Source organism: Megalobrama amblycephala, linkage group LG24 (assembly GCF_018812025.1).
Source record: "Megalobrama amblycephala isolate DHTTF-2021 linkage group LG24, ASM1881202v1, whole genome shotgun sequence".
NCBI classification, from domain to species: domain Eukaryota; kingdom Metazoa; phylum Chordata; class Actinopteri; order Cypriniformes; family Xenocyprididae; genus Megalobrama; species Megalobrama amblycephala.
In genome coordinates this window covers 10595104-10859787 of record NC_063067.1, presented here as the reverse complement: position 1 = coordinate 10859787, position 264684 = coordinate 10595104, and the positions used below count along the sequence as shown (strand labels likewise).

The 264684-nt window shown below is 37.0% G+C and overlaps 9 protein-coding genes, 1 long non-coding RNA gene, 2 other non-coding genes and 3 pseudogenes across 19 annotated transcripts; 10 read left to right on the top strand and 5 right to left on the bottom strand.

Moving 5' to 3' along the window:
* Nucleotides 1-37895: 37895 nt before the first annotated feature.
* Nucleotides 37896-156035, bottom strand: LOC125259583. 3 transcript variants are annotated; one of them, XR_007182857.1, is made up of 7 exons: nt 155757-156035; nt 153905-154048; nt 66250-66433; nt 59699-59831; nt 40380-40467; nt 39302-39508; nt 37896-38945 (listed from the first exon to the last, which is right to left on the bottom strand). It is a non-coding gene; the product is annotated as an uncharacterized LOC125259583 (long non-coding RNA). The 3 variants fall into 3 exon arrangements; XR_007182855.1 differs by having other exon boundaries at nt 37896-39508; XR_007182856.1 differs by lacking the exon at nt 59699-59831 and having other exon boundaries at nt 37896-39508.
* On the top strand, nt 42565-42681 carry LOC125260852 (annotated as a pseudogene).
* Nucleotides 56985-59026, bottom strand: bhlhe23 (basic helix-loop-helix family, member e23). Its single transcript, XM_048177299.1, has one exon. It carries the CDS (start codon nt 58482-58484, stop codon nt 57801-57803), a length of 684 nt encoding a protein of 227 aa, XP_048033256.1. The 5' UTR covers nt 58485-59026; the 3' UTR covers nt 56985-57800.
* Nucleotides 132483-143057, top strand: rnd1a (Rho family GTPase 1a). Its single transcript, XM_048177297.1, has 5 exons — nt 132483-132730; nt 133097-133184; nt 139337-139446; nt 139634-139768; nt 139855-143057. Exons 1-5 carry the CDS (start codon nt 132611-132613, stop codon nt 140098-140100), a joined length of 699 nt encoding a protein of 232 aa, XP_048033254.1. The 5' UTR covers nt 132483-132610; the 3' UTR covers nt 140101-143057.
* Nucleotides 155815-162558, top strand: prim1 (DNA primase subunit 1). Its single transcript, XM_048177296.1, has 13 exons — nt 155815-156345; nt 156581-156738; nt 157160-157266; nt 157929-158002; nt 158109-158245; nt 158383-158441; nt 158528-158637; nt 160479-160570; nt 160684-160819; nt 161485-161554; nt 161657-161763; nt 161870-161968; nt 162319-162558. Exons 1-13 carry the CDS (start codon nt 156237-156239, stop codon nt 162336-162338), a joined length of 1278 nt encoding a protein of 425 aa, XP_048033253.1. The 5' UTR covers nt 155815-156236; the 3' UTR covers nt 162339-162558.
* A 960-nt stretch (nt 162559-163518) lies between these two features.
* Nucleotides 163519-171994, bottom strand: tfip11 (tuftelin interacting protein 11). 2 transcript variants are annotated; one of them, XM_048178544.1, is made up of 14 exons: nt 171856-171994; nt 171181-171393; nt 170899-171058; nt 169058-169211; nt 168791-168918; nt 168403-168558; nt 168124-168315; nt 167321-167635; nt 166569-166675; nt 166326-166494; nt 165981-166224; nt 165756-165898; nt 164129-164294; nt 163519-164021 (listed from the first exon to the last, which is right to left on the bottom strand). In XM_048178544.1, the coding sequence occupies exons 2-14, from the start codon at nt 171387-171389 to the stop codon at nt 163660-163662; spliced, it is 2505 nt and encodes an 834-aa protein (XP_048034501.1). In that variant the 5' UTR covers nt 171390-171393; nt 171856-171994; the 3' UTR covers nt 163519-163659. The 2 variants fall into 2 exon arrangements, with proteins under 2 accessions (XP_048034501.1, XP_048034502.1); XM_048178545.1 differs by lacking the exon at nt 171856-171994 and adding an exon at nt 171741-171764.
* Nucleotides 171863-179670, top strand: naca (nascent polypeptide associated complex subunit alpha). 3 transcript variants are annotated; one of them, XM_048178541.1, is made up of 9 exons: nt 171863-171999; nt 172871-172946; nt 175807-177780; nt 178142-178227; nt 178344-178421; nt 178520-178666; nt 178935-179063; nt 179198-179320; nt 179550-179670. In XM_048178541.1, the coding sequence occupies exons 2-9, from the start codon at nt 172877-172879 to the stop codon at nt 179562-179564; spliced, it is 2622 nt and encodes an 873-aa protein (XP_048034498.1). In that variant the 5' UTR covers nt 171863-171999; nt 172871-172876; the 3' UTR covers nt 179565-179670. The 3 variants fall into 3 exon arrangements, with proteins under 3 accessions (XP_048034498.1, XP_048034500.1, XP_048034499.1); XM_048178542.1 differs by lacking the exon at nt 171863-171999 and having other exon boundaries at nt 175807-177293; nt 177486-177780; XM_048178543.1 differs by lacking the exon at nt 175807-177780.
* LOC125260856 lies at nt 178787-178862 on the top strand. The gene has a single exon (XR_007183148.1). It is a non-coding gene; the product is annotated as a small nucleolar RNA SNORD59 (small nucleolar RNA).
* Nucleotides 179402-179477, top strand: LOC125260855. Its single transcript, XR_007183147.1, has one exon. It is a non-coding gene; the product is annotated as a small nucleolar RNA SNORD59 (small nucleolar RNA).
* Nucleotides 179671-179823: 153 nt separating the features above from the next.
* LOC125260265 lies at nt 179824-191635 on the top strand (annotated as a pseudogene).
* Nucleotides 191636-194143: 2508 nt separating this feature from the next.
* nfascb (neurofascin homolog (chicken) b) lies at nt 194144-213324 on the top strand. Of its 3 annotated transcripts, XM_048178538.1 has the most exons (28): nt 194144-194360; nt 194435-194502; nt 195153-195326; nt 195445-195550; nt 195765-195955; nt 196044-196166; nt 198222-198392; nt 198665-198776; nt 198891-199075; nt 201665-201796; nt 201876-202019; nt 202107-202218; nt 203329-203492; nt 203706-203853; nt 203952-204076; nt 204156-204257; nt 204340-204552; nt 204633-204709; nt 204823-205048; nt 206671-206786; nt 206872-207082; nt 207166-207288; nt 209574-209747; nt 209842-209973; nt 210076-210142; nt 210507-210518; nt 212320-212355; nt 212443-213324. In XM_048178538.1, exons 3-28 carry the CDS (start codon nt 195221-195223, stop codon nt 212672-212674), a joined length of 3540 nt encoding a protein of 1179 aa, XP_048034495.1. In that variant the 5' UTR covers nt 194144-194360; nt 194435-194502; nt 195153-195220; the 3' UTR covers nt 212675-213324. The 3 variants fall into 3 exon arrangements, with proteins under 3 accessions (XP_048034495.1, XP_048034496.1, XP_048034497.1); XM_048178539.1 differs by lacking the exons at nt 194144-194360; nt 194435-194502; nt 210507-210518 and having other exon boundaries at nt 195191-195326; XM_048178540.1 differs by lacking the exons at nt 194144-194360; nt 194435-194502; nt 195153-195326; ... (1 more) ...; nt 195765-195955; nt 196044-196166 and adding an exon at nt 198489-198533 and having other exon boundaries at nt 198296-198392.
* Nucleotides 213325-218517: 5193 nt separating this feature from the next.
* On the top strand, nt 218518-224247 carry LOC125260374 (acidic mammalian chitinase-like). Its single transcript, XM_048178696.1, has 11 exons — nt 218518-218659; nt 218746-218772; nt 218914-219118; nt 219247-219303; nt 219397-219562; nt 221785-221909; nt 222066-222189; nt 222341-222523; nt 222619-222735; nt 222819-222951; nt 223740-224247. The coding sequence occupies exons 1-11, from the start codon at nt 218632-218634 to the stop codon at nt 224000-224002; spliced, it is 1428 nt and encodes a 475-aa protein (XP_048034653.1). The 5' UTR covers nt 218518-218631; the 3' UTR covers nt 224003-224247.
* A 5200-nt stretch (nt 224248-229447) lies between these two features.
* pm20d1.2 (peptidase M20 domain containing 1, tandem duplicate 2) lies at nt 229448-233850 on the bottom strand. The gene is made up of 13 exons (XM_048177430.1): nt 233593-233850; nt 233297-233383; nt 232566-232801; nt 232400-232486; nt 232189-232322; nt 231985-232104; nt 231727-231802; nt 231573-231634; nt 231371-231449; nt 231223-231294; nt 230654-230819; nt 230458-230557; nt 229448-230114 (listed from the first exon to the last, which is right to left on the bottom strand). Exons 1-13 carry the CDS (start codon nt 233810-233812, stop codon nt 229985-229987), a joined length of 1569 nt encoding a protein of 522 aa, XP_048033387.1. The 5' UTR covers nt 233813-233850; the 3' UTR covers nt 229448-229984.
* Nucleotides 233851-243876: 10026 nt separating this feature from the next.
* Nucleotides 243877-251137, top strand: LOC125259638 (acidic mammalian chitinase-like). Its single transcript, XM_048177431.1, has 11 exons — nt 243877-243916; nt 244008-244034; nt 244215-244419; nt 244548-244604; nt 244698-244863; nt 246979-247103; nt 247260-247383; nt 247536-247718; nt 247818-247934; nt 248018-248150; nt 248903-251137. The coding sequence occupies exons 1-11, from the start codon at nt 243889-243891 to the stop codon at nt 249031-249033; spliced, it is 1296 nt and encodes a 431-aa protein (XP_048033388.1). The 5' UTR covers nt 243877-243888; the 3' UTR covers nt 249034-251137.
* Nucleotides 251138-253792: 2655 nt separating this feature from the next.
* LOC125260735 lies at nt 253793-257169 on the bottom strand (annotated as a pseudogene).
* Between the last annotated feature and the right edge of the window lie 7515 nt (nt 257170-264684).

The window sequence follows — 264684 nt, the reverse complement described above, 5'->3', positions numbered from 1 at the left end:
AAAGTATTCTTGTCACTTTATAATATTAAGGTAGAACCACTGTAGTCACATGAACTGTTTTAACTATGTCTTTAGTACCTTTCTGGATCTTGAGAGGTTCAGTGACATTGTCGGCAATAGAGGTTTCACTGAGCCATCGGATTTCATCAAAAATATCTTTGTGTTCCGAAGATGAACGAAGGTCTTAAGGTGTAGATCGACATGAGGGTGAGTAATAAATGACATAATTTTCATTTTTAGGTGAACTAACCCTTCAAGTTGGGAAACACACCACCAGGGGGCAGCAGAGTCCAGAAAATAGTGGAGTGTTAGCGGCCCTGCCTCACTTACAGGTTTACAGTCAGCTAAGTGTCTGGCACAAACATTTAAATGCTGAAAAGAGGCCTTTATGCGTGCAATTGAAAGTGCGAGGGCGGGCATATGTGTGCGTTTAACTGGAGTGTCATGGCTAACACCTCCTGACTGTTTGTAGCATCATTACACCTCAATTTCCAGTCAAACTTCGCCAACTGTGTCCAACCAACAACTTCCACACAGTATACTTCAGTTCCGATAATTTTCATATATTAACACTTTCGTGGAGCTCAACATTATCAGTATCCTAAATATATGTCTGCAAGTAGTCTGTACTGGAAATGCTAGCGCGCTAATTAATCTTATAGAGCCATATTGCGCCAACTAGTTGTTCACACTGTTGTCGTAATTCCAGAGCTATATCAGCATGGATGGACATGCAGGTCTTCCTCTGCTTCTGTCGCTAGATATATGGGGTGGCACCATATGGCAGGTCGCTGCGTGCCATGCTGGTGAGTTGGCAATGTGTGCGTGTGCCAGGCATCCGTCACCCCTCTCACGGGACTCTCTCGGGTTACCATAGAGACAGATGGCGATGTCGCTTACCGGGGCGGTGGGAAGGATGGGGTGAGATCAGGGGCCTGGGGCAAAGTGGGCGACACTGTGTCACACCTGAAGATGAGAGGTGCTTCATGCAGCTTCATGTACTCCAAAAGGTTCAAGAGACCAGATATATGATGGGCTTATTTTGTTTGGTATCTAAAATAGCCTATCTAATAGTTTTCAGTGCAAAATACTGTGTTCATGGAATGTGCAATTCAGTAATTCAGATTGTTTAGTATCTGAAAGGACATTTACTGTCACTTGGCCTTTACTCATTTTGATATTTGTAAAAATGTGTGAAAGTCTTTAACTCTGTGAGCACTATGGAGAATAACATCCCCAGGCTCTCGGAGTCTGATCCGGTTTATGTCCAGACTGTTTGAGTGACAGGTGACAATATCCTGATGATATCTGCTGATGTGCGGATGCATTGTCTGTGTGTGTATGAGTGGACAATCGTTTACAGTGATACTCCTGTCATTTTACAGATGCAATTTTATTGTTTTATCTTGTCCCAAACTTGGATGATGTTTTAAAATATGAAAATCCATAGTAAAAATATAAATTAAGTTTTTTAAAAATAGGATGATTGAAATTTCAGTATTTTTTGTCTGAAATTGATATAAACTTGTTACATAAATGATGTTAAATGTGCCATAATCTCCACAATGACTAAGAATTATTGACCAAGAAAATATGACTTTTATCAAAAGTTATAAGGGTCCTATTATGCCTCTTTTCACAAGATCTAATATAAGCCTCTGGTGTCTCCAGAATGTGTCTGTGAAGTTTCAGCTCAAAATACCCCAGAGATCATTTATTATAGCTTGTCAAATTTGCCCCTAGTTGGGTGTGAGCAAATGCTGTTTTTGTGTGTGTCCCTTTAAATGCAAATGAGCTGCTGCTCCTGGCCCCCTTTCCAGAAGAGGGTGGAGCTTTAACAGTTCACGCTTCCTTTGCTCAACAACAACAAAGCTGGAGAATCTCACACAGCCAAAATGTCAGAAATTGTCAGTTCGAACTGAAATCGGACACTGATGGAGAGACTCAGGAAGAAGTTATAACTTTTAGAATGCAACTGAACGTTTCTGAACGGTTAGTGGATACATTTATGTACGTAGTTGTGGAGTTAAGTTGATTCAACTCATCGACTTGCATGTACCGTCATGTTCATCTTTTGTGCAAATCCAGCGTTGAACTGACTATCGTTTGTGAAGCAGTCCGGCGTAAAATTATTTGTGCAAATATGTAACACTTTACTGACTTTTTTCGGCACATTCAAACACGGTGTCCTCAGTGGCTCAAATGCGAGAGTTTATGGAGACTCTTGTTCGTTGGTACATCCAATAACAGAACATTTGTAATGTTTTTTGGTGCAGACATTGTTTGTCTCCAGCTTCCACAGCGAGTAAACAGAAATGGTGGACTGCTGTGGTTCTCTCAGGGCGGTATCTACAGTATGCTAATAGGGCAAATTGTCACCAGTCATGGACGGGGCTTCCCTAATCTTACGTAAGAGTAGGGGGAAATCTGGAACCGCTTCTTTGGAGAGACTGTTTATGATTTATTGGGATTATAAAAGAAAAAAGTATTGGGTGGATTTTTACTATTATAGGTTGTGTCTGTGTTCAAACACCTTATGGCCCCTATAACCTCATAGCAAATTTCTTTTTCGTTCTTCGTTTAGGGGTAATACAAAGTTCGAAATACGTGAGCAGTGATATACTGCAATCGAACATCTGACACTGCCCACACTGCTGAGAGCGACGGTTAGATGAATATGTAAATATGTGCTGTGCACTTTCTTCACAGTAACAAAATAAACACAACAAAACTGAGAAAACAGCAAGTATTTTAATAAAGCACAAGAAAAGCACCTGATCATAGCAACATGGATATGTTTGTTTGCATGAGTCCTGAAAATTCCACAGAAGATAAGTACATTTTTTTAATATTTAGACCACTTCTATTATTGATTACAGGATGTGAAGAGAGTTTCAACCAGTATAACGAAGTGTTTTTGAAAACAATTGCCCCACTGTAAAAAAAAAAAAAAAAAAAAAATCTCTTAAATTTACGGTAAAAAAAACGGCAGCTGTGGTTGCCAGAAATTTACAGTAAAAAAAAAATATGGTAGCAACGTTTTAGGTTTTAAAGATTTAAACTTAAATTTACAGTAAAATACCATATTTCATTATCTGATATAGTGTTAATTTTCCAACATATTGAAGAACTGATATCTGTTTTGTACCTTTATAATACACTGACCACCAAACGCAGTGGTGATGAGAGTCACATGATGAATCAAAGTTCATCACAAGCAGCTTTTCCACCAGCTGAGAAGGACAATACTAATATATAGAAGGTGCACAGTGTCATTCACACAAGCACTAAACACCAAAACATTAATTTAACTACATTATATGTAACATAAAACCCTAATGTATAACTGTTTAAAAAAAAAAAAAAAGAAAAAAAAAAAAGAAAAGCTAAGAAGAAACATAGTTATTTCAAGTTATTTCAAATACATCAAATGTGAAGTGTCATGCAGAAAATTCTGGGAATTCTTTTTACTGTAAATTATACAATGACTTGTTCTTTTTCACTTCCAAAAACTGTAAATTTAACAGTATTTTACTGTAAAATTACATTACATGTAAGGTTAGATCTATAGTATTAGTTATTCATTGTATATAGCATTTATCATTTTTGTAGCACGTAGCATTTTTATAATCTTTTACCGTTAAAATCACAATCATTTTTACTGTAAGACAAAAAGTCTAAATTATGAGATAAAACATTGTGACTTTTTATTTCATAATTGTGACTTAATATTTTATAATTTCCACATTTCATTATGATTTACCAAAGCATAAGATTTTTTTATGGGGCAAAAATGAGGCTTCCATATAAATTTATTGAGCATCATTTCCATTTCAGCAACAATTGTGTCAAATTATGCAAAAAGTGAAGGAAATCAGCTAACTATGAAACAGAGGATTCGGCCATTTTATTTCAAAAATGTTCTTTCCCTTGCGTCATTTCCACCAGAATGCTTGAGATGTGCTGGAAGCCATCATGAGGTTCAGAAAAAAAAAAAAAAAAAAAATGACTGAAAAATGAAACAATTCTTCAGTGTAGTGGCTGTACTGTAGGCTATATGGGTTTTATTTAGCATGTGTTAATGTGTTTATTAACACATCTATCAGCTTTCAATCTACATCCCAGAACAGTCCATTAATACTAATACTAATAATACTACAAGTATGAATAAACAAGCTTGTTGTGATAAATTATGGTGTTACATATTTAACACAGAACTTTAAAAGTAATTTAAAATCTATTATCAGTCTAATCTTAAAAACATATAAAATACAATCTTGATTTGTTCCATTACAAATCTTTTTAATTAAACAACATCAAAACTGAGATAGGGGGGCACTGTATGTTTTCGTGATATTATTGAATTTAACACAGCTGGTTGTGACATGCCATAATATCACAGCTTTTACAAATCTTAAGGATCATGGCAAAGCTCTTAATTAACTCACAAGTGACAGAGGAACAGCCCATCGCGCATTATTGGTTTTCGTTGCAGTGGAGGAGTAAAGAGCCTGTCAGAGGATGCCGAGAGATGCGCCTGAGTGAAATAGCGCCGTTAATTACTAATTAACTTCAAGCTAATGACAATGTCACTGTGTCGTCGTCTCAACGAATGTCCTCTCCTTATAAAGCCCCCCCACTTAGACCTGATCTGCATGCTAATTAGTCCAACACATGTACTATTTAGTCTCCACAATAAAAAATTATTTATATGATAGATTTCAAATCCATAAGAATACTTTTTACTTCATCTTCAAATGGGACTACTCTAAATAATTTAATGGAGTATTTGGTGAACAAATTAATACAACTTTGTTGAGGCTGCTTGGAAATATAGTCAAAAATAAATAAATAAACAAAAACAAAGATATTCAATGACCACAAGAAAGCTCCAAGCTTCCTTTCTCTCTTTCTCTTCTGTTAAAAGCTGAGCCCTGTGGCTATAAACTCCCTCTACTAACTAAATTACCACTCACTTTGTTTAGTGTTCCCTGTGGAGCGACTCTAGTGTTGCTGATCGCCAATCATTTCCTCCGGCTCACATCTCACACAAACACACGCGCGTGTCCAGATATGTTGATTTCTGTCAATTAACTCAGTCAGCTGTTGGCCTCCTGGTAAGCATATGGCCAGCGTTACACACACTGTCCTGTAGCTCTGAGCAGCGAGAGACGCTGTTTTAATGGAGCCCTCCGGGACAGGACCCCACACCTGCGCTTAGGCCATGCTAAGGAAGTGTCAGTGAAGCACCCATATAAAATGATATATCAAGAGGTGTTGCAAGAACTTCTCATTACATCTCACTGAAATCAATCATGAAAGATACTGTAATTTCATGAATGCTGCCACTGTAGATGCACTAGTATCGTAGTGTTGTTCGGTGAGACAAAATTAGGCAATCAGAAAATTAGGCAATGAAACTTAAAACTGTGCTTAAAACAGTAGACATACCTGTACAGCTAAAGAAGCAGAAAACTTCTGAAGCCCCCCCAAAAAAACAAGCTTATATGGCAAATGCAGGGTGGGAAGAATTTGATGACGTAGCAAATCCTGAGTGGTGACGCCCAAGTTGCTCTTTTTTTTTTTTTTTTTGGACACGTAAGGGAATTGTGTTGACCACTCTCTAAAACTAGTAGCTTATCAGTGTAACTTTACAAAAAACTCAGAGACGATCATGCTGAACCTCGTAGATAGATGGCAGTGCAGTGGTATCACTATTTGAAGTATACAAAGAACAGAGATGCTAATGCTAAAGAACTACTGAATGCACTTTAAAATAGGATGCAAAAACACCATTTAAGTATAAAGTGGTCCATACAGCTATATACAGTACACCGATCAGGCATCACATTATGACCTCCTTCCTAATATTGTGTTGGTCCCCCTTTTGCTGCCAAAACAGCCCTGAACCATTGAGGCATGGACTCCACTAGACTCCTGAAGGTGTGCTGTGGTATCTGGCACCAAGATATTAGCAGCAGATCCTTTAAGTCCTGTAAGTTACGAGGTGGGGCCGCCTCCATGGATCGGACTTGTTTGTTCAGCACATCCCAAAGATGCTCGATTGGATTGAGATCTGGGGAATTTGGAGGCCAATTCAACACCTCAAACTCAATGTTGTGCTCCTCAAACCATTCCTGAAGCATTTTTGCTTTATAGCAGGGCACATTATCCTGCTGAAAGAGGCCACAGCCACCAGGAAATACCGTTTCCATGAAAGGGTGTATGTTGTTTGCAACAATGCTTAGGTAGGTGGTACGTGTCAAAGTAGCATCCACATGGATGGCAGGACCCAAGCAGAACATTGCCCAAAGCATGTGTTCCCCAGGTAAGCGACGCACATGCACCTGGCCATCCATGTGATGTAAAAGAAAATGTGATTCATCAGACCAGGCCACCTTCTTCCATTGCTCTGTGGTCCAGTTCTAATGCTCACATGCCCACTGTTGGTGCTTTCGGCGGTAGACAGGGGTCAGCATGGGCACCCTAACTGGTCTGCGGCTATGCAGCCTCATACACAACAAACTGTCATGCTCTGTGTATTCTGACACCTTTCTATCAGAACCAGCATTAACTTCTTGAGCAATTTGAGCTACAGTAGCTCATCTGTTGGATCGGACCACACGGGCCAGCCTTCGCTCCCCACCTGCATCAATGAGCCTTGGACGCTCATGACCCTGTCACCGGTTCACCACTGTTTCTTCCTTGGACCACTTTTGATAGATACTGACCACTGCAGACCGGGAACACCCCACAAGAGCTGCAGTTTTGGAGATGCTCTGAGCCAGTCGTCTAGCCATCACAATTTGGCCCTTGTCAAACTCCCTCAAATCCTTTTGCTTGCCCATTTTTCCTGCCTCTAAAACATCAACTTTCACTTGCTCGCTTATCCCACCATCAGGTGCCGTGATGAAGAGATAATCAGTGTTATTCACTTCACCTGTCAGTGCTCATAATGTTATGCTGATTGGTGTAACTCATACAATAGATTTCAGTGAGGAATAGACCAAAATTAAAATTACTGTTGTTTTTCTCCTCCAGTGAGCTATTATTGGCTATGACCAGATTATTGGATCAATGAGATGAATTAAATCCGTTAAAATTTGTAAGCAATCATTCAGACCGCTTTTTGAAAAGATCCAACCCAAAACAAAGGATTTGTTCACTAATGGCGCTTTTCCACCGCATGGTACGGCTCGGTACAGCACACTTAAATAGTACCACCTCGGTTGAGGTTCCAAGCGTGCCATACCGATACTAAATGTGATGTGTAAACACTACAGATCACCGATTGGTCAGAGAGAATCTTCACTATACCAGCGTCACGAGACACCAAACCCGCTAGATTTAACAACAGCCACCGCAGTATCATTTGTTCCCACAAATTTTTAAATGACTTCCTTTAAACGACCGTAACTAGAACACAACTAGAAAAAAGAAATGGCTGTATCGTGGGCAGACAAGGTGCAGATGTTCCTCTAGCTTGTAGCCGTAGAGCGGATCCACAGCAGTAGATGCGGCACAACTATAGCGATCAGTCTATAATCCCACCCACTTTGATGCTTCTGAGAGTTAGCTCTCTATTCTGCTTTCTTAAACCAACACAACTGGTTCAAATGCCAAATGTATGTTTACAGAACAATATGATCCATTGCTCTGGCAGGGAGTCGTCGTATGCTGGCCACTTTAGAAATAACTCCGTCTTTCCTCCCTGACAGAAGGTCTCCAATGATCAGACACAACAATGTGCTTAATACTCACTTAGTTCTTGATGTGCTCATCGATGAGTGTTTTATAATTGCAGGAGTGATAGTGCTATATATGTCCTTAAGACTTGGACGAGAAGGCTTCTTCCTAACAAAGGATCTTTAATAGCTCAGAGCTTTGGTGGACCACTTCAATCCTCTGGCAGTCTCTTCTTTGTTGATTATCAGCTCATCGCGCAAGGAAATTTCATTCTCTTGTTTCAAACTGAGCAGCCTCTGTAAGTCATTAGCTCAAAATGTGTCATCGCTTATCAGTGAAGCTTAGCAGTGCTTCACTGTAAAAATAAAAAAAAGCTGCGCTCTTCTTAGACTGGTAAAGTTGAACTGGATTTTTCAGACAAAAATGAAACTTGTCATCATTTACTCAGCCTCATGTTATTCCAATCCCATTTTATTTCGTCAGTGGAACACAAAAGGAGATATTTTTGGAGGAATGTCCAAGTGGCTATTTCCATACAATAAAAGTATATACCTGCTGTCAAGCTCCAAAAAAGAACCAAAAATGACTTGTGAGCTGTATTTCATGTTTTCTGAAGTCAATCCAGAGGGAAATTTTAATGCAAACTCTAAAAAATGTTCTTGCTCAGCAACAAAAAAATAACAAATTAGTTTGCATTAATTTCACAAAAGTTATGACAACTTCTAAAGAAATTATGTTCAACCAACAAGCTACATTGAGGTAGAAGAACTAACTTGTTGAGTAAACACACATTTTTAAGACGATTGTTGTTTCAACAAATTTCAACATAATTTTGAGTGGTAGTCCTGAAACCAATCAAATATCTGTTTCAGCTATAACACAGCACATGCTAAATGTATTGAATTTAACCTGTGAATTTAATTAACATGTAAGATATTATTTGTCATTCGTATCAGCACAGTTATTGCTCATATTTTTGTCACCCACAACCTAACTTCAGCACAATGATACCACAAAAACTTCAACATATCAGAAACTCTTGTAAATGTCAAACATAACAGCATTTAACACTAACAGCTCTTTACTTTTACTAAAAACACATAAAATAACAATTTACACTCTTTATCCAGTCCTTTGCCAGTCCTGGCAAATTTTCAAGGCAATTTTATTAAGTTATTACAACTTTTTTTTTTTAAAGCTGCAGTCCGTAAGTTTTGCCTCTTTGTCGCCATCTCTGTTTGAAACCTGCAATTGCAGTTATTTGCGGAATTATCATCTTTATGTGGGTTGTGCATCGGCATGAATCTAATGTTTGCTGTCAGTCACCACACCGGTGGATACTGTACTTCGGAATCACAGGTTCTACATCTCGGAAGTACGACCAAACTAAGAATTTTCAGTGTCATCTGAACAAGTAAGTAACATGTCTGCCACTTTTGTTCTGACCAGCTGAGGGAAAAAAGCATTACAATAAACCGCGCTACCAACGGTGATTAAATTTAAAGATCGCTTAGCTCACATCACATCAAACATGCAAATTATTATTATTGTTATACTTTGTTCTCAAATTGTTAATGTTTACAACATCAGTGACTACGTGTATTTAGTGTGTATTAGCGTTACCTGTTGATTTCAATTTCTGTACAGTTAATTTGTCATACCATACAATCCGCCATCCAAATGATAAATTTAATTATTCCAGCTGGTTTAATTAAATCAAAAACTTGCAACCATGCTTTTAATTAGGTTGTGGTAATAGATCCCCGATCCACTATTTGCTTTCTGCTGTCTAATGGTTTATCTATTTTATTGGTTATATGTTAGCATGATGACAGGCACTAATGCAGTTACCATACAAGGTTTTATCATAAAGGCACCAAAAGGAGGGTTGTCGTTTCAGTTAATTTCAGGTTCTCAAAAAAACAAAAAAAAAATGTCATGGTTTTAAGAACATTTGATAATCTAAAGAATATCTTTCCACTTTAAAAGAACCTTTAATGGAAATCCTCATGGATGTAAAAGGTTCTTCGTGGAACAACATTTACCAGTAAAGAAACTTTATTTTTAAGAGTGAACTTCGAGGTCATGGGTAACTAATGTCTGAATTGAAAAATTAATATATGTGAACATTCAGCTGAATTGTACTATTGTGTTTAAAGGAAGAAAGTAAGTCATATAGGACAAGATTGTTCATTCTGGGGTCAAGTGTTATAGTTCGGTGTTGCGGTAACATGTTGTTCAGGTCCCAGTTTGTTTTGTATTCAAAACAGCTCCTTTTCACTTCATATCTTGTGTCCCAAACACAAGTGCACCATTAAATCTGTCTCTCTCTGCTTCTGTCCATGCCCTGTGTCTGTTCCCCCCTCCACCAGCTCTCTCTGTCTTTCACTAAAGTTCGGCTGTCAATCAGTTCTACCCTCCGGCTATGTGCACTGATTAAAAACCCCCAGAGATAAGGAGACCTAAATTAGATTTCAATAAGGCCACTGAATATTCATAACAGGAAAACATCTAAAGGTAAATGCTTTTTGATCTCGGCTTACAAATACCACTTGTGTGCATTCCCAGGTCCTTTCACTCCGGCTCCAAGTGTCGCTGTGCCGACGCGAGCCGGTCCGGCCGCGGCAGCGGTTCAGCTCACGCTCCTCCGGGGGATGCGGATGAATACTGATGACAGCCTCCATGAAAGAGGCCGGGCATTAATTATGTTTATACTAAAGGGACTCAATAGAAAGGGCACCCACACTAAGCATTCATTAATTAGTACAGCGGGAGAAGTTGACTGGGTGAAAAAGAGGGAAAAGAATCTGACTCGCACACATACGGAGGACTCCGTTAAAGCTGTGCTATACTGTACCCTACCATTATTGAATAAGTTTAGAGGGTGAGCGCGAGCTCCAGCCGGACCATAAACCGTTCTCCAGACAGCTTATTTATGTCGTTTTCTACAACTTGGTTTTACGTCTTTAATGAAAATGTCAGCAGAGTGTGTGGTGTGAGTAGCTAATATCCATGTTTCTAATGATGTCGTAGCCATAAACCTAAAGGCTAATTAGACTACTTTATTTGTAATATGTGCTCTTGTATCTCGTTGTTTTTAATTAATTTACATTTAATCAATGTACTTCTACAAGTGAAACTAGGGTCAAGGACTTCAGATTTCTGTTTTCTTCAGTCATTTGACTGCGGCAGTGACTTACTCAGTATTGTTCTGTATATTATATAGTATACAAATTCCTATATTTACTTAGGCTAAAAATCTGAGGTGCACATAAGAAATAAGTGACCTGGTCTGGAAAAAACAAACCCAAAATAAGTAACCCGGTCTAGAAAAACAATAAAGCCCAAATTAAAAGCGACCCCTGGTTTTGGGGGGTGGGGCATACGCACATGACACAATCTGTATAGGACACCCCTATGCACCCCTTTGAAAGGGAATTAGTTTCAGTTTTCTATTATGTTCTGCCAAAAATGCTGCTCGCTTTCTTTCCTTGAACCATTTCTTGTCCCTTTCAAAAAAAAAAAAAAATCCTCCAACTCCCACAGCCACCGGCACATTATTCAAGGACCAAATGACCATCTCATCATGGCATAGCTGCGCTGAATTAAAAATGATGATTTTATTGTCCCCAAAAAAATCAAATTAAATTCATCAAATTAAAATAGTTGATATCTGTGCTTTGAAGGCTAAGACATATTCTTATTGTAATGACATAAAGATACTGAAGTCAGCCTGTGTTACTTTGTGGTTTCAGTAACATCGTCTTTAAACAAATGCAGTAGCCTACTGGGATGAATAACAGACCATTTCGGTGGAAAAGAAGAGAGCACTTGCTTCTGCCTCTGACCCTGACTCATAGCGCTCATTCAAACAGAGCAGAGACTGCCATGGCATTGACAGAAAGAGAAACATAATCACACACTAAATAATGATAAAGCAGTCATACATATTGTGCTATGGGTGCCAACCACTAGCAAGCACAAATATGCAACTGTATTTTGGAAATAGGCCCAAAAAAATGCAACCTGTGACTGCCAAAGTCACTTATAATAAGCAGACTTGGCAACAAGACTTGGATGAGTGTAGTATGTCCAGATTGTATGCATACTTGTATGCAACAAAATTTTGGGGTCAGTAAGATTTTTTTGTTGTTGTTTTTGAAAGAAATTAATACTTTTATTCATCAAGGATGCATTAAATTGATCGAAAGTGACAGTAAAGACTTAAGAAGTAATAAGAAATGTTTCTTGTGAAGCAAATCGGCATATTACAATAATTTCTGAAGGATCATGTGACTCTGAAGACTGGAGTAATGATGCTGAACTTTGATCACAGGAATAAATTACATTTTAAAATATTTTAATTGTAATAATATTTCACAATATTACTGTATTTACTAATAAATGCAGCCTTGGTGAGCATAAGAGACTTCTTTTAAAAACATTAAAAATACTTGCTGACCCCAAATTTTTGAACAATAATGCACTTTATGAACAGTTGTGTAGTAAGTTCTTCATCAAATACAATAAATACTCTTGACAGTATATGATTTCGGACACAGTTAAAGTATCTGGGACACCTGAATGAGAAACATGGTTATATCCAGAATGCAACATTAGTCTACTGCATACTGTATACTGCCTACTATTTTTAACATTAAGCCAATATGAGACAACATATTAAAGGTGCCCTAGATTCAAAAATTTAATTTACCTCGGCATAGTTGAATAACAAGAGTTCAGTACATGGAAAAGACATACAGTGAGTCTCAAACTCCATTGTTTCCTCCTTCTTATATAAATCTCATTTGTTTAAAAGACCTCCGAAGAACCAAAAAATGGCAGATGGAGCAATAATAACTGACATGATTCATGATAACATGATATTTTTAGTGATATTTGTAAATTGTCTTTCTAAATGTTTCGTTAGCATGTTGCTAATGTACTGTTAAATGTGGTTAAAGTTACCATTGTTTCTTACTGTATTCACGGAGACAAGAGCCAGCACTATTTTCATTTTTAAACACTTGCAGTCTGTATAATTCATAAACACAACTTCATTCTTAATAAATCTCTCCAACAGTGTAGCATTAGCCGTTAGCCACGGAGCACAGCCTCAAACTCATTCAGAATCAAATGTAAACATCAAAATAAACACTGTACTTACGCGATTAGACATGCTGCATGACGAACACTTTGTAAAGATCCATTTTGAGGGTTATATTAGCTGTGTGAACTTTTTTTTATGTTGTTTAAGGCAAGCGCGAGCTCTTGGGGCCTGGAGCACGAGATTTAAAGGGCCACACACCCTGAATCGGCTCATTTCTAATTATGCCCCAAAATAGGCAGTTAAAAAAATGAATTTAAAAAAATCTATGGGGTATTTTGAGCTGAAACTTCACAGACACATTCAGGAGACACCTTAGACTTATATTACATCTTTTAAAAAAAAGTTCTAGGGCACCTTTAAGCATTGTTTCAAACAATATCTCATAATGTTGCATATTAATTGTGCATTTTAATCAAATATAGTGTGAGGGGGCGTTTTAAAAAGTGAAAAGTTTTTATTCGTTCTGGCCGTTCATTTACACGACAACAGCGTTTTGGTGGCCCGAAAATGCAAACTTTTGAAAACAGGTTTCAAAGTGCAAGTTTTTGAAAACAATATTATTTTCGTCTTTGTGAAAACTGTGGCATGCTGTGCATGCATATTACATGTTCAGTCTATAGGCACGTAGTGTTTCTTTACAAAGAGACATCTCCAACTACTGGCCCGGCAGCATAATGCAGCGTTTTTTGTTGTTTTTGCAGATCTGTGTGAACGGGATCATTTTGACAACATTGTCATCTGTATGTGAAAAACTTTTTTAGTACATCATTGTTGTGTAAATTATCAATGCAAATAACGAGTGAAGAAAGAACTGCTAAAAATCATGGTTGACATTACTTTCAGGTCACGGGAATGGAAGTTCAAATTGAGAGCACTGCATTGTGAGATACAGTGTACTTCGTTTTATGCTAAAATATTAAAAATAAAATATAGATTAAGAATACCGAACATAATTTGGCACAATCTAGGTTGATCTCCCCCTCCTCCAGCATGTTTCGAGCGAGTGTGAGCTGTGTGTGAAGAGAGGGGACTGGTGTAGTTTGTGCCTGAGGCTGTGCTGTGACAGTCAGCCCAGAACGTTTGGCTAAAAGTCTCAACCAGACATCAGGAAAGCAAAATGTCATTCACTGATGGGGCCAGTGGGAATCTCTGTAATAATACCCCATCGTTAAATGAAGATTTGACCCTTGACACCGCTCGTATAGTGTCATATTCGCGCAGAGAAGTTTTCTGATTCGGCATCGTTGTAAATTTTTCTGATAATTACGATGAACACAACTGACTCTCGTGTACTGTAAATAAAAAATGCACATCTGAAGATAATTAATTCCGTCAAAATGATTATTTGGATTTGGCATAGTGGAAACTAAAACTGCCACCATATTTTCTCTTTTTTATGTTCAATCCCTCTTTCTTTTTCTCTCTCACTCTTTCTCTTGCACCAGATGATGGTCATTCTGTTGCCAGGCAATCTGGTCTGTCAGATTCACACTTGCGTTTACCCCCAGATTTCTCTTTCTTTACTCGCTCTTTCTCCAACTATGTCTCTCTCTTTCTTTTTGTCTTTTTTAAGTCAGGACCATAATCTCTCATATTAAAAAACAAACAAACAAAGCAAACGCTTTCCAGTTGTGTTATCTATATGGACAGTGTGTTTGTATATGCATCAGGTTTTGCAAACATCAAATATACAGTAAAATCTGAAATCATCTACATTTTAAAGACCAAGAGGAAAACGCTTAATAAACTTATAAATATAATGTCTTAATTAAGATCTAAAAAGGCAAAAAGGTTTGTTTGAGGGTTCATTTAAGGTGAAGAGGATAGAAAAAACTCAGTATAAAAACAATAGAAACACAAACATGTGTGTGTGTGTGTGTTTCCATTTATCTGTGTTGCACCTGAAGGAATGAGTGAACTCAGTAAGGGTCACTGGGACCGTACAGGGTCATAGCCTGGCCTGCAGCGTGCAATGAGGGCCTTAGGCTCAGATCATGTATATAATCGTACAGTAATCAAACAAATATGTATATTTGTTTATGCACGTAGACTCACATGAGCATAGGAAGGTAATGCGGGTATGTCAGTTGAAGTTTATGAAAAGAAAAACGCAGGAAGAGAGACAATCTTGTGTTTTTGTGTGCAGACGAGTTCATGGAGGCAGGTGGTGGTCTGGAGGGCTGGAGCAGCGTGTGTGTGTGTGTGTGTATATGTTTATCTTTCCAGTCCTCAGGCCCTGTTCAGAGATGTGAGGTGTCATGCTAGCTGGGCTCCTGCAGTCTGAGAGGCAGCTGTGAAAGAGACAGGTACGTCTGCCACACACACACATACACACAGAGAGAGAGAGAGAGAGAGAGAGAGAGAGAAAGGGGATGTTTCTTGCTTACCTTCCGTCTCACATGTTCAAAGAGCCAGAGGTGAATTTTTCCTACATTTCTTAGGAAAATAAAACAAAGAGAAAGTGTAGATGCTTCAGGTGTATACACATTTATACATACAATGACTTAAACACACCTCTTCTGTGATGAACATGTTTTTAGTTTCTAAATTATAAATCATTTTTATATATTTTTGAGGAGATGAAGTCAAAAATGTATGTTGATTTTTTATTTTATTTCTACATTTAAAATTTTAATATTATATTTTTGATTAAATATTTTAACCACTTGACTGCAAAAATAAAATAAAATCAATAAAAATAAAATAATAGTCTGCCAAGGCATGTGGTGCAACAGAATTGAAATAACATTGAACTGATTTGAGCTTAATAATGACACTACTGTCTTCTGTAGAGCTGCTTATAGCTGAATTGAACTTAAACTTTGTAATATTGACAGTTATTGAACTGGATATCATTTACTGAATATTTTTATATTATTTTGTGAAGCTGCTTTGAAATATTTTTGTATAAACTTTTTGGATTTTTTTGTATAATGTGCTATAAGATAAAACAGGAAATTATATCATAGATAGGACCCCTGAAGACCCTCAAGACTGTGTGTTAAAATCAATGTCTTTTAAAATATCTGACCTTTTAATGACACAGGTGGTAAAATGTCACGTGTTGCGACGTCACAAACCCTTCATGACATTATTACAGTAATAATTAATCATATTTGTGAAAGAAAGAACAAAGAAATGTATACAGATCTTGAGGGTGAGTAAATGATAATAGAATTTTCATTTTTGGGTGAACTATCCCTTTAATGAGAAATGTCTTAACAAAATACTTTCATGTTTAACAGGTTATTTAATTTTTTTCAAGTGATAAAGTATGTTTATGAGCTGTTTAATTCATAAAATTAATTATTTAAAAATAAAAATAAAACTAAATTAATTCAACTAAATCCATATAATGATCCCATGATTCCCCCATACAAGGTTCTTGCCATTATTTACACTAAGTGCAAATAGCGTCCCTTGTTGGCAAACACTATTTACGCTAGCTCCGCCCACCAATGTCTGGTTGGGCCACTCAAGTTTTATAAAAGATGTGCAGAATTCAATGTCTTAGTGGCGCAGCAGTAGCGAGTAAGGCTTGCGGATCTAGCTTTTAATGCAATCGACGCGAGTTCGAATCCGCCTTTTGCCGAGCTCACATTTATTGTCAATTAAAATGAAAATAATGTTCTAAAAGTGAAAATATACTATTTTCATAACCGCTGCCATATATAAAGCGCCTAACAGAATTCTTTAAGATTCTATATAGAACTTTTTCTTTTAAAGTGCCCCTATTATGGATTTTTGAAAATTAGGCAATCTTTCAGGCAGTGTGTAATGTAGCTGTATGTGAATGTAAACAGTCTACAAAGTTGCAAAGCTGAAAGTGCATCATAAATAAAGTTATTGTCTCTCAAAAGAAAGAGTCGACTCTGAACTGCTTAAACGAGTTGTTTGTAATTCGAATCTCATTTCCGCAAAGTTTACACGTCACAAGTTAATACATTTGCAAAATGCCCGCCTACGTTCTGTACGGACATCGCACGAAAACTTGATCCCCCCTTGAATGCTGTAGCTCATTTGTGTGGATAACGTGTCGACAAGACACTGTGCTCTGTGCTTTGAAAGGAAATTCGGTTTATTTTCACTTCCAAAGGATGAGGCTGTGAAGAATCAGTGGTTAAAATGGGACAGTACCTGCTTTATTTAAACCAACTTGCTCCTCAGAATCACAACATGTAAGTGTGATTAACTATTGATGTATTTTATAAATGATATGTTCAATAAAGCAATAAGCCCCAAGAAGCCATGGTTTACAGTAAATTTACAGCTAAGGGGCGCTCCGTATCGTGCCTAAAACCCCCTTAGCTGTTATAAATTCACTGTAAACCACGGCTTCACAGGACTTATTGCTTTTATAACACGGTTACCACACAATACAAATATTAAAGCCAAAAAATATGTATCAATGCAACTTTCATGAAGTAAAATCTTTAAAAGCTTTCCTCTGATGGAAAAAATAGTCCCTGACCGTGAACAGCAACAGAAGTTACATTTATTATGCCACTAGATGGGGCATGGAGTCACTCAGTTGCAAAGACTTTTATATTGAAAATTGCTGAGAACACGGAACAAGATACAAATGACAAATGCTTTGACCAGCGCCGTCAGTGTCAGCAGCTACGGGAAAACCTGTTAAATATTAAAAGGACAAGATCGCAGCTGAAGCAGCTCAGATTTTAGGACTGATCTGAAGGAATATTCTAAATCTGAATGCAGGTAATACGCTTGGTCACTCGATATCGCTCTCACAACACTCAACATAATATTCTACATAATGCAGTAGTGGTTGCTAAGACACTCAGTGGCATATCGCTATACGGCCAGCTGTATGTTTTCAGGAATTTTACAACGGCTTTGAACGCGGCTCAACCAATCAGAATCAAGGGCCGGAACTATCCGTTTTATAAAATACAGTACATAGTTTTGTTTTTTAGCTATATTGTGTATGTATCCAGCTAACCGGCTAACTCATGTTAATGAAACACAACGGTTTGTTGATGGACATACACTTGTTAATGCTGATGTAGAGGAATTACAGTTACAACACGTCATATTGTACGTCAAACTGAGTAGTGTATCACTGAGAAACGTCCTGCTCGGCCATCTTTGCGATGGGGGTTCGGGTTGAATAACTAGTTCTTCCAATATTATATGGTAAAATACACCATCGTTACTGTCTTTACAGTGTACAATCGCTGAGCTGTAACAAAGACTATAGAATAACACAAGACGTGTCACTCGTATTGTTTTGAATGGGAGAAAGTGTAACGCGCAATATGGCGGAATAAGTCCCGCCTTCTAAATAAGAGCCAATCGCCGACTGGTAAAGTCTTCGCGTCACTTCAGCGGCCGTTATAATCACCGGTTTCTATAGAAACAGTCAGACGCGCGCCTCAGAAGAGACGAGCATTTAGGTCTGCGCATGCGCATTAGCTTGATCCAGCCTGGAAAATACAGTTTTTTTGTCATGATTCGAGCGTTTAGAAACTAAATTTATGAGCCGGTTGTTGTTAGATTTCATGGTGATTTCAAATATGAAATTTAATCGTAAGGTTGGTGAACAGTTTTGGAGAATTTGATGTTTCCCCATTCAAAGAGATTTCATGATGCCCAGGATGCCCCAAAGGCATTTCAAAGATGGCCGCCGAGTGAAATGACTTGTCTCAAAGGGACTTTGGCTGTAAGCGGTAGACCAATAGCAACAGACTGAGCCATCTGGCCAATCAGAGCAGACCAGACTCGCAGAAAGGAGGGATTTAGAGAGACCGATTCATCTGATGAGTCGTTTGAGAATCATTGAAAAATGTGGTGATGTGCAATGTATATTATGAGAAAATGAAAGTGTTTTTTGACTTTAGATGCATGTAAACCTGTTGAAGGATACCTCCTGAACAAAATTAGGGACATTTAAAAAAGCATAATAGGGGCACTTTAAGAGTGTAGATTTTTCCGATTTCTTTATTGTGGACATATCATTGGCCTAGATATTAGTAGACTCTGCTGAATACTCGCATATCCAATTAGACAAACCATCTATCAAACACGCCCTCTTTCCTCTCAGACATCAGTCAGCTCCAGTTAACCGGCTGGTTTAGCAGTTCATCAGTTAGCGGGTGTTGTAACATGGAAATGTGAAGTTTTCACGCACCATCGGTTCAATGTTTTAATTACACCAGTAATTGAATAAGGAGCGTTCGTACACGCTGTGCGCATGCCTGTGTGATGGTGCGCTCGCTCTGCACTGAGGTGCCAGGTGTCTCCAGGTGTCTGGCTGCTCCCTGCTTCATTTGTCACATCAGAAAGCAATCATTCAAACCCGACAGCCCCCAGCATCACTCATTTCCTTTTGAAAATGCAAAAGAAAGCGGCAAGGAAAGAAGAAGCTGTGGAGAAACGAAAGGCAGAGAGAGAGAGAGAGAGAGAGAGAGAGAGAGAGCACGCATCTCAGCAACATGTTTACCTCCAAGGCAAACGAAAGCCTCCCGGGCCTGAATCTCCACCGAGGCGGCAGAGTGAAGTAAGAGGGTTAGAGAGCTTTTATTCAGAAGCTCCAATACAATCCCACACAGTCCTTTACTCATCTCTCTGAGTCTTTCCATATCCCAAACCCATCTCCAAATGTTTCAGGCCAGCCAGATCCTCTCTCCCACTCTCGCTCGCCTGTCTTACTCTCCCTCTGGTTTCGTGGTGGGGCCAGATGTCCAGGTTGACACAGCGCTTACGGCGTTTGACTTGATAAAAAACCGGGCTGGCTGTGGGTAAAGGGGGATTAAAACAGGGCCTGAGGCGCTGGTGTTAGATTGAAAACATCCTGGGCTGCTTTGTATGGAGATTTGCATACATCCAACCCGTGCGGGGCCTGTCCATCTGCTAGAGTGCATTGTCCCCACACAACAAAGTGTGTTTAAATATTTCACATCTCCATTTACCACGAGGGAGAGAGAGGGTGAGGGTGAGAGGCGCACACACACGGGCGCACAAAGCGACGGAGGGGGAACGGAGAAGAAAGAGAGAATGATTTGGCATGTCTTTGAATTTGAACAGATCCCAAATGTGCTCCCATCACTGAGTAAACAGCTCTGGCCAGGTTTTGGCAGAGCGTGGGCCATTCAAATATCTCATTTCGAATTCCGCTGTGACACTAGGTGAGAGCAAAGCTGGAAACAGGTAGCAAAAAAAGAGTCCTTCATAAAAAGCGCTCGAAAACAAATCTGATTTGGGAGCGACAACAAACTTAATTGAACCCCCTGTGCCTAAACTACAATTTTTGGTTAGTCAAGTCACATCTATTGCTATAGCATATTTAAAAACAACAATTGGTGACCAAAGCGCTGCACAATAAGAGTAATTAAAGAGATTTAAAAGGATCGTACAGCAAAAATCATTTACTCATGGTTTCTTTCTGTCATATAACACAATAAGATATCTTAAAGAATGTACTAGTAACATTTTTTTTCATAGTGACTTCAAAAGAGTCTTATGACCATCTTTGATGATACTAACATTTTGGAGCTTGACAGTCCCAATCATATTAAATAATACTAATCGTAACTGTAACCCTAAATTTAAAAAGAAATTAAAAATTTAATTAAATAACTAACTAAATTAAAAAATAATTTACTTACGCACCACAAGCACATTTTAGGTTACAAACATTTAGTTTTTTAGTTTTTAGTTTCTGAATTAAAATTAATTTTGATATATTTTTGGTGATAATTGTCCTATTGTAATGAAGGATAAAGACTGAAATAATAACATTTCTAAGAAATAATATAGAGCTGATTTTTTTATTTCTACTTTTAACATTTTAATATTATAATATTTTAATTAAATATTTTAACTGATTTGAACTGAATAATGACACTATTGTCTTCTGTAAACCCTAATGCTCAAAATAATTTCTTGGTTTGAGTAGGAAAAACTTAAATTAGTTCAGTCAAATGAACTTTTATGAGTATTTAGCACTTTGTTTTACTTTCAAGTTCACAGAACTGATATATTTTAAGTAAACTGGCCTGTTTCATTGTTTTGAGTTTTATGAACTAATTTCTTTTAATTTAGACAAACTTAAGTATAGCTGAAACTGGGCTGGGATTTCAATTTCCCAGCATGCTTTGCCCACGGCACTGGAAAGGGATTGTAAATGCTAAAATTAAGTGTTAACTATTGTTAACATGTTTGCAAATTAGCAAGATAGCATTTCTGAATTAGCTTGTTATAGCTAGCTTTTACACATAATAAAAATGATAAAAATGTTCAAATTGAGATTTCATGAAAATTTTAAGTTAAATGTACTGTATGAATTAGTGTACTCAAACATTTCAAGTTAAGAACAATTAAAATGTTTGAGTACAAAATAAAAAAAATCTGCCAGTTCTGCTTACTTAAACTTTGAATTTTCTTAACTTAAACAACCTCAATTTTTTTGAGTTTTGCCAACTTATTCGGGTTTATGGCATAACTGAGCATCTACAGTGGGAGAGAATCTAAAGAGGAGTAGCAAACTATGCCAAAGCCATGTGACCACATGGGACGAGGACGAGAACGATCACCCTTAAACTTTAAACGGGAAGTGGGAACAGACAGATGTAGGCCATTTAATTACCTTTCAGTCTTAAGAGTCTGATACTGAGAGAATTGTAATGTGATGTCAAGACATGTTAAAACAATAAGACCTGAACTGAATCCTAAAGTGAACAGGAAGCTAGTACAGAAACATTATAACAGGACAAATACTCTCTTCCTCGTTACACAACGGAAGAAGAACCTGAGGACCTTATTATGTGTAATCGCCTCATAAATAAGTGTTTGATGTTAATAGCATAGATGTTCCAGAAGTGGATGTTTAAAATGGCCCAAACACATTAGTCATAATTAAATAAATAACTGAACTGCGGGGCAGCTGACATTTCTGGGTTTGTGATTCATCCTCACAGCTCCACTGACACTTGTCAGTTACTTATATCTGGATTGTTAAAACGCTGCTTTAAAATCTCATTCATTTACAATTTAATCAGATCCAAATATTAATCATTTATATATTTTTCAGATTCTGTTTCTACACACACACACACACACACACACACACACACACACACACACACACACACACACACACACACACACACACACACAAAGGTTAAATATATAGAAACATGCACAAAATAAATGGAGATTGGCTTCACTGAAATTATGATTTTATTAAGTCATCCTTGTGCCTCAACCCTCTTTGTAATATTAAGCCCATAACTCTGACTACATGAGACATTTAAAGGTGCTATAAAGTTAGATAATTATAGCAATATATCTGTAATAATCTGCAATCTGAGAGCTGGAAACTGTGTGTGTGTGAGAGAGATGTAAACACTCAGTAAGTGTGGTTTGAAATATGCTGTATGCATGTAATCCATTTTGTCTAAGGTAACAGAGGAGTGTGACAGTGTACCTATACATTATTAGAGCATTGCTCTCATGAACTATACAACTGTACTTCATTTATTTTATATCTGTTTCTAGATATTAATATTTTGGGAAGAAAATGTGAATGTTTGACGAGGCAAAACTCACCACCATGATGCCTGGATATTGCGGGTGGTTGCCAGGGTGTTGCTATGCAGTTGCTAAGGTGTTTTAAGTGTTTTTAGCACAGTGTAAGGTTTTTGCTTACTGGACCTTAGTCTTAGAGCTTCCTTTTCAGTGTATGTTCCATGAGGTCTGATTTGCACAAACGGTTCGGGATGAGTTACACACCTCTGTCTGGGGGGTAATACATTACAAAGTACTGCGAGTTATGTAATCAGATTACTTTTTTCAAGTAACTAGTAAAGTAATGCATTACTTTTAAAGCTACAACAAAATATCTGAGTTACTTTTTCAAATAAGTAACAATTTTGTTTTCCAATTTATTGACTGATGCCTCTCCTGTCCCCATGTTGAGAGAAATCAGGACCTTTGATGATTCAACTATACAATAAGCAAAAATGACTTGATAAACATTACATTTGTTTCATTTTTTGTTTTTATTTCTGAAGAGAGTTTAACTTTCTTCTCCTGCATCCTATTTTTCTGCAATCCAGAATGGCAGCACAGCTGATAGGTTTGTTTGAGCTGCGCCCTCTACTGTACAGGCGTAGATTTGCATTCCCTTTTGCATTTTGGTGTGAAATGGCCTTTACATTTGCTAAAAATAGAACTTTTTTGTTATTAAAAAACAAACAAGCAAGCCCAGCACAGGTGAGAAAAAGTAACGTAAAATAAACGTAACACATTACTTTCCATAAAAAGTAACTAAGTAATGTAATTAGTTACTTTTTTTTATAGGAAGTAATGCAATTTTGTAACAAATTACTTTTAAAAGTAACTTTTCCCCAACACTGTTACACACACAGTTAATACTTAGGATTGTGGTTTGTTCAAATTAAAGTATTAAAGGTGCCCTAGAATTAAAAATTGAATTTATATTGGCATAGTTAAATAACAAGAGTTCAGTACATGGAAATGACATACAGTGAGTCTCAAACACCGTTGTTTCCTCCTTCTTATATAAATCTCATTTGTTTAAAAGACCTCCGAAGAACAGGCGAATCTCAACATAACACCGACTGTTACGTAACAGTCGGGATCATTAATATGTATGACCCCAATATTTGCAAATGCCAGCTCATGATCGAGGCATTACACAAGGGCAGAACGTCTGAATGTGCACAGCTGAATCATCAGACTAGGTAAGCAAGCAAGAAAAATAGCGAAAAATGGCAGATGGAGCAATAATAACTGACATGATCCATGATAACATGATATTTTTAGTGATATTTGTAAATTGCCTTTCTAAATGTTTTGTTAGCATGTTGCTAATGTACTGTTAAATGTGGTTAAAGTTACCATCATTTATTACTATATTCACGAAGACAAGACTGTCGTTATTTTCATTTTTTAAACACTTGCAGTCTGTATAATGCATAAACACAACTTCATTATTTATAAATCTCTCCAACAGTGTGTAATGTTAGCTTTAGCCACGGAGCATAGCCTCAAACTCATTCAGAATCAAATTTAAACATCCAAAAAAATACCATACTTACGTGATTGGACATGTTGCATGACGAACACTTTGTAAAGATCCATTTTGAGGGTTATATTAGCTGTGTGAACTTTGTTTATGCTGGTTAAGGCAAGCGCGAGCTCCGGGGGAGGGGGAGCACGAGATTTAAAGGGGCTGCACAGCCTGAATCGAGACATATTTAATGATGCCCCAAAATAGGCAATCAAAAAAATGAATACAAAAAATCTATGGGGTATTTTGAGCTGAAACTTCACAGACACATTCAGGGGACACCTTAGACTTATATTACATCTTTTAAAAAGATGGCACCTTTAAACATGAGTGACAGTGTACTGATGATTGCCTTGAAAAAATGAAAATATCTGATAAAATAAACCCAGGCTCATTGGAAAAACATGCAAAATGATATTACGTTGCTTCTTGCACCTTTCACGACACTTTCAAAGTGAGTTGTATTATCCATTCAGTTTTATCTGAAACCAATGAACAAGAATGTGGCAATCATAATTTGTGTGAAAAGGAATAAGTTGTTTGTGTTTTACTGCCACTAGTGTTCAGTTGAGTTGGAAACATCAGTGAACTGTATGTATAGGTATGTTTTTGGAGTTTTGCAAAAATGTAGATAGAGACACATTTTTCAAATGAACATATATTAGATAAAATACAATTTAAAAAATAAAACATATTTGTACACAAAAGAATAAATGTCTCAGTGTTTTTCTGTCCATACAATGAAAGTTGGTTGTTGTTTTTAGACCATTGATTTTTATTGTATGGACAGAACTGTGTTCAGCAGAAGAAAGTAAGTCAGTCATACAGGTTTGGAATAACATGAGGGTGAGTAAATGATGACGTAAGTGTCATTTTTGGTTAAACTGGCCTTTTAAGTTTTGAACAACAGGCTGCAGGACTGGATCAGGGAGACGGTATTTAAGGTAAAAGTCAATGGCGAACAAGTGGGCCGAGCCACCTGGCAGCACATCCACGCCGATCTCACACCTCTAACACCACCACGCCAAACACACACACACATCAGAGATGGACGTGAGGGAAGTGTGGACTGCACGGGGGAGGATTTTGGAACACAGTGCCTGGTCAAGCTGTCTTCTCACTCACATGTCCAAGAACGCTGTAAAATACATTTCATCAAAAATAAAGCAAGATGTCCAGGCCTGCAATTAGGTGTATGTCCTGTCACCACCATCCCAACAACACACACACAAAAAAGTCTAAAATGAAAATCAGTGCAGGTTGGGACAACAGCTGTATCACTGTCACTATGGGATTTGGATCATAAATGAAATTTGTGCCAAAAAGTCAGTAGACAGATTCAGTTTTAACCACATAACGGAGACAGCATATCCTCCATTAATCTGGATTAACTGCAACAATGAACCATTATTTAAAAGCCATTACACCCGTCTCTCCTGAGAGAGAGAGAGAGCGAGAGGTACACGGCTCGTACCAGAGTACAAGACAACATAATCAGACTAATGGTTCGCATTAGTTATGTGCCAAATGCTTGGCTTTTTACTTTAGATCCTACTAAATAAATACGGCGCACAGATCACAGTAATTAAACCAATCCCTTTAAATCACTGCAGATTCTCTATTAGGCGCCGTCCTCAGTGGTAAACGTCGCTTAACAGATTAAGTCATCTGGGGCAGTGGGCAGGATCACTGTGTGGGTGAAAAGAGCTCGTAATTTCCTTGGGACAAGGACGCCTCTTGAAACTTTTCTGACCGACAGGAATCAATGGGTTATGCTCGAACGCTAATAGATGCAGCATTCTGCTCAAGTGTACACACACAAACACATGGAGCGAGCGGACCACTGCGGCGCTGTCAGCAGGAGGCCGGAGCTGATGGACATTCTGGTTATGCAACTCAGCAGATCACAGCCATTAGAGACAGGTGGCCCACCACGCTGTGTGTAGGTGTGTGTGTGTGTGAGAAAGAGAGAGAGTGAGAGTAGGGGGTGATGGAGACATGGATGGATGGATGGATGGATGGATGGATGGACATACGAATATCTATAACATTTCAAAACATACTGTGGTTGTCAGATATCTCCTTTTCACTCAAAGATGACTTCCAGGTCATAGGTAAAACTAGGAGACATTCTTTTAAAAATGGCAAACAAATAAACTTGACATGCAATTTTGAGTGAATTTGTTCTGGTGTTGAACTGCCTAAATCTTTTGTGAGATATTGTGCTCTGAAACATCTGGTGAAGATTTACCACAAATAACTTCATATGCAGGAAAAAGCACAGATAATAAACCCAACTCCCAGAGAGTAAATAGAGAGCTAATTGAGTTGTCTTTTGATTTCTATTGCGAAATAAAAGATTTCAACAGTGTTTTTCAGCCTTTCTGGGGTCTATCAATTATTATTTTATCTCAAACTGATTGTTGTAAAAAAAAAAAAGAAAAAAAAGAAAAGAAAATTAAAATTTGGTCCAACTTCAACCAAAGCTTCATTGTTCCTCCCACATTAAAATCTGTTAAATAAAATTAAATGTAATTTACAAGTACTGCATATGACTTGTTACAACAATAATGATTATTTATTGGCTGTACAATGGTAAGCATCATTACAAAGCATGTAAATACATTAATATTTAGTTTATGCATGTTTTAGGCCAGGCTTAATATGCAAAACACAGTCCCTACTTCATCCCTCTATAAAGTTTGAAGACCCTTGCCTTAGAGATCTCAACATTTCTCATCAAATTCTTCCAAAACCAAATGGTATAGGCATTTCCATATTAATTGTATAGCTGTGTATCAACAAATGTCAGCAATTTTCTCTTTTTATTTCTTTTAAATTTCCTAAGGAATTTTACTGAGCAATGAAAATCTCTTGAGATCCTTTGAATATATATATCTTATTTATATAAGATATTATCTATATTATCTAATATATTATCTATATATAGATAATCATTGTTATTCACTTCACCTGTCAGTGGTCATGATGTTTTGCCTGATTGGTGTACAACCCAAATTCCGGAAATGTTAGGACGTTTTTTTAAATTTGAATAAAATGAAAAATAAAAGACTTTCAAATCACATGAGCCAATATTTTATTCACAATAGAACATAGATAACGAACGGAGAAATTTTACACTTTTATCCACAAAATAAGGTCATTTCAAATTTGATGCCTGCTACAGGTCTCAAAAAAGTTGGCACAGGGGCAATAAATGGCTGAAAAAGCAAGAAAGTTTGAAAAGATTCAGCTGGGAGAACATCTAGCAACTAATTAAGTTAATTGATATCAGGTCTGTAACATGATTAGCTATAAAAGGGATGTCTTAGAGAGGCAGAGTCTCTTAGAAATAAAGATGGGCAGAGCTGTGAAAGAGTGCGTAAAAAGACTGTAGAATACTTTAAAAAAACAATGTTCCTCAACGTCAAATTGCAAAGGCTTTGTAAATCACATCATCTACAGTGCATAACATCATCAAAAGATTCAGAGAAACTGGAGAAATCTCTGTGTGTAAGGGACAAGGCTGAAGATCTTTATTGGATGCCTGTGGCCCTCAGACGACACTGCATCACTCATCGGCATGATTGTGTCAATGACATTACTAAATGGGCCCAGGAATACTTCCAGAAACCACTGTCGGTAAACACAATCTGCCGTGCCATCTGCAGATGCCAACTAAAGCTCTATCATGCAAAAAGGAAGCCATATGTGAACATGGTCCAGAAGTGCCGTCGTGTCCTGTGGGCCAAGACTCATTTAAAATGGACTGTTTCAAAGTGGAAAAGTGTTCTATGGTCAGGTGAGTCCAAATTTGACATTCTTGTTGAAAATCACGGACACTGTGTCCTCCATGCTAAAGAGGAGGGAGACCTTCCAGCGTGTTATCAGGGTTCAGTTCAAAAGCCAGCATCTCTGATGGTATGGGGGTGCATATGCATGGCTTGGTCGTAGAAGAGTCTGGGTGCTGAATTGGACTGCCTGCAGTCCAGATTTTTCACCTATAGAGAAAAATATGTCAAAGACAACCACAAACTCTTCAGCAGCTGGAAACCTATATCAGGCAAGAATGGGACCAAATTTCAACACCAAAACTCCAGAAACTCATAACCTCAATACAGACGCCTTTAAACTGTTTTGAAAAGAAGAGGAGATGTTACACCATGGTAAACATGCCCCTGTCCCAACTATTTTGAGACCTGTAGCAGGCATCAAATTTGAAATAAACTAATTTAGTGCATAAAATTGTAAAATTTCTCATGTCTATTGACATGACATCTAATCTATGTTCTATTGTGAATAAAATATTGGCTCATGTGATTTGAAAGTCTTTTAGTTTTCATTTTATTCAAATTTAAAAAACGTCCCCAACATTTACGAAAATCCTGGTTGTGTGTGTATATATATATATACACACACACACACACACACACACACATATGTATTTTAAAGGTGATATTGAGCTCAATACACTGCTTAATGCATGAGCAAAAGTGTGGTCAGCCAAAACACACTCTGTCTTCTTAATCGGGCCTTTGCCAGATGGTGTCCAATTGCACAGATGATTCATACAAAAATCAGACCCAGCACTGATCTGGTCTAGCGCCTTGGAGACCTAGACATGAAATAAAGACCATTTAAAGTCTATATGCACCATGTACAGTCAATGTCTGTATAAATAGACAGTTTTTTGTCAACTTACAACTAACTGAATCACAGTGCAAATGCAGTTAGTGTGGTATTAGAACACCAGTAGATGCACTGCAAAGTTGTAGCAGAAGTTTCTTGCATAAGATTTCTTCTATATGCGTCTTGTTTTCCCTCTTTCAGCCTTTATTATTTGTGATCATCAACACCTACACAAAGCCATGCCAGTGCCTTTAAGCTTTGACCTTGCTGAGTAATCTTGAGAAATGCATTAGCTAAATCATTCATCGCTGCATATTTATGTCTTAGATTGACCATGAGCCCACTCATAAGCCCGATTAAGAAGACAGTGTTTTTCCAAAAAGTACTGTGCATTGCAAATACCTTATACAACATGCACCCCATTCCATAAACATGTAGTTTATATATATATATTCTTCTCATATCTTCTCTCACATGTGACTGACTGTATACATGGCATGTGAAGCACAGTATGAAATATAAGTGGTAAACATTTTGTATGGACAGATGTGGATTAGTGTTCATCTTTGCCTCATGAAGGAGATTAGAGCTTATTCACTGCTAACAGGGTTTATCTTTCTCTGTAATTCTGATTACAGTGAAAGAGGAGAGAGAGAGAGAGAAAGGGAAAGTGAGAGGGAGAGGCAAAAGAGATGAGAAGATGTTAAAAGACACACATTCTGCACATACTGAAACATAAGAGGAGCAAGTGACTTCAAAATGAAGGTGTCAATTAAAACTAGAAAAGGAAAGTTTGTCAAGACAATAGAGTGTTGCAGGAATGACGTCAAAACTTGATTAATTTGCCCTCAAGATTTTCATATGGTGTTTTATAATAGGGTTTTTCAATTCATGAGTGAGTAAAATAAGGTCTGTGGTAAACATAACTTGACGAAACTTGAACGTTTTGCTCTACAATGTAAATTATACAATGTTTGAAGTTTATCAAACAGACAGAAGGTCTGTTCCATGATTGGTAGCTGGAAAGCTCTAGGTGGTAAATTTTCAGTAGAAGTTTTTAGTTTTGATTATCCGCTATGGGAAAACTAAGATTGGAGGAGATTGGAGAACTGGAGGACCATGCCAAGCTTGGTGGATATAGCTTGAAAGCTCTAGGATGATTTATAGTCACAGATATCTGAGAGATTTTGCAAATAAATTAATTAGTTACTGAATAAATAAATACTTTAGATAAATAAAAAGGGTTTTAATATTTAGAAAAACAAGCAAAATGCTTCTACAGTAATGAAGTCAATGGGATGATCCTACCAGAGAGTTATATATAGAAATGTGAAGCTTGTTTTTGTTAAAGCACTTACTATAATTATTCAGTTAAAAAAAAAAAAAGTTTATTATCTGATGTGCAGTTGTCTCCATTTTCTAGTTATGTGTTACTTATATAATTCCTGTAAGTGGAGTTGCTACATTTAAAAGTGTTTACAAACAGTTGGTTTATATCAGAACATCATGACATGAGTTGAAGGCTTGGACGTGATAGACAGAGCTTTACTTTTACTTATCCCAAGATCTCATAATATAACACAAAGAACATTTTACCAATTTTAAGAAGGTTCTTTGTTGAACCATTGAAGAACCTTTATTTCTGCATTTGTACAGGAAGGATGTAATCGCGGAGTAAGCATTACTCAGCATGCAACATGGAGATTAACACTGCATCCTAGCCAGGGGCATCATGGGACGTTTCTGGGCAATAAGCAATTTGTCTGTCCACATTCAAAGTGACAATTCTGCAGCACAATGACAGACAATCAGATATGTTAATAATCAAAAGATTGGGTTCAGTAAGACTTTTGAAAAATGAATGCTTATATTCTGCAAGGATACAATAAATTGATCAAAAGTGAAAGTAAAGTCATTTATAATGTTTCAAAGGATTTATTTTATTTTATTTTTTATTTTTTTTAAAGCTGTTTCTTTGAACTTGCTATTCAAAGAATGCTTTGCACAAAAATATTATGCAGCACAACTGTTTTCAACATTGATAATAAATAATGAGAAATGTTTTTTGAGCATCAAATCAGCATATTAGAATGATTTCTGAAGGATCATGTGACATTGAAGACTGGAGTAATGATGTAAAATTCAGCTTTGCCATCACAGGATTAAATTACATTTTAAAAGAAAACAGTTATTTCAATTTGTAATAATATTTCACAATATTACCGTTTTTACTGTATTTTTAATCAAATAAATGCAGCCTTGCTGTATAATAATAATGTATAATATAGAAAAAGTACCAAGAGATAATGGATCTAACTTGGTTTATGACATGACAAAGAGAGAGAATGTGTGTGTGTGTGTGGAGGGGTAAGTTTATGGTGGTTGAGGGGGTGCTGGTGGTGGTAGAAGAGCTTGGCTGCATTTGTTGTCGATAACGAACGTTTAATGCAAGTCTGGAAAACTGAATACGGTCACCATCTGCTCTATACACGACTGTGTTCTGAGAACGAATCAACAGCCAAGCACACTTACTGAAGACAGACAGAGATGGAAAGACAGTGTATGTGTGTGTGTGTGCATGTGTGAGGGAAAGAAAATAAGAGAAAGAGAGAGAGAGCGCAAGCCAGGAGCACAGAGAAGGAGAGAGAGAGAGCTATTTGCTCAGAGGCGAGGGATCCATCACGTGTGTTTAGGGAAAGAACAGACACAGATGAAGGTGAGCACAAGTAGGGCGGTCAGACATGAGTCTCACACTCAGAGGTGTCACAGCAAAACACACACACAGTCCTGGGGTAGAAAACAATACATATGACACAAATATATGACACACAGATATAAGGTAATGTAACCACTCAGCTCAAGATAAAGTGTGTGAATTCTTGCAAGAAAATACCTTGAATGGAATTTTTTTTAATTGTTAAAGGAATAGTTCATCCAAAAATGAAACATTTTTTGTCATAATTTTTGTAAATTTCTTCTGTATAAAACACAGCGATATGTTTAGTAAAATGCTAATTATGCTCTTTTCCATACAATTAAAGTAAATGATGACCAGAGGTTGTCAAGCTCAATAAGAGTACCTTAATAGACATCCGAAAAACTTGTTTATTCCAAGACTTCTGAAGTCATATAGTTGCTTTGTGTGAGGAATAGACTAAAATTATTAGTCATTATTCACTGAAAACCATAAATTTCAAATGTCATGGTGAGATGGAATTTGAATATGTGAGTACTGAATTTAAATTTTTTGGAATTTTTACCTTTATTTTTGGGGGGGACAGACAAGTGCAGTCAGGAAAGTTGGGATAATAGAGGGGGAATGAGTTTGGGACACCATTCACTTTAATTGGATGGAAAAGAGCAGCATGGACACACTGCTAAACATCTCCTTTTGTGTTCCCCTGAAGTAGGAAAGTCACACAGGTTTGAAACGACACAAAGTAATGTGAAGAAAGACAAAAAACAGAATGTGACGTAAAATTAGGCTATATGATATAATGATAATTTACCAACCTAATGAAGTTTGTACCTTTATAATACACTGACAGTCACCAAACACAGTGGTGATAAGAGTCACATGATGAATCAAAGTTCATCACAAGCAGATTTTCCACAAGCTGAGAAGGACAACACTAACATACAGAAGGTGCACACAGTGTCATTCACACACACACTAAACACCATCATGGTAACATGCATGAAATTTTAAAAATGCAATAAACATTAATTTAACAACATTAGATGTAACATAAAACCCTAATGTACATATCTGATTAGAAAAAAATGAGAAAAACTAAGAAGAAACAGAGTTATTATTGTGGGAATGTCAATTTACGGTTTTTCACTGTAAATTTTACAGTGAATTGTTATTTTTCACTTCCAAAAACTGTGAATTTAATGGTATTTTACCGTAAAATTACATTAAATGTACCGTTAGATCTATTACAGTTATTCACCGTATATAGTACGGGAACTTTCTGTAAACCAATTGACAGTTTTTCACCGCAGCATTTTTACAGTCTTTTACTGTTAAAATCACGGTAATTTTTTACAGTGTATAACATACTGACAACCATAAAAACAGGTGATAATGAGAAAGCTACATGCTAGTGTACATGCCAAGTCTGTACTGAAATTTTAAAAATATGATGCTTTGAGCGCTGTTGAGCGGATTCGTAAACACCTCTGATTGGCCTTTATGTTCACGTGCTCATCAGATATGTCTGTGATTGGCTACAATGATCAAACACTACTACATGCAGAGTCAAATCTCACCAAACAGCCTTTGCACAAGCTGAGACAATTGACCCTTCGCCGGGAGTTTGATTGACAAGTGATCTAACCAATCACAGCTCCGAATCCGCCATTTTGTCCGACAAAGCAGTCAGGAGTTAGAAGATTAACGTCGGTGGACATGAACTTGAAAAATGCTGTGTATTTACGTCTTTGCGCATTCGAAACAACATTCCTTCTCATGTTGATTCATGTTTATTTGATGATATAAATTAACTAGTAGGAAGAGATGATTGGTTCACGAGCTGCTTGAGCTGAGGCGCTACAGCAATCTGTCACGACACATTAAAGAGCCACAAAACGGTTTTTATTGTTTGAATTTCTTAAAAAATTACACAGTTTGAAAGCTGTGACTTTGTTTAATATCATAAGTAACCTGCTCTGTCTTGTCTGTCAACGCGTTATCAGTATCCTCTTTACAGCACCATGTCATGTCTTTGCGAAGGGTCAATTACTAATATATTGAAGGTGCAAAAAACAATACAAAACTCCAACATGGTAGCAAACATAACACTAAAATAATGCAATAAACATTCATTTAACTATATAATATGTAGAATAAAGCTATGGTGTACATAACTGATAACAAAAATATATATATATATTTAACCATCAAATATGAAGTTTCACACAAGGAATTATGGGAATGTCAATTTATGATTTTTCACTATAAATTATAAAAGAACTGTAAATGTAACAATATTTTACTGTAAAATTACATGAAATGTCCCATTAGATTTATTTCAGTTTTTAAGCATATATAGCAAGGAAACTTACTGTTAAAATTATGCAGCATACATCAACAGTAAATAAATACAGCAATCCTGGTTCACAATGCTGGTACATTGCTCAGACACACACACACACACACACACACACTTCACCACCAGCAGGTTGTGATTAAATTCACCATTGCTCATGATCCCTGGCTAAATCTTTGCAATTTTCATTTTAGAGAGATTTAATATGGATCATCGTTTGGTTGAGCACAAAACCCCCGTCCACCGCCACAGCCCCTCCTAATCTAGAACAATCTCTAGGACAGGAGAGTGAGTGATTTTAACCAGAGACAGAGAGAGACTCGAGACTAAACAGCTGGTCACCATTACAGTTATTGGTGTTAATCTGAGCCTCTGTGACCTTATATCAGTCATAATCACTTACAAACACACATTAAATATGAACACACAAATCAGTAGCTATGATACTTCGCAGGGGAGGGAAGAGGCCCACCCATGACCCAGAGAAGAGATATCTTTCTTGGGGAGGAGAGACAGGCAGATGGGGGTCTGTCTCTCCTGTCTGGAAGAGATCATCTGATCCAAATGGCACATGATGATAACAGATGTACTTTGAGAGCTGATGTACCTTAATGTGTGTTGTTATGATATTAACATCATGTTACTGGTATTAACATCAATGACTGGAAAACCTATAATATGCATTGCTGATTTATGGTCTAGTAATTCTCATGTTTGTTATAACTGGATAGTGTTTCACCAACAAAACGTATCAAAATATACCATGGTATTACCGTGGTGTTCTTTGAAGCATGTTGAAGTACCATTTAAATACCAGGGCATTATTATGGTAATCATTTAGTGTGCTGAAGAGTTACACACTATACTCTCTCTAGCCGTTTTTAATTTTTTAAGATTTATTTAAAATTATTGTACATGCCATTTATCATGAATCAATTATGAGCCATTTTATTTGATTAGTGCTCTAGAAATAGTGCAGTATCAGATTATTTCATTAATTTTATGGACTAGTGGTGCTTTATTTTAAAATTCTCAAAACTGAGAATGCAAAGGATGCAAAGAGCTGAATGAGCTGAATGAAACAGAATGTTTCTGTGTGTGTCTGAGTGTGTGAGGGTTGGGAGGGAAATTGCTCCTGCTCTGTCTGAGACAGGCTCGAGCTCTCAGCTGGATTACAGCAGAGCATTAGAGCAGAGACCACAGAAAAACCTTCAGCTCTAATGTAAATAACGACTGTTAGCACAGGCCCATATACAAATACACACATGAATGCTAATGCACACTAACACATACCAACAAACATCCAGTCATATAGATTATACACAAGTAATCACTGGATCTAGCACTGTCAGATGGTCATTTCTGAATTAAGATGGTAACTGACAGTAATGTACATGCACACAGACACAAATGCACAAACAGAAATGTTGTCATTGTAAACCAAAGTCAAACAGTCTGCCGGTATACAGAAATAAAGCAACGCCTTCCAGACATGCTAAAATGTCATGCATTTGTAAGTGTGTGTGTGTTTGTGTTTGTGTGTGTGTGTCTCCTGCTACTGAGGGGATTAATAGAGGGGGTGAGTATATCTCCCCCTAATCCCCACACACTCCATGCTGCCCTGTGTGTGTGTGTGTGTGTGTGTGTGTGTGTGTGTGTGTGTGTGTGTGTGTGTGTGTGTGTGTGTATGTGTGAGAGTGTCTTCTGTCTCACACTGCTTTTCACTCTCTCAGCAAGACTGCAACTCTCACTGATGGAGGTAGAGACATAACATAACTGCAAGGAAATATTTAAGATAATCTTATTATACTCCCACAAAAGGATGTAAACTACAACAATCATAAAACATTTGTTTCAATTTAGGTGATTTCGTTGGCTTAAAAAAACTGTATATATATATATATATATATATATATATATATATATATATATATATACATACACACACACACACACACACACACACATCGATTGGGCATAACATTATAAGCACTGACAGGTGAAGTGAATAACACTGATTATCTCTTCATCACAGCACCTGATAGTGGGTGAGATATATTAGGCAGCAAGTGAACATTTTGTCCTCAAAGTTGATGTGTTAGAATCAGGAAAAATGGGCAAGCATAAGGATTTGAGGGAGTTTGACAAGGGCCAAATTGTGATGGCTAGAAGACTGGGTCAGAGCATCTCCAAAACTGCAGTTCTTGTAGGCTGTTCCCAGTCTGCAGTGGTCTCTAACAAAAGTGGTCCAAGGAAGGAACAGTGGTGAACCGGTGACAGGATCATGAGTGGCCAAGGCTCATTGATGCACGTGGGGAGCAAAGGCTGGCCCGTGTGGTCTGATCCAACAGACGAGCTACTGTAGCTCAAACTGCTCAAGAAGTTGATGCTGGTTCTGATAGAAAGGTGTCAGAATACACAGTGCATCACAGTTTGTTGTGTATGAGGCTGCATAGCCGCAGACCAGTCAGGGTGTCCATGCTGACCCCTGTCCACTGCCGAAAGCACCAACAGTGGGCACGTGAGCATCAGAACTGGACCGCGGAGCAATGGAAGAAGGTGGCCTGGTCTGATGAATCACTTTTTCTTTTACATCACGTGGATGGCCGGGTGCGTGTGCGTTGCTTACCTGGGGAACACATGGCACCAGGATGCTCTATGGGAAGAAGGCAAGCTGGAGGAGGCAGTGTGATGCTTTGGGCAATGTTCTGCTGGGAATCCTTGGGTCCTGCCATCCATGTGGATGTTACTTCGACACATACCAACTACCTAAGCATTGATGCAGACCATGTACACCCTTTCATGTAAATGGTGGCTGTGGCCTCTTTCGCCCTGCCACAAAGCAAAAATGCTTCAGGAATGGTTTGAGGAGCACAACATTGAGTTTGAGGTGTTGAATTGGCTTCCAAATTCCCCAGATCTCAATCCAATCGAGCATCTTTGGGATGTGCTGAACAAATAAGTCCGATCCATGTAGGCCCCACCTCTCAACTTACAGGACTTAAAGGATCTGCTGCTAACATCTTGGTGCCAGATACCACAGCACACCTTCAGGAGTCTAGTGGAGTCCATGCCTCGATGGGTCAGGGCTGTTTTGGCATCAAAAGGGGGTCCAACACAATATTAGGAAGGTGGTCATAATGTTATGCCTGATCAGTGTATATATATATTAATATATAGTTTGTTAAGTTAATAACTGCATGTTAGCATGTTTGCAGTTAGTTGAGTTTTAGCTCCAAATATCTGTCTGTAACGTTTAAACCAGCGACCACTGAGTATTTAACAAAACCCTTCACTGCCTCAAACTACTGTCATGTTCTGTTTTAACCCCCTCCAAGCATGTAAGTGCTGCTTTACCTCTGCAAACATGATTAAATCAGACAATCTACTGTGTTAAATCCTCTTACAACTCCATATTACATATCTGCCCAACAAAAGAGACTCAATCAGAACAATCAAAACCCACTCTCTGGCCTGGATTATCTGATCCCATTGTCATGATTAAAATGAAAAGAGAGCCAAGAACATGATGGAAAATCCCATGTTCTGAATATAAGAGATATCAGGAGGGGCGGAGGAACGCAAATTTATCTGTCGTAAGTCTCTGATACGGATCAGCCATTGTTTGCTGTTATGTGATAACAATACACGGGCCAGAGATGATTGGTTGACAGGGACAGTGTCTCAACCATTGGCCGAAAAGCTTCAGGATGTACATGTGGAGAATGTAAATGCTATTGGCTGTTCATTTTAAAAGGAACGCTTCCCAGGAACGACTTTTATTGTCTATTACACTGCGAAAAATAATTTTTGAAAATTTTATTTTTAAAACTACATACATTTAAACAGATGAATAATATATCATGAATTAAGTTCCAAATATTTTATTCTTTTACTTAAAGTTATAAACAGTAAGTTTTACAAGAAAGTACTATTTCAGTAATTCTGCTTCGAGACTTCACATTTAAAAGGGACCTATTATGCCCCTTTTTACAAGATGCAATATAAGTCTCAAGTGTCCCCAGACTTTGTCTGTGAAGTTTCAGCTCAAAATACCCTACAGATCATTTATTGTACCATATTGTAAATGCAGATTTTTGAGTAAAAAAGGAAAAACATGCTGTTTTTGTGCATGTATTTTAAATGCAAATAAGCTGCTGTTCCCCACCCTCTTTCCAGAAGAGGGTGGAGCTTATACAGCTTGTGCCTCGTATACTGTGCCAAAAACTAACAAAACATCTGTTTGGTTTTGATTATCATCTCTGTCTATCTATTGCAGTTCTTCATCATCATGAAAGCCACATTAGTCTAAACTTCTGATGGTTTTCTGAGCACACACACCGGAAGCACGCACACAGAAAGCTGGATGTCAGACGGCGCGTCCTGTGAGTATTAAACTAATTTCTCTTTCAACTCTTTCTCTATTGTGCTTAAATTGTCAAATACACAAAGATATGTCAAAGTTCACATAAACACAGTTGGTTATGTCTGTGAAGGTAAACAGCAAGTCAAGCAATCGCATGTTAGATCTGTGTATTAAAGTGAAAGCAGCATAATATACACTTCCTATTACTATATATGCTGTTAATATGAATTAACAAAAGAAAAACAGAAGAACACTCACTGCTCTTGATTCAATAACTTCAGTAGCTGTAATAAGAATAAATTTCTTATTTAAATGCTGCTGTTAAATCTCCGGTGAGGAGATATGTGGCGGACTTTGTACAGCGCGTGATTTTTTCCCCCAAACCAGTTCAGCGGAAATCCCGCCCTGGAGCCGATTCTAAACATTTCATTGGCCATGTTAATCACAACAACGATTGCCTACACCCAACCCTGATCCCTAAACCTACCCGTCAATGTAGCCTCAGCCAGTTAAATTGGTTGCAGGGCGGGGTTTTCCACTGAACAGTTTGGGGAAAAAATTCACGCGTGTACAGCTCACTGAGGGGAGGAGCTAAGCTAATAGGGAAGAGTCCATCAGCAGTTGTGGGCGGGGTCTACGCATTGATTTATGGGGATTTAAAAAAAAAAAAAAAAAGAGGACTTGGTGGATTTTAACCATTATAGGGTGGTTGTGTACACACATTGCCGACACACGTTTATGTTCAAACACTATCTAAAAGTGAATTTTGCATAATAGGTCATCTTTAATTCAATGTGTTACTTGCCATTTCTTTGTAATTATTTGTGAAATTTACAAGCAATTGTTTCAGAGTAAATCCTTTTTTCATTCTCAGAGTAAAGGGCTTTGTAAAGAGAGCAAAATGCTTAATTTTTCAATAAAGGCTCTACAACATCCTATAGAGTTGATTTACAGCTTGGAAGTGGTGTCTATACAGATCGTGAGTGTTTGTGTGTGTGTGTTTCTGCCAGTTCTCCTGTAGTCTCCGCAGGGTGTGGGGATTATCTGAGGAAGTGCAGGGGAGTGGCAGTAATGAAGAGACCTCCTCGAAAGTGTACAGACTCACACACACACACACACACACACACACACACACACACACACACACACACACACACACACACACACACCAGGCTCAGTAAAGCAGTGTTCATTCATGCTATGCACTAGAACCAAACTACACATGCATGTCCTCACATAAATAAATAAATTAAACAGAAATGCTGAGTTCAGAAAAGTCACTCATAACAACCCCCACAGTTTTCACTACATTATTAATTTAGAACCCTATGCTCACTTCTGTGGCTGTTCATTTGAAGGCCAAATATATTTCTTTATACTGAATGCGAGAGTGATTATACCCAGTATCAGTTTATCTGTTGTGTTCTGTCCTGGTCCTCCTCAAAGTCATCTGGGCCATTATCCTTCCAGAGTAATTAAGAGGGAGAATATTACCTCAGATACACCCCCTCACCCTCTCATGGATCGGCCCCTCTCAGCATGATGGATGGAGGGCTGTCACATCATCCTGAGCAGCAGAGGGGTGCAGGACCGGCCATAACACACCTCTAATCACATAAAACCAAACACTTGTCATTACACACTCTAATTGTCAAAATGCAGATGGCAGGGCTGAGTAATAACAGCATCTTGAATGAGGTGTACTTAGATTTGTAAAGCCATGACATATAGGCATATTTCATGTATTTCATGCTAAATTTCAATCACTTTTTCCTCATTTGTAAGTATTGATACATATTTCCTTTTTTTAATTTGATTCTGCTTCTTAAACTAAGCTTTCAATTTGTTTAGTTATTGTTGAGATTCAATACCAATTAATTTGGCCATTTTTATTTTGATAATTATATTAAGAAATTCTCTCTCAGTTTATACAGGTAAGTTTCTAACTTGGTACATTACAAAAAAAAAAAAAAAAAAAAAAATGCATACTAAAAATGTACACTTACATTTGGGGCCATAAAGATTTTTTTAAAAGGAATTTATATTTTTATTCAGAAAATATGCATTAAATTAACCAAAAGTGACAGTAAAGACATTTATAATGTTACAAATGATTTCTATTTTTTTTTTAAAAAAGCTGTTCTTTTTAACTTTCTATTCATCAAAGAATCCTGAAAAAACATTTAAAAATTTTTACTGGCCCCAAACCTTTGAATGGTAGGGTAAATACATTTTTTAATATCCCACCAGTGAAAATTATAATAACTTGCTGATTTAGTAATTGCTCAGATGGATTCAGTGACTTTGTGAGTCTTTTTGAATTATTCATTCTTAAAAGAGTCATTTGTTTGTGAATCAATCCTTGTTAATCTTTCAATAATTTTCAATAATGGCTTGTGAATCAATCCTTGTGTGATTTTTTTAAAGACTCTTTAGATAACAGTATCTGCTAAACGAATAAACACAAATGTAATTTACCTTGTGTTGTTTAAAGGTGGGTTTGATAGTGGATTGAGGTGAGATTGAGGAAGAGTCACTCTCCAGTAAACATGCTAACGCCATGAGCCTGCAGATTCAAAACAAGTGATCAGGTGTGTTAGAAAGGAGCAAAACAAATATGAAACAATAAAGATAAAAAGATGAAAAAAACACCATACATCATTGTCTTTCAGTGATATTGCGTGTGCGAATAACAAGTTATTTGTATAAGGGCTTATCTTTAATATTAGTATTAGCTGAGGAGGCTTTAGGGAACATCGCTTCTCTCGCTATCCTACTCTAAAGCTTCCACCTCAGGGGCAGAAGAACTGAAAAACAACTGGATCCCTTTAATGTCAAAGCATGTTAAGAAGCCCTTCTGCCACCCCCCATATCCTGGAGAAAACTAAGTCAGAAAGAAATTACATAAATCAAATCCATTTTCATTATTACAATATTTTAGCGGCATTATCCCTCAGACAAAACGCAGTAAAACCCCATTTATTCTTTTTAATCCTTCAAAGAGTGGCTGATATTACCTGATACTGATTGGGTTTGCATGGGGTAAGAGTGTGAATGACATCAACAAGTCTGAAAGGCTGGAATCATGTCTGTGGATCCCATTGAGATGATTAAAATGAGCCTGTGTGTGTCTGTGTGTGTGTGCCTGTCTCTCAGCTTCTCCCTGTCCCCCTGCTCTGTGCTCGGACATGCCTCTACCCACTCTTCAGAATTAGAAACTATTATAACCCATTCAAATCGGTTGTAACATTTTGGATGAAATTAAAATGGGAGAGAATGTAAACAAAAACAAAAAATAGAAGCAAGGGGTGTCTGATACTTATTTGAAAGTCCACTCCTGACCATGTGGTGAAATATTTAATCAGTCGTTATTTCAGGTAAATATTTATTGACAGGTGAAGCCCATAGTAATGAATTCCTGAAACTTTTTAAAATCCTTTCACACTGTAGGAGATATTGCCTAGTGGTTGGTGAATGTGCTCATAAGTTGAGCCATAACATTCATGAAATTCAAGAAAGAAAGATGTATTAAAGAAAGAAATATTAATTATACTGCATTCGTATACAAGTTTATAACTTTATTATGTGTTAGTATAGATTAGTTCATAGATTGTGTAAATCTATTAACTATCTGGTGTTTGTATAGATGTTTATCCACGTATTAACTTGTTTGCAAAACTATCTATCTATCTATAGTGTATCGAATGTATGTATCTATAGTGTATAGTATATAGTGTAGCAAATGTATGTATCTACAGTGTATCAAATGTATGTATTTATAGTGTATCGAATGTATGTATCTTTAGTGTATAGTACGTATGTATGTATATATAGTGTATGGTATGTATCTATAGTGTATCAAATGTATGTGTCTACAGTGTATCAAATGTATGTATCTATAGTGTATAGTATGTATCTATAGTGTATCAAATGTATGTATCTATAGTGTATCAAATGTATGTATCTATAGTGTATCGAATGTATGTATCTATAGTGTATAGTATGCATCTATAGTGTATCAAATGTATGCATTTATAGTGTATCGAATGTATGTATCTTTAGTGTATAGTACGTATGTATGTATATATAGTGTATAGTATGTATCTATAGTGTATCAAATGTATGTATTTATAGTGTATCGAATGTATGTATCTTTAGTGTATAGTACGTATGTATGTATATATAGTGTATGGTATGTATCTATAGTGTATCGAATGTATGTATCTATAGTGTATAGTATGTATCTATAGTGTATCAAATGTATGTATCTACAGTGTATCAAATGTATGTATCTATAGTGTATCGAATGTATCTATCTATAGTGTATAGTATGTATCTATAGTGTATCAAATGTATGTATCTATAGTGTATCAAATGTATGTATCTATAGTGTATCGAATGTATGTATCTTTAGTGTATAGTATGTTTGTATGTATATATGGTGTATAGTATGTATATGTATGTATCTATAGTGTATCAAATGTATGTGTGTATCTGTGTATGGTATGTATGTATCTATCTATAGTGTATAGTGTGTATAGTATGTATGTATATATCAGTAGTGTATAGTATATAGTATGTATGTATGTATCTATAGTGAATATATGTATGTATGTATGTATGTATCTATCTATAGTGTATAGTATGTATGTATATATGTGTGTCCAGCAGCCATATCACCCTGTAGCCCAAGACTGGTTGCCCACTGAAGCTAAGCAGGGCTGAGCCTGGTTAGTACCTGGATGGGAGACCTCCTGGGAAAACTAGGTTGCTGCTGGAAGAGGTGTTAGTGAAGCCAACAGGGGGTGCTCTCCCTGTGGTCTGTGTGGGTCCTAACACCCCAGTATAGTGATGGGGACACTATACTGTCAAAAAGCACTGTCCTTCGGATGAGACGTTAAACCGAAGTCCTGACTCTTTGTGGTTGTTAAAAATCCCAGGATGTCCTTCGAAAAGAGTAGGGGTGTAACCCTGGCATCCTGGCCAAAATTGGCCCATTGGCCTCTGTCCATCATGGCCACCTAATCATCCCCATACATTGATTGGCTTCATCACTCTATCTCCTCTCTACCAATAAGCTGGTGTGTGTGATGGGCGTTCTGGTGCAATATGGCTGCCGTCGCATCATCCAGGTGGATGCTGCACATTGGTGGTGGTTGAGGAGATTCCCGCTTCCATATGTAAAGCGCTTTAAGTACCCAGAAAAGCTCTATATAAATGTAACAAATTATTATTATTAAGTATCTATCTATAGTGTACAGTATGTATCTATAGTGTATAGTATGTATGTATTATTGTATCTATCTACAGTGTATAGAATGTATGTATGTGTGTGACTATCTATCTATCTATAGTGCATAGTATGTATGTATCTATAGTGCATAGTATGTATGTATCTATAGTGCATAGTATGTATGTATCTATAGTGTATAGTATGTATGTATAGTGTATAGTATAGTATGTATGTATGTATAGTGTATAGAATCTATCTATCTATCTATCTATCTATCTATCTATCTATCTATCTATCTATCTATCTATCTATCTATCTATCTATCAAAAGAGATCAGAAATCAGAGTTCAGAACTCTTCAAAAGTCAATTGTAATTAGCAGAACATAAAAGCAGTTTAAAAGAGAAAAGCGGCACAGGCTCATGAGTGTTAGTGATTGACTAGGCTTTAAGTGGGAGTCCCCGGACTGAAGCACTTTCCCGTGATAAAGATCCTGAACTGTAGAATCAGCCATAAGCAGATTAGTACAATGGGATGAGGAGGCTTTGAGAGTCTTTAGCCCAATTCACTGCAGAAGAGATCGACTGCGACTAGTCTAGATAAATCCCCCCCCTCCTCCTCCTGCCTGCACTCAGCCCTTCAGGCCAAACATCCCTCTCGAACCCCGCACGCCTCATCTGGACCTGATGCGGCGTGGGCCATGTCCAGAAACCAATGACACGCTGAGAACGAGTACATGACTTACCAGCGCTCACGCTGAGTTCGCCTGCTCCGCTAACAACACTAATCACAAATAAATGCCAGCTCTTGTGCTACAAATGCTTTGTCCTGTTGTCCTATCACCCGTTGATGTAGATAACAAGGGTGTGTGGTGAATTGTAAACTCTGAATGGGACATTCAAGGGGGGCGGGGGGGTCATTAGGGCCTGTTAGTATGTCTGAATCTACACAGCTCTTCTCTCATGTCAGGACTTGTCGAGTGACAGTACATCACCTCCCAGCCTGCACTGTACAGCGCAGGGGCCAGGAATTCAAATGACACAAAGAGTTATTCAGTTCGTAATGAAGCCGCTTAATGAAACCATTGCCCTTGAAAGTTCTTCATCAATTTCAACCCTCCCTCCCTCGGTCTCTCTCTTTCTCTACCGCTCTCGCTCTGTCTTGTCAGCACAGCCACGTGGCAGCTCTATATTAATTAAAGCCACCGTTTCCTGAAGTACTTAAGTGAGGTGTCCTCATTGATAATGAGCAGGTTCAAAAGAGTGCCATCCCTCCAAAATGACTTTTTAAACCAGCCTTATTAAGCAGAAAATTATGCCCAAATCAGCCTACAAGCTCCTCATTAAAAGCCACTGATCCTTGGCCGTGCGCTTGTTCGTCCGATTTTAATTAGGAACGCACGAGTCTCACCGCCGTGCTAAACGCCATTAATCTTCCCTTTCATTCCGTCTCAGACGCCCAGGAATGCGGAGAGCCAGCCCTGTTCGCACTCGCAGCCTCCGCCTCCTGTCTGCCAGCCAGCCTGAGGGAATGTGTGCGCCGGCTTGAGCTGGGGGCGGTGTATGAGTATGTCCAAGTTAGGAGGAGTTTCTTTCATCCGTGTGAAAACCGAAATGCATTTCACAACACTTAATGAATTCAATATTCAAGTGCATGTCATAAACTATATAAAAAAAGAAATGCTCCATACATATGAGGCTACTCAGGAATCAGTGAAAAACAGCTATTGTAGGATTAGACAATTAATTAAGGAATATTCAAATGAATAGTTTTGTTGACAACATTTGTGCCATTTTGTTGACAACAAAATTAATTTCAACTAGTTCCTTGGGGGGAAAAAAGAAGCAAATATCAAGGTTATGAGAGGCACTTACAATTGACGTAAATGGACACAATTTTTGGAATATAATGGAAAACTTAATTTTATAAAAGCACTCATTAATTCTTCTGTTAATATTTGTGACTATTTGAGATGTAAAGTTAAGCTCATCACTTTCTATGGTCATTTTTGGGTTTTAAACATTGTGTTGTAAATTGTAAAATTATTGTAAAATTGAATTCGAAAGTACAGTACACTGTAAACCCTAGCGCTCAAAATAATTAACTGATTTGAGTAGGACAAACTTAAATTAAACCAATTTGTTCAGTCAAATGATCTTTTATGAGTATTTAGCACTCTTTTTCTTTCGAGTTCACAAAACTGATATATTTTAAGTAAACTGAACTATTGCATTGCTTTAAGTTTTATGATCTCATTTCTTTTAATTTAGACAAACTTAAGTTTAACTAAAGAACTGGGCTGGGATTACTGTTTCCCAACATGCTTCGTCCATGGCACTCGAAAGGGAGAGTAAATGCTCAAATTAAGTGTTGTATAATGTTTTGAGTGCAAGATTAGTGTTAAGTGGGATATTTATTATTTATTAATGTTTTGTTATGCTCATTTAGAAGCGCTTCTGTTAATATGAGTTTTTGGAGGGTTACCATCATGGTGACAAGTAGTGCATGTGCTTTATATTGCTGCACTTATTCAGCAATTGCTACACCATGCTATTGTTAACATGTTAGCAAATTAGCAAGTTAGCATTTTATGAATTATCTTCTTATAGCTACATAAATTTACACTAATAAAAATGTTTATGTTGAGATTACATGATCAATTTAACTTAAATGTCTAAATTAGTGTACTCAAATATTTCAATTTAAGAACAATTAAAATGTATGAGTACAAAATAAAAATCTGCCAGTTCTGCTTAAAAATAGCAAAAGTGATTTTTCACACTAAAACAATGTCAACGCTCATATTGTTTACATCTTGTGGCTATATACTTTTGAAAAAGTGAGTATTTTAAAGGTGCCATCGAACGTTTTTTTACAAGATGTAATATAAGTCTAAGGTGTCCCCTGAATGTGTCTGTGAAGTTTCAGCTCAAAATACCCCATAGATTTTTTTAAATAATTTTTTTAACTGCCTATTTTGGGGCATAATTAGAAATGCACCGATTCAGGCTGCGGCCCCTTTAATTGCTCAAGCTCCCCACCCGGAGCTCGCGCTTGCCTTAAACAGCATAAACAAAGTTCACACAGCTAATATGACCCTCAAAATGGATCTTTACAAAGTGTCCGTCATGCATGCTGCATGCATACATCAGATCATGTGAGTATTGTATTTATTTGGATGTTTACATTTGATTCTGAATGAGTTTGAGGCTCCGTGGCTAATGGGCTAAAGCTAACATTACACACTGTTGGAGAGATTTATAAAGAATGAAGTTGTGTTTATGAATTATACAGACTGCAAGTGTTTAAAAATGAAAATAGCGACGGCTCTTGTCTCTGTGAATACAGTAAGAAACGATGGTAACTTTTACCACATTTAACAGTACATTAGCAACATGCTAACGAAACATTTAGAAAGACAATTTACAAATATCACTAAAAATATCATGTTATCATGGATTATGTCACTTATTTTTGCTCCAACTGCCATTTTTCGCTATTGTTCTTGCTTGCTTACCTAGTCTGATGATTCAGCTGTGCACAGATCCAGACGTTACTGCCTGCCCTTGTCTAATGCCTTGAACATGGGCTGGCATATGCAAATATTGGGGGCGTACATATTAATGATCCTGACTGTTACGTAACAGTCAGTGTTAAGTTGAGATTCGCCTGTTTTTCTGAGGTCTTTTAAACAAATGAGATTTATATAAGGAGGAGGAAACAATGGTGTTTGAGACTCACTGTATGTCATTTCCATGTACTGAACTCTTGTTATTCAACTATGCCAAGGTAAATTCAATTTTCCATTAGATAGCACCTTTAAGTTCATTTTAAGTGCCTCATTCAGATTTTTGCTTTTCGTAAAGAAGTTGAAAGTTGAACTGAAAGCAACATACTCAAAAATTAATTTGAACTGAAGCCGACATATTCTTTTATAAAGGTATAAAAAACTATGATTTTCCTCCTGAAAAACACACGCACATACACTTGCGTGATGCATTATGATTTAATCTGCTGCATGTGTTTATCAGTCTTTGCAGCGAAGCACACCTCTGCCTGCCTGTCAGAATTCTGCCTGCATGGAAGATTATGGATGGCCAATTACATAGTTTCTGGCATTAATTAATGATGTTAACAGCCTCCCCCTGCTCCTTACAAAACAGAGTCTCTACTAAGCTGCCTCCAGGAGGGCAGACCGGGTGAATGTATGTGTGTAGGCGTATTGTCTGTAGGGTGGCATCTAAATAAATGAAAGTACAACATAATGTCCATATGTTAGTTAATGTACTGAAATTGCATTATTAGCTACATATTTAAAAATCAATTTATGTTTTTTCAGAGACCTAATTAGCATGTACATGCAGTGTGCAAGCATGTCATGTGCTACCACAAAAGCTCTGATCACATGTTCATGAATGTAATGGCCCTGACAGTGGAGAGGAAATGTAGTTGAACTGGTGCATGTCTGTTTTTTCATTGTTTCTATTCTCCTGTCATCTCCCCAAATTTCCCCCCACCAGTCTGGTGTCTGAGGGCCATTACAGAGATTAAGCTGAGGAAGTGGACTGGCTGCCCTGTGTGTCAGCTCACATACATTGACAAACTAGGAGACAACCACTTAATCTCTCATCCTTCCTCTCTCGTTCTTTTACACAGCTTTTAAAGACTTGGCTAGCCCACCTGCCTGAAGGCCTATAGGAAAACTTTCTCTGTAATTTTATTTCAAAAGTAATATTCTAGCTTCAGTACGAGTCAGGCTCAATTTTTAACATTTGTGGCATAATGTTAATGGTCACACTTTACAATAAGGCTCCATTTGTTAATATGAACCTACAATGAAAAATACTTCTAAAGCAATTATTAAAGGGTTAGTTCACCCCAAAACAAAAATTCTGTCATTAATTACTCACCCTCATGTTGTTCCAAACCAGTAAGACCTTCGTTCATCTTTGGAACACAAATTAAGATATTTTTAATTATTTAAATTTTATTTTTAATTATCTTGCTGGCGATGCAGGCCTCACTGAGCCATAAGATTTTATCAAAAATATCTTAATATGTGTTCTGGAGATGAACGAAGGTCTTACGGGTGTGGAACGACATGACGGTGAGTAATTAATGGCAGAATTTTCATTTTTGGGTGAACTAAACCTTTAATGGTAGTTAATTACAACATTTACTAATAAATTATTAAAATCAAATGTTGTATCTGTTAATATTATTTAATGGACCTGAACTCATATAAACCAACTATGGACAGTTGTATTTTTATTAGCTCATGTTAACATAGATTTGCTCATGTTAGTTAATGCATTAACTAACATTAACTAATAGTAAATTGGTTAACACTTTATTTTACAGTGCCCTTTTTACTGTAGTAATAACAGTAAATTATGCATAATTACATGCAACTAACCTCAAACTAAACCTTAGCCCTAATTATATAGTATGCTGTTAATTAATATTACTTACATGTATAATTACACTGTAACAAGGATTTTAAGGTGTCCTTGTTACAGTGAAATTACACATTTAAGTAATAAGAATTAACAATATGCACTTACTATAGGGTTAGGTTTAGACTTAGAGTGTGGTTTAGGGTTAGTTGCATGTAATTATGCACAATTTAAGTAATTATGTGTAACATGCGTAACAAGGACACTGTAAAATAAAGTGTTACCAAATAAAGTGTAACTGTAAATTGTTACCATGTTACCATTGAGCTTAACTAAATTGAACCTGGAATATTCCTTCATCTGTACAATTAAAAAGACCCAAAATAAAGATGCTGATTCTGGATATTGCAGGTTCTGCTAGACTACACCAATATATTTTTCCTCTTTAGGACCATTAACCTTCTCTTCTTCTTCACTCCGCTCCCCGGTCTCATCCAGCAGTAATTCTATAGTTTAAATGCATGGTGTCAGGTGCCTTGTGGCGATGGGTGAGGGTTCGGGCCTGCATGCCATGTTAAGAGTGTTAGCGGGCATATAGACGGGCAGCGCCGCCCTCCCGCATCCATGTCTGATTAGAGTAACGAACAGAGGGCTGGTCCGTCATGCCGCATTGTCCCTCACGTCGGCCTGAATCACATGGCTCCTCGGAACCGAATGACTCAGTCGGTCATCGTATACGACAAACTGGGCCGCAAGCAGGGGGGCTGCGATGATGTCACAGACCCACCAAAGGGGATCCCCTCTTAAAAATGCACGACTGCACCTACATACATGGACATACAGAACAAGATATGGAGAAACAAACAAAAACAGTACCAAAGGGACATAAAAACAAGCTAATTATCTCATACGGACCATCTGTACCCTCTAAATCGTCGATTCAACCCGCGCTCACGCACACGCAGGTCTATTGAGGGTCATCACATACAGACGTACTGCTTTATACACTTTTGTATTTCCTTCCAAACTACCTCTTCTGATTCCAGGGGCCTCTGACACTCTGCCTGAGTGCCTTCCAGTGTCTGCATGTCTGTTGTGAATAAACAAGCACAAACCTGAGTGCCGTTTCCAGCAGTCCGCCCCCATCTCCCCTTTCTTGCTCTCGGCCTGTTTGCATCTCCGAAACTCACAGTCCCAAACATGTGTGTGCAGCTATATGTGTATGTACATGAGCGAGGCCAGAGCTGTGTTGTGCTTCCTCAAGAGCTTAATGACTCTCAGCAGTGCTGTCAGAAACACTCGGCAGAGTCCGGCACTTAAGGGCATATGTTTTTCCCTCTCCTCAGCCGCCTGCAAAGAGCGACAAACACACACAAACAGAAGCTCCCAGCTACGGTAATGAAATCATTCTGCAGTGAACCCACGGAAAAGAAGGGCAAATACTGTACGATGTGAGAAATAACTGTAACCCAATAATAAACAACTTGTGTTAGGAGGCTGATACAGAAGGTGCGCTTAGCAGCAACAATATATGCAGGTATTTGCAGTTAATGGGTTTGCATGTTGTTAGTCTGTTTACATATCTAAATTAAAGAAAATGCAAATTATATTTTCAGAATAAAGTTTTGTAATACACAATATAAATGCTCAGATTACGAATAATAGGTTTTTCATAGTGCCTACCTTTCTCTATAAGAAACGCTCACAAACAAATAAGCCTTAAAATAGTTTGGCTGATCAGGTGCAGGACAATGAATGAAACATTTAGGAGTCACGTGACTTAGTTGACAAATTAGATTCACTCAATAAAAATGGTTGTGTAGAAGTACTTCAACTAAGTGAGTGCATATAGCTAATATACACTGCCCGGCGAAAAAAAAAAAAGTCGCTGTTTGGATTTTAATAGGCAAATACTTAAGAGTCTATGTATGGATCATTATTACAGTGATTATTATTTTTCTAGCATGTTATATGTTTGGCAACGGTTCTTTTAACCCTAAAAGATGGCGAGTGTAGCTTTTCATTTCTTAAACAACCATGTATTAAGATGTATCATGGCCATATTCCAGGATGACAGTGTCAAGATTCATCAGGCTCAAATTGTGAAAGAATTGTTGGGAGGGAGCATGAAGAATCATTTTCACACATGAATTGGCACCTCTGAGTTTTTGGGATGTGCAGGAGGGGACTTTACAGAGTGCTCACCTCTTGCATTGTCAATACAAGATCTTGACCAAAAAAATCATGTACCTCTCGATGTAAATACATGTTGTGATGTTATTTCCATCAATAGGTGCATCAGTTTTTGGTCAAGATCTTGTATTGACAATGTAAGAGGTGAGCACTCTGTAAAGTATACTCCAGCACATCCCAAAGACTTACACTGAGGTTAAGGTCTGGACTCAGAGGTGCCAATTCATGTATGAAAATGATTCTTCATGCACCCTCCCAACCATTCTTTCACAATTTGAGCCTGATGAATCTTGACACTGTCATCCTGGAATATATGGCCATGATGTGTGTTCCTAAATGGTTGTTTAAGAAATGAAAAGCTACACACTCCATCTTTTAGGGTTAAAAGAACCATTGCCAAACATACAACATGCTAGAAACATAATAATCACTGTAATAATGATCCATTCATAGATTCTTAAGTATCCGCCAATTAAAATCCAAACAGCAACTTTTTTTTGTTTGTTTTTTGGCCGGGCAGTGTATCTTAAAGTAGGCTTATACCACTGTAAAAAATTATTTTCACGATTTGTTATCATAACATTTTTTGTGTGGTTTAGATAACACAATATTTTGAGTTTCTGTTGATTAAACCAATCGCCTTCATTGTATTAACTCAAATTTTTAATTTCAATGAACTCAAAATTTTAAGGCAACCAGATAACTTTAAGTTAAACCAACAATTATTTTTTACAGTGTATACATAGTTTCTGTATCATTTAGATTCAGACCGAAAAATTAATCGCAGTTCAGTGAGGGAATCAGATGTAAACAGCTCTGAATGATTCACTGAGTGAGTGAGTCTGAATGGAATTGTCAATTATGCCGAGTGCACAATTTTAGCCTTGATTTTTACTCACTGACAGTTTTGTGGAAATCGTCAAAAAATGCCTGAAATCTGAGGCAAATCGGTGGTTGTCTGCAACTCAAGAGTCATGCAGTGTGAAATGTGTTCGACTGGAAATGACATTGGCGATGACCTACAGCCAATGATACAGCAAGATACAGGGCAAGGGAAGGTTCAGGGGAAGGAGCCATAGACCTGCAAGAATGGCTTCTGCAAGTAACAATTCTCTCCTACATATTCATATTTTCGCTGCAAATCATCACACAGACAACTTGTATCGCAAGCTTCTAGAGGGCTACCATTTTTTTTAAAGGAAGAAATCCAGTCTTGAGAACTCCTGACTCATGAGTGATCTTACGTTATTTCCTGTATCACTTTTTGCATGTTGTTTGGTGGAAATGTACACTCTAAAAAATGCTGGGTTAAAAACAACCCAAAATAGACAAACCCAGTGATTGGGTTGTTTTAACCCAGCGGTTGGGTTAAATGTTTGCCCAACCTGCTGGGTAGTTATATTTAAACCAACTATTGTTTAAAAATTGCTATATGGCTAGCTTAAAATGAATCCAAAATAGTTGGGAAATTAAAAACCAGATGCAATTAGAGGCAACAATAATAGACAAAAGGTGAATGTTTATTAATAAGCTTTAATATTTTATTAATATAAATTTAATAGTTTAATAGTTTATTAATATAAATTTATTAATAAGCAATTTAATAAATGTTTATTGTTTAATAATTATTCATTGAACATTAATAAATGTTCATTTCCAACATACTTTGGGTTAATTTTAATTAAGCAATACAGTAATTTTTAAACAATAGTTTAAATAGTTAAATAATAGTTTTAATAGTTAAATAAAACTACCCAGCAGGTTGGGCAAACATTTAACCCTACTGCTGGGTTAAAACAACCCAATTGCTGGGTTTGTCCATTTTCAACCCAACTTGGGTTGTTTGTAGACCAGTCAGAAAAGTCAGTGATTCTTCCATTTGAAATGTATTGTAATTTTATCCCCGATCCATCATGTAATGTGCACACAACAGGAACTTAATGGTACTAGTCATGTAGTGCGACAATAACAGTGATCCGACGACTTTTTGTGTAGCGTGTTCTCGGCAAATCATAGTGTGTTCCTGTCGTTACATGGAAATTCAAGGCTGTTTCATGAATCTTTTGACTGACTCAAAAGAACCAGTGTATTAGAGTCATTTGTTTGCATATCAGACATCTGGCTGCAGGAAAGACTGGAGCGCATATTCTGACAAATATCTTTGGGGAGTGACAATGCCTACTGCATAGGCGGTATAGTTTTACATAACTTCCAGATCATCTTGTCAGCAAGTGTTTTCATACTTTACATAAAAGTCAAAGTGTTGTCTTGCGGTATCATTCTCAATATCTTATGTTCTGAAGCCATTTTCTATTGTGCCGGAGAAAGGACGGGTTTGGTTCTCCAGTTCTGTTGTGTTACTTTTAAAAGTAATGTGTTACAATATTGTGTTATTCCAAAAGTAATTTATTGCATTACTTAGTTACTTTTTATGGAAAGTAATGTGTTGTTACTTTTGCATTACTTTTTCTCACCTGGGCTGGGCTTGCTTGTTTTTACTTGAAAAAAAAAGTAATTCAAAAGTAACATAACATTACTTTCCATAAAAAGTAACTAAGTAATGCAATAAGTTACTTTTAAAAGTAATGTGTTACAAAATTTTGTTACTCCAAAAGTAACTTATTGCATTACTTACTTTTTATGGAAAGTAATGTGTTATGTTACTTTTTCTCACTTTTCTCACCTGGGCTGGGCTTTCTTGTTTTTGTTATATTTTCTGCAAATGCAAAATCCCTTTCTCACCAAAAGTGAAATGAATAAGTGTCAGGCTGAAGGAAATGTACATTCATGCCTGTACAGTAGAGGGCGCAGCTCTAACAAACCTTTCAGCTCTGCTGCCATTCTGGATTGCAGAAGAATAGGATGCAGAAGAATGTTTAACTAAATGTGGTTTAACTAAAGTCATTTTTGCTTATTTGTATGGTTGAAATGGATCATCAAAAGGTCAGCAGCAAAGAAGTTGGTTAGTAAAGTGAGGTTAAACACAAAGAATATATTTGTTGTGTGATTTAACATTTAATTATTGCAAGTTTGCGTAATATTCTGAGTTTGCATTTCACTGTTTTTATTCATTTTGAGGAATACTGAATGTTTTCGTGCAAGTGAGATGAGTAAATGCATGCTCACATTTAGTCTAGAACTACAACAACCATCATGCGCATACAACACCTCTGCACAATTACTACTGATTTCTCTCAATATGGGGACAGGAGAGGTCAGTCAATAGTGGGAAAACAAAGTAACTGGCATTACTTATTTGAAAAAGTAACTCAGATATTTTGCTGTAAATTTTAAAGTAATGCATTAAGCTACTTAGTTTTTAAGCTTAATAACTTGTATGTATAATATTTTTTGATTTCTATATATATTTAGATTTAGGCCTATATTTCTTTTATTTTCCCCTACATGTAGGGCTATCTCTTCAAACAATTAACATTCTGTATTACTTATTTTAATACTTAAAATACCATAGGCTATATAGGCTTTATGTCTAGTAAGTAGCGTAAATGTCTGACACTCGTTGCATTAAATCTTTGACTCTGTAAATCTAGCCAGTGGGTGTCGATAAACGAGTGTCTTTTAATGAGCTATTAGTGAGTCATTTTATTTTTGATTCAACTGATTTGTTAAAAACATTGATCGTTTACAAAACAATGGACCTGAATGAAACGATTTGTTCACTTATACAATTCATTCGCCATGCAACACCAATTATATCTTATGCGCTCCACATAAAATAAAACATTAGAAAGCTGATAGGTCTAAAGTCTTGTGAGTAAACATTGTTTTAATGATATTTCTCAAAAGTGCTGTACATTCTAAAAAATAATTTGTTGGCTCTACAAAAAAAAAAAAAAATGACCACAACAGTTTGCATCAATTTTTTTTAGTTATGACAACTTTGAGTGAATTTACATTCAACCAACAAGCTACAATGAGTTAGAGAAACTTAATAATTTGTAGCATAAACACAATTTTTTAAGTTGATTACTCAAAAAAATTAAGTCGCTCCAACTACTAGAGTTGTAGCCCTGGAACCGATTAATCATATCTATTTCAGTTCAAATCCACAGCTATCATAGCACATGCTAAATGCTTAATGCAACTTATTTAGCATGTATAACCAATGGTAACCACAAAAACTTAAACATTACAGAAACTCTTTTAAAGGTCAAGCATAACAGGTCTATCCCTTGACTAAAAACAAATAAATTATCACTTCATTTCAACATTTATTCTCCTTATCCAGTCCTATGCAAAGCATGCTGGAAAAGTTACTTTTAAAAGTAATGCATTACTCACTAAAAAAGTAACTAATTGCGTTACTTTTAAAGAAAAATAATGTTACATTACTTTTGTGTTATTTTTTCTCACCTGGGCTGGGCTTGCTTGTTTAATTTAATATATTTAATTATCGCATGTTTGCAACTGAAAAGGTTTAATTAAAACAACAAATTAGAATTTTTAACTTGCAACCATGCATTTATGCAGGTAACGGGCAACCTGAATTACTTTTTAGAGTAGGCGCTATCAAACAAGCAGTCACGCAAGAACAAATATTAGAGACACATCTTAAAACGAGCAATAAATAAATAAATAAACTCCCTTACAGCGGTCACATTTTTATAGGCCTCATCCACACCAATTAGATTAAATCAAGAGTGATTACGAAAAGTGAAACAGCAGCGCGCTTGTCACTCTAAATCGCCGCTTTCCTCCATGTCAGAAGTGTTCAGTGGTAAGTCGTGTCAGGATAGCGCTGGTTCGAGATGCCAGGGGTGTAATTTTTTTACGACACTACACGGTGACGCACCCACTGGGAGTGATGACTGTTCATTTAACGCAGCGTGAGTTCAAGATCACTTTCTCTCGAGTGCACACTTAGTGGACAGGTACAAAGACTGAAGCTCATTATGAGTGAAGGCATAATGCGAGGGGAATCTCATCTTTAAAGAACACCTTTCATTGTAATAACCATAAAAACATAAACATTGAGAACTGTAGATATAGGCTAATAAATACACGGGCATTCAAAATATCCTCGTGCTACAGGATCATTTTCCTGTAATATGTAAAAAATATTAGGTAGCTTATTGCACGAAATGGGAGCGTTTTCCATTTCGAGTTTTTTTTTGTGTGTGTGTGTGTTTTAGATTTTAAACATTCCCTCAGACAATTAATATGTAAACTATAAAGTTTATTAAATGTCATTATGCAATTTAACAAGTGTGTATGAATTGATAAATTGTGCCATATCGAGCTATACGTAAACATTTCAATGCATTTAAAAGGTAACGGGATTGAGGTAACAGAGTTGTCAGTTGGGCTAGCTTACAGTTCATTTAACCAATGCCTTGGGCCACGGTGTTTTTCTAAAAAAAATGTGAACATTTGCTAATACAGCAAAGAGAAGGTGGAAAGACAGCGTGGTGAAATGACAAAAAATAGAGTGTCCTAAAGAAAAAAAGAAAATAAGATTAGGTTAGTAGATTGTTGTGCCTATAATAACATGAGTAAAAGTTGGTGTCATATTGTCTTTGTAGCGGTACTGTTTATGTTTATTGGGGAAATAAAAGGCACATTTGTCGTGATTATTACACTTTTTTTTTTTTTTTTTTTTTACATAATTTCTTATTGCAAATCGGAGGTTGAAATTACAGTATGCCTACACCAAATGAACAAGTTAAAATAAACGATCTCTCAAATGTATTAAGAATAGAATTTAATTCTTACAATTAGCCTATTTGAACGCGTAATGATTTATTTTTGCCTCCTCTGCTGGTAGAATTGGCTATGTGTGTAAAACGAAAAACGAGAGGCCTATTCTCTGAGGCTAAATAAACTTTAAGAAGAACAATCCAAAACGAAGTGATAGTGTTAGATCACTGACAAAGGTCTGGTTTCGTTAAAGAGCAGTGTGTATGAACCTGCCTTTACTGCGCTCTCGCATTAGCAGGCTGTGGACGACAGGCGCTGAAATCGTGTTAATAAGCGGAACGGCTAGGTTACAGAACACCGCCGATTCACGATCACACAAATACTCAAGGACAGGTCCCTTCGGCCCCGGGGCGCTTCCAGCAGCAGGCCGCATCTTACCAGTGAAGACCAGAGACCGGTCTCATTTAAGTTATTATAAGTTCAATACACATAAGAATCGTGACACAAACCTTCAACATAATTGAACTCAAGTGTGGCAGACATTTGTGTTGGCATGTGCACGAGCTAGGCCCTGTTTACAAACAGCAATAACAACCACTTAAGCTTTTATTTTGGTCATTTAGGACCAGCAGGCTTATTTTTAAATCATTTAATGATTTGTAAAAAGACACTGCATCTGATACATAAAACAAAAGCAGTAAATGAATGAACAATTGAAAGTTTGGAAGAAAAAAAAAAAAACAGAGATGGTCATAGATATATGTTTTAATTATAAAGACATATAAACAATAGGCTATACAGTATGAAACTCATGTCGCAACGAGATCAAATGCTTTGTAGGCTTGATCAAGTAGTTCTTCACAGTTGTACAATACAATCAAGTGAATTGTGCAATAACAAAAACAAAATCTTTTTAGGCCAAACATTAGAGAATGTTACACCGTTTTTCCTAATACACTGATGGAGGTGAGACAATTCAGCTTCCGTTTATTCATTTCTGACAAACAGGTTAAGAAATTCTTGTATGTGGGCAATTGCAGTAAATTGCATAGTTCACCAATAACGCAGAAATCGAAAGAGAAAAGGTTTGAATTAAGAAATAAATCCTCCGCAAGCTGTGAGCAAGTAACATAGAATTTCTTTATACGTTTGTTTTTCACACAAATAGTCATTTTTAATCCTTCGCTTGGGGAAAAACAGAAAGGCTTTAGAAATTGAGGGGTTTAAAAGCTTATTCCAGTAATACTGTGTGCCTCAGTTATTTAACATTATTTGTTGTATTATCTAATAAATCTGGATGACACATCGTAGTTATTTAGACACGTAGGGGTTTTGAATCAAACCTAAGCTCATTCCCAACAAAACCATTCGAATTCAGAACAACATAAGGATGAAGCAGGAAGAGTTCAGCTCGTGGAAGTCAAGGCTTGTCGTTGCAGTGTTTGAACAGATTGGACGGGGTCCCGGAGAACGAGCTGCATTTCTCCGCACAGGTGGCCAGTGCCGTGCTTGAAAACGGATACACGGCCGCCTGTCCGAAAGGCGCGAGCGCGGTGGGAATCGGTGAAGTTATAGTCTGTCCTTGGTTAAGATAAGCCACCAACCGGCGCATTTCCTCCAGCGCCTGCGCCTGCATTAGGATGTAGTTTTTTGCAAGAAGCAAAGTTGCGATTTTAGAGAGTTTTCTCACGGACGGACTGTGCGCGTAGGGAATCACAGACCTCAGGCCGTCCAGCGCGTCATTGAGGTCGTGCATGCGTCTCCGCTCGCGCGCGTTAATACTCAGCCGAAGAGATCTCTGCTCCTTCGGCTTCTTGGCGAGAGCGCTCGGGTGCTTCTCTTCGTCGAACCCCGCGCCTCGCTTTCGAGACTCGAGGTGGTCGAAGCCGTCGTCTTCATCGCTGGTCTGCTCTCCGCCACTTTCGTTCGACTTTCCTGTTTGACCGGAGAGGAAATCCGCGGCAGGTGTGAGGGAGTAGCGGCCAGGGCTTCCAGTACCATGGCCAGCGCCGAAGCCGAAGGCGGACTGTCCGTAGCGCTGCGTCAGGTCCAGCAGGGTGTCGTTGCTGATCGATTTCAGCAAGTTTTCTTCGCCGACATTCATTTTGGAGAAAATAAATAAAAGTAAAACAAAAAACGGACCGGATGGAAAACTTTCGAGCGCGCTCTTGAAAGCTTCCTCGCGCTGTCTTCTTTCTTTTCTTTCGTGGGTGTCCTCCAAAGGGCTGTTGAAAATGAAGTCACTTTTTGATAGAGATCTTTCTTCCCCTATCACGTCGAGCACTCGCGTAACGCTCTTCCGCGCAGACAGTGATGTTGTGTGCACTTTAGACGCCTCGTCTGAACTTGCGCGCGTTCGTGCAGTGCGTCTTGCCCTCGCCCTGGGCAGATTGAGACTGGCGCGCAGTTCTACTTGCAAGTGAGTAAGAGCGTGAGGCCCCGCGGGATTATCACTCTGTCCAATCAGGAGGGCGTTTTAATTAAGAAGATTAGAAACTGGCATGCTCCTAAATTCAACTATAGCGATGATAACTGCCGAACAAATGATGGCATAATGTAATACAGGGCAGGCGCACTGTTGTGCCACTGTATTATTCTGTAATACTGTGTCAGTTACAGCAAATATTGCCATAACAAAATGTTTCTTAACAACTTGTTTTATTGTGTACATTTTTTTTTCTGCCAAGTTCAGCCACGTGAACTAATTGGGAAACAAATTTAGGCTGTCTTTTAAGGAATATAATTATCACTGAATTTGTTTTTTTATTATTGTACCGTGGACACAAACAGTTTTCCAATAAAAATCATAGAGGTTCAGTTTGTAGTCCTAAAACTGGGGCAAAATTGGCATTTTTTTTTTCCAGCATTGGGGGTCCCTCAGAAATTTTCTATGGGTTTTTAAAAATGTTTTGGTCTTAAGAGTTCGGTGGTTAACATTACTAGAAGAAACACATATACAGTCAAACATCAAGCATGAATTATAAGTTGCAACATAAGGACTACAACTACCATAAGGACCTGCTTGAGAATTCACGATTTACTATAGTATTTAACTGTACCATAGAGCAGAAGTTTAAGTCTCTTTGAGTAAGTTAAACACAGATTTTATTTTAAATCCTGTTCTAAAATCCTATAAGAAATGCCTGAGGGAACTAATAGAAGTTCCGGGTTAGCCAAAAATTGACGCGACGACTCTGTTAAATTTGAATATAGGTGACCAATTTTAAGCAAATGGAAACGTTTTCTCTAGCTCGAAAATTGTCACAACAATATTTTTCTTTTCCCCATGCAGGCTAAATTATGTTATTTGCATCTGACCTGACGTGTGTCTCTTGTTGAACACGGAGGAAGTGAATGGGAGAGAGCACGTGCTGTGAGGGATTAATCTCATCGTCTGGATGAGGCCAAGAATTCTGCTTCAGCACCTACAGCCAAAATCCAAGGCTGTTACCTACAACAAATGTGAAGATAGCAAAAAGTTTTGCAGGTTGGTAAAATCTTAACTTTGATTCTTTAAAGATGAGGTGGCCGGTGGCCTTTCTGTTAGTTTATAACACAGTTCTTGGGATTCTAAGGAAAAAATATAATTTGAAACCTATTAAACAAGCTGCAGATATCGCTCAACAGTTGTTTTAAACTCTTTCTAGAAAAAAACAAAACAAAAAGACATTCATGGAGCCAATCAAAGGAAGAAATAGAGCTCTCAATTAAACAGACTTAATGCGAAGATGATGCACCGCCATCTTGTGTTCATTTAAGAAAAGCACAATTTCTAAACGAGACAAACATAAAGGAATAACTAGAGTAGTTAAAGGGTTAGTTTACTCAAAAATGAAAATTCTGTCATTAATTACTCACTCTCATATTGTTCCAAACCCGTAAGACTTTTGTTCATCTTCAGAACACAAATGAAGATCATTTTGATGAAATTTGAGAGCTTTCTGTCCCTCCATAGACAGCTTACGCAACAAACTTTGACGCTTCAAAAAGTTTGAATTGAGAATTGAGTGGTTTAGTCCAAATTTTCTGTAGAGACTTGATCGTTATGATGAACAGATTTAATTTAGGCTTTTGTTCACATATAAACATAAACAGAAGCTCAACCGAACCTGCTTGACACACAAGAACAAACCTGTTGCGGAACACACAAGAATAATCCTCATTGGTTTACACACGCGTCACTTCCGTTTACCACAACTGATGTGTGTTAATAAATGTTTATATGTGAATAAATTCAATCTGTTCATCATAGGGCTGGGTGATATATCGCATGCGATTCTCACGCGCATTTCGTCAGTAAAGCCGGTTCCCTGATTACCGCTAAATCGCCATCACCTGCTTTCAAATGGAGCGGCATTTAATAGACAGAGCCGTAGATCACTGATAAGTATATCGCAGATGAATCGCCTCCGATAATGAACGTGATATTGCGTGGCTTATCAGTGATCTACGGCTCTGTCTATTAAATGCTGCTCCATTTGAAAGCAGGTGATGGCGATTTAGCGGTAATCAGGGAACCGGCTTTACTGACGAAATGCGCGTGAGAATCGCATGCGATATATCGCCCAGCCCTAGTTCATCATAAAGCGATTATGTCTCTTCAGAAAATTTGGACTAAACTGCTCATTAGTTTTACAATCTCTTCATGAACTTTTTCAAAGTGGTATATGGAGGGACAGAAAGCTGTCAGATTTCATCAAAAAGATCTTCATGTGTTTTCCGAAGATGAACAAAAGTCTTACGGGTTTGGAATAACATGAGGGTGAGTAATTAATGAAATAATTATTATTTTTAGGTAAACTATCCCTTTAATACGCAATTAAAATCAATAAAACAATATTTAATGTCGATAAAACATATAAATGTTATTATTAAAGCTTCAAACCTTAAATAATTTCCAGGAAATTCTGTTTACAAAAGCATCCTCTGACATTGAAACAATTTTACTCCATTTTAATTTTATTTAAAGTTTTAGTCATTTTTTGTGTTTTTGTCATTATTTTAATAATAAGAGTTGAATTTTTATTTCAGTTTTAGTTATTTTAGTACATCAAGTGAAACTAAATAAAAATGAGAAATGTTGCTTTGGCAACTGAGTTTTTATATCTCATTTCAGTTATTATTACTTTTAATTTAACACAAAATGAAAAGAAAACCTAAGATTTTGTCCTAGACTGAGTCCAAATGAACAGGTTTGTGCGTTACTCAGACTAAAACACGAGCTGCTGCTGCTGCTGTTGGAGGGAGAAGATTCTCAGTGCTGATCTATTTCAGTTTTGCAGTTTCTGTTGAAAGTGCAGTACCTTAAATAGTGAATTGAAGGCCATACAACCATATATCTAGACTGTAAAAATGATTTTCATGATTTGTTTTCACAACATTTTTTCTTTTGTCAAATCAACTTAATTAATGTGGTTCAGATAACATAATATTTTAAGTTTATGTTGATTAAACCAATCGCCTTCATTTTATTAACTCAAATTTTTAATTTCAATGAACTCAAAATTTAAGGGCAGCCAGATAACTTACTTTTTTAAGTTAAACCAACAATTTTTTTTTACAGTGTATAGAGAGGACAATGTGCTTTATCATATAATACACAAGGGGGCGCTGCTGTAAAACAATTCTGGATTGTGTTGTGAAAACACTAGAGCTATTCAAACATTGCATCCTCACACTACAAAAGAGCACTATCATTAAAATATAAATAATATTAATTGCAACTAAACCCCTATGCACAGGCTGTCTACACACGTGCACTTCACTGGTCATGTGGAATATCCAAAAATACAAAACTATGCCTGCCTGGGGGGAAAATATGTAAATAAACATGATTTTATATATTAAAAAAAAAATAAGATTGTTTGATGTTTCTGCATAGCACACACAGCAGTTGTGCTGAGTGCTTTGAAAAGACAGATAAACAGATGGATGGATGTGTGGACAAACAAAGAGACTGACCTCTTTTATCTCTCTTGTTCCAGGCTATTCCCTTTGCTGGAGCGGCAGCAGCGTGTGATCAGCGGGAGATTTTTTTTGGGGGGGGGGGGAGCAGAGGCGAGCGTTTCTCTGAGAGTTATCATTCAGCGTGTGATATCAGGCTCCGAGGCCCTCCGGCCAAACACCCGCCAGAGACGTCTCCTGCCTCTGCCCTAACACGCCGTGAAATTATAGGGCTCCCTGGCCATTGTAAGAGAGAGGTGGCACATTTCAGAGCATTCCCATTTTTGTCTGTGTCTTCAAACCATTTTCCACATCAGAAAGTAGTCATCATGCACAGTCATTTCGGGCATGATGTTATATCTAAGTGTGTGCATGATTCCAACGGTGCTGAAGAGATAGGCTAACAAAAGCTGCACAAACCCACTCGCTTTGAACATCACAACCACAGAGCACGGTAAAAATTGTGTAGTAATGGCCTGAGAGTAAAAAAGCAAATGGAATATAATCTCTCGGCCACATAGTAACCGCTGACCTTCTATCCACATTTCCATAATGATGGCAAACACACGTTTATGTGCGTGAGAGCTCAGTAATGCAAGAAACCACGTACGGCACAAGCAACAGAACGCTCGCGCTTTTATTTGGTTGTTGCTAGGTGACTACTGGTGCACGGACCAACAAGTCTGACAAAAGGATCTTATAATTTAGATCAAATTTTAACAGCATCAATTCATCATTCGTACATGACAAGTGGCAGCAAAAACAACAAAAGCTATAACTTAAGAAGTAGTATTAGGATGATTTAGAAGACAACATAGGTCACATGATCACAGTTATAGCTGTGCTAGTGGAGATAGACATTTTCTGCTCTTACACCCGCAAACATTGATATAAACAGGCTGTTCGTCTTGAAAACAAGTGGCTGAAGCTAAAGCAAAAGCGATTTTTATGGACGACGTTAACACTACGACCTCCGTAGAGGAAAATATATTTAACTACAAAACAAAGCATGATTCGGTTGTGTATTGGCACGCTCACAGTGCAATTGATCCGCTGCTCCCTGTTGCCACAGCAACCGCAGGCTAGACTACTCCAAGGTGACATGCCACTTGAGGACTGTGAATCCCACTGAAGATCCCTCAGTAGTGTCCAGAGACCTCAAGGGGGCAGCAGCTGCCAAGAGCTGCATTAACAAGCCGCACTCCCAGAAAACGAGTCTCAAATTATCTTTGTGACACTGTACTGAGACTTGTTTAATTGGTTTTGGTATAAATAATCACATTTTTAAATATATGTGTATAGGCAGGAAAGGAAAGGAGAAGGAAAGTGTGGGAATGCATGTGTGTTTGTTTGTCACTCATCTCTCTTTGTACCTCTTGGATCGTTGTAAGGCTTCCATTAGCAGCACAATCTCCCTCATGTGAATTCTCATTGGAATTATAATTTTGGTCATTAGAGCGAAGCTTCTCACTGCAGTTTGCAATTCCACATAAACACGAAAAAACAATAAGCTGCATAATGTGATTATTTCTCTAATGTGGAACTGCGCCAGTGAACCAGGGTCAGAAATGAACCCGGGCTCAGGGACAAAAACTCCCTAAATATTAAAAAGTGAGGGGGCGAATATGCCATCGTAGTGAATTCCTCGCTTGGTTGTTTTTGTGTTAACTAACGTGACATGCAGTTTCTATTCTAGGCCTTTCTATGAGTTTACGGCGTCTTCAGACACTTTGTGACCTGTCGATGTCAAATATCTGTCTCAGAGGTAAGCAAAATGTTTTTGAATGTGTTGCTTATATGAAGTGAATCCCTACAACCATGATCAGTACGTCAAAATGGAGATCAGTCATTTATTCAAAATATATTCTAACAGAGCATATATCTTGTGCATTATTTACAGCTTTTCTTTTTCATAACATTTTCAGATTTCAGTTTTTTTATTTTGAAAAGTTTTATTTTAGCATCCTGTCCATTAATGAGAAATTAATCAATTAAATTTAATTTAACAAAAATAAAATGCATTTAAAATTTGAAATACATTTTTATGTAGAAAAAAGGCTCTTACTTAGGGGCCTCAGGATGACATAAAATTATTAAATTAATATATTATTGTTAATATAATTAATATATTAAAACTAAAGTAAATTATTAAAAATCAATTGTTTTCCTATTGTTTTTATTGAAGCACATTCTTGTTCTTGACACTTCTGGAATCACAAAATGAATGTGATTTATTAATATTAATGATATTTATGTGGTTAATTAATTTATTTTAATTATATCAACACTCCCAGTTTCTCTTAATAATATACTACTCAATGCAATCTTCAAAGGCCCCCTATATAATATAATATTAAAAAGAACTATAACTTTCTATTTTTGCTCTTTAAAAAGTATGCCTATAAATATATTTATTTACATTTATAAATTTAGCTGAATTCAATTATTTACAAGTGAGAAGAATATCACACAGTATTTAGGGCAGACTGTGTGGACAGTTTCCTATTACAGCATGTGGTACTAAAGAATTAAATGGCTGAAATCATAACAAAACGAACCAAGCAATTAATGAATTCCAAAGAATAAAATCTGAGCAAGAATGAACATGAACACACACACACACACATACACACGTGATCAAAAAGAAACTCTCTCACCTCTCAGTAACACACTCATGAGATTTCACTCATTTCCATACCAGCACACCATCCCATCTCATCCCTTCTCTCTCGCTCTCTTTCCCTCTCACGTACACACACACACACACAGGAGAGGGAGGAGGAAGTTCAAAGCCTTCCTCTCGATGAGGATGGCGAGGGTAGCTTTGATCTCTCTCTGACTAATTTGAAGATGTTCAGTTTAAACCTACAGGGAGCAGAGAGACAGACTCCCATATGCTGCAGTGCTGTACCATTCACTCCTGCACTAATCACATGCTTAGCCGCTCTTGAACGCACAGCCCCGCGCCGACTGAGCATGCTCGACGGCGTCCACCTGAACGTGTCAGAAACAAGGTACACAATTGGCCGAGGGGCATGTCATTCGCGGTATCTCAAAGCTGCGCCCAATGTGGACAGAACACACAATTACCGTCTCAGCATCAAAACAGTCGATGAGAAAAACAACAACTGCTAGCACAGAAGGCGGGATGTGGGCAAGATGGTAATCGCAGGCTGAGTGCAGACGTTTACTGCAAAAGAAACAGTTTGTTACACCAACATTTCATCAGATCCGCCTGTGACAAAACAAAAGAGTCATCTTTCCTGCTTCTCAACTCCAGCACTGCAGCACCATGCAGATTTTAGAGAGGAGCAGAGGAGGTATAGAAAAAGAGGGAGGGCTGCATGAATAATTGTTGAAGATATTTTTACTGTGACCCACTTTAAAGTCAAATTCAAACCTCTTAAAGGAGCAGCGCTCCGCTCCTCTCCCAACCGGAGACTGCGGAAAACCGCATCAGGTTAGGATCTGCTCGGAGATTCCTGATGAAATTCACAATTTGTTCCAAAACAAAACAAAACAAAACAAAAAATTCAGTGGTGTGACGTGTGACGTTTGTTAAAACCTTTTCTTGAATCACTACTTTTTTCTTATTTAGCATTTTTTAGATGTCTGAAAGACTGGAAAACAAACAAAGCAGAAGTAAAATGGTTTTGTGACTGATGCCAGAGCTGTAATTTAAACGTTTATACAATTTAAGGGTTTCATTCAAAGCAGGCTGCTGTGCAATTTCTGCCCATTTAAATTGTAGGTGTACAGTTTTTCATCTTCTGCTAAACCATAATCAGAGAACCATTTGTGGCATTTGTGATTGAAATACACAAATAATCTGAGTATGGAAAAACAAAAACCATAATAATTGGTCTCGCATTGAACTCTTGAACACTATTACGACCGTGTCAGCTCCTATTCCTTAACGTACGTACCATTGATCGGAGGAGCCGTTTCTCCTGTCGCACAAACATCTGGCTGGAGGCCCTGGTGAGTGCACTGCAGGGGACAGATGAGCTGTCACTGCGTCTGATTGATGAGGCGCTCGCTAAAGGACGGTCACCATGGTGATAACAGGTCACAGAGGTCAGAGAGGTCACACTGAATTCATTTCAAAATCTGCTGGAGCAAAAACAAACATTCGGAGAGTGAACAAGCACTTCAGGTAATAATGAGGAAAGGGTAAACGGACATTTTTTACTACTATATCTATTATCATTGCATATTATGGATATTAAAATAAATATACTATAGATTTTATAAAATAAACACAGAAGAGGTTAATCAGATTATCATTAGAATGTGCTTAACATGGATCTTTTCATTCAAAATTATCACTCACTACAAAACCAACTGTTCTCAGACCATAAAACTGTAAAAAATTATTTTCATGATTTGTTATCATAACATTTTTTCTTTTGTAAAATCAGCTTAGATGATTAATGTAGTTCAGATGACATAATATTTTGAGTTTCTGTTGATTAAACCAATCGCCTTCATTGTATCAACTCAAATTTTTAATTTCAATGAACTCAAAATTTTAAGGCAACCAGATAACTTACTTTAAGCAAAGAATATTTTTTTTATATTGCAGATTAAAATGTATATTAATACATATCTTTAGAGAAATATTACTACCATACCCTGACAGAAGGAAGAGGTACTTATTAAAACAACCTTTTATAACGCTTCAGAGCTGTGTCCTGATGTTTTGCTAACACCATCTCATAGCCTATTTGTAAAAACACATAAAAATAATAAGACAACATCAAAGTCAGTCTTCATCCTGAACGTATTCTTTCGAAATTTTACCTATGTCAACTAATACCTGTTAGTATCCAAAATATGGTAGCATTGACAAGATTTGTCAGGAATTGTGGTGGCAACTCAACAGAAGAAAATTAGTGCTGAAAATTATTTGAAATTTGAAATTCACTCATTTACTGTAAATGTAAAATATATGGAAAGATTAAAATAAAGATTACATTTTGACAAAATACAAAGTTCAAAGTACTTCTCAGACTGGAGTGTATAAAAATAGGCTAGCTCCATTATGTTCCAGTATGATATGATGTGTTAATGCAAATATGTATTATAAAGTATTACAATAATAATAATTTGTTACATTTATATAGCTCTTTTCTCTGTACTCAACCACCACCAATGTGCAGCATCCACCTGGATGATGCGACGGCAGCCATTTTGCGTCAGAACGCCCACCACACACACCAGCTTATTGGTGGAGAGGAGATAGAGTGATGAAGCCAATCAGTATTTATATGATGATTAGGAGGCCATGATGGTGGATAGAGGCCAATGAGCAAATAATAAAACTCTTAATATGGTATAATTATTATAATAGCAGTATTACCAGTAATAATAATAATAATAATAGTAAATATCTGCCTTACAGACACCTGCATTACTCCACATGAGCCTCTATCATACACTCACTGAAGAGAATAACTGACTCTATGTGAGTGTGTGTGTATATATAATGAATCGATTTCATTCTGGCTACCATCTGTCAGTTTTTAACTTCACTCTTTCTGTCCTCTAGTCATAGTGAGGCGTCACAGTGTTCCTGCAGAGAGTTTTTAGACAGGAGGTCAATATTTAATGAAGTGACCCTCTTGTTAAAATGCTTTAAGTGCTCCTGTTCAGCACTAGAGGTTGGTTATGGCTTTTATTTATTCATTTAGGACCCTCACTCTCTTTCTCTCTGGTCCGTTCTCTCATGTTTGGAAGAAGGGCTGTGGTTGTTTTCCCCAAGGACCGCCACTGCATCATTCCATCAAACACACACACTCTCTCTCTCTTGTTTGGAAACACACACATCAAAAGACAACTAAACACACACTTCTTACACCTTGATTTATATGATTTGGTGTGATATTCAATAATTTTAGTATATATGAACATGCCAGCACACTAATTGACATCTCAACCTGGAAAACAGTGGGATGACTTTGTAAATGTTCTCCAGCAGATGACTTTGAAGTTATTATTATTCCACAACAGACAGGTTGTGTATGTGAGCGCGCAAGTCTGTGCGGGAGATCGGACAGCATATTTAAAGAAGTCATGCTCATCAGCAAAGTCTCCATAACACCCAGCACATCAATATTATCAGAAACTAAAAAGCTAAGGGCCAACTCTAGGAGATGTTCAAAAAAATCTCTGTTTTGCCAATAACTATTAATTAAACATCATCACTTACATCTAAAGGGTTTTCATCAAATATTTATGCTGAGAATGTTGAAAAGAGTGTGTTAAATGTGCCATAAACCCATGAGAAACCGGCGCGTGAGCACACACTCACATACATGTGAGCTAACATATGAACGTAATTTGAAAGGACAGTTTCTCTCCTGCGTGTGCATGTGTGTCTATGCCTGTGTGTGTATCTGATCTGAATATGTAGGTCAAACAACCATATATGGAAAGCCTGAAAATTGCCAACTAGCGTACGCTTGAGTAGACACACTCATACACGACAGTGCTAAACCCATTCAACGAACAGATCCAATCTTTAAGTGTTGAAGTGTGTAGCATTTTTGTCCTGCATTAAAACTTTGACTGTTAGACTCCACAATGTTTTGCACTTGAAGAAAGCTTTGAAACAATCTTTAAATCTTCAAGACAGTAAGAAGCGCAGGGCTGATGTTGTCAACTGCTTCTTCACTTTAAAAAAATCTTCCCCCGTATTTCTCTCTCTCAGTTATCACTGAAATATTTAAATGAAATTCCTTTTTTTCCTGCTGGTTTTTGGAACATCAAATGAAGTTTTAATTGGATTTTTTCCGCCATGGTTCGTGTTTAGAGATTTTATTCATCAGTTTTTTTTTCATTTGTTAAATCTCAACCTCTGCTGGTGAACCGCACACACATTTGTCCTCACAAGTCAGCGTTATCAGGCAGAAGAAGAGAGGGAGGGATTTGGAGAAAAAGGAACAGATTGAGCCAAAACAGTCAAATATAGAACATCTTGGAATAGTGTATCGAAGACTAAATTGTTTGAGCTGTTTGACACAAACATAAACACTTGAGATGAGCCCTGCATGCTCCAATCTAACTGTAAATGATGAAAAAAAAAAAAAAATATGCTCATTAGCATAGAGACAGGTTTAATCAAATCAGCTGTGGGTACAAATTAGTCAGTGAGAGCATAATGAGTTAGGAATTAATTAGAAACATAATGAGAATACAAAAATATGGGAATCCTGGCATCTGCACATTATCTTCTGGTCACTAGACTCCCAAAAGACCCTCTGCCTCAACCCTTTCTCTCTCTTTCTTTCTTTCTTTCTTTCTGAAAAAGCCATTAACATGACATAATATCTATTATATAGTGTAAGGTCATGACATAGCTGTTTGCATTTTATACCATGACAGAACAGTCTTGCCAGAAACTCCACTTCATCTCCGGTGCATCAGCAGAAACTTCTGCATGTGTCAAGACACCTCTTTCTCTCACCCATCACAACACGCCTCATTTGAGGTGTAACCAGGCTCGTACTTCTACTGACAAAATCTAGCCAAGCTCTGTTTAAAAAAAAAAAAAAAGTAAAAGGGAGTGAAAATAATGCAGCTATAGTCTTTAGGTATCACAATACTCACAGTGTTCACCACATAATCACATTAATCCTCACATTTTATCACAGTACTTATCACATCACATTACTCTTTACATTTTATCACATTACTCATCACAGTACTCACATAACATTACTTCTCACATTTTATTACAATTCACATTTTATTACAATAAGGAAGCCGTCACTAGATGGAGTTAGGCTAGTACTGGACGGATTGTGTTTGTGAGCGAGATAAACTAGGTTAGGTTTAGCGGTGCTGTAAAGCAGTAAAACATCTGCCTCTGATGTTATAAAGGGGAGGTGATACTGTTCATAGTACCTGTACAGTGCTACTTTTAGACTTTTTTAAATAACCTTGTTTTTGCTTGTTTCATGCTCTTAAAACGCTTCTTTATTTGTGCAATCTGTTTTTTGAATAAACATTATTTGTAATGACTCTTTAGCCGCTTCCTGTTGTGATTCTCCTTGTGACTATCACAATACCAACACTCACTCTACTCTTCACATTTTATCACAATGCTCATCACATCATTTTTCATACTCGTCACATCATCACATTACTTATCACATTTTATGACAATACTCACTGCATTACTCCTTGCATGTGATCACAGTACTCATTACATCTCAGCATTATTCAAATTTAATCACAGTACTCATTACTGCATTACTCCTTGCATTTGATCACAGTACTCATTACATCTGCACATTATTCACATTTGATCACAGTACTCATTACACCTGTGCATTACTCACATTTGATCACAGTACTCATTACATCTCAGCATTATTCAAATTTGATCATAGTACTCATTACTGCATTACTCCTTGCATTTGATCACAGTACTCATTACATCTGTACATTATTCACATTTGATCACAGTACTCATTACACATGTGCATTACTCACATTTGATCACAGTACTCATTACATTATTCCTTGCATTTGATGACAGTACTCATTACATCTCAGCATTACTCACATTTGATCACAGTACTCATTACATTACTCCTTGCATTTGATCACAGTACTCATTACTGCATTACTCCTTGCATTTGATCACAGTACTCATTACATCTGTGCATTACTCACATTTTATCACTGTACTCATTACTACATTACTCGCATTTGATCACAGTACTCTTTACATCTCAGCATCACTCATGTTTTATCACTGTACTCATTACTGCATTACTCCTTACATTTGATCACAATACTCATTACATCTGCACATTACTCACATTTGATCACGGTACTCATTACTGCATTACACCTTACATTTGATGACAGTACTCATTACATCTCAGCATTACTCACATTTGATCACAGTACTCATTACATTACTCCTTGCATTTGATCACAGTACTCATTACTGCATTACTCCTTGCATTTGATGACAGTACTCATTACATCTGTGCATTACTCACATTTTATCACTGTACTCATTACTACATTACTCCTTGCATTTGATCACAGTACTCTTTACATCTCAGCCTCACTCATGTTTTATCACTGTACTCATTACTGCATTACTCCTTACATTTGATCACAATACTCATTACATCTGCACATTACTCACATTTGATCACGGTACTCATTACTGCATTACTCCTTACATTTGATGACAGTACTCATTACATCTCAGCATTACTCACATTTGATCACAGTACTCATTACATTACTCCTTGCATTTGATCACAGTACTCATTACTGCATTACTCCTTGCATTTGATGACAGTACTCATTACATCTGTGCATTACTCACATTTTATCACTGTACTCATTACTACATTACTCCTTGCATTTGATCACAGTACTCTTTACATCTCAGCCTCACTCATGTTTTATCACTGTACTCATTACTGCATTACTCCTTACATTTGATCACAATACTCATTACATCTGCACATTACTCACATTTGATCACGGTACTCATTACTGCATTACTCCTTACATTTGATGACAGTACTCATTACATCTCAGCATTACTCATGTTTTATTACTGTACTCATTACTGCATTACTCCTTACATTTGATCACAATACTCATTACATCTGCACATTACTCACATTTGATCATGGTACTCATTACTGCATTACTCCTTACATTTGATGACAGTACTCATTACATCTCAGCATTACTCACATTTGATCACAGTACTCATTACATTACTCCTTGCATTTGATCACAGTACTCATTACTGCATTACTCCTTGCATTTGATCACAGTACTCATTACATCTGTGCATTACTCACATTTTATCACTGTACTCATTACTACATTACTCGCATTTGATCACAGTACTCTTTACATCTCAGCATCACTCATGTTTTATCACTGTACTCATTACTGCATTACTCCTTACATTTGATCACAATACTCATTACATCTGCACATTACTCACATTTGATCACGGTACTCATTACTGCATTACTCCTTACATTTGATGACAGTACTCATTACATCTCAGCATTACTCACATTTGATCACAGTACTCATTACATTACTCCTTGCATTTGATCACAGTACTCATTACTGCATTACTCCTTGCATTTGATGACAGTACTCATTACATCTGTGCATTACTCACATTTTATCACTGTACTCATTACTACATTACTCCTTGCATTTGATCACAGTACTCTTTACATCTCAGCCTCACTCATGTTTTATCACTGTACTCATTACTGCATTACTCCTTACATTTGATCACAATACTCATTACATCTGCACATTACTCACATTTGATCACGGTACTCATTACTGCATTACTCCTTACATTTGATGACAGTACTCATTACATCTCAGCATTACTCATGTTTTATTACTGTACTCATTACTGCATTACTCCTTACATTTGATCACAATACTCATTACATCTGCACATTACTCACATTTGATCATGGTACTCATTACTGCATTACTCCTTACATTTGATGACAGTACTCATTACTTACATACTCATGTTTTATTATGACTCATTACTGCATTACTCCTCATTTGATGACAGTACTCATACATCTCAGCATTACTCATGTTTTATTACTGTACTCATTACTGCATTACTCCTTACATTTGATGACAGTACTCATTACATCTCAGCATTACTCATGTTTTATTACTGTACTCATTACTGCATTACTCCTTACATTTGATCACAATACTCATTACATCTGCACATTACTCACATTTGATCATGGTACTCATCACATTAATCCTCACATTTGATCACTGTACTCATCACATCATTACATTACTCCTCACATCTTATCAAATACTCTTTACATCTTATCAATTTTCCTTACAACTCATCACATTACTTCTCACATCTTTTCATACCACTCATCACATCAATATTTTACTCCTCAAATCTTATCACAGTACAGTACACATCTCAGTACTGACACTGGAAGTATTGACTCATCACATTACTCCTCACATCTTATCACAACACACTTCATATCGTAATGTTCTTTACGTCTCATCACAATTTCCTTCATGTTACAATACTCTTCTGATCACTATACTCTTTCCATATCAGCACGATGTTCTTTACATTTTTATCACAATACTCTTGACAATTTATCTTGCTCCTCACATCACATTCTTTCTTACATCTCCTCATATAGTAGGGATAAAACCAGACACCAAATGAGACCAATTAATTAAACTTCAATTGTAAATGCAAAATGAGCCGTGCTGAATAATAGGCCATGATTGTTACCGAGCCTTGGTCTCTCAAACAGGAGCGGGTGATCAGGCAGGTGGCTCAGCTGTGGCACTAACGAGCCACTAACGCTTTAACGAGGCTGCTGCCCTCATTTGTTTATGCTAATGAGTTAAAATAATATTTGTTCTTTTCTCAGCAATAGTGAACAAATGTGCCAGTTTCCCTCCTTCCCCTTGTGTTTGGAATCATGGCACAACAAAAGAACCAGGGGTTCAGAGGGGAGGCTTTTGTTTTCTAATTGAGCTAATTAGTTTAATAAGGTCAACTGGTTTGATATCAAGTTGTAGAGGAATCTGTAGCCTTTTGATATATTTAGATTAGCAGCGATTGTTCTTGGATTGATGCAGTGTTCTGAAAGAAAACCTCTGGCTGTGTGTGCTGGCCAACTAAGATGAGGCACCTTTGCAATAAAAAGAGTGTTTTAGAAATCCTTTAAATTGGAATTCCTACCCGTTATAAGAAATAATCGCCCTTCTGTGTTTAAAGCACTGTGTGTGTGTGTCTGTGAGAGAGAGAGAGAGAGAGAGAGAGAGAGAGAGACTTCACCCTCGTAGTGGAGGTTATTTCTTTATTCAGACAGAGTGGTCCTGGCTATGGTGTATGTTCACCATTGAGTGAGCATTCAGCGATGTGAAACCAGCTTGTGCCTGCTTCGCGCTGATAACTTCACAGCAAGACTTCAGACTTCTTCTTTTCACCACTGCTATTATTAATAAAGGAGGGGGGGGGGTGCTTTTTAATTGGACGCACTGTCCCTCAAAGAAAAATCCGTAACAATAATTTCCTGCAATATTCCACTGCAGGCAGAATTAATAATAATACAATTATACAGAAAGACACAAGCCAGATTCACATAAACACACACACACACACACACACAGAGCACTCAGTGATGTGCTACACTGGACGCTAAATACTGAGTAATATGCCTCCTTTTTGAAATAGAGAGAATGCGACTCACAGGATTTGGAGAGAGCGGAGTCCCTTAGGAGAAGGGGAGTTCAAGTCACTGAGATTGAGTATTACTAAACTAAAAGGAACAAAATGAAGACCAGCATATTCTGCACTGTAAAAGAAATGAAATTAAAAATTTGAAACTCAAATGTAATTTATCAGAATTAAAAGCTACATCTAAAATAGCTAAAACCAATAAAATCAAAAATGTCAAAGTGGCAACGTTAGAATTTGAGTTCTCAAAACATGATTAACGTGAAGTGTATGAAAATAATGGGAATTGATGAAAACATTTTATTCTTACTAGCCATGTAGTAATGCAACATTACCTCTTCATTCTTATACTGTTTTTAACCGTATTTTCTGTTCTACAAAACTAGAACTGTGACATGCCATGTTTTCTCAAAAAAAACCTTGCATATAAAAATAAACAAAAATTTACATTTACATTTTTTTCTAAACTAACATTGTCTAATAGAGACATCAATAAGTAAAGTTTGAAGACAGTGTCTCTTTTGCCTCCCTTAGTTCACTGTGATCTCACTGAGATCCTGAAAAGTTGTGTGAATGCTAGAAAAAAAGCAAAAGTCACATAATACGAGGCAGGGCCTCCACATCACTGTGATTGGTTGTGAACATGACAAACAGACGATCAGCCATTCACAAATGTTACGATCAGTTATGCTTGTATATTCACTGTTTTCATTACTTCAAATCCTCAAGAATGATTCAAACTAGTGGAAATGTACAGACTAATTACAAAGTACACACTTGTATTTCATTCTCAGACTCATCTAAATCATAAAACAAACTTGACTTAAATGAGTAAGCTGGATTTTAGTGACCGTACAGCTTTTTTATTAAAGGCATACTTCTGTTCCTGCCACCATATTTACGTTTACTATGTTTACTACACTCTAAAAAACTCAGTAAAAATAGGGTCCATTGTACTGTGTTTTGATTTTTCACAGGTGTTTTCCCCATATTTTGTACTATGTATTGTATTGTGTTGTATTTTAGGATGAAAGGAAAATGTCCTGGCAGAAAATTACCAGTTCCCTTTTTTGTTTTTCTACAGATTGTTTTTTCTTACAGCAGTGAGAGCATTTGATGAAGTTTAAAAAATAAGGTGACTATTAAAAAACAGTTGAACTGTACTGTAGATAAATATATCAGCATTACTGCAGTTAAATTAAAGCGATGTTAAAAAATGTGCAACTTGGTATGCATATATAAGCACACAAATTTTGTTTTAGTATTGTGTATTTATTTTACCACTTCTCTTTTAACTGTCATGCAGAGCCTGAAGAGACCGAGCACATCACCTACATGTATGATTCTAGCTCTGTACCTTACAGTCATCAGTGCTGATGCGCTGTATTTGACAGCAGTCCCACCTCTCGCTTCTGGGCCGTGTAGATTTAATGTGTGCGTGAGCTAGTGTGTGATGTTTGGGTGAGAATGTTAATATATGTGTGTGTGTGAGTGGTGGGTAATCTGCAGGGTGGGGTGGCAGGGGGTTGTTGTCACACTTGTCCTGCGTGAAGAGCCGCTGTAGCGTGCAGTACTGCAGCGATAGGCCGAGCTCATTAAAATACAGACAGTCAGAAACAAAAGCATGCATACACTCACTGTGGCGTGTTCCTGTGTGATAAACGGCACAGTCCCTCATCTGAATTATCCAGCCTTTGTTGTCACACACACACAAACGTATACATATGCAAACACTTGAACAAAAGTACACACTCTCGCACATGCACTTTAAGACACGTTATAGAGAGTAATAGGCCTATATTTTAACAAGCAAAAGGATATGAAATGCTACCACCCTTTTCATACTATAAATAAAACAGGGCAAAATATGTTATAGAAAAAAAATCATAGGCTTAACATTTAATGTTTTCATTAAGATCACTCGCTGAAGAATATTTGAAAAAAATTTTTTTTACAATTTATAAAAAAACAGAATTTATTTTCTTGAAATTAATATATATATATATATATATATATATATATATATATATATATATATTTGATAAGCTAAATTACAAACAAAATAAAACTGATAAAACCTCTGATAAAAATGATTTTGTGGTGAAGTAAATACTACAGAAAAAAGTTAGTTCAGGCAAGAACTTAGTAAATTCTATATTAGTACTCAATTCAAGCATGTAGAAATTAAAGCGTAAATATCAATGATATAAAATTATGTAAAACCTACTCAACTTTTCTGATACTGCTGTACCTATCATGCACTGGGGCATAAATAATTAACAAGGTTGATTTTTTCCGCTGTTTTCCAGCTGTATTTACACTGTTTTATCATTACTTTTGTTGTTAGGTTTAGTAACTTGCGATTTTGTTACATCTGGAGTTCATTTTCTACTCAAAATGACACATTAACACTAAAAAAATGATCTATCGAATGTTACAGTCATTGTGTATTGTTTACCAAATACCAAGTATTGAAGTCTCTGAGTTCGGGTGAGTGCTGCATTACTTTTATTATGTAGATATGTTGTGTACACGATATCTATTATATTATTTACATAGATGTTTCTAAGTAAAGCATTTAGTTTAAAAGTATGGTTCAATTCAATGTTATATTACTTGAGCAAAAAGTACATTTTGTTAAATTTACTTAACTTAGTTAAGCAGATTTTACTTAATTCTATATGTGAAATTAAATTAAATGTAATTAAGTAATATTTACTTTATTTCTTTATGAATGTTAAGTTCAAGTATATTTTACAGAGCAGTTGCAGTAAAATTTACGAGAATTATATCAAGTAATTCCTACAAGTAATTTTTTTCAGTGCATTGTTAGATTTAAAACTAATTATAGTCTTATAATTTTAATAAAACTTAGCTTCTTCAGTAAAATTATATATTAAAAAAATGAATAATAATATTAAAAATAGTCAATATGAATATTAAATGTACAATATAAATACATGCAACAAATCTAATATGTAATTATTGAAAAATCTAATGTGTAAATGTATAAAATAAATATTTTTACTGGAAAAAGTATTTGTTTTAGTGCTGGTCAATCATGTAAAACCTTTCAACACAAGCTTTTTAGTGTGTTGTATGCTGTAAAGTAGCTTCAGTGAGTCTCAAAACCAACTAAGCAGACAAATATTTGGAATATATAGTCATTATTTGGAGGAAAAAATAACGTCATCTAAATAAAATAATGAATGACATGAACATATAAAGCGTCTGGAGCCTGCAACTAACCCAAGCTTTCTCTGTATTAGAGAGCAGAATATAGCAAGCACCTTTGCCTCTTCTTGTTAATGTGCCAGCAGGATACATTTCTTCCAGTATTTTACTAGCAGGTTAACAGAGAAACCAATACAATCCTTAACCTGTTATCGTTCCATTGTACCACCGTGGTACAAATACCATTCAAAAGAGACCTTAGGATTGCTAAGGGGTTAATTAATGCACAACTGCTTTACAGTACAGTAACAAAAAGCCTTTCCTGTCCTCTGTTCATACTACTGTGTGCCCAGTATATCTTATATGACCGCTGAGAGAGCGAGAGAGAGAGAAGGCTTGTCTTCGGCACAATAAATATAGGAGGGTGAGGGGGGTGGGGGGAACCTGACCCCCCTCACCACCACCAGCTCCCCTACCGAAGGCTGGCCCCCAAGGACACCGCTGTGTGATTGGCCACCATTGGGACAGGAAATCGAAGAAGAGCGGAGAGAAAGAAAAGGTGTGATTTCACTAGCTAAATTACCCACGGGACTGATGAGAGAAACAAATCAGCGAGTGAGAGTCCTGCATCAAGAAGCCAATATCACAGCACATCTCTTAGACTGAAATATGAGGCTATCATGGAACAAAATACAGCATTTCTGTACATTGTCATAACTTACACGGCCAAAAAATAAAGCATCGTTGAACAGGCATAAAATAACTATATGAAAGGGTTTCTTTTTCACCCTGTCTCTTTGAGCAAATCACGAGCGCTCAGGCTATCAGAGATAAACACTGGTGCGCCCTGAAACATGCCCCAATGTCAAACAACCAACCGGGATTTGAAGCAAGGTCACTCCAGCTATCCTTTCACCTCCCTCTCTCTCTTTCACACCCTTCTTCACTCTGTCACTTAAATGCTTTGCAGTAATTTCACTGTATCAGAGCATCTTTCTGTAAACAGATAAATGATAGCCTATCTGGCTCTGTTCAGAGAGATAAGACTTTCATCTTTCTCCTGCTCTCTCTCTTCAACTCTAAACTACCTTGCCATTTTTTGGACAGATTCAGATGTTAAAGGAATGGTTTCCTCAAAACTGAAAATTCTGTCATCTCATCATCGTCTAGTCTACTAACAATGTCCACAGACATACATCAATGGAATATTCTGTGATTTTTTTCCTGAAAGTCACAAAAAAAAAAAAAATACTACAGTGTCATTTCCAGCACATCTCAAATTATGATATTCTGTGGTGGAAATGACAGATTTTTTTAACATTTTTGGAATTAAATGGCATACCTTAAATATTCACAATTAAATAATATTTGCACACTTTTTGCATAATTTGAGAAAATGACAGCTTGACTGAAAAAGACAAACAAAAACATTGTTCAAGTGGTATTTACCTTGATATTTCTTTATTATATTAATTATTCACACTTAACTCATTTCATCTCAAGCTCTTCACTTACAGTGTTGTTTCACTGGTAAGCAAAAAAAAAAAAAAAAAAAAAAAAAAAAAAAAAATATATATATATATATATATATATATATATATATATATATATATATATATATATATATATATATATATATATATATATATATATATATACACAAAAACAAAACCAGACATAAGGGTCTTTTTTTTTTTTTTTTTTATTGAGATTTATACATCATCTGAAAGCTGAATAAATAAGTTTCCATTGATGTATGGCCAAGATACAACTATATGAAAATCTGGAATCTGAGGGGGCAAAAAAAAAGAAAAGAAAAAAATTGAATTCAATTCACATTTATTTGTATAGCGCTTTTCACGATACATATCGTTTCAAAGCAGCTTTACAGAGAATGCATGTCAACATTACAATTTAGAGAATGCAGTTAGCTAATAATGTAATAATTTAGGCAGTTTAATCTACAATCACTGTTATCAGTTTAATTGAAGGTAGAAGCAATGAGCTCCTGGAAATAATGAATTACATATTAACAATAATTTGTATATATAGAAAACATTGAGAAAATTGCTTTTAAAATTGTCCAACTTAAGTCCTTAGCAATGCATATCCACTCACAAAAACAATTTTTTGATATATTTACGGTAAGAAATTTACAAAATATCATGATCTTTACTTAATATCCTAATAATTTTTGGCACAAAAGAAAAATCGATAATTTGACCCATAATGTATTGTTGGCTATTGATATAAATATACCCGTGCAACTTATGACTGGTATATATATATATATATATATATATATATATATATATATATATATATATATATATATATGGTAAAAAAGATAGCATAACTGACAGCCACAATAATAAAAATTGATAGAAATTGCTTGAACACAATAAATATTAAATTGTTTATTTCACTATTTGTTTAGATCAGTGATGTAGATCAATCTAGTAAGCATTTTATTTTGATAATTATTTTAATTTTATATATATGTATATATATAATTATTATTTTAATTATTATTATTATTTAATTATTATCTTTTCACAAACACCCTGAAGTTCCCTCACAAATCCTAGTTTAGATTATGATACATTTTAAACATGTAATTATGATGCATTTTTCATATTTTAAAATTGAGAGCCTGGGATAAGATGAAAACAATAAAATCCATACATAAATTGAATTTGAAATGATAGCAAATATAAATAATGAAAGCATGATAGTAAAAATCAACCACTGGGATCCAAAGATAAAGAAGTCCCCAAAGATAAAGAAGAGGGGTCTGAGACGACGATGTGGGTAAGAAAATCATGACAGAATTTCTCTTTTTTGGTGTACTATCCCTTTAAGGGTGGCGTTTCAAAAATATTAAGGCAACTGCACTCTCCACAAAGCTCCTTTTCTTAGAAAAGCAGCTTTGCAGAGTTGTCAATAAAAGCAGAGCGCATCTGCAGAGCAACCCAGTTAAAATCTGATGCTTCAAACCAGCAAAGGTCTCACTATAGTTTGCAACGATGAGACAATACAGCATAATTTCACTCAGCATGCTACTGTTCTTCCCTATTGTTCTTAACAAATGCTCTCCAACTTGATCTCTGCTTCTCTATGTTCACCCCACTCTCTTTTCTCCTCTCCCTATCACACACACACAAACACACTCGCGCACACGCTTTTTCATATGTAAATCTCCTCATGAAGCATTCGGTCTGAGCGCTGGTGCTAGCGTGCTAAATCATTAGCTCCACAGTGACAGAGAGTGCCTCGTATCATTACATCTAATTAGAGCCTTTCTGTTTCCTATCAATTAACAGAGCAATTAAAATCACTGTGGCATGATTACCAACTAACTGCTGACTCAGGGGCAGATATGGAAAACAATGGAATCTGTGGATACACGTGCAAAACAAACAAACACAGACACGGTGTTGATGTTAGCATGATAAACAACTTAGCGTACCTACTCAAATGCAGCAGCACATTAAGGAAGCCATTTATATTGTTAATAAACTCTGATTCCACAGTCTGAGTGGATGATGTGCAGGGTGAGCGTGCGCATGAGGAGCTCAGCCTGAAATAAGGATGGAAAAGTGAAGTTAACACATTGGAAGTGAATCCTTTTCGCTCGTTCACACCAATAACAAGCACAAGAACAAATTTACGTGTGTGCAGGGCTGCCAACTCTCATGCATTCAGCGTGAGATTCATGCAATTGACACCGTTATCACGACACACGTCCATATTCTCACACAGCGAAAAAAACATTGTGGAGCAAAGAGGGCATCACGGACAATGCACGGACAGACAAGACAGAGCAGATTACTTCTGATATATAACAAAGTGTCAGCTTTCAAATTTTGTAAGTTTTATTACGAATTCCAACAATAGGTCCCACTTTATATTAGGTGGCCTTAACTACTTGTACTTTAAAAAATAAACAGTTGAAACAGTTGCGTTTTGGCTCAACCCAATATTTTCATTTTGAAAGAACATCTTTCAATTAAGTAGGCCAAAAATAACATTTGATGCTTGATGCTGTTTACTTAAAGGGTTAGTTCACCCAAAAATGAAAATAATGTCATTTATTACTCACCCTCATGTTGTTCTACATCCGTAAGACCTTCATTCATCTTCGGAACACAAATTAAGATATTTTGATTAAATCCGATGGCTCAGTGAGGCCTCTATAGACAGCAATGCCACTGAAAATCTTAAGATCCAGAAAGGCACTAAAGACGTATTTAAAACAGTTCATGTGAGTACAGCGGTTCTACCTTAATATTATAAAGCGACGATACTTTAAATACTTTATATTTCTATATATTTCTATAATACTATATATTTCTGATGAAATCCTATTAAAGAATTAAAGTTGTTTAAATAATAAAACTATCATCTGACTAACACCTAACAATAAAAGTCTTTACAGAGTAAAGATTTTGTAAAAACTATTCTTATCAGATAACATTTGTAAAAGTTATTTAAAAAAATTATTCTTAAATGCATTCACTGGATTACTTGTTTTAATTTTTGTTTAAAATTAATTTTAGGATAATTGAACTCCATTTCTGAAGGCAGGATTATGAGGCTAATTAAAAGAGATTATAGATTCAAATGACTACAATAGACAACAACAAAACAAAAACATAAATATTACAAAGCAATATTCAATATATACAATATCGTCAAATTAAAAATGTAAAAAAAGATGTGAATATTGTCCAGTATTTTCAAAAAGGCAAATTCTAATATCAATATTAATATCAAATCTGAATTATGAAAAAGTTAATTTATATAAATGTATGTAAATAACTAAAAATGTGCTTATATATATGTGTGTGTATGTATGTATGTTTGTGTGTAATTATATATTTTACTAAAAATATATAAAAAAATAAATATTGACAAAAATATTAATTCTAAATAAAAATATCCTGTATATAATTAAAATTTTTGTATGTGAGTGTATTGACAGTGTAATAAGTATACAATATTGAATTTGTGTATTTTAATATGAATAATGTTATACGTTATAATATATTTCAAACACCAATATTACGTAATAAGAATGTCAATATTTATGATTGACAGAGATATATAATTCAAGTATTAAAAAGACATTTTCCATGAGGAACCAAACCTACATATATCTTCTTGTTTCCATGGCTACTGGCTATACTGCTTGTGGACCATGATGCTGTGCAACACCATATTGACAGAAGTGTGCTGATTTTCTATTCTTATTTATTTTCTAAGAGTGCTTCTGTATGTCCACAAATCCAGGCCACATTATACAATTCAAACACAATCCAAAACCTCCTAATATGAACTGCACTGAACTGTCTACATATATATATACTGTATATACACACACACACGCGACAGAATTGTTACTTTAAGTCTTCGTTCACTTTCAGCTGTGAATGTGTAATGCTGTGAAACTATACTGAGTGTATGTGCTCATACGAGTGTGTTTGTGTGTCTGTGTTGTGTGTAAATTCGATGTGGCCTCGGGGTAGGGGGGTATGATTCAGCACCAGACACTTGGCACGTGCCTTTCTCCCTCACACACACACACCCTAGCGCGTGCACAATAAATCCTCTTCCCCCTGAGGAGTCGTCCGAGGGAGTGATGTGGAGGAGGGTTGAGTCAGGTGGGGATGAACATCCCTCCCCCACCTCTCCCCTCCATCACCACATGACCCACAAAATGAGACAAATAGAGCCGCTTCGCTCACTCACCCTCTCTAATTATGTCGGGGAGGTCAGAGTTCGCGTGTGGGGGTTTGAATCTGAATTTTCGGGTGTTTGGGGTGAGATTTAGGGTGGTATTACATTTGGTATGCAGATCAACATAAGCGTGGCAGTTCTGTGTGCATCTGCGTGCACTTTCCGCAGGGGTTACCGGCTGTAACGTCTATGTGCGCCAGCCGGCCTGGGGAGGGACTAAAGGTTAAAAAGGTCAAGCTCCTCATGGGACTAAAACTGCACCTCATCATGCAAACATGAATATATATAAAAACTAAAATGAAAGAAAGCGTCTCTACTACTGACCTTTGCCCTTAACCAACTTTGAACCCAACAAAAGGAAGACAATTGTTCTAAAAATAGGAAGAGTTTTCAGGGGTGGACGGTTCGGACTCCATTTGGTCCGTTCAGATCTGGGAATGAATGTTAGGAGGTGGTTTCGATCCCATGAGTTCTTTCCGTCATGGATGCCGTGCTCTACGCTGGAGTGCACTGTCACCAGCAATAACACTCTCAGTGGTTCTGCGGTAGAGCTTCACAGGTTTGTCTGCTCGTGACACACTTCCACAGAAGCACAGCAGAGAGGAGGCGCTGCCGAGCCTCTTTCAGGACAGATCTAGAAGCAGATCATCTCAAATCTGCAGTATGGGGGGAATATATAGATGTTAGGACTTCCTATTGTTAATCACATGAACCTGGACGTGAACCTGTTTTTGTGTAGGTCCATAAAAAATTCTTTGATCTGAATGACCATTAGAATAATCTTATGGATGTGGCACATCAGTTGATGTGGATCTCAATTCAGAATGCTTTTTTTTCATCGTAACATAAGCTGGTTGGAAATCTTGTTGGAGTGCTGCCACAATGCTAGAGTATTTAAGGGGGCTGCAAGGGTGTCACTAAGCTGTTCTGAGTGGTTTTTAGTGGGTTGCTATGTGGTTGGTCTGAGTGGTTGCTTAACGCAAAAGTCAAAAGAGATCACCCCCAAGTCTTAGATATGGCTTCAATTGCTGCATCACTGTAAGAATATGGGATTTTTTCCACTTGTTTCGTCGTCCACCAGGCAAAAACCATAAATCAGATTAAATAAACAAGTGTGCGCGTGTGTATTTATAAAAACACAGAAACTGCTCTGTACGTTAGTAACCAGTGTTGGGGGTAATGCATAACAAGTAACTTGAGTTATGTAATCAGATTACTTTTTCAAGTAACTAGTAAAGTAACACGAGTTACTTTTTCACATTTATTGAATGACAGCTCTCCTGTCCCCATGTTAAGAGAAATAAAATGCAGTGCACTGTGTAAACATGATGGTTATTGTAGTTCGACTAAATGTGAACATGAATTTACTCATCTCACTTGCACAAAAACATGAATAAAGTGAATAAAATTTGACTCAAAATAAATATAAAACAGTGAAATGCAATCTCAGAATTTTATTCAAACATGTAATAATTAACTATATTAAATGACATAAATATACTTTATGTATTTAATCTCACTTTTTTTATTAACCAATGTCTTCATCAATGCTGCTGCCCTACTAATAAGCAAAAATTATTTTAGATTAGATTTAGAAATAAGTGTGTTGAACTTCCTTCTCCTGCATCCTATTCTTCTTTAATCCAGAATGGCAGCACAGCTGAAAGGTTTGTTTGAGTTGCGCCCTCTACTGTACAGGCGTAAATATGCATTTCCTTCATCCAGAGGCTTATTCAATTCACTTTTGGTGTGAAAGGGCTTTAACATTTGCCAAAAATAGAACATTTTGTTGGTCAGAAAATGTAAAGCATTACTTTTCATAAAAAGTAACTAAGTAACACAATTAGTTACTTTTTTTGGGGGAAGTAACACAATATTGTAATGCATTACTTTTAAAAGTAACTTTCCCCAACACTGTCAGTAACAAATTGGCATCAGATTTTGAAGCACTTATGAGAGATTTCACAACCTTGTCTTCACCTCACAGCAATAGACTGCCGCTTCACATTTTTCACCTCTCATTTCCATAAAGTTCAGCATTTCCCAACTTTCACCACATATTCCGCACTGTTGTCAATCCCCCAATCCATTGCACAAGCTAGTAGCCCAGATCTCACAGATAATGAATAGAAAATGTCCAACTCCACTCACCCCCTGCCAGTGGACACATACGGTTGGGTTAGGGGTTTGATCAAATCCTTAACTCAGAGTATGAGCAATAGTACTGATGCTTAACGTATTAAGGAATACTAATTAAAGTAAAACCAATCAGTGGAGAACTAAATTAAACTCAGGTCACTGAATTGGCATGCCTGTGCTAATTTAAAGTAATCAAGAGATTTGTGCTGCTCAAGCTGGAACGAGTCCAGGGAGTCAGCAAGAATATAACTGATGACATACATCTCTCTACAGCAAGCTGAGAATATCCTTGATTTGGTGTTTAAGGGAGTGTACTATACACACAGAGAGAGAAGACGAGTGTGTGACAGATGGCCACAGCTTTTGGCACCACAGCAAAGTGAGTGTATGAGTATGTACCAGCACAGCGACCACAAAAAGTATCTGTTATGCTCAAATTCTCCTTATCTGCTCATAATCATATTATAAGCATCAATGCTTGCTCCTCTTTATTTACTGTAAAATGCGTTATACTAATGTGTTAGTTCCATTCCTCTCATTTGATTGGTGGCAAAAACACAGTATAACAGCACTGGGATGTTTAACTGTTTTTTCGACACTGTGTCAAGTCAAAAACACTTCCACTTTAAAAACATCTAAATACCTGTTTCACCCATACTGTTGTGTTGCAAAACTGTTTTGCACTTTTCGCCCTTAGTGACGGCCCTGCTTGCTTACACTGACACTTTGACTCTGAATGGCAAAGTATTGGTCGGCACTACACCAGCAACATGTGAGAAATGCTGGTACTCAAGAAAAAGTGAAGGTACGCTAAAAACTCAAATATAAAAGTGCCGGTACTGAGTACCGGTGCCTACCAGCCCAAGTCAAGTCAAGTCACCTTTATTTATATAGCGCTTTTTACAATGCAGATTGTGTCAAAGCAGCTTTACATTGATAACTGGTACATAATTTGGCTGCACAGCAGCTCTTAAAGAATAGTGTCAATGCAGGCAGATCAGAAGCACTGTTGAATAAATGTCAAAAATACTATTGAATATCAAATGTCAAGTGTCCCCAACTAAGCAAGCCAAAGGTGACAGCAGCAAGGAACCCAAACTCCATCAGGTGACATCAGGTGGCAAACACTTCGAGCGCTGATAACATACATACCTTGCCTGTCTATAAATCTGCACTAGATTAGATGAAGAGAAAGAGACATTATAAATACAATAAACATTTGTAATTCATGAGCTTTCTTTTAAGAACCACACAGATTATATCATAAAAAGAGAAAAAATAAGAATCCATCCCAGTCTCTGGATTGACACATCACAGAATACACTGGCACAATTACAACAGGACTAAAAACCAAAGAACTTCCAAAGACTGGTGCATACCACAGCTGCTAGTGAACAGACAGACAATTTCACTTCAGTGTCAATAGAAGAGCACGTTTCTATGCATTTACAACTATGCCGTTGCAATTCATATTGGGATACTGGGATATTTCTCAAAACTTGCATGGAGTTTTGTTAGATTGTGTTGAACCTATTATAGTATAGGGTCATTCTGTGTCGACTCAACCAGAGGTCCCCTGCTAAAAATGTTGATATTTTTTCTGGTGAAAGAAATGCATAAATGAAGAAGAAAGCCAAAATAATAAATGTCAAAAATTTATCTTTACAAAGTAATCCACTATTTTTGGCCACAGAAAATGTGTACCAATTTACTCATGGAACCACATTAAGATGTCCATATTTCTGGCATTGTACCATATGGGGCCTTTAAAATGAAGATACCAAAAGAAATGTTAAAAACCAAAACATAAAAGTATATTAAGGTATCTTTAAAGGGGTGGTTCATTGTGATTTCACTTTTTTAACTTTAGTTAGTGTGTAATGTTGCTGTCTGAGCATAAACAACATCTGCAAAGTTACGACTCTCAAAGTTCAATGCAAAGGGAGATATTTTCTTCTAAAGAATTTTCTGTTTAAGGACTACAACAAACGGCTGGTAGGAACTACAACGAGCTTCTTCCTGGGTTGGTGACATCACTAACCCTAAAATTTACATAAACTATAGATTATCATGACAGAATATGCTAATCAATGACTTTAAGATAGTTAACTCCACATCAGCTATATAAATAAATCAACTAACCATTCAGAAACATCCTGTTGCATTCTACATGTTGTCACTTGTTCTCGAGTCTTCATCATTGTCCGACTCCCGTTTGAACATAAAAGGCTGAACAGTTTCTGACATTTTCAGTGAGTCTGCTTGAGGTAATAGGCGCTGCTAACACTATGTGCTAACAGGAGCTCTTGAATCTCAGCAGAAGCTCATTTGCATTTAAAGGGACACACAAAAACAGAGCGCTTTTGCTCACCCTCAAAAAGTGACAAATTTAACATGCCATAAAAAATGATCTGTGGGGTATTTTGAGCTAAAACTTCAGATACACACTCTGGGGACACCAGAGACTTATTTTACATCTTGTAAAAGTGGCATTATACCACCCCTTTAATACTTCTTGTGTTTTCGCCCCAAGCTTGTATGCCTGTAACTCAAGAAGTGCTTCTTCCCATTTTTGAACTGTCACTGCTGGCATAAAATGCAACAAAGATGGCTAAAGTCAACAGATTTTACTAATATACTAACGAATCTCTGTGTAAAAATAAAATAATGATGCTCCATCTTTCTAAAGTCATTTTTACCCCCTGTAATTTGGCTCCAAATCTCAGGTGAAAATTGTCATATTGACCCCCCCTCTACAAAATAGTGGATTACTCAGTAAATATACATCCATTACATTAAATATTTTGGATTTCATCACTATTTATGTTTATCGCTCTTCAAAAAAAATTTAAAAAATATAAAATTTGAGCCAGGGAAGTTTCCGAGATTTGTTTGTTTTGACACGGAATGACCCTATATATTTTGAAGTGTCAGCTCATCATGGGTTCCTTGAGATTCCATTTAGTAACATTAGTGATTTATAGACACAAAATTGCTACATCAGTCACTTGAAGCAGTGCCATTAAAACCAGCAGTAGCTTATAAAACAGCCTTGAACTGTGCTGACAGAAATAAGGGCAGAAGACTTTCACAGCACCCTAAATTATTACTAAATTATTAGTACAGACAGAAACGCAGGTTGATCTCTCATCTTGGCCTTCTGCTCTGTTTATTCACTTTCAAACCATCTTCCATTCCTCTCACTTCTGTTCCAGAGATAGTCTACCAAACAGGTTAGTTGTCATCTTATAACAGAGACCGGGGGACATTTGAAACACTTTTCCACTAATCCTAGTATACCTGCCGTACAGCTAAATTTAACATATATATATTAATCTGTGTATGTGAACAGATGTTAGACGTGAATAGATGTTTAAATTGATCAAGATGTTTAATTTAAAACAAGGGTTATTGGAGGTTGTAACACTAATATTAACCCACTGTATCTTAACATATTAGAATGATTTCTGAAGGATCATGTGACAATGAAGACTGGAGTAATGATGCTGAAAATTCAGTTTTGTATCATAGGAATAAATTATATTTTAAAATAGATTCAAACTAGGGCTGGACGATTATGACCTAAAATCAAAACCTCGATTAATTGAACATTTTACCTCGATTACGATTACTGAACGATTATTTTCTGTTTTTTTTTGTTTTTTGTTTTTACACTTACAAGGTTTGTACTGTAAATATGCTTAACTAATAAAGGTGGGATATTTTTACCTATTGAAAGAGTGATCTGACACAACAGCTCACTTTCAGCAGTTATTTTATCTATGGTTCATAAAATTTCTGCTAGTTGTAAATCAGATACAGATAAATTAGTACAGTACCAGTATGTAATGAGAGCGATTGCGTGTGAATTAGTCATACCGTCTATTAATTGTGAAGCTGTGGGTTGTAAATAGTTACTTCAAATGTAGAAAAATATATGCTATAATAACTTCTAAGCCACTTTAGTGATAAATCACAGGACAGAACTGACAGTTAGTTTCTGTGTTCCTCTGTGCGCGCGATCTTCACGTTTTATGCAGCTCCTGTTTGTATGAGTGTTCATGCCACAATGCAGCTGCGTAAGCACGGTAGCTAGATATAATAATACACATCCGATCGTCTAATCGCTTAAATGTCCAAACTGGCAAAGCGAAAAACACAAAAAGTTTAGTGAAGATGCAAGGCTCACCGCTCGTGCGCCGTCTGTGTGTGTTGACTCTGCGTTCACCTCCGTGTTGCTTCCATGCCGCTGACTGGACGGGGCGGAGTCACGTGGCTACACACGCGGAAGTATGTTTTTAAGAGGGAAGTATTAACAGGATTAAAAAACCAAAACAACCAACATGGGAAAATTACGTCAGTTAGAGGTTCTGGATTTCGGTTTAGATTACTTTTCGATTAATCGTCCGGCCTTAATTCAAACAGAAAAAAGTAATTTTTAAATTGTAATATTTCAGAATATTACTGTTTATACTGTATTTTTGATCAAATAAATGTATGTAAGCACCCATTGATAGTTTAAATATAAAACGTTTAAAAATAGTTTAAATTTAAATACACTTTAGACAGCAGAAGAAAAATACTGAAAAAGCAAAAAGAAAATCTAAATAAATAAAAAGAAAATTAATAAAAGAAAACAGTAAGTTTTAAAATATAAATAAAGAATAGATCAATAGATTGACTGTCCCTAGTAAAAAAAAAAAAAAAAAAAAAAACTAGACCAAAATCTATTTAAAATACATTTATTTCATACCAAGTATACTTCAAATCCATTAACATTTATTGAAATATCACTTAAGAGTTACAGATATGAAATTATAATTCAAATTTTTTTGGAGCATTTCTTTAGTACACAATGCACATTTCTTAATATTATGCCTAAAAAGTGTTTTAATATCACTATTAATATGATCTTTGTATATATCAAACTTGCAATAGTTCTACTTCAGTACAATCAAATATACTAAGTATATCTTTATACATAAGTATATCTTTAGTTGGATCTCAGCACTACTTCCGCACAATTAAACTGCATTAAGTACAAAATTAGTTGTTCCAATTTAGCAGGTTTTAAGTATACCAGTTTAGTATATCAAAAGTACAATTGCAGGGTATTTTTATTTAGCACATAAATATGTAAATGTATTTGTAGTATACTTAGCACAAAACATGTAATTCAAATACATTTTAGTATATTTATTTTTCACAAGGGGCATCCTCACTCCAACTTAGTGTTACAACTGCCTCTGGTTTCCTTTACGCTCAAGAGGCCAGCTCACTCATTCAATGAACATTAACATATGCACACATTATGATTCTCTGCTTCTGTCTATCCCGTTCTGCAGGTAAACCTGAACAAATCAGCAGTAACTGACAAAATGCCCTTCTGCATGTGATCTATTAGGAGGTATACTGTAGATCTCCAAGCGAACGTTCAAGCAAATTGGAAGCCTTTCAGGTCTCTCTGGCAGTCGTATATTAAGCGGGGGAACAGGGGGCGGGGTGTGCGGCCCTGGGTTCTCCCTAACAACATTACAATGAAAAGAACAGGCGGCGAGGAACGACATTGTCATTAACCTCTGCCGCGAATGTAAATCAACGCCCGTTCACGCAAATTACCCCAATTCCACACAACCCTTCTCCAAAGACCCAGCCAGAAATCTCCCGGATAAATGACGAGGGGCCGTGGAGGGAGTGAACGTGCCGGCCTGTAAATGTCTCCATTGCTAATACGTGTTTATTATTCTCTTATTTTTTTTTTAGATTTGTCCTCCAGCACTATTTTACGCTTTTAATGTAACTGGTTTGGTCACGATTGAAATGCATCACTAATGCAGTACGCCTTATCAAAAATGAGGCTGAAACAATCGCATAAGGCAATTTTATATCATTATCCTCATCATCATCACCCAGAACACAAACATTATATCATCAGATTCATTATGCTCGGAGTGTCTCAAGCCACATTAGCGCGCCGAGAGACACGTTTATTCCGCATTGACAGTCGTGATGGATGGACAGCTGCTGTCTCTGCGCGCGCTCGGTGGGGACGTCGACATATTGCACGTCATACGGAAAGGTAACAAATTCGCCAGGACGGCTTGAACCATCTGTCTGTGTGTCCTCACTTGAACAAAGGGGGTCACCATGAGTCAGGACGCTCTGCACCCTCCTATTGTCCTAAATAACAGCTGAAAACAATATTAAAGCTACATATTTACAACAGTTAGTTCTGGCAATACGCAAATACTCAAAGCAGAAAGTTTGCAAACGCTGTATAAAAAAAAAACAGTCATTTGGGGATGAAGACAGAACACAAGCACACTCTGAAACACTGCGAGCTATATAATTGGACAACACGCGTAGAAAATGGAGGCAGTTGTGTGGGCCCGTGCGCACAAAGCAAATCAAAATTTTCCAGCGAGCACGATAATCCCTGCACTGTCCTGAGGGAAAATGTCTCTCTCTCTCCTTCTCTGTCTTTTGAATTCATGTGAGACTCATAACCATCTGGCTGCCGAACAGATTAATTTTTGTTTGAATTAAATATGATCGTTTTTGAATCATTTTGTAGCACGAATAAGGCTACCTCCTGAGAACGAAAGCATGCAGAGCCAAAATGATGACCGGATTTAATTCTTCATTCTCTTTTAGTGGATAAATGTCACTGAATTGGAGCACTGGACATTTACAGTAAGTCCTCAGTGGGGAGGACATACACTGAACTGTTTAAAAAAATATCCGATGCATTTAAAAAATATTAGTCAAACATTTTGAATATGAAGCTTGATGCAGGAACACCCTCACAAATCTAGGCCTAGTGTCAAATAAATGAAAAAAGATGCCCAAACGGTCTTTGTTATTGGCGATATTTAGGAAGCACGCCTCCAAATCTAAAATACTGGAGCCATGGGTCGATATTCAATTATGGTTTTCGATAATAAAGATAAACCAGCAGTCAAAGCTCGGCTTAAAGCAGCCAAACTCGCCCTCCCACCACCCCACTGTTCCCAAAATACAGCCTTAAAACAGCTCTCCTGTAGTTAAGCTTTCCATCTCTCTATTCATTTCTTTTCCAGTGAAAACCAAAGAAAAGAAGAGGAAGGTCAAATACCTGTCAGAGAGGAATGGAGAGAGAGAGAGAGAGAGAGAGAGAGAGAGAGTCGATCAATAGTGAATTTGGTGATGCTTTTTCCTGTAATAGCAGCTAACGGTCAGCTGCAAAAACGATGTTATTCTTATACATTACGCTGTGTGTGAGTTAATTTGTGTAGGATAAATCAAAGGTGTGTGTGTACGCGTGTGTGTTGATTGTATTTTCGATACATAGATTGTGGGATATGAGTGTTTTTGGAATGGATGTGTGTATTCACTTCTTTTTTCTCTCTCTGTCTCTTGGTTCTTCCACCATTTTAGAGCCGAGCGCTGCTCTCTGCATACAGTATCACTGCTTCCTTATTCAGGACCAATCAGAGTGTGTGTCAGATTAGGATGTTTAATCCTGGTGTAATCCCTCGTCTGGTCCACCGGGTGCAGATAGCAGTGACTGTACAGACACACAGATGATCACTGTATGTGAAGAAAAAAATTACTAAATCATTCTGTCCAGTTAAATAAATATGTTAGTGCATTTTAACTTGCACTTAAAAAAATATACAACAGTGTCATGCCACATTAAACTACATTTTGTGCTTTATAAGTTTAGAGATGGATTTAATTTTCATTTTTTGTTGAATTAAAATAGGTAAAGTACAGTATGTTGGCAATGTTGCACTGTGTTGCAGTGGCAGCTAGAGGGTTCTGAGTCTAACTTCTAATCGGTTCCCTTAAAATGGTAGTAACCCAATAAAAACGATAGCTAGATGTGACCAAGCTTTTCAAAACACAAAGCAGGACAGATATTTTCGACTTCTAGATCAATGGGCCACTATATTGGCAAGCTTCTCTCACCCTAGTAATGATTTTGGTTATAAAATACAGCAGCAAAATTGAACCGTCACAATCATAATACGCAATACTGAAACAGAACTGAATATTAAAGGTGGTGTTCAAAAACAGTTGTTGTCATTGCACTGGTACAACTAGTTCTCCACAATATAACAAAGTTATTATAATAAATTTGATATATAGCTAGATAAACAGAAGTATATTATATGGAAAAAACAGGGATATACAATACCATTCGAAGGTTTGGGGCAAGTATGATTTTATATATATTAATTTTTTATTTATTTATAAAATTAATATTTTATTCAGCAATGACCCATTAAATTGATAAAAAAAATATCAGTTAAGAATTAATAATGTTACTTTAATAAAATTAAAATAATAAATGCTATTGTTTTGAACTTTCTATTCATCAAAAAATTCGTAAAAAATGACATTTCACACAAAAATATTAAGCAGCACAAATGTTTTCAACATAGATAATATGAAATGTTTCCTTAGCAGCAAATCAGCATTTGATTTCTGAAGGATTATGTGGCACTGAAGACTGTACGAAATTAAAAACATTTTAAAAAAATCTTACTGACCCTATTTTTAATGGCTGTGTATCTATATACAGTAAATATTAAATATACAGTAGTATACATAAAATTAGTAAAAAAAAAAAAAAAAAAAAAAAAAAAAAAATCAGGAAATCATCACCTTCTCTCTTATGAAAATAAGCACCTATAAAAAGTGTTGAAAAACGTCCTTTACATTCCATAATATTATGACTTTTTTTGTTGAGAAAATGTTATTACTTTAATTCCCTGCTCTTTTAAAGACTCAGGATCACAAATATATGGATTTTTACAAATGTATCATTACAAACAAAGAGAATTAATGACCGCCTGCACCACAGAATAGGCTTGCTCTGCATGGGGGGCAGGTGTCTCTTCGCTGGGGTGAAATGTGACATTTGGAAACTTAAGGGGGGAGGTGAGAACAGGGAAACGCAGATGGCAATTGTGCCCTGACCTCTGACCTCTATGTCCAGCCGAGGCTTCGACAAACGCATGTGCGTGTGTGTGAGTGGATAATTAAGTCTGAGTTTTTCGATCAGCAAGATTACGTCTCGCACTGAGGAAATAGTGAGGGGCACAGGAGATCATGTCACCTCGGTGCCTTCAGCATTTATGTATGGTGAAGGACGTCACTAGCATTTATATTGAGTGACACACACACATGCGCTACTTCTATAAATGAAACAGGAAGAGTCTTTTGTTCATAAAGAAAATACATTTTTGTCTGTCTCTGGGTGTATGTGTGTTTCAGGGACACTTCAATGTGTTTTTTAGCAGTGGTGCCATATTCACAGCTTATATGCTAGTGTATAAATACACATGAACCAATCAATGAGTAACTGCTCTGTGACCTGCTTACACACACAGACATCTTGAGTGGAATTTGAACAGGGAAAAAAAAAACATGAATTGAAATAGACAGACATACCTAAAAGATTTAAAATTACAAGCATGTGAAGGCATAATAAAGAGATGAACAACAACACAAGCAGAGTATGGGAGAGACTGAAGATGAGAAAAATGAGCATGCAAACAATCACTGCTCACAGCAACAGCATATTCTGTATTTATAATTCACTTATTTTTACATTTAACTGTTATATGTTCACTAAACTAAATTTGAACCAGTAAATGTCTGGAGATCTACTTAGTGGTGTTCGGCAAAGCAGGAACACTTTTGCAATTGCCTATACTTAGGATTAGGGATTTAACAAATAAGTAATGACCTAGCAACACCCTAGTAACTGCCCAGTGCATCCTAGCAATCACATAGTAACAAGCCAACAAACACCCAAAACACCCTAGCAACCATATAACAACAAGCTAACAACTACTCAGAACGCCTTAGCAACCACACAGCAATGAACCAACCACTCAGAAAACCTTAGCCACCAAATAGCAACACCCTAGTAACCACCCAGACTGCCCTAGCAATCTCTCAGAACAACTAGCAACCACATAAGAACATGCTTTCAACTACACAGAACACATTAGCTACCACAAAACACCTCGCTAACTGCTCAGAACACCTTAGCAATCGCATATTAACACCCTAGCAATCACACAGCAACAGGACAGTAGGTAGCATACAAGTATACAGCTCTTAAAGGGTTAGTTCACCCAAAAATGAAAATTCAGTCATAAATTACTTACCCTCATGTCGTTCCACACCCGTAAGACCTTCGTTCATCTTCAGAACTCAAATGAAGATGTTTTTGATAAAATCCGATGGCTCAGTGAGTCCTGCATTGCCAGCAAGATCATTTCCTTTTTAAATGCCCAGAAAGGTACTAAAGACATATTAAAAACAGTTCACGTGACTACAGTGGTTCAACCTTAATGTTATGAAGCGACGAGAATACTTTTTGTGCGCCAAAAAAACCCAAAATAACAACTTATTATATTATTATATTCAATAATATCTAGTGATGGGTGATTTCAAAACACTGCTTCATGAAGCTTCGAAGCTTCACAAATCTTTTGTTTCGAATCAGTGGTTCAGAGCGCCAAAATCACGGGATTTCAGTAAAGGAGGCTTCGTTACGTTATAAGTGTTTCGAAACTTCAATAGTTCACGTGACTTTGGCAGTTTGATATGCGCTCCGAACCACGGATTCGAAACAACAGATTCGTGAAGCTTCGAAGCTTCATGAAGTAGTGTTTTGAAATTGCCCATTACTAGATATACACAAAAAGTATTCTCGTCACTTCATAACATTAAGGTTGAACCACTGTAGTCAAATGAACTGTTTTAAATATGTCTTTAGTACCTTTCTGGGCTGGGCATTGAAAAAGGAAATGAATTTGCTGGCAATGCAGGCCTCACTCAAAAATATCTTAATTTGTGTTCGAAAGATGAACAAAAGGTCTTATGGGTGTGGAACGACATGAGGGTGAGTAATAAATTACATTATTTTCATTTTTGGGTGAACTAACCCTTTAAGATTTCTTTAGAACTGCTTAGAATTACCCTAGCAGCCACCCAGTACACCCTAACATTTGCATAGCAACACCCTAGCAACCACCTAAAATACCATGGCAACCAGAACACCTAGCAAACACAAAGTAATGTTGCAAAGCAACACACTAACAACCACTCAGAACACCTTAGCAATCACATATTAACACCCTAGCAATCACACAGCAACAGGCCAACAAACACCCAAAATACACTGGCTGAATTCAAAATAACATATTATACAGCTCTTACTATTACTTTATAACAACACCTGCCTAGAAATGCCCTAGCAACCACCCAGTACACCCTAACATCTCCAAAGAAACACCCTAGAAACCACCTAAAATGCCATAGCAACCAGAATGCTTAGCAAACACAAAATATTACAAAAACCACAAAGCAACACGCTAACAACTACTCAGAACACCTTAGCAGCAACATAGCAACGCCCATGCAACCACCCAGAACACCTTAGCAACACCATGGCAAACACCCAAAACAGTAGCGAGTTTTACACAGGCCAGCACCACTATTAAAAAATGTAAAAGAGTTCACTATATTTGGGCAGCCATGTTCTGGACTCTGGAGGGACATCTGACTCACTCACTCCCCCACAGGTGGATGTATTTATAACACAACGGTGCAGAGAGCACAAAAAGCAGCAGAAAGCAAACAGACAGAATTGACGCCCCACTTTGAACTGCTGAGGCCAAACCCTGTACTCTCATCTTGCTAAGACAGCTTGAAACCAGCCAGGAGTGTGCGTTTTACCCGACTTTAATATGGTGGATGGGGCCGGAGCAAGAGAAGACAAGAGGGGGAATAAGATTGAGCCGGTGGAAGGAGAAACAGACACACCTCACTTCACTGCTCTCAGAACAGATCCTATTATAGAAGGCCAGAAGGATTTCCCCCCTTCTGCTGAGAGAAGTGAGGATGAGCTCAGGAGATTACCCTAACATTGACCTAAACACACACACCCACACCTGGACACTGTCAAACACACGCACACACACATTTACACCAGGGCAGCATCTTTCAAACTTTTTGTATGTTGTTACAGTGACTTCGGCAGGATCGTTTCATCACAGCCTCTCCACACAATTCAGAGTGAAAGATATGTGAGAGAGAGGAGTTGTCTATTATGTCAGCCTGCAATAAAATAAGCACAGAGTTTTCCAGTGAGACTGACCTCTACGGTTAAAGAGAGACACATACTGAACAGGTAAGTAGGCAGTCATTTCCATATGAATGTTTCTAAAGTAGAGTGAAAAAAAAAAACAGGAAAACTGGCCCGTTAAATCAAACAGGAGTGCTCTTAAAGACATGAATAAACATGAGCTCTTCAGCCCAACAGAGAGAGCCGAAAGCACATCGCACCTTAAAGTGAAAAGCTGCCTGTTATTAGGACTTAATGTGGCAAAGTGAGTGGCCATTTCAGATACTGCACTGAAACACACCACTACACACATAGAAAACACACACACACACACACACACACACACACACACACACACCATACACAGACAAACCAACACTGACAGATTCACACAAAAGCAAACTAATAACTGTTGCTCGGCTATGATAGTGAAAATAATAATAATAATAATAATAGAAATGCAAAAATGTAAAAAATAAAAGGAAAATTTTCAAATAAAATTACATTATTAATAGAAATGTAAAATGTAAAAAATAAAGGGAAATGTTCAAATAAAATTACATTATTATTATTAATGCTATTATTGTTATTAATATTAATACAATCTAAAAATAGAATTTTATAATAGTTAATATTTATAATATTATAACTGAAATAAACTGCCTTGGGAACTGCCTGAAATAAGTTTAAGTTAAAGCACTAAAAAACTGGAATAAAATAAATACTAAAATAAAAATAAATTAAACTTAAAATAGCAATATTTAAAAAAAAAAACTAATAAAATGACAAGCACATAACGAAATTACTAAAAATTAAACTAACATGAAAACTAAAAATATAAAAAGAAAATTCATTCAAAATATTGAATTACAATTATGTGTGTATATATACATATTACACACATAATTATGTTTATTTTTATTATTATCATCATTATTGCTGCTGAGATACAGTATGCAACAGTAATAATGCAATATCAGATTAGTTTCTTTCAGTCTGGTGATTTCATAGTATCATTATTGATGATGGTGATGATGATTATGTATGTTTGTATGAATGTATACACACACACACACACACACACACACACATACATATATGAACACATCACACTCCTTCTGGGGTTATTAAGTATTGAGTGGCCCTTAGCAGCTCCTGTAAAGAGTACACTCAGATCATACACGCACACAACATTGAAACAAATGTGCTGAAAATGTCAGATTTAACTTTCTGCACCTCGGCGTATGTTCTCATGCACCTGTCAGGATGCGGTGGGCTGGGATCAGGTGAGCGAGGTGAGCGAGGTGAGACTAAGGTGAGATCTGAGGGCCGCTAGGCTGCAGGAAAGACCATTAGCACTAAGCAGTGTGTAAGCCGCTCCACTTTAACATGTTAGATAATACACAGCTCAAGAGGATCCTCAGCTCAGAATAGCACTGAGAGAACGGGAAGAGAGAGAGAAACAGATCTACAGTGTAACACAAGCACAACATGCCACTGGAAAGTTGTCACTATGCCACAATTTGTGTGGTACATTTGTTATATGATATACTCTGATTGTAGCAAGAATGCAATATTAGATTTTTTTTTTTCTTTCAGTCTGGTGATTTAATTATCATGATGTTGCACAGTAGTGAATTGACTGAATTTGAATTCATCCAAAGTAAAAAAAAAAAAAAAAAAAAAAAAAGTAGTGTGAATACAGGTGAAGTGTGACTATTTCTGATCATTTGTCATTGACGCAAAATATGATGGCAAACCATATTAGCCACTTACAAAGTTTCATTTTAAATAGATTAAGGTCTCCATAAAAAAGGAAATATAAAATACAAAATATGAAAATAAAAAAATACAAGATGTCCCACTTTACCTAGTCACTTTTTTTTTGACAATGAATCATTCTGATCCTGATATAAATACACTAGCCTATCCATGAATCCTGTTAAAACAAACCCACACATAACAAAACTCTCCAGCTGTGAGGACAGACCATTTGAACTTGATCCAAAAACTAAATGTAAAAGAATACACGCAAATATAACAAAATAAATCCAAAGGAATTTTCACATCCCCCCCCTCCCTTTCTCTCTCTCACCCTCTCTCTCTGCCTGTGGAGAGCTCAGAGAGATGGGCATGGTTGCTAGGTGACCGGTTGTGGTTGCCATGGCAACTTTAAGTGGAACAGCTGGTCCAATCAGCATAAATTGCGGGCAAGCAAAGGCAGAGCAAGAGAGAGAGAGAGAGAGAGAGAGAGAGAGGCTGCTGAAGCATGCAGGATAGAGCGAAAGAGAGAAGAGAAATAAGGATGAGTGAGAGGGATGAGAGAGGAGAGAAGTAGAAAAGGAGAGGCGGGAAGAGGATGTGAGATAGAGAAAAGAAGCAGAAGATGAATAAAAAGCCAGCTTGGAGAAATGGATAAGCGAATGGAGAGACAGAAGAGGAAAGGATATGAGGAGACCAGCGTGAAATTCAGGAAAAGATTGAGAAGGAAGTCAAACTTCAGGCCGCCATCTTCATACCAAAGAATATTTAATCTAATAAAAAATAAAAAATTAGCAAAACATGTCTGACTTTCAATAACCTCATGCCAGGAAGCATTTTACTTGCCACTCTTAGAGGGACAGTTTACCAAAAAATGAAAATTCTGCCATTATTTACTAATACTCACTAGGGGTGTAACGATACACAAAACTGGAGGTTCGGTACATACCTCGGTTTTGAAGTCAAGATTCGGTTCGGTATGCATCAGTACAACAGTGGGAGAAAACTAAACAAAATTCCTTGGTTTTTTTTTTGTTTTTTTAAATTTACCAGTAGTTTACTGAACAAATTGTCTCTGTCTTTAAATGAATTCTATAATAATTAAAAGATTCTTAAGGATAAAAAAATATTATAAAAATATTATCTCTGCTAATATAGAAAGCCCTTACTTGAAAATTACTATAACATTAAAGGTTCAGATCCCAAATTATTAGCCTAAATTCAGTTGCTATTTATTTTTAGATATAATAAACAACACTCAAATGACAAATTGTATGCAAACTTTTAAACTGCACATAAGGCAGTTTTTGCATTAATTGATTATAAAATTATGTTTTTACTCCAATTTGTTGTTGACATATAATGATTTACACAGTGTCTGTCATTTTCATGACAGATTTATTAAATAATCAAGACATTACAAGTTAAAGGTGCTCTAAGTGATCCTGGGTGGAGTAACTTCCTGTTGACGTTCGAAGTGTTGTCAAACAAAACAGAGGCTAGCTAGACCCTCCCTCCTCCTCCTCCTCCTCCCCCTCCCCCTCCCCTCCGTGCTTCCTGAAACAGTCATGAACGCGCATTTAAAATCATTCTTGTCGGTTATTGGCTGGAGCATGTTTATTATGTTTCGTGGTCCAGGCTGCACCAGTTTGTTTTTATTGCCGTTTTTGGAGCTTGTGGCGACTACAGAGACTGCGTTTTTTTTACAGCGTGTTCAGGGGACAGACAGCTAGCAGATAGTGAGGAGATGTTTGCTGTATGTGACAAGAAATGTTTTGGCCTAAAAACGCGTGACATCACTTAGAGCACCTTTAAGTAAAATAGAATGAATATACAGGTATAGTGCATATATTTAGCGAAATAAGAAGCTGCGTGGACTTGCCTGAGGTAAATGCTACGTGACAGTGTTTACAAGCTGTTTTATTGATGTCTTTGCGAAGTTGAAACACTGATTGAGTGATTACACGAGATATAATACGTTTCAGTAAGTTGTACTGAATCTTTCAACATACCTTCAGATGTTCATTCGCGTTTATTCTGTAACTAGTATTAAAGAGGAAGAGATTATCACGTTTACTCGCACTCCGTCCTGCCGCTTGAAATGAGGCGCCTGTACAGTGATCTGTCAAACCTCATCAAAGATCGATGTCACACCACATTAAAGCAACACCATGGAACATTTGCTCACGGTTCCCCCATGTGGTTGATAAGCGCAACTGTCTGTTACCAGTGTCGTAAATACTGTCGCTGCATAAGCTTCCCCTTGAGCAGCGCAATACACGTGAATTTGTTGACTAAGCTGACGGAACCGGTGAATACAAAAAAACACATTTGGAAACCATGTCCACCAACCAGGTAAAGTAGCCCGTGTTACAACCCGTTGCCTCTTTCAGCTCGCACCACCGAGTGTAAGCCCGACCGATACTGATTAATGTTCGGGCTTGTGTCCAATAACTCACTCTTTCATTTCTTCGCTTCCTCCGACATAACCCTCTTTGGTTTCTTTGCTGGCTCTGCCATGGCGTTGGTTTTGAGACTTGCATATTAGATAGTCTTATAGTTAGCTGTTGGCTAACTCCAGGCTACGAGTAAAATATATGACGTATGCCGTAAAGCGGGTCGCACTCTTCCGCTGACAGGGGATGGGTGGGGCTGTGTGTATCGACCCAAACGCAAAATTTGCAGTAGAATTCATCCGGTTAAGAGTTTTTTTTACAAGATGTAATATAAGTCTAAGGTGTCCCCTGAATGTGTCTGTGAAGTTTCAGCTCAAAATACCCCATAGATTTTTTTTAATTCATTTTTTTAACTGCCTATTTTGGGGCATAATTAGAAATGCGCCGATTCATGTTGCGGCCCCTTTAAATGCTCACGCTCCCCACCCACGGAGCTCGCGCTTGCCTTAAACAGTGCATAAACAAAGTTTACACTGCTAATATAACCCTCAAAATGGATCTTTACAAAGTGTTCGTCAAGCATACTGCATGCAAGCGTCGGATTATGTGAGTATTGTATTTATTTGGATGTTTACATTTGATTCTGAATGAATTTGAGGCTGTGATCCGTGGCTAACGGCTAATGCTACACTGTTGGAGAGATTTATAAAGAATTAAGTTGTGTTTATGAATTATACAGACTGCAAGTGTTTAATAATGAAAATAACGACGGCTCTTGTCTCCGTGAATACAATAAGAAACGATGGTAACTTTAACCACATTTAACAGTACATTAGCAACATCCTAATGAAACATTTAGAAAGACAATTTACAAATATCACTAAAAATATCATGTTATCATGGATCATGTCAGTTATTATTGCTCCATCTGCCGTTTTTCGCTATTGTTCTTGCTTGCTTACCTAGTCTGATGATTCAGCTGTGCACATCCAGACGTTCTGCCCTTGTCTAATGGCTTGATCATGGGCTGGCATATGCAAATATCGGGGGCGTACACCCCGACTATTACGTAACAGTCGGTGTTATGTTTAGATTCGCCTGTTCTTCGGAGGTCTTTTAAACAAATGAGATTTATATAAGAAGGGGAAATCAATGGAGTTTGAGACTCACTGTATGTCATTTCTATGTACTGAATTCTTGTTATTTAACTATGCCAATATAAATTCAATTTTTAATTCTAGGGCACCTTTAAGGTCAAAAAAAAACTACAGTGTTTCTTTAAAGAGCATCAAACCGGCATTTTTTTATTTTGTGATAAAATGGACAGAATTTGATAGATGACCCTTTGTTTGTTATCGAAAGTAACAAACGGTGCTTATTGCGATTATTGGTGGTTAGGCTACAATGCTGTATTTGTTGTGTAGATCCAATGGGTGGGGCAGCAGGGGGACGGGGTGCATTCGGTACGAAATGAGAGTATTGCGGTACCGTGGGTGGTGTATCAGGGTTTTTTGGTTCGATTTGAATATAGTTACACCCCTAACTCACTCTTATGTCATTTCAAACCTGCATGACTTTCCTCTGAAAAATGTTTCAACTATTTTTTCTGTACATTGAAAGTCAGTGGGGTCAACACTGGACAAGACAGAACAACTTTGGACCCCATTGACTTTTATTATATGGACAAAAGATATTTTCCCCAAAAGAAAAATGTCCTGCAGGTTTGGAACAACATATGGGTGAGTAAATGACAACAGAATTTTCATTTATGGGTGAACAAACACTTTAATATTATGAAGAAGAGATCCTAAATACTAAATCATACTATAACAAGAGTTTTATAAAACAAGCTCCATACAAAATCCATTCCTAGTCCACTATTTACACACCTATTTTTGTGAGTGTGTGTTCATACCCCACGAAGAGTCACTGGAGTGTGTCCTCTCCTTCTCTCGGGCTACTTGTGATTCTGAGGATCGACATATGATTCATATTTTACAAAGCCTGAACATACCTTCATGACAGAGCAAGATGATTTCAGATTATGAACGCAATCGTAAATCATATGAACCCATATAATTGTTCTATCATCAATGTAAACAGAAAAATAATCACTTTTCTAAACATTATGTGAAAATGTTTGATTCTAGTCATTAGATAAGAATTGAGCAAGTCAGACTGAAAGATATCACTCCTGAGCTGACCGTATCAGCACATCTTGGGCAATCAAGGTTTCCACGGAGACAAACGAGCAGCTCTCCATGACAACAGAGTTGGGTAATGGGTTCAGCCATTAGAATGACAGTGAATTGGAGGCTATATGAACTGTTTTAAGTTTACATTACTCTCTAGCCAGTACTTTAATAAGCCTGAAGTGGAAGAATGGACCATTTAACCACTACAACTAGGATTCGCTCCAAAACTAACAAAGCTGACTGATTCATAGAGACCCTGGTGCCAGAGGGCCACAGCCAAAACCAGCCCCTAACATCTTCCACTAATTCTTTTCCTCTTCGCACCCCCCACCAACCCTCTGACCGGGTTCCTGCCAGTAAGACGGCCTGTATTGGAGCTCATTGTGTTTGGTTACTGAAGCACATGCAGTAGCAGTTTATAGCACAATAAAACAGCACAACAGCACTCACAAGCTTTAATTGGATATAATAGCCGTAAATAATTCTGATCATTTCACACCTTCTCCCAGATACAGAGTGGAAATTATTTATCAGCCTGTTTTGCCAACTATCACTATTCCCGTCCACACATTCATGTACACGTGCACATTATATCTATACACTGTCGGCGGCGCATTTGTCTTATTCTGTTCCTTTCGAGAGTGAGAACGGAGTTGCCCATCACTGCAGACTCTCGGCACAATGAGAGAGGTGTTTTACAGAAGCACACGTGGCCCGCTGTCACCACTACAACATTTCATGCACCGAGTCCTGCGGTGCGGACCAAAGAGCGCCATCAAACACAGAATTTAATGCCAGGTCAGCTGACACAACACTGATTTATTTTTTGAGAGGCATGTAAGGCAAGTGACTCGCCTCTTCATATTTTATTCATTGTAAAACAAAAAAACAAGGACACACTCTTCAAGATGGGAGATACACTACCATTCAAAAGTATCTTATGCTCACCAAGCACTTATTTGATCAAAAATACAGTAAAAACAGTAACATTTTGAAATATTAATTAATTTATTGCTTTGATGGCAAAGAATTTAATTCTAATATGCTGATTTGGTGCTCAAGAAACAATTTCTTCTTATTATTAATGTTGAAAACAGTTGTTATACTAAATATTTTTGGCAGAGGCTATTTACACTAAGAGCAATTAGCGATAGATGCTATTTACATTAAGTGTAAATAGCAGTTAGATGCTATTTACGCCGATTGAAAATAGCATATTTTCTTAGCGATATATGCCATTTACACTAACTGACAATAGCAATATATTCTATTTACACTAAATGACAATAGCAGCATTATATATGCTATTTACACTAGGTGAAAATAGCGACAGATTCTATTTACACCATCTACTTTATGTTGGCAGATACTATTTGCACCTCAGTATTTTTGTACATTGATTTGTAAATGAATGTATTAATTAAAAATATTAAATGGATGCTGCCTTATTGGGTGAATAAAAACCTATACCTTCCCCTAACCCTACCCAATAAACACTTATTAAACACTCATTCGCAGTTTATTTCCACTCTTAGAACATTAGTTTCATTTTTATTGAAAATAAATGTGAGCTCGGCAAAAGGCGGATTCGAAACCGCGTCAGTCGCGTTAAAAGCCGGGTCTGCGAGCCATACTCGCTACTGCAGTGCCACTGAAGATGTTGAATTCCATGTGTCTTTTTTAAAACTTCAGTGACCCAACCAGACATTGGTGGATGGAGCTAGTGTAAATAGCATTTGCCAACAAGGGTTGCTATTTGCACTTAGTGTAAACAGACACAATTATTTTTTCAGGATTCTTTTAAGGAATAGAAAGTTCAAAATGGCAGGTTATAAAATATAAATCTTTTGTCACATTATAAATGACTTACTTTTGATCAATTTAATGCATTTAATGCCAAAAAAGAATCTGATACAATTTAAGTACAGCTTTACATTAATGACACTTAATGACATTTAAGAGGAAATGTCACGTTTTTGTACATATGTTCAAGAGTATAGACCTTATATAGCACCATGACAGGTATGAAAGAGAGAGATAGACTTTGCTTTCAATGGTAAGCTGTAAAAGAAAGAATATTTCCATGTCAAAGAGCCTTTTTCAGAACATTTGCTTTGTCAGACTGTTCAAACTGTTTCAAACTCTCGAAACGAACACCAAACGAACCTGGTTTTGGTGTGATTTTGTTTTAAAATGACGTCACACCAGTTCGTTCTTCAATTTCACTTGAATTATATAGGAGCCTTATATTTGGAAATTGCCGAGTGCATGAGGTGACTTTTTTGTTTAACATATGTCTGGGGCCAATCAGATTGCATCAGATTCCGATTAACTACTGAAATTATTTAGTTCTTCCTGATAAGACCATGTTGGAATTAAAGGAATAGTTCAACCAAAAATTTAAAAACTGTGTCATAATTCATCCATATGGAAGTCAATGGTAATCAAAACTGGTTATTAAAGTCATTCAGGTTTGAACAACATGAGTTTGAGTAAATAACAACAGATTATTTTTCATTTTTTGGTGAACTATCCCTTTAAGAGTAAAAAGCTAAACGTTGTATTGAATGACATGCCTTTGCAAATGTAAAACGGTAGATTAGAAAAGACTTAAGTCTTAATTCCTCTGTAAATAACAGCAGCAGGGGGATGTTGAAGCAGGTTATACATCGTGTTGTCAGGTGACCTGTTAAAGAGTCATTCAGAAGTCATTCATATACATCACAAAGAGGATGCTGTATTTACATATATATATGTTCATTGTGTGATGGGAGCAGCATGTTTAACAATAACTGTGCTCTGAATGGGAAGAAGAAAATCATTCTCTTTATCTCATCCTTCCTTCTTCCTCTCCCAGGTGAAAGGAAGCAGATATTCTACTCGCTGTACATAATTGCCCTTTTATTGTCACATCAGATTCATATCGGCCCTCCGTTACACCGTCTAGAGTGCATAGAGAGGGCCCATAAATACTGGAGAGACAGTCAATGAAACCAATAAAATCACTAAGACCAATCACATCTAATAAAGATAGCCACTCTTAATGTGCTCAGAGTGTCCAACTGTGCCCCCACACCCCCTCCCCAGGCCTGTGCCATAATAGTGGCCAACGGGCCAGTAATGTGGGGTCCAAGGCACTGTAGAGCTCAGCTTTGACATGTTAAAAACCCAAAACCAAATCATATGATTCTGTGCTTTTACTTCACAAATCACTTAACTAATGATTTTATACATATTTTGGATTTAAATCTGGAGTAAATAATGTTTTGTGGTCAGAAATGAGAATACAATTCAGTAGATTTTCTTAATTTTTTTAGAAGTGGTTTAACTTGCCTTTGTTTTATATAAGTGGTGATTTAGGCACTCAGTGCTCAGTATTATTTAACCTATAAATTTATTTGAGCATGGAAATTAAAGGCAAGGAATTAACTGATCACACAAAATTCAAGCAAAATTCTACATTACATTAAATATGGATGTCTCCTGTCACTGAAAAATAATTTATAATTTAAAAAAATATATATATATTTCTATTTATATATATCAGCCACATGATCCTTCAAAAATCATTCTAATATGCTGATTTTGTGCTCATGAAACATTTCTTAGGATTACCAATGATGAGAGCAATTGTGATGCGTAATATATGTTAAGCATGATGCATATTTACAGGATTCTTTGATGAAAAGAAAGTTCAAAAGAACAGCATTTATTTGAAATAGAAATCTGTCCTTGCATCCTTTAATGCATCCTAATTGCTGGATAAAATTACTCATTTTTTCAAATAGAAAAAAAAAACTGTGTGTATGTATATCACATAATTAAGGCAATCATATATCATAATGTGAACAAAAAAGAAAAAATAGACATTTTTCATTTTTAAAATAATGTACAGTCAAACCAAAATTTATTCAGACATCTTGAACATTTCATTCATTAATACAGTTTATTTACTATAGTTAAAAAAATGGTAATAAAATATGACAAGATCTCAGAGTTAAACTGTGTCAGAAAAAAATAATCTTAATTATGTCAGATAACACTTAAGCAAAACATGGTCAGGTCAAAGTGTCTGAATAATTTTTGGTTCCAAATTTTTATCATTTTTACTGGTTGTCCACTGTATGAAGAATTTTTGGGTATAATATGTCACAGTTTACTTTATTTTGCTATCCTCACTTACTTAAATGAGCTATAGTGTCCTGCATCCACTAGAAAAAAATATACCAAAAATGTCTGAATAATTTTTGGTTTGACTGTATATGTGGCCCGTACTTTTTTAAGAGTCAAATTTATTATTATTATTATTATTTATTTATTTAGATAAACTTGTTTTTTTGTTGCACACATATGGGTAGGAGATGCTAATGCAAATACTTCACATTACAAGTACAAAGCACATCAAAATATATGTTATTTGACATGCATTTTACATACATCAGCAATTTTACTGTAAATGTAAAAGGCTGATGACAGATATTTTTTTCCGATATCAGACATTTCTGTGATGGGAATCTGTTTGAATATGTCTGTCACACAGGGCAGGACTAAAGGAGCTGACCTGGAAAAAAGATCACGGCAAAACCTGACCTTTCAGAAGATGTCTGTTTTCATCGCCTCATCGCCTCCCCACCACATCCCACCCCCACCTCGAGACCTTGGGAATAAAACCGAGAGAGAGAGATGACAACACTGCTATCTGAAAGCCTGCAACATTTTAGCTTCAGATGGATGGGAAGCTTACGTTGGGATTTCTACCTGTCAGATAATGAGTGCGAGGAGAAAGGTTAGGAATTTAAAAATTGAGATAATCCTTCGGATCTTCAATTTCCTTATGTGGGACTACCAGGAAAGATTAAGACAGTGAGCATGATATGAAATAATAGTTTTATACAAAATGATTATGCTTGGATGAGTGAACTAGATTGCAAAATGTATGTATTTGTAAGAGACATGGTACATGAGCACTCTTCCTCTCCCTGGCTTACTTTATCATATTCATAATTCATCGCTCTTCAAACAGAAAGGTGACCTTTCTTAACCAATTCACAGAAGTGTAACACTCCTCAATGTTTGGAACCGCACACGATAAAACTATAACAAGCACTACATGTCTGAAATGCAGGTGACCGGCCGGCAAACAGCGTGTCCTTAATGAGCCTGTAGGGTGGAAGTGGGATGCAGTGTGATTCAAGATGACAGACCTTAAAGCAGTGAGGAGAGGGGAAGCTAAAACAGCTGTATGCTAAACCCTCCTGAACACTGTGAACAGCCTCTCTCACACACACGGCAAAGACACACAGCGATGGGGGTAGCGGAAAATGTATCTTTTGTGATCATCTGCTGGCTCATTTCACTTCATATGAGTTATGAATTAAGAAAAAGGCTAATGAAAACAAGAATATTTTACAAAAAGGAAATTCATCGTCACATTTACTAATAACAATTGCAACAAATGCAGATTTCTTAAAATGTGTTATAATTTAGAGGAAATATTTTGCCTTAACCCTAATAAATTCCTTACAGTATGTTTTTTAACAAATTAATATTGGGAATAAAAGCAAATAAAATGTGTAAAAAAATAATAATAATAATAAATGTTTCAAAATATAGACTACACAATAATATTTTAAAATATTTTAAAAATGTGTAACCCCCCCCGCTAAATAATAAATGTTTCAAAATAGACTATACAATAATATTTAAAACATTTAGCTGTTTTTTTTATTTTATTCCCTTAGCCTCTTCTCTTTATATATCTCTTTATATATAGCTTCTTCTCTTTAATTATATACTGTACCTTTATAGAAGATATATATAATATATATATATACATATTTCTTATACTAAATATTATTCATGTAATTATTGTGCACTTTATCACATATAATCATAAGTGATAAATGAAAAGCAAGCAAAATACATATACATACAGACATACACACATATACATATATATATATATATATATATATATATATATATATATATATATATATATATATATATATATATATATATATATATATGGGGGGGTATGTATGCCTGTATGAATATATGTATGTAATATGTATTTTGCATGTTTTTTACTTTTACGGAAAATAATTTTTCAGTTATTTCAGTCTTTGGTACCACAACATGTTTTCTTATAAGATTTCCAATCCAGCCCTCCAGTTGCGTTGAAGGGCTTTTAAAATGTGTGTATATTGTATCAATTCATTGTGGCCTGGCAGGGTTACATGTGCAGAAATTATGATAAATAAACAGTGGGCACTGGCAACATTATTAGAACACAAATTTTCACATGAACATAAGAATGAGCAGACTAGCACAGCATCCTCAGCCTCAACACCAACACTAAAATATCCTGCAAGACAGTATGGTGCGCTTCAGGTGCCGTGAATACCAGATTAGACTGCAAAGACTGCCATACCGTCCCAACTGTGGTGCAAACGGATCAATGGCTGCTGATGTTGACATTTATTAGGCTGTACTGAAGTTCCTGCATTGATATCGACACTCAGATGCATCACCCAAGTACCTCAAGAGGCAAGGTGTCAATAATTCTGAAGAGCATCATGACTGAATGCATGCAGCACACTGGATCACACGTCTCATGTCCGTTTTTTTCTGTTTATTTTCTTCGCACACTCACTAACTTACTGGAATTCTGTTTCATCACGAAACGCACGCAGAGTTCAAATCATCCAGCTTTTGATTCCAGCCGGTACTGTTTGCTATAAAAGGTCTTTAATGCTTTCCTTTGAAATATGGTTATGGCCCCTTTCTCGTGTCATACTCTATGTCATGGAGTCTGCTCTGGTCAGAGACATGTTATAACAAAAGAGCCAGAGGGGAAGCAGGGAAGGGAAGTGCATGGAATATGTTTTGTGTTTTTATGGAGATCATAAAACGGCTGTGGAGCAATGTTTGGGCTGAAAGGTCAGCGAAATATTTGTATTGTACTAAAATGCTTCTTTTTGGATTGTCCAATTCAGCACCTGTGTAGGATTTTATGTTCAGTAATGGTTAATTAATGCAGATGTTTGTCTAAGTGTGCATAACACTCCTCTGTGAGACAATAAGCAACAATGTCTGGTTATGCACTAAAGAAAATAGGTTAACATAGCATTTGACATAAAATCTAATGAACAATATGCAGCACGTGAACGTCCACAGCGAGGTTTCCTAAACTATAGCGTTTGAAATACTAAAATGGAGAATTCTCTGTTTTAAAAGTTAATCTAAATTGACTTTAAATTGTTTATTTGTTTAGCATTTAAAATAATTCTTAAAACATTTACAGTTGTAGAGACCCTCCCTGTAAATATTTGTATTTGGAATAATATTGCAGTGTTTTTGCTGTTTTATTTTTATTACGTTATTTGACCTAATTCTCGTCAGAAATCAGCAAAACTCATTTCAGAAAAAATCGTCAAAACTCTCTTTATCAGGGATACAACGAATTTTGTTACATTTGTTACATCTCTCGAAATTAGTTTTGTTTTGATGGTTATGTGCAGGGCAAGAAATCGCTGCTAGAAACCGCACCCTCTTTCTCCTTCCTTACCTGTGAATAAACGAACTTTCCTCATTTCCGCTCAGGACAAACAGCTTTAAGGTGAGCGTAAAATATAGCCTACAAATCCTTAGCGTTTATTCTTTGCTCCAGAAGCACTAAATTTCCCTTTTGGCTTTGTAAAATCGACTTTTTCGCACGATAAAACTTCAAGCATACTGACATTATCTGAAACTGACAACAACGCGTGTGTGCGTGGATGCATGCGTGTTAGGCTGGATGGTTATCCTCTCAGTGATTACCATTCGGTAGACACGAAAGTGCAGGCCCCTCTCGCATTCAAATCATTGCCCACCATCTTGATTGTGGAGGACAGCTTATGAGGCCCCGCAGATTGTTCGGGCTTGACAATGGATTCTTTTGTGAGGGTGTTTCTCTTTATTTCCTCAGACAATGCTTGAGGGTCCTTCTGGTTCTGCTCTCAGGAACTGTTTGCAAAGTTACACCTTACTATACCTCTCTAAACAAGTAGGCAGTATTAAACTTCTTTTCCACTCGCAAGTGGCCACTAAATGGGAGAATTTTATATGCCGTTACCGTAATGGCAGAAGCGCACTAGATATTTAACTGTATAGCCAATGTCTTCATATATGTCCTTTATATACCCACCCATCACTGAGAAAACTCGCTCAAAAATGACACGAGATATGCATATTGGTCTTGTTTGAATCATTCATAAGCGTGCGCATCAGGACAGCGCCTATGAGCAAGTGAGTGTGTGTTTACGTTAGAATTGAGCGGCCATACAGGCGCCATGTTTAGCGAGTTCCCATGCGCACCGGGCCGTAGAGATGACCTTTCCGTCCTCTGCTTGAATAGCCGCATAAGTAAAGCGCCCAGCTGGGCCTGTCTAAGCCTTCAACGTCACTTCGAAAATCGGTATGATTTCCCTGGGAAAAATCTCATAAAATCTGGAAATGTTTATGAGAGTTTTTGTGCTATAGGCTACAAAAGAACGACACCAATAAAGCAACATGCAATAATAATAATAAATAACTACATATTATTGTTATTATTATTGTTATACTATATTGATAATAGTAGGCTATTAATAAAAGAATAACAGACCTTAATTGTATTATATAAATAAGTAAGGCATTGCATCACCCATCGGTTTAGCGTCTACAATTTTGGTTTCTCAAATTTAGACTTAATGCTGCCTTATAAAGCTAGCAAACACACATACAATATACATATATTTTTCTTGCGGTCATTTTTCTTACGCTTACAAAAATAAAAATTAATGTGATTCGATTTTGTAGTAGCCATGGGCTAGTTGTCCACCATGCCTTGGTTAGCTGTACTAACGTGGCTAAAAATGGTCGTGAAAAGTCAAAAAGTGACAAAAAAGTAGACATTCAAAGTCTGTTAATGATTTAAATGTGTATGTATTAGTATACATACATATTGAAATCATAATAAGTATTAGTTAGTATAGCCTGTACTTTTTATATGGCATTGGCGGAAATTAAATCATACTTCTATCATGATGTTTTTAAAGGCGTCTTTATGATTTGTCATTAAATTAGTTGGACGCTGAGCTGCATTTCGGTTTTAGGGAAAGAAAAATGTGCATTCAGCTCGAAAAGAACTGTCACCTGGCCTTGACCCCTAAAGAGTAGCCTATTATGAGTTTGTGGTGACGCGTCTATTCGCGCGCATTTTTATACTCCACGAGTCCAACTCATGTCTCCACTGTACACAAGCTGGTGGATGCTTTAATCCCGTCCATACAGTCAGTATGACATATGCAAACATGTGTAGAAACACAACGCGCAACTATAGCCAAAGGCTGCCCGTGCAGTAGCCGTGTTCACCTTTAATGCCCTTTATAAAATTAACGCGTGTGACGTCTCTTTTTTTCTCCAATCGTTTGAGAACGGACCCTTCTAAATAACAAAACACTTTAACACGTTGTTCGTAACACCAACACTGAAGAGCATTTTTCTCACTGGAGCGCAGAGTTCAGCGCCCTGGCCGCGGAGCGCTGAGGCCCACTCCCCTCGCTCTTTGTTGGGTCTATTGTAGTGAGTGTGTGTTGGGATTGGGGGCGTAATGAGAGGGCTGCGACCCCCCGATGGGGTGGATTTGCTATCCAAAGACCGTTAGAAAGCGCCTGAATGAATTGGGACTGAATGTCATTGTAATGCAACTGAACAGCTCCTCCTTCACGCAGTTTAAGACGAGGAGGCCGCTCAACTGAGTCGGGAGAAATAGCCAACTGATGGCGTTCAGCGCACTATTTCTGTCCTTTTCTCTTCCGTCCTGTTCTCATCTTCTCCAGCTATGGACAAGTGGTCGTCGTTATCCTTCGGATTCAGGAAGGTGTTTTCCCCACTGATAAAATCCTCTAAGGGCCTCCTGTCAGAGCCGGGATTTGCGTGGCAAGATATCTAAACCCGCTGAACAAGAAACGAGGCGAATATGCGTTCAAAATCATTCCAAATACTTCGATTGAAGAAAACGGGTCTTTCTTTTGAAGCAGATATCATCCTGACCGGACCGCATTTCTGTGCTGGAATCTCAGTTTTCGTTTCGATTATAATGCATATGCATAGGCGCGACTGCTTAAAAAGATATTTATAGCTATAAATATGGTAGCTTTATTTAAACATGGACGACAACAACAGAAAACGAGGTAGGCTAATATGTATAAAAAAATCAGCCCATTATTTTAGAAAGACAAAACAACTCTGATACCTTGAAAATCTAGGACTGTTCTCGATACCCTTTGTTCCATCCACAGGGAGGTGTAGGGAAAATCCAGTCATGCCAACAATGATCATGATCACAACCGTGCTATAGGCTATCAACAAATACTTAAGAGTAATATAATTTCTTTTTGCAATCTGAAAAATGACAATAATAATTTAGCGTCAGTGTCACCCAGGTCAAAGACGCTTGTCAAAAGAAGACAGTGAGCAACATTATACTGGGGGAAATGCACATTTTAGTATTTAATCTCATACATCTCGATACGAAAATGATTCCTTGAGCAACACAACAATGCTAATATTTAACCCTAACCCTAACATGGAGGAAACAAAGTTAAGCGTCGTCGGTTAATGCGGTGTTGATGAGATAAGAGCAGAAAATGAATTGGAATCAAAAGCCACAGACAAACATGACAGTAATAAACACGAGTGGTGTTTCTATCAAATGCAGTAATGCTATAGATTGAATCAGTTTCTAACAACGTGTATTTCAATTTTACCTCCATTTTGGAACTAATGTAAACGTTTTACTATGATGAGCTTAAAGGCGAAAATATACAACCATAAACCACTGATTAAAATAATATAACTGAATCATGAAAATTGTAATACGAAATAGAAAAAGAAAGAACGAATAAAGTTGCACTTATTAACTCATATGACCAATGTTAAATATTAACGTTAATTCGTTTTTTTGTAAATAGGCTATAAACAAAAATGAAGAAAACACAGTCAAAAATATCTGCATCAGTGATGCACGTTTGCTACAATGTTGTAGCAGTAATGTCCATGGTGCAACCTAAAACCTGATTTCTCAGGGGACTTTGGTTCAAATAAACTCTAAAATCCCCAATTCTGCAGGTCAAAAACAAACATTTTCGAAAGTAATGCTTCATCATTGAACACCTCAGCATTGAACACCTTACTGACAAACTGAAACAAACGAATTTAGAATACATTCGCATCAGGTATTCTCAGTAGATTGTAGATCAAATTGGGAAAAAATGCCCCCCCTGAGAGATTAGTATGAATTGGTCTGTTTTCCATTGCATAACTGGTCGACCTATTTGCATACTAAAATTCGATTTGATTCTCTGATGATAATTATTATTTTCTCCCGCTTTTTATCAAAAATTCTTGACATATAAATGTGATTTCGCTTTTTTCTGCTAAGAAACATTGGGGCATGTGTGCTTTACTCGACTAGCCTACTTCATACAGTTTAGGACAGTCCATCAAGGGGTCTGTATATAGGGGGAAAAACAATCGAGTATAAACATGGATGCAAAAAACGTTTGTACGCGTCAAAGCAATAAAACTATTTCTGTCCATAATGCACATCGGGATGGCCGCTTCTCTTTGCAGAATGTCAGGCGCGCGCTATTTCAAGGACATCTCGCTGATGAGGCTTTGGCTAATGGGGGAGAACTTGGGCCCGGGCCATGACGTCATTATGTCCCAATGTAATCCGCTTGCGTTGAGCCCAATCAGCAGAAGGCTGCGCGTGTCTGGGACGGGAAGAGAGGACCTCTAATCCGCGAGACTGGATCAGAGAGGCTGAAAAAACACTCAGGGCAGGACCAAAAAACCGCTGCCCGAGGACGATCGAGATAAAATGGGATAGATCGGGAAGAACTGGCCCCAGTGCCTACTCGTCTCAGGATGAATTTACCGAAGGATGCTGCGGAGATTGTTTCAAATGGAGGGAAAAAGCAAGTCATCCCCAAGAACAGACTTCGAGCGCCATAGCTTCCGCAAAGTCATTGGACAGAAACGAAAACGAAAAGAGCGCTCGAGAATAGGGATATCGCTGAAATATACGTTTCGTTTTGATGCCTTCTTTCGCTGTGTTAACGTGTCTTCGCGATACAGAAGAGGAACGCTATTGTGCATCGGTGTTAAGCCGCGAAGGAGGGCGTATTTGCATAGACAAGAGGAGTCGCAGCATCTGAGCTGTGGAAACATTCCTGTTCTCACACCAGGATAGTCCATTTTTAAGTACGCCCGTACTGCGAGGGTTTTGTCCTTTTTTTTCGATATGTGACCAGTAGCATCTCTCACGTGATGCTTCCATTGCTCATTTCTTCAAATACATCAAGGACAAAGGAATCAGAGCGCCGATTTAAAGATTGAATGAAGAAACCAGGGGACCCAAAGCAAGATATTTTGCTGCTTTGATTTATTTATTTTTTTTACCCCGAAGGAAAATGGTATTGAGCGCAAGAGTAAACGCTCTGTATCGATTGACTTTTTTTCCATTGTGTAATGGTGCATCTGTTTTTAAACTGCAGTAACAACCGTATCAGATATGTACAAACCACTTGAAGACTAAAGTGGATGGTAAGGTGTTAGGTCGCCTCGTAGTGCAAATTTGTTTAGCTCGCGTGCACGAGTATTAATACTGATTCATTTGCTAAAACAGTGTTGTAGTAAAAGTGTTGAGTGTTATAGGCTAACACTCTCTCAGAAGCTCATGGTTAGGTTACATGTGCAAGTCAAGGCGCGAAATTTGAGTGTCAAATGAGACTGGAGAGGCTTTGCTTAAGACCACTGGGCTGCTGTGTGGTCTTCTCAGAGTTCTCGCTCTGCGTGTTCACAGCGGACCTTGATTTAATGTCCATACAATTAAGGCACGCGGTGAATGCCAAGAGAAGAATCTCTCCAGCAACGAGCTTTCGTAAATACAGTTAGCCAACTGTTCAACACAGGAATCAAGGCACGAAAGAGGGTGAGGTGCAGTAGCCTATAGGCTACTTAAAGCGTTCGCGTTCAGAACATCGTTCATTGTGAGCAATGAATTAAGTTTATAGCTAACTAATAGTACATTTAGAATAAGCACATATAACGTGTAGAAAAGTGGCATTTTCGTTTTCTGAAATGTCAATGGAATTTCCAACTAAATAAAGTAATAGACATTTGAGGCCTCATTGCGACTGCATAGATTAATAGGAAAATGCATCCTACTGTTGAGATTTTAAAAGGGGCGGGGGGTGCTCTAATGAAAATAAAATGTTCGATTGTTCTGACTTCACTTTCAGAGCAGTTTATTTGACTAACTCTTTCTGCGTAATCACTGTCACTTTGTGTGGACAGTTTAACCCTGCAGACGATAATGTTGGACACTGAAAGAAAACGCATGGTTTCACAGCCGAAGATAATCTGAAGCATTTATATGCTCTCATCCAAACGGACCTGCTTCAGCTGCAAAGTGACGTGAATTTAGCTTGATGTTACTGGACGAGGGCGCCATCTATTGGGCACATTATCGATGTCTTGTCAGTCTATACAAGTGAGGGATAATATGCTCCGCTGTACTGATAATTAAATCAAATCAAATTTTACACACTGTATTTTGTTCCGTCTTAAAATAGGCCTACTTCTTATTCTTAAGAAACCAGAGAGACTAAACTGTAACTATCTACTACGTATATAGGGTACACGGTAGGCTATTTTATAAAAAAAATATCTTTGGATGCTTTGTGGATGGTTTCTTTGGCTTAACATAATTTTAACTCAAATTTCAATTTATAATCCACAGCTCAAAAACTATTGTCTAACGCATAAAATGGCGCTGCACTTACCTTCAACAAAACCCAACGCTATCTGTCAACGCAACCTCTGGAATGATCAGCTACAAAACACTGTTAAATTCAAATCTGAATCTACAAATGTTTATCAAAGTAAAATGTCAAAAATAGATTAAGCTCTCTGTTTTTGTTTTCCAGTATCTTACACCAATCTAACGACCAAACGTCACCTATTTTTCTTTTATTTAGGGGGTTAGTTAGATATAAACGATGAAATGCAGAACCATATTAATCTTATGTTGCATTACAAAATACTTTTTGAAATTACATTCATTTTAAGTAGGACGATGTTCCGTTTAACAATTACGAATGGACTACTAATGCGTAAAATGCAACACACTCTCATGGCAATTCTTATTTTACATTTTGGCGATTTGGTGGAGAATTAGTATACATTCATACGATCTCATTCGTCGGTTTTGTCTTCTAAAAATCGTAGGAATTCATACGAAATTACCAACTCGTAAAATAGTCACTTTTTCCTCATGAGATCTGGGTAAAATGTGTTCGAAGGATTAATGAACCCAATTCCCAATGATTTTACACACATGCAGTGTTAGGCCTACCAAGTATTTGTTTTTTTCTTGTAGATATGCAACTAACTAAAATTAGATATTTTGCACAGATCTCTACATCGTCAGAAATATGACTACTGCACATGTACAGAAGATACCTGAATTTCTACACACGTAAGTAACAGCTTTCAGATAAACAAGATCTTCTGTTGATGTTCTTGGCTCATTGTGTTGCAACTTCTATAAATAAATATGTATAATCAGGTTTTGTTTGTTTGTCTGTTTCTTATCTTAAACTGTCAGCTAAATGACTGCATTATTGTTGTGCTGTATGTGGTTACGGCAGGGCACAAAGGCCTAAATAAACAGCTCCATTAATACAAAATGATTTAATTATTATTAGAAACTGTTTTTAACCTAAATAGCTCCTTAAAACTGATGCTTCAAAATTGAAGAAAAGCGTGGCAGCAAAAAACAAAATACGACGCAATTGTACCGGAAGAGCTTAACGACCTGATAAAAGTAGTTATGGCCATGCAGCATTAAGTAAAGGTATTTTTATGATAATTTGTTGTGTCCGTTTTGATTTTGTCTAATCTTACTGATGTGATCCTTAAAAGCTGAAGTGTGTAAAAGCTGAAGTGCGCCACTAACTTCATAAAACGGAATTGCAAAAATAATGACCGTTTTAAACAGGTGTCTTAAACACTCCCATATGCCATCGGTAGTCCCGCCCCAAATCACACCATTAGCGTGTTTCAATGGACAAACTACTGAATCATGTGACTAAAGTGTGTATAAAGTGTAAAGGTATACTTTTATTTAAATTGCATTTCATTTCAATCAATAATCTAAAAATGTTAAATCATAAAATAAATTAAAGCCTACACATGATCGAAGAAATAACTAAATAAACGAAACGACTCAATGTTCTTTCTCCATATTACTCAAAATTCTTTTCATTGGCAAAATAAGTCAAAAGGGCCTTGGTGGCCTCAGGTCTTAAGTATTCAGTTTAATAAATTATAATCAGGCTGAAAAGAGAACATATTAAGAAGATACATTAAACAATCCCCAGTCAGGAAAATTTAAAGTATTTACAACGTTACGCAAAGAAACAATGTTAAAGATAAGTTAGAGAGATAACGCTCAACAATATCCTTATCGGGAAGGTTTTTTTGTTTTGTTTTGTTTTGTTTTGACTTTACACTTTTGGGGGCAACCTAGCCTACTTATTAAGCTTTTATATGAGAAAATATTGTAACATAAAACACACATCACCTTTAAGAAAATGTGATAAGCTGCCAAATATATGCGGCGATATTTGGGGCATGAATCAGGACCATGGAGAGCTCCGGGTGTGTGCGCTCGACACTTGCTCGAGCAACCCCTTTAAAATTACAGACAATGACAATATCAATGCATGCATTAATGTTGATGTTTTATTATAGTTACATACTACAAATTCATGCCATGGAGAAAGAAACAAAGGCACATTTAGTGCTAAATATGCTATATGTAACATTGCCGCCTAGCGGGATAGAGCTATACTTGAACTGATGGGCCTCTATTATTGAGGCGAAATACGAGCCCGCTGCTCAAAGGAGACACACCACCGATCGACCACAGAGGTGTGAAATCCTCTCAAACACCAGTTACAAGTTAACAGCCCGTGAGCTTTACAGCTGACGCGTATATCTAAGCGCTTTCTAAACAGCTTACATATCAGTTCAACTAATCGCCTTTGGATAAAACGCGTCTGCTTAAGAACAAGTTGACAAGTGTTTCAAGCAATTTGAGGATATTCTCTTTCTCAAACTGCACCGTACATTTCGCTGCACACAAACACTTGCATTTTCAAGTCTCGTTTCCTGTTAAATGAGATTTTTAAATTGCTTATCCACAAACCAACCTTCTTGATATGGCCTATGAAAAATAAAGACAGGGAAACTGTTTTTAAACGTAATGCACTGTAAAAGCGAACAATTGGATCAACTTTAAAAAATTACTTCAATTGGTAACACCTAAAAAAATTAAGTTTTCTCAACTTAGTTTATACTTATCAATTGAATTTTACTAGGTCAATCACACTATATTATTTGAGCTTGTTCAAACCTATTATTTACGTCAGTCTAACTTAATTTTACCACATTCCAACTTAAATGTGTTAATTTTGCCCAAATCATTTTTTTTTTTTAAATTGCTTGCCAAAAAAAAAAAAAAAAAAAAAAAAATCTTTATTTTGTTTTTGGCAGAGGCTTCACTTTAAATGCACAAAGTTTTGGCCAGTAAAAAAATAGAGAAATTATTTAATTTTTTTATTCAGGAAGAAAAAACGAAAATTAGTAACAGGCCGGCAAAAAGCCGTATGCCATACTGAAAAAGTTTGTAAATGGAAAACACTTTGGTGCGTGAGCTCAAAAAAGCTTGGCCTGAATAAAAATATAAACCCTATGTTGTGGGGGAAAACATGTCCCTACAAGAATGGTAATACCAGAAATCTTCAACCTTGTGGGGACATTTTTAGTCCCCATGAAGGATTAAAACAGCATAAATAATAAAGAATGGTGTTTTTGTGAAAATGTAAAAATGCAGAAAGTTTTCTGTGATGGGTATAAATTTAGAGGTAGGGTTAGGGGATAGAATATACAGTATGTACAGTATGAAAATCATTATATAGAAAGTTCCTATAAAACATGGAAACCCAAAGTATGTGTGTAGGCTATGCGACATGTCCCATGCTGTAGTAGTAAATAAAAAAAAAATTAAAAAAAGTTACCAGCATCAGCCACCTGAGGTCAGCATTACCCTGGAAAAGCTTCTATTACTCGTGACTGGATAAGTCTTCAGTGACACATGACAAAGACTTCTAATGCAGGGGTGTAGCCATCATTTCAGAAGTGAGGGGGGCAGAAATGTCAGGTGTAATACCAATTTTAATCTGACCTTTGTCTAATTGACAGATTTTATTATTTTATTTATCTCATCTCTTGTGTTTAGTTTGGTAAGAAATCAAATACACTGCTATTCAACTGCTAATCGCTAATATCTATTTTTTTTTCTAATGCATTAAATGCATTAAAAACTGTATAAACCTTTTGCATTCCATGCAGTGTCTGTTTGGACCCAGTGGAACGCAAGCTTAAAAAAACAGTCACAACTTAATATTTTTCAACTTTGAATTCTCTCTATTGTATAAGGCACTATAGAAATAAAAGTGACTTGACTGGAGATGCAGTATATATTTACAAAATAAAAAGAAATGCAAGGGTGAAAAAATAGTGATCAAATTAGGTATATTTACGCTATAAACAGAAATGCATGAGGGTTAAAATAATGTATTTCTTTGAGTTTTGATTTCTAAGTACTGCTTAAGTGTTTTCACACTTGATCATTGGGTGTAGGTAATCAGGAAATGATTGTGGCAATTAAATGGCAATGAATGATGTGTCTAATGTTGAAACTTTTTGCAAAAACATGCAACTATATTGAGTAATTTGTACAAATAACAATTTAGTTGTATGAACAAAAGAAATTCATGTGAAGCTGACAAAATTTCTTGGAGTAAATACAAATCTAATGCAGTCCCATGCAAAGCATGCAGATCCACTGCCCAGTTTGTCGTCACATTCATTTGTGCGTTTCACTCAGCAATGTTAAGTTGACTGAACAAACACTTAACATAGGTGTGATTGGCAAAGGACAAAAAAGCAGGAAACTATAAGGTGCACTTACCATGGGGGCAGGGCTTTGTTATGGGGAGGGGCTTTGGGAGGGGCGTGGCTTGCTTTTGTACTGTTTTTTTATGATAAAGTTATGTAAAATAACTGCTTACTGCTGCAAAACAGACAACTCTGCTAATGCTAACTTAATTCTATATAAACTATTAGGGGTGTGACGAGACCGGTATCTCACGAGACGAGACTCGAGATTGAGTTCACAAGATGAGACAAGATGGCGAAATACACGACTAGAAAAAATATTCTGCAGGTGTATTTGAAATGTTTTATCTAATCATCTTGTAATGAATGTCATTCAGTTCTACTTTCCGAGTATGAATTATCATATGCAGTAAAAGACAACAATACTCAAGTACTGTAAAAGGTTTTGACACAAACTCAACTGACTGACTTCTCTCCTTTTATGATTTCAGTCTCTTCAGACCTTACTGTACATGATTTATGAGCTTCAACAACTTTTGACCTCCCAACTGAACTCCTTTCCACAAACTGATCATAGAAATAAAACAGTATAAATGAAAATGGTAACACTTTACAATAAGGTCTCATTTATTAACATTAATGTATTAACCAACATCAACTAACAATGAGCAATATCTTTGCTACAGTATTTATTAATCTTTGTTTATGTTAGTTAATAAAAATAGTCATTCATTGTTAGTTCATGATAGTTCACAGTGCATTAACTAATGTTAACAAATGAAACCTTATTGTTTGTGCTTAATAAGATTAAGAGAAAACTGTTATTCATTTTTATGGGAACACTTTACAATAAGTGCAACCATAATCACACTCTCTCAATATTCAAAGTGCAAATAAGACCAAATTTTTCTTTGATACAGAGCTAAGAGATGGTTACAACTACACTGCCCAGCCTAAAATAGCTTTCATATTGAGAGATATCTGCATTCATCAGGGAGCGCTTTCAAAATGCGGGTATTTAAATCGCGTTTGAATGCGCGCTCGCGTTTACTTTCACTTTCGTGATCGCGCGTAACTCTGTGAATGTGGAGTATCGGCGACCGTTATCCAACTGAATTAAATGTTTTTTTTTATTTAAATACAAAGCAAAACGACAGTGGAGGCGTAATGTAAACGTAGCGGTGGCATATTCTTTCTAATCATCCTAACACTCTGTCATGGCAATATCACGAGACTACTTTTCGCCTCGATGAGAAATCTCGTCACAATTTAGTCTCGCTCGTCACACCCCTATAAACTATATAACAGCATAGGCCTATTAGTTACTAGCCTAAACTGGACGGAGACACGGAGCGCCCTGTAACTCACTGACCTGCCTGCGTTCACAGTTCACATGGTGCAGATGGGAGGGAGAACGGCTGACTACACAGTTTATGGGAATAAATTGTGTATTTCCCTCACAATTGTCACAAAAACTCACTAGTCTGTACACTGTCTGTCTGGTCTCTGCGCGTTGCTTTGCGAGATCATGCGTAGATGGTTGGGCGCGGTTGGGTGTGTGCGCATTCATAACGGTGCGCGTACACTTTGAACTTCAATCGTGACAAATGATTGGACTACTTGCGGAGTGACATGACGACATGAATCAGAGGCACAAAAAACGTTGACAGCGGTGAGCGGTCATTATGTTTACCAATACTCAACCCATCGCAACCCTGACACCCCACCCCCAATTTTTTTTGCATAATTTACGAGAGCATCATTTTCAGGTCGGAAAAGCCGGATTTCCGGATTTTTCCGGAAGAATCACACCCCTGACTTAAGTAAAGCTTACTCATTACTCAATGCTCATTTTTAGTATAAACAACTCAGTTAAATTAAGTTGATGTAGTTACATGAATGTGAACATGGATGATTTGAATGAAACTAAGAACAGTGAAAGTTCATTTTCTGAGTGAAGTTTAACAATTGCAAATTGAGATTAAAGAAGATAATGTGCTTGCACTACTGCAAAAGCCAGCATAATGCAAGAAAATATATTTTTTTATCAATATTTAAGAGAAATTTAATCTAGATATATCATTAGATATAATTTATAAGAACATATAATAAGAGAATTACCAGTATGAACGCCATTGACTTCAATGGAGTAATTATATTTATTTTAAACTTGTCACTCATGACTGCTCAAAACAGTCTAAATTTATGAAACCTACATGGTTTATCAATAGGTGGCAGCAAAGTGATATGTGGACTGCAAACCCTTTTTCCTTTTTCAAATTTAGATTGTTTGGTCTATGAACTTTTGCTCTAAACTTTTGTTTTTGTCATTTTACTTTAATTTCAGAATTATTGTGTGTGCATGCATAAGCATGTTTATAAACAAAATGCAGCCCCAGTGGGAAGGACAAAATGCTGCGTTCACACCAAACGCGAATAGAGCGTCAAATTCGCGTCTACCGCGTCTAGTTTGCCGCTTGAACATTTTAAATGCATTCGCGCGTCTAGAGCGAAATAGACGCGCGTAAAAAACAAGAGTTTGAAGCGAAATTGACGCGCGTCCGAGGCGAAATCCGCTTCTTGTGGGAGGGACAAGTGCTAGGCGGTTGTCTGTTTGCAAGATGGCTGATGTTGATCGTGCGTTCATCGAGAGAGCTACCGCTTTGTATTTGCTCTGGAGAGCAGAACAGCGGCGTAGAGGTCAGCGTCGCGGGAAGGCTGCGGGTCGATAAACGTGTAACGTTACGTGACTCAAAAGTGAAATGTGTATTTACAACTTACCAGGTAGCCCAATCTCCTCACCGACACTCTTCCAAGCGAGGTCCTTTTTATTCCTGTCTGAAGTATGAACTTGTGTCATAAATCTCTGGGTGACTGCTCACTGATAATATCAGTCGTTCCTCCATTTTGTATGAGTGACTCCGGGCGGGCCTGCCGCCACAGCAGCAAGCAGGCTCCTGATTGGTTAACGCGGCGCGAATTTACGCCAAAGTTCAAATTTTTCAACTCGGGCGTCAGACGCGAATTCGCGTCAAACGCTAAATGCACAAAAAGCACCATTCGCGCGTAACGCTCAATTCGCGTCATTCGCGCGAACCAGACGCGTGAATGAGGCGAATTCGCGTCTTTCGCGCCGCGCTAAACGCCTCATTCGCGCCGCGAGACCTCCAGACGCGCGTAAACGCGTCTTTACATTGACGTAACATTGAAATCATTCGCGCCAGACGCTCTATTCGCGTTTGGTGTGAACACAGCATTAGTGTAGGAAAGAGGTTAAATGTATTAAATATATGTATAAATGTATGTGACCGTTTCCTAAAGTCCCCCTGTAGTCAATAATTTTATCCCTTAAAACTAATCTTTGATCACCAAAATGACATATTTAAACATTGTTTCCTGTGAAAAAAAAATTTCTTCATGCCTTAAAATGCCTTGAATTTAACTCCACAACCATGCCTCATTTAATATACATGGATCTATGAATATGCAAATTAGCCCCACCTCCACTCACTCAAGCCAGCTCAGAGATCCACATGGTCAACTTACTGAGGTAAACACTGCACAATGGTATCGCTCACAACATCGGACAGCAGCACATTATTAGCTGTTTGATAACAAGCAAAAGCTTATGATCAGCCTTTGCTTGACTATGTTATCAAACAGCTAATAATGTGTTGCTAATGTTACACAAACCATGTTCCCATTCACCATGTCAGAGTCAGTGCCTTCTAACAATCAGTATCCTTACAAACACTTTGAACAACTCAGAACGTCAGTGGAGAAAGACATATATTCATCATAACATCATAGTATACATCATACACCCACCATTGCTAAATCTACATGATTTTTCATATCAACAGAAAAATATACCTGGCTTCTCTCGAGACTAGTTCGCTGTTAATGATATGCTAAAGCCCACCTGCACATTGACGTGATTGGTTACAAGGTAGTTTCCACCAGCGGGTCATGATTACGACTGTGGGTCTTTTTTTCACTGCAGTTTTAAGGAGAAAATACTCAGTAATGGTGTTGACATATGGATTTACACATGGTTGTCTTAAAGCATATTAAAGGTCCCGTTCTTCGTGATCCCATGTTTCAAACTTTAGTTAGTGTGTAATGTTGTTGTTAGAGTATAAATAAAATCTGTAAAATTTTAAAGCTCAAAGTTCAATGCCAAGCGAGATATTTTATTTAACAGAAGTCGCCTACATCAAACGGCCAGTTTGGACTACATCCCTCTACTTCCTTCTTTAATGACGTCACTAAAACAGTTTTTTGACTAACCTCCACCCACAGGAATACACAAGAGTTGCGTTTGTAGAGTGTGTTTGTCGCCATGTCGTCGAAACGCTGTTATTTTCATCCCGCAGTCCAATCACCGGGTCTGATTCCGGCTCAAATTGATAGGGTAAAATTAAAGACATGTTTACAATAACACTGAGCGCACGCATCTCCACGTTATGGTAAGAGGCGTGACCTTTCCGGGCAAGGTTCGCTAAGCTGCTGTCGAATCACAACACAGGAACCACTGGCACAATCAGAACTCGTTACGTATTTCTGAAGGAGGGACTTCATAGAACAAGGAAGTCATCAGCCCGTTTTTATGACAGTGGAAACAGCGGTATACAGATAAGTAAATTATGTGAAAAACACTATAAACACAATCAAAGCTTCAAAAAAACATGAAAAACGGGACCTTTGAAAACACCACACAGGCATATAAACAACATTAAAAACTTGATTTTCACCAAAGGGAATCTTTAAGTTTTAAGACAGGATCACTCCAAATATTAGGCTACCGTTTTACCAGTTTGAATAATTCATAAATGTCCCTTTTCAAACCTATGGTCTTATTTATATTTGCTTTATGAATAATACAAGGTGTTTTCGACTTTTTTAAAACATATCTATAATAATAAATTAAAAAAAGCAATTAAAACTTTAATAAAAAATATAGCAAATGAGCAATTGTTGAAAGAAAACTGATGGTGGGGCAATGAAATTGGTGGTAGGACAAGAAAAAATCTAAACTACTGGCCCAACTGTGACAGCAGAAGAAAAAAAAACTTATTGTTGAGACCTAAAATGCAGAGTAAAAAAAAGTATAAGAATAAAGGTAATCATTTGGATTTCTCTTTCAGAATATTGCATAATCCCACATCTCTATAATGGGCATTTTAAGATTTTAGAAATTAGAAAATTAGAAAGTGTTTCATTATATTTCTCAGTGAAATATTAAAATATTGTTGAAATTTTCAACATTACAAATGTGTTCACAGTAAGAAATCTTGCTTGTCCCTTCACAGCTCTTTACACATCATAGTATGAGTACATACAGTATACTTTACTCCTACACTGACTGTACTTCAAACACACTGATTACAAATACAGAGCATCACAAGCAGTGCAGTGGGTCAGTGAAGCAGACCACAGCTGTGTGTGTGGGGTGATGATGATATCACAGCCTTTGACCTGTTACCCAACAGCATACACACATACATCACATTATAAATGAGTATCATTTTACTACACTGATGCTGCTACAAAATCCAAGCACAAAACTCTTGTATCACACGCTTGTCAAACAACTTGTTCTACCTTTTCTCCTCTCCCTATTTTTTCCTTCATAGCCGTGGTGGTTCGGTAAGATAGAAATACAATTTTGAGTATGAAATGACAGCATTTTCTTCTGTGACAATGTGAACCTCTCCCAGGGCGAGAGAACATTGCGCACATTCAAGGACCTGGGAACATTATGCAACACATTACAATTCAACCTGACTGCCAGAGAGAAAAAGAGATGGGGAGAAAAACAGAGAGAGAAAGAAATTGAACAGGCATTATGTGAGAAGAATGACAATAAAGTGAAATGGACAACCGGATCTAGAATTATGAGCACAACCTCTAAAAGCTGAATTCAATTTCATTACCAAAGTCATAATTAAAAAAACAAAAAAAAAAATAAAAAAATCACACTCAAACTGGTGAAATTATTAAAGGTGATAGAGAGGATTTTTTCGTCGACTGAGAATCCAAAGACTGTTACTGAGTTTTTGAAATGAGCGCATGCGTAAGAACAACCCCCCTCCTTCACAACACATTTCAAAGGAACGCCTCCCAAAACTCGTAAACACTCGTATTGGAACACGAGTGTTTACCACCGGCATTCGCTGTGTCATGTTTTTTGGATTCATTATGTCGGACTCACCGCAGGGAACTCATAATCTGCAGTTGTTACTCCTGTCTCCTGACAAAAACATTGCATGCGGCGCCTGTAGAGTGTGGAAAGTTACTGGAGAGCGCAGCCGCGCTCGTCTCTCAAAAGGAACATCACAGCAGTGATTGACAAGCCAGAGGGCCAATCGTTTACGCGATGATCGCGTAAACGATTGGCTGCTGTTTTTAAGGCCCTACCTCGTGCACAGATGATGTATATTAATATTATTACTTTCAGTGCACCTAATAAATAGTCTTTTATCAGTTAGTAAAGACAGTTTCAAGTAATATTGCAAAAATGTATAAACAAAACATCCTCTTTAGCACCTTTAAGCAAATTGACTGTCTGTGAATTTCAGACTGTCTAAGAACAGTACTTTTTCCTCCAGCTTGCAGGAAATGCTCATGCTTCTCCCCAGCTGAGATGTCATTGCTGTGTTTCCTGTCTCAGTTTGGGGAAGACCAGACCATCTGTCTCTGTCTGGCCCGGGCCACCACACTCTCCTGTAAACATACACACGCTGCCATACTGGGCTTTTGCAAAGAGGAACACATTCAGAAATCACATTTATAGATAAGCATGATGGGAAGATGAAGTGTAAGGCTGTACTTTTAACCTAGAACACTGTACTACTACTATACTTGGTCAACACAGGTTCTTTTCCTGTTTTAGCTTTTATGACTGTCTGTACCCTTGTCTGTTAGTCTAAATATATTATTTGTTTTATAAGCAGAGGGAGACAGACCGAGAAAGAGAGAGTTTAGCTAACAAAGAAACCATAGATAGTTGCATAATCATTTCACTCCTAGGGGCTTTAGCACAAAAAGGGTCTCAAAATAAATGGAACAATCTGTTTGAACATATTCTCTGAAACGCTGCCCTGACTGAACCAAATATAGCATTATAGCGGGTTACAATCTTCGTATCATGTAATTAGCATCTGATGTGCAGGGGGCAGGCTTTAATTACAGTCAGATGCATATACAACACACAAACAATGCGATCGGTTTATATAGATTTATTGCGTGAGCGGACTTTCACTCGTTCGATTACGCTCTCATTTTTGTCAGAGCCAAACAAACAAATGAGGAAATACCAGGAAAGAGTCAAACTGTTACTCAACACGCAGTCAATAATGCCTCAGAGGTTATTGGTCATTTACACAACTCAGGGTCAATAAAGTTGACTGAAGAGTGGTCGTTTATCCACCTGTTTCTGTCATGGAGTCGGAGGAGGTGAATATGGGCCCTTCTTCACACTAAGGGAGTGTGGGGTCAGTTTTAACATTGCCAGATGATCCAATCAGCAACAAGCGTGAGTGATGTCACTCACTTTGAAGTCTTTCTTGGTGAGACATTTGCAGACTTAACGTGCTGTCGGAATTATTGTGAATACGAGTTTCGAAATTGGACATGAATACATGAATACTCGTGTTTCTGAATTGATAATGTGACTGGTATTCTTTATTAGTTTTTTCTATAATAGTGACATTGCCTTGTCTTGTCGTTTAAGTAGTACATACTTACATAAATGAATAACCATTTGAAGCATATTGTATGTTTTATACACAGCGAAAATAGCCTGTATTTGACCTAAATTCCAGAATCATCAGCAAGCTGACTAGCGTGAATGTTTATATGGTTTTCAACGAATGGGATGTTAAATATCATTGTGGCTTTAAAGGTAGGGTAGGAAATTTCAGAGAGGCTAGCAATAGCAAGCTAGCTTTGTCTTCAAAGCCACGCCTCCTCCAAAACACATGAATGCGCACAGCCAGAGCAGAGTCTGTAAAGTGTCATAAGAGACTGTGTTAAATTACCTTGTGTCTCAAACCACATTACATTACAATAATAATGAGCGTAAACAACTTCAGACAACTTCCTGACTGCTGCAGATTAACTGTGGCGTTGATAGTGTTGACATAGAAGTGCATAAATCCGAGTCTGAGGACGTGAACAGCTCCGGGTAGAATGTAACGGGTTGCCATCTCGTAATTATGTGAACGCAGCATAAGCTTATTGTTTTGGTTTAGGAGGAACTGTAAAAAAGGTGGCTGCTATTTGTTTGTGGTGCTCGGTGACTGTCGCCTACAACTCTGCTTAGCCTCATGAAACGTGCTGATGACGTGTGATGTCTGCGCGAGCAGGGTATAGAAATACATATGTTGACAGGCAGGTAGGACACCCCATCATTGCATTCAATCCCGACATTTTTTTGGTCCTGAGACTTCCACAGAAGATATACAGTACAGTCCAAAGGTTTGGAACCACTAAGATTTTTAATGTTTTTAAAAGAAGTTTCGTCTGCTCACCAAGGCTACATTTAATTAATTAAAAATACAGTAAAAAACAGTAATATTGTGAAATATTATTACAATTTAAAATAACTGTGTACTATTTAAATATATTTGACAAAGTAATTTATTCCTGTGATGCAAAGCTGAATTTTCAACATCGTTACTCCAGTCTTCAGTGTCACATGATCCTTCAGAAATCATTCTAATATGCTGATTTGCTGCTCAATAAACATTTATGATTTTCAATGTTGAAAACAGTTGTGTACTTTTTTTTCAGGATTCCTTGATGAATAGAAAGTTCAAAAGAACAGCATTGATCTGAAATACAAAGCTTCTGTAGCATTATACACTACCGTTCAAAAGTTTGGGGTCAGTAAGATTTTTATTTTTATTTTTTTGAAAAGAAATTAAAGAAATTAATACTTTTATTCAGCAAGGATGCATTAAATCAATCAAAAGTGGCAGTAAAGACATTTATAATGTTGCAAAAGATTAGATTTCAGATAAACACTGTTCTTTTGAACTTTCTATTCATCAAATAATCCTGAAAAAAAATATTGTACACAAATATTTTGTACAATTGTACACATTAAATGATTTCTGAAGGATCATGTGACACTGAAGACTGGGGTAATGATGCTGAAAATTCAGCTTTGCATCACAGGAATAAATTACTTTGTGAAATATATTCAAATAGAAAACAAATTGTAATATTTCACAATATTACTGTTTTTTACTGTATTTTTAATTAAATAAATGTAGCCTTGGTGAGCAGACGAAACTTCTTTTAAAAACATTAAAAATCTTAGTGGTTCCAAACTTTTGGACTGTACTGTATGTAAGCTACATGTTTTAATATTTAGACCATTTCTATTATTTATTACTATCAGGATGTGAAGAGAGTTTCAACCAGTATAACAAAAAGTGTTTTTAATAAACAAATTGCCTACCCTAATAAGATTTTCCCAATAAATAGGCAAGAATAAAACCTGGTGTCCTCTATTATTCCTGTTCTTTCTAACAACAAAGCATTTGCTTGCTTTTACGCAACAAGCTCATAGGCGTAATCATGACTTCAGAAGTGGAAAGTAGGAAATTTCTGATAGCAAGTGAAGGCAGCACAGTGAATAGATCAAAATATAGTAAGAAATACACTGTCATTTAAGAAACTTTTATTAAATGAAATTAAGAATAAGAGAAACTATTTTCTCTCAAATATTGCACAAGACATGTGTGGGTAATTTCACTGTCTGCATGTAACAATCAAAATCAAATCATACATTTAAAATGTTATTTAAAATAGTGGTTCCTTCATTGTGCAACAGAAGAGTTGTAACATTTCACTTGCTTGAAATAATCCATTTAAAATATCCTCAGAGAAATATTTGGTCAGTATATATGTGGCTTTGTATGACATAAAATTGTGATTTAGAGTATTTTGTTCACGAGATGTATGACAAAAAGTTTATATTTATAGTAGCTATTACAATAATGTAAGCATATATAACATGTAAAGAGTTTGAGATTATTTTACCGCTCTCTTTCAGAGCGATTTAATTTCTCAATTTTCATTTTCATCTCACGTCTATTGTCATTTTCACGGCTACCGCGTAAACTTTCTTACAAAACCCTCCCTTTCATACTTTGTTACCATTGCTTGATGTAAGAGGCGCATTTATATCGGCTAAATCAATGTGCAGACTCCAGCTGGGCGGGCGCATTTCGGGGGCAGTGGAACTCGAGCGCGAGCAGGAGAGCGCGTCGCTGATTGGATAACAGAGCTGTATAAATTGCCGCAGTGCCGTATTTCTCTCTTTCGTGGTGATTTAGTCCAAACCCCAATGCGGTCTGAACAAACTGCCCAGGGCCGTCAAACGAGAGAGCCATCGCGCACAGGACCGTCTTATTTACAATGAAGGAGAGAAGAATCAGCCAGCCTTTGGTAATGCGTTGTAAACTGGTTTTAGTTGGAGACGTGCAGTGCGGGAAAACTGCAATGTTGCAAGTCTTGGCCAAAGACTGTTATCCTGAGGTATGTCCTGCTCTCTCTCTCTCTCACACACACGTATACATTGAGCGGATAATGATGTGTAGGCTATTTTCGATAGTAGTGCACTTGGATGCTTGCTTATGACATTATGCAACAATATACTGTGGCATTAATTACGCACTGCGTTTGGTTATCTTGGATATTCATACATCAACAAGGTGATACTCCATGTATGTTTCTCATGCGAGTTGTTTGCACGTGTTGACGCTGGGGGGGGGGGGGAAATCAACACGTTTGAAACAAACCATGGTATCTTATGGCGTTTTAAGCGGAATGAAGTGTTTTTATACATACGTTAAATGATTAAGTAATTAAATAACGTGTTTTATTTCGTCCCCCTACCCACAGACATACGTCCCAACAGTGTTTGAAAACTACACTGCTGGACTGGAATTAGAGGAGCAGCGCGTGGAGCTTAGTTTATGGGACACGTCAGGTGAGAGAGAGAACGACTAACAGCTGTACAGCGGTGATGCTGGTTTACATAACAGAGCATTTAAACTGATGGACACATTTGCACTCAGTCATTTTTGCTAATAAATACACGTGACAGCGCTTTTGAGGAATATCATTAAATGGACCCCAAAATTTAAATTCTGTCATCATTTAGGCCTGCTCATTCCAAACCTTTGCTTTCTTCTGTGGAACAAAAAAGATGCTATTCTGATTTTTTTTTTTTTTTTGTCCATACAAAAACAAACAAAACCGTTTATTTTTAATGTCTACACATAAATAGTTGAAAAAGATGAATGTAAAAAGGCAGCTTCACTGTGAAATGGATTCAAATAGTGAACAAAGTAAATGTGTTCAGGCCAATAGGTGTCTAAAACTGCTAATATTGGAATGAGAGCCAATTCATCAGAGCAGTTAATGCTCTGACTTTGTGCAATGTAAAATAATAACATCATAATTCATATATATATATATGAATATAAATATAAAATCAATATATCAAATATACACTGAAGTAACCAGAGTCCCTGAATGACTATAAATTGCACTTGTTTTTGTTCAGTGATATTTTAATTGTCTTCAGTGCATTATATGTTTCATTATTGCTTCTTTATAATGTTAATAACTTTCATTTAGACAAAATGCTTGTTTATATAATTATTAAAGTTTATTTAGAATGGATTTGGATTTGATTTTAGCATTACAATAACAAACTTTCACTTTACAAAATGACTTTCTGTAAATCATCCACATGCATTTGCTTGTGTGCATTCTCGGCTGTTGTGTTGACTGTTATTGGGCTAGTAGGTAAGTATGTCAGTCAGACATTACAGGTTAGACAAACCATCAGCACCTGAGCCCTGAGTCAGAGAATGCAAGCTGACATATGTGAAGCTGCAGTAAGTGAGAGGATCTGGCATCTGCAACACCTGAGACCTATCCTCAGGCGTCAGACGCTGTGGTGTGCCGTCTTCACCTTCTGTCTGCCTCTGGATCAGACAAGATCTCTGATTAGTTATTAAAATAATCAGGGCTGTATAGGACAGCACAGGATTTTGCCATGTTTTGGAATGTGTCACTGTGACATGCAAAGCCTTTATGATGACGTAAGTGTTTTTTTAGAGATACTGTCCCCTCTCTGAAGTGGATTACAGAGATCAGCTCCTGTTCCAGTGCCTGTGATTTTGGCTATCAGATTCAATATAGAATCAAGGTATTTGGTCAGGGAATGTTTAGTCTGTGTATCTGATTAAGAGTCTTATTAAGATTAGGCTACTAGAAAGCTGTGGTTCAATGACTGATAGCTATAGCTGTTACATTCCTATCTAGTAAAAAAAACATGGAATGTTCTTCTGATAGTCTCATTTCTTTAGTCTATGTTTGGATTCAGAGTTTTAAGTGAAAAGGACATCTGTTAAAGAGACAGTAAAAAAAACTGTCATCATTTAACTCGCCATCATATTGTTTCAAACCTGTATGACTTTTTTCTTCTGCAGAAAACAAAAGAAGATATTTTGAAGAATGTATAGACAAAAACAGTTGAAACAATGAAAGTCAATGGGGTCTAAAACAACATTATGGGTGTGAATTAGTGATTTCTTGGGGTAGGTTTTAGGTTTCTCTCCTCAAAATTAATATTACTGTTATCATACCAATTACACTCAAATTTACTCTCTAAAATACTATTTTCCATGACAAATATTACCTAAAATGCATTGTTTTTATGGTATATTACTGTTTCAATGGAAAACAGTATTTTACTACGTAAATTTTTTTGTTTTTTTACACTTATTTTTTTAGAGTGTATGTACTTAACGTCTGTCTGGCTCTAAAGCTCTCTTTTAGTCCCATCTTTACTTCATAGTATATCATTATCTCTGTAAACAGTCTAAATGAGTACTTTTGATATTGTTTTGGATGGATGATTCATGTCCTCCCCAAATGCCCTTATTATTTTATAACTGATATTTCAACTGAGATTAATCTTTGCATTTGTGTATAGGTTTAATATTCTTAAATCCTGTAGCTGCTGTCATATTGCATGCCGAGTAAAAAGCTGGGTTCTTCAGGGTCATGTTGCGTAGCACGTTGTGTAACATATCAGTCAGTGATGCCTGATGGATCTGGATCTATGTTAATTGTCATGCCTGACTGCTTGACTGAGTGCCTACTTCTAGGATGAGTGGATGGGATATTGCTTTTCTTTAATAGGTGCCTGATAAGGGAGATTATTGTTGTTGTTTTTTTCACTAATTTTGTTGTTTGCTCCAGAAACTCGCAATGAGACAATTAATTTTTTTTTAACCTGTGGCAACTGGGACATTTTGCTAGCAAAATAGAATATTTCAGCCTTTGTTTCAAATTGGTACAAATGTTTTAATTTATTAACATTACAAATAGACTTTTTTTGCATCTGATAAAACAAGTTATTTTTATGTGCAGAACTAATTAATATTAGATTTAGCTTTTTGAAACAATAAAACATCAATAAAACAATTTTCATTATTAAAATGTAAATAATAGTTTAGTAATATTAGTAGTAATACTTTTAGTATTACTTTTAGTCACTACTACTACTACTAAATATATACAAACACACACACACACGCTCTTTAAAAAATTAAAGGAACACTTTTTAATTGGAGAATAGCATCAGGTCAGTTAAACTCCTGGGATATTGATCTGGTCAGTTAAGTAGCAGAGGGGGTTGTTAATGGTTTTACAGGTGGAGGCCACTGACATTTTTTCCCCTACTCATCTTTTCTGACTGTTTTTCACTAGTTTTGCATTTGGCTAGGGTCAGTGTCACTACATGCCCTACATAGTGACTGCCATTAGATATCGGAATGAAATCCTTGGACCCATTGTCAGACCCTACGCTGGTGCAGTGGGTCCTGGGTTCCTCCTGGTGCACGACAATGCACGGCCTCATGTGGCGAGAGTATGCAGGCAGTTCCTGGAAGATGAAGGAATTGATACCATTGAATGGCCCCCACACTCGCCTGACCTAAATCCAATAGAACACCTCTGGGACATTATGTTTCGGTCCAGTTGATGTTGCCAGGTTGCACCTCAGACTGTCCAGGAGCTCAGTGATGCCCTGGTCCAGATCTGGGAGGAAATACCCCAGGACACCATCCGACATCTCATTAGGAGCATGCTCCGACGTTATCAGGCATGCATACAAGCACGTGGGGGCCATACAAACTACTGAGTACCATTTTGAGGTGCTGCAATGAAATTTCAGCAAAATGGACTAGCCTGCTGCATCATTTTTTCACTTTGATTTTCGGGGTGTCTTTGAATTCAGTCCACTGTAGGTTGATCATTTTCATTTCTGGATGTGGCATCCTTTCATTCACATTACCCAGTCAATATCAGTATAAATATCCAGCATGATATTTTTCCCCATTGAGATCTGAAGTGTTTTCGAAATGTTTCTTTAATTGTTTTGAGCAGTGTATGTGCGTGTGTATATATATATATTATATATATATATATATATATATATATATATATATATATATATATATATATATATATATATATATATAATATGTGAGAGAGAAGCTGCATTTCCATTACCCTTCAAATTGCACAAATTGAAGTGGCGAATTGAAAGTTTTTACACTCACATGAGGTGGTTTTTCAGGCAATTCAAAAAAGGAATATTTCACAAAACTGCAATGGAAACAGTTTTTTTTTTTTTTTTCCCCCATATTTACAGGTCACTTGGCATTTGTAAAAGTCGATCATTCTTTAAAGAAGGCGCAGTATGTTTGGAAACGAAGACAAGAGAGTTCTTTATTAAACTCACAAAAAGAAAATAATTACAGGAATACTGGATTCTAAACAAAGAAATGCCACAATTTATCTAGACCTTGAAGCAGATAGGAGGGAGAAACACCTCATACATGGCCGCTCCCAAGTAGCTTGGATAGCATGCCTACGCCTCCTTCGATTAAAAATAATGGCTAGTGCAGTGGCTGCAATATATGTAAACCTACTAACCATGAGTTGGAATGACTTATTGTGAGAGGAAAAAAATACATTCACATAGCATCAGTTAAAATTACGTTCACATAACATCAATTCATGGAAACGGCATCATTTCACACGTTGACATTTAGAAAATATTGCAAACGTTTTGCGCAAATCTGTAATGGAAACCCTGCAAGAGAGAGAAAGAGAGAGACATACTAAACATACTTCCTTATTATGGAATGTTAAAAACACTGAGATGGAATTTCCCAGTCATATTGACCTGGAACAGTGAAACAATACTGGGAAAACTGTCAAGACAAACTAACCCCAGACACTGAATCCAGATCAGAAGAGAAAAGAGTAATTGTGAAAGAAAACACATTTTATCTGACTCCGAATCTTGCATAAGATCAGAGCTTGAGAAGCCAATCAAACAGCTCCCATCTATTCCCTCATTACGCCAGTTAGGCTTTGCTAATTGTGCACAGCCTTGTTAGGTGGCAACGCACTGGAGGAACACTGGCAGAGCGGTAGATGCTCGTGCACCCACACGCAAACACTCATCAGCATACGTGCACAAACACACTCTAATCACGACTAATTACAGAAGCTTTAATTGAATTTGCTCATCCGGCTCACGCTGCTTCAGGCATCTCTTCACACGCTCTCCAGATCAAAGAGGAGACGGCCATGAGAGGCTGCAACTGAGCCTTTGACAGGTCTGGTGTGGGCCACTCCTGTAGCTCTTATCATTGGAAATTTGATTCAAGAGGAATATACAGTATTTTAATTTGTTTTTCAAACAGTCAGCTGTCAAGAGCAATTGCCTCTTGACAGCCTCTTATATACTGTTTTGCTAGAACAGATATAGGGAGATGTCCTACCATTGAGGTTTATGCCTGAATAGATCCATGACCACTCAGAGTGCATCTGCTACCCAAATATATATTTTTATGTCAGAAAAAAATATATTTATATTTTTCATTAAACAATTTTTCTTTACAAGAAGATATAAAACATAATTGGTTTTAAATATAGAAATTTCAAAGTGTAATTAAACAGCCATAAATTCATCATTTTTCAACTTATAAAAAAAACAAGATATCAAAAAATGTAATTATATATATATATATATATATATATATATATATATATATATATATATATATATATATATATATATATATATATATATATATATATATATATATAAAATTAAAAGTAAAAGTGTAATATATTCTTTACAATGACAGCTGTAAATGAAAAAGTTTCATTAAACAACTTTTCTTTATAAAAATATATCTAAATATATAATTCATTATATTATATTATATTATATTATATTATTATTATATTAATAGTGACAGCCATAAATTCATCAATTGTCTTTTACTGGAAAATGATGGTACATGGTCACTGGTTTATGATTATTTTCAACCCATTTTTACTGATACTTAAGTTGAACCAAACCTCATCTCTGTTTGCAAACTAATTAATTTGACCACGGTGACATTTAAAACAGTTAATTCACTACAATGGCCTTACTGTCGAGAGCTGTATTGTCTAGTGGAGTGCATAGATAGTGATATGAGGATTGCATGTAGATTTATTGTTTTGTTATATCTCTCTTATCTTTCTGCTGGTAAGCCATATACTCTCTGTCTAAACCTAGTTGGCTGAGTCACTGTCTACATATACAGCAGTAATATGTGACCAGAGAGGCTCACACAACACCCAACATCTGAGCTGAGAGTCGATATTCTAAGCACAAATACATGAATATTGGGTAAAATGCATCTTTAATGGACTTTCTTATAGAATAGAGCCATAGTATGACAGTGTTTATGTGTGCATCCTTCAATGCCGTTGCCGTAGTTACGGAATGAGATGAGGTTCGCTGTGTGCGGGGGACAAGACCTCCCCGGCAACTCATTCTGTCAATATAGGAATCTCCGAGACTCGCCCACACACATGCACACACCTATTACAAGAGCTCCCATATGATTGCCATTTACATTATTATGATCGCCAGATCCCCTCCATAACATTTAATATTCCATACTAAGTAGCATGTGCTTCTTTCTCACCAGTATAATGTTATTTAATGCTAAGTTTCCATTATTGACGTTTATTGTGCGGTTGCTCTTGCAGGTTCACCATATTATGATAACGTCAGGCCTCTCTGCTACAGTGATGCAGACGCTGTTCTGCTCTGCTTTGATATAAGTCGCCCTGACACCGTCGAAAGCTCTCTGAAAAAGGTGAAGTACATTTTAAGTCTTCTTAAATTTAAATTATTCTTTTTTTTTTTTTTTACTTGTTTTCCAGTTAAAATATCTAAAAATCCTTAAAAAAAGATGAAGGGTGAACTACCCCTTTTTCTTACATAGTGTTCAGAACTCATTAAGAATATGATTTTGCAGTATATTAACAGTTCTCTTCCTGCAGTGGAAAGCCGAAATCATGGATTTCTGCCCCAGTACTCGAATAATCCTAGTCGGCTGCAAGACAGACCTGCGTACAGATGTTTGCACACTGATGGAGCTGTCCAATCAGAGACTGACGCCCATCTCCCATGAGCAGGTCAGTCAATCATACCCTGCCTTTGTAAACTAGACTCCTCGCCTCTCTTTTTCCCCCATCTCTGACTGCATTCTGTCTGTATGTAGGGCACCTTGTTGGCGAAGCAGGTAGGAGCGGAGGTGTACCTGGAGTGCTCTGCATTCACATCGGAGAAGAGCATTCACAGCGTGTTCCGCTCAGCAGCACTCACATGCCTCAACAAACTACAGCCCCCCATAAAGCAAAGCCCCACCCGCCGGCTCTCTAAACGCCTCCTTCACCTGCCCAGCAAGGCAGAGCTCCTGACCTCCTCCTTCAGCAAGGAGAGAACCAAGAGCTGTTGCATCATGTGAGCCCCACGTGCGCCACTCCAGCTCCAGAAAACGCATTTTCGCTCTTCGAGAGGGTTGGTTGGGGGGGGTTTGAGAGAAGGGGAGGTCATGACCTTTCATGACCCCTCCTTCTCTATACACTTAAGTTGTTCTTCTTCCATTCTGACACCCCACCTGCAAACACACTCATCCCTACGACAAAGAGCTGCTGCCATTGTTCAAGGTTTTTGGCTGTTACACATCCTAATGCTAAAGTATCGATTGATTTCTCTTTACATGAACTGCATTTTGTATTAATGATCAATCAATCAGACAAAGAAGGAAACGCAGTGTATATTGGACACTGTTGAATATTTTTGTGGGTAGTCTTATTTGTTAGTGTGCACACATGTATGGGAATGTGGGTTGAGCTGTGAACGTAATTTAATATTTAAGGGGAAGAGGATGTGTTACACAGTACGCACTTTAATGAACATGGATGTGATTGTTGATTGGAAAGTGAGAGGATGATTGAATACAGGTTGGCATTAGTTGCTGTTTCAAAACAGAATTATGCATTGCTTGTACTTGCTTGTCTCTGGCACTGATCTACAAGGAATCAAAATATCACGTCATTCTGTTAGAAGCGTGAGGGGAGGAGCCAAACAAGATTTTATGTCCTCCTGAAAAAGGAGGACAGTGTTATAAATCTTGCTAGATGAAGCATCCAATCACATTTGTACAATCCAGATGTATTGGACATGCTGACACACTCTTTCACTTTCTCTCTCATCCCTACTGTAGTCCTTCATGTGCTTTCTGCCTCTAGAGAATGGGTCATAAATCTCAGTCAATGAGGAGAAGCCCAGCATTGCCTGGGCCATTTCTCTGTATAGAGCAGGAGTTATTGCCACAAAGACCCCTTCCAGATGTTCCAGGCATTCTTTTTTTAGAAAATAAAATCCTTCACTGAAGTAATTTTAGAGATGGACTGGGAAGGTCACGGGGGATTACTAAGGGACATTGCAGTCCACCAAAACTGATCAATGTTGCATAAGCGAGAGGACAATTTTAATGCGCCAGTTGATTTTTCTTCTACAGTAGTCTTAAAATCTGCCCCAATGGCTAATTTTTATTAACGGGCCTGTAAAAAGCTGATTTCTCTTGTTAAGTGGTGAAGCTACTGGTTATTCTCTGGACTGGGCATTAGATTACATTGTAATTTCAGTGATTCTGATGCATTCGGTTGGATCACTGTCACAGAGGACTCTCATCGTAAACCTCATTCTGGTAATCTCTGTCTTAAATCCCACAACCCCTGGTTGTGTAATGCTTAATCGTAAAAACAACTAAATCCTCACTTTGGGCTTATAAATGGCTGAGTAGAAATGAAATAAGTCAGACGAGACAGCATTACTAAGAATCTGACCTCAGAATTACTGGTCCAACTCAAGTAGTTCATCAAATATAATATGATCAAAGAAATTGTTTGGGGAATAACTTACACTACCGTTTAAAAATTTGGGGTCAGTAAAGGCCAACTCACTGCACCGACAAATTACAGTACGTCATTTCTCAGACATTCCAAGATCCGACAAGCAGAGATTCAACATGTTCAATCGGCGAAAGCCAGAGTAGACCAATACCGACAGACGGCGACAGGGGTAACACACTTATCCGACAAAACCCGACAAAGTGTCTGTTTCGTCTGTCAGCATCTATTGGTGCAGTGTGAATCAATTGGCCTGAAGAGTTTTTTTTTTTTTTTAAAGAAGTCAATCTTTTTATTCAGCAAGGATGCATTAAATTGATCAAAAGTGACAGTGAAGACAGTAATGTTACAAAAGATTTCTATTTCAAATAAATGCTGTTCTTTTGAACTTTCTATTCATCAAAGCATCTTGAAGAACATGTTTTATCGCTTCCACAAAAATATTCAGCAGCAGAACTGTATTCAACATTGATAATAATAAATGTTTATTAAGCATCAAATCAGCATGTTAGAATGATTTCTGAAGGATCATGTGACACTGAAGACTGGAGTAATGATGCTGAAAATTCAGCTTTACCATCAAAGCAATAATAGAGAACAGTTATTTTTAATTGTAATAATACTTTTGATCAAATAAATGCAGCCTTGGTGAGCACAAGAGACCAAAAGGTTGTGTATGTTTGAACTTAGTTTTCAAATTTGGTCTTACATTTCTTTTTCTTTCTTTTTTTTAATTAACATCAACCCAAAATGTTGTGAAAACTCAGTCACAACACCTGAAGAATGAGAGTGAAAATACTGTACATAAAAAAAGGTCTTGCCTTAACTGCACCTACATTATATCTACAATATTACAACTATATTATATCATTATATCATTTACTTTGTAAACTCTTATCTGAAAGGAACTTTAGGAGTTTGTTCAAACATCAACCTGCATCACTAAATGCTACAGTACATACCAATCACCGTTGCTTAGCAACAGACAAGTCAGTTAAGCTGGACTACATGTCTGAAAACCACTCGAGATAAGTTGAAAGAGAGAAACAGGGTGTAAACAAAGTGAAAATAAGGACAAGTTTTCTCACTGTAGCATAACAAATGGCTTTTTCATGGCTATAGTTTATAGTTCAATACATGAGTCAACTTACAGACCATCATCTTGATATAAATTTGTTACTGTTGTCTGGTTTAGTAGCACTCTTATATGTTATATGTTTGGTGGTCCTCCACAATCTTCCTTTTGTTACTTAAGTCTGGACGTACATATGTTGTGCATAATCAGTTTTGTACAGCCCTTTAAATGATGTCTGCAAACAATTTCAAAACAGACAGTATGATTGTGTGTGCTATGTAATGTGTAACTTATTAATGGTTGATTATTGCGGTTCTGTTTTATTCTTCAGTTTCAGACAGTCTATTTTATATTGAATATTGGTTATTTTCCCTCGTCTTTGGTGTCATGTGTCACTCTTAAATTAATTAAAACCTGGATTTGGTCAGTAAATTACATGCATGTTCCCTTCTTTTCAACACTCATTAAGAAAAAAAAGGTTAAGACTTGCAGATCCAATAAGCAGTCCAAAATATGAGAAATTTAACATGTCTAAATAACATGTATTTAACACACAAATGGTAGCAATCTTTTTTTATTTTTTTTATTTTTTTTTTATGGAAAAGTCATGGCAATTCATTGGTCAAAAAGCGTGGCAACCCTGTATCCTAAATATTAGGAGAGATTTCAAACCAGACAAAACAAAACATCTTCATATGACAGACTCTTATAGGGGATCTAGTATGCCCCTTTTTACAAGATGTAAAATAAGTCTCTGATGTCCCCAGAGTGTGTATGTGAAGTTTTAGCTCAAAATTCCCCACAGATAATTTTTTATAACCTGTTAAAATTTCCACTTTTTGGTGATGAGCTAAAACGGGCCATTTTTGTGTGTCCTTTTAAACGCAAATGAGCTGGTGCTCTCAGCCCCCTTTCAAGATGGCGGAGGTTCAAGAGCTCATGCAACAAAACAGGACAATCTCACACACTAAAAATGTCAGAAACTGTCAGTAGCTGTTCAGTTCAAACTGGATTCGGACAATAATGTCTACAGAACCAGGGAATATGCTGCATGGAGGTAGAACAGGTATAATTTAGTTTAATTACGGTTATAACTTATGTTGTCACCTTGCTTTTATCCACTATTAGTACGAGCCTATTGTAGCAGACCCCCTCCGAATGATGCAAAGCCTTCACTAAGTTTTACGAAGTTTACTGTACTTCACACAAAAGATGAAGCGTCCGTTCTCACCTCACAAAATCACAGTAAGAGCTGAATAAAACAGTACAAGAACTGTGCATTAAAGTCTTATCCAAACTCTCTCTCTTGTCATGAACATACACAGCAAATTACACAAAAACACTTGTTACTTATAGTAAAGAAATATATACAGACCTTATGCCTTTAATAAACTGGTAAGCTTTATATCCGTAAAATAAAGATGAACTGAAATAAAGTGCATGCTCCGGAGACTATAAGCTGGATCACAAACAGTTTGTACTGATCCATCCTTGAGTAACAACTTTTTAGCAAAAACCTGTTTTATATTGTCCCTTTGTACAAAGCAGTCTGGTGTAAAATGATTCACACAGACAAACAAATTTATTTCCCTTCAAAAATAAAACTAATATACTGTGTCTTCTGATGTCGGGAGTTCATGAAGACTGTTGTGTTGTTGGACGTAAGAGTGAACTTAACACCTGACAGTGTATAACTCGCTCAGGGAGGGGGTCTATGCTAATGTGTCAGTGTCCATCAACAGTCTTGGATGGGGCCTGTACAAACTGACATCACTTTGTACAGAATCTGCAAATGGTTTGTTCTGAGACACTGCTTATGATTTAAGGGGATTAAGAAAAAGAGGAGTGTGTGGACTTTTATCATTACAGGGTGGTTGTGTACACACACTGTGTCAACACACGTTCAAACACCATGTAAAAGTGATTTTGCAGAATAGGTACCCTTTAAATGAGCCATTTATTCACACAGCACTCAAAACTAGGCCAACAGGTCTAAGAAAAACCAGGAGTAAATCATGCGGTTCTGCAGGAATAGCAATGAAACCGCTGAATAACGAAGAGGCAGAAACATTAAAAAGATTTCCTGTGTGCATCTTCACATATAACAGAACTTCAGTGAGAGCTGCGCACTCACAGTCAACAAGCAGACAAGGCTTTGGAATATATGGAAAACAATGGTGATATTGTTAGGTAAAAATAGCTTTAGCTAAATAAATAAACATCACTTTTCTCCTCAGTCAGCTCTGTAGTGACATACACTACTTTTTTAATATTTTTGAGTCTCTTCAGCTCACCAAACCTGCATTTATTTGATCAAAAATACAGTAAAAACTGTAATATTGTGAAATATTGTTACAATTTACAGGGTTAGTTCACCCAAAAATGAAATTTCTGTCATTAATTACTCACACTCACATCGTTCCAAACCAGCAAGACTTTCGTTTATCTTCAGAACACAAATTAAGGAATTTTTTAGTCTCCTAAGGAGTTGATGAAGTGAACGCAGTGCAGAGCTTCCGTGTTTAAGTCAGAACCCCAGCTCAGTATTGGCCGACGCTGTTCACTTGAGCAGCATGACACATGCGTGTGCTGCTGATACAGGAGCTGGCCAATACAAAGTCGGCATCCTGAAGTAAAACCCAGAAGCTCTGCAATGTGTCTTCAACGTAAACTGCATAGGAGAATGACAGGGTAGAGAGGACATTGTTGAATAAAGTCGTTATTTTTGTTTTGTTTTTGCGCACAAAAAGTATTCTCGTCGCTTCATAACATTAAGGTTAAAACACTGTTGTCACGTTGACTATTTTAACAATGTCTTTACTACTTTTCTGGACCATGAATGTGGTAATTTCATTGCTTTCTATGGGGGATATATATATAATATATATAATTTCATCAAAGATCTTACAGGTTTGGAACAACATGAGGGTGAGTAATTAATGACACAAATTTCATTTTATAAGATATATATATTTATTTTAAGATATATATTTTTTTTTACTTTAATTTATTTTAAATAGTGACGTGCAGTGGTGTTTTGACATATTGTCCTGTTTAGTAAACATTACTTAAAAGGATAGTTGACCCAAAAATTAAAATGCTGTCATCATTTACTCACCCTCACATTGTTCCAAACCTGCGTACATTTCTTTGTCCTGCTGAACACAAAGGAATATATCTTGAAGAATGTTTGTAACCAAACAGTCAATGGACCCCATTGACTTCCATTGTATTTTTTTCTCTAAAAAACTAAACTAAATTGTCATATACAATATGCTAGTGCAAGTATATAACAATTAGTTCAAACTTTGACCTGTGGAGGGCAGTAATACACTTAGCAGTGTCTACACTGCTGGAATTCTAATAGAGAAGAAGAAGAAGAAGAAGAAGAGAGCTAGTTCAAGATGAGCGTTTATGGTTAAAACGTATATAATTTTAATTTTTTTTTTTAGAAAATGAGCTATGGTTTCTCTAGATAAGACCCTTATTCCTCGTCTGGGAACGTGTAGAATGCTTTGAAGATGCAATGAAACTGTAATTTTGACCTTCAGCTGTTTGGAGGCCATTGAAGTCCACTATATGGAGAAAAATCCTGGAATGTTTTCATCAAAAACCTTCATTTCTTTTCAACTGAAGAGAGAAGGACATGGACATCTTTGATGACATGAGGGTGTGTAAATTATCAGGACATTTTGAAAGTGAACTAATCCTTTAAACTGTCCAAAAATTAAAAAATTAAATTAAATTAAATTAAATAAAAAAAAAAAACATCAAACCCACAGCATAAATTAGGGGGTCTGTTAAAGGGTTAGTTCACCCAAAAATGAAAATTACCCCACGATTTACTCACCCTTAAGCCATCCTAGACTTGTGACTTTCTTCTTTCAGACAAATCTCATCGTCATCAAAATCTCATCCTCTATTCACTGTCACTATAAAGCTTGGAAGAGCCAAGACATTATTTAATATAACTCAGATTATATTTGTCTGGAAGAAGAGGGTCATATACACCTAGGATGGCTTAAGGGTGAGTAAATCATGGGGTATTTTTGGGTGAACTATCCCTTTAATGTCATATTTTGTAATATTTGCATAGTTTTATTTTTGTACTGATTATTTTCTCATCCAATATTCTGAAGAGAAACTACCTCCCCTGCCTCCTTGGAGGAAACATCCCTGATTTTGAAATGTAATTTATTCCAGTGATGTCAAAGCTGAATTTTCAGCATCATTACTCCAGTCTTCAGCATCACATGATCCTTCAGAAATCATTCCAATATGCTGCATTCTGGTTTTGTTGCTCAAGAAACATTACTTATTATCAATGTTGCAGTTGTGCTACTTCACATTTTTTGTGGAAACTTTTGAACAGTATGTTCAAATGTTTCCACACTATATTAATGGACAAACAGAGTGCTAGTACAACATGCCATGTTCAGTTCATTCATTTGACAAATTAGATCCATGCAAACTTGACGAGCCACAGCTTAAAGGCATGACTTGCAAAGCCTATTTCAGGATTTAACCTGGACAAAACAACGGTGTCTGTTAAGCATGATTTTACGAAGAAAGCTATAAAGGAAAAATACAGCATCAGAGAGGGAAAGAGCTGCAGCTTCGAGCTGCTTGAAGTCTTCTACACCCCAGAGCTTTAGAGAGAAGAGAGAGACTAGGGATGTTTGGGTGAAAAGTAAGGGAATGACAGAATGCCGGCTCATTACCAATGACTCACATCTATCAGACAGAGACCTAGTGAGAGAAACTGGGGAGAAATCAGTAAAGGAGGGAATGAAATGATGGGGGGGAGACTTATTCTCTCCAATTACTGACGAGCTGCAGTCTGCCATAGAGACATGCACACAAACACACAGCCATCAAACCAGCCACCGTGACTGCAGCACTAACAATGCCATAGATAGTCTAGAACCGCTGCAACAATGTGGGATCATAATGACAGGAGAATGTGTTCGGTATGTGCATTCAGACCTTCAAATGTGCCGTCGCTATGTTATTCACCTTCTCATGGTCACATTATCAGAGGTACATTGTTTTAAGGTTCATATGGGACCTTTAATGCTGTTTAAATGCAACAAGCTCAGTCAACCCTTGTTGAATCAGTCAGGGTGACTGTGTTCACTGGAGCAGAGAGCATGTCTCACACACACACAAGAATAACTGCAGGCCTCATGGTCTCAGGAGAAAGGAATGTACATAATCAGCATATTAAATTAATTCAGAAATTAGCATAAACAATGTGAATCCGCTCAACTCATATCATCATAAATTTCTGATGTACATTACTAGCATGCCCTTTTAGAGATGCATGCATTTTCATTTTTTCAGTATCAGTTTGGAAAACCCTGCTTAAAAGCATAAGAATTCTGTCATCATTTGAAGACCTGTTTTTGTCCAAACAATGAAAGTAAATGAGGTCCAAAACAACATTGGATCCCGCTGACTTTTACACATTTTTCAAAATATCTTCTTTTGTGTTCCACCAGAGGAAATAAGTCATACAGATTTGCAACAACATAAGCGTGAGTAAATTACACAGTGATTTTAATACTGCGGTGTTGCGAGACTCCTGCACACCTGATTTCTGCTGTGTTGGCAACAGAACAGAATAACTGCACACATGTACCCTCATACAAGCATCCCTCTCGCACTGCCATCGGCCTTTTTCTTGCCAAGGGGGTCCCCAAGGCTTCCCTAAAACCCATGAGGTATGCCCAACCCCCACTATCACTCACTCTCACACATATGTAGTTTGTCACGGTGAACCCCTGAGGTATATGTTAATAATGGATGAGTATATTTGGCTGTTTAATTAGCCAACCGTGCTTTTATGGCATCTGGGTCTCTGGACCATAGAGAAGGAAAAAGGTGTGGGTTGTGTTTGGACAAGTTAACTAATCCTATATGATATGGTCTGCTAAAGCTGTTTTATGAACAAAGTTGCATGTACTGTACGTGTTAGTCTTGATAGAGGGATTTATGTTAAGTTAAGGACAAATTTTAACATATGGAGTCCAGTTAAGCATGAAACTGTAAATAACTAATTAGGTCAGGGTGCATTACACATGCAGTAGTGCCCACAATCACAGCAGGGTGGGGCAACTTCCCGAAATGCCTGCATATGCTGCAATATCATGAAATATTGGTGACTTTTTTCCTTATATAAAGAAAAAAGTGTGTCTTTATTTGTACTTCTATGATACAATATGTTCCTGTAAAAACAGGAAGCAAACAATCATATACAACAATGAAGCCTGATTGCAGCCCCATGTGTATAATACGTATGTTATCAATCAAGTATCACAGCAACACACAATATGCCTGACAATGAACCTATGATTAAAGATATATTTTAAGAAAACTGCTTCCATAGCTTCTCATTATAAGTGTGAGCACTAAAGACTTCAAAGTAATAGATTTTAGAGAATTTGGAGTTGCTACAAACTAAAGCAGGGGTCTATAACAGTGGGTCCGACGTGGTACTGCAGGGGGTCTGCCAAATACTGTTTATATATATATATAAACATTTAATATAATAATATATTTACATTAAATTTAATTCAGTCAATAGTTGTTGCTAGAAATATTTATTATTACAAATATTATATATATTATTTTAATATAATATATTGAATATATTTATTGAAATATTAAGAAACATTGAAATCAGCATATGTAAACATGTACACACACTTAATATATATATATATATATATATATATATATATATATATAGTACAGTCCAAAAGTTTGGAACCACTAAGATTTTTAATGTTTTTAAAAGAAGTTTCGTCTGCTCACCAAGGCTACATTTATTTAATTAAAAATACAGTAAAAAACAGTAATATTGTGAAATATTATTACAACTTAAAATAACTGTGTACTATTTAAATATATTTGACAAAGTAATTTATTCCTGTGATGCAAAGCTGAATTTTCAGCATCGTTACTCCAGTCTTCAGTGTCACATGATCCTTCAGAAATCATTCTAATATGCTGATTTGCTGCTCAATAAACATTTATGATTATTTTCAATGTTGAAAACAGTTGTGTACTTTTTTTTTTTCAGGATTCCTTGATGAATAGAAAGTTCAAAAGAACAGCATTTATCTGAAATACAAAGCTTCTGTAGCATTATACGCTACCGTTCAAAAGTTTGGGGTCAGTAAGAATTTTTATTTTTATTTTTTTGAAAAGAAATTAAAGAAATGAATACTTTTATTCAGCAAGGATGCATTAAATCAATCAAAAGTGGCAGTAAAGACATTTATAATGTTACAAAAGATTAGATTTCAGATAAACACTGTTCTTTTGAACTTTCTATTCATCAAATAATCCTGAAAAAAAATATTGTACACAAATATTTTGTACAATTGTACACATTAAATGTTTCTTGAGCAGCAGATCAGCATATTAGAATGATTTCTGAAGGATCATGTGACACTGAAGACTGGAGTAATGATGCTGAAAATTCAGCTTTGCCATCACAGGAATAAATTACTTTGTGAAATATATTCAAATAGAAAACAGTTATTTTAAATTGCAATAATATTTCACAATATTACCGTTTTTTACTGTATTTTTTAATTAAATAAATGTAGATGTAAATGTAACGAAACTTCTTTTAAAAACATTAAAAATCTTAGTGGTTCCAAACTTTTGGACTGTACTAGATTATATATATATATATATATATATATATATATATATATATATATAGATAGATAGATAGATAGATAGATAGATATATATATATATATATGGCATCAAAAAGGTTAAAGACTTATGGACTAAAGTAAAATTAATAAATATATTCAAAATTCATCAAGATATTCAGAGCTGCTAGTTGTGTGTAGACTCTTCACAACACACACATACCGAGAAAGATCTGTATTGTAGGGAGTTCTTTAAGATTCTCAAGGTCACACAAAGCCGTAACCAAAATTACCCACAACCTTGAGCGTCCTGAGAGGAGCAAGTATGTGAGAGAGAAAGAAAAGAAAGGCGTAGATATGAAAACATGAGTATTCTCTTTGACTTTACAGTGTCAGACAACACATTTACCGCAGAAAGAATGTAGTCATAGCAACAGCAGCGAAGTCTTAGTGTATGAGTGTCTGTGTGTAGGTGCATACGTGTGCACACACATTTACTTTTCAACGGCCTGAAAGAGAAAATCGTACAAAATGAAATATTTAACAGATTCAGGTCTCTTTTGAGCACACGAATATTCTCTGTGTGAAGATGAAAGTGCAAACAGGCGCTTATCAGGCCAACTAAAATGGTAAATTTTAATTAACACCTGTGCCCTGCGTTTATCAGCAATCGAAACCGTATCCATGCAACCTTTCATGAGATGACCAGATTTGTAATTCATTTCATTTGAATAAAGACAAATGATGATCAAGACTGTGTATTAATGTTCATAACACTCAGAGATAGCTGTTGCTGGGTGATGTACCATTAGTAATTGATGTTACCTGTAACTCAAAACTCAAACGGCAGACATCCTCCTTAGATCATAAGTGTGTCAGACTCAGAGCACAAACCCCCCCATCAACAGTCTGCACCTGTTTTGAAGGAAGTTCTCTTTCTTCCTCAGAAGGAAGGGCTCATAAAGGGAAGCCCAGCTTTGAGATTTTCCACTGAGGGAAAAGTCACTTCCACCCACACATGGAGAACACCACTGCAGGAGGAGGAGGAGGATGTGAACTGAACAATAGAGACTCGCATGTCGGTGGAGTTCCGTAGTTGAAGCCCTGACATGCTTCACCCTGTCGCCCAGATAACCCTCTCTCCCCTCTCATGCTTCTCCACCAGCCCCTCATCCTGCCCCACAACAACAGCCATTGTTGTAAGACAAACATTACAGTCTATTTCTGTCATAGCTGATCAAGTAAACAAGGTGGTGCCAACCTCATTTTACTTATCTCAGGCTTTGTGCCAAACAAACACTGAAAAGAGGTCTGCAAGCTTCAATTTCAGTAATATAGGGGAGAATGGGGTCAGTTGTCATGAGGACTGTGTCAGTAACTATGAGGTTGAGAGTCCAAAGTCCAAATGCACAAATGTGTGTTTTCTCTAGCAGAACATTTTATGTGGGTTTCAAGCACTGTTCTCCAAACATTCTTAAATTAGAATCATTTTGTGAAATCTAAAATCATTCTTTCTTTTCTATAGCTAAACCTGTGAACATTAGAAAACTACATTAGCATATACTGAGGTAACAGTCAAACATAAAATGAAGGTAGATTTTAACTAAAATCTTGAACTTTTTTAATATAAATTTCAGGTCAGGGCAAGTTGTTAAAGCTGCAGTCCATAGGTTTTGCCTCTTTGTCACCATCTCTGTTTGAAACCTGCAATTACAGTTATTTGAAGAATTATCATCTTTACGCGGGTTGCGGATCGGCACGGCTCCTCAGCGCGGATTAATCTAATGTTTGCTGTCAGTCACCAGAAAATGTCATCTGAACATGTAAGTAACATGTCTGCCACTTTTGTTGACAAACTGAGAAAAAAAGCATTACAATAAATCGTGCTACCAAAGGTGTACTCTAAGAGCTTAATAAAACACACTGCAAGTGTGCATTAAGATATTATCCATAAACTCTCTCTCTTTCCCTTGTATTTTTACCAACATACATAGCGAAGAACACAGAAACACTCGTTACAACTAACAGTAAACAAATAAATAAAGACCTTATGCCTTTCGGGTGGTGCTTAATAAACTTTATACCCATAAATAAACTCTGATGAACTGTAATAAAGTGCCCTCACCTTCATTACTGTCATATCCAGTATCATTCTGGAGACTTTAAGCTGGATCACGAACAGTTTTTACTTGTATATCCTTGAGTAGCACATTTTTAGCACAGTCTCTGTTTTGTATTGTTTCTTTGTATTGATATTCATTCACTAAGCAGTCCGGTGTGAAATGATTCGCGCAGACATACACAAATTTCGACAGAACTGACGGAGAATTTTCTGGAAAACCAAGTTAATCCACCTCGTTTTCAGCAGCTCAGATTCAGGTAGTAAACGGAGAGATCTATGTGGATTAATCCATCCAGCTACAGAACACCTAAAACGCTTGGGAGACATTCTCGTCAGTGCAGCAATGGTGGACTCGCTGTGAACGCACTCCGGGCGGTTCTATGTTCAAACGTCAGTGTCTGTCAACATTCGTGGGCGGGGCCTGTGGCTTTTGTGACCTCACACTGCCAGGGATCTGGAAACGGCTTGTTCTGAGACACTGCTTATGATTTATGGGAATTAAAAAAAAAGGAGTGGGTGGATTTTTATCACTATAGGGTGGTTCTGTACACACACTGCCAACACACATTTATGTCCAAACACCATGCAAAAGTGAATTTTGCATAATAGGTCCCCTTTAATGTGTCCTTGCTTAATAAAAGTATTAATTTTTCAATAATAATAATAATAATAATCTTACTGACCCAAACTTTTGAATGGTAGTGCACATCTTGTTTTTATCCTGTTTCATAATTGCTTTACTGTTTTAATTTTGCTGAAAAGCCAAGTTATTTAATGGTAGGCTGCATTGTGACAGCTTAGCCCATATAGTATGACAACATGCTCTGCTATTAGGGGATTGTATTTCTTCAAGAACAGGAAGACATTTATTCAAAGTGCTGAAAATGGATCCACAAAGGACGACAGGAAAGCACTTGTTCAGGGAAGAGTATTATGCCTAAAATAGCTTTGACCAGTTGCTACATGAGGATGTCTCTGCTGAGCCACTCAGGAAGCTGGTAGTAATTAATATAGAGACTTGCTGACAGAAGTAAAATCCTCGAACATGTATAAGAAACGCATAGGCTTTGCTTAAAGTGAATGTACTGAATTTAACACTGAATAAAAAGATAGACCGTGAGAGGTGGAAATGAGACTGGTACACTCAGACACAAGTGCTCTCAGTCAGACACTCTCTGTGAGAGCTCTTACTTGTACAAGAGTTCTTGTGAGCCGCACTCCATTAGGATTTACCTTCAGTTACTCACATAAAATACGCAATTTCTTTACAGAGTTTTTCTAGAGAGAAACAAGACCCCCCCGCACTCTTCAAAAATACGTATTCCAATATCTTTTTCAATATTTGTGGCCTGAGACTGTTTTTTTCTTTTCATCACAGGATTTACTGACACCAGAAAAAAGGCCTTGGATAATATTCCTGTTGACGGCACAGTGAAAAATAATAGGCTACCAACAGGCATCATATTTACACATTTATATACCTTCACCTGTTTACTGCGGTGACTGTGGACTCAGCAGATCGGATCAAGCTCTAGCTGCAGAATTATCAATATGCATGCAGTCAACATGACTGTGTCACAGTCTGTCCAGTACTCAAGGAATTTCTGCCCTCCTGTGGTAAGATAGAGATTCTGAAAGGAAAAAAGTTGGGGGAAAAACATTTTGGTGCTCCATGGTTTTACAGATGTAAGAAGGTAGACTAATTTTTTCAAAAGTGAGCCATTGTTTTCCAATACATATTAACAAATAATATATTAATAGACATTTGTTTAGACACACTATTCACACTCTCACTATTTTATTTATTTTGTCTGCTAAAAGAGTCATTCCACGAAACCGGTACGATTTGGACTTACACATTTTTAGATTTTTTTACCAAAATGTTTTAGTTTTCTGAACACCCCACAACATTAATGACATATTTAACTTCCAGAAAAACATTTTCCCATCTCAGGCATCAAATCCCTGTTGTTGTTGATCATTATTTTAAGTTATGGACACTATGGGAGCACACTGAATATTATTATAAAATGTATTTGAGATCAAATCAACATTTTCCTATTAATCAGATGTCCCTCACACTAATTCGGTAATTGCAAATATAAAAATTACATAAAATTCTCACACTTTTGCTATATTAAAGCCTGAAATGGGCACTTTTTGTGACAGCAACCGCATCATTTTTTTATCAAGGCTTAACTTCAGAATTTGAACTAAAATCAGAATTCTTATGATTTAAATTACTTTTTCATAAACTTAAAAAAATAATAATAATAAAAATGTAGGTGTGATGGGGTTATGATTTTTTGTCTAAATTGGCCACTGCTCTAAATCTAGTGAATAAATGAAAGGCACATGGCATGCATGATATTAAGAAATCATGAATAATGTTGAAATAACAAAGATAATTTTCACAAGTAATAGTTTTCCATCTTTAATTGATATAATTGAGCTGTTAAGCTTGACAAACACAATTTCACAACATAATTTAGGTATAATTATTAAAGAAGGTGGTGACTTGGTGTGTCTGCTCACAATGTTGTTCAGAAGAATTCTATGATGTCACTTACTATTAATGATGTCACATAAGTATCAGTTCATTATTTTTATAGGGGGAGAATGGTTTGTGTAACTGGGTTGAGGGGTTACTGAGGTATGGAACTAAATGATGAATTTACTTAAAAAAAAAAAATTACCAGCAAAAAAGCACAGATGGATATTTATGGGAATGGCAAAATGCATGGACTTTTTTCTCATTTAAATATTCATATCCCAAGCACACTTTCATAGAAGGCCTTGAGGGACACTACAAAATAGGTGGTGTCAACTGAAAAAAACCTAAATAATTTCTAATATAAAGATAAAATGTATGTCATGTTTTTAAACATTATTAAAGAAGAAATTTCAATTAATACAAAAAGCTTTTAAAAATATATTTTGGTGACCCAATAGATAAAATACACTGAAAAAGGTCAGAGGGACTCAAATCGTACCGATTTAGTGTAATGACTCAAAAATGTCCAGCAGTGCCCACACATGGATCACGTGAGAATTCTGCCACATAATATATAATATATACAATTTCGACCGGATTTAATAGCATTCTGTGGCGAAAAAAAAAAATTATACTATAAATATTTTGGGGGGAAATGGTCAAGCTAAGGCTAATTTCCCTGTTTAGCTGGGGCTAATTTCACAGGTAACATTTAATTCCCTTAATACACACAATTAAATAATCACCCTTCTTGTACAATTTGACAACAATGAGGATTTATCTAGAAATGAAGCACAATAATAAAAAGTACGTTAGTCTATATTACGTTCACTCCTGATATCTACCTTGATTTTTCTCGGTGTTCTCCACAAATCCCGTCTCATATTTCTCAAGCTCTTCATTGACACCGTTTATCTCCCTTGTAACTGTTACTTTTTTCCCCAAAACTTTTTTTTTATTATCGCAAAATAAAGTCTTCGCCTGATTTGAATCATCCATCCGCTTATCCTACGCAGAGCCGTTAACGGTTCTGATCCTACGTAGGCAGCGTCGCGTGAGTGCTGGAGTTCATCCCGGCGTCTCGGTCCTTACGGCAGGACACCGTAGACTACAGGTGGCCAGTCCATCAGTGATTTGAATCATTATTGAACATAATCATAAAACACTCTTGTCCGAGCCTTGAGGTGGCAGCAGAGAAAACAGTAGCTGTGCGCGAGACCAACGAATAAGGACAAATTGCGTCATTTCCTATTTACGTTAATTTTCCCGCGCTGGTTGTTTGTAGGATCAGCTGTCATTGAGAATCCACACTGATCAATTTAAACATGTCAAACTCCGATTATGATCCAGCTTGTTTGCCTGACTTGTTGCCGCTGTATTATCGCAGACTGTTCCCGTTTCCACAGTACTATCGCTGGTTAAGTTATGGCGGCGGTAAGTAAATCTCCGAGCCACTAACTCACTTACCCACATCAATCTCTGATCACACGAGCCATTCACTGGTCTTTAAAATACTATTCTTTTTGTTACTTTGTGTGTTTATAGTGCAAAGTCGGTCCATAAATATGTCAGTTTAATCAACATGGCTCTATGCGTGCATTTATATTCAACAATACTTGTATTTTCTTTCTTCGTTTTCATAATGTCTACTTAATTTTGCCTCTTGCAGTGTCTAAAAACTACTTTCAGAACCGTGAGTTTTCCTTCACGCTAAAAGATGACATTTATGTCAGATATCAGTCCTTCAGCACTCAGAATGAGCTGGAGAAAGAGATGCAGAAAATGGTTCCCTACAAGATTGATATTGGAGCAGTCTACAGCCACAGGGTAATATAACTCATCATGTTTCTATATTATATTATATTATATTATATGGAAAGTTGGCATATCACAGCATTTTAAACGACATTTTGCTAATTCTTTTATACTGTCGTTATTATAGTCTTTATGACTTAGAAATGCATATTAGTTGAAAATACAATGGTTCAAATGAAATGTTGCTATATAGTATAATAGTATTGTATTATTATATATAGTGATATAATATAGTCATTACATTTGTATGATGTGATATATTTTAAATAATAGATTGAATGAATATTTTTGTTGCTATGGATTATTTGCTGTGTGATTAGATATTTTCTTAAAAATTCTCACATTTTTGGTTCTTTCATCTGCTTCGTATTACTTGTAGAAATTTCCCTCATCAATAAAGAGATCATAATTTCTCTGTTTCTGTGATTGACAGCCCAGTCAACACAACACTGTGAAGTCTGGAACCTTCCAGGCTCTGGAGAAGGAGCTGGTGTTTGACATTGACATGACAGACTATGATGATGTCAGACGTTGCTGCAGGTACACAGTTGCCTTCTCACCTGGGTTGCCAGGTTTTTCACAACAAAAACCCCCAATTGCTACTCAAAACTAGCCCAATCCCATTTCGGGGCCCTCCTGTAAAATTCACGTTCTGGGGGCCAAAATCCACGTTTTTGGTGGGGTTCCCCTGGTAAAATTTGCATTCCAGGGGCTAAATATCATGTTATTTGGGGTCGCTTCAACCCGCGGACGATGAAAACAACAGTGTTAAAGGGTTAGTTCACCCAAAAATGAAAATAATGTAATTTATTACTCACCCTCATGCCGTTCCACACCCGTAAGACCTTCATTCATCTTCGGAACACAAATTAAGATATTTTAGTTGAAATCCGATGGCTCAGTGAGGCCTTCATAGGGAGCAATGACATTTCCTCTCTCAACAAGATCCATAAAGGTACTAAAAACATATTTAAATCGGTTCATGTGAGTACAGCGGTTCAATATTAATATTATAAAGCGACGAGAATATTTTTGGTGTGCCAAAAAAACCAAAATAACGACTTATTTAGTGGTGGCCGATTTCAAAACACTGCTTCAGGAAGCTTTAGAGCATAAATGAATCAGTGTACTTATAGAGTAGTGTTTTAAATGCAGTTATGGTGTGCATTTTTTGTTCATATATTCATCTTTTTGTTCTTCAGTGCTGCTGATATCTGCTCAAAGTGCTGGACTCTAATGACCATCGCTATCCGTATTCTGGACCGGGCACTTCGGGGTAAGGGGAACCTCTCATCAACAGAACATTTACAGTTTAAGTAACATTATAACAAATATACAGATGGAACAAAGTTAACGTGCATTGTTCTGTTTGTGTGGTTCAGAGGACTTTGGATTCCATCATCTCCTGTGGGTGTATTCGGGTAGGAGAGGAGTGCATTGCTGGGTTTGTGATGAAGCTGCTAGGAAGCTCTCAGTGGCGGCACGGTCTGCTGTGGCAGAGTATCTCAGTTTAGTCAAGGTATTCAAATATCAGATAATTCATCATTCTAGAAGTTGTATCCTGGGTTTGTTTACCATATTCACGTATCTAGTCCAAAAGCTCAACTCAACTGTGAGTGTTGTAAATAATTGTGTGTCCTGCGGATGTTTCTATAGGGTGGTGAGGAGACCACGAGAAAAGTTGTGCTGTCAGATCCAATCCATCCTTTCATCAAGTGAGGGGGAAAAAATCACCACCTTCTTAAGTATATAATGTGTCAGTGTAATTGGTGTAACTGTAGTTTCTCTCTCTTTCTTTTAGTCATTCTCTGTCTGTGGTGGAGCACTATTTCCCACAGTACGCCATTGTGGAACAGGACATATTAGGCAGTAAGGAGAGTTTAGACAAAGTGCTCGCTCTGCTACCTGAAGATATCCTTTTATCCCTAGTAGTGTTGTCACAATATCAACATTTCAGTAGTCGGTTCCAATGCCAGAAAAATTTGTTTTTTGTACCATAGCAAAAAATATTGGAAATATTTTCTTTTGTTTTACAATTTCAAAACAAGAAATATTAAATAAATGAAATGAGTTAATAATTAATGCTAATAATAATTATAAGTAAACAATACAGTAAAACAGTAGCATGTAATCTTTAAATATTTTTAAATCAGTTAAATGTTAGGTAAAGGTCAAGTGAAATTTTCAATTTAGTTAAGTTACACTTTATTGAGTGGATAAACACCTGATTGGAGCCTTTAAAGGGTTAGTTCACCTAAAAATGAAATTCTGTCATTAATTACTCACCCTCGTGTCGTTCCACATCCGTAAGACCTTCAGAACACAAAATGAGAGCTTTCTGTCCCTCCATAGAGATCCAACGCAACTACTAATTTCAAGGTCCAGAAAGGTAGTAAAGACATCGTTAAAGTAATCCATGTGACTCCAGTGGTTTAACCTCTGGAAGTGTTTATGAAGTGTCGCAAGTGCTTTGTTTGTGCAAAAAAACATAATTTACCACTTTATTTACTAAAATATTGATCTGCAGTGCATTCAGGAGAGCATCACAACACATCCGTGTTGTGTTCAGACTCGCGCGTCAACGCAACGCAACGCACACGCATGAGTGTTCACGAGAGCACCATGATGCATGCATTTTGCGTTCATGCGACAGCTGACATTGCTGCGTTAACACGCTTTGGATAATATTATTTTGTAAATAAAATAGTTTTTTGCGCAAACCAAGCACGCGCGACGGTTCATAAAATTGAGGTTAAACCAATGGAGTCACATGGAGTACGTTAATGATGTCTTTACTGTCTTTCTGGACCTTGAAAGTGGTAGTTGCATTGGATCTCTATGGAGGGACAGAAAGCTCTCAGACTTTATTAAAAAATATCTTCATTTTTGTTCTGAAGATAAATTAAGGTCTTATGCTGCGTTCACACCAGACGCGACTTGCGCGAATAGCGCAATTTATTCGCGCGTAGTTGGACGCTTGAACATTTTGAGTTTACTCGCTTCATTCGCGCGTGACATATATATATATATATATATATATATATATATATATATATATATATATATATATATATATATATATATATATATTATATTAGCTCAAATTGAGTAAAGACCGTTTTTTACAACTTATCAGATTGTCCGACCTCCTCACTCACTTTCTTTCAAACACGATCCTTTTAATTTCTGTTTCTATAAATGTATGAAGATGTACAGCGACGATGATTTTGTCCTCCATTGTTTCGAATTTCTGCCTCAGCTCGCTACGTCACGTCACTACTAGAGCAAGCTCCTGATTGGTTAACGCGGCGCGGAAATTTGCCAAAGTTCAGATTTTTCAACTAGCGCGATTCGCGAATCACGCGTTAAGCGCGTCAAACGCCCGAATCGCTCAATTCGCACCGAGTCATTCGCCGCTTCATTCGCACGAATCACACCGCAGGATGTCAATTCGCGTCTTTGCATTGACTTAACATGTAAATCACTCGCGCTTACCGCTTCATTCGCGTCCGGTGTGAACGCACCATTATGGGTTTGGAACCACATGAGAGTGAGTAATAAATGACAGAATTTTCATTTTTGGATGAACTATCCCTTTAAAAAGCTGCCATCTATCAGAGGATACTGAATGGAGTTATACTACCGGTACCGCAGAAAGGCAATACGGTTTTTGTATCGTCTCAGTAGTCTGTACCAAAGTATTTTTATGAGAGGATCTCAGCTGGCTGTTATTTCTTTAAGTCTGACTGCACATATCAAAAAAGAGCTGACAGCCTATTGTCAGAAGGTGAAAAACCCAATGGAGCGATGGGGCGAACTCTGCTCTCTGGTTGAACATAAAAAGGTAAATGCAAATTGGTCGGTAAGCAGCACTGAGAGCAACTAATCACAGACAAACAACTCTTTCAGCTTAAGACGTAGTTCAGTTTCCCATTATTTTTATGTGTTTGTGTTAAGTCGAGTACTAAGAAGGGTGGTCAGTACATCGATAAGGAGATCATGTTGCAGTACTGTTACCCTCGCCTGGATGTCAACGTCAGTAAAGGAGTCAACCATTTACTGAAGAGCCCCTTCAGCGTACACCCCAAGACGGGTGAGATCATACTTTACCATATGAACTTCATTTATACAGTACCATTCAAAAGTCTGGGGTTGGTAAGATTTGTTTTTATTGATACACTTATTCAGCAAAGACATTAAAGTGACAGTAAAGACATTTATAATGTATATGTTTCAAATAAATGCTATTCTTTTGAACTTTATATTCATCAAAGAATCCTGAAAGAAATGTATCTTGGTTTCCATAAAAATATTAAGCAGCACAACTGTTTTCATCATTGATAAGAAATGTTTCTTGAGCAGCAAATCAGTATATTAGGATGATTTCTGAAGGATCATGTGACACTGAAGACTGGAATAATGATGCTGAAAATTCAGCTTTGATATCACAGGAATAAATTATATTTTAACATATTCAAATATAATTTTTTTTTTTTAACTGTAATATTATTTCACAATTACTTTTTTTTTTTTTTTACCCAGGTTGCATATATTTGATTGAATAAGCACAAGAGGCTTCTCTCAAAAACATTTTAAAAATCTTACCGACCCAAAACCTTTGAATGGTAGTGTATATGTTTCTAGTCTTAGTTTGCATAAATTATATTTGTATGTTTTACATTCAAAGGAAAATGGGTTGCAAATGTTGTTTCATGTTGATTTGAAAACATTTCTTTTTATCCTCAATATTTTCTTTAGGTCGAATCTCAGTGCCAATAGATTTGAAAGAACTGAACACATTTGATCCTTTTGAGGTTCCTACGATCAGGTAAATATTGAATAAATCGGTGTCCATCTTTGCAGGGTAGTTCCATATGTAGTTGTAGGATGTGACCACTGCTTTCATATGTCCACTCATCTGTCTCTGTAGTTTGATCTGTGAGGAGCTGGAGAAACCCAGAGCAGATGAGGTGGAGGACGAGGACATGAAGGACAAGGAGAATGAACAAGATGCTGGAGAACGACGCAGAATCAGAGGTGAGCAAACACGTATGACTCTTCAATTTATTCACAACTGTTCAAGATTCATCCTCAGTTCTGTGGGAAGGTACTGACTGCTAAACATGTTTTTGGATATTTGTAGACTACAAGCGCACCAGCCTGGCCAAGTATGTGAAGGTCTTTGATCGTTTTTTGGAGACAATGGCTCGATCTCGGAAAGGAGAGATGCTGAAGAAGAGTGGTGAGTTACGAACAAGCTTCTGTTCTTCCTCAGACTTTCATGTTCATGTTTCATACACTTGATTGGATCCCTAATCCATTTGTAATTGTTTATTGATCGATTTAATTCTGCACGCTCATTTCCTGTTTTTACATTTCAATTTACTTTGAGCTTTAAATGACAAGAGTTTGTCTTCAAAAACACGATCACTTAAATGTAATCTTCAGCAAATATCAAAATGATTATTCAGTTTTCATACTGTACATTAATGTGAATTCACTTGTAGCATTTACAATGACTGATTTTAGGTTTTAGTGTTAGTGACTGTACAGATTACTTCATTAATTATTTCAATGTGATTATTTTTGCAGATCTTCAGAAGGACTTCTAAGACAGAAGAGCTGGAACATTACAGCTAATTAGCAGGTCTTCATAATGCATAACTGCTGACCATCTGTTTGTAAAGATACAGACACTTTTGACATACAAAAAACTACAGTTTTGCAAACATTCCATTGGAGGATCTGTCAAGTTATGAAATGATGTCATTTATTTCCACATGATACTGTGTTCCTTTACTTTTCTAATAAAATATTTTCACTTGTTTTCTACTTTTTGTAAATCAATTTAATTTTTTCTGGATTTTTTTACCGTCTTATTAAAAGGTTAGTTCACCAAAAATGAAAATAATTTCATTTATTACTCACCTTCATGTCGTTCTACACCCATAAAACCTTCATTCATCTTTGGAACACAAATTAATATATTTTTGATGAAATCCAATGGCTCAGTGAGGCCTCTATTGCCAGCAATGTCACTGAACCTCTCAAGATCCCAAAAAGTACTAAAGACATATTTTAAACAGTTCATGTGAGTAAAGTGGTTCCACCTTAATATTATAAAGTGACAAGAATACTTTTTGTGCACCAAAAAACACCCCAAAATAATGACTTTTCAACATCTGATGAGCGATTTCAAAACACTGCTTCGAAGCTTTACGAATCTTTTGTTTCGAATCAGTGATTCGGATCGCGTAAATGAATCCTCATTTACTGAAATCACGTGACTTTGGTGCTCCGAAGCACTAATTCGAAACAAAACATTCGAAAAGCTTCGAAGCAGTGGTTTGAAATCGCCCATCACTAGATATTGAAGTCATTTTGTTTTTTTGGTGCACAAAGTATTCTCATCGCTTTATAATATTAAGGTAGAACCACTGTACTCGCATGAACTTTTAAATATGTCTCAAGCACCTTTCTGGATCTTGAGAGGTTCAGTGACAATGCTGGCAATAGAGGCCTCTCTGAGCCATTGGATTTCATCAAAAATATCATTATTTGTGTTTCTTAGATGAAGGAAGGTCTTACAGGTGTGGAATGACATGAGAGTGAGTAATAAATTACATTATTTTCATTTTTGGGTGAACTAACCCTTTAAAATAACTTGTACAAATCTATTATGTTGCTGTCTGGTAAAAAAAAAAATCAACTACAAATGAAAGTGGTTGTTCTAACATTTGAACTTAATAATAAATAATAAGTGGTGGGTAGCTAAGTACATCACAGTCAGCATGATATTTAAGCACATTTATTCAAAAGCATTTCTTCTGTATTATAAAACAACATTGATAGACAAGATCCAGTTTTACAAGCTGTGTGGAAGCAGACTCGACAGCAAAGTGTAAACGGCTTCTGTTTGACCAAGCATCAGTCTCATTTGGCCATGTCAATTAGACTCTGTAGTGATGTTGGAACCCAGGTTTTCTCGCCTTGGACGAAGACCACTCCACGCTCAATGTAGATGACTATTCTGCCAAATGTGAACAACTGTTTTCCCATATGCCGTTTGGCTACCAGTGGCATGAAGACGATGCCGTTCTCCTCAGCCTTGGCCTGGACTAGATCTTTAAAGTTGGTAGGTACAGACGTTGGTACCGCTGCGGTGCCTGGTGGCCTTGTGGCAGAATTCTCCACTTCACGGCGCTCAGGCTGAGGCTCGCACTGGAAATCTTTCCTTCTCTCCGTCTGAATCAGATATGCAATGTTCTCTCTTGCTCCAGGTTGCATATACCCACCTACAACAAAAGACATAGGTAAAGTTGAAGGTAGAGTGAGACCCCTGTACAAAGCTATAAATATGTTTAGTGGACTTCATATGTTGTTTTTCTAGAGCATGACTGACCTAGTCCAGAGGCAACGGCACGATTCATAATGTCAAGGGCCTCATTCAGTTTTTCTTTGACCAAAGGGTGGCTGAGCAGGTTCTCTGAGAGTAAGCCCTTCCAGCCCAGATACCATTTAGTGATCTCCTCATAGTTTGGGTTGTTACTGAGCCAGGAACACAACACCTGTAACAAGAAACAAAAGAAACACCTAGTACTTCTTTCAAATGTAGAAATGCCACTTCAGCCGGGTGAACACTGTGCGATTTATAATAGTCCTTTACGATTGTTCCTCATCAGACTGTACAAACATGATCCTCATGTCACACTGTGGGATCTCAGCTGTCATTTATGTCAGACTGTACAACAGTCAAGACACGTTAAAAACAGACGTGCTGTCAGGAGTTTTACAGCATCTGTGTGGGCTGCGTTACACGCGGGACTGAAATGGTGGCTAAAAAAAATCTCAAGCGTTAATTTTGATCACAGCTTGTCTTGAAATATGAAGACAATTTGACGTTCGTCGTTGGAGAAGTCACACTGCAGGACTGTGTGCTTCTGACACTGCCAGAATTTTGTCTGAGGTAAAAATTGATCGCAATGGTCATTAATCAGCTGTCGGTGAACATGTCAAACTAGTGATCAAAGACTACAGATTTTAAACTAGGATATAGGAATGTTTTAGGATTCTCAAAATTTGTCTCAGACGACCAAATCGTGGCCAAAATCGCACAGCTTTTAAAAGTAAAATGAAGAAATAAATTGTAAATATTAACTGTAAATATTTATAACTGTATAAACTGTAAATATTTAAAATATAAAATATTTAATTCATGTTCAAAATGTATCACCATGCCCTAAAAGGACAAAACGTTTTGCATTCCCCCTAGAAACTTTGCGTTCCCCCACAAAAATTTGTGTTCTTTGCAAGTGAATGCAAAGTTTCTCAGGGGAGCGCGAAAGCATTGACATTATTTTTCCTCCAATCTCATATTTTTTTTCCTTCACCATGTCTCTTTAGTGGCTCTATAAAAATAGTTAAATGTAATAAAATTTATTTCATTTTTAAATTAAATGTATTTTTTTTAATCATTGACCAATTGCTTTTCTTAAAATAAGGTGATTAAAAACAAAACAAAAAAACAATAGGTGCACTGCAATTCGAGTACTTATGCACTATTGCCATTTTGTAGTACAAGTGGTCTGTTCACACTTAAAATTCCAAAAAGATTTTTTTTTTTTTTTTTCCCCCAAATACCCACAATGACACTTGACTGAAAAAAGTAAGTGTGGAACGTTGGACACTTTTGCACTTGACCTGCAATAGCTCTCTTACATAAAGGTGGAGTGGTTATCAGACTCCAATTCTGGATGACAAAATAACATTATAAAATTCATACACTAGATGGTCACGTACATAGTGTAAAGTATGTCATTTGAGTCACAACTAATAAATTGATAATTAAATCAATTTTCTTTTTAAGCTGCACTCTTAGTCTTTCTTACATACTGACCTAAAAATACAAGCTATACTAATGCATTACACCAATCAGATTTGGTTCTAACTGATATGTTTCTTCTACATAATTTGCATGAATACAAAACGTTTTGTATTCTTTTGACTGATTCTTAAAGACTTGGACTGACCTGTAGCCATTTGGGGAAGAAATTCTTATCCAGCAGTCCAACCATGGTGGAGACAGAGAGCATCCCTTCCCAATCCATCACCCAGTTGAACGGCTCCAGCAGTTGCTGATGAGGATTCACCACCAGCTCTCCTAAACATAGAGCTGCAACACAGAAGCAAAACCTTCAGAGACTCCCTTAGACTCCTAAAGTCTGACACTGACAATCTAGCAGATAAGTGCATACCCAGTTTGGGGACGATGTTTTTGACCATGAAGGCCTCCCAGGCACCAGGTGTGAAGACATCTCTCCAGGGTTGCAGAATAAGTCTGGCAGAGGAGTCGCTGGGGTGCCAGCGTTGCAAAGCATGGGCTAGTTTACTGCGGATGGGGGCATACAGCGGCTCAAGACGGGTTTGCATCAGGGGCAGCCAGGGATGAATCCATGAATGGATTGGCACCGTGTCGGTCAGTGGGTTCCAGTTGTCCACCTATCCAAAAACAGACAGAAAAGTTAAATCTCGCATGGACATACATACTTATGTTTAACAAAAAATATACAGTGTGCATTGGACACATGTTTAGCACAAACCTCTCTCTGTAGTCGTGGGAATATAAGCTGCTCCAAAACATTGTCCAGAATCCACAGCGGTAATACAGGAGCCCAGCATTCCACACAGTCCACCATGGGCCCCACATTTCTGGGCTGCCACTGCGACACACAGGTCCTCATGACTGGAACCCACACTTCCCATATCAATCTGAACACAAAACTCCTGCTCAAGTCATCTGCTTCCACAGACACCCCACATACACACTCTCGGATATATTTTACCTATGATAGGGGTCCATGTTAGAAGCGTCTGGTCCACCGTGAAGAGATTGTGAGCTTTCGAGAATGGCCCTCCATTGTCCAACTTCCTCTAAACCATCTGAACAGTCCTATAAATAAACAGAGAGAGTTTAATAGAGTTCAGATCTTATACACAGGGTGAACACAATATCAAAAATTATAAATAAAGATCCAACCAGGCATTCCCACACCTTTTGACCAGTTAATTTAAATGCATCATGACTTTATATCCATGACTAATATACTGTATATACACTTCATATACACTACAGTTCCAGGTTTGGGGTCAGTATGATTATTTGTTTTAGAAGAAGTCCCTTATGTCCCCATCATTACTCCGGTCTTCAGTGTCACATGATCCTTCAGAAATCAAATGCTAATTTGCTGCTCAAGAAACATTTTTTATTATTATCAATGTTGAAAAAGGTTGTGCAGCTTAATTTTTTTCCATTACCATGATACATTTTTTCAGGAGTCTTTGATGGATATAAAAGATTAAAAGAACAGCTTATATTTATAATAAAATAAAAATTAAAAAAATGTAAGTCTTTACTATTATGTTTGATCAATTTACCCCATCCTTTATGAATACAAGTATTCATTTCTTTCAAAAATACAAATGTATATATATATATATATATATATATATATATATATATATATATATATATATATATATATATATATATATATATATATATTTTTTTTTTTTTTTTTTTTTTTTTTTTTTTTACCTTCAGTGGATCCCAGCTGCGAAGCTTCTCTTTCAATAGAGGATGCACAACAGACACAGCTAGATCTCCCAAACCCAAAGTCTTATACTCCTGATAGAACTCTGTCTGCAGCTGCTGGAAGACCTTAGCACACTCCTGAAGGCTGAGCGCAGGGCTTCCCTCCATATCGCCTGCTTCAAAGCTCTCCACCAGGTTCATCACCTGCTCTAGCCGACCAAGAGACTCTTCCTCCTCTGCCAGCCTGACCTGCAGGGCATCGCTCTCATGGGTCAGGGTCACCACAGTGTCCTTCTCATGCTGCAGACGTCGTGCACTCTACACATGCAACACAAACCCACAGAATGTTCAGGTAAAGTTTGCGGACAGGAATTAGAGATTTTTTTCCATTAAAAACTGGTAGTAATATGCATTTTGGGGGCAGAGCAATAACAGGAGGAGTGTGTTTGTTTGGGTTGATTTCAGATATCAAAAGTGTTTTTTAGAAATGGCTTATTGCACCTTTAAATGAATAATACAACTAAACATGAGAAGTTAAGTTTGAAGGGTTAGACTGAATGTCCTACTAAGAGAAAAACATAGAGAAGAAAATTATTTCATCTTTTTTCTCTTATAGCTCTCTGGCACAAGGAGTGCCCAAGTGGTACACCACATAAAATAGACATTTACAAATACTTAAAATGTTTAAAATATTAAATATTTATATAGCATAAGATTTTATAATTAACATTATATAATATTAATTTACAAAATTTTACTTTTTTCTAATATACTGTCGATTTAGAGCAAGTTTATGAGTGATTTACCTGTAGGATGTCTTGTTCTGTGAGCTCAATGAGCAGTTTGAGGTTGTGTTCCAGCTCCGGGAGAGAGAAGCCAGAGCTCTTCTGCTCTCGTGTGCTTACGCTCAAAGGGGCCTCCTCAGGAACACTGTGCTTCTGACTCATATGACTGTAACTATGATACACCTTCTGCTCTCTGCCTGTCATATCGATCACCTGAAACACATGAGGGATGCGTTCATTGTTCATTGTTTATACATTTAATTGGTTACATGCATTACTCTAATTGTTTTGCGCTCTCACCTTGACCTGAGCCAGTTCTCCAGCAGGTCTGCTCATGCTCTTGTTGGCCAGTTTGCCATGAGCTTTCAGCTCTTCCACAGTCTTGTAAGAATATCTAGGCTTTTTCTTTGCCGTTCCTGGGTCTTTACGCCATTGCCCCAGCTCCTTCTGAAACTCCTGTAAAGATGGAATGAAAAATAAAAGGTAAAATGTAGCAAAAACATTTTTTATTCTGAAGCTTTTGTTTCCAGACCAAAAGAGTGTTGTTTAAATAGTGCAGTTTATGATTAAAATAATACTGTGTCTCAAAATTTTGTATTATGCTCACTGTCAGGTTAGGCACTGGTTACTTTGGTACATATTGGCCTTGACAGCACCAAAAACCACTTGTGTTGTAGTGTTGACTTACTTGCTCCTCCTCCTCCTCAGAGTCTATAACAGGGAAATCCTGCAGGGACTGCTGGGTCCTCTCATTACCATACGCACCGACTGCTCCCTTCCCCTTCCGCACCTTAGCCTCAATCGGATTCACAATACCTGCAGACAAAGATATTCACATCATGCTACATAAAATCGATCTCCGGGTAAGCACACGATGCATAACATAATTCACAATAAGCTAAATACAATAAAATCAGTATACTGTGGTATGAAATAAAGGACTGAAATGTTTTACCCTGAGCATTTTTGCCCAATCCTTTTCCTGGAACGTAACCCATCTTCTGCAGAAGTTTTTGACCAATGCCTCGTGTGTGTTTCTCCCAAGATCCCAGGTCCTGCCCTGTTCTAATACCACCTGCAAACCTCTGGGAGGTCTTAAAGCTCCCACCCTAAAATGAAGAATTGAAAGACATTTAGTTCAAAGTTTTGCGGTCAGTAAGACTTTTTTTAAATACTTCAGAAAGGACATATTAAATTGTTCAAAAGTGACAGTAAAGACATTTATAATGTTACAAAAAAACATTCTATTTCAAATAAATGCTGAATAAGAAATGTTTCTTGAGCACCAAATCCGATTTCTGAAGGATCACGTGACACTTCAGTTGTGCATCACAGAAATAAATTAGATTTTAAAATAACCTGTTATTTTAAATTGTAATAATATTTAAAGCTGCAGTCCGCGATTATTCCTCTTTGTCGCCATCTCTTGTTTGAAACCTGCAATTGCAGTCATATGCGGAACAGTTATCTGTACGTGCGTTGTGCATCAGCACAGCTCGTCAGCGTGGATGAATCTAATGCTTGCTGTCAGTCACTGCACCAGTGTGGATACTGTACTTCAGATTCTACGTCTTTAAAGTATGACCAATATAAGAATTTTCACTGGAAAATATCATCTGAACAAGTAAATAACAGGTCTGCCACTTTTGTTCTGACCAACTGAGGAAAAAAGCATTAGGCCTACAATAAATCGTGCTGCCAATGGTGATTAAATCTAACGATGGCTTAGCTCAGATCATGCCAAACCGTGCAAATTATTATTACTGTTATATTGTTCTCAAATTGTTAACGTTAACTAGGGCTGCACGATTAATCGCATGCTATTCTCACGCGCATTTCGTCAGTAAAGCCGGTTCCCTGATTACCGCTAAATCGCCATCACCTGCTTTCAAATGAAGCGGCATTTAATAGACGGAGCCGTAGGTCACTGAAAAGCCACGCAATATTGCGTTCATATCGCAGATGAATCGCCTGCGATAATGAACGCGATATTGCGTGGCTTGTCCGTGAACTACGGCTCCGTCTATTAAAAGGCGCTCCGTTTAAAAACAGGTGATGGCGATTTAGCGGTAATCAGGGAACCGGCTTTACTGACGAAATGCGCGTGAGAATAGCATGCGATTAATCGTGCAGCCCTAACGTTAACAACATCAGCATTACTATGACTATGTGTATATTAGCGTTACCTGTAGATTTCAATTTCTGTATCCACTCCACAGTCTTTTGCTTTTTGACTACGGGTGTTATTTGGACCTTTCTGGATTACAATCCACCATCAAAATGAAAAGTTTAATTATTTCAGCTGCTGTGAGAAAAGGCTATAAATGTGCCGCTACCAGCAGCATCCTCACGTGATAAAACTGATTAGCCTGGACTCCTTCCTTTCTGTTTACGGACGTGACGTAATGACGCACAGAGGAACTGCTGCATGCTCAAATTTCCCGCGGAAATCCACCTTGTCGCTCTTATTATAAAACATTATTACAGGCATAACGTTGTGAATCGAGCTAAGATAGTGAGATAGTTTTGAATACTGGCTGATTATGTACTTGCTCAAAAATTGATTTTGGATCATTTTTAACCAAAAAAAGTTACGGACTGCAGTTTTAACAATATTACTGTATTTTTTGATCAAATAAATGCAGCCTTGGTGAGCGTAGAAGACTTCTTTTAAAAACATTTTAAAAAATCTTATCAAACCCAAACATTTGAATGGTAGCATATGAAGACATTTAGACCCAATATTCAAGTCAAAGATGCTGTTGTTGTGTAACATTTGTAGGCATCTCAACATACCGTTTGGAGCTTTTTGGGAGCTGCAGTGCGAGGTGGAGGAGGAGGTGCATCTCCACCATCATTGGAGTCATCTGAACCCTCCTGCTCCACTTTCTCCTCAGCTGCAGTCTTTCGCAGGCCACCGCTCACAAAGTTCACAGGAGCTGTATAGTCTTTTGCTCTGTGTGGATACAAATACCAACATTGAAAGCTAAATGTATTATATGAACTTCACCACTTAGTCACCAAGGTCTCTAGCAATTTGACAGCTGAAACATTTATCAACAATAACCAACCACATACCTTTTCCCCCCAAAGCTGGGCCGCTCATCATCAGAGTCATGCTCTGCCCAAATCCCATAAGTGGCTTCTTCTTTAGTCTGTCTGTGTCTGCGTCTCTCTGGGTTGAACTCATTGGCCAAGTCCCACTCAGTCACCTCAAACTTTTCAATTTCAACACCATCCTCCTCCTCCTCCTCACCTCTACGCCCATACAAATGGGACATAGACATCTCTCTGTTGGGATGAAATAAGAATGTTTTAGGCCAGCAACAATAGAGTAACTATATACTCACATACTTATAATGTAAAATCTAGCAATATAAATTGTGTCTCTTTATACATGTATGAAAATATATAAGCTGGCTCTTTAAATTTTAGGATGGATATCCCTCGCAAGAGGACATTATTATTGGTGGTCAGAAGGCAAAACAGTAGTTTACATAAAGGTGAATCCGCTTATTGTGTTTTCTCAAAGCATACCCACACGAGTGACCCTAATATTAGTACGTCACGCAAACGGTTTCAAAAAATATCCGGTTAGCTTAGCATTGCTATTTTTGATGTAAACAAAAAACACCTGCCTTCCTTTACATTAGTTTTTTTTTAGTTGTGACTTTTGTCAACTAGGAAATAAATACATTTGTATTGAAATAACAGAGGTAAGCGCATTTAAAATATATATAAATATTTTTTTACCCGAAAATGCGGTTCCTCGCTGTCAGCAAGAGCGTATCCCAAAGCAACTTCCTGTTGGAGCCGGAAGCAGAGCTGTGACATCAGAGCGACGCAGAGGTCAGAAACCCTCTCTTACAGCCATCTTGGATCCTGTGCCCTGAACTAGTGAGTACTTCTGTTACATCTACTGTCATCCAACGTTACATTAGTGCTTTTCCTCTCTCATTTACTACTAGTATTGATGCTTTAGTGTTCCTCTGTGCTGAATGGTAAAGATTTCTTTATTTGGTTTCTTTATTGGGGAAATATTTTAATGAATACAACCGGCTGACTGTTCAAAATGGGGGAGCGAGACGCACCGCCGCTCGCTGAATGCGAGGACTTCAGCCGAGGGCTTTGTGTCTAAAGAAACGCTTAAACCATGCGAAATATGTTATAATAAACAAACTCAGCGATGTTTGTTAGAAGTCTGTAATGTAATGGAACAAATAATTTGCATTGTGTGGGACAGTAATCTCTGATTTGAAAGTTGATCTCGCCTGTTAAACACATAATTTAAAAACGGAGATAACGTTACGCACGCTTACATTATGAAGGGTCAAAACTCGTTTCCCATTAGTTCTCCATGTTGTTTTGTATTCATTTGTTTATAAATTACTCTCACACAGCACTAGCGTGACAGTGCTGCTCTGTTACACACGTGAAATGTGCATCACACTACACATGCTCCTATGAACGGGTTGTAAAACAATGTTTCTGTGTCTTAAAAAGGCCATGTTATGTGTCTGGAATTTTATAAAGCTCACCATTTCTGTATAGTGGACTTGTGAAATGTTAGAAGCCAACATGTATGCTCGATACTTGTGAACACAGCAGTGGGTTTAATTCAGCCGGCAGTGAGACTGCTGACAGTAGAGGCCTACAGGAAGAGGCCTAGTGCGCTGATGTGTTTTTGAATAGTAAAAACTACATAAACACAAATACATTGACTTTTGCTAAGCTTGTAATGTGTGATATTGTCTCATTTCTGTTGCAGTCCAGAATGCCAGGCGAAGCCACAGAAACTGTCCCTGTTACAGAGCAGGAGATGCAGCAGCCCCAGGCTGAGACGGGTTAGTAGTACTACCTTTAAATGTGCATGTCTGACACTAAATGCATGTTGTGTGAGGGGTCCTGGAGCTCTGTTGTTCATCATCTTGGCTGTTTTACTTTTTAAATGTACAGCAGTTATTGGAAGGTTGATCAGTCTATTTATGGTATTTTTGCACCTGTTTCAGATTTCCTTCTACCAGCTGTTGTAGAGACTTCACAAAGCGAGTTTCTCTAGTTGGATGGGGTGTCATGTTTTTTAGGGTGGGGATGTAGTTTGAGTCAGTTTTTCTCCACCTAGAGGTTTTTAGGTTAATGTGCTTGAACCCCTCCCTAGATTAAGAACTGCACTAGTTCTATAAAAGAGACAATTTTCATGTTGATCCAAACCTGTATGACTTTAAAAGAAGATCATTTTTCCTACAGTTAATGTAGTTTAAGACCCATTGACTTCCATTGTACAGACAAAAAAGGGCATTTTCTTTTCAAAAGTGGGGGATGAGCTACCCCTTTAAGCTGCAACACATGCCTGCAGTGTAATTTTGTGTGATTTCATGATTTAAGTATATTGATTGATTTATGAGAGAACATTTGGTTTTGAAAAATAAGAGTGATCCAGGACTGCCTTGCCCAACAGTGTTAGCCTGCACTGATTTAAATGGCACTAAAGGTTTTTGTGATATTGAAAGCATATGCATCCTTAATGTTTGAATGGAATGCAGGCAACTTAACACTGCATGAACATTTCATTGAATTTGAGCGATCTCTACCTGAATATTTATACAGCATTTTTAACAGGGGTTTTATTGTGTTAGACTAGAAAGTGTTTTTGTTCTTTTTCTGAAGGGATTTATTGTGTTCAGGAATGTATATCTTTATTGATCTTCATGAGGAGAAGCATGTAATTCAACATGTTTACAATGAAAGATGTCTTATTTTGATCCTGATTTTGAGGAACACTGGCTTTTCTGTTCTTATTTTAAGTACAAGTTGTTGTCTTTTGTTTTACTATGTATTTATGTAGCAAAATTAATAGTTTTGTAAAGTAAACTTTTGAAGCGCAGTAAGCCGCGAAAGAACTAATTACGCTATATGCGCAGTCAGAGAGATGGTTTCTGAGCGTTGTCTGAGAGACCCGCATATGAAGCCGTTGCTCATAGAGTGCGTGAGTAATGAAGTTATTTTTGCTGCCAAAATGGGCTTGAATTGTTAAATACACATACTAAAGTGTTAAAATGGCCCTCTTTGCAAGTGTAAACAGTCATTTGTCTTAACCCTTATAAGCTATTTGGGGTCTTTGTGACCCCAAACATTTGCTGAAAAAAAAAAAAAAAAAGGTCCTCTTGATCCAAATAGCATGAGGCTTTGTAACGTTGTCAACACTTTCTAGTTCTACAAAATAAAAAAATAAAAAATAAATAAAAAATGGAATGATATCTGGTTTTATGTTGGTGTGCAGGGCAAAAAGTCACACTTAGGATGGTGAGGGTCTCTGAACCTCGGACCTCGCTTAGAAAATCGGACGAAATGCAGGACACACATAAACCAAAATGAAGTGGCAACACTTTAAAACATCCACAATGCAAAATGATCATACTCACACACAGAAATAAATTAGTGAGACTATAAAAATAGCTGTTATAATTTGTCGTCAAAATCAGCCAAAATGCAGAACCACCACAAAATTAACAATTTTCATATGTAGATATAGATTCAACTGGAAAAACTTATTAAAAGATGTCTTTCAATTAGTCAAATAGCAAATGAACCAATGAGTGGAGCTCTGCAGCCCTCTACTGGTTGTCAATTTTACTTTTAAAACTGTATTTTCCAAGAGATATCAAATCTTACACTAAACCATGGCAAATTGTCAGTGTTATCTCCATGAATGAAAGTTAGAAATGTGGATCTTTTTTTAAAGTGAATTTTTTAATAAATGATTATTTTGGAGAAATTTTAAAAATATTTTATTTATTTATATAAATGTAAAACATGACATAAATCCCCTCAACTGCATAAGTGTAGAGTAAAAACATTAATAAAGTGAGTAAAATTGCATTTGTTAAAAAAACATTTTGTTACAAAATCACATTTTGTCTGGGGACGCTGGAGACCCAAACAAATAGCTACAAGGGTTAAGTGAACATAAACATTTGAGAGAGAATACACAGGAGTATATTGGATCCGTGCAGTCGGTTTTAAAGTAACAGCATCCAAATATACCTGCTGTCGTTTGTTAATCAAAATCTTTCACTGCTTTTGACTAAAATCACTTTTGTGACTATAATAATAAATGTTTAATTTACACAGACTATGCGGTTTTTATATACATTTGATCATACAATTTATGTAGTATATATACATAGTAGTATAGCAGTACACCATGTTTTGACAAAAAAAGCCACATTTGTATGTTACTTGTGCTTCTGAGGTTGCAAAATTTGTAATGTACAATTTCATTTAAATTTTGTTACTATTTGCTGTTTGAGTAGGCAATATTATTCTTGCTTTTAACTAAGTTATTGTCCTTTTTAGATTTTTAGTAATTTATCTTTATGCAAGAAACATTATGGTAAATGAAAGTGTCAAAGATTGTGTTAATCTTTGAGCAATGTTAATTTAATACTAATGTTGTTAGATAATGTAGTTCATTGCCAGTGCCTGTCTGGTTCACGCATGTGCAGTTGAGTGGTGTTTTTACAGAGTCTTAACCATTCTTTACCAGATTTTCATGGTGTGTTTAGTAGCTAGTTGTGCTTTTGTGGAGCAGTTTAACCCTTTTGAGCAATTGAAAGCATCCCTCATAACCAGCATGGATGTGATGGTTTACACCATGCAACTTTTTAATTGCCAAAAGTCACTCTAGCGTTTTATTTCCATTAGCCACACCTGCTGCTGCAGCCCCTGCTCCCTCTCAGGCAAAGCCTAAAGAGGACAAAACTAACCCCAAGCTGTCCTCATCTCCTCACGCCACCGCTCCTAAGCCAGTTCCTGCAGGACGCAGGAAGCGCTCCTCTCTGTCTGCCTCCTCAAGCTCTCCTACCTCTCCTAAATCTGCCTCAGGCCCTCGTGCTACCCCTCCATGCTCCCCTTTGGCCTCTCCTCCAGCTGGCTCCCCTGCAGCCTTGAAAGCTGAGCAAACTGCTCCCAGGGTGGTAAAGGCTGGCAAACAAGGGAAGCAACAGAAAACAAAGAATTTTAAACCTGCTGAACATGAGCAGGAGCCTCCCTCTGCCTCAAAGCCTGCTCAAGAGCCTGCACCAGTTACAGCTCTGCCATCTCTTGCTATACCAATTCCAGAGGTAGCAAAACCAGCAGGCAATGCTGATGCTTCCCCTGTCTCTCCCAAAGTCACTGTGGCTCCTGTGGCCTTTAAAGTGACTTCCAAATCTGCTGTCCCAGCACCCAAGTCATTTACAGAAGCCGTGGCCACCAGTCCACCTAAAGTGGCTGAAACCCCCAAGGTTGCCTCTGAAACTCCAAAAGTAGCAACCCATGCTGCTTCAGAAGCCAAGACGACTTCACCTTCAAAAGCAGTTCCAAAGCCTGGCCCTGCCCAAGTGCCAGATGTGAACCCAGCCACTGCTGCTCCATCAAAACCTGCTCCTCGGGTTGTGGAGTTTGAGGATGATGATCTGCCACCTCTCTTACCACCTGGGAATCCTTTTACAATGCCTGCTTTCCCCCCCATGCCACCTAGTGCAATCCCTGTAGTTACCCCAACAGCTCCTAAAGCTGAACCTGTCACCTCCAGTAAAGTTGAATCTGACCCTGCACCTAAAGCAAAGGTTGTTCCTAAAGCTAAACCAGCTCCTAAAGCTGAACCTGTCCCCACCCTTAAAGTAGCGATTACCCCTGAACAGAAAGCAGCACCTGAACCTAAAGTTGAGCCTGTCCATACCCCTAAAGATGAGTCTACTCCTTCCCCTAAGGTTGCAGTCCCTCTTGCTCCTAAAGCTGAAGCTGCCCCTAAGATAGAGGCTGTTCCTGCACCTAAAGCTAAGTCTACCCCTAGCCCTAAGGCTGAGCCTTCTCCTGCCGCTAAAGTTAAACCCAATGCTGCTCCTAAAGCTGAGGTGGTGGCCCCTAAAGTTGAGGCTGCTCCTGCACCTAAAGTTAAGCCTGCTCCTAAAGTTGAGCCTACCCCTGCTGCTAAAGTTGAGCCTGCCACTAAAGCTAAGTCTGCTTCTACCTCTAAGGTTGAGGCTGTGCCTGCCCCTAAAGTTGAGGCTAAAGTTGAGGCTGCCCCTAAAATTGAGGCTGCTGCTCCTAAAGTTAAAGCTACACCTGCCCCTAAAATTGAGGCTGCTCCTCCTAAAGTTGAGGCTGCTGCCCATAAAGTTAAACCTGCACCTGCCCCAGAAGTTGAGGCTGCTGCCCCTAAAGTTAAACCTGTGCCTGCCCCTAAAGTTAAACCTGTGCCTGCTCCTAAAGTTGAGGCTGCTACTCCTAAAGTTGAGGCTGCTGCTTCTAAAGTTGAGGCTGCTGCTCCTAAAGTTGAGGCTGCTGCACCTAAAGTTAAACCTGCACCTAAAGTTGAGGCTGCTCCCCCTAAAGTTGAGGCTGCTGCCCCTAAAGTTAAACCTGCACCTGCCCCAGAAGTTAAGGCTGCTGCTCCTAAAGTTAAACCTGTGCCTGTCCCAAAAGTTGAGGCTCCTGGCCCTAAAGTCGAGGCTGCTGTTCCTAAAGTTGAGGCTGCTGCCCCTAAAGTTAAACCTGCACCTGCCCCTAAAGTTGAGGCTGCTGCCCCTATCCCTAAAGTTGAGCCTGTCCTTCCCCCTAAAGTTGAGCCAGCACCTGTTCCCACACCACTTAAAGCCCCATCCATACTGGAACCAGTCATCAAGAACGACAAGGGTATCTCTTTCTGTCTGTTTTTGCGTTCTGCGTTTGTTGTTGCCAAATAATGTTGTCCCACCATAATACTTTAGAGTCACATTATCAGTGAAAGTAAACCTGGTAACTGCAGGATCTGGAAATCATCTATCCTTAGTGAAGTTAAAGCTTCAGTTAGATGCTTTTCAGAAAAATGTTCAAGGAACATGGGGCCAGTAGCTGAATGGTTTGAGTTAATCAATGTAGATATTGTTACTTTAGATTCTATCTTGCAGTATGTCTAAAAGTATTTAAAAGTATTTTTGATTTTCAACAGTATTCTGGTGAAAATGTTTTCTGTCTGTCTAATGGCAAATTAATGTAATGTATCTTGATGTTTTAGGGTCTGGCACTGAATCTGACAGTGACGAATCTGTTCCTGAACTGGAGGAGCAGGACTCTGCACAGACACAGACACAGCAGGCACAGGTAATATTTTAAATGGCATCTTCAATAGCGTTATTCGCCCTCCACTTTATTTTCTCACACCATTTCTTTTTCAATTTTACATTGACATGAACTGAAATTGCCTTCCCTTTCTGTAGCTTGCAGCTGCAGCTGAAATCGATGAGGAGCCTGTCAGCAAAGCAAAACAAAGCAGAAGTGAGAAGAAAGCCAGGAAGGTGGGTCATCCACAAACCAAGTGAATCTGATTATAACACCAAATTCGATTAGATTGCATGCACTGTTGTTTAACTGTACCCTTTCTTTCTTTTGCCAGGCCATGTCCAAATTGGGGTTGAGACAAGTTGCTGGTGTTACCAGGGTAACCATTCGCAAGTCCAAGAACATTCTCTTTGTCATCACCAAACCAGATGTCTACAAAAGTCCAGCTTCAGATACTTACATTGTCTTCGGTGAGGCCAAGGTAAAGATTAGGGAAAAAATGGTTTCTTGTTTAAGTGTGCACTCCTGTTATATCAGCCCTGTTTTGGTTGAAAACTAATTCTACATGGCAACCTTTCCTGCTTATCTAGGCCTAAGTGACCTCTCAATGATGATTTAAACAGTTTGACTTTCGTTCTTCTGAGTCTGATGAAGCCAAACTTTCTGTCCTGAAAGAGGAAACTTTCACAATGGTGTGAGGAACACAGTGAAGCTTAAACAAACTAAAATCCTGTTTCTGCTCTTCTCAGATTGAAGACCTGTCACAGCAAGCTCAGTTAGCAGCTGCAGAGAAGTTCAAGGTTCAAGGAGAAGCCGTTTCAAACATCCAGGAAAACACACAGACGCCCACAGTACAGGAGGAGAGCGAAGAGGAAGAGGTGAGCGTCAACACTGTTGTGATTCTAACACAGAGTAATTCTGCTTTCATGAAAGGTCTTGTGTTGATGTATTCAACAAATGTGAAACGTGAATATGTCCACATTCATTGACTGATTTGTTTTACCATTTACAGGTTGATGAGACCGGAGTGGAAGTCAAGGACATTGAGCTGGTCATGTCACAGGCCAATGTATCCAGGGCAAAGGCTGTGCGTGCACTGAAGAATAACAATAACGACATTGTCAATGCTATTATGGTGAGTTAAACTGATAACGCCTCACTTTATGTAGCTAAATGCATTTAAATGCATACAATTTTTAAATATTAATTTCAAAACTCTTCTGTGATGAATTAACATTTGACTTTCGTTCTTCTGAATTTGTCCTGAAGCCAGCTCATTTGTCCTGAGAAGAGCTCAGGCTTTAAATGCGGTGTCATGATATGAAGCAGTCTTACTTAATTTATCTTTTTGCCTGTCTTCACAGGAATTGACGATGTAGATGGAGATCAGGGACTGGGTCACAATAAGATGTTGCTGATTTGATCTACACTATTGTTTGTACAATTTATACCCAAGAGAAATAAAGGAGTGGATTGAAGAAATTATTTATTTTGTTGTATTGTGTATTTTATACTATTGATGGAAATTATTTTCATTGTGTGGCGAATTTGTCTAGAAAAGCTCAAAACATTAATTGCATAGAGTAAAGGGAAGTAAAGATATGAACTAGCTCCTGTCTCTGAGGATGGATCTTTTTAAATTTGTAAACACACTACATTTAAAATAAAGTTTACGATGTCCATTTGAGGCTGTCCAAATTAGGAAACTTATTTATTGCATGTTCCCACCAAACATGAAGTTTCAAGCTATATTGCTCTTCATCAGGCATTAAGGGCCGGTTTTCCCGTACATAGATTAAGCCTAGTCCTAGACTTAAATGGCCTTTTAAACCAGATTAACAAAAATCTGATTTTTCTGTCATGATTCTAAATAGTCCTAGACTTGGTCTAGTCCAGAGTTTAATACTTTGGACCAGTGTTTAAAACTCCAGATCTAAATTGTGGCTTAAATTAAACCTACCAGGAGACTGCATGGATTACTTGGACTATATCAGTGAAGATTTATATCAATATGTGTGGTGTTCTTTGAATCAACATTAATCTGAAGTTAAACCTGCCTCATGGTAAATTTAATTTAAGCCTTAGTTTAGTCCTGGAGTAGCTCTAATCTTCCTCCAGGAAATCATGGTCATCCTGTATGTTCTCCAAAGGTTTTTGGCTTTCAATTATACACCTGTCAGTAATTCATCAAACTGGTCAGTATTTTTATTTGCAGGTCCTCCGCCAGTCTTAAACCTCTCTCCTTGGGTGTTTTACTTTTATATTCTTCCATACCATCTGTATTGAATAACTACTGTAATGTCAACCCATAGACTTCACAAAACAGTAAGGTAATAAAGCTGATGATTCAATATTACATGAAGTTGTTGTATTGTTCTTGTAGATGTGTTCATTTGCATAGATTTCGAGGCATTCCTCTTGGATTCCACAGCTGATGTTTGCTTTGAAATAGTTTTCTTTTGTTCAGTAAAGTTTTTTTTCTGCCATTGTTTTCATTGGGTTTGCTTGACAATTCCATGCAATTTTAAGCTTTTCTTGGTACATTCCATGTTTTATAGGCAACCTCAGTCATGCTAGTTCAGATTAGCACAGTTGGTTTTAATCTTACTTTATTTCAAGACTCCATAGTCCATGTGTTCGTGATCTGTACTTAAGATGTGTTCAGAAAGCCATTGTTTAACTAGTCTAGATTAAGGTCTAAATTAGACCCTGTCCGGGATACCGCCCCTAAATGTATACAATATTTTTATTAGGAGTGAGATAAGGTCATAAGGTTATTTTAGTCTTGATGTAAAATAATACATTAATGAAATTTAGTTTGAGATTTAAAAAGTACAGTATAAGGGACTTTTACTTTGGAAAAGCAACAAGGAACAGTCAGTCGCAGTCGGTTGTGATCTCACGTGTGTACTGGCCTGGCGTTTGTTTGATATGGAGGATTAAAATTTCCACAATTACCTTTACACTGCAATGAATATTAAATCATCTCCAACACAAATACTTGCAAATACTAGTTAAAGAGAATAAAATCGTGTCTTAATGCGTTATTTAAATGTGTTGTGTAAGTTCTTGGCGAATCAGCTGACAGGCATCGTATCCGATCAGGTCAAATCATAAAGTGCAGATGTTTCAAAGGTTGCGTTCTCTCATTCAAATCCATTTATAAGACTGAAATGGCTTCCAGGATAGCTTTAGTTGGAGCTTTACGTTATATCGGTTCCAGGACGAGTGTCGTTAGTTCACAGCGACTGCTTTGCACTCAAGGCAGAGGACTTGGATCATCTGACATTGTAAGGGTGAGAAGAACACTTCTTTCTTGGATCCTTAATTTCACTATAGTTTAGCAATGACCATAGTTTATGTTCTTAAACCCACTAATAAACGTTTTACTGCAGGTCATGCTCGCTATCCTCCTGAGACCCAGAAAAAAAAATGAATTTAGTATTTTTTCACCTCATTACATTGTTTAGAGCATAAGAAACAAATGGAGAAAAAAGAAAAAAAAAAAACATTTTTGAAAAATTATATTTTATTCATGTGTTATGCTCTGTCCTCTGTGGTGGACACAGGACAAAGTTGTTTAAAAAATAAAATGACATGAAATATAGGCAAAAACAGTGGGATTTTTATTTAATCACCAATCAATTTTTAGGCTTCAGGATTTTTTTTAACCAAACTTTGTATAAAGATGATTCTCAACTATGTTATGAAAGATAGAACGGAATGAATCGATATACCATTTTACTTTATGCAAAATATGCGGATAAAATAGTCATACATTGGTTTTCAATACATTGCATCTATACACTGTATCTAATTTGCATATTAATGTGTTCTTGGAGCAACATGTAATGAAAAAAGAAGTGTAATAATGGGAGTAATAATTGGCAACATTTTCATAATATCTAATAATTAATAGGAATATTGATATATAATTTCTTTCCCTATTCACTTGTTGTGTCTCCTAAAATGCCTGATAAACATGATTTAAGTCCAAGTCTATTCCTGGGTTCCAGGAGGATATAGGCTTGAAATGTATGTACTTGTCACTGTGTGGACTAGTCAAGAATGAAGATGTCAAAACTAGAGATATGCCCACCCAGGCTTCACTAACTGTGTATTAAGTATTTGTTTGTGTCATAGGTACTGTATGATGGAGAATGCCCAATATGTGTTAAAGAAATACGCTTTCTTCAGTTTCTTCAGAGAAACAGAGCAGATAAAGTAGATTTTGTGGACATTTCACTGCCAGAATATGACGGAACAAAATATGGAGTTAGTTATGAGATGGCAATGGAGGAAATGACAGTGATTGATACAAATAACAAGGTGAGTCTTCCACTTCTGTCATGTAAAAAATCTAAATAGCACAGAGTTTCAAAAGTATTTTATGCATTTTTGGGTTTTCTCACTAGTTTTCCTCTATCTAAAAAGTTATGGAACATTTGTATGGTGTTTAAATTCAATACATTTCACAATACCTGATCAATTATGTTATTAATTATTCCTCATTGCTGCTGTTTGTTCTGAGGGCAGGTTCATCGTGGTGTGCCAGCTTTTACAGTCATGTACAGTGCTGTGGGTTTGGGTTGGCTTGGATGGCTCATCTCTCTCCCATTGATCAGGCCTGTAATGGATCACGCCTATGGGGTGTTTGCAAGAAACAGACTGAAGTGGACTGGCAGAGAGGGTTGCATCACTGGACGCTGTGATAAAAAAAAGACATAAGGGTCAGAGCACTTTAAAATGGACTCCATGCTATATCATCAAGTCAATGGATGTATTGTTAGTAATTGTTGTTACTGTAAAGTTGACTTTTTTGCATCTAATATTTAAAAGAGACTGAATATATCCATTATATCCATATAATAAATGATCTTTTATTAAGATCTATTACTAAACTTTGAAAAACCATGTGATATCTGTATATACAATAAATTGCTCATACTGAGTGTTGACATTTTGAACAACTCTGAGGGTACGTTTTCTAAATTTAGACGCCTCCTGACAAGTCATCAACTGTTGGGATGTGGTAGGACAGATTGTGCTTTAATGAGAAATGTCCAGGGGTTTGGTCAGCACTCCTTTAAACCGACCAATGGGATTTGACCCTCAGAGTAGGGCGGGATTAAAAACCACAACAGAAACAAGTGTAAACACCGCAGGAAGTAATCCAAGGAAAGTGAGTGTTTATTTATCACCTTGATCTCAAGTTCAGCAGAAGAGAGAGCGAAAGGTAAGACAAAAGACAAATTATCTTCAGTTTATTTGCTAGGGCTTCAAGAACTACAAGTCACCCTCAAGGTTAAGTCTGGTTTGTTGAATTGGACTTGACCTTCTGTCTTGGTGAAGAATATAAAATGCTTTTTATGATGACCTTACACTTAAAGAATAGTCACAATAATCACAAGTCAGTTAATAAAAATGATTGTGTTGGTTCACAGTGCATTCATGTTAACAGATACATCTATTGACCTTAAAAATGTATTAGTAAATGTTAAAATTACATTATGTATTATGTATTTATAATGTTTTTATTTCATTACTATTGCAGTTCTAATTTGTGAATATAGGTCTCAGAATAGATGCTAAATTTTGTGTAGCATTTCAATTCTAGTCGTTTATGGTTTATAAGGTCAGCCTTGTCACAATACATTAACAAACTGTTAATGTTTTACACAATGAACAATTTACACAAGAGAATACAATCATTAGGTTTACTGGTGACTATGTCTGGCATTTTAAATAGAGGACTTGTTGATTCCATGTGACCAAGTCTAAGCACATGGAAATTGACATGTTGTGGAACTGAGTGTACACAATCTGACGCAAAGGCCTGTGTCAGTCTCAGATCACTACAAAGACAAGTGGCATTTCTCTTCTGTCTGCCATGCGACAGATAAATATGTACTGGAGGTTCATGGAAGTGCTAAACAGGCTATTTTTCTGACCTACTGTTGACACTTTGGTGTCCTGTTTCACAGTTCTAAGCATAGTCAGCCTGTTCTTATTCACAGAATGGCTTATATATAGCATTCACTCTGCAAAACTATAAATTATAAATTAGAAACATAAGTACAGATTTCAAAGGAGTTGAATATGGAGTATTTGCAGTGCCATAATAATAAAACTTAATTAAAAAATGTCAATAAATAAGCTAAACCATTGGACATGGATGTATTTCTGACATTTCATTATTTATTTTTGACTCATTTCTTGTTTTGTTTTGTTTATTGACATATTCGACCTCCATAATTGACCAGGAGGGGGCGTACAAACATAAATCAACACTATGGATTGCATTATTTTGATCCTTATAGATTTCTGTTTGTAGGAAGAAGTTCAAGAACTGACTTTGTTCTTAAATATACACCACAAGGAAAGATAATATGAATAAATAATTTTACATGTTTTTATGTTTGCTTCATGGTATTTCAGACATTCCATGATTCTGATCCTGCTGCCAAAGCTCATCCGGTCCTCATTCAGATCATCCGCTTGGACAATGTTGGCACTTCACTGATGGGTTGGTATCTTGACAAAACACAGGGCGGCGCTGTAACTGTGCAAATGAAGTATATCCTCACAAACATCAGAAATGTGTCTCACCTTGTCAGGAGTATCTCCTCCTCACCTCACTCTACAAGGAGAATTCCTTTCAAATCTCATAGATCAATAAAAACTTTGAGATTTTTTGGAGCAGTTAGCAATAATATGAAATATAAGAATGGATCAGGCCTTCAAATGTACCATTTATACTCAACCTCTAGTAGAGAAACATTCAAAGCAGAAGCACCCATTGGAGTTAACCAGAACAGCCGGACTACTTTTCGGCTGCACTTAATTGGACTAAGATTAGGAGAGTCTTTCAATCGTCTCTCACAACACATTAACTTGTATTTTAAGCAGAAACAGGTCTCTGTGATAGATTATGGGCAGAATGAGTTGATATCTGCAGTGCAGAAACCACTTACCAGAATACAGAGACGAGTTCAGAGAGAGAGGCGCTATGGAGAGTCCAGAGATTTTATAGGGATGCCTTCCATTGAGCAGGTCCATCAAACATCCTCAAATCAACATTTGACCTCGGCCTATCCTGGACTACAGCTGTTCCACATCAGCTCCTTGGCAAACAGATTTGGGGAGACTTACAGCTATGTGGCCAATCACATTAACTCCGTATTCTCTCGAAATCCAGCAAAGCAAATCCATGTGCAGGTATCACCAGATGATGTGTTCAGAAGGTCTAGAAGCAGAAAGCGAAGAGTTATGGGTAATAAAGTGTTCTTTGTAGGGAAACTGAACAAGCTCAGCAAAACATTAGTTTGGGTACAAGACCAGAGATTTATCACAATGTATCTAGTTCCTGGGAGGAAGGATACCTTCATTTTGCCAGACACATCAATCGATACTTTGGGGCAAAAGTAGCAGATACTGTTGAGGAATCACCTCAGTTTTCACATACTGAGACAAACATCCTGAAGACTTCAGTCTCACTTGACCCTCTAAACAAAACTAAAGACCCTACTTCACTTCTTCAGCCCAAATCCCCAGGCTTGTTCCACATGAGCAGCCTCACCACACGCTTTGGGGAAAATTACACTTACATGGCCAACCACATTAATCGATACTTCAAAGGATCTGCAGCTTCGGAGAATGAGGAGGTGGGTGGAGAGCTATACACAGAACGTTACAGAGGTTCATCTGAGCACATGATGAGCCAGGAAAAACCAGTACCCTTCTTTGAGTGCCTGTTGAAACCCTCAACTTTACCTGGCTTTGTGGGCAGCTACCTAGGAATAAGTTCTCGCAGACGTAGTGACCACATAAAGACCCCAGAGGAAATGCTGGATAAAACGGTGAGTCTTGCATGACCAGAAATCATCATTTAATCAAGCACCTCTACTCAAGCATGTTGGATTTTGGGACTGAAATGAGTTTCATATGTGGTTTGGCTTTGTGTGAAGACTGACAGATATAGGCCTGGTTTCATGGTAGGAATTAGACTAAGCCAGGATTAGGCCTTAGCTCGATTAGGGTATTTAAGTAGCTTTTATAAACAAAAAATATTACAGTGTGCATCTTAAGACAAAACAATGGCACTGACATTTATATTAAGATATGCCAGTACAAGTTGATTTCAGTTAAGGCAGCTCAAACATGCATTTCAGTCTGGGACTAGCTTAAGCCTTGTCTGTGAAACTGGGGGGTGGTTTTTCATTAGTCCATGCCATGAATGCACGATATAGGCACCATATCGGTTATCTGCCGATATTAGATATTTATAAATGATTGGTATTGGTCAATATTAGATATTTAATTGTTCATGCAGATTACATTTACACTGATCTAACTCTCACTTAAAGCTAATCTTTAAAAACATGAAAAATGTAAAACATTTTAGCAAATCTCTAAATTATTATCCATTTTTCACACTGTAATGCCTAAATTCACTTATAGCATATAAAATGATTTATTTTTAAAAGACTTAAGACAAAATAGTATAACATTTTATTTATCGTGTATCAGCGATGACAATTTTCAGCTTACCAAATCGGCCAGAATTTTAATATCCATGCATCCCTTTGCATTTGCTTGTACACTGTAAACATAGATTTTTCAAAGTTGTAAATAAAAAAGAGAGTATAAAAGTGCGCTTTTCAAGAAAATATTTGTCTTTCTACTTCAAAATTTCATGTTTGTGTTAAAGGATTAGTCCACTTTTAAATACACTTTTCCTGATAAATTTACTCACCCCCATGTCATCCAAGATGTTCATGTCTTTCTTTCGTCAGTCGAAAAGAAATGAAGGTTTTTGAGGAAAACTTTCCAGGATTATTCTCCTTACAGTGGATTTTAATGGCTACCAACAGGTTGAAGGTCAAAATTACAGTTTCAGTGCAGCTTCAAGGGCTTTAAACGATACCAGATGAGTAATAAGGGTCTTATCTAGTGAATCGATCGGTCATTTTCGAAAAAAATACACAAAATATTGCCTTGAACGTACTTTCCGCTTCCGCATTCTTCATAACGCTTACGCTGAATGTCCTACGCCTTCCCTATTCAAGTTACGGAAAAAAACGAAACTGGCGCCGCGTTCTTTCCGTAAGTAAAATAGGGAAGGCGTAGAACATTCAGCGTAAGCGTTATGAAGAATGCGGAAGCGGAAAGTACGTTCAAGGCGATATTTTGTTTATAACGCATAAACGGTTGTATTTTTTTCGAAAATGACCGATCGATTCGCTAGATAAGACCCTTATTACTCATCTGGTATCGTTTAAAGCCCTTGAAGCTGCACTGAAACTGTAATTTTGACCTTCAACCTGTTGGTAGCCATTGAAATTCACTGTAAGGAGAAAAATCCTGGAATGTTTTCCTCAAAAACCTTCATTTCTTTTCGACTGACGAAAGAAAGACATGAACATCTTGGATGACATGGGGGTGAGTAAATTTATCAGGAAAAGTGTATTTAAAAGTGGACTAATCCTTTAATTGCTGTTTCTTTGTAATAATTTCTGAAATTTACTAGCAATTTCTGAGTGAAGATTGTAAATCTACTACACATTTTTTTTAGTGTATCCTGTGTGAAAGCTTTTGTTTTCTGCAATGTCAAATCAATGTAATGGATTAATTATAGTATGAAAGATGTTTTCTAGGTTTTAAGAAGGAGAAATGCAGATGAGATGACAAGAGTTCTACTGAACAGGCTGGAAGAGGCTATCATACCGTCATCCATCACTTCTTGTGTGGAGGAACTGAACACTCACCTCATTCATCACCCAGCATGCAAAGCTGTTGTGTGGCAGGTAATACAATACAACACTCAAATCCCTTAAAACCAACTATAGAACTATGTATGTAATTGTTTAATTTCAATTAATTTCCTTGATGAAATCCAGGAAAAAGCAGCACTGCATCTCCTTAGACGACGCCGGATCTTTTGGATGAATGAAAAACTTCAAGAAGCCATTAGGGAGACTCTTGCTCTGATTGGCTATGTGGATCCAGTCAAAGGTTGTGGGGTCAGAGTGCTTTCCATTGACGGAGGTGGAACCAAGTACGAAGCACCACATTTTTTTCCCTTTAAAACTAAAAAATATGTGATCCAATATGTCTTCCAAAAAAACTTTTTAGGGATACTGAACATGAACAATTTTATGGAATATAACAATTATTAATGACAATTATTTTTGTCACTCATATAGAGTTTATGCCAACATGGCTTTTTCTTACAACTGTTTCTTGCATTACAGAGGGTTAGTTCCGCTACATGTGCTAAAACAGCTGGAGGCTCAAACAGGAAAGCGAGTGTATCAACTTTTTGACTATATATGTGGAGTCAGCACAGGTAATAATGCACGACAAAGCTATTCTCTAAGAAATACAGAACGTATTTACACTACCGATCAAAAGTTTTTTGTTTTTTTTCATTAAAGGGATAGTTCACCCAAAAATGAAAATTCTGTCATCATTTACTCACCCTCAAGTTGCTCCAAACCTGTATGAATTTCTTTGTTCTGTTGTACAAAAAGGAAGATATTTGGAATATATATATATATATATATATTAATCTCTTTTTTCTGTCTGTGTTTGATGTACAGGAGCAGTTTTGGCTTTCATGTTGGGTCTAGCTCGTATCTCTTTAGATGAATGTGAAGAGATGTATCATCGTTTTGGGACGGACGTTTTTCGACAAAACCCCCTGGTTGGAACAGTGAAGATGGGCTGGACACACTCCTACTACAACACAGAAACATGGGAGATGATCTTAAGGTTGGATTTAAACACTCAGTGGAAGTAGAAAACTATGCTGTATTAATGCCTGCAATGCTTTCTTAACTATACCTATATGTTCATCATAGGGAGAAGATGGGGGAGGAGATTTTAATTAAAACAGCAAGAGATGAGCTGAGCCCAAAGGTGAATCAAAAATACCATCTGTCTTTTTCAAATGTACTTTTAAGATCTCCTTCCTGACAGCTGTTCTCTGCAGGTGTCTGCTGTAAGTGCCGTAGTGAACTGGGGAAAAAGTCCGAAAGCATTTATCTTCCGCAACTATAACCATGCTCCAGGACGACTGAGCCGCTATGCCGGAGGATCAGGGTACCGGCTGTGGCAGGCTGTCCGCGCCTCATCTGCTGCTCCAGGATATTTCCAGGAGTTCCCTCTCCATGGTGACATACACCAGGTCAGAACAGTTAATTGTAGTCAGCTAGTAAATTTCAGGACTCAAAATATACTTGTATTCAGGCCTTTTCCCATCTTTTTTCTCCAGGATGGTGGTCTTATCCTCAATAACCCCTGTGCTCTGGCTGTCCATGAAAGCAGATTGCTGTGGCCCAATCAGCACTTCCAGTGTGTGCTGTCACTTGGAACTGGTCGCTATGACAACGCTAGAAGAGGGCCTGCAACCTCCACTAGTTTAAGAGCCAAAATCAGCAACCTGATCTGCAGTGCCACCGATACTGAGGGTTAGTCTGGTACCACTATGAGAATAATTTTACTCTTTTTTTAAAATTACAGAGAATAATTTTACAATTATTAATTGTGCAAAATATACAATTCACAATTATTTAATAATTTAAAAAGTTCTCTTTTGTGGTTAGTCTAGTACACTGTAATGCTGGGTTAAAAACAACCCAAGTTGGGCTGAAAATGGACAAACCCAGCAGTTGGGTTAAATGTTTGCCCAATGTGCTGGCCAGTTTTATTTAACCCAACTATTGTTTAAAAAATACTATATGGCTGGCTTAAAATGAACCCAAAATAGGTTGGAAATTAAAAATCAGACACATAATTACTAAAGGCAACAATATTTAAAGGTGCCCTAGAACTTTTTTTTTACAAGATGTAATATAAGTCCCCTGAATGTGTCTGTGAAGTTTCAGCTCAAAATACCCCATAGATTTTTTTTAATTCATTTTTTTAACTGCCTATTTTGGGGCATCATTATAAATGAGCCAATTCAGGGCTGCTGGCCCTTTAATTGCTCGTGCTCCACGCCCACGGAGCTCGCGCTTGCCTTAAACAACATTAAAAAGGTTCAAACAGCTAATATAACCCTCAAAATGGATCTTTACAAAGTGTTCGTCATGCAGCATGTCTAATCGCGTAAGTACAGTGTTTATTTGAATGTTTACATTTGGTTATGAATGAGTTTGATAGTGCTCCGTGGCTAAAGCTAACATTACACACTGTTGGAGAGATTTATAAAGAATGAAGTTGTGTTTATGAATTATACAGACTGCAAGTGTTTAAAAATGAAAATAGCGACGGCACTTGTCTCCGTGAATACAGTAATAAACGATGGTAACTTTAACCACATTTAACAGTACATTAGCAACATGCTAACAAAACATTTAGAAAGACAATTTACAAATATCACTAAAAATATCATGTTATCATGAATCATGTCAGTTATTATTGCTCCATCTGCCATTTTTCGCTGTTGTTATTGCTTGCTTACCTAGTCTGATGATTCGGCTGTGCACATCCAGACGTTAATACTGGCTGCACTTGTCTAATGCCTTTCATAATGTTGGGAACATGGGCTGGTATATGCAAATATTGGGGGCGTACACCCCGACTGTTATGTAACAGTCGGTGTTATGTTGAGATTCGCCTGTTCTTCTGAGGTCTTTTAAACAAATGAGATTTATGTAAGAAGGAGGAAACAATGGAGTTTGAGACTCACTGTATGTTTTTCCATGTACTAAACACTTGTTATTTAACTATGTCAAGGTAAATTCAAGTTTAGAATCAAGGGCACCTTTAATCAAAAAGTAAACAATTATTAATAAGCTATTTAATAAATGTTTATTGTTTAATATTCATTAAACTTATTAATAAATGTTCATCTATTAAACATATTAGAAAATGTTAATTCCCAGCACACTTTTGGTTCTTTTAAAGCATTTTAAACAGTCATTTTTAAACAATAGTTGAGTTAAATAAAACTACACAGCACGTTAGGCAAACATTTAACCCAACCTCTGGGTTAAAACAACCCAATCGCTGGGTTTGTCCATTTTCAACCCAACTTGGGGTGTTTTTAACCCAGCATTTTTAAGAGTGTAGTATGATGCTCTTTTGCACACACTTGCATATTGCTGTTCCCTTAAAAAAATAAAAAATAAAGAATTTTGATATACTGAGGTGCTGATGTTGTTTATATTGCCATGTTTAGGTGTTCACACTCTATTGGATGACCTCTTATCACCGAACGTGTATTTTCGCTTTAACCCGATGCTGAGTTCCAACGTGACGCTGGATGAAAGCAGGCCTGGAGTACTTCAACAGCTGCAGAAAGACACACAGCTGTACTTGGACCGGAACCAACCCAAACTGGAACGTCTGTGCGAAGTGCTGACGGCAGAGCGCACAGCAATATGGAAAACACGGGACTGGATCGGTGAGAAAGCGTGGGAGCTGCAGCAGCGCTGGGCTTGAGTGGATTTTACACAGTGCTGACGAGTAATCAGTTGAATGGATGCATATGGATGAAAACTTTGTTGACATTGTTAGAGAAGTTACAAATCAAATCAGTATTTCATGTCCATTTCCATGTCCAAATATGCAGCCGTGTACACAGCCTGCATGTGCTGAGCACTTCTGCCATGAAACCATAACATACGCAAATGTAAATTCTGTATGAATGTATTTATTTCTTTATTTTTGTTTTACATTTTTTCAGAGGTTTATGTAATTAAATAAAAATGTACTTTTATTTGATCAAACTAAGGGCACGCTACTTCTGTATAATCATTAGTTTATTTCAATAAGATGAAAGCACATAACAAATAATGTAAAGTATCATGAAAAATTCAGGTGTTGTTAATATTTGACCCATACAGAAATAATATGATTGACTTCAAAACAAAACACATGAAAAACCTTTGCATATTCTCCACTAGTCCCATTATAAAGATAATAGAAACAACTGCCATTATCAGTGTGATAAAGTCACTAATCAAGCTGATTTTAGTGATGTTTTCAATGCTTAAATGACCTGAAGAAGCCACATAGTCATCAGTCATGTGACCAGTGGTGACTGGGACATCAGTCAAGAGCGCTGTTTGTTATTTTGGACAGTTGTGTAGAATTTTCCCTCTGAGAAGTTATTTTACTTTAGCCTCTGCTTTGAACAAACTAGCAGACTACTGTTCTGTCATAATAAGGTTTTCGACAGACTGTCATGGCTTACGAGACGAAACAGGGACAAAGAACACGATGATGCTTTTGTAAATTAAAAATAGATCCTCCATCTGTACTGAACACTGAAATATCAATTCAGGTAAGAAAAGATTTTTTTTTTTGTTTTTACATTATTTTGGCACTTATTTATAAATTTTAATTTTAATTTTTAATTTTTACTTATTGTAAATTTTAAAATGTTTTGTATCTATATATAAGGCTTTGCTATTTGGGATTGCATTTCACCATGACTGGTTGTAAAAACAGTGTGATGTCAGTGTCAGATAAACAATGTATGTTTCATGATAATGTCATCCTCCTCTCTGACTTGAGCTGGCAGTTGTGAGTCAGCTGCTTCATCTGAATTACACTTGTCATTGTAGACCGTGTCAACAATGCAGACAGATATAAACAGACTTATGAGCCTTATTGAAGAGACTGTTAGTAGTTATGAACATAAACATCAAGCATTATGCATGGTAAAAAAAAAAAAGCCTAACTAAAATTAATTTGTCTTTTTTATTTATAATATTTATTATAATCAAATATCAATATCTTTTTAGCTGAGTTTGACTATTTAAGGCCTAGGGGCTTTGCTAATGTAATTGTGACAAGATAATAATTAATAATAAAAAAATCAGATAATAAAATAAAGAATTAAATTTGACAATAATATAATGTTAGAAAACATATTTTGCAGTTATACAATTATGTTTAAGATTCAGTATCTCAGCAGCATCTGTTCATTCAAACAAGCTGTAGTGCCACTTTAAGACAGAACTGATAAAACCCTCAGAGATATTCTGTATGAACAGAGCCAGCTTACTGTGTCCATGGGGACAGAGGTTTCATTGTCCCGTCCGTGGAGGAAGCGGTTCATTCAGGCTCAGGCCATGCGCTGTACAGTTTGGTGCTTGGCACTGCAGCGCTGCTGATGTCATATGCACCGCTCAGGATACTGAAGCGCTGGGGAACATGACCACCATTAGATCATACTTGTGTCTCTGTTCACTTACTGAGCTGACTCAAGAACTTTTTTGTTCTTTCGTGACACTCAATATCATATTAGCTCATCTGTGGAGTGTACAGTAAGATGGCATGTAGTACTTTATGCGTCCCTGGATGCCTGAGCTGATGTGGGATGGGAATGTGTGTCAGTGGCTGAGATCCTGTTTCCACCTACATCTTCTCTCCTGAGTCAAGCTCTGCCTTCTGGGACGTTGTGAGTTCATTCACATTCTGTTTCTGTTAACTCACGTTAACAAAGTTTAAAGCTTTATACAGTTCAAGTAAAAATATAAAGGTGCACAAAAGGGCATTAAAAAAGAAGTTTATTGCAAGTAGATCTGAATCTCTTTTATGTGCAGTCACGAGACTCATGACCGCATTTTAATTTTCACTGAGAAACAAACATTTCATTCATTGAGTTAGCTTAGTTTTTCAGGACCAAACAATGAGGCCCACACATTGATGTCATAATCAAAAAGAATGCTAAATATCTTTCAGCTGAGTTTGGCTATTTATGGCCTAAGGGCTTTTGCTAATGTAAATATGACAAGATAAGAATAAGTTCAGATAATAAAATAAAGACTTGTATACTTGAGACATTATTTTTACAATAAAGACACTCTAGCACCATATATTTTTGCATCTTTATTTTGTGGGCATCTTAACTATACTGAGAGAGAGAAAGAGAGAGAGAGAGAGAGAGAGAGAGAGAGAGAGAGAGAGAGAGAGAGAGAGAGATGGAGGGGGTGGGACGTCATTCATGGTTCATGGGTAGAGTGGGCAAATGGATGAAGACAATGAAGAGGGATGTTAGTTGGAGAGGTATACATTACAGAAAACATCTGCTTGGATTGACATTGTTTTGGACCTTTTTGAATGCAACAACAACAAAACATTTAAGATTGGAATTACATTTTTGGAATATGGGCAATGATAACAGATTAACGTCATAATGAGGAAACATGATATAAAAGGTAACAATCTCCTGATGTACTACTACTTGACAAATGTGAATATTTACCTTATAATTACCTTATTTTTATCCTAGCATTGTGAAATGACCTGCTGAGAAAGATAAAGAAGATTTTGTGAATTCTGGATACTCCAGTTGAGTTGGTAGGTTAATTTGCATAATTATGTTGTTAGATGAATATTACCTTCACAAATGAACAGTAGCTTGGATCACCAGTGTAACGTTTTTCAGCTTTACTTACTTAAGAAACTTAAAAAGTAGAACTCAGTCAGTAAACAGGGCTATTTTACAAGCAGACCCCATGTATTTTTTGCATATGTATATCGTACTTAATTACTCATGCAAAGTAGTAGAATATTTTCTTGTTTTGGGTCTTTTTTATCTTGGGTGTTTATAGTATTTGTGTTTATGTCTTTAAACATACATTTTTATAATAGCCTACTATACTGAACATACTCATATAAAATACGAAGTAAATACGACGATAAAAGTGTTTGTATTTGTTCGCCCCTTGAACACTGACGCAGTAGAATTACGCACAGGATGCGCAGGTGCGTGAATGCAAATAGCTCTGTTGTGAGAAACGAATCACAGTTGCGGAAAGCGGAAGGGGGCGGAGACTTACAATAATAGCAGTGGGTTTATTTGCATATGGAATTGTTTGTTTGCCTGCTTCATTTTTAATGCGACAGAGCGTTTTCAGAGTTTACCATTAACTCCTACTCAACACTTACAAAATGATACAAAAGCACTAATAATTATGAAATAACTTTTTTTTTTACATTCAAACAAGATGACTCAAGGCAAGCAGGGCAATATTTGAGTATTTTGGTGCTCGTATGTTCGCTCAAAACAAGACGGATGCTGTACACAGCAGCGATGAGAACTCTGAAGTGTTGGAGGATTCCTGTCATACTTACGATCCTACAGCAAACATGGATTTTTGCTTTGGAAATTCCTCCTGAGGGTGAGGAACTGCAATTTTAACTTTAGTCCTTGTGACCAAAGGGTATATGGCATTATTTACTATACATTGTCCTTTTAATTCGTTAAAGCATTATATTTTTATATGTATATCCTCACAGTCAGGCAACCTCCAATGATCATTAAAGAGAGTGTTCAAGATCACATAGTAGATCCAGTTGACCCCATTATAGTGGAGTGTGAGGCAACCGGGAATCCACCTCCAGTGTAAGTGTCCCACTTCATATTACTTAATTATACATGCCAATTCTTTCATTACACATACTTGATTACCTTATAATGATTTGCATTTATTTGTGTAAAAGGTGCTAAAAATGGACTCATTTCAATGTAAAATGTATGCGGTTTTAATGAAAATTAAAATAATTTTGGACAGTTGTGTTAGAGGAAGTGTGATTGACAGATAACACACTGTACATAGGTTCACATGGACACGTGATGGGGTTTACCTGAATGTGGCACGGGATCCTCAGGTCAGCATGAGACGGCGTTCTGGCACATTAGAGATTTTCTTCTGGGGTCGCCCTGATGACTATGAAGGTGTCTATCAGTGCACAGCGACTAATGAGTTTGGCTCTGCTCTGTCCAGTCACATCCATCTGCGCGTCTCCAGTAAGCCTTTACGTACATGCCATGCAATTGTTAATATTGAACAATAACATTTAGTCTATAGATTGTTAAACATGAATGCTTTGTTCAGAGGCCCGTACTTGGTTGAAGGAGTATCTGGAGCCAGTCTCAGTGGTGGTAGGACTTCCTCTCATCCTTCCCTGCAATCCCCCAGTAGGCCCTCCAAAACCTGACACCTACTGGCTGAACAGCAGTAAGTATGTGCCTCAGATGGATCTGATATGAAAGACTGTAGAGTTACTTTAGTAGTCAATGCTTAGTACTAGGATGTGCATTACAATTTAAAAGTTTTGGGTCAGTAAGATTTAAAAAAAAAAAAAGAAATTAATACTTTTTTTTTTTCAGTTAAAATTGATCAAAAGTCACAGTAAAGACATTTAAAGATTTATATATCCAAATAAATGCTGTTCCTTTGAACATTTTATTCATCAAAGAACCTTGAAAAAGATGTTTTGTACTTTCCACAAAAATATGAAGCAGCACAACTGTTTTCAATATTAATAATAATTAGAAATCTTTCTTGAGCAGAAAATCAGCATAATAGAATGATTTCTGAAGGATAATGTGACACTGGAGTAATGATTCTGAAAATTTTGTTTAGCCATCACCAGAATAAATTACATTTTAAAACATATTCAAATAGAATTTATTTTTTTTAGAGCTAATAAATAAATGGTATGAGACTTGCTAAAATTTGTTATAATATTAATTTTATAATAAATCCATAAGCAAAACATGGCATGCTAAAAGAACTATAAAAGGGAGTGGAAATGAAACTAATGAGTTTCAACAAGTGGTCCTCTGCAGTTATCTACTGGTTATAGAGGTAATTTCATGTCATTTTCATGTTAAAAATGTTTTTGTTTTCCACCAAGTGACAGAAATCTACGGAAGAGGATTAGGGCCAAGCAATAATAAAAAAATAAAACCATCTCGAGAATAAACTCATTAAATTACGAGAAAAAAGTCGTTAAATTTCAAGAAAAAAGTCGAGATAAAATGTTGAGAATAAACTTGTTAAATTATGAGAAAAAACTCGTTAAATTTCGAGAAAAAAGTCGAGATAAAATGTTGAGAATAAGCTCGTACGAGAAAAAACTTGTTAAATTTCGAGAAAAAAGTCGAGATAAAATGTTGAGAATAAACTCATTAAATTACGTGAAAAAAGTCGTTAGATTATGAGAACAAATTCGAGATAAAATGTTGAGAATAAACTCGTTAAATTACGAGAAAAAAGTCGTTAAATTTCAAGAAAAAAGTTGAGATAAAATGTTGAGAATAAACTTGTTAAATTACGAGAAAAAACTCGTTAACTTTCGAGAAAAAAGTCAAGATAAAGTGTTGAGAATAAAGTCATTAAATTACGAGAAAAAAGTCGTTAGATTATGAAAACAAATTCGAGATAAAATGTTGAGAATAAACTCATTAAATTAGGAGAAAAAAGTTGTTAAATTATGAGAACAAATTTGTAATTTAACGAATTTGTTCTTGTAATTTAATGACTTTTTTCTTGTAATTTAATGAGTTTATTCTCAACATTTTATCTGGACCTTTTTCTCGAAATTTAACAACTTTTTTTCACGTAATTTAACAACTTTAATCTCGAGATGGTTTTATTTTTTTATTATTGCTTGGCCCTAATCCTCTTCCGTAGAAATCCTCCACTAAAGCACGGCACATTTTCTGTTATCTCCATGAATGAAATAATACATGTAGATCTTCTTTAAAGTTAATTTTACTAAACTGATGTAAATAGTATTTAAAACATTAAAAAGTGTTGGAAAAAAAAAACATTTAAAAGATATTTTACCTACATATTGCCAATCTAGATTACAGTAATATAAAGTGTGTCTATATTCTTAATGAATATTAGCTGGTTATTTAAAATGTTTAGAAATTAATTCAATATTCAGGGATTGACTTGACAGGTAGTGTAGATCCTACTGTATTGTTCATGCCTACCCTAGTAAACAATGTATTAAATTATTTTTTTAAACCACACCCTCATTGGGGTCTGAGGCCCCCTAATATTGAAATCCTAGAATTGCCCCTGATTATTATTGTGTTTTTGATCAAATAAATGCAGCCTTTATGAGCACAAGAAAAAAAAAACTCCCCCAAACTTTTGAACAGTTGTCTATTTATATCGCCAGTCTTCATTTTAAGTCTATTAATGTTTGTTGAACCTTAAATAAGCCTTTAAATATACATCCAGTATTTTGTTTTCAAGTTCATCTTTATTCCATAGCTATGACGCCAATCCGGCAGGATCGACGAGTGTCAAAGGCAGAGAATGGAGATCTGTACTTCTCCAGTATCGTAGCAGAAGATGCTCTTACGAACTACGTATGTGTCGCCCGCTTCCCCTTCACAAACACCATCCAGCAGAAACCTCCCCTCATCCTGCAAGTGCTCACAGGTCTGTGTGAGGAATTATTTTTATTCTGCTTTAGAATGAAACTTTAGCAAATTTGATTTAATATTTCTACCTGTGCCTTTTTCTGTGTGTGTTCAGTTGAGGAAGAACCATGATTAAAACCATCTAACAGTCTAACACATGGTGAGTTAGGACTCTTTATTATGTTTCTTCAGTCTAAACACTCAACAGGCCTTTACTGATCCACTAACTAGTCACCGATGCTTTGGCCAGATTTGTAAAGTCTGAAATTTTCCTATCAAATGTCTGTGTAGCTCGCATGGCAGCCCATACGGCACCCAAGTTTCTGAAACCCAAAGGAACTGTCAGCACAACAGTTGCAATGCTGGGGGAAGAACTTGTTTTGGAGTGTTTTGCTGCTGGAGTGTGAGTTTTTAAAGCATTTTGATGACGTCTCTGTTTTCTGAAAGCCATTGTATGCTGTTGATTTTTGGATTGCCTTGTGAAATTAGTATCTCTGATTCTCTCTTAACGTTGTAGTCCGACTCCCTCCATCAAATGGACTAAAGATTGGGAGGAGATGTCTATGACTGGAAAGAAGTTGGAGAATTTTAATAAGACTCTTAGAATAAAGAAGATCTCCATGGATGATGGAGGAGACTACATCTGCACCGCTTCAAATAGGATGGGCAGCCTGGACCACGTCATCACTGTCAGGGTCAAATGTAGAATACATCATTACTTTATTTCTATTGTTCATGTCTGTCACTATGTGGGTTTACCCAAAAATGTCAATTCTGTCATAATCTGTTCTGTTTTATGATGTTTTAAAGGGTTTGTTTACCCCAAAATGAAAATTCTGTCATTAATTACTCGCCTTGATGTCGTTCCAAACCCGTAAGACTTTCGTTTATCTTTAGAACACAAATGAAGATCTTTTTGATGAAATCTGAGAGATGTCTGTTCCTCCAGTGGCTGCCTTTGCAACTACTACTATGATGCTTCAAAAAGATCATAAAGAGATTGTACAACTAATCCATATGAATTGACCGGTTAAGTCCAAATTTTCTGAAGAGACTTGATCGCTTTTTATGATGAACAGATTTAATTTAGGCTTTTACTCACATGTAAACATTGATCAGCGAACATAAACGGAAGCTCAACCGAACCTGCTTGATGCTTGAGAACAAACCTCACGAGAATGAACTTCATTGGTCACGTCTAAACCACTCGATTAGTTTTCCGATCTCTTTATGATCTTTTTGAAGCATCAAAGTGGTAGTTGCAAAGGCTGTCAATGGAGGGACAGACATCTCTCAGATTTCATCAAAAAGATCTTCATTTGTGTTCTGAAGATTAACTAAGGTCTTACGGGTTTGGAACGATATGAGGGTGAGTAATTAATGACAGAATTTTCATTTTGGGGTGAACCAAGCCTTTAAATCCATATGCAGCCATTTTTTTCTATGGAACACAAATTTGAAGAATGTTCACGCTGCTCTTTTCCTTACATTGACACAATTTGTGCTACATATTTCAATTTTTCAAGGCATTTGTTATTGATGTGTGAGAAACAAACCAAATTTTAAGCCATTATTCTCTGAAAATCACAGCTTTATTGTAGCTTTTAAAGGTGCCCTAGATTCAAAAATTGAATTGAACAAAAGTTCAGTACATGGAAATGACATACAGTGAGTCTCAAACTCCATTGTTTCCTCCTTCTTATATAAATCTCATTTGTTTAAATGACCTCTGAAGAACAGGCGAATCTCAACATAACACCGACTGTTACGTCATTAATATGTATGTCCCCAATATTTGCATATGCCAGCCCATGTTCCCAACATTATGAAAGGCATTAGACAAGGGCAGAACATCTGGATCTGTGCACAGCTGAATCATCAGACTAGGTAAGCAAGCAAGGACAATAGCAAAAATGGCAGATGGAGCAATAATAACTGACATGATTCATGATAACATGATATTTTTAGTGATATTTGTAAATTGTCTTTCTAAATGTTTCGTTAGCATGTTGCTAATGTACTGTTAAATGTGGTTAAAGTTACCATCATTTCTTACTGTATTCACGGAGACAAGAGCCGTCGCTATTTTCATTTTTAAACACTTGCAGACTGTATAATTCATAAACACAACTTCATTCTTTATAAATCTCTCCAACAGTGTAGCATTAGCCGTTAGCCACGGAGCATAGCCTCAAACTCATTCAGAATCAATATAAACATCAAAATAAACACTGTACTTACACGATTAGACATGCTGCATGACGAACACTTTGTAAAGATCCATTTTGAGGGTTATATTAGCTGTGTGACCTTTTTTTATGTTGTTTAAGGCAAGCGCGAGCTCTTGGGGCATGGAGCACCAGATTTAAAGGGCCACACGCCCTGAATCGGCTCATTTCTAATTATGCCCCAAAATAGGCAGTTAAAAAAATGAATTAAAAAAATCTATGGGGTATTTTGAGCTGAAACTTCACAGACACATTCAGGGGACACCTTAGACTTGTATTACATCTTTTAAAAAAAAGTTCTAGGGCACCTTTAAATCAAATATCACACATTTTCAAGACATCACATCATATTGGACATTTAAAACATCATTAAACATAAATTATGTTACACCTGGTGTTATATTCAGAGTACCACTTAAAAGTTTGGAGTTGGTAAGATTTGTTGTTAATGTTTTTGAAAGAAGTCTCTTATGCTCAGCCAGGCTGCATTTATTTGATCATAAACATTATTTAAAATACCATTTAAAATAGGTGTTCAAAATCCTTCAGAAATGCTTATTTGATGCTCAAGAAACATTATTGTTATCAGTGTTGAAAACTGCTTAATATTTTTGTGGAAACCATGATACATTTTTCAGGATTCTTCGATGAATAGAAAGTTCAAAAGAACAGCATTTGTTTGAAATAGAAATCAACAACAACAATAACATTTTGTAATAATATTACCATCATTTTTGATCAATTTAATGCATCCTTGCTGAATAAAAGTATTAAATTCTTTAAAAAATATATATATATATAAAATCTTACCCCAGGCTTTTAATCTGTAGTATAATTTGGGAATTTCAGTAGAGTGGAATGTTTTCAGTCAACAACTAGTTTATTTATCAAATCTATACCAAAACATTTCATGTTTTTTCATGTTCCACAGAAAGAAAAAAAATACAGCATACAGGTTTGAAAAAATATGAAGATGAATAAATAATGACACAATTTTATTTTCAGTATTCCTTTAAGAATCACAAAATGAAGATAAACATCTATTCTCCATTCTCTTTTGCAGCGGTTCCGTTCTGGGTGGAGAAGCCTGAGAGTCTGGTTCTGTCTCGTGATGACAGCGGTAGTATAGTGTGTAGAGCTGATGGTATTCCTCGACCCCAGATACAGTGGCTGGTTAATGGAGAGCCAATCAGTGGTGAGAAAAACAGCGCTTCATGAGCAAACAGGTGCACTGCAAAGCTTTTTACCGCTCACTCTTTCTGTGTTCTCTTTAGATGCTCCTAAGAGTCCAGGCAGGCAGGTTTCAGGAGACACTTTGATTTTTAATGGTGTGGTTCCAGACAGTGCTGCTGTGTTCCAGTGCAATGCTTCAAACCAGTATGGCTATATCATGGCAAATGCTTTCTTGGCCGTAATGGGTAAGAGCTAGAAGAGGCTGGATTGAAAAACACTAGCATTTACATGCACCATTAGCAGTACTTTCAACTTTACAATGTTGTCTGCAGATATGAAGCCTCGTCTGCTGGGTCCCAGAGATGAACTAGTTAAGACAACAGAAGGCAATAATACTCATTTAGACTGCCCATATTTTGGCTCTCCTAAACCTGCCCTGCGGTGGTAAATATACTGTCTTACTATCATTTATCTTCACTATTTCCCAAAACTTGTCTGTTTTTACTTTTGAATTTTTAAATACAAGGATAAAAACAAAACAAAACATATGTCTATTGTGATGGTGTGAATGAACAAAATGAGGAGTAACAGCATAAATGATTTCAAAATTTAAAGGTGCCCTAGAACTTTTTTTTTGAATAAGTCTAAAATAAAGATTTTTTTTTTTTATTCATTTTTTTAACTGCCTATTTTTGGGCATAATTAGAAATGAGCCGATTCAGGGTGTGTGGCCCTTTAAATCTCGTGCTCCACGCCCCAAGAGCTCGAGCTTGCCTTAAACAACATAAAAAAAGTTCAAACAGCTAATATAACCCTCAAAATGAATCTTTACAAAGTGTTTGTCATGCAGCATGTCTAATCGCGTAAGTACAGTGTTTATTTTGATGTTTACATTGATTCTGAATGAGTTTGAGGCTATGCTCCGTGGTTAACGGCTAATGCTACACTGTTGGAGAGATTTATAAAGAATGAAGTTGTGTTTATGCATTATACAGACTGCAAGTGTTTAAAAATGAAAATAGCGACGGCTCTCTTGTCTCTGTGAATACAGTAATAACCGATGGTAACTTTAACCACATTTAACAGTACATTAGCAACATGCTAACGAAACATTTAGAAAGACAATTTACAAATATCACTAAAAATATCATCATGTTCAGTTATTATTGCTCCATCTGCCATTTTTTGCTATTGTCCTTGCTTGCTTACCTAGTCTGATGATTCAGCTGTGCACATCCAGACGTTCTGCCCTTGTCTAATGCCTTTCATAATGTTGGGAACATGGGCTGGCATATGCAAATATTGGGGGCATACACCCCGACTGTTACGTAACAGTCGGTGTTATGTTGAGATTCGCTTGTTCTTCGGAGGTCTTTTAAACAAATGAGATTTATATAAGAAGGAGGAAACAATGGAGTTTGAGACTCACTGTATGTCTTTTCCATGTACTGAACTCTTGTTATTTAACTATGCCGAGGTAAATTACATTTTTGAATCTAGGGCACCTTTAAGCGCACACAAAAAGTTTCTAAACAATGCGTGTATATACTGTAGGTCAAAAGGAGGACTAGGTACCTTAGAGGGAAATCATTACGAGATTCTTCCAAATGGTACATTGGAAATCAGAAACACAAAGCTACAAGATCAGGGATCGTATGTGTGTGTTGCAAGCAATGTCATTGGACGAGATGAGAAGGAGGTCCAACTAGAGGTCAAAGGTCAGTTTCTGGAACAGATCCTACTTTGAAATTTCTGATAAAAATACCTATATTTTAAATGCACTGGTGTCCATTTAAAAAAATGCTAAATTGTTGCTTTATAGATGTTTGATTCTCCATTTTACTTACATATGTATTGTATATATCATAATAAAATAAGATGCAATTGACGTGCTTGTTAAAAGATTGCATTTTTATTTTTATTTTTTATAGAGCCCATTAAAATTGTTCGTGCCCCACACAATACTGTAGTCATAAGAGGGAGTCTGGCTCGCTTTGATTGTAAGATTAAATTTGACCCGACTCTGGACGTTACCGTTACTTGGCTTAAGGACAAGACGTTCTTGATCTTAGGAAGAAGGTAAACACAATAAGCAGTTGAATCTGACCACAGGCATGTGGGAAGGGTTATTAATTATTCTTTTGGTTTACTGTATCTGACTGCTTTGTGTTGTGTAGGATGACAAAGGATGAGGATTCTCTGAGCATTGCTGATGTGTACAGAAGAGATGAAGGCGTCTACACCTGCAGGGTTAAAAGTGAACTGGAGGAGGTCACTGCCTCGGCCAAACTCATTGTTATGGGTACCAGCACATATACTCTCTCTATACATGTGTACAGTATAAACATGAGCATATTATTCATGTATACTTTTGCTTTTAGACCGTCCAGACCCGCCCACTGATTTGGAGATATCAGACCCATCAGAGAGGAGCGTCAGACTCACATGGATTCCAGGACTGAGCAATCACAATCCTATTAAAGGTACACACAAACATAGATGCAAACAAAAATTCCAAACAATCTGTCTTAACAATGGCATAATTCTGAATTAATTCTCTTTTAGAGTACCTGGTTCAGTATACTGAAGATCTCCTTGCAGACTATTGGCTAATACCGAGCGGCTGGAAGAACCTGACTAGTTATCCAGGGAACCTGAACTCTGTCGTTTTACAGCTAACACCATTCGTAGAGTACCGATTTCGGGTCATTGCTGTAAATGGCATAGGACCCAGTAAACCCAGCTGGCCATCTGCATACTACCAGACTGGAGGAGCTGGTAGGTCCTTTTTCTGTTATGTTATGTTATGTCATGTCATGTTATGTCATGTTATGTCAATTTATGTTTTGTGTCTTTAGTGCCTGATGCCATCCCAAGAAACATCCAAGGATTTGGAAGTGGAGTGTTCAGAAATAACATGGAAATCAGCTGGGAGGTGATGCACTGATGATTGATGGATGGCGATCATTTTAGTCAAAGGTGTTAACTGTGATGTAATCACATGCATGTCATTTATATTAACTATGATGTTTTTTGCTGTGTCTGAAGCCACTGGAGTACAGAGAATGGAATGGGCCGAAACTGGGCTATATGGTTTGGTGGAGACGGAGGGATTCAAGGGAGGAGTGGAAGAACTACACAACGTACTGGTGGTGTAGCTACATCATCTATGACACTGATACCTTCACGCCCTATGAAATTAAAGTTCAGGCCATCAACTTCTTCGGCTATGGCCCAGAATCCCCTGTTGTGATTGGTTACTCTGGGGAGGACCGTAAGTTCACATGTACTCAAGTAACCAGATCGGTTCGGTGCATACAGGTGCTGGTCATATAATTAGAATATCGTGAAAAAGTTCATTTTTTTTATTGTAAATTATTTTTAAAAATGAAACGTTCATATATTCTAGATTCCCTACATGTAAAGTAAACATTTCAAAAGTTTTTTTTTTTTACATTTTGATGATTAGAGCGTACAGTTCATGAAAGTCCAAAATCCAGTATCTCAAAATATTATAATATCTATATTTCCTAAGATCAATCAAAAAATGGATTTTCAAAACAGAAAAGTTCAAGTTCTTTAAAGTATGTTCATTTGTGCACTCAATACTTGGTCGGCAGCACATATTACCACAAATGACTTGCTCCTAGCACAAATTACAGCATCAGTGAAGTGTGGCATGGAAGTGATCAGCCTGTGGCACTGCTGAGGCACTGTTGAGCCTTCAGATCATCTGTATATTGTTGGATCGAATGTTTCTCATCTTTGTCTTGAATAATATCCCATAGATTCAGGGGTCAGGCATGTTGGCTGGCCAATAAAGCACAGTAATATCATGGTCAGCAAACCACTTGGAAGTGGTTTTTGCACTGTGGGCAGGTGCTAAAGTCCTGCTGGAAAAGGAAATCAGCATCTCCATAAAGCTTGTCAGCAGATGGAAGCATAAAGTGCTCCAAAATCTCCTGGAAGATGGCTGCTTTGACTTTGCACTTGATAAAACACAATGGACCAACACCAGCAGATGTCACGGCCCCCCAAATCATTACTAACTTCAGAAACTTCACACTAGACTCCAAGCAGCTTGGATTCTGCGCCTCTCCAGTCTTCCTTTAGACTCTGGGACCATGATTTCAACATGAAATGCAAAATTTACTTGTATCTGAAAAGAGGACTTTCGACCACTGTTCACTGTCCAGTTCTTTTTCTCCTTAGCCCAGGTAAGAAGCTTCTGACATTGTTTCTGTTTCAGAAGTGGCTTGGTAGTCCTTTATCCTGAAGATGTCTGAGTGTGGTGACTCTTGATGCGCTGACTCCGGCTTCATTCTACTCATTGTGAAGCTCTCCCAAGTGTTTGAATCGGCTTTACTTGACAGTATTCTCAAGCTTGTGGTCATCCCTGTTGCTTGTGCACCTTTGCCTACCCAATTTCTTCCTTCTAGTCAACTTTGCATTCAATATGCTTTGATACATCACTCTGTAAACAGCCACCACATTCAGTAATGACCATCTGTGACTTACTCTCTTTGTGGAGGGTGTCAATGATTGTCTCCTGGACCATTGCCAAGTCAGCAGTCTTCCGCATTAGTGTGGTTTCAAAGAACAAGAGATACCCGGAATTAATACTGTAGGGATGGTCATTTAATGAAACTCAAATGTAAAGATTCTAATATTTTGAGATACTGGATTTTGGACTTTCATGAGTTGTACGCTCTAATCAACAAATTAAAAAAAAAAAAAAAAAAAAACTTTTGAAATGTTTTACTTTACATGTAGGGAATCTAGTATAAATGAAAGTTTCATTAACTTTTTCACGATATTCTAATTATATGACCAGCACCTGTACATAACAAAAGAAATTTTGGTCAGTGTTTAACTCATATTGGGTTTCTCTAACAGGTCCTGTTGCCGCTCCGTCTGATCTGGGGGTGTCAGACATTGAAAGCACAGAGCTGACGGTCAATTGGGAACCAGTGGCACGAGCCGACATCATGGGTGAAATAAAGGAGTACAAAGTATGGCTTCTTCGTTGCACAGGTCAGTTCATATCCATACAGTAAATAATATGGGCCGCTGATAGAGCTGTGTTTGGTTTCTCAGGTTTATTACTGGAGAGAGAGCAGTCGACTGCCCTGGCACATTGTGAGCAGGAGGATTAAGACCAAGAGTTTTAAAGCTAATGGACCGCGTCTGTCTGGGACCCTGACTGGTCTTGTCCCGTATAGCAACTACAAGATGTATATTGTAGTGGCCAATAACCGCTACGAGGGTCCACCCAGCAACACCATTGAGTTTCAGACACCTGAAGGAGGTATGAAACTGTTTACACAGTTAACATTATGACAAGTCCAACACATACAGGCATGACTTCATACATGCGTTTCTCCACTCTAGTGCCCACGGTTCCCAGGTCGTTCAGGATCATGCACCGGCACTATGACACCATTTATCTGGACTGGGAGGAACCTGCAGAACCCAATGGCATTCTGACTGGGTACATTCTCAAATATCAGATGTGTAAGTGCACTTACATCACTTTGGTGTCCCATGACTTTTATTTAAAGCAGAGGCACAAATCCTGTTTTTTTTTTTTTTTTTTAAAGGAAGCCTCTTATGCTCACCAAGGCTGCATTTATTTGATCACAAATACAGTAAAAACAGCAATATAGTTCTAAAATTGTACTTTTTAAAATATAATTTATTCCTGTGATGACAAAGCTGAATTTTCAGCATCATTTCTCCAGTCTTCAGTGTCACATGATCCTTCAGAAAACATTCTAATATGTTCATTTTCTGCTCAAGAAACATTTATTATCAATGTTGATGTTGAGTGGCTTAATTTTTTTTAACAAGATACAATTCAGGATTCTTTGATGAATAGAAAGTTCAAAAGAAAATGTATTTGAAATGGAAATCATTTGGAGCATTATAAATTGAATGCATCCTTGCTAAATATTAAAATATTAATTTCTTTATCTCTTTATATTATTTCTTTATAAAATCTTACTGACTCCAAACTTTTAAACTGTACTATATATTGCCTGGCAAGGCCAGACTGATATATCTTCTACAAGATATATCAGTCTGGTCAGTCCACCCTCCGTCGCGATTCGAGTCAACTCCAAACCGTAGCGTGCAATCAGATTCGTTTATTTCAGTGACGCAAACAGCGTCACTCTAGTGCGGCGAAAGTCCCTTCAATATCAACAAAGACTGTGCATGGGAGACCCGAGAGTTTGTTCTATTCAGCCGTGAATTCAGTTTTAAATGACCAAAAACACATGAATTATTTACTTTTCGCTGTTGACTCTCTTGTCGCTTTGCTAACGTCATATTCGCCCTTCTCTGATTGGTTTACTCCGCTTCCTGTTTGCTCGGATTTGCTCCGCCCTAGAAATCGAATTGATTCAATGGCCGACCAGACTCATCCGCTGGTACAGCGGTGAGGCTGGATTTTTCAGGCAATACTATATATGTACATTACATAAAATTTATCATGCCAAATCATAATTGTTGCATAATCTGTTGAATTAATATTCATTTCACTGTAGTAACAAACTTTAATTATTAATTGATTTTAATGACCAAAAACATAATATTATGTAATAGTTGTGTCCCACATTTTGCACTCAAACCCTTCATGTTCCTGCATGTCTTTCCCCCCATTATTTGTACAACATTTTTCTGCAACATTTTATTTTATAGATTTTTTTTTTAACCTCTTAACTGTCACACCCCTTTTTGAGCATAGATGTGAAAATGCACTATCCAAACTTAAATCGTAGAAAATTCAAGAATGCTTTTAAAACAGACTTAAGTTTCGTCTTGGGACCCACTTTATATTAAGTGGCCTTAACTACTATGTACTTACATTTAAATTAATCATTTGATACAATGCACTTATTGTGTACATACATGTTTTTACATTGTACTTATATTTTAAAAACACCTGCATGTAATTACATCTGTAATTAATTTATGGATTTTAATTTGTAATTACACTGTTGACCCATCCCTTAACCCTTACCCCTACCCTTAAACCTACCCATACCACCAAAGCTTTCCCTAACCTTACCCGTATCCCACCTCAATAGCTGCAAATGTGTTTTGCAATTCAATATGAACCCAATAAGTACATTGTACTTATTTTTTGATGTAAGTACATAGTAGTTAAGGCCACTTAATATAAAGTGGGACCATTTTACAAAATAATTTTTACTCTGAAATTGATATAAAATCAAAGCCATGTGTTTAAGTTGTGTTCCAAAAATAAAGTTCCCATGAGATTTTGTTTAGGTGTTGTACCAAAAATAGCCACTGGGCGTCATCCACATTCCATTGAACTTTTTTTTAATGCTTTCTCCTGTAACAAATTAATGCATTTCTATCCAAATACCACTTCTATCACAAAACAGACACCAAATATGAAAGTTTGAGATTCAGACCTTTCCGATGATATGTGTTTTGTCAAGATTAGAAAATTTTGTAATATGAAATATGACAACGCCCACTAGGGGGAAGAGCCCGATTTAAGTACCGTTTCCATGGTAAACCAATGTCCAATTTCAAAACGGTTTTCACAGGATGAATTCTGGGTTTTTAAGCTTAAAATTTATGTCTAATTTATGATGATTACTAAAATATGTGATACAAAAAAGGCAATTAAAACTATGCCAAGCTTCCTGCTTGCGGGACGGTGACAGTTAAGGTATTAATTAACATTTTGATGTTTCTCACTATAAAATGACAATTTGACACATCATTTATTTAAACCTATAAGACTGATGATATTTTCTCTGTAGTGAACATCACTCTGGGGGACAGAATCCAAGTGGAATACATTCCTCCTAACATCACATACTTCTCTCTGCGCCGTTTGGACCGATACACTCGATACAAGTTCTCATTGGCAGCACAAACCGAGGCTGGAGTCGGGGAGGCGTTCACAGAGGAATCGCCCCATTTTACAACTGAGGGTAATTTTTCGGCTACATTGTTCATAAGATCATTGTTCTGTAAACTTACAATGATTCCTAACATGTCTGCATGACCGCCTGTGTGCTTGAACAGAATATACCCGGGACCAAGTGGACATTGTGACGCAGGGCTGGTTCATTGGCTTAATGTGTGCGATTGCTCTCCTCGTTCTCATTATGCTCATAGTCTTTTTCATCAAGAGGAGCCGAGGAGGAAAGTACCCAGGTGCGATAGAAATTACATGAGACAAGTTACAAAAATTCATTATTATGCATTATATATAATATAATATAATATAATATTCTTTTGTCTGTTTGTTTTTGTAAGTGCGGGACAAGAAGGACTTTGCACTGGAGCCAATGGATGATAGAGAGAATGGAACGTTTGATTACAGGTGACTGCGTTTGATGAGAAGCTCTATGTAAAATCCCAGGACTTTATATTTGATTTTAAAAATGTTAAAAGTTTTCTTAAGTTTATTTACTACAGGCGGCACAGTTTATTTTCAGTGATGCACTTACATGAAAACAGCATGTGAGAAACACTAAAGGGAGAAAAATTAATTAATCCTATCATTTACATCATAACATAATCACATTAGCAAAGGTTGATTTGGAGTATTATAATGTATGCCACAATAATTTGTCCCTTTCCCCCCTCCCAATTCATAATTCATCACTCCATCCATCAAACATTTCTCACTTTCTTCATTCCTCCTTTATTTTTTTTTTATGTCTGTTGCGATTGGACCGCTGAAGGTCTCTTGAGAGGTATGATAAATGTCATATATAACAAGTGTTGACCTTTTTAAATTGTCTTATTTGTTTAACTACAATTAATGTTTTTACACTACCATTCAAAAGTTTGGTAAATTGATACTTTTATACACCAAGGATGCTTTAAAGGTCCAGTGTGTAATATTTAGGAGGATCTTTCGACAGAAATGCAATATAATATACATAACTATGTTTTCAGTGGTGTATAAAGACCTTACATAATGAACCGTTATGGTTTTTATTAACTTAGAATGAGCCATTTCTATCGACATACACCGCAGGTCCCCTTGCATCGAAGTCGCCATTTTGCACCGTCATGATTCTACAGTAGCCCTAAACGGACAAACTGCTCTACAGAGTGCGTTTGCTTGACTGGCTACTCTCTGCTGTTTCAGACGATGACATCTTTGTCCACCGTAGCTTCTCTATGTGCTTTGAAAGGGAGGGGAGAGTGGTGGACTGAGCCGTTGGTTGCAATTTCGCAACCTCACCTCTAGAGGCTGCTAAAATTTACACACTGCACCTTTAAAGGAACACTCCACTTTTTTTGAAAATAGGCTCATTTTCCAACTCCCCTAGAGTTAAACAGTTGAGTTTTACCATTTTCAAATCCATTCAGCCGATATCCGGGTCTGGCGGTAACACTTTTAGCATAGCTTAGCATAGTTCATTGAATCTGATTAGACCGTTAGCATGTCGCTCAAAAATGACCAAAGAGTTTCAATATTTGTCCCATTTAAAACTTGACTCTTCTGTAGTTACATCGTGTACTAAGACCGACGGAAAATGAAAAGTTGCGATTTTCTAGGCTGATATGGCTTGGAACTATGCTCTCATTCCAGCGTAATAATCAAGGAATTTTTCTGCCGTACCATGGGTGCAGCAGACGCAATGATATTACGCACCGCCTGTGACCCCCTGCTTGCACAGGGAGTATGCCTTGCAACTATGGAGACATTTGTGAGAGGAGGTGCGTAATATCATTGCGCCTGCTGCACCCATGGTACGGCAGCAAAGTTCCTTGATTATTACGCCAGAATGAGAGTATAGTTCCTAGCCATATCGGCCTAGAAAATCGCAACTTTTCATTTTCCGTCAGTCTTAGTACACAGTGTAACTACAGAAGAGTCAATTTTTAAATGGGGCAAATATTGAAACTCTTTGGTCATTTTTGAGCGAGATGCTAACGGTCTAATTGGATTCAATGAACTATGCTAAGCTATGCTAAAAGTGGTACCACTAGACCCAGAGATCGGCTGAATGGATTCGAAAACGGTAAAACTCAACTGTTTAACTCTAGGGGAGTTGGAAAATGAGCCTATTTTTTTAAAAAAGTGGAGTGTTCCTTTTAAATTGATCAAAAGTATCAGTAAAGACATTTATAAACTAGATTTCTGTTTCAAATAAATGCTGTTCTTTTGTGATTTCTATTTATCAAAGAATCCTGAAAAAAATCAGTATATTAGAATGATCATCATGTGACACCGAAGACTGGAGTAATGATGCTGAAAATTCAGCTTTGATATCACATGAATAAACATGTCAATATATTCAGATAGTTTATTTTAATTGAAATAATATTTCACAATATTACTGTTTTTACTGTATTTTTGATCAAATAAGTAAGCATAAGCGACTTCTTTTCAAAAACATTAAAAAGTCTTACCTGATCCCAAACTTTTGAACAGTATAGTGTTTAACAATAGTATTGTTGTCATGTTTTTTGTGTTTTATATGTCATGGCTTTGTTTACATTATATGAATTGTGATGTTTTGACTTCTATATCTACTGCAGGATAGCACGAGTGTCCACCATGCCCTATAGCAGACGGTATGTATCTCGTTTCAAACATTATTTGGAACAATGGAGATATCCTTACCTTTAAAACTCATCTCAAATGAATCATTTCCCCTGTAGTGAGGAGGAAAGTCGACAGGGACGCAGTCAAGGTGCGATCGAGCACATTGGCAGGAGAACGAACAGTGACGACAGCCTCATGGAGTACGGTGAAGGGGAAGAGATCGAGTTTAACGAGGATGGCTCCTTTATCGGAGAGTACACTGGTGTCAGTAAGAGGAACATCGACAGGAGCCCGTACCATGACAGCTCTGAGCCCACATCTCCTGTGGCCATCTACTCTTTTGCATAGAGCTCATGGTGTCTGATTAAACCACTTTTTACATAGACGGACTGAGACTATGATTCATTTAATCTGTTAGACAGGCTGGAAATGATGTATATAGGTGTGTTTTAAAGGTAAAACAGTGTTTCTGGGGGTTTACAGAAAAAGTGCCAATCAGATTTGTTTTTCAAATCCACAAATCACATGAGAGGAAGCCAAGCAAAGATGTCTTGATGTGTTTATCATGTTGATAAGAAGACGTAAGAGAGTTGATGGAAGCTTGCTTTGCTGAGCAAACTCATGTTCAGTTAATAAAATAACATTCAGGATCAATTCACACAGATTTACTTAGCATAGACATCTGCTGAAGAGATGTTGAGCATCAAGAACTTCCACAATGCTTTGTTACTTAGTGTTTGATATCACTGATAGTTGCCACTAATTCTCATATTTTATTTTCTATAGCACCATTTTCTCTGTATTTATCTGTGTTTGCTGTACTGTAGGTCACATTAATGGACTACAAACCATTTATTCTCACACAAAATACAATCTAACCCTCAGCTGCTTATTGTCGTATGATGTATATGTTGGTTATTGTATATTTTTTTGGTCTGGTAAGAGTACTATCATAAGCGTTGCAGTGCTATAGTTATTAAAATGCATCATGAAGTTAATTAATGACTTTGTCATAATTACAGTAAATATCACAACAGCGGTTCATCAAGCTCAAAAAGGGCAAAAATACACAATAAAACACCATTAAAAAAGGAGGACCATACGATTCATTTACTAATGTAGGCTTACGTCTTATGAAGTCATGATAGATTTGACAGACAATAATCTTGTCCTCCTCCATAGCTCACATACAGGTGCTGGTCATATAATTAGAATATCATCAAAAAAGTTCTTTTTTTTTTTTATTGTAAAATATTTTTAAAAATGAAACTTTCATATATTCTAGATTCCCTACATGTAAAGTAAAACATTTCAAAAGTTTTTTTTTTTTTCAATTTTGATGATTAGAGCGTACAGCTCATGAAAATCCAAAATCCAGTATCTCAAAATATTAGAATATTTCCTAAGATCAATCAAAAAATGGATTTGCAAAACAGAAAAGTTCAAGTTCTTTAAAGTATGTTCATTTGTACACTAAATATTTGGTCGGCAGCACATATTACAGCAAATGACTTGCTCCTAGCACAAATTACAGCATCAGTGAAGTGTGGCATGGAAGTGATCAGCCTGTGGCACTGCTGAGGCACTATTGAGCCTTCAGATCATCTGTATATTGTTGGATCGACTGTTTCTCATCTTTCTCTTGAAAATATCCCATAGATTCAGGGGTCAGGCATGTTGGCTGGCCAATAAAGCACAGTAATATCATGGTCAGCAAACCACTTGGAAGTGGTTTTTGCACTGTGGGCAGGTGCTAAAGTCCTGCTGGAAAAGGAAATCAGCATCTCCATAAAGCTTGTCAGCAGATGGAAGCATAAAGTGCTCCAAAATCTCCTGGAAGATGGCTGCATTGACTTTGCACTTGATAAAACACAATGGACCAACACCAGCAAATGTCACGGCCCCCCAAATCATTACTAACTTCAGAAACTTCCCACTAGACTTCAAGCAGCTTGGATTCTGTGCCTCTCCAGTCTTCCCTCAGACTCTGGGACCATGATTTCAACATGAAATGCAAAATTTACTTTTATCTGAAAAAGAGGACTTTTGACCACTGTCCAGTTCTTTTTCTCCTTAGCCCAGGTAAGATGCTTCTGACGTTGTTTCTGTTTCAGAAGTGGCTTGGTAGTCCTTTTCCTGAAGATGTCTGAGTGTGGTGGCTCTTGATGCGCTGACTCCGGCTTCATTCTACTCATTGTGAAGCTCTCCCAAGTGTTTGAATCGGCTTTACTTGACAGTATTCTCAAGCTTGTGGTCATCCCTGTTGCTTGTGCACCTTTGCCTACCCAATTTCTTCCTTTCAGTCAACTTTGCATTTAATATGCTTTGATACATCACTCTGTAAACAGCCACCACATTCAGTAATGACCATCTGTGACTTACTCTCTTTGTGGAGGGTGTCAATGATTGTCTCCTGGACCATTGCCAAGTCAGCAGTCTTCCCCATTAGTGTGGTTTCAAAGAACAAGAGATACCCGGAATTTATACTGTAGGGATGGTCATTTAATGAAACTCAAATGTAAATATTCTAATATTTTGAGATACTGGATTTTGGACTTTCATGAGCTGTACGCTCTAATCAACAAATTAAAAAAAAAAAAAAAACGTTTGGAATGTTTTACTTTACATGTAGGGAATCTAGAATATATGAAAGTTTCATTTTTTAAAATAATTTACAATAAAAAAAAATGAACTTTTTCACGATATTCTAATTATATGACCAGCACCTGTATATCCCACATATGAGCAGGAAACAGTGAGTAAACAATGACGGGATTTTCATATTTGGGTAACGCGCCCATTGGGAGGCTGTCATGCCGATATTCTCCACTAGAGGGCAGAATGAATTGAGCAGATTCTCGACCTCAACACGAGCTCTGCCACAAACATCGATGGACGCACACAAATATGTAGGCTATTCATTTAACACTGAGAATCCAGAGTCTATGTAAGTTCTGTATTGTATTGTATCATTATAATAACTTTGTCTAAGAAATACCAGCGCAGTTAATCATGAGAATGTATCAGCAAGAAGGCTATTCCATCTCATTCAGTCACATTTCTTGTGGTAAACAAATAACATTGTGTGATTTTCTTTTTTTTTTAGCCTACTTAACATTGACCATAATTCAGGACGCTGTGCAATAACAGAAGGAAGTTCACAATCTGTGTTGAAATATATTACCACACACCGTTTCATGATTTAATTTGTTATTTGTTTTGTAATGGATTTAAATATGTTTAGTCTTGTTCCCCTTTTCCCCAAAAAATAAAGAGAAATCTATTACACAATCCTTCACTTGACCACTGGAGACCAAGTCTGTGTAAGGCACATAGGATAAATAATGGGTAATACATAATTTCCTGGGGAAGTACATAGTAATTAAATTAAAGGTAAAGGTGTAAACATTTAACATTGTCATTTGGAGGTTTCAACTCCAGTGGAAATGAAAGTGTCAGTTGTGATTGTCCTGTCAGTTTATTGGGCCATAAAGATAAACATAGTCATACAGAACAGCTGTTAAAGATTAACCTGACATTGTCTTTGACATTTACTTGAGCATTGTGGTTCTCATCACATCAGAGGTATGCAAAATTGTGACCCTGCTCAACAGTACAACAATACAGATGGGGTAAGTAACCCTGTACATTTGTTTTGGTAGTGCATGCCAACCTTTGACCTTATCATCATCATCATCTCTATGTTTTATCAGCTACTCATGAAAGCTTATTTTAAGGACCTACAAGTTGCGTGCAGATGACATTCAAAACGAATGACTCTAATTTCCTGTTTTGGCCCAAACATTATCAGTAAGGCTATTCCAGAGAGGAACCAAATGCAAAATGCTGTATATTTTAAAAAAATATATATTTTTAACACACTGTCAACTTGGATAATTTAGAGATTTCATCTGGTTGTGATGAAATATATAATTGAGTATCATTAACATAACAGTGGAAACTAATTCCATGCTGCTTTCAAATAATATTACCAAATGGCAGCATGTGTATTGAAAATAACAGAGGGCCTAAAACAGACCCTTGCGGCACTCCATAATTTACTGACATTAACTTGGAAAATTGGTAACTTGGTAACATCAGATAGGTATGATCTAAACCACTTTAATGCCTGTCCCTGAATACCAGTGTAATTTTGTAATCGATCTAAGAGTATGTCATGATTTTATAGTATTGAACGCAGCACTAATATCAAATAAAACTAGTACTAGTAGTTGAGATGCAGCCTTGTTCAGAAGCTAGAAGTCATTTTAAGAAGTGCCATTTCTGACTAAAATTTTTCATAGATATCAGCACACTGTAATAAAGGAATCTGTAGAAAAATGGACAAGGTACTGGAAATTTTCTGCCAGTATGTTATCCGTTATTTTTATGGACATTTCCCTTAACCCTAAAACAATACAAAATGCAATGTGTAATTCAAAATTTGGGTAAAACACTTGTGAAAAATTAATACAGAAAATCCCTTAATATATTAGCACAATACATCAGGCACCCTTTTTTACATGTACAATAAATTATGCAAATACAGTACATCTTTTTTTTTTTTTTTTTTTTTAGAGAAAACATTTTTTTTCTTGGTGAGTATCATTTCATCTTCATGTTGATTCATTTTTTACAAATAAATAAATACATTTCACAAATGAATTTAATCTCAAACTACTGTACTTTCAAATCCAGATTTCATTAGAAACTTGAAGTTTAGCATTTTCATTTATACAGTATACAGTATATTTAAATGTACATTTAGCAGATACTTTCATGCAAAGTGACTTACAAATTAAAATCTGTTGTATCTTTTACATTATATTAAACGCACAAACAAATATTGTATCCTATATCTTAATGCTCTCTACTTCCTGTAAGTTCGGTTTTACTGTGGTACACTAATCAGGGTATTAGAATACAATAAAATAGAATATACAGTGCAGCAACCTTAAGTGCAGCAGAAATTTTTTTGTAACCTTGGCCAGATCTGTGCCTTGCCACAATTCTGTCTCTGAGCTCTTCAGGCAGTTCCTTTGACCTCATGATTCTCATTTGCTCTGACATGCACTGTGAGCTGTAAGGTCTTATATAGACAGGTGTGTGGCTTTCCTAATCAAGTCCAATCAGTATAATCAAACACAGCTGGACTCAAATGAAGGTGTAGAACCATCTCAAGGATGATCAGAAGAAATGGACAGCACCTGAGTTAAATATATGAGTGTCACAGCAAAGGGTCTGAATACTTAGGACCATGTGATATTTCAGTTTTTCTTTTTTAATAAATCTGCAAAAATGTCAACAATTCTGTGTTTTTCTGTCAATATGGGGTGCTGTGTGTACATTAATGAGGGAAAAAAAAGAACTTAAATGATTTTAGCAAATGGCTACAATATAACAAAGAGTGAAAAATTTAAGGGGGTCTGAATACTTTCCGTACCCACTGTATATATATATATATATATATATATATATATATATATATATATATATATATAAACAATGTTTTTGAATCTACAAATGTGTAGGCTGGGTTTAATGTGTGGTGAAACTACTCACTGGCCATGTAATTAATCTTGTGACATACAAATGGAATGATGACACACTTTACAGATCCTTGAAGCCTGAAGAACAGGTCATCGAACAGGATGTGCATTGAATATGTTGACAAAGTTACTAACAAAGATTTGTAATAGGAATTAATGGTGCATTACATTGCTGTCTGAAAGTTTAGTGTAGTGAAGGAAAACATCTTCCTCTTTCATTGCATTTCATCTCTGCTCTAGCTTACATCCTAGTCTAGCTTTCTAATAAACCTGACAAGTTGCTTATGTTGCTCTGTTGTAAGTCGCTTTGGATAGAAGTGCTAAATGCATGAATGTAAAAGTAAATATATTTTACAGTATCTTTTGACTCTCTTTGCAGTGGATGTAATGGATGAACTCAGTGACAGAAGACTGAACATATTCTGAAGGAGATTGTATCTTTTGAATGATTGTTCAAATGAGTCATTGAGGCTAAAACGATGGAACAAACACTCCTACAATCACAATGCACAAAACCTAAAGAATGTTATAGTGCAACGGTTGATTTCCTAACCATGTGATGTGTGACAACATCCAGATGACAGTGAGCAGCTATTTTGGGGAAATTCAGTTCTTGTGTGTTTTGGTTAATCATTGTTATCATGCAGAAGTCACTTCTGTGAGTTGGGGGGTAAAAGGAAGTAATATAAATGATAATTTCTGCATTTCATACAGCAGTAGCAGACAACATTTCTTGACTGATACAACCATCACTTCATGATGACCAAATTAATTTTTCTAGCTTGTAAGTGATTATTGCTCTTACATATAATGCTTTTTTAAGAGCTTGAGTGTTTTATATATTAACATTTCATTTGTATCTCCTTTCAGGCTTTTCTCTGGCATTGTGCCAGTTTGGTAAGTTTTTTTTTATTTTTCATTTGTTGTTTCATTATTAAATATTATATTCAAGTCATGTTTATATAATGCTGTTATTATATTAATAATATTATTTGTGTAATAATTATATATTATATTAATTTTATTTATTTATTTCAGGATTGGCCTCCGAACTGGCATGTTACTTCACAAACTGGGCTCAGTACAGACCTGGCGTTGGCAAGTACATGCCATCTAATGTGGACCCACATCTGTGCACTCATTTAATTTATGCTTTTTCCATTATTAATAAGGAAAATAAATTGACAACCTTTGAATGGAATGATGAAACTCTCTACAAATCTTTCAATGAACTAAAGACAAGGTATGTGCTGTCATCTGATGTTTTCTTTGTGAATATAGTTGTTAATAGTATAGAATATGTTATGTAATGTAGTTCTGATCAGTGATTATTTATACAGCGAATAATGGTACACATATTTGGCTTGACAGAAACCCCAACTTGAAAACTCTGTTGGCTGTCGGAGGATGGAACTTTGGCTCAGAACAGTAAGAGTCCTGCTCAAACACTGAATAATGAAGGATGTGTGTTGAACAGAAATGTTTATTTCATCTTCATGGAATTCTCTGCCATGACTTCAGGTTTAGTATCATGGTGTCCACACCAGAAAACAGGCAGACCTTTATTCAGTCCTCCATCACATTTCTGAGGAGCCACGGCTTTGATGGTCTGGATCTGGACTGGGAGTATCCCGGTGCCCGTGGAAGTCCTCCAGAAGACAAGCAGAGATTCACTCTGCTGTGCAAGGTACTTCATTATTTACAGATTTGCGTTCTCTCGCACACAAAACAAATCAACCTAGTATGCTCTTTACAACAAGTTGATAACATGGTTGAATATTGGAGTAAAAATCAATAAAGGTAATAAACAATCAGAGAAAGAATGAGCATGCATGCACACATGTCCAAAAGTCCACTGGTGAAAATTCTTCTATTTTGAATTTTTCTTTTTAAAAATGTGTAACACTTTACAATAAGGTTTCATTTGTTAACATTAGTTAATATGAACTAAGAATGAACAATACTTATGCAGCATTTATTAATCTTCATTAATGTTAAAGGGTTAGTACACCCAAAAATGAAAATAATGTCATTAATTACTCACCCTCATGTCGCTCTACACTCGTAAGATCTTCATTCATCTTCGGAACACAAATGAAGATATTTTTGATGAAATCTGATGGCTCAGTGAGGCCTCTATTGAGAGCAAAGCCACTGAACCTCTCAAGGTCCATAAAGGTACTAAAAACATATTTAAATCAGTTCATGTGAGTTCAGTGGTTCTACCTTAATATTATAAAGTGACTAGAATACATTTTGTGTGCCAAAAAAACAAAATAACGACCTTTCAATATCTCATGATGGGCGATTTCAAAACACTGCTTCTGAGCTTTACGAATCTTTTGTTTCGAATTAGTGATTACGATCTCCTATCAAACGGCTAAACTGCTGAAATCACGTGATTTTTGCACTCTGAACTACTGATCGATTCGTAAATCTCCAATCACTAGATATTGTTGAAAAGTATTTTTTTTTTGGTGCACAAAAAGTATTCTCGTTGCTTTATAATATTAAGGTAGAACCAATGAACTCATGTTTTTAGTACCTTTATGGACCTTGAGAGTGGCTTTTCTCTCAATAGAGGCCTCACTGAGCCATTGGATCTCATCAGAAACATCTTAATTTGTGTTCCGAAGATGAACGAAGGTCTTACGGGTGTGGAACGACATGAGGGTGAGTAATTAATGACAGAATTTTCTTTTTTGGGTGAACTAACCCTTTAACAAATGTTTTAAACATGTATTGCTCATTGTTTTTACTGATAACTAATGTTTAAAAATGAGACCTTATTGTAAAGTGATAACTAAACATGTAAATTAAAAAAAAAAATCAGCATAACAACTAACTTAAGAGGAACATGAATTTTTAGAAAGTATTTGTTTTGTTCCTCTTTTGCTTTAAAGGTGCCCTAGAACTTTTTTTAAAAAGATGTAATATAAGTCTAAGGTGTCCCCTGAATGTGTCTGTGAAGTTTCAGAATACCTCAAAATACCCCACAGATTTTTTTTAATTCATTTTTTTAACTGCCTATTTTGGGGCATAATTAGAAATGAGCTGATTCAGGGTGTGTGGCCCTTTAATTCTCGTGCTCCACGCCCCAAGAGCTCGCGCTTTAACTTTAACCACATTTAACAGTACATTAGCAACATGCTAACGAAACATTTAGAAAGACAATTTACAAATATCACTAAAAATATCATGTTATCATGAATCATGTCAGTTATTATCGCTCCATCTGCCATTTTTTGCTATTGTCCTTGCTTGCTTACCTAGTCTGTTGATTTAGCTCTGCACAACCAGACGTTAATACTGGCTGCCCTTGTCTAATGCCTTGAACATGAGCTGGCATATGCAAATATTGGGGGCGTACATATTAATGAGCTCGACTGTTATGTAACAGTCGGTGTTATGTTGAGATTCGCCTGTTCTTCTGAGGTCTTTTAAACAAATGAGATTTATATAAGAAGGAGGAAACAATGGAGTTTGAGACTCACTGGATGTCTTTTCCATGTACTGAACTCTTGTTATTCAACTATGCCAAGGTAAATTCAATTTTTGAATCTAGGGCACCTTTAATGGCAGCAGCACTTGTGCTTCATGAACTCCACAAGTTTGTGTAAAAGATTATCATGTTCTCCAGCATTATTTGAAATGTTCCAAAAGAGCAACTTTAGCTTCAACAGAAGAAAATTTGACTGTCTGTACAAAGAGTCACATGATCAATGTCGCACTCATCTGATCAGTGACCTAGTAATAGTGCAGAATCAGAAATATTTCATTCTATTTTACATCATGCTTATTTATTTCTAGGTTTATATTAGATTTTGAATTGCAGATTTTCAACATGGATTATAATTTACAATGAGTTAAAAAAGGTCTTAATCCACTGCAAATATGTGACTATAACAGGAACTCTTGGAAGCTTACACGGCAGAGGGTGCTGCCACAGGACGTCCCAGACTCATGCTCACCGCTGCAGTGGCTGCTGGGAAAGGAACGATTGATGCTGCGTATGAAATTGCAGAAATTGCCAAGTATGTCTCATGAAGAGTTTTGTTCACTTTGAATCATGAAATATGATTAAGCTGCGGACAGAATCTCTTAAAATGCCAATCAAATGATCATTTAGTAATATTTAATGTATAAATGGGCGCTGACTATGAACTCGCTATTTCCCTCTTGTAATGCAGGTATTTGGACTTCATCAGTGTCATGACCTATGACTTCCATGGCTCATGGGAGACTGTCACTGGACACAACAGTCCTCTGTATCGTGGCTCTGGAGACACAGGAGACAATATCTACTTTAATACTGTATAAGGCCTTATATCCTACTGTAAAATGTCTGAAATATAACATAATATATAACATATAATTGATTTGTGAATGATACTATGAGTAATTGCAAATAACAAGCAGCTGACAACATGCAACAGGAAATAACTGATTCATCATGATAATGCAGGATTTTGCAATGAAATACTGGAGAGATCAGGGCACTCCTGTGGAAAAGCTGAGGATGGGGTTTGCAACATATGGAAGAACGTTTCGCCTGGCGTCTGGAGCCAGTGGAGTCGGAGCTCCAACTAGTGGACCTGCCTCAGCTGGACCTTTCACCAGAGAGGCCGGATTCTGGTCCTATTATGAGGTCTTATCTTCAATCCAACACTTAGAACTTACATTATAGCACAATATTTAATTGTGAAAAATAAAATCATAAGAGTTATGATTATCTCCCATCAGATCTGTACTTTCCTTCAAGGAGCCACCGTGCAATGGATTGATGATCAGAAAGTTCCTTATGCAACCAAGGAACAGGACTGGGTGGGATTTGACAACAAGGAAAGCTTTACGACTAAGGTGAATATGTCATACAGGCTGGAAAATACATACAATTTAATGCAGTTCTCATGCTCTCAATAACTAGATCTGGTCTGCTACAGGTGAACTACCTGAAGAAGAACAAGTTTGGAGGAGCTTTCGTCTGGGCTCTGGATCTCGATGACTTCGCAGGACAGTTCTGTGGGCAGGGCAACTACCCTCTTATTAGGCATCTCCACTCACTTCTTAATACTGGTACATTTCGAGCCTATTTCTGCTACATAAGAAAAAAAACATGCTTTGGTACATCATAATTATCACATGAAAAGTCAAAATTATGAGATGCTAATTTATAATTTATAACAGTCAAAATTATGATATAAATGGGAAAAAGGTTGGAAATTGATCATTATTTGTATCTCCATAATTTCAACAAAAAAATTCAAGTCAACTTTTTGTCATTTCAACTCTATTTGATTTAAATTATGACTTAGTATTTCAATTTTGACTTCTGATCTCATGACATTGTCATAATTTTGATATGAGTATGACATTTTTAAAATAAGTAGACTTTTTGATCTCATAATTATGCCATAATTTCGACTGTCAGACTTCAATTTTGACTTTGTCATAATGACTGTTTTCATAATTTCAACTGTCACAATTTTATCACATTTTCATATCATAATTATGACAGTCTCATCATTTTGACTTTTATATAAATGACTTTATATCTCATGATTATATTATATAAAGAATAGATAATGTACAGTCTGTTCTGCGTTACCTTGTCAGTTTATTTTGCGATAGTAACTGTCTGACTGTACATTATCCCTTTATTGCATGGCTACTCCCCAAATAAATAAATATGAGGGCATGAAATATTGATTCAAGTTGAAATTGGACGAAGCCAAATATTAGGAAATATTAGACCGCTGGATATTGACCAATCAGAATCAAGTATTCCAGGGAGCCATGTAATAAACCAGATTAATAATTGGAAAACTTGACATAAAATATCAAATTCCAATTTCCTCCTCCAGAGTCTCTCCCTCCAAATACAACACATGTGCCCTATGAGACCACAACAACATCATCCACTGCTCAATCTACTAGACGTAAAGTTGTACCGACAGCTCCCTCAGGAGCAGAGTTCTGTAAAGGCAGACCAGAAGGAATTTATGCAAACCCAGCTGACCCAATGACCTTCATTCAGTGTGCTAATGGCAGAACCTTTGTACAGAGATGCCCTGCAGGGACCGTCTTCAATCCCAACTGCTTGTGCTGCGACTGGCCTAAGAATTAACCTCACGTTATCACCCTTACACTCCTAAAAAGGAAATGTGTGGAATTTTTGCAGTATTTTTGAAGTACTAGTATTTAGAGCCACTAGTGGTGCAATAATTTCACATTTTACCTTTAAGTTTGTGTTAATGTCTTCAAATTTAACATACACAGCCAATGATATAATACTACTTTTGCAAACTATTTTGTTGGGTCTTTGTGCTCCCTTTTAGTTGTCTGATTAAAACTAGCATGATTAAAAAAGCACTAATTGTCCACTTATTTTACATTTAGAGTGTGATTGCATACTTACAATTATTCATTCATCAGGGACCCGATGTCACACAGAGTCTCATGCCGGCAGGGTTGCGGGTCTCATGATCACAAACTCGCCAGTCTGATTTTTTAAAGGGGGGGCGTGACCAAAAAAGTTTGAGAACCACTGGTTTAGTCATTTCCATACAACTTGCAAAGTCATTGATCGAGTTCAGAAAGTCTCAGATGACGTGCCTACTGCTGTCTTCATTCGTGAGCCTTCAGTTTGACCTATGCTGGACACAGATTTGCAGTAACATCAGCCTCTACATAATCTACTAGTCATAATGATTTCAAAAGAGCCAAAGACTGTAGAATAACACAAGACGTGTCACTCGTATTGAATGGGAGAAAGTGTAACGCGCAATATGGCGGAATAAGTCCCGCCTTCTAAAAAATAAGAGCCAATCACCGACTGGTAAAGTCATCGCGTCACTGCAGCGGCCGTTAGAAGCACCGGTTTCTATAGAAACAGTCAGACGCGCGCCTCCGAAATGAGGCACAGGAGACGCGCATTTACGTCTGCGCATGCGCATTAGCTTGATCCAGCCTGAAAAATACCGGGGTTATTTTTTGTCATGATTCGAGCATTTGGAAAACAAATTATGAGACAGTTGTTGTTTGATTTGATTGGTGATTTCAAACATGAAATTTAATCGTAAGGTTGTTGAACAGTTTTGGAGAATTTGATGTTTCCCCATTCAAAGAGATAGGAGCTGCATGATGCCCAGGATGCCCGAGAGGCGTTTCAAAGATGGCCGCCGAGTGAAATGACTTGTCTTAAAGGGACTTTGAAAGAGCCCAGAATAAATCAAACATAAAGTTTTATTTGTCAGGTAACAATGTATCATGCCAATTACATAATTAAACAATGAGAATCCAATTCAGAAATTATAAATACATAACATCAATTGCTCAAAGATGAATCTAAAAGTGAGAGATGCATAGGCTACCTGACATCAGAGAGACACACAGCAGTGTGTCAGTGTTTTGCATGCAGAGGTCCAGAGACTCACACAGCACTGAGTGTTGGTTTTCTGGTTGTAGAATCACAGTTTTATCTGTTTTAGACTGTTTTACCACTTTCCTTTAAATACCCAGATCAGAAAAATTATTTAAATTGTAAATTACAGAAGGCCTTTTGGTTGGACAAGATGGTCAGGGATAGGAAAGCATTCTCACATTTATTCTGAGCTTTCAATCTTTCTCATAATGTGAGACCATGAAAGGGAAAAAGAAATAGATGCACAAGATACAGTACATCATATGTGGTATATAGACATTCTTAGTGAACTTTCAGCCAGAGAGATAAGAAAAGGAGTGGAGAAGGAGGAAGGAGGTTTACAATGGGAGAGCAGAGAAGATTGGGCAAATTTCTATGTCCTTTCTTCATGATCTTTTCTTCAGATTAGCAATTTCATTGTTTTGTTGCATGGTGTCTGTTTTTTGTGAGAGCTTCTGTGTCTATCAGGAATTTCGATCTTACCAGATAAGATATTTTTTTTAGATAATGTTAGAATATTTATCAGGAAAAAAATACAGAATAAGAAAGAACACACATCTATGTTTGTATTAACATTTTTTTTTATTATTAATTTAACATTTCTGTTCATGGAATTAAATTAATTTCATAAAAATAATCAATAAACAACATTTACAGTAATTTTCAATCAGACCATTTCAGTGCAAAAAAATAACTAAGAATTCAAAGTAACATTCTAACAACCAAAAACAATAACTGTGTTGAGCTGCAGCTTTGTGATGCAAATTCTCCTATGTAGAAGGCGACATTCTCGTGACCTTGAGCAATGTTCCCTAAAAGTTCTCTAAAGGTGACGAAAATTCCGAACCTTTACAGAACATTCGGGATGTTCCTAAAACGTCCTCTTTTAGTAATGAAAGTGCTGCAGTTTAAGGTTCCTTATATGACTTTAGGGGGACGTTCCATTTTGGTTATTCTATGGTCACATAAGAACGTTACAAAGAGGACATTTGGGACATTAACAGAATGTTCCCACACGGTCCTCTGTTGGTCATTAAATAACGTTTCCAATATGAGTTTAGGGGGACGTTCTATTTTGGTTATTTTATGGTCACATAAGAACGTTACAAAGAGGACATTCGGGAAGTTATCAGAACGTCCTATAGTAATAGTCCCCTAAACATTCCCAGAATGTCCTGAATGTTCCCTGAAGGTTCACCAAATAACGTTCTCAGAACATTCTTAGAACATCCCCAGTGGTGTTAAGGACATTGTCTAGTAACTTTCCCAGTAGGTTCAGAGACGGTCACGATGTGGAGTTTTATAGAAAATAATAAAGTTTGAAGTCACCGTTATGGAGGTGAGCATTTGCTTTAGATGGGCTCTTGATTCTTGATATTTTAACATTAGATTTTCCCTGGCTGTTTTAACTGTGTTTCCAAAACATGCTTGTTACAGCAAAAATTACAAGAGAAATTCTGATCAGATGAATTTAGTTATTCAATGATGGTGATTCAATCATCATGGAGTGTCCTGATTCACTGATCCTCTCCAGAATCTAAACTATGAGTGTATTAACTGTTAGTTTTGCATTCATTAAAGGTTAGTTTTTTTTCATGTTTTTTTTTTATTTTTTTATTCATTATACAGAGTTTTGAGCAGTGCCTAATAGACTCACACAGACATCATGAATCAGCGTATGATCCTCAACAATGGTGACAATAAACAAAAGTTTATTTGTGGCTTTAGTAGTTTTTGTGATGCTCAGAGTTAATCTGTTAATCTGAAAATTTTGTCACCATTGTTGAGGATCATACGCAGAATATTGATGTCTGTGTGAGTCTACATGACCCTGTCTGAATAATTTCTGCACAATGATAAAAACTTTCAAAATATCAAAGCAGGACAGGATTTTATGCATTATCATAGGATTACAACAACATGAAAGTAATACAAAATTCAGAGATCAGGGAATAAGGCCATGGTATGACAATGAAATCATCAACAATGAGCAGCCAAACCAACTTGATTAGATTTTTTTTCCTTACAATTTTTTTTTGTAACGAATGTTTTAGAAACACACAGTTATAACAATTGGAGAAAAAATAAAGTCAAATCGTCAAGGGCTTACCTCCGTAACGGTGACATTTCTAAATTTTAATAAAACATCAACACCTCATTAAGAAGATTCGTATGAAAGAAACAAAGTCAGAGTTGAGATCTAGAGAGATCTGTTAGTGTTTAATGCTCTGTTTCTGTTATCTGAGTTTTGTGAGGTTACCATTGTGCTGGAGAGTAGATCCTGTGCTTCAGTCAGTGATGATCCAGAAACACTGATGTTCTGTTGCATGTTGCTTTATTTAAAGACAGTAACTGTGTATTTACTGATGCGGTGATACAGCAGTAACATTAGCTTGTGTGTGCTGTTGTCACCTAATGACTTACTGCAAAAGATTTGCATTTTACAGAAAAGGTTTCATAATAAGCCAGAAAATATCTGTAAAGAGCTTTTTTATATACAGTACAGTCCAAAAGTTTGGAACCACTAAGATTTTTAATGTTTTTAAAAGAAGTTTCGTCTGCTCACCAAGGCTACATTTATTTAATTAAAAATACAGTAAAAAACAGTAATATTGTGAAATATTATTACAATTTAAAATAACTGTGTACCATTTAAATATATTTGACAAAGTAATTTATTTCTGTGATGCAAAGCTGAATTTTCAGCATCGTTACTCCAGTCTTCAGTGTCACATGATCCTTCAGAAATCATTCTAATATGCTGATTTGCTGCTCAATAAACATTTATGATTATTTTCAATGTTGAAAACAGTTGTGTACTTTTTTTTTCAGGATTCCTTGATGAATAGAAAGTTCAAAAGAACAGCATTTATCTGAAATACAAAGCTTTTGTAGCATTATACACTACCGTTCAAAAGTTTGGGGTCAGTAAGAATTTTTATTTTTATTTTTTTGAAAAGAAATTAAAGAAATGAATACTTTTATTCAGCAAGGATGCATTAAATCAATCAAAGGTGGCAGTAAAGACATTTATAATGTTACAAAAGATTAGATTTCAGATAAACACTGTTCTTTTGAACTTTCTATTCATCAAATAAAATGTTTTGTACAATTGTACACATTAAATGTTTCTTGAGCAGCAGATCAGCATATTAGAATGATTTCTGAAGGATCATGTGACACTGAAGACTGGAGTAATGATGCTGAAAATTCAGCTTTGCCATCACAGGAATAAATTACTTTGTGAAATATATTCAAATAGAAAACAGTTATTTTAAATTGTAATAATATTTCACAATATTACTGTTTTTTACTGTATTTTTAATTAAATACATGTAGCCTTGGTGAGCAGACGAAACTTCTTTTAAAAACATTAAAAATCTTAGTGGTTCCAAACTTTTGGACTGTACTGTATATATAAAACGTTTAAGAAAAAGTAGTTTTTGTTTGAATAGCCACTTTTGTTAGTCAATTTAGCTCTAATTTTCAATTATATTTTTTGACAAGAGCAGCAGGGATATTCTGAGAACATTTCCAAATAAAGTATGGTTCCCTAAACGTTCAGAGAACATCTTGAACATCATGTTCTGTGAAGGTCCGCAAAATAACGTCCCCCAAACCTCAAAAGAACTCCACATCTTGACCGTCTCTGAATGTACTGGGAACGTTATTAGGCAACGTCCTTAACACCAGTGGGGACGTTCTGAGAATGTTCTGGGAACGTAAAATTTCTAGTAGGGAGGATGTCATAAAAAATCACTTCAGTCTAACACAATGTCTAATGATAATCTATTGGCCCATACTGCAGTTTTTGAAAATGTATCACAGCATTAACCTTCAATAAAATCTCCAAAAATGCAAACACTATTAAGAATAGTAGAATAACTATAGAGAGCTCAGGGTGTTGTGCTGAATCTCTCAGAAAGTTGGTCCAAAACACCAAAGCAGCAAGTCTGACAATGGAAAGTCAGAAATATAAACTGCGTTTTGAAGCAGACTTAACCAGAAATAACTAGTGAGATGTTTCTTCCAGCTCTCCCCTGAACCCAGTAACACTTTCAAACACAAAAAGTGACACTCAAAATTGTGGAAAATTCTATTCATCTACAAAACTAATCACTCATTAATGATCAATTCATCATCACAATGCCCAGTTTTGTCTGATTTATTCACATAGCTAGCTTATTCTTTAATTATGCCTAGTAATGCTTTTGTTTTCGTAAGGGTTGCTTATGTTTACATTCAGTCAACAAACTTATAATTATTTGGTCAGACATTACTAATAACAATTACTTCAAATAGAAATACATACATTATGTATGTAATATGACATTATTTATAGTATACACATACTGTATACTGTAAGCCACTTTGAATAAAACCATCTGCCAAATGCCTGAATGTAATGTGAACCTAAGCACAGGGTTAATTACACCCATGCCCTGCTGTCAACACCTGACAAACAGCAAACTTGTGATGTGTTTTTTAAATTGTTCAGTAAGGAATGCAAAAATGAATCTTTATGATTGATTTTTTTTCACAACCTACAATACTTTAGTATTTTTTCTAAAGCTGCTGTATTAATTTGATCCAGATATTCAATTCACATCAGTTAAAACAAAGCTCCCTTAGCTTAGTTTCTTAACCTTCAGTGTCTTGAGATTAGTGCAAGTATCATCCCACCATTTACAGCTCATGCTGGCTACTGTGAGGTGGCGGCAACTTCCTGATGTCATTATTCTGGATGAGCTGGAAGTAGAACAGCACGATCTCTTCATAGTTCTTAATGGAGATTCTCTCGTTCACACCATGGAATCTAAAGGAGGAACACGAACGTTTACACAAGTTTATTAACACTTCACAAAGTGTAGATTTCCTGCACTGCTACTATACATTATTTACATACACCAAATTCTAACATCGCCAACTAATTCTAATTATGACCTCGCCATCTACTGGCCTGGCATGCAGAATACAGTGTTTTTAGTTGTTTCTGTATAAACATAATTTTTTGACAACATTGTCGTCTGTACACAAAGCTTTTCAAAAACACAAAGGAAAAACGCTCTCATTTGTTAGTACATCGTTGTTGTTTAAACGTACCCTCAAGCTGGATCCTCTACTACATTAGTATAAAGAGCCACTCTCCTGTGTCTTACCTCTGAGGGTCACCTGGTTTGAACCACGTTGGTGCAAAGCGATATATGTCTCGGGTGATGTCCCTGTAGTGCCGGCTGTCAGTGTTGCCAACACATACACCTGTGAGAGGAAATCATAGAGCAGCTAAAAGTGGCTCTTCACGAGACAATGATGTGCGTAAGTGGCACTTAAGCAGGAATGCATGACTTCACTTACCAGGGGCCACTGTGAGCTGAGGAAACATGACCTGCACTGTTTTCTTTATGACCTGGAACCCAAAAGCCTTCTCATCATATGAGCTGATGGGCAGCGGGTCGAATCCATTGACCATCTCTACCTTCACACGCTCATCTGATATGGTTGACTTGACCAAATCCATAACCTAAAAGATGACATAAAAGGGGATGTGATGTGATCAAACAGTGAGTGATTATAGTCAAGAGTTTGATTTAAAGGCACAGTTCACCCAAAAATGAAAGTTCTTCATTTAATCACCCTCACATCATTTCAAATATGAAGATATTTTGAAAAACAATGCAGTACAAACAGCACGGGACTTTTATTGTATGGACACACATCATTAAAGAAAGTCATACAGTTTTTCAGTCACAAACATAATTGTCATTTTTGAATGGGTGAACTATCCTTCTAGTGTTAGTTTTTTATTTAGAGTGATTCATGTGAAACTGGTTGAGAAGGTGTGAAGAGCAAAAGTTAATAGCTGAGCTATAACAACTCTAGCCTGGATGAATGAGCCATTGAGTGGCTACAGCGTGACCTCTCACCTCCTGCAATGTTTGGGCTGAGTGGATACGGAAATTGACAAAAGCTTCGGCGTATGACGGGATTACATTAATCTGTAAGAGAAAGAGAAATAATCAGATCTACATTCATGCTACAACTTAGAGAACTTACAAAAAAAGAGGGCCCCACCTTCACACCCGAGTTAAACATTGTGACGGCAGTTGTGGTCCTCACAAAGGCATTTGTGTCAGGTTTTCTCTCCAACACCCTGCATATGAAAGGGACACCAATATTATTATTATATTACTATGAAATTATTATTATATAATTATTATTATTATAATTATTATTATATTACTGCAGTCAACATTAAGACAACAATATGAACTACCTGCTGAGTAGCGGAGAGAAGAGCCACAAATTAGACATGATGAATCGGAGAGGCAAACCAAACTACAAAATAAATAAGAGAAATGGTTTGTTGTAAAGCAAGTCTGTATGTCATAAAACGTAGCCTGTAAAATCCTTTGCTTGAACACTTTTACCTTATGTGCCAGGTGTTCAAATGTGCCACGCTCAGGACCATATCCAAACAGTCTGGGCATCCGATTTTCCTCCAACCTGAGAAAAGATGTTACCAAAAACATCATTTAAATAAAGTCTTTAACTCAGTTTAACACTGTTTTGAGAATAACTTGATAGCAATAAAAAAAAAAATCACAAAAACCTCTAATAAAAAGATACATTTTTCACTATTTCCAATTGTTTTACAATAATAAAGTGTTTTAGGGGTTTCCGCTTGCCTTTTGACAGCTGAAGCCAAGATGCCAATGCTGCTCTCTCTGGGCGGCATGGATGAATGTCCTGGAGCGCTGCTGACACTCAGCTTTACTGTGGCCTGACCCTTCTCACTGATACCTATTCTACAAAACACACACACGGGAAAATATTACAGACTAATTCAATAATAAATAACTCTGCTAATAGAGCTGCTCAAAATAACTCACAGGGCAGCAGGTCCATCCAGGCCACTTATGACACCGTCCAGAACTGCCAGGCCTTCATCTAAAACATACTGGAGCTTCACCCCTCGAGTCTTCAGGAGCTTCACGATATTGACTGCACCATGTAAGCCATTCACCTGACATATAACCATATAAATAAGTGCATTAAAATAAGTATTATAAATTACAACTAATCAATTCACTTGAGACTGACCTCCTCGTCGTGACCCAAACCAATGTAGAAGCTTCTCCGAGGGGTGTAACCTCGTTCCAGAAGGTATTCCAGCGCCTGAAGGATCCCCTTCAAGAGCACATCATTACAGTTAGCATCAGGTGTGCAGTTGTTTCAATGAAAACGATGCAGTGCTGAATCACTGTACCATCACAGACTGTTTGTTGTCGATGGTTCCTCGTCCATAAATGAAGCCATTGATCTCTTGAGCAGAGAAAGGAGGAGCGTCCCACCCATCCGCCTCATCGGCCGGCACTACATCAATGTGAGCCAGCAGCATGTACGGCTCCAGATCAGGCTCTCTCCCTGGTACCGTGAACAGATGGCTGTAGTTTCCCACCAGCTCATGTTTGACCAGGCTGGATGAGAAGACCTTTGGGAAGACTGAGAAAGAAACCAGTCTTAAATAACACTCCTTTAGTTTCACTCAATGCAAAACCTAATATTACTAAAGGAAAAGTGGCTACTTTCCTTAAATACAGTAAAAAAAAATAATGATTACAAAATGATGAAGGAAGTGTCAAGTGAAATGAAGCGCTAACCTTCAGAAAATGCTTGTTTATATTTTTTAAATTGTATTTTTATGTTTTCTATATATAAGGTTTGGAATTTTTGTTACCCTGTTACCAAAATGTAGGACGAGCTTCAAGCCGGAATTGTGTGATTACATTGTTTTCAGGCAATGCAGAAAGGGTCCACATGATGTCACTGCCTCTGAGCCCAATTTTATGAAATGCTTAACTATTTGTAATGGGAAAAACACGTTTTTTGTATGTATTTATAGCTTCAAAAAGGTAATGGGACACAAATCAGGGGAAGGTTTCAGTAATCTATCGTTGACAGCACTGTTTGATGCTGTTGTAACTCATGGTGTCTCACCCCTCCTCAGCAGCCCGTCGAACTCGCGCAGCGCGCTCGTGTTCACATTTGTCTCAGTAAATGACACCGTGGGAATCTGTATGGCCGCTATGAAAGAGACGAAAACAAGACATTTGCAACAGCTACATTACAATTACATTTGTAATATCAACAGCACACTTGTTAACAGCGTCTCCGTTTACTGTATCTAAATGTGTTCCTGTCAAATCTATTCACGTCACGTGATGAGTTTCATGTCAAACTGCACTTAGGGATCGGGGCAGAGACGGACTCGGTATTTCTACGTTGTTTGTTACCTTTGAAATTTGCCAGCAGGTTCTTCCTCTGTTGCGGACTTAAATGAAGAGAAATGGTTGTTGTATTTTCCCATTTTCCCAGCTCAAGCCCCGCGTTCACATCAAATGTAAACGTCCTAACTGTGGCAACAAGGAACAAAACTGTAATCGCAAATATGGCACTAAACAGCAGCACTTTGAGAAACTTAAATAATTTCCAGTGAGTACTGTGGCCTGTCATGTTTCAGGAAGTACGAAAGAGTCATTTCATAATCAGGGTTCATGTTTATCTAATACCTCACTGATGACGCAGCACGAGCGCCCTCTGCTGCTGTGGATTAGAATCACGTGAATCAGCCATGGAGATTTTCATATTGGTGAACGGCCATAGGTGGGGGTGAAGGGTTAGTTCACCTAAAAATTAAATTTCTGTCATTAATTACTCACCCTCATGTCGTTCCAAAACCGTAAGACCTTTGTTTGTCTTTGGAACACAAATTAAGATTTTTTTGATGAAATCCAATGGTTGAATTATCATAAAATCATCATTATGACCATCAGGTGACAAGGCACACATGCATATAGGCTATGTTAATTATATGTATGTGTTTTTGTTTACTTTATTTAATAAAGAAAAACCATGTGCTCTGTTCATGCTCTGCTGTTTAAAACTGCATGAATTATTTAGTCAAAACACAACAAAAAGCTTTTTACTGCAAAAACAAACTAAAAGACTGAAAATAAAATAAAACACATGATAAACATGATAAAATAAGGACAGTGACAAACAGATATGAGCAATCAGCATATGAATCTCAACAATGGTGACAACTAAATATTCAGACAATCAGATCAACTCTGGACATCACAAAAGTGATTAGTTATAACAAAAACCACAGCATAAAATAAAAGCAAATAGTTAGAATTAAAAAAAATAATAATAGGACAATTCAGCTGCATATTTTATTCATGCTGTGATGTATGCTGGGAGTTTTGTACTATTGTTTCTAGCATGCATTGCAGCATGACACTTTTGATTGTCACCATTATTGAGATTCATGTGCTGATTCTTGATGTCTTTGTGTGTCTTTTTTTTTTTTCTTTTTTTTAAAAATAATCTTCTGATCGGTTTTGTTCCATTATAACGTTTCAGTGATGGTCAGTTTTGTTTGGTTGCGAGATCTCAGTTGGTTTCGTTTTGCTATGACATTTTAAAGACTGTCAGTTTTGTTAGTTTAGTAGATTTCAATGTTGGTTTGTTGGTTTGTTATGTTCCATTACAAGATTTCAATGACGGTCAGTTTTGCTGGGTTACGAAATATCAATGACAGTCAGTTTTCAGTGTCAGTCAGTTTTGTTCTGTTACGAGATTTCAAACACGGTTGGTTTTTGTTTTGTTACGAGATTTCAGTGATGGCCGGTTTTGTACGGTTATGAGATCTCAATGATGGTCAGTTTTGTTCCTTTACAAGATTTCAATTACAGTTTGTTTTCATTGTCAGTCAGTTTTGTTCAGCTACGAGATCTCAATGTTGGTCAGTTTTATTCCGCTATTAGATTTAAATGACAGGTCAATTCACAAGGTAGTCAAAGAAAAACTGCATAAACAGAACAGACCGGAATGCATGCATGCAAGCTAGAGCGACAGTGGGGGGTCTTATCCCAAAAATCAGAGGGAAATGATAGATGAATAACACTGATGTAGAAGCACCAATTCATGACTTTAAGCCTAAACTTGACATAATCTGTAAACTTGTCCCTCAAATCTGATTGGTTGATTTGAATGTTGTTCCAGGATCAACAAAATATGTTGACCCAGGAAAATGTTGAACTCAGCAAAATCAGGTTATGTGTTCAGGTCCCACTCGGAGGTGGTGCGAGTAGAACCCAGTGGGTTTATACTTACAACAGAGCAAATGTTAATCTCTGAACATATTTTTGTAAAGTGTGTTGTGAAAATGAAATGTGAATATATATCTCTATGAAATTTTGTTTATATACCAAATATTTTGACAATCAAATACTCATACACACTGCTGTTAATGTATGGATTAGTGTTTTATTAGCTATTATTATTATTTATCTATTTTTTGTAAAAAGTGTTTTCATGCATGTTTGGCAGGAGTTTTTGTTCCATTTATGCTGTTCTGACCAGCAGGGGTCAACAGTGTGTGGTTTCAAATGTTTCGAAACAGTGAATCATTTTGCAAAGCAACTGGTTCAATTGTTTCAAAGCTTTTAAAAACTTTGTTTCTCCCATCACAAGTGTAATGTATTAAAAAAAAAAAAAAAAAAAAAAAATGTGTAAGTGCTATCAATAATTCACTCTTTGCTGGGAGTTGGACTGACAGGCGATCTGACCAATCATAATGTTCAATGTGCCGTTTTGTCTGACAAATTATACTGCGTTCACGTCACCTCGTATTTACCGGAATCTTGAGATGACAACACGTGACGTTATATTCGGAGCTGTTCACGTCCTTTTGGTCCTTGGACTGGGAATTATGCGTTTCCATGACACCACTATCAACACCTAAATGAATCTACAGCGGTCAGTTGGTACAGCGGCCACGTGGTACATGTGGGAGCTCTCAGAAAACTCCCAGCTTACAAGCTGTAATTACGAGCTCTACGAGGACGTGAACGCTTTTTACAAGCTAGAATCTCGTAACTACAGGAATTACAAGGCCGCGTGAACGCACCTTATATCAAACTGTAGAGTTAGTAGGTGGACTTGTAACCGAGACCAGCTAACGTTAGTGAGACCTGTGCAGGTAAACTTGGTGTTCTTGTTATTGGGCCTGCTTCTCTTGCCAGCGACCAGCGTTTAAGTCCTGCTTGGAGTGGTTCAGAGTGCACAGGTTACATACATTTAAAACATGGTTTGTATTGAAACGTTTCTGTGGTTAGAAATATTTTGTAACAATATATACAATATATACTGTTCAAATGTTTGGGGTCAGTCATTTTTTTCTTTTTTAAAGCAAAATTAGTAATTTAATTCAGTAAGGATGTGTTAAACGGATTACAAGTGATAGTAAAGGCTTATGTTGTTAGAAAAGATTTCTATTTTGAATAAATTCTGTTCTTTTTAACCTTTTATTCATCAATGAATCCTAAAAAAAAGTATCACAAGTATCACGATTAAAATTCAGCTTTGCATCACAGAAATAAATAATATTTTAAAGTATATTAAAATAGAAAACCATTATTTTAAATTGTAATAATATTTCACAATATTAATGTTTTTCTGTATTTTTGATGTAATAAATGCCGGCTTGATGAGCATATGACACTTCTTTCAAAAATATTAAAAATAGTAATGAAAAAAATGAAAGTTCCTCCATGTAAGTTGTAAGAATTTATTAAAAGACTATATAATTTGTGATGTGAAACTAACTAACTACCTGCATGGTATGTGATGTAATGTAGAGATTATTTTTCCTCAGGGTTACACCCCTTATGGGCGACTGTACTGGGGCGTTGGGCAGTATGTGATGTGCTGTATGGCCTATTTTACACCAGGTTGACACACTTAAGGCAGGAACACACCAAGCCGACGGTTGGCCGTCGGGCAGTTTTTCTTCGTCGGCCAACTAAGTTTTCTCAGTGTGTTTCGCACCGTCGGCTGAAGTTGGTCCTCGTCTGCTTTTTTTCGGCTGATTCGACATGTTGAATCGGCGTTGGAGCTCGTCGGTCCGTTGGGCCATCTGATCATTCTGATTGGCTGTTCAGCTACTGCCACCTGCTGTCCGGAAAGGCATTTCATCTCACGCAGGCGCAGAACTGACGTGCTACTTGGCCGTCGGGTGTAGAGCGTCGGTTTGGTGTGTCAGGCCAACTTTGGACACAGACGCTGCCGACGTGAGCCAACCACACAGTCTGCTTTCGTCGCCACTAGTTCGTCGGCGTCGGCTCGGTGTGTTCTGGCCTTTAGTGTCACACTTAGTGTAGACAGTACAGCTTATTGCAACTGTACAGGGGTGTTAGGACCCACTGGCCTCTCTAACACCTCTTCCCGAGGCTATCCAGTCTCCCAGGAGATCTCCCATTCAGATAAAGACCGGGCTCAACCCTGCTTAGCTTCAGTGGGTGTGCAGGTGAAAGTTACAGGTTGACCGCTGCAGGGCTTCTCAAACATCTTTCCAACCATAGACCCTCTTACCAGCGCAGTTAATCTTGAGTTTAAAATAGAGAAAATAGAGAAAACACTTTAAAATCTATTACACAATCCTTCACTTGACCTCTGGACACCAAGTCTGTGTCAGACACATAGGATAAATAATTAGTAATACATAATTTCTAATAATACATAGTTATCAAATTAAAGGTAATGGTTTAAACATTTAACATTGTCATTTGGAGGTTTAATCTCCAGTGCAGATGACTGTGATCATCCTGTCAGTTTATTGGACCATAAAGATAAACATAGTCATAAGGTGATGATAAATGTGGCATTTTTTTGAGCAATGTTTCCGTCAACAGGCAACCTGGTGAGACACAGGCAACTAATTGTCAATGGACAGTTAGCAGCAACCAATCAGAGAGTAGCAAATCTTGTGCTAACCTAATAAATACTTTATTAAATACTTGTTAGGCACTTTATTTCAACTTTTCAAATATTTTCTTCATTTTTATTAAATATAAATGCCGTTCCAATCTGATTTGTGATAGGAAAATGGAGAAGAGCGAGTTTGGCAAAAGGCGAATTCGAAAATAGGACGCGTGTTTAGTACCATAAAGATAAACATAGGCATAAGGTGATGATAAACGTGGCAACTTTTTGAGCAATGTTTCTGTCAACGGGCAACCTGGTGAGACACAGGGCAACTATTTAGGTCAATGGACAGTTAGCATGGACGGTTATTTTTCAGTATTTAACTGAAAACATTTGGACACCTGTTGGTATTTTAAGCGTTAAATTAGATAAATTCCCTGTTTTGGGTTGACACATAACAACTTACAGTGTAAAAAGATATAAGTTCAATCTCCTTTTCTTTGCTCCATTGCCGCCGAGAGCTGCCATCTTGTTTGGTTTTTTTCTGAAATCTCTGCAGTATATATTTATCTGTATATACTATGTATATGTTCTGCAATGGAATGCTATAAGTCTAGTAACCAATGGTCAAGAATTCAAGAGATTTACTGATGCATTTGTCGAAAAACCTGATTTGATATGTGTTCAGTAGACATGGCTTAAACCATGCTTAGATTTTGTTATCCCATGTTATAAAAGTTTAAGAGCATATCGAGTAAATAGGGTTGGAGGTAGATGTGCCACTTTTATTAAAAATGGTTTACAATATAGAAGAGTTGAGATCAGCATAGAGCTTGAATGTGAGATTGCCATAATATGGTCAGAGCAGGAAAGGATTTCTATAGTTATTTATGACCCAGGACTGCAGTTAGATGAAGAAAAACTGGAAGGAATAATGGCTAAAGTGGAGCTGCCAGTATGGGGATTTTAATGCACAGTGGAGTTTGGGGGAGTAGTACTTGAGATAGAAGTGGACCAGTCCTGGAGGATTTTATTGAAAATCATGGATTGGTAGTGTTGAATGATGTTAGGTCAACTTGGTCATGGTGCAACCTCATGTATTGACTTAACCTTTACTTCCCCTGAACTTGCCATAGAAGTGACCATGTTCCAATTTTAAGAAAGATTGGGAGAAGGCTAATTAAAGAACAGGGCTACAGGCCAAAGAAATTACGCAAAAGCAAGGTGGGATGAATTTAAAGAAAGAACTCAGAAAATAGTGCATAATGTGTTTCAAGGAGGTTTAGACGGATGCATGAAATAATTCAGTTTGTTAGCATAGGCTGCAGACAACTTTATCCCAAGAACTGAGTTCTCAAAAGAATGTGCCCTGGTAGAATGAGGCATGTACTCTTGCTGTTCGAGTTAGAAATAGAGCATATCGACGACTGAGGAAAAACCCAATAGAAAACCATACAACTGTATATAAGAAATTAAGGGCAAGAGCTAAAAGAGATCTCTCAGACTACAATTTTTATTTTGAAGGATGTACTGTTACTCCATCTTTGGGAGTTAAAGACCTGGGTGTTATATTAGACAGCAACTTGTCCTTCGAAAATCATATTTGTTACAAAAACAGCCTTTTTTCACCTCAGAAACATTGCTAAAATATGGTGAGACGAGCAGGGCGGGTGAGAGCCGCGAGGGAACGGCGCATGGCCGGTGACGCGAGTGTTAAAGGGGCTCTATGTAGGAATGACACCCAGTGATCAAAATAGGTACTGCAGTCCAAATTCAAAATATTGTTTGGCCCGCCCCCTCGTTCAAAGACGCGACTTGCCAGCAACATTAGGTAGCGCAATTCACAATGAAAGCTGAGGAGACTTACACGCTGTAAGATGATGAGTTGATTTATCTGTTTTAATATGCTGTTGTTCATAGATATTTAGATGGATTCAGAGGCTTTTTAGGTCAAGTAGAATCTGCAATTCTCTGACCCAGTTTGTTTATTGGTTTCCATGGCTGCAATACGCGGTGTTTTCCACCAACTGGCAACCAGTGATGTCGAAATACTATTGGATAAATTGGCAGCACACGGTTTCACACAGAGGGGGTTGTTTATATATTTTAGAGGTTGCATTAGACTTGCGTTTCGCCGTCATTTTGATGGACAGGATCGTAAAAAAAAATTCATCATAATCAATATTACCCGTCATTTTAATTTTTATATTTTAATGATAAGATATTTTATTCACAAACTTACAGGATAAGCAAATAGGCATAGGCTTGCATTTATTTATACTATGAAAAGAAAGTTGATCAAAGACAAGCTGCGTCACTTTCAGTTTTTATCTTGAACTCTTGTCACAGATTGTGAGTGAATGCGATCATCCTTTCCTCTTTACTACTGTACAGAACGAAATAAACATGAATGAAAATAAAAAAAAAAATCATATAACACCTGTCATGTCTTGTTTTGGTGTTGGTTCATGTTCACATTTCATGGTTTATGTTATAGTTATGCTTTTTCATTGCTTTGTTTGTTTTCCTTGTTTGCCATGTGCTTTTGTCATGTGATTTCCCTTGCCCTCATGTAATCATGTCATGTGCTTTCCCTGTCTCATGTGTCATGTTCTGATTGGTTGTCATGTGATTTCAGTTCTGTCCTGTCATTGGTCCTTTGTCTTGATTGTTCACAGGTGTTCCTTGTTTGTCATTAGTCTCTTTGTATAATAGTCCTCATGTTCCATTGTTATCTTGTCTAGCTTTGTTGAATGTAACCTGCTATGGTGATTGTCAGGATGTATCAGGATGTATCATATCATAAAATCCGTATCATATCATAAAATCCATATCATAAAATCATATAACATATAATCATCTCTACACTGGTTACCTATTAATTTTGGTATCAATTATAAAAGTATTGCTACTGACCTATAAGGCCCTTAATGGCTATAAGGCTCCTGTACTTAACCGATCTTCTATCGCCCTACAATCCTTCACGCTCTTTAAGATCACAAAACTCTGGACTTCTGGTTGTACCTAGGATATCTAAGTTCACTTTTCACATTCACATTTGGCTCCTAAACTATGGAATAGCCTTCCTGATAATGTTTGGGGCTCAGACTCGCTCATCCAGTTTAAATCTAGATTAAAGACGCATCTCTTTAGCCAAGCATTCACATAATGCATCTCATATCAAATCAATTGCACATGACTATCTTTGCTTAATGTTATGAACAGCAGCTACGCTAATTATTCTCCATTTGCTTTTCTGCGTAATACGGAAGAGGATTAGGGCCAAGCAATAATAAAAAATAAGTTGTTAAATTTCGAGAAAATTTTTTTAAATTTTGAGAAAAAAGTCTAAATAAAATGTTGAGAATAAACTCATTAAATTATGAGAAAAATGTCGTTAAATTTCGAGAAAAAAGTCGAGATAAAATGTTGAGAATAAACTCATTAAATTACGAGAAAAAACTTGTTAAATTTCAAGAAAAAAGTCGTGATAAAATGTTGAGAATAAACTCGTTAAATTATGAGAAAAATGTCGTTAAATTTCGAGAAAAAAGTCGAGATAAAATGTTGAGAATAAAGTCATTAAATTACGAGAAAAAAGTCGTTAAATTACGAGAACAAATTCGTTAAATTTCGAGAAAAAAGTCAAGATAAAATGTTGAGAATAAAGTCGTTAAATTACAAGAAAAAAGTCGTTAAATTACGAGAATAAACTCATTAAATTATGAGAATAAAGTCATTAAATTACGAGAAAAAAGTTCTTAAATTATGAGAACAAATTCGTAATTTAACGAATTTGTTCTCGTAATTTAACGACTTTTTTCTCATAATTTACTGACTTTATTCTCAACATTTTATCTCGACTTTTTTCCTCGAAATTTTAATGACATTTTTCTCATAATTTAACGAATTTGTTCTCGTAATTTAACGACTTTTTTTCTGATAATTTAATGACTTTATTCTCAACATTTTATCTCGACTTTTTTCTCGAAATTTAACGAGTTTTTTTCTCGTAATTTAACGAGTTTATTCTCAACATTTTATCACGACTTTTTTCTCGAAATTTAACAAGTTTTTTCTCGAAATTTAACAACTTTAATCTCGAGATGGTTTTATTTTTTTATTATTGCTTGGCCCTAATCCTCTTCCGTAGTTTTACCTCGGGACGCACATAGAGATTACATCAGCTTCAGTTTGGATCCAGCCTCTTAAGAAGACCTCAGATGACCAACACCTGTGAAGAGATGACCCCAACTCCTGCGAGGACTTCAGATGAAGCAACATCTGGATCAACATCCACATTACCAAATTTCTATATATACTAATTATTGTTAATATGTAATTCATTTTTCCAGGAGCTCATTACTTCTACCTTCAATTATACTGCTAACAGTGATTGTAAATTAAATTGCTTAAATGATTACATTATTAGCTAACTGCATTCTCTAAATTGGAATGTTGACATTCATTCTCTGTAAAGCTGCTTTGAAAAGATATGTATTGTGAAAAGCGCTATACAAATAAATGTGAATTGAATTGAGTCATAAAAGATGCAAAGAGAGAGAGTTGGCACAAATTTCGTAGTTTTTTAGGAGTGGAAACAAATGTTAGGAAATTATGGTCCTTAGTACATACAATTTCAGGAGTGTATAAATCAATTAAAGTTCCAGTTTTACAGATTAAGGGGCAAGAAGCAATTAATAGTGATAAAGAAAATTATTAAAATTTGATGATGCCTATTTGGAATAGACTGGCGTGCACATAGAGATACATTAATGATGATTTACAGGGGAATCATCAGATCTAATATCGAATATGGATGTATTGCATATGGGTCTGCAGCACCATCTGCTTTAAAGAAATTGGAAGTTGTTCAAGCTAAGGCTTTAAGAATTTGCAGTGGGGCAATGAGAATAATGCCAATTATGAATGAATGAGGCATTTTTATATATTAATGCACTCTTAGTTGAAATGGGGGAGACTACATTGGAGTTAAGGAAGAATAAGCTGTCTCTGAACTATTGGTCTGCTTCAAAGCCTTAATTTCAGAAATCCGGCCAGGAGTTTATTAGATGAACTTTGGAACTTTTGGGTTTCAGAGAAGGGGTGGAAGGGATATAAAGGGGAGCATGGTTAACTCCTTGAATAAGAGAGCTCAAGAAATGGTTATGAAAGACTTCATAATTGGACCAGTAGTGTGTTGGTCTCCAGTCCCCACCATGGATTCTGCCAGAGCCTACAGTTGATCTCTCCATCAAGTTAAGGAAAATAAGGGTGATCTTGTAGCCATGGTTAATGAGCATTTAAGAGGAAATTGGAAAGACTGTATGTTGCAAAGAATGCACACATTCAACACTTAAATTAAAAGGAAACTTATAAAAAAAAAAAAAACAATGGATTTTATATTGTCTGCAGGTAGAACTGAAACATGCAGTTTTTTTCATAATGTTATCAACTGTTAGTATTTTGACAGTCATTGTGGTATGTTTGACTATATATTCATGTTTGATAGAAAACTAGTGCTAGTGTTTTGACAGACTGATTCAATTGGTTTTGGCCAGAAAATTAACTATTTGTCCAGTTGTGTGATGTGGGTGTGTTGCTGCATTAAAAAGTATTTTAAGTATTGGTAAACGCTTGTTAGCAATTGTAAAACACTATAATAGAGTTGTGTACTTTGTCCACTTCTGGTTCTGGTTAATCATTGTTAGAGGATTAAAGGTAAAGGTTATATGTTAGAGGTAAAAGGGAGGAATATAAATGATAATTTCCGCATTTCATATAGCAGACAGTTTCTTGGCAGATACAACCATCACTTCATGATGAACAAATTCATTTTTCTAACTGGTAAGTAATTGTTGCTCTTACAGAATGTTTTTTAAAAGCTTGAGTGTTTTAATGTTTTATATGTCAACATTTAATTTGTATCTCTTTTCAGGCTTTTCTCTGGCATTGTGTCATTTTGGTAAGGTTTTTTATTTTTTTGTTTGTTTCATTGTTAAATATTACATTTAATTCATGTTTATATAATAATAATAATTATTATTATTAATAATAATATTATTATTTTTAGTGCTGTTATTAATTTAATAATAATATTTGTGTAATGAATAATTATAATATTAATTTGACATATTTATTTCAGGATTGGCCTCCGAACTGGCATGTTACTTCACAAACTGGGCTCAGTACAGATCCGACGGTGGCAAGTACGAGCCATCTGATGTGGACCCACATCTGTGCACTCATTTAATTTATGCTTTTTCCAGTATTAATGAGGAAAATGAATTGACAACCACTGAAACGAATGACAAAACTCTCTACAAATCTTTCAATGAACTAAAGACAAGGTATGTGCTGTCATCTGATGTTTTCTTTGTGAATATAGTTGTTAATAGAATAGAATATGTTATGTAATGTAGTTTTGAATAGTGATTATTTGTACAGTGAATAATGCTACACATATTTGGCTTGACAGAAACCCCAACTTGAAAACTCTGTTGGCTGTCGGAGGATGGACCTTTGGCTCAGAACAGTAAGAGTCCTGCTCAAACACTGAATAATGAAGGACGTGTGTTGAACAGAAATGTTTATTTCATCTTCATGGAATTCTCTGCCATGACTTCAGGTTTAGTATCATGGTGTCCACACCAGAAAACAGGCAGACCTTTATTCAGTCCTCCATCACATTTCTGAGGAGCCACGGCTTTGATGGTCTGGATCTGGACTGGGAGTATCCCGGTGCCCGTGGAAGTCCTCCAGAAGACAAGCAGAGATTCACTCTGCTGTGCAAGGTACTTCATTATTTACAGATTTGCGTTCTCTCACACAATGGTTTTTAACCCTAAAATAGGCAACGTGTACCACGAGTTACATAGTTTTTATTGTCTTGTTTGGGACATAAGAAAGATTTTTTTCATCAAATCCTTTTATCTTTTATCATAGTCTGGTCTGTCTTGAGTATGCTGGTCACATGATTTGTTTCAGGTTTTCTGTGATTAATCAGCCAGCCTGACCTAAATCCAACATGGGCACCACTGTTGCTGGACATTCAGATTTTTTTGAAAAGTAAAAATATTAATCTTACTTTTTTCAGAAAAACAACTCCTAATATTAATTGTGAGTCTTAAGATGTTGAAAAAGAAAATTAAGTTATATGTTGCTCATGCTGTTATTTTGAAAAGTTTGTATCTCCCAGATTACGTTTCCTGTTTAGGGTATAAAAAAGGATTATCCACAGTATTGACAGTGAATGGTGTTTCAAGGTAAACTGGGCTTCCTGTAATGGTCATTGCATTTTTGCAAATTCTGGGGTGATGAGTGAGAGGTGGGTTGTGGGTGGTGGGAGGGCCAGCAGAAATCTCGTTCCAGGACTGGGGCCCCTAGGTAAGACCCTTATAGGCCCTCCAGGCCCTCTATACAGTCCCCCTTCTCAATCTATGTATTTTGAGTTTTAAAAAAAATGTGCAATTGTTAATATTCACATGTAAAACTGATATTATTACATTTTGTTGACTACATCTTTGCAATTTTAACTAGATATTTCCTTGCAGAGTTTCACACAGCTCATTTTATGGTAGAACGATAGTGTCCAACCCTGCTGGAGGCCCACTGTCCTGCTGTCCGGTTTAGCTCAAACATACCTGAAACACAAACAAATCTTACCAAAGTCTTCAGAAAAAGACTTTAGTAAGATTTGTTTGTGTTTCAGTTTTACATGTGAATATTAACATTTGCACTTTTTTTTAATCAAAATACATAGATTGAGAAGGGGGACTGTGTAGAGGGGGCCCAGAAGCCTGGAGGGCCTATAAGGGTCTTCCCTATAGGGGCCCCGGTCCTTGAACACGATTTCTACTGGCCCACCCACAACCCACCTCTCAATCGTCACAGGATTCACAATAATGCAATGACCATTACAGAAAGCCCAGTTTACCTTGAAACACTATTCATTGTCAATACTGTGGATAATCGTTTTTTATGCCCTAAACAGGCAACGTAACCTGGGAGTTAACTAAATCGAACTAAAATCAACTAACAAGTAACAACTAATATCCAAACTACATCAAATATTTCAAAAATTGATGATCATTTTCCAGTCTTGCCTGTTTAAGGGTTAAAATCAATCTATGCTCTTTACAAGTTAACATGGTTGAATGTTGGAGTAAAAATAATAAATAATCAGAGGAAGAATGAACGTGCATGCATGTCCAAAAGTCCACTGCTTAAATGCTTCTATTTTGCATTTTTCTATATAAAAATGGGTAACACTTTACAATAAGGTTTCATTTGTTAACATTAGTTTACTACATCAGTTAACATCATGGTAAATTATTTTAAATATTTCAAAATCCTAAAGCTCTTTGTTTATTTCCGGGTTTATATTAGATTTTGTATGGAAGAGGATTAGGGCCAAGCAATAAAAAAAAAATAAAACCATCTCGAGATTAAAGTTGTTAAATTACGAGAAAAAAGTCGTTAAATTTCGAGACAAAAAGTTGAGATAAAATGTTGAGAATAAAGTCATTAAATTATGAGAAAAAGTCGTTAAATTACGAGAACAAATTCGTTAAATTACAAAATTGTTCTCATAATTTAACGACTTTTTTCTTGTAATTTAACGACTTTTTTCTCGTAATTTAATGACTTTATTCTCAACATTTTATCTCAACTTTTTTCTCATAATTTAACGAGTTTATTCTCAACATTTTATCTCGACTTTTTTCTCGAATTTTAACAAGTTTTTTCTCGAAATTTAACAACTTTAATCTCGAGATGGTTTTATTTTTTTATTATTGCTTGGCCCTAATCCTCTTCCGTAATTTTGAATTGCAGATTTCCAACGTGGATTATAATTTACACTGAGTTAAAAAAGGTCTTAATCCACTGCAAATATGTGACTATAACAGGAACTCTTGGAAGCTTACACGGCAGAGGGTGCTGCCACAGGACGTCCCAGACTCATGCTCACCGCTGCAGTGGCTGCTGGGAAAGAAATCATTGATGCTGCGTATGAAATTGCAGAAATTGCCAAGTATGCCTCATGAAGAGTTTTGTTCACTTTGAATCATGAAATATGATTAAGCTGCGGACAGAATCTCTTAAAATGCCAATCAAATGATCATTTAGTAATATTTAATGTATAAATGGGCGCTGACTATGAACTCGCTATTTCCCTCTTGTAATGCAGGTATTTGGACTTCATCAATATCATGACCTATGACTTCCATATCACATTGGAGAATGTCACTAGACACAACAGTCCTCTGTACCGTGGCTCTGGAGACACAGGAGACAATATCTACTTAAATACTGTACAAAGGCCTTATATCCTACTATAAAATGTCTGAAATATAACATAATATATAACATATAATTGATTTGTGAATGATACTATGAGTAATTGCAAATAACAAGCAGCTGACAACATGCAACAGGAAATAACTGATTCATCATGATAATGCAGGATTTTGCAATGAAATACTGGAGAGATCAGGGCACTCCTGTGGAAAAGCTGAGGATGGGGTTTGCAACATATGGAAGAACGTTTAGCCTGGCGTCTGAAAACACTGGAGCCGGAGCTCCAACTAGTGGACCTGCCTCAGCTGGAAATTTCACTAATGAGGCCGGATTCTGGTCCTATTATGAGGTCTTATCTTCAATCCAACACTTAGAACGTACATTATAGCACAATATTTAATTGAGAAAATAAAATCAGAAGAGTTATGGATTGATTATCTCCCATCAGATCTGTACTTTCCTTCAAGGAGCCACCGTGCAATGGATTGATGATCAGAAAGTTCCTTATGCAACCAAGGAACAGGAATGGGTGGGATTTGACAACAAGGAAAGCTTTACGACTAAGGTGAATATGTCATACAGGTTGGAAAATACATACAACTTAATGCAATTCTCATGCTCTCAATAACTAGATCTGGTCTGCTACAGGTGAACTACCTGAAGGAGAACAAGTTTGGAGGAGCTTTCGTCTGGGCTCTGGATCTCGATGACTTCACAGGACAGTTCTGTGGGCAGGGCAACTACACTCTTATTAGGCATCTCCACTCACTTCTTAATACTGGTACATTTCAAGCTTATTTCTGCCACATAAGAAAAAAAACATGCTTTGGTACATCATAATTATCACATGAAAAGTCAAAATTATGAGATGCTAATTTATAATTATGACATAAATGGGAAAAGGTTGGACATTGATCATTATTTGTATCTCCATAATTTCAACAAAAAAAATTCAAGTCAACTCATAATTATGACTTAGTATATCAATTTCGACTTCTGATCTCATAATTTTGATATGAGTATGACATTTTTAATATGAGTATGACTTAGTAGACTTTTTGATCTCATAATTATGCCATAATTTCAACTGTCAGACTTCAATTTTGACTGTCATAATGACTGTTTTCATAATTTCAACTGTCATGATTTTATCACATTTTCATATCATAATTATGACATAGTCTCATCATTTTGACTTTTATATAAATTATTACTTTATATCTCATGATTATATTATATAAAGAATAGATAATGTACAGTCTGTTCTGCGTTACCTTGTCAGTTTATTTTGCGATAATAACTCTGACTGTACATTATCCCTTTATTGCATGGCTCCTCCCCAAATAAATAAATATATGGGCATGAAATATTAATTCAAGTTGAAATTTGACGAAGCCAAATATTAGGAAATATCAGACCGCTGGAAATCCAATTGACCAATCAGAATCAAGTATTCCAGGGAGCCATGTAATAAACCAGATTAATGATTGGAAAACTTGAGATAAAATATCAAATTCCAATTTCCTCCTCCAGAGTTTCCAACTCTCCCTCCAAATACAACACATGTGCCCTATGAGACCACAACTTCCTCAGGAGCAGAGTGTCATGAGTCGGGTTTGATTTTCTCCCTGTTTCTTATTTCCTCCATCATTATTACTACTTAAGACTTATAATTTCCACACCTGTTCCTTCTTTACTCTAATTTTCTTTGCTATTTCTCTCTGCTGTTTTCTCGCCTCTTTGCCAGATTATTATTATGTGCTTTCTTACGTGTGTCCCGGCTCTTCATGCTACAGGATTCCCTTCTCGTGTTCTCTGTGTGTTCATTCCTGTCTGAGTCACAATCTAAGTCCCAGACTTATTCTTGCCCCGCCGTGTACGTCATACCCGTTCTCTGCCCAGTCTCCCAGCAGCCAGAGATCGAGTAGATCACTTGCGGTACAGATTCTCTAAGTCCGGGACAGAGCCTCTGTGTTGTTGCGACCCCTCTGCCAAGACCTGGATCGCTTCTGTTGACTTTTTCTCGTGAACTGTTTCCCAGCTGCGAGTACACAAGAAGCTGGTGCTCGGCAGACTGCCTGAGTTATTAGGGCCCAAGCCCCTCAGGCACAGGGCCCTTTTGTTTTTCTAAGGAGAATTTTTTTTTTCCGTCATCCAGGGCTTTTTGGGGGCCTTAACATGCCCACACATTAACATGCCCACACACATTGGAATCTGCGGCCATTAGGAAGCCACAAAGGATAGGACCAAGGCATGGCTAAGGGGCTCGACAGCGCCCCCTTGAATGGTGTCCAAAAACTTGGTCCGTGTATCAAACACGCTTTCATGTATTTGTATGAAACCCGGTACACATTTCTCTGTGTGTGTGTGTAGGTGTGTGTGTGTGTGAGTGAGTGAGTGAGTGAGTGAGTGTGTGTGGGTCTCTGTCTGTGTCTCTCTCTGTACTTCTTTTGACTATACTTGTGAGGACCAAATGTCCTCACTTATTTTGTGGAATACTTTCACAACCCAAAACCCACACATTTGACTGGTCCTCACTATTTTAAAAGGCTTTTAAATCAGCCAAAATATGTTTTTATTTAAATATAGTGATGGTAACATGTTTCTGTGATGGGTATAGGTTTAGGATTAGGGGTTGGGTTAGGTGATAGAAAATATTGAATACTGACCTGTGTTGTGGAAATTTTAATTTTTCATATGCTTTTTACCTGTATTCTTATGAAATATGATGCTTATGGAACATGGTATGATGTTGGCTTCATTGGTAATGTTTAACATAGTGTTAACATAGATGTTAGAAATAGAAAGAGCAAGATATAGTATGGGGAAATGCAAGATGTATGTCTGTGCTAACAATGTGTGGAAAGTTACAGCCACTAAGGGATGTTCCAAATATGGTAAAAGGACAGAGGCTTCGGCCTTGGAGGTTAGAGATATAAAAGTGAGGGGAAGCTTTCGTTCTTGGTCTTACACTCTGCAGCTACTTGTGTTTCTGTATAACCTGTCTGACCTTTCTTGCAAGAAATAAAAGCTTTAAAGACAATTGGACGTGTTTGTCTCTTATGCAGTAGAGTCGGAGTTGATTTTGTTTGCCACAACACCTGGTTTAAAATCAGTGGAAGTCTATGCAATGTCCTCACTGAGACAGCAATACAAACCTGTGTGTGTGTTTACCCATTTTTTGATGAACTTATAGAAATATTGAATGGCAAATGATAACTTCACACTCATTTGAAATTGAACCATGACATTATATCACTATTTGGACAGGACTTCTTTTTAAATGTCATTTGAGTTACAATTATTATTACCAACACCTGTGATTTCATGTTCTGATTCATACAAGACTTAAATCTTTGTTTTGTGTTTACAGAGGAGAGTGTGTTTTCTTGACATGGGTGTTATAGAAGGTTATGTGCTGTGTTTGCAAACGTCATGTACAATGCATGTCTTTAAATTAATTATTTATTGATATAATTCAAATTTATTAAAAATCACTATTTAAGTAAATTTCACTTGATTTTATAAAAGTGGCTGTTTAAAATAAACTTGCATATGGGCATTTGCATTTGATCATATGGGCACCAGCTGCTGCAGTAAATGTGTTGTATTCAAATAACTTTGACATAGTCCTTTTATGTTTACCCCTTTTAAATGTGCACAGTTGCCCTGAAGCCACCGGGTTGGCGGTGCCACTGGGCTTGGGTCCGCCATCGCTGCTTGCAGCTATATTTCCTGTTATTATTAATAAACTGTATCTTAACTGCCTTTTAGCTTCTGGGTCCTCTGCTTTCCACAACACAGAGTTCTGTAAAGGCAGACCAGAGGGAATCTATTTATTTGGGTGACCAAAAAAATTAATCTACTAGTCATAATGATTTCAGAAGAGCCCAGAATAAATCAAATATAAAGCTTTATTTGTCAGGTAACAATGTATCATGCCAATTACATAATTAAACAATGAGAATCCAATTCAGAAATTATAAATACATAACATCAATTGCTCCAAGATGAATCTAAGAGTGAGAGATGCATACTGCATACAGCAGTGTGTCAGTGTTTTGCATGCAGAGCTCCAGACACTCAGACAGCACTGAACGGGGGTTTTCTGGTTGCAGAATCACAGTTTTACCTGTTTTAGGCTGTTTGACCACTTTCCTTTAAATACCCAGATCAGAAAAAAGATCTAAATTGTAAATTACAGAAGGCCTTTTAAAATTATACGAACATGAAAGGGAAAAAGAAATAGATGCACAAGATACAGTACATCATATGTGGTATATAAACATTCTTAGTGAACTTTCAGCCAGAGAGATAAGAAAAGGAGTGGAGAGGGAGGAAGGAGGTTTACAATGGGAGAGCAGAGAAGACTAGGGAAATTTCTATGTCCTTTCTTTATGATCTTTTCTTCAGATTAGCAATTTTATTGTTTTGTTGCATGGGTCTTTTTTTGTGACAGTTTCTGTGAATTTCGATCTTACCAGATAAGATATTTTTTTAAGATAATGTTGGAATATTTATCAGGAAAAAAATACAGAATAAGAAAGAACACAAATCTATGTTTGTATTAACATTTTTTTTTATTATTAATTTAACATTTCTGTTAATGGAATTAAATTAATTTCATAAAAATAATCAATAAACAACATTTACAGTAATTTTCAATCAGACCATTTCAGTGCAAAAAATAACTAAGAATTCAAAGTAACATTCTAACAACCAAAAACAACAACTGTGTTGAGCTGCAGCTTTGTGATGCAAATTCTCCTATGTAGAAGGCGATGTTCTTGTGACCTTGAGCAACGTTCCCTAAAAGTTCTCTAAAGGTGATGAAAATTCCAAACCTTTACAGAACATTCGGGACATTCCTAAAGCGTCCTCTTTTAGTAATGAAAGTGCTGCAGTTTAAGGTTCCTTATATGACTTTAGGGGGACGTTCCATTTTGGTTATTCTATGGTCACATAAGAAAGTTACAAAGAGGACATTTGGGACATTAACAGAATGTTCCCATATGGTCCTCTGTTAGTCACTTAATAACATTCCCGATATGAGTTATCAGATATCATCCTATAGTAATAGTTCCCTAAACATTCCCAAACGTTCCTTGGAGATCCACCAAATAACATCCCCAAACCCTTAAAAGAACTCCACATCGTGACAGTCTCTGAACGTTCTGGGAACGTTACTAGGTGACAGGTTACCAAAACATCCCCAGTGGTGTTAAGGACATTGTCTAGTAACGTTCCCAGTAGGTTCAGAGACGGTCACGATGTGGAGTTTTATAGAAAATAATAAAGTTTGAAGTCACTGTTATGGAGGTGAGCATTTGCTTTAGATGGGCTTTTGATTCTAGATATTTTAACATTAGATTTTCTCTGCCTGCTTTTACTATGTTTCCAAAATACACAGCAAAAATTGCAAGAAAATTTCTGTTTAGATGAATTTGGTATTTAATGATGTTGATTTAATCATCATGGAGAATTCTGGTTCACTGATCCTTTCCAGAGTCTAAACTATGAGTGTGTTATCTGTTAGTTTTGCATTCATTAAAGGTCCCGTTCTTCGTGATCCCATGTTTCAAACTTTAGTTAGTGTGTAATGTTGTTGTTAGAGTATAAATAAAATCTGTACAATTTTAAAGCTCAAAGTTCAATGCCAAGCGAGATATTTTATTTAACAGAAGTCACCTACATCAAATGGCCAGTTTGGACTACATCCCTCTACTTCCTTCTTTAATGACGTCACTAAAACAGTTTTTTGACTAACCTCTGCCCACAGGAATACACAAAAAAGGGGGCGTGGTCTTGTTGCGCTCCCACGGAGAAGAGCAAGAGTTGTGTTTGTAGAGTGTGTTTGTCGTTATTTTCATCCCGCAGTCCAATCACCTTTGTTTGGCCTTCCCAGGGACGCTGTACTTAGAGATCAATGGTTACAATTTATGTTTAACTCGGTTCCCGAAAATTATAATCCACATGTAAAACTATGTTTACAATAACACTGAGCGCATGCATCTCCACGTTATGGTAAGAGGCGTGACCTTTCCGGGCAAGGTGCGCTAAGCTGCTGTCGAATCACAACACAGGAACCGCTGGCACAATCAGAACTCGTTACGTATTTCTGAAGGAGGGACTTCATAGAACAAGGAAGTCATCAGCCCGTTTTTATGACAGTGGAAACAGCGGTATACAGATAAGTAAATTATGTGAAAAATACGGTGTTTTTTTACACGCAAAACATGAACACGTTATATTGCACACTATAAACACAATCAAAGCATCAAAAAACCACAAAAAACGGGACCTTTAATGTTTAGTTTTTTATCCGTTTTTTTTTATTTTTATTCATTATACAGACAGAGTTTTGAGCAGTGTCTTTTAGACTCACACAGACATCATGAATCAGCGTATGATCCTCAACAATGGTGACAATAAACAAAAATCTTTTTTGTGGCTTTAGTAGCTTGTTTTGTGATGTTCAGAGTTAATCAGTTAATCTGAAAATTTTGACACCATTGTTGAGGATCATACGCAGAATCTTGATGTCTTTATGAATAGACATGATGCTGTCTGAAAAATTTCTGCACAATGATAAAAACATTAGTATAAAGAGCCACTCTCCTGTGTTTTACCTCTGAGGGTCACCTGATTTGAACCACATTGGTGCAAAGCGATATATGTCTCGGGTGATGTCCCTGTAGTGCCGGCTGTCAGTGTTGCCAACACATACACCTGTGAGAGGAAATCATAGAGCAGCTAAAAGTGGCTCTTCACGAGACAATGATGTGCGTAAGTGGCACTTAAGCAGGAATGCATGACTTCACTTACCAGGGGCCACTGTGAGCTGAGGAAACATGACCTGCACTGTTTTCTTTATGACCTGGAACCCAAAAGCCTTCTCATCATATGAGCTATTGGGCAGCGGGTCGAATCCATTGACCATCTCTACCTTCACACGCTCATCTGATATGGTTGACTTGACCAAATCCATAACCTAAAAGATGACATAAAAGGGGATGTGATGTGATCAAACAGTGAGTGATTATAGTCAAGAGTTTGATATAAAGGGATAGTTCAACCAAAAATGAAAGTTCTGTCATTTAATCACCCTCACATCATTTCAAATATGAAGATATTTTGAAAAACAATGGGACTTTTATTGTATGGACACACATCATTAAAGAAAGTCATACAGTTTTTCAGTCACAAACATTTTTTTATTTTTGAATGGGTGAACTATCCTTCTAGAGTTAGTTTTTTATTTAGAGTGATTCATGTGAAACTGGTTGAGAAGGTGTGAAGAGCAAAAGATAATAGATGAGCTATAACAACTCTAGCCTGGATGAATGAGCCATTGAGTGGCTACAGCGTGACCTCTCACCTCCTGCAATGTTTGGGCTGAGTGGATACGGAAATTGACAAAAGCTTCAGGATATGGGTATATACAAGCTTACTTAGATGCTTATTTACAAAGTTAGTGTTTGTTGCATTTAATCAATAATACAGTAAATCATATGTTAAATATTTTACAAATATCCTGTTCAGCAGCATCTTCTGAAGACTTCAATCATGGTGTTTCAGGGAGTTCAGAAACTGCCTACTGATATAAAGAATAACTCCCTTTGGAGTGGACTTTGTGCTTTGTAACTTTGCAGACCTTTTTCATTCTCAAACAGCAACATTACACAATAAAGAAACATAATATGTCCTCTTTAAATTAACTTTGGTAGTCCAAACAATTTTCAGTGCAGGAAAAATCCTGTATAAAATATACTTTGATATGATATTGATTACTGTAGTCAGCATTAAGACAATAATATGAACTACCTGCTGAGTAGCGGAGAGAAGAGCCACAAATTAGACATGATGAATCTGAGAGGCAAACCAAACTACAAAATAAATAAGAGAAATGGTTTGTTGTAAAGCAAGTCTGTATGTCATAAAACGTAGCCTGTAAAATCCTCTGCTTGAACACTTTTACCTTATGTGCCAGGTGTTCAAATGTGCCACGCTCAGGACCATATCCAAACAGTCTGGGCATCCGATTTTCCTCCAACCTGAGAAAAGATGTTACCAAAAACATCATTTAAATAAAGTCTTTAACTCAGTTTAACACTGTTTTGAGAATAACTTGATAGCAATAAAAAAAAATCACAAAAACCTCTAATAAAAAGATACATTTTTCAGTATTTCCAATTGTTTTACAATAATAAAGTGTTTTAGGGGTTTCTGCTTGCCTTCTGACAGCTGAAGCCAAGATGCCAATGCTGCTCTCTCTGGGCGGCATGGATGAATGTCCTGGAGCGCTGCTGACACTCAGCTTTACTGTGGCCTGACCCTTCTCACTGATACCTATTCTACAAAACACACACAGGGCAAATATTATATACTAATTCAATAATAAATGACTCTGCTAATAGAGCTTCTCAAAATAACATTCTCACAGGGCAGCAGGTCCATCCAGGCTACTTATGACACCGTCCAGCACTGCCAGGCCTTCATCTAAAACATACTGGAGCTTCACCCCTCGAGTCTTCAGGAGCTTCACGATATTGACTGCACCATGTAAGCCATTCACCTGACATATAACCATATAAATAAGTGCATTAAAATAAGTATTATAAATGACATCTAATCAGTTCACTTGAGACTGACCTCCTCGTCGTGACCCAAAACAATGTAGAAGCTTCTCCGCCTGTAGGATCCCCTTCAAGAGCACATCATTACAGTTAGCATCAAGTTGAAGTAAACACTTGTTCCAATGTAAAACAATGCAGTGCAGATTCACTGTACCATCACAGACTGTTTGTTGTCGATGGTTCCTCGTCCATAAATGAAGCCATTGATCTCTTGAGCAGAGAAAGGAGGAGCGTCCCACCCATCCGCCTCATAGGCCGGCACTACATCAATGTGAGCCAGCAGCATGTACGGCTCCAGATCAGGCTCTTTCCCTGGTACCGTGAACAGATGGCTGTAGTTTCCCACCACCTCATGTTTGACCAGGCTGGATGAGAAGACCTTTGGGAAGACTGAGAAAGAAACCAGTCTTAAATAACACTCCTTTAGTTTCACTCATTCCAAAACCTAATATTACTAAATCCTACATTTTAGGGAAAGTAGCCACTTTTCCTTTAGTAATATTAGGTTTTGCAATGAAAAATAGAGTTAAAAATAATGATTACAAAATAATGAATAAGTGTCAAGTGAAATGAAGTGCTTAACCTTCAGAAAATGCTTTTTTATATTTTTAAATTGTATTTTTATTTATTCTATATATAAGCTTTGGAATTTTTGTTATCCTGTTACCAAAATGTAGGACGTCTAAAGCCTCTGAGACCAATTTTATGAAATACTTCACTATTTGTAATGGGAAAAACATGGTTTTTGTATGTATTTATAACTTTGAAAAAGGTAATGGGACACAAATCAGGGGAAGGTTGCAGTAATTTTGCGTTGACAGCACTGTTTGATGCTGTTGTAACTCATGGTGTCTCACCCCTCCTCAGCAGCCCGTCGAACTGTCCTAACTGTGGCAACAAGGAACAAAACTGTAATCGCAAATATGGCACTAAACAGCAGCACTTTGAGAAACTTAAATAATTTCCAGTGAGTACTGTGGCCTGTCATGTTTCAGGAAGTACGAAAGAGTCATTTCATAATCAGGGTTCATGTTTATCTAATACCTCACTGATGACGCAGCACGAGCGCCCTCTGCTGCTGTGGATTAGAATCACGTGAATCAGCCACAGAAAGGGTTAGTTCTCCTAAAAATGAAATTTCTGTCATTAATTACTCACCCTCATGTCGTTCCAAAACCGTAAGAACTTTGTTCGTCTTCGGAACACAAATTAAGATATTTTTGATCAGAATCAGAAGAATCAGAATCAGAAAGAGCTTTATTGCCAGGTATGTTGTTTACACATACTAGGAATTTGTTTTAGTGACAGAAGCTCTACAGTGCAACAGAGTAACAGTGACAAGACAAGACACATAATAAAAAGAATAAAATAATAATATACAAATTTACAAGATAGACAAAGTGCAAAAAAGCAAAAGACAATATATATTATAGACAATTGTATGTACAATTATGTGTGCAAATTGAGATATAAATAAGTGTTTTAAGTAAATAATGTGTAATAGTGTTATGTGTTCCGTGTTTGTCAAGTGTTCATGAGATGGATTGCTTGAGGGAAGAAACTGTTCCTGTGTCTGGTCGTTCTGGTGCTCAGGGCTCTGTAGCGTCGAAGAGTTCAAAGAAGTTAAAAAAAAATGACAGTTCAAAGAGGGAGTGTGCTGGATGTGAGGGGTCCAGAGTGATCTTCTTTGCCCTTTTTCTCACTCTGGATAAGTACAGTTCTTGGAGAGTGGGGAGGGTTGTGCCAATGATTCGCTCAGCAGACCGGACTACCCTCTGTAGTCTTCTGAGGTCAGATTTGGTAGCTGAGCTGAACCAGACGGTAATTGAAGTGCAGAGGATGGATTCGATGATGGCAGAGTAGAACTGTTTCAGCAGCTCCTGTGGTAGGTTGAACTTCCTCAGCTGGCGAAGGAAGTACAACCTCTGCTGGGCCTTTTTCACAGTGGACTCGATGTGGTTGTCCCACTTCAGGTCCTGGGAGATGAAATCCAAAATATTTTTTTTTTTAAATCCCCTATAGAAAGCAATGCACTTTCCATATTCAAGGTCCAGAATAGTAAAGACATTAAAATAGTCAACGTGACTACAGTGGTTCAACATAGAATCAACTTTAAGGCAGAATCATAAATGACAGGTAATACAAGATTACAAGCATTAGGCAGGGCTCGATGTGAGGGGGATGCCATCCCCCTTGTTGAAAAAAATAACTAAAAGCATCCACTTCGTAAAGCCACCACCTTCCTTACCATCCCCATTAGATTAAGAGTGTTATGTATATTATGTAAACAGAAGAGAACATAAGGAATGATATTATTAATGTTTTAAGAACATTCCCCTGATACATTAGAACGAATATAAAACAGCTAAAGTGCATTAATGCTGTAAGAGATCATTGTCAAAGGGAGTTATTGACAGTTAACATCATCATTATCATCATCAGGTGATAATGCACACATGCATATAGGCTATGTTAATTATATGTATGTTTTTGTTTACTTTATTAAAAAAAAAAAATGTGCTCTGTTCATGTTATGCTGTTTAAAACTGCATGAAACATCTAGTCAAGACAAAACTAACAAAAAGTGTTTCACTGCAAAAACAAACTAAAACACTAAAAATAAAATAAAACAAAACACACAATAAACATGATAAAATAGAGACAATGACAAACACAGATATGAGCAATCAGCATATGAATCTCAACAGTGGTGACAACTAAATATTCAGACAATCAGATCAACTCTGGACATCACAAAAGTGATTAGTTATAACAAAAACCACAGCAAAAAATAAAAGCAAATAGTTATAATTAAAAAAAATAATAGGACAATTCAGCTGCATAATTTATTCATGCTGTGATGCATGCTGGGAGTTTTGTACTATTGTTCCCAGCATGCATTGCAGCATGACACTTTTGATTGTTACCATTATTGAGATTCATGTGCTGACTCTTGATGTCTTTGTGAGTCGTGTTTGATTTTCTTTCTTTCTTTCTTTCTTTCTTTTTCTTTTTTTTTTTTTAAAATCATCTGATTGGTTTTGTTCCATTATAACGTTTCAGTGATGGTCGGTTTTGTTTGTTTGCGAGATCTCAGTTGGTTTAGTTTTGCTATGACATTTTAAAGACTCAGTTTTGCTAGTTTATTAGATTTCAATGATGGTTTGTTAAGTTCCGTTACAAGATTTCAATGACGGTCAGTTTTGCTGGGTTACAAGATCTCAGTGATGGTTGGTTTTCAGTGTCAGTCGGTTTTGTTCTGTTACGAGATTTCAAATAAGGTTGGTTTTGTTCCTTTGTTCTTTTACGAGATTTCAAATACGGTTGGTTTTGTTCCTCCGTTCTTTTATAAAATTTCAAATACAGTTAGTTTTGTTTTGTTACGAGATTTCAGTGACGGCTGGTTTTGTATGGTTACGAGATCTCAATGATGGTCAGTTTTGTTCCATTACAAGATTTCAATCACAGTCGGTTTTCATTGTCACTTCTAGATTTCAATGACGATTGGTTTTGTTCCATTAAAAGATTTAAATGATTCATTGTTGTCACAGACACGTCAGGCTCCACCTCCCGTCAATACCCACGCACCCAATCACCGGAATTCTAATCATCGCCACCTGCACATCATCAGCCACTCAATCACCAGCACTATTTAACCCACACTCACACACACACCAGTTGTCCGGTCTCGTTTGTAGTACAGACTCATGTATGCGAACCTCAAGGACTCAACCTGCTATTTACCTGCTACTTACCTGCTACTTACCTGCTACTTACCTGCTACTTACCTGCTACTTACCTGCTACTTACCTGCTACTTACCTGCTACTTACCTGCTACTTACCTGCTACTTACCTGCTACTTACCTGCTACTTACCTGCTACTTACCTGCTACTTGCCTGCTACTTACCTGCTACCAGCGATCCCTATCGCTCCGTTGTCTCCAGTTCCCCTCCTGTGTTCCTCCTTCCGTGTGTGTGAGTGTTCCTCGTCAGCCATTCTCCAACTCCTCGACTTTTACCTCCATCTGCAATCACAAGGACAGTATCAAACCTCTATCATCTCATTTGAATTCTCCATCTTCCATTTACTCACCTGCTCATTGCTGTTTCTCAAATAAACCACCATACTTGCTTTTACCTCTGCCTCCGTGCCGTCTGTATCATAACAATTGTCAGTCAGTCAATTTTTTTTAATGGTTCAGTTATGAGAATTCAATACAGTATGTTTTGTTCTTTTACGAGATTTTAATTAGTTTTGTTCCATTAGAAGATTTCAATGAGATTTCAATGACAGTCGATTTTGTTCCTTTACGAGACTTTAGTAATGATTGATTTTGTGCTTTTACAAGATTTAAAAGACAGTTGGTTTGTTTCCACAATGAGATTTCAAAGATAGACAGTTTTGTGTCATTATGAGATTACAATGACGTTCTGTTTTGTTCCGTTGAAAGATTTCAATGACAGTGTTTTGTTTGATTTTGAGATTTAATTGACCGTCGATTTCATTCTGTTATGAGATCTCATTGATGTCTTTTTTTCTTTACGAGACCTCAATAGTACAGGTTTTGTTTTGTTATGAGATTTTAATGACATTCAGGTTTGTTCCTTTACAGGATTTCAAAGATGTTCGGTTTTGTTCTGTCTATTTTAATGATGGTGGGTTTTGTTTTCAATACAAGATTTCAATGATGGTTAATTTTGTTCCTTTGTGAGATTTCAAAGACGGTCGTTTTTTGTTTCATTGAGACATTTCAATGACGGTCAGTCAGATTTATTCTGTGATTAGATCTCAATGAGGCTGTTGAGGAGTTTTGTTGCAGCCTCAAAAAGTGCCACACCCCTCTATAGCATACTCATTTCCCTGTTAGCCTTAAGCTCCACCCAACCAATCTCAAGCCAATTAGGACTCCTCTCAGGCTTTATTAGCTGCACCTGTGCCCACAGCTTCCCATTCTGTTGTATGTGGCTGTTCTGTGCAGGGGACTGACTTTTACTCCTTTTGATTTCCTGCGTGTTTGTAAATGACAATGTAAGTGCTTTTTTTTTTGATACTTAGAGATTTGATTTGACTTAAGTTTGCCCTAAGTATGTATTTCAAGTTTGTTTTCCTGCTTAGGCATGTGCTTAGTTAGCTTATTGTGAGTAAGTAGCCTCATTTCTTGTTTATATGACTTGTGAATTCAGTGGAAGATTTGTACTTGCTTTGTAACCGATTTGTTTATTATTCAAACCTAAAACTCTGTATTTCTGTTTCAATTTGTAGAAACCACACGCTCACATGCTCGCATGCTCACGCTTGCATGCAGACACATGCACCTATATATATACAATACCCTTGGATGTGCAATAAAAAACTTGTGAACCTGAGTGACTAGACTGGACCTGTTCTTACCGACAGCCCCACTGGCTTCAAGCTAGCTACCTGAACATTCCTCCTCCTTACTCCTTTTCATGGTCCTTCGAGCCGGAGCTCATTGATGATCAGTGGATATGTCTAGTCACTCCCTGCCCTCATTGTCTCCGCATGAGCGCCCACGCCGCCAAGCCCAGCTCCCTGCACATTATGATGATTTCATCCTGCAATATCATCCGCAGTCCCTATCTACAGCAGAAATGCCAGAAAAACAACCTCCTTATCCTGCATATATGTCTGGCACTGATCCTCATTATCAACCCCGGAGAGAGGGTGAGTCCGAGGAAGAGCTAGAAGAGCCGGAACTACCCACGGAGGGAGACACTCAGGAGGATATTCCACATCCCCACTCAACCATTCCATCTGAGAGAGTGCCAACCTCTGAGGCTGAACACCCACGTGCCCTTCCAATAGCTCCTACCACTGATACCCAGCCTGTGCTCTTACAGCAATTGATAGAGGAAATAAGAAATCAAGGCAGATTAACCCAGCAGTGTATGCATTGGAGTAGGAGTAGCACCCACTCCTCACAATCTCGCTCAGCATCTCCTCGCCCTGATAGCCTTAATCTTCAACCAGTTGTATCATCACAAGCCCGTCAAACTACAGATGACCATAGGCTCCCTACTTTTCCACCTCAGCAGCAGCTTCCTTCTCCTCCTCCTGTAAGCCGTGCCCCTCTTACTCAACCTGTGCCACAGTCCATGCAACTCATGCATCCTCCTGGCTGTGGCCAGTTTCCTGCCACATCTCAAGCACCAGCCATGTATAACTCCATGTACCCAGCCTATACCCTGCCAAGTCAACCCTTACCTGGTGTTATGTCTTATCCTGCTCAGCTGGCATACAATGTGCAGCCCTACCACCTGATATCTGCTGCCCCTCTAAGCCAGCTAGTTCCTCCTGTTGGCCCCCAGCAGTCAAACTACAGTATAGGAGGGTAGAAGGTCCTTCTTTCCCTGATCTCACGAGGGAGGATGAAAGCCAGTACCTGATGCTAAAGATGGCCCTATCCAACTTGTTAGATCTAAGAGAATCAGAACAATACAAATACCACATCCTGTTGGATCATCTAAAGGTAGATCAGGCAAGGAGACTTGCACTGGCTTATGTTTATGCCCCAGATCCTTACACTCAAGCTATACGGGCCCTAGATGAGCGTTATGGTCAACCTAGACAGCTTGCTTTGAAGGAGCTCCAAGCTATAATGGAGATGCCTGTTATTCAAACAGGTGATGGTAGAGGCTTAGACCAATTTTCCCTCAGACTTCAGGCATTAGTGGGCCTACTTCAGTCCATGGGCCCTGAAGGCCTCTCTGAGCTTACCTGTGGTTCACATGTTGAGCGGCTTTTAGAGAAGCTTCCACATGAGCAGTTCTGCCAGTTTAAGAGATGTATGAGTTTGAGTAGACCAGGTCCCCTTTCCTATAACCTCCTGGATTTTTCATATCATTCCCTAACCCCTGACCTTCAGGCAGCTCTAGCCAAGCAAAGGATTTCCTTCAAATTCAATCCTCCACACGCACCTCATTTTGGTGGAACCTGGGAGCGTGAAATATGCTCCATCAAAATTGCCCTGGAGACCACCCTAGGTGCTCAAGTTGTCAGTGAGGAGGTACTACGCACAGTCATGATTGAAATTGAAGGCATTCTAAATTCTAAGCCCTTAGGCTACGTATCATCTGACATTGCTGATCCTGACCCTGTGACCCCTAACTTGATGGGGCGGCATGATGCTTCTCTTCCTCTGGTAACCTATCCAGACTCTGAGCTGTACAGTCGCCGTCAATGGCGGCATAGTCAAATCCTCTCTGACCATTTTTGGGCCCATTTCCTCAGAAATTACCTCCCTTCTCTTCAGTCCAGACAGAAATGGCGCATAGACAATCCTAACCTGCAACCTAACACTGTTGTGCTAATTCTGGATCCTCAACTTCCCCGATCCCAATGGTCAGTGGGTAAAATCACCTCCCTCCATCCCAGCAATGATGGCCGTTGTAGGGTTGCTGATGTCCAAGTCAAGGACAGGACATACACGAGACCAGTTGCCCACCTTATCTCTTTCCCAGCCCTACCTGATACCCCCTGAGTTGTCAAATTTGCAGTACAAATTTGGGGGCGGCTGTTGAGGAGTTTTGTTGCAGCCTCAAAAAGTGCCACACCCCTCTATAGCATACTCATTTCCCTGTTAGCCTTAAGCTCCACCCAACCAATCTCAAGCCAATTAGGACACCCCTCAGGCTTTATTAGCTGCACTTTTGCCCACAGCTTCCCATTCTGTTGTATGTGGCTGTTCTGTGCAGGGGACTGACTTTTACTCCTTTTGATTTCCTGCGTGTGTGTAACTGACAATAAACCACACGCTCGCATGCTCATGCTTGCATGCAGACACATACACATATATACAATACCCTTGGATGTGCAATAAAAAACTCCTCAACATGGATGTTTTTTCTTTACAAAATTGGTGACGGTCAGTTTTATTGGATTACAAGATCTCAGTAATGGTCAGTTTTGTTCAGTTACAGTTAATGTTGGTCGATTATGAGATGTTGGTCTCTTTTTTTTTTTTTTTTTTTTTTTTTTTTTTAAGCGTTCCCACCTCCCATACTGATGATCGAATGTTTGAGTCCGCTCAGAGCGGGGCAGTTAGGACCAGGTGGGGTAATGTTAATGCCATGACCCGGAGGGGAGTGAGGTTTAAGGGGGTGAGTGTAATGAAGACCAGATAGTAGAGAGCTGTACTGGTAAACCTCTCTCCCCACCTCAAAAGGTGCACTAGCAAAGGATGTTAGAAACAGTGTTCTTTAATCCCAAAGTATAGTTCACTTTTTACGCGTATGCGAGGGTCAGCTTACAATGTGCGTGACATGAATTTCGTCATCAGAAGAGTACGTGTACTGCCAAATTTTTGTAACCGCGGGTACTTGTATGCACAGGTCGCACATGCGCAGTTGATTTTTTTTTTTTGCAGTAATCAGTTTATCCACAAGGTGGCAATCGTGCTCTGGGGGCGTCGATTCACAAGGTAGAAAACAGACTGGAACGTATGCATGCAAGCTACAGTCACAATGGGGGCCTATGATTGTGCAAAGAGGTTAGGAAGTACCCTCATCTCATTTGTACAACTTTAGCATGAAAGAATACAAAGGGTTGTAACTTGTGGCGAGAGATTGCTTAAAACTGTGTATGCATCGATTGCCTGTGTTATGCGTATGATTCAAATGAAGTACACTTTCCAAGGCTGTGCATTCAAATCGACTGT

What these genes read in the sequence shown, in the direction of transcription:
- rnd1a (XM_048177297.1), top strand. Translation starts at nt 132,611, where the DNA reads ATGAAGGAGAGAAGAATCAGCCAGCCTTTGGTAATGCGTTGTAAACTG. An exon ending in CCAAAGACTGTTATCCTGAG is followed by an intron (nt 132,731 to 133,096) that starts GTATGTCCTGCT and finishes CCCTACCCACAG; the next exon opens with ACATACGTCCCAACAGTGTT. An exon ending in CGCCCATCTCCCATGAGCAG is followed by an intron (nt 139,769 to 139,854) that starts GTCAGTCAATCA and finishes GTCTGTATGTAG; the next exon opens with GGCACCTTGTTGGCGAAGCA.
- prim1 (XM_048177296.1), top strand. Translation starts at nt 156,237, where the DNA reads ATGTCAAACTCCGATTATGATCCAGCTTGTTTGCCTGACTTGTTGCCG. An exon ending in GCTCGCTCTGCTACCTGAAG is followed by an intron (nt 158,638 to 160,478) that starts ATATCCTTTTAT and finishes GTCTGACTGCAC; the next exon opens with ATATCAAAAAAGAGCTGACA. An exon ending in CTCTGGTTGAACATAAAAAG is followed by an intron (nt 160,571 to 160,683) that starts GTAAATGCAAAT and finishes GTTTGTGTTAAG; the next exon opens with TCGAGTACTAAGAAGGGTGG.
- pm20d1.2 (XM_048177430.1), bottom strand. Translation starts at nt 233,812, where the DNA reads ATGACAGGCCACAGTACTCACTGGAAATTATTTAAGTTTCTCAAAGTG. An exon ending in CGACGGGCTGCTGAGGAGGG is followed by an intron (nt 232,802 to 233,296) that starts GTGAGACACCAT and finishes TTTCTTTCTCAG; the next exon opens with TCTTCCCAAAGGTCTTCTCA. An exon ending in TTGAACACCTGGCACATAAG is followed by an intron (nt 231,635 to 231,726) that starts GTAAAAGTGTTC and finishes TTTATTTTGTAG; the next exon opens with TTTGGTTTGCCTCTCCGATT.
- LOC125260374 (XM_048178696.1), top strand. Translation starts at nt 218,632, where the DNA reads ATGATGACCAAATTAATTTTTCTAGCTT. An exon ending in TTCAATGAACTAAAGACAAG is followed by an intron (nt 219,119 to 219,246) that starts GTATGTGCTGTC and finishes TTGGCTTGACAG; the next exon opens with AAACCCCAACTTGAAAACTC. An exon ending in GATTCTGGTCCTATTATGAG is followed by an intron (nt 222,524 to 222,618) that starts GTCTTATCTTCA and finishes ATCTCCCATCAG; the next exon opens with ATCTGTACTTTCCTTCAAGG.
- bhlhe23 (XM_048177299.1), bottom strand. Translation starts at nt 58,484, where the DNA reads ATGAATGTCGGCGAAGAAAACTTGCTGAAATCGATCAGCAACGACACC.
- tfip11 (XM_048178544.1), bottom strand. Translation starts at nt 171,389, where the DNA reads ATGTCTATGTCCCATTTGTATGGGCGTAGAGGTGAGGAGGAGGAGGAG. An exon ending in CTGAGGAGGAGGAGGAGCAA is followed by an intron (nt 168,559 to 168,790) that starts GTAAGTCAACAC and finishes CCATCTTTACAG; the next exon opens with GAGTTTCAGAAGGAGCTGGG. An exon ending in TCTTCCCCAAATGGCTACAG is followed by an intron (nt 164,295 to 165,755) that starts GTCAGTCCAAGT and finishes TTCTTGTTACAG; the next exon opens with GTGTTGTGTTCCTGGCTCAG.
- LOC125259638 (XM_048177431.1), top strand. Translation starts at nt 243,889, where the DNA reads ATGATGAACAAATTCATTTTTCTAACTG. An exon ending in GATTCACTCTGCTGTGCAAG is followed by an intron (nt 244,864 to 246,978) that starts GTACTTCATTAT and finishes TGACTATAACAG; the next exon opens with GAACTCTTGGAAGCTTACAC. An exon ending in GAAATTGCAGAAATTGCCAA is followed by an intron (nt 247,104 to 247,259) that starts GTATGCCTCATG and finishes CTTGTAATGCAG; the next exon opens with GTATTTGGACTTCATCAATA.
- nfascb (XM_048178538.1), top strand. Translation starts at nt 195,221, where the DNA reads ATGCTGTACACAGCAGCGATGAGAACTCTGAAGTGTTGGAGGATTCCT. An exon ending in TTTGGAAATTCCTCCTGAGG is followed by an intron (nt 195,327 to 195,444) that starts GTGAGGAACTGC and finishes ATATCCTCACAG; the next exon opens with TCAGGCAACCTCCAATGATC. An exon ending in GTGAAATAAAGGAGTACAAA is followed by an intron (nt 206,787 to 206,871) that starts GTATGGCTTCTT and finishes TTGGTTTCTCAG; the next exon opens with GTTTATTACTGGAGAGAGAG.
- naca (XM_048178541.1), top strand. Translation starts at nt 172,877, where the DNA reads ATGCCAGGCGAAGCCACAGAAACTGTCCCTGTTACAGAGCAGGAGATG. An exon ending in GCAGCCCCAGGCTGAGACGG is followed by an intron (nt 172,947 to 175,806) that starts GTTAGTAGTACT and finishes TATTTCCATTAG; the next exon opens with CCACACCTGCTGCTGCAGCC. An exon ending in GTGAGAAGAAAGCCAGGAAG is followed by an intron (nt 178,422 to 178,519) that starts GTGGGTCATCCA and finishes TTCTTTTGCCAG; the next exon opens with GCCATGTCCAAATTGGGGTT.